Genomic DNA, 229,876 nt, shown 5'->3' with positions numbered 1-229,876 from the left:
GGGGGTGCTGGAACCTATCCCAGCTGCTATTGGGTGAAAGGCAGGAGCCACCCTGGACAGATTGCCAGTCCATCGCAGGGCAGACAGACAGACACATTCACTCACACATGCAAACCTAAGGGCAATTTAGCATGTCCAAACAGCCTGACTGCATGTCCTTGGAACGTGGGAGGAAACCGGAAAACCCAGTAAAGCCACGCAGACACGGGGAGAATATTTGCCAACTCAGTACTGGGTAAATACTGGACAGAACACATACTGGGTTATTTTAACCCATTACTGGTTTAAATAATTCAATCATTGTGCTGTTACAATAACCAAATCTGGAGTCTTCTCCAGTAGTTTTACATAATACTGGTTTATTTTATCATTGATATTAGGTTATTGTTGTTCTGTAGTTGATTGAATAATAATAATAATAGTAATAATAATAATACGATTTACTTACATTGAAATAATCAGCATAACAAAACAAGAAAACATTTGAAACAGACATCAACTTTGTCAGTGTACATCTGCATGTTCAGACAGAGGGCAGATAAAAGAAGTCAGGACGAAATCAGTAGGTTCCCCTGCAGTTCTCTGTTCTTCTGAAACACGACAGATCTACAAACGTCCCTGCACTCCACAACGAGGACTAATCCAGTACAGACTGCTTAATATTACTGCTGACCCCCCTACTTCATGTAGGGTTCAAAGGCCTGATATGAGGAGGTTTCTCCATTTCCACTTAACAGCTGAATAACATTAATTTATTTTTGCTGCTTTACAGAACTGATAGGTCAGTCATCTGTGAAGATGATTATTAAACAGATTGAGATAGAGGCAATTTTTCTAAAACCCTGTTTATTCTGGCCATGGAGAATAAATGAATGATGAATTAATTAACTTTGTCATTGCACATTGTACTCGTACACTTGCACAACGAAACTGAAGTGCAAACCCCCGCCCTCGGTGCAAAGAAAAAGCAGAAAGACAAAAAAAAAAAAAAGATTAATTTAAATACCATACAAATTTATACTCAACAAAATGTAAATAAAAAAAAACAATTGCACATGACCCATCAAACGGTGAATTTTTCCAGTTATAAATTGCACTGGCCCCTTGAAATTAACTGTTAATTGCATAGTATGCCATTGCACCACAACCCGATAAGTCACATGTTTGTATTAAACAGATCAGTCACATGTTTGTGTTTAACAGAGCTATGGCCCTGTTGTAAAAACCGTCTTTTAGTCTGTTTGTCCTTGTTTTCATTTGTCTGTAACGTCTGCCAGATGGCATCAGTTCAAACATTCAGTACCCTGGGTGTGTGCTGTCTTTTTTAATCCTGTCTGCCCTTCTGAGACAGCGGTTCCTGTAGAGTTCCTTAAGGGATGGTAGGGGATGTCCAATGATTTTTTGGCCAGTGTTGATGACCCTTTGTAAGTCATTTTTGTGTGCCGTGGTGCAACTGGAGAACCACACAGAGATACAATAAGTCAGCACACTCTCCACGGAGCAGCGGTAGAAAACAGTCAGCAGTTCCTTCTTAAGATTGAGCCTCCTGAGGATCCTTAGGAAGTGAAGATGTTGCTGTGCCCTTTTCATGATCGCTGAGGTTTTGGAACTCCATTGGAGGTCTGCATCCATATGCATCCATTATCCAGATTGTCTACAAATCGGACTTCCTCCTCCTGAAGTCTACAATGAATTCTTTAGTTCTGGATTTGTTGATAACTAAGTTGTTGTCTGAACGCCAATCCACCAGCCTTTGGACCTCCTCCTGGTACGCTGTTTCGTCACCATCAGATATAAGTCCAATTAGTGTGGTGTCATCCGCGAACTTAACTGTAATGTTGTCCGGATGGCTACTAACACAGTCGTACGTGTACAGGGTATAGAGTAATGGACTCAGCAAGCAGCCCTGTGGGGATCCGGTATTGAGTCTGAGACCTGTGGAGAGATTTGGACCAACTCAAACTCTCTGTACACGATCTGAGAGGAAGTCTCTAGTCCAGCAGCAGATGTTTTTGGAAAGACCAATGTCCAATAACTTAACTGTCAGTCTTTCCAGGAGCATGGTATTGAAAGCAGAGCTAAAGTCAACAAAGAGCAGCCTGGCATAACGCCCCTGCACTTCCAGGTGGGAGATGGTGGTGTGGAGTGCTGTTGCTATGGCATCCTCTGTTGATCTGTTAGCTCTGTATGCAAACTGAAATGGGTCAAGTGTGGGTGGGAGACAGGACACGATGTGACGTTTAATCAGTTTCTCAAAACACTTCATGACGATCGGTGTCAGAGCGACTGGTCAATAATCATTGAGGCTGCTGATACTGGTCTTCTTAGGTACTGGTACAATTATGGCTGACTTCAGACATGGTGGTATGAAGGACTGGGACAGTGATACATTGAAGATCTTAGTAAAAACCCCAGCCAGCCCAGCCGCACACTCTTTGAGGACCCTCCCAGTCACTCCATTCGGTCCCGCTGCCTTCCTAGGGTTCACCGTTCTCAGTGTGCACCTCACTGAACTTTCCACCTTGAACCGTGTGAAGAAGTGGTTCAACTCCTCCGCAAGCGTCAAGTCACAGCCATTGTGGTGTTACTGGGTTTGTAGTGGGTGAGATGCTGGACTCCCTGCCACACTTGCCTTCGTGTTGCTGGTCCTGAAAAGAGTTTCAATCTTTGTTTTTGTACTGCATCTGGGCTTTCCTGATCCCTCTCTTCAGTTCAGCTCTGGCAGTGCCATACTGCGCACCATCACCATACCTGAAAGCGATGTGACGTTGCCTCAACAGGACATGCACTTCTTTAGTTATCCAGGGTTTCTGATTTAAATCCCCCGCTACAATGTGCACTGCATCGGGATGAGTTCTGTCGGTTGCTTATTGCGTTATGCAGCTCACCCAGAGCCTGGTTAGCATTAGCATCGGGTGGTATATATGTAGAGAGAGAGAGAGAGAGCGAGAGAGTGGTTGTTTACTGTCTTTGCATCTTTACACCTGTTGTTCGTGTAAATGCATAAACCTCCTCCGCTCTTACCAGAGTGGCCGTTCCTGTCATAGCGATGAGCCCTGTAGCAGCCAGGTCTCTAATTATTGCAATAATGCAGTAATGAAGGCATTTGTTATTCGCAAATTATAGCCTCATTTCCTCAATTTTGTTCATTATGGATCTGGCATTTGTGAGGAAAATGCTGGGAAGCGGTAGTTTAAACAGTTGCTTCTTTGCCGTGTTAGGGTGCCGGCCCTGCAGCTTCACTTTTGTCTCCTTAGTTTACGCTTCCTCTTGGGCTTCCCGCTGGGTAAAACAGTCCACGGAGACTCCGGAGCTCTGGCCATGTCCTCCGGTATATCGTGGAAGCTGTGATAGTCCAAAGAAATAGTTATTTCACAGCGAAATCCAGTCCAAGAGATCCTGATGGCTATATATTTTCTTTGCCCAACAAAATACTATTTCCGCACATCCAAATACACACACACAGTAATAAAAAAATGCATGCCACCATCTTGTATTACCATAGAAATGGGGCCTAGAATGAACAATGAACCAACCAATCAGCCAATAAACTCACAGAACATAATGATGTAGTGTAAAACTCAAACGTCATGCCATGGCCGTTTTTAAACATCGCAAAATATGAACACACACCATCTAGAAGTTGAAGAATATTCAGATTCTTCATTTCGTCAAGCATAGTTGGTTTCAGCATTGCTAACAAAAGCATTTTACTGAGCTAAAATACAGCTCTCTGCATCGGATTTCTAGGGCTGGCTCCGATCTGATGAAATGATCAGAGCAAGCTGTTTACACGACCATTTGAATAATCACATAACTGCATGTAAACGCACTCGTGGCCAGTGGAGTGTAGCGCTCTGGGCAGCTGCTCATCAGATCACCGCGTCCAGTGCCAAACGTCGGAGAGAGGTAGGGCAGGGAGTCGATCCCAAATATTCGATTCGGGAATCGAGAGTTTTCGCCGAAACTGGACTCGGATCCATAGTTTGAACGCACCCTTCCTACTGAGCATGCGCAAATCATTAGTATGGCGCTGCCCCTGATTGTTTTCACCTGTCCCTCGTCTTCCCGGCGTGTATTCAAGCCCTGTGTTTGCCCTCTGTTTTTCGCTGGTCTATGTTTGCTTTGTTTGAATCTCTGTTGTTGGTTGTTTCTGGTTTATGTGATGTCTGCCCCACGATCTCTCCATATTGGCTCATTGACTCTGGACCGTTATGACCCTGATTTTGGATTTGCCCTTAATAAACGTCACTTACCTCCGCACATGGGTCCGCTACCTCGCTCCTCATTACACCTGCTCTCCACCCAATGGCTGCTGGGAAAAGCACCAACTCCCCCCAGCAACCCTCAAGAATAAGCAGCTCCAAGAAATATTTAAAATATCTTTCCTGTGTTTTTAAACTTTGAAACGGGTCAATTTGACCCTGAACTTAACAGAAGAGTTAAAGCTCTCCAAGAACTCTCCACTGGTCCTGACTGTACTTTCAAAAAGATGACCCTGTTTCTGTGGACTCCAGTGCAGTAATTATGGACTAACTGAACAGTTCACAACTTGAACCTGAACAGGCCTCAATTAGATGTCCAGGGAGAAGTCAGAGGCAAGTGCAAGTGCAGAAGTAAGCACAGAGACTTTTCCCTGGACCAAAAGAAAGACTGCTTATAAGGATGAGTGGAGAAAAGGATACGTAATTAGCTGTAATTTTGCTGAAGTATGTGTCCACTAGAGGGTGACATTGCACTGAAAATCTTTTTTCCCTCACATCACATATGGATGGCTATAGAGAATGTTCATCAACAGGCACCTCAGAAGTAAACATGCAGCAACAGGCACTGTTATCAAGCAATTGTGCCACAAGCCCATAATGGTTTTAACAGGTCAACACAGAGTTACAAAGTGCTATCATACAAAATCACAAGAGTTACTAACAAAATAAGAGCTAGTGCCAGACCAGTTAAGGTCTTTCTGCAATCCACAAGGCAAATAGAGGCCAGAGCAAACTTCCAGCCTCATGCTGATTTAAATGATAACCGGACAGGCTTCTTTGCAATGCAAAGTGTAGGAGACTCACTCCAACATGACTTAGCACATGGACTAAAAGCCCACTTTGCTTACAGGTCTCAGAAGCCTATCTCTTGGATTTCAGAGAGGCAGTGCTCCAGTAGTGCAAATCTATCTGGCCGTCTGTTTTTATTTTTTTCTGTTCTAATTCTCCAAGGCTGTGTTGACACAGGTGCTGATCTTATGTCTTTTCTGGTCAGAAGTGATGAGGCAGCATTGAGACAGGCTGTTTATGTTGGACAGGCTCATTGATCTGTGTTGGAGGGACTTGGATGGGGGCCGGGAAGCAGCAGGCCGCTCGTGCAGGCCTCGCGAATGCGGTCATCAGAGGTCAAAGGCCCATAGTACCAGTGCACACTTACCAGTGAGGAGACATTAGATACTGTCAGGGATGTTTCGAAGAAAGCAGAAATGCAACTTACACACACATTGTATACTAAAATGGGCAGAAAGTAAGCCATGTTTAAGTCTAGGAAATTTAGGAATTATTGTTCATTTATTTTCACTTAGAAACTCAACAAATTTGACCATGTTCGACCTTTCATCAATAGGTCAGATCATGCAAACGTCTCACATGCATCATACAGATGTAATATGTAATAAGGATTTTCTTTGGCTCTTCCCAGCTAAATTAAACCTGTTTTGAGAGTTTTTAAAGAAAGAAACATGTAGCATTTATAAAATGTCAGGACGATTTTGATGGTTCAACTAACTCTGAACTATATTCTTTAAATATTCTTATGGCTTCTTTACGTATAAGGCAGTGAAATTCACTGAAAATATGTTCTTCACACCGGTGGCCCCTAAACCTACTCTTGTCCATGTCAGACCACCCTTTACACTCTTAGCTTATAACAGCTAGATGCATGTGCAATATGTGCTATTACATTGCAGTCAGTGACAACTGTATGGGGTAGAGTCATATTTTTACATTTTATTTTAAAAAGAAGTTAAAAAGTAAAAACTGAAAGGAAAATAATAAATTAATCATGGGCTGATTTAATGGTTGATAAGACCCCACTCTGAGCAGCCCTGCTTTTAGAGCCATTTATAGCTAAATGCACTTGGGGGGTGGGGGGGCAGTTTAGGCTTTTGAAATTCCTAGACACTCCATTAGTAGCTTGAGTCCTACATTCAGTGGATGGGTAACTATGCTCACCAGCAGTGCACCTTCCTCAAACAACTGTCCCTATATTAAGGGTAGTCTTAAACATCATAAGAAGATAACATATGAAAAACCATTTATTTTTGGACATTTTGAATAGATTTATTTTTTCCTGGACAGGCAACCAAAAAACTGGAAAATCCAATTGTAATGCTGGGGAGCGAGGAGACGGACGCATACGCTGAGATAAGCGACTTTTATTGTGGGCAAATCCAAAATCAGGGTCATAAGGGTCCATGGTCAGAGGGCCAACGCGAACAGATCGGGGTGCATACATAACCAACTACAAAGCAGACTAAACACAGAACAAATTACAACAGGGGCTAGAATAACAGCAAACAATACATCCAAACAGCACAAACATACATCAAACAAAGACCAACGAAAACTAGGGGCTTAAATAATCACAGGGATGATGAGGGACAGGTGGGAAACAGGTGAAACAAATAAGGGGTGGAGTAAAGAAAACAAGGGGCTGGACTAAGAACCTGGACAGAGGGCAACCCTTCACTCTTAAAAATGATTGTTCTTCAAGGGTTCTTTAGTGAATAAAATGGTTCTATATAGAACCATAAACACCCTTTGCATGATGAAAGGGTTCTTTGCATTGTGAATGGGTTCTTCAGATGGATGGAGATTGTGTTGTAGATGGTTCTATAACCAAGGTTTTTATATAGCACCAAATTCTATTGTTCCAATCTGGACATCATAACAATAAAAGAACCCTTTTCGGTGCTAGATAGAACCCTTTCCATCCATCTGCAACACATTCTCCATCAATCTGAAGAAAACCTCAGTTCTTTGAGTGTTTATAGTTCTATATAAAACTGCTTTCTTTTCTTTAAGAACAACTTTTAAACGTGTATATATGATAGGCTCATTGACTGTTCAGATCTGCTTTAGTTCAAAAATAAGGTTTACAGAGTCGGCTATGAATCAGCATCTCCAAATATATACTCCCTGAAGAAATGAACTCCATAGATACGGTAACTGTGTAAATCTCAAAATGAAGGTGCTAGTATTTCTCTGCGCACGTGAGCTGCAGGAGTTATCATGAATAGCTTTGATGCTGTGACTTTCTCACAAACCAGGGCTTACCTGGAGAGACCTTGAACAGCATGAGATTGAGGCTGAGAGCCAGAGTGAGATGGAAGACAGAGGAACGGGGCTTAATGCCAAATTGAGCGCCAAATCAAACAGAAAATTCTCTAAGTGCGATGCTTGCACAACAGCTTTACTCGTCTTATGCAAGCTGAAGATGTTTCTTTGACCATGAGGGGCTAACACAACATTTCATTCTTCAAAGTTTAGACAGATCCAGCGAGATCAACAGCAAGGACCAGACTGAATGGATCAATAACCAGCTCTCTCTTACATCTGTGAAACTTCAGAATATTTGGGACAAGGCCAAATCTCTCCTCAGAAGGTAAATTCACTAAATGGGATATGTTTAGCTCAGTGGTTCCTAATACTGGCTCTACAGCAGTTTGGCTGGTGTTTTCTCTGCTTAACACAACCTTCCTGAGCTGAAGTTGGGTTGGAAACCACTGTCAATCTAGAAGAGTGTATGAGTCATTTTTGATATTTTCTAATTAAGTTTTAAGGGAAATTTCGACACACTGACACATTAGCATGAGGTCTTAGTTTAATTAATGGTGCAGCAGTTGCTGTAGTAGAGATTGCTGACTTCTGGTATTGAGTGGTTGTGATAGGTATTGACATCGGTATCAGTTGGAGGGCTTGTTGGAAGGTCAACACGTGCCTTCCGTCCTGAAAACAAGAGCCACATGACACCCGGCCTCGCCAGGCCACATAGCCAGCCCAAACACAATAGTGGGGCAGACCCCTCATAGCCGCGTAACTCAATAGCACTAATCCATGGGATTATTCCACACCTAATCCCTACAGAACCCCGCTTTGTGTCTCAACGCCTCACATCAGCATGGGCCACCGCATTCGCACAAAAACACACACACTGACTCACTCTAGCACAACCCACTCTGGCTCCCACATAGTCTGAATACATAAATAAGCCTCTCACAAACGGACTAGGCATAGTGAAGACCTACTGGCATGAAAAGACACTCAACAAGAGACACACAGTACTAGCAGCTGCTTAAAGTACATAACACACTCTTTTAGTAAAACAAAGAAATGGTTTTAATGTGACAATATTTTTAATGACCACATCAGAAAAAGTTTAAATATTATCTATTTTTTTGATATTATTTTTCCTAAAAAGTGTGAACAGGTGTGGAAATGACAGGATGTTATGGAAATTACTGTGTAGTGGAAATGAATAAAATGGTGGAAGTGAATGTCTTTTTTTTTCTTCATCGGATCATGGAAAAAATGATGTTATTTTACAGCACTTTTTATAACTTAGTATTTAAAGCTGCACTATGTAACATTTGGGTATTTGGAGACCTCTGTGGTGAAAATGTAGAAGAACATTTTGTAACATGTGCTTGGGACCCCTTCCCCAAAGGATGAGTCTATGAGTCAGTCATTCTTTTTGAGTCTGGGCATGTGACACACACACACACACACACACACACACACACACACACACACACACACACACACACACATTTTTCCTCCTGATTTAGTAATTCTACTTTTTTTTTCAACTTTATGCAACAAATATAAATTGGGTCTAATATGTCTAAATACTCTAATAGGCTAAGGCTAGTTTATAGCTAGTAATATGATGTATGTATGATGTACGTAGTAGTATGATGTATGTCCTTAAAATTACTATTCGACAGCATTATTGAAAATGGTCTGACAAAAATATTTGTTCTCATTTTTTACCTCATGTTTCTTTATTTTTGACACTCTTTGAGACTGTCATTTCACTGGTAACCAAAAATAAATGCAATGGCAAAATTGTAGGTTGCGGTGCACTTGACATCACCACAAAGAGAGCTTTAGAATAAAAATGTTTAGGGACATCAAAATGTTTTGCTTCAGTAGACCAAATAAAAACACAACTGACATAATATTATGTAATGAAAATCTTTGTAAAAATACATTTAGAAAGTAGTAAAAATAACCAATAGAAGCATGGTATAAAATCTCCAACCTGATTTCATAAATAACTGTATTTATTATAATCCATCATGAGGACCTGAAAGTGCCTGTAGTTGAAGAAAAAACAACTACCAAGAGAATAAAATGATAGGAAAACTACCACAGATGCAAAACATGTTTTAGTTTTTCTAAACAACTCCCCCTTATTCCAGATATAGTCAATCAACCAAGACAAGTTTGCTTCTAAAGTTTTGCACTGGAGCTATGAGGCTGTTGTACCTTGTAGCTTTGTATTGTATGAGGCCATGAAGGCTTATAGCCACCGGTTGGTATTGTGGTACTGCAAAAACAAGCAATTCTTTTAAAAATATTATAGGATTGTTCAACCTATTTCAAGACATTTTGCTTGTTATAAATCATTTTAGCAAGTGAAATGATCATTCTATTGAAAAATAAAATTTGCTGGGTGGAATGAGATCGTTTCAGTAGATAAATGACTGAAAACTCATCAAAAATCATGTAGAAATAGATTGAATATTTTTACAAAAATCTTGTAGTGAGACATATTAGATATGTTAAGATGATTCAAGATGGTTTCTTTTGCCATAACATCCTTTACTGCAGTGACATCACTACACGCTTACCTCACACTGTTAAGTAATCTCAAATTGATTTAGTGCTGTAATTTCTTTGGACCAAACATTGAACACAAAACATGTCTTGGCTGGTTTACATTGACTTTCTTCCAAACTATTGCTTTAAAGTGAACTGTGGTTCTCTGGAACCCAGACCTGTTGTTGTGAAGTTGTCAGCGGCTGCTGAACAAAAAAGCGCTCGCCTGTTTTTTCTGGACCCCTCATCCTGTGATGTCTGCACATTCTTCAGTCCGCCAGTGACGCGCCTGTAAATAAATGCTCCTCAATGCCTTGTTTGGCACTGACAGAAGCAGAGCAGCATGCACAGTACCCCCTGGTAATGTAACAGGCCAGCACTCACTGCCAGCAGGACTGCTCCTCCGGTGTCCCCATAGGTCCCTGTGTGAACACAGATACACATACATACACATACACTGTTATACGGTATAGAGTCACCCTGATACAGTACAGAGTAACTGGTATTCACCTTACTGTCACTGATATACAGTATAATGTCATTTTTTACTATAGTAAAAGTATATTCACTCTATATTGTATAACAGTCACTGATATACAGTATAGAGTTACCATTATACAGTTATACAGTATAGAGTGACTGTAATACAGAATAGTTACTGTTATACAGTGTAGAGTCACTATTATACAGTTATGTAGCACAGAATCACTGTTATTCAGTATAGCGTTACCATTATACAGTATACCATCACTGTGATACAATATAGTCACTGTTATATAGTCACTGTTATACAGTTATACAGTATACAGTCACTGTTTTACAGCAGTCACTGTGATACAGTATAGTCCCTGTTATGCAGTATAAAGTCACTGTTATACATTATATAAAGACTCTTACAGTTATACAGTAAACAGTCACTGTTATACAGTATAGCATCATTGTTTTACAGTTAAACAATTTAGAGCAACTGTTATTACCATATGGCGTCACTATTATACAGTACAGAGTCACTATTATACAGTACAGAGTCACTATTTTAGAGTACATAGCTACTAAGTTTAAGCAGCAACCAAGTCAACCAGTCAGCAGACCTCTCAACCTCCCGCACAAGCTCCAGCTCACCCCCCCACCCAGTGAAGTTACATTCCACGTGCCAAGAGCAAGTTTCTGCCGCCAAGGGCCCCCCTGCCATCTCCCACTGCCTGTGCAGCACTGCACTGCTCCCCCATGCTGGACCTTGCCAGTGGTGGGCCCACATGGTAAGGTTGAGAGGTACCAACTAGATATAGTTGGGCTCACCTCCACCCACAGTGTCGGCTCTGGAACCAAACTCCTTGATAGGGGTTGGTCCCTCTTCTACTCAGGGGTTGCACAGGGTGAGAGGCACCGGGCGGGAGTGGGGACACTCACAAGTCCCCGGCTGGCGGACGTGCAGTTGGAGTTTGTCCCAGTGGACGGGGTAAAGAGAGGTGCTGAGCTGTCAACTGATCACCATCTGGTGGTGTTTTGGATCAGATGGCAAGGAAAACTGATGGTCAGACCCGGTAGGCCCAAGCGAATAGTGAGGGTGTGCTGGGAATGACTGTCGGAGGCCCCAGTTCAGAATGATTTCAACTCCCCCCACCTCCAGGAGAGTTTTCTCATGTCCCGGGGGAGGTAGGGGACATGGAGTCTGAATGGACCCTGTTCAAAACCTCCATTGTGGAAGCTGCTAGGCATAGCTGTGGCCAAAAGCTTGTGGGTGCCTGTCGAGGTGGTAACCCAAGAACCCCCTAGTGGACACCAGTGGTGAGGGAGGCCGTCAAGCTGAAGAAAGAGGCCTTTAGGGATTGGATGGCCTGAAAGACTCCCGACTCAGCAGAGAGGTACCAACAGGCGAAAAAGGTGACAGCCGCCACTGTGGCAGAAGCAAAATCCAGGGCGTGGGAGGAGTTTGGCGAAGCTATGGAAAAAAACATTTGGTCGGCTTCAAGGAGCTTCTGGACAACTGTCCGGCGACTCAGGAGTGGTCGGGGTGGCTGCACCCAAGCTGTATTTGGCAAGGGTGTAGAAACTCTGACTTCAAATGAGGATATTGTCGGTCAGTGGAAGGAGCACGTTGAAGAACTTCCTAATCTGGGAGACATGCCTCCTCACAGGTGTCAGGGCCAGAGGCCTCTGGCATGTCAAGCTACATTTCCCTGGTGGAGGTCACTGAGGTAGTTGGCAAGCTCTTCAGTGGCAAGGCATCGGAGGTGGATGAGATTCGTCCAGAGATGCTTAAGGCTCTGGATATTGTGGGGCTGTCGTGGTTGACGTGCCTCTGCAATATTGCATGGACCTCAGGAACAGTACCCTTGGACTGGGAGACCGGGGTGGTGGTCCCCATTTTTAAAAAAGGGGACTGTAGGGTGTGTGCCAACTATTGGGGTATCACACTGCTCAGCCTCCCTGGGAAAGTCTATGCCAAGGTGCTGGAAAGGAGACTCCAACTGACAGTTGAACCTCAGATTAAGGAGGAACAATGCAGATTCCGTCCCGGCCATGAAACAATGACCAGCTTTTCACCCTCTTGCGGATTGTTGAGGGGGCATGGGAATTTGCCAACCCAGTCTACATGTGTTTTGTGGATTTGGAGAAGGCTTACGACCGGGTTCCCCGAGATATCTTGTGGGAGGTCCTCCGGGAGTATGGGGTACCGGGGCTACTACTCCGGGCCATTCGATCTCTGTACTCCCAGAGTGAGAGCTGTGTCCGTATACTCAGCATTAAGTCGGACCCTTTCAGTATTAGCGTTGGGCTCCAGCAGGGTTGTGCCCTGTCTCCACTCCTGTTCGTGATATTCATGAACAGGGTGTCAAGGCGTAGCCAAGGTCAGGAGGGCATGGAGGAGGCTGGAGGTTGGCGTCTCTGCTGTTTGCAGACGATGTTGTTCTTTTGGCTGACAAACATCACATGGTTGCCTCCAGCACTCACTGGAGCGGTTTGCAGCTGAGTGTGAAGCACTTGGTATGCGGATCAGCACCTCCAAATCTGAGTCCATGGTTTTAGCCCAGAAAAGGATGGCATGCCCACTCCAGGTAAGGGGAAAGGACTTGCCCCAGGTGGAGGAGTTTAAGTATCTCAGGGTCTTGTTCACGAGTGATGGGAAGAGGGATCGTGAGATTGGCCGCAGGCTGGGAAAGGCAGCAGCAGTAATGCAGTCACTGTAGTGGACTGTAGTGGTAAAGAGGGAGCTGAGCCATCAGGTGAAGCTCTCTGTTTACCGGTCAGTCTACATCTCGACCCTCACCTATGGTCATGAGCTATGGGTAATGACCGAAAGAATGAGATCGCGAATACAAGTGGTGGAAATGAGCATTCTTCGCAGGGTGGCAGGCTACACACTATTTGATAGGGTGAGGAGCTCTGCCATCTGGGAGGAGCTCGGAGTAGAGCCGCTACTCCTCCGCATTGAGAGGAGCCAGCTGAGGTGGTTCGGGCATCTGATTCAGATGCCCCCTGGGCACCTCCCAGTGGGGGTGTACCAGGCATGGCCTACCGGGGTCGTCCTAGGACCCGCTGGCCGCTGGCCTGGGAGCGGCTTGGGGTCCCTGGGAATGAGCTGGAGGAAGTTGCAGGGGACAGGGTCATCTGGGATTCTCTGATCTCCCAACTGCTACCGCGACCCTATCCGGATTGAGCGGTCAACGATGATGATGATGATGAAATCAGCAGAATGATGTTGTAAATAGTGGTATTTTCGTATTATTTGTTAAATTTTATCAGTGAATAGCTCAATTTATATTGAATATTCAACTGCATTCAAGCACACATTTATACCCATAGTGTTAATTAAAGGGGCATGAAAAAGATAACCATCACTGCATTTGTTGTAAACAAGCCTACTCATATCCTATAGTTGTGCGGCAGTGGTCTCAAAAGTGAGTTTTCCTGTTTAAAGACAATGAATTCCTCTTCTGATGATGTATCTTTAAGGTTCTTTCTTTCTTTCTGTCTTTAGTTATGTACTTATTTACTTTTCTAGCTACCAATTATAAAAGGTACAGTGGTAAGAATAGATTTCTGGAACAATATGACTGGTCAGATGAAGGGGACAGCAAACTAAAAGCTAAAGTGAGCAAATTAGCTACTTAGCCATATCTTACCAGTTCTCTTGGTGAAAAGGTAAAAACATCTCATCTTTGCACTGTATAAAAACAGAATCTATGCCAGAGGTGAAGCACGAATTCTAGCTTGGTTGTATTTCTTAACCTATAGCTCAGTGGCTCAGCTAGCTGTAAGGATTGAGCAGCCAATGGTTGTATGACATATTTTTACTGTATAATGCATGTTGTGTATAGAATACTGCAATGACATGAAATAGCATAGCAAATGCTAGTTTTTGGATGGAGCTATTTTGCTGCTTTCTTTGATATTAATAGTTTCCCTTTGGCTTGAAGCTGGTTCTCATGACTGCAGAGCAGGTGGATGGAAAACCTTGGGCCAAGAACACATGGGCATTGGAGGCATTAGGGAGCTGGACCAAGGAAAGTACTAAACTGAGTGGTGCAGCGGCATTCCAGGAATGGATTTAATTGGGGACAATATGGCTTTGATTATAACATGGATCAAAATTTAGGTCTGAGCTTTAACTGACATGAAGCCAACCAAGGCTTTGAGCTCATGTACAGTTCCTAAGTGGAAAATAGTCTTTATGTATGAAACAACTGTACACTAGTACTGCCATTGTGCCATAAAACAGCCCCTTGGCTAACAAGCACGAAAGTCTGAAAGCTTTATCTGTAGGCTCCATGACCCAGCCAGAACTTTTGCAACTAGGTTCTGCTGAGTGATTTTAGTGTGGTTGCCACAGTACAAAGAGTTCATTTATTCCTGTCATTCACAAGAAAATTATGGTAGTAGGCAACATTGTCTACATTAAAATGAAAGTTGCTGAAACATGAACAGCCTGGTTCATTATATTTCATAGCCAAAATTCACATTGAAAAAGGGAATCAACCTGAAAACTAATATTATCGGTTACAGTTGGGAATGTATCCACATATAGCAGTATTGACATAGGGATTTTTAGTTGTTTTGAACTATGTGTAGAACATTTGGCTACATTGTATATTATTTAGTAATCATTATCATCACAATACCGGCCTTTGCAATACATCATAAAAGGCCGCAATATGCAAATGCAAAAATTTTTTTTTTATTGTGGTGCAGACGAACCACATACATTATTTGGAGGAATCAAGCCATTTATTTGAAACGTAAATTGCGCCTGGATCATTAGAAAACACGTTGCAATCGACTGCCAAGATTTCATGCAACAAGTAGCAAACAGTGAAGGTGATGGAGCTTCCTAAAGTTCTCGGGGACAACATTATTAAACAACACTCAAATGGAAAAGGCCACAGAGCCCTTGCAAGGACTTTAAACATCCAGGTCAGTTCAACTGGTTCCATGATATGTAAGTGGAATATTCATGGAACCACAACGAATTGTCCTCAGACAGGTGCACCACATAAGATTAAACAATGTTCTCACAGACTACAGATAAAAGGGTAAAAGCAGGCCAGCAGTCACTCAAAAAGAGTTGCAGGATGACCTGAAAGCAGCAGTAACAACAGTTACACAGAGCACACTGAACAATAAACTGCAGTGCAGTCATCTCCATTCCAACACTTCACACAAAACTCCTCTGCCAAAAAAAAATGAACACAGAGAGGGACCAATGTATTCTGGGCAGACAAAGCAAAAAGACAACTTTTTGGCAATAATTCAGATTGCATATTTGGGGAATAGAAGGGTTGCATGTATGATCCCAAAGACACTATAACCACAGTGAAGTATGGTGGTTGGAGCATCATGATACATTCATGTCACTGAAAGAAAAATGAATGCAGTGATGTACCAGGACATATTAGAGGAGATTTTAAGTGTGTACATGGCCAGGGCCTACCAACATGCCCAAAGTTTTATTGCACACTTCTATATACTATTGTTTTGATGTACCTGTAGTTACTGAACAATAAGCTTTAGTATGTAATATGCCTGGGATTTTAAGGAGTTAATTTCATCACCCAAGAAATTGAATGAGGGGAGAGAATGAACATTTCAACAAGACAACAGCCCAGACACAACCTTGGGAATTTGAGGGCAGTTTGCAAAGACGAATAGGCCAAAATTGAATCACAATGCTGTAAAAAGCTCATCACTTCTTACTGTGGACATTTCAAAGCTATAATTGTAATGCTGTTAATTTGTGGTGCGTGAATAATAGCTTTACTTTGTTCATATTGATATGTACAAAATAAAAATACATTATGTGTGTACATTTAAAATAAAAATATTCACTGGAAGTAAAGAAAATAAATAAGAATGAAGTTTTGGCTATTGTTACTGACCTAATTAATGATGTGACGGTAAGTTGGTTATTGTCCTGTAAAAGCTAATCATTCAAATGTTCTAACTGCTTAACTGATTATGGCTGACCGTCTCACGCAGTGGAGCTGAGAAAGTGTGGCCATGCAAGATTCAGGCCACTCCTTGTCTTAGCGCACTAAACTGTAATATGTGTGGTTAGCCTACTAGCATGCTAGCCTAGCATTACTGTAATGCAGGCTGTCTCTGGGGAATCTGGGTCATATGGAGTGCACCCCCCCCCAACCGCCCCCCCCCCCCCCCACTCTCCACTCACACTGGACCAACACGCCTCCAGCCTTCACCACTGTCTGCCCATCTGTCTGTTTCATACTGTACACTATGCACACACAGAAAATGAGGCTGCAGAAAGGAAACAATCAATCTGTGTCTTTGTTTTCTGGCCCCATCCTCCAGGCTAAGCCCCCAAAGCACGACCTCCCACACCCCTTAAGTACGCAGATATACTTCACAGCATTACACCCAAAGCGGTTAAAGGAATACTCCTGATTTTTCAATTTCAGCCTAATCATTCTTTGCTATATTTTTTTCAAACAGTGAATTAATGTGAATATTAAAGTCAATGTGAATCAGAAATCAGAAGACCTTTTTCTTCCTTAACGTGACGCATTTCCAAGTGAAACAGGATAGTAAGGCAGGATGTAAATGTGGGTGGTCATAATTTTATTCTTCAGGATTTGATTGGAGTGCGAAAGCTCCAACTGAAAATTATTTACTGACATTTTTGTGTACTTTTTGTATTATCTGAAACATAATTCATTATTTGTTTAAATTTGGTAATGGTCTAAGCTGCTTTATTCCAGTCTGGTGCTGGTTTAGCTAGTCACCCAGTATGGTCATGCTGGTTGACCTGCATACCAGCAGCCAAAACACAATATAGGCTTTTTTTTGCTGGTGATCAGCATATTAACTTCCTTCGCATTTTTTCTGGTGATCAGCTATGCAGGTTTTTCTAGTGTGGATGCACTCCCACAAGCAGCAGCAGAATCAGAATGAGACCGACAGAATGAGAAGAAAAAGTTCAATAGATCGGCACTGAACAATGTAGGTAGGAAGCCCCCTTAAACTCAACTTCCATTGTATCTGTTTAAAGTCAAAATGTTTTCTGTTCATTTAAACTAAATACAAGGGAAATGTATTGAAATTACTGTCCACTGTAATTGAGCATATGCATATGATAGAGCGTTGGTTGAAAAAAGCTGGAGTATTCCTTTAATAGTGTCCGCCTCCTCTGCCTTATGGTCAAGACAGGATGACTTACAGCTGTTATCAGGTCAAGCAGATGGACAGGCTTTTGGCTGGAGGGAAACAGTGTTATGAAATCCAGTGGAAATGCTATGTGGAAACATGACATAAGGTTTGGGGAGAGTGAGGACGAAGTGAAATCATGATGCCCCATATGTCTACACTTCACAGCCCTGGGATCAGAACATAAGAGCAGGGGAGGGAGGGTTAAATATGGGTGGTGGAATTTGGTTGAAAATTGTATGTCAACACTGGGGAACCTCATAGTTTCAAATAATTAGTAGGAGGCTAGGAAGCTAGAAAGCTGTTAGATGTTCTGAATGACGGAGCTGCAGGTGATCAGAAATTTACATGAATATATAATGACTGAGGAATTGTAAACATTGAGAATAAAGTCATAAAATGAACATTCAGAATGCCTCATATTTGAAAAGTGGTCATCTCAAGGCATATAACATACATAGTAATGGATGGACATGTTAACACCTGGTTATTTTTTATAAATGACAAATTATGTCGTTTTTTTTTTATTTGGTTTTCTAAATGAAAATAAAGAACATCCTCTACAAATTAAAATAGGATATTTTCTGCAAATCTTACTGCATAATTTGTTTAATGAGTTTAATATCATAAATATATATATATAAACATGCCATAAATTTGTAAACTTCTCTGAATGGTATTTGTAAAGGAAGCTTTGCGGGGAAAACACAGTCTCTCTAGCTTGCTCTCTTTTTATCTTTCTCCCTCTCTCTCACTCTCTCTCTCTCTCTCTCTCTCTCTCTCTCTGCCTATTTTTATCTGTCTCTCTCTCCGTTTGTTCGACTCTGTGTGTCTGTCTCTCTCTACATCTTGTAGACCTTTTAAGTGAAAATCAAACCCATCCTCTACAGAATGAAAACTTTAAAAAACATTTTTCTGTATTTGTATAGTTTAAGATATTGTTATATTGAATAAAATAGCAACAATTAATAACCTGACAAGTGATTTATGAATAGCAGAGCATATGACAGCAGCCAGTCCGGACTCAGTCCTGGATCTATCAACAAGTACTCAAGAGAGACAAATACTCGTACAGCAGGGTGATGGATGCTGCTTTGCTTGGGGATTTAAAAAAAAAAAAACAAATCAAACATAGCTCTGCTTCTCAACGAGATGAGACGGCAACTCATTAAAAGCAATCAGAATGCTGTGGCTGAGTCCTGGTACTGCACAGCAGACTCACAGAGGCAGAATTGGCTCCGTCATGGCCATACACATCCCTGTGTCCCAGTCTGGCAGGACAAACAGGACCGGTGTGTCCGTGGGAATGACCTTCACTGACCCGCAGCTTCAGAAACAATGAGCCTTCCCACATTCCACATACACACTGACACACAGGAACAAGGAGACACTGAACAACATAGTGGGAACAAGCAGATACTCTACACAGCACCCTGGGAAACAATCCTCCCTCTGCCTCTCCCTATCCTCCTATCCCTTACTCTCTCTCTCTCTCTCTCTACCTTTCACTTTTTCCCTACAGTTTTTCTTACTCAGGTTAACTCTTCATTGGTCTGTCTCTCTTTGTCTGTATCTCTCAGGCCGTCGTTTTCTCTGTCTGTCTCTCTCGCTTAGTTTCTCTCTCTCTCAAACTGTCTGTTATTTATCTTTCTTAGGCAATCTTTTTCTTTTTATTTCTGTCTGTCTCTGTCCAGCTCTCTCTTTCTCTTTTTTCAAAAGTTGTCTGTCCCTCTCTTTGTCTTTCTCTGAGTCTGTCTCTCTCATGCTGTCTGTCAGTCTATCTCTCTCTGCCTGTCTCATTCTCTCTACATTTTTGTCTTTCTCTGTGTATGTGTGTGTGTGTGTGTGTATTTATATGTCTTTCTCTCAGTATGCTCTCTCTCTCTCTCTCTCTCTCTCTCTCTGATATTCTGTCTTTTTCTCTCTTTGTATCTCTCTTTCGCTCTTTCTCAGTCCATCTGTCTCTCTCGATGTCTCTCTGTCAGTCTGTCTGTCTCTCTGTCAGTTTCTTTTACTCAGTTTGTCTGTCTTTCTCTCTCTCAGTATGTTCTCTCTTCTCTGTATTCCTAAGGCACAGCTACACCCTTCAGTCCTTTTCTCTTGTTCTAGTACACTTTCCATTTCCTCCTGCTCTCCGAGGCGGATGTGTGCCTGTTATATAACAACTCACTTACAAAGTCAAAGAAAGCAGAGAACAGCTGAACACTGGCAGATATTAGTAGCACAGGGTAAATCGCTCAATATTGACTCAAAGGTCTCAGCACACAAACCTGAAAGTGCTGCAAATGACACGTTTGGCACTCTGAACTACCCATGATAACACGCAGTCAGAGACTATGGCCCATCTGGTGATGCACAGTTTGTGTTAACTCTCTTCCAACCCTTCATCATTGGTCACTTTCTGACCAGAGTGACACTTGACTGGATATTTTTTGGGTGCTGGACCAACCTAGCAGTGAAACTGATGTGTGTGAAACTTCAGCAACACCATTGTTCCTGATATAAATAATATCTGGTCAACAGCGCTCCTGTGGTCAAAAGCTGACTAGTTACATATGGGATAGAGAGCAGCTTAAAAATAGTTCATGACAACATGAAACACTGATGTTGTTTCAAGGTAAAACATTCTTGTGCACCTTTATAGTGGTCCTAGTAGGTGTTTCTAATAAAGTGGCCAATGAGTAGACATACAAGGTGTTTCTAATAAAGTGACCAGTGAGTGGAAATACAAGGTAGTAGCGATGCCATGTACAGTGGGTATGGGGTACAGGGAGTGGATGTACATGGTAGGTTTTTCTAATAAAAATCTAATAAAAAGGTCACTGAGTGGAAGTACAGGGCATTGAATGTGAGTGAACGTGCAGCACGATGGCACGGTGGGTAAGAGCTGTCACCTCACAGCAAGAAGGGCCTGGATTCAATTCCCCGGCCGGGCGTCCAGGGTACTTTCTGTGTGGAGTTTGCATGTTCTCCCCCTGCGTGGGTTTCCTCCCACTCTCCAAAGACATCCTAAATTGCCCCTAGGTGAGAATGCATCTGTCTGTCTGCCCTGCAATGGACTGGCAACATGTCCAGGGTGCATCCTGCCTTCTGCCTGATGACAGCTGGGATAGGCTCCAGCGTTCCCCACAAACCTGAGGGAGAAGTGGCTTAGAAGGAGTGTGTGTGTGTTTGTGAGAACCTACAGTGTAAGTGTTTGTAATAAAGTGGCCAGGCAGTGGATGTGCAGGGTAGGTGTTTCTATTAAAGTGTCCAGGCAGTGGACATACAGGGTAGGTGTTTGTAATTAAGTGGCCTGGGAGTGGACGTGCAAGGCAGGTGTTTCTAATTAAGCGGCCTGGGAGTGAACGTGCAAGGTAGGTGTCTCTAATTAAGTGGCCTGGGAGTGGAAATACAAGGTAAATGGAGAACTTTCAGTGATTCAAAAGTCATTCAGTGGTCATTTATCCTTCTGAGGAGGGCAGAAAAGGCAGCAGTTCTCAGCTGCACTACTCCAGCAATTCACCCAAACATTCACACGCAATATGTGGCCATCGTCAGGCGTCTCTACTCTAAATGGTTGAGTTATTGCAGAGAGCAGAGTGAAGAGCTTTGCTCTCGTCTCAACTTTCTTCTCTGTAATTAAAAGGAAGTCATTCATTACCAGAGTGAAGAAAACACACAACACATACAACACACGCTCTCTCTTTTTCTCTCTTTCTCTCTCTCTCTATCCCCCTATCCCTCTCTCTGGGTATATCTGTACTGATTACACAGGATGTTTAGTCCAAACTGAACGGTTGCAGTGTTTGAATCTATTTTTAACTTCACAACAACAACACACCTCACTCCCAACACATCACACAAATGGTTTCCAGAACTGTGTGTGTGTGTGTGTGTGTGTGTGTGTGTGTGTGTGTGTGTGTGTGTGTAAGAGAAGAAAGAAAAACTCATTTAAAGCACCAAAGACTGGTAACGAGCAAAAGGCCTGACAGGCTTCAGCAAATGTTTCTGATCATCCAACTAATATTCATATAAGATAAAGAGAACATGAGTAAACACAAAATGCAGCTTTTAAATGATCATTCCATTTACTGATGAGTAAAGATTTATTCAATACTCCTATCACCCATGTGAAGTAATTGGCATGAACAGCTTGTTTAAGGTCTTGCCACAACATCTCAACGGGATTATCAGGACTTTGACTCAGGCACTCTAAAACCTTAATTTTGTTTCTTTTGAGCCATTCAGAGGTCATCTTGCTTGTGTGCTTTGGATCACTGTCCTGCTGCATAACCCAACTGTGCTTGAGCTTGAGCAAGTCAGTTAAAAGTCCAAAATAGGTTTTAAGCTCTGACTTTGAACCACTTCAGTTGAGTAATCCACATCCACCAGTTGAGAACCATGACTATTAGAGTCATAAAGCCTTCAATTCAAGTCATAAATGTCAAAACTCCACCAAAACATGAGGAAAACGCGTACCTCTATGGTCATGCTAACATCTGCTTTTAATGTTCTGTGTAGTATACTTGAGTAAATATGGGATTATTTTTAGCCACACAGAACACAAGTAAGTGTTTCTTTTCATACCTCTTTACTTAAGAAACTCCTTTTCCACTGAATACGACAGCGTTCGTTCCAACATGTAGATTCACATGGGATTACTATAACCTGTTTCTATTTCTAATCCGCTCTAAATAGGTCTGAATATGCTAATGAGCGCTAATGGGAGAATCATGCACATTATAAAGAATTTTTTTAAGAAACGATTGTACATGTGCCTCTCTTTAAGGCAGTGAAATTAACAGCAGGCCTCTTTCAGTCAGTTTAACGGTGTCTTCATGTTTAACAGATCAACACAGAGCTTGAATACCTTCCAGCTCACTTTCCTAACAGAGCCTGGTACTGATTAACGCGACCTACCTCTTGTCCTCTGGGGATGTGTCCTTAAACAACCTCTCTCTCTCTCTCTTGCCCTTTCTTTTTCTTCCTCATTCTGTCTCTATCCTCCCATCCCCTCAGTCTGTGTACCACTCACCTGATCACAGCTAACAAGACTGTTTACCTCAGTCAGTATAAGGTCACCATGATGGACTTCATAACGGACAATACATATTCAGCAGCTCTTCTCAGTTTCCAGAGAGACATGGAGCCCAAAGGAATATTTCTTGCTTCTCACCATGGCGACCAAAAAGATTTACATGCAGCAGGAGACCTGTCAGGAAGGGTCAAGCATCTTAATCAGATCAGAATGAGGCATTGGGGTCATGGAGGAGGGACTGAAATCAGCCATTAAAACGACAATTTTATTAATAAAGGAGTTCACTTCATGATTTATTCATTTACTCCCACAAACTACTTGCCTAAATCATCACATGCTAGCCTCAAACCACACAGAGTAGATAACTAGTCTGTAAAAAAGGGCAAAAGTAGGCTAAAACAGTACCAGCAGTACCAGCCATCTCAGAGCTTGAATTTTGTCTGTATTTCTATTTATTTTAGTACAGATCACAAGGCATATAGTCAAAGAGTATCAGAAGTCACATAAGCAAATCTATTTGAGCTTCTATTCATTGTTAAATGCAAGCTTAGACGGTTCTGTCTGCACCATTTATTTTCCTTTTTAATCTCCATTCGAATTAAACTCTGTTCTACTGTATGTTTATGTATGTGTATAAGTGCGTGTGTAATGTGTAGTAGACGGGGGTTGGTGCCTCCACAGCCTGCAGCAGACAGCACGTGGCCTTCAAGAGCTGCCGTATGTGACCATCTCCTCCGTGAGCAGCGTACAGCCACAAACACAGTCTAGTAAAGAATACCTTCATATACCTTATTCAATCCTGCGAAACATTTGTGAAAAATGCCGTCTTGCCATGTTATTAACTATAACATCTGAAGATACACAGACTGGCCACTTCATTAAGTACGTCTCCTTGTATCCACACTCATTGTCTACTTTATCAGCTCCACTGACCATACAAGTGCACTTTGTAGTTCTACAGTTACAGACTGTAGTCCATCTGTTTCTCTGTATACTTTGTTAGATCACTTTTACCCTGTACTTCAATGGTCAGGAACCCCACAGGACCGCCACAAAGATGGTGGAGCATTCTCAGCACTGCACTGACACTGATGTGGTGGTGGTGTTTCAGTATGCGTTGCAGTGGATCAGACACAGCAGGGCTGCTGGAGTTTTTAAACACTCCACTCACTGTCCACTCTATTAGACATGGTTCACCTTGTAGATGTAAAGTCAGAAACAGTAGCTCATCTGCTGCTGCACAGTTTCTGTTGGCCATCCTAAAGTCCTTCATCAGTGGTCACAGGACACTGCCCACAGGACACGGTTGGCTGGATACTTTTGGTTAGTGGGCTATTCACAGCCCAGCAGCGACAGTGAGGTGTTTAAAAACTCCAGCAGCATTGCTGTGTCTGATCCACTCAGACCACCTCAACACACACTAACACACGACCACTCAAATAATGTCTGCTCTATGGCAGTCCTGTAGGGGTCAGGGTAAAAGGGGCTAACAGAGTATGCAGAGAAACAGATGTAATACAGTCTGTAATTGTAGAACTACAAAGTGCACCTATATGGCAATCGGAGCTGACGAAATAGACAGAGTGCAGGAACAAGTAGGGGTACTTAATGAAGTGGCTGGTCTGTGGTATCATGGTATCAGATGATACACCACGAATGAACTTACAGTACTGTGCAAAAGTCAAAGACCACCCTAAAAAGACAGTAGACACTAAAATATGGTGCTGGGTTGAAAGTCAGAGGTGTCGGGTCAGATTTTGAGAAAGATTTTTCAGACCAGGTTATACTTCTTTATGTATTGTGTCACATTCACAGGCTAAAAAAGGTCTGGCTTTTGTGTTTAGGTCTCAAATGCAAAATCAACATTATACTGATGATGACAATAGTAGATCATTCACTTACATGCTCGGAAAATATTTGACTACATCATGCAATTACACATTTCCACCAGTGGAGTCTCCAAATCCCCATAACGCACAGTGTTGCTTTAATTTAGTGTCTGTTCATCATGATTATAGATTTCCGTCCACTATGGATGAAGATGGCCACACCATCATCAAGGGCAAGGGGAGTATGTTTAGTGGCAGTGGGGCCCCGAATGGAGAGAGAAAAGAAAAAAAGAGCAGGCAGAGATGGAAACTGATCACACACAAGGGAATGGGGGACCACCAGAAACCATCACTCAGAGAGAGTGAACACTTTAAACACGCTAATTAAGCTGAAAAGGACTTGATAAAATCCAAAAAAGACATTACACATTTTACAACTTATAACCATCAACACTTTAAACATTAAATTTAACCTAAACAAGGATGCAGAGAAGCATATGACATTCTGGGAGTCCTTTACATGCTCCTCTTTGCTCTACTACTTGGCCTAAAGCCCCAAGTCCTTTTTACTTACCTGCCTAGAAAATCAGTAAAAAAGTATATAAAATATGCACAAACATCTAGAAAGTTGAATAACCTTAGAATTTTCTAATTGTTTATCTAATAATGAGGAGAAAAGTCTGGGTTGGTCAAATTAAATGTTTTGTTGATTTTCTATATGTGAGTAAGTGAAAACATCCAAACATACATTTTAATGCTTAATTACTGTTTTTGAAGTGCTTAACATATTGGGAAAACAATAAAACATAAAATGTGGCCTGTGCAAAAGTTATTGTACACATTTAATGTATTTCCAATATGTAAAACATAGCAAATAAATAGAAACTGTGCGCTAAATAACATATTTAAGTTCCCTGTAGAGGACGTGTTCACTTATTATCACTTAAAAAAAAGCAATATGTAATTTAATCAGGGGGATTGAACGTTTTGCATACGCCTGTATGGTGCCTACATCTGGAATGCTTTCACTTTCTCTCTTGCTCTTACGTGCTCATTCTACGTGCTCTGAGCTGTCTGGACTGAAAACAAGATGTACATTCTGTACAGACATACGTGCACATACACATGCTCTCACATGATTGAGTGTGTGCGAATGCGAAAACACACCCAGACCAGACACACCTCCAAACACACCTTCACGTACACACACACACACACACACACACACTGAGGTGCAGACAGGTTTTTAGAAACCCACACACCAAAGAAAGTGCAGACTTTGAATGCAAGTGCATGCCAGTCTGATCCAGAAGAGCTGATTTAGTCAAATACTTTCACAATGCCTTTAGTGTCATTCTCAATGGCAAACAGACTGCTGGTATACTGTTACTGTTACCTGCCTAAATGTGGTTTTCTTAATCTTGACACAAAGGCTTAAATGCTTGAAATTTGTTTGTAAGACAAATATAAAGAGTGAAGTTGATACCTAGGATTATTTTAAACAAGACCTCGGCAAATGAGTGTCTTCTTCAGTCCTGCAGAAGAAAGTCTCTCAGGTGGCTCCTCATGAAGTTGCATGAGAGAACACAAATAGTGTTCAAAGCACTAAACATCTCAAATAGAAGATCACTTTTTTGGTCAATATAGGATTCCACATGTGATATTTCGTAGGTTTTATGTATTTTAAGCCTTCACTGTTATTCTAAAATGTTGAAAATATAAAACTAATGTAAAATATAAACCTATGTGAAATGCTAATTTGTGAATGCAGACCACGCCTTGTTAAGTGAGATAACGAGTAGGTGGGGAAATCTGAGGAATTTTAGGTTAGAGTTCAGTATGGCTTCTGGGGTCGCGAGAAGGCCGACCATCCATTTTCTAAGCCGCTTCTCCGTCAGGGTCGTGGGAGAAGGCTGACCCCCCCCTATATTTAAGATCAAGTGCAGGCGTTGACAAGGTGGACGAGAAAGGGGAGGAGGTGGGGTGCGAAATTCGTCACGAGTAGGAGGAGTGAAGGACTGGTATTGATAGGAAGCTGGAATTGAGAAGGAGGAGTTTAGGCGTGGTCTTTCCTCAAACTTCAGTTTAGTAATTTCTGTTTGACTTACATTCAATTAAAAATGGTACAAAAACGCAGCGTTTGATATTTTACCTTAAAAACTTCATTGTTTTTGTAAATACATATATTTTTTCATTGCCAAATTTCCTAATAGTCCTTTTCTTCTTTGGCCTGGAGAACAAGACATTATTTCCATAAATAACCTCAAAGTTTTACTAGTCAGACCACAATACATGTTTCCACTGTGCACCAGTACATTTTAGTTGAGCTGCAGCCCAGAGAAGTCAGCACCGTTTCTGGATGTTATTGATGTATGACTTCGTAATGCGTAGTACAGTCTTAACTTGCCAAACTGTTTATTGAAAATGTTTTTTCAAAGTATTTCTGAGTCAGTGTGGCAAAATACTGTACATCACGGATGCACGCCAGTTATATACTGTAGTGGCATCTGAGCAGTCAAAGGTTATGGGCATTCACTCATGGTTTTTGGCCGTGTCCTATACACATAAAGACTTCTCTGGACTACCTGAATTTGTTGACATTATTATGTACCATAGAGAGTGAAATAACAAAAATTCCTTGCATTCCCTGGCTGAGGAACATTATTTTTAAACTGTTGGATTTTTGCTCCTGCATTGTTTTTGCAACGTGGTGAGCCTTGACCATTCTTGCTCATAAAGGTCTTGGCCTTTGCTGCATGCTCCTAGTCTTAAAAAGTCCCTGTACCAACTTTTGGAACATGTTGCAAGCACTGATTTACAAAAACAGTGAAGTTAATAAGATTTGTACTGTACTTTTTGCTCAAGTACAGGTCAACATAGAACATAAATCACTGTCTTCTGTTTTTATTTGCATTTTATCTACTGTTCCAATTCTTTGAAAATGGGTTTGTAGTAGTTTTCTACCCCAAAGTTTACACTGTGTGAGGTAAATGAACAATGAGACATAATGGCACAAGTATTTTGCATTAGTGAGAGTTGCAATAATAAAAAAATAAATACAAAATTGAGGGTCAAACTGGCATTTTAAATTTGCAAATGAAAAATCTGTTGCCTGTTTAAATAACATGAACAAATAAAAATCTACATTGAAAGTAAAGAGGCAATTGACAGCTTAACTTGACATCCAGTGTGACTGCCCCAACCCCCAGACTTCAGATGGCCGGCAGAGAGATGATAAATGAATTCAAGAGATGCACACACTACACGGCAAAGTGCAGGGAAATCTTAATGTTGGTAATCAGGATCCAGGCCAAAGCCTGCATGAACCCCACAAAATCAACCCCGAACACTCAATCAACAGGTGCCTGAGCAACTTGATGTAGCTGCTGTTCGTTCACTCATTTGAGCAGCAACAAGAAGGAAGTGAAGTGAGCATTTCACATCAAACCACTCCACATCAAACTAACCAGACATGCACCAAAAGCAGCGGATAAACACTGAAATACAAACACGGACCACTACAGCTGTCTTTAGCTTGCATGTTTTTCTTTTGGTCATAAACTTTTTGAAAGGTGTCATTGGAAAAGTGTAGATTTTAAATTTTGATTTGAATTTTTAACTAAAAAAAAAAACTTAAAAATGCTGTTCAACTTTTTCACATCACTACCAAAACACAGAGTTTTAATCCATAGGCAGAGCCTTATTTCAGCCACACCCCTGCATTTTATAACAGGAAGTGCATCATGTCCACATGGTGGGTAGGTAGATCCCATTGTTTGGAAATAAATATGTCCCAAAGTCTGAAAATCAGTGTCACCGAAACACACATTTTCTGCAATTAAGTAAGTGTTCATGAAAAATAGAATGATTTTGTGCATGTAGCTGTTCAAAGCTGTGTTTGTTAGAGATGTACTGGCTAGCATTTTTGAGTTCTTCTCAAAATTAGATGAAATTGTCACTAACGAAACAGTCACTACCAAAACATTTGGTAAAGTTTTGGTAGTGTTGTGACTGTTTTGGTCAGGGTGGAATGTTCAATTCTTTGTTTTAAGTCCAAGTCAGTTAAAAGCTCTGATTTTGAATGATCCTCATAAAAGAAACTCAAACTCTATTTTTGTGTTTCAGGTTTGAAGCGAAATTCAGGTTTGATTGAGGAGTTTTTATTTCAGTGCATCACTAATCTTAATGATTTAATGATGTAGAAATTCCACCAAAACAAACAAGTAAACAAAACCCCAAAACAATGGGGAATTCCCCATGTGACTAAAACACAAAGTCATTCAAATCAACTGAATCTTTTTTCACTTGCTTCACACAGTGAAACAATAAAATTTCATTTCTCCTTAAAATCTTTCAACACTACTACAATTCAGATTGCAAAACCTTTAAAGGGCCTGTTTTCAACCCTTATATCCTCTTCTCTTTGGGCCATTCAGTTGTCAGCCACTGTATGAGAGGCCAATGTGTCAAAACATTCCACTAAACATGAAAAAGAGTTAGCCATCCAAATAATGGTAGCACACAGTTGGTGTCACCTTACCAACAGGGTCATGAAAACAGCAGTACATGCTCAGCCAGGGAAAATTGGTCAGCACTGGCAAGGGGAAACACGCAGTGATGGGAGTCTGACCTGGTCACTTATTACACTCTTCCTTTGACAGCAGCACACACACTTCACACAGCACAAACCATCTGCACACCACTCCGCTGTTCCTGGAAAAGAGCCTGTGTTTGCGCTGCAAACATAATTCAGAGCATGAGATTACATTATAAAACACATGACTACAACAGGCCACGCAATTGCAAAGCATTGCATCATCTTCACAGTAGTTGGAGGAAGAATCAAATTTCCACAAATTTCCTCTCACCTGAAATGCAGCCAGGGGTTGGATTGGGATTTGGAGAGGTGGGTGTGTGTGGAGCGGTGGTGGTGGGGGGTTGTTTATATGTTATTACATGGAGTTCTCAGCTCAGACATCTATTCATTGACTTGGCTGTTTTAAGTAGTCCTAGTTCTGATAGATCTAGCAACAAGACTATGTCTAAACATCTGGTTCTTTTCTGACAAAGACGATAGTCACACTAACACCTTAAAGCTTGAACTGTTACAATCAATGGTGCCACACAGTCTATCCTTTTTAACTGTATTCTTAGAGGATATGCCTCGTGTTTTAAAGAGACTGGTAGTAAAAACAATACATAGTTCACTCCTGTGCAGCATGTTGGAAACTTCTCAAATTACTGAAAACCTTGTTTTTCCTACCTAATATAAATGACCAGTTGAGCTCTGCTTAATTTACAGAGCTGATTAGCAATACTTATCTACAAACACTTGATTACCTAGCTAGACGTAATTGGTGCCTCTAAATACATATAGCAACAGTGAGTTGGCAAACAGCCAGTTAAGCGTCAGAGCTGTCAAAAAAAAAATCATTTACATGGAACAGGCCTACTGTCTGACCAAACACTTGATTTAGCTTCCTCGGGTTGTGACTCGGTAGTTACAGCACAGGACCTCAGCTTCATTTCCAATTCACACAAACAAAAGATGCCTGAGCTCCACTTAAGGTTGCCACCTGTCAGGATTTCCCTGGATTGTAAAGGTTTTTGGTTGCCCGTCAAACCAATTGTACACAAAGAATGGCTTGATTACCCTGAATGTAGAGACAATTAATCAGGAAAGGTGCACTGCTGGTGATGTGTTTATGCACTTCAACATGATAGTCGAGAAGATTAGCTTCTGTAGCTGAACTGATATCCACCACCAACGTTAGCCTGCACTGTGAGCAGAGCTACCTGTTGAGATGAGGTTGCTGAGGTGGCAACCCCAACACTCTGGTGTGCTGTGGCCTAGTTTAACCCCTCAAAATCCCCGGCTTATTATGCACTAAGGCTTATTATTCGGTAACTACAGGGACTTCAATGCAAACTGGTTGAGCTATTCTTAGAGTATAGAAGCGTGTGATAAAATTTGGGGCCTGTAGGTGGGGTTATTTAAAGGGTTAACCACTGATTGTAGTCAATCAGCCAAGACCAAGCAGGATCAGCCTTGACGTTTGCTTCTTTAGTTTTGCTTGGGAGCTATGAGGCTAATGTAGCTAACAAGTTAATCTCAAATGTGTTGTGTTTTATTGCTATTTGGCATACTGTTATGCATAAAAATGATATAAAAGTATGTGACACAGCTATAGCTAGTAGTAGAATCAATCTTGAGGCCTGAGTTCTGTCCACACCTTCAATGTCACAAGCTTTGGAAACCAAACCAATGTCTTGGCTGATCAACTACACTCGAAAAAAGTTAAATTTGTGCGATTTTTTTTGTTTTCACCAAACTATCACTTTTATGGACAAGTCGCTTATTAACAACATGCACATCATCTACTAACCATATACATCTTATGTGTGTTTGTATCAGATATGTTGTAGTTTACATCTCTGTGTGTAGAAGAGGGAAATAATATCAGAGGAAACACAGTCTGATAAAGTTTTCTGGCCTGTTCATGGCTGTATATCAAAAAAAAAAAGAAACAAGAGGTACAGAGAGAGATGGGATTTATTCTTAGTCAGCTGGGCCTGCATGGCCAGAGAATAACAGTATTGCCCTGTATTTGGAGTGTAACTATGACAACAAAGATTGTCCTGTCTTTTCTTAAAACGCAAGTGTAAATATTATGGGCTACCACACTGCTTTATCTCTCATCATGACCCCCCAGGGTGAGAAAACAAGATCGAGTTTACATTTTAGTAGCAGTGAAAGAGTGAGACGAAGGAGAGGATCATGAGAAAAACTTGTTTCACAGGAATAAGAGTTCTGGCCGCGAAGAGGGAGTTTAGCCAGTTTGTCCTCTAGTTAATGGACACTCATATTACAGGATCATGTCTGAAAAGAGAGAGACAGAAATAGCAGATCCATTCTTTTCATGTTCACACCTCTTTATATTTGCTCAAAGGAACATTGTTTGTATTGTTTGGCTTTGGGTTTTTAAATGTGTTCATTCCTTTAATCTTTTACATTTACATTTACAGCATTTAGCAGAAGCTCTTATCCAGAGCGACTTACAAGAAGTGCTTTGTCAATCTAGAGAAAGTATCTTTGCTAGTTACCAATAGCTTAGAGAAAAAGACAGTCCTGAGCTCAGATACTGCTAGAAACAAAATGTCACTGCAGACACCGAGAGAAAAAGAAACAGAGTTGAACGCAGAACTCTGTGCCATTCAATGCAATACAATAACAATAAGATACAATACAATAAATAAAATAAGTGCAGCTTATAGATCAATGCTCATTTAAGTGCTGTGTAAAGAGTTGAGTCTGCAGTCTGCGTTTGAAGACAGCAAGAGACTCTGCTGTTCGGACAGCCAGTGGGAGTTCATTCCACCACCTGGGTGCCAGTACAGAGAACATTCTCGACGCTCGCCTTCCATGCACCTTGAAGGATGGCGGGTCAAGCCGAGCTGTAGGGCTCGTGGTACAGTTCGAGATTTCACCATTGCCATCAAGTAGGTAGGGGCTTTTCTATGATGGTGTCTGTGTAAAGCACTTAGGTGCAACGTACATTGTTTAAAATGCATTACAGAGATAACTTATTTACTTATTCGCTCACACCACCACCACCACCACTTACTCATGTAACTACACCCTAGTTAGTAAGGCATGTCTATTACACCACCCATCAAAAGACTGGGGACACCTTATTTTCTTCAAATAAATATGCATGTTTAATAAATACCGTAAATGGGATTTTTTTTTAAATGTTTGTGTAAAAGGTCTACTAATTCATACTTTAGTCCTGCATCTTAGTTAGTTAACTGATATTTCCTCACTGGCTGGGACTATCATACAGTCCCACCACACATTCCTTCTCTTGGACTCCCTGTTAAGGGTAGTTGTGGTATTACTGGGATTCAGACTCATAATCTCCTGGTGTTGCAGTGAATGCTTAGACAGTTGTACCACTCCAGAGCCCCTAAAGTTACTCAGATATCTGTGGTCATGAACGTTTAAGGTTTTAAGAGGCATTAAACTCTTCAGATGTTTAGTTCCCATAACTCCTGCTGTAAAAAGTTTGACTTGGCAAGTTTCTCTAGAACAGAGCATCTTAACAATTGAAATATGCAAAAGTAAGGATTTTTTTTGTCTGAGAAATTTATTGTCATAGCTGAGGTGCCTCAAGGATCCACTTTGATGTTCACTTTTATGTGATCCCATTATCTACTGTTCTGCCCCATCACTAGCAGAGGCTCTCTCAGGAAGCATCTGTGACTGTTCAGCACAGTCTATGCTCTCCAAGTCTGGTTCTTAATGATCAAAAGCAAAATATATATTATTCTTCACAAACTTGACATAGATCAGATATACACTCCTCAAATGTTATATTAAATGAACAGTGATTGCTCAATATATTGTGCCAGTAAATGCCAATATATTGTAAATTGGTGAATCAAACTTTGTTACATGTGCTGTGGTCTTGCCCTGACTTGAAAGTATATTGGAAGGCAGTTTTAGATGCTATTTTAGAGGTCACCAAAGTGAATATGACCCTATTACCAGGACCTTGCTAGGAGATAAATCTGTGTTACAAAAACAAATAAGGGTAAACCTTAGATTTATTAAGCTAGCGCTCCTCGATGCCAACAATGAATTACTATTGAGTTGAAATCATATGAATCGCCTGAACCTTTCTATGAGGATACAAGAAGTCTCTTCCTACAGCCCTCTTGGGAAAATGCTATTTATTACAAAGAAAAATAAAAAGAAATACTGGGGACTTTTGAGAAATACAGGTTGAGATTTTCTTGCGTGCTTAAAATTCAGGACAACACGCTTATGAATCATCTGCAATTGGGTAACTATTTATGATTTATTGACTTGTATGCTAAAACTACTCTGTTTTTAATTCTTGCAGTAAACTAAATATTGGTAAAAAAGATCATTGTTGCCACAAATTCACACATTGCTGGACAGACCAATTGACTAGTTTCATCTTAGAAATACTTGAGTTCTATGTTTGTTGCTAATTTATTTCTTAAATGGCATGTTTAACAATTAACAAAGAAGCTTAAGGAAAAACTGGGATTAACAGTTGACGAAGAAGCTAAAGATAAAGCTGAGATTTAATTTTGGGAACCTTCACTTACTCAACAAGCATGGAGAAAATTAGTTGAAGCAACCTTTTTATCTCTTTTAGACTATGGTGATACTTTATTTAGGCACAACTCAGGCAACACTGCACTCACTGAGTTACTGCACTCACTGAGGATGATTTTTGTTTACAAAACAATTACTGGTCAGCTTCCTTCTTATCTGTCTATCTGTCTGCATGATGATCAACAAATAAGTCTGTACACATACTAATAGTTAACTGGATGTTTCAAGAATATGGACCGAATATGGCAAGACAACTTTCAGTTACAGTGCTCTATCTGCAGAAACATGAGATATTGGAGCTGCTTATCTCCTTGACTGAATGCAAGATAACGATTACATAATTGTATAATTATGTTCAATCTTGTCTTCCATTGATGGTGTTGGCGTTGTTGGTTCTTAGTTGATTGTCTTTTGGTTGTTGTGTGCGGCCTTCTTGGCCAGGGCTTGGTTGCAAAAGACATTTTTGATCTCGTTGTAAATACCCTTGTTAAATAAATGTACTTAAATAAGTTAGCCAAATAAATAAATAATAAAAGTAGCTTTGTGTTTCTTAATCACAAAATATCATGGTACAAAAGAAAACATGCTCTGGTTTCTGTTCACTTGAAATCATCTTTAGGCCAAAAGTGTCCAAACCATTACTTTAGTAAAACCTGCCGTTCATACCAAGGACACTTTGATGAGTGTTAACCTAAGGTTTATGTTATGACAGACACTTTGCAGGGAAACCACAAACATTACTTGAGCATAAAAGCATGGTGTCCCCAAACTTTTGACAGGCCAGGAATACACAAGCAATAATACAGTATGAACATGCTGACCTGCCGTTAGTGTATTTTTCCTAGGTTTGCTCTCTCTGGATCAATCAAAGGCAATCAGCCAGTCCAATCCGTCTAAGGCACTCCCCCAGGAGTGAGCAACATTCACACAACGTGTGCAACGTTCATCCAACATGAGCAACGTTCACACAATCGAGTTATGAGAACAGACTGGACATCATGTAGCTCCAGTGGGAAGAAGGCAAACATGCCCTGACGTGACATGATAATCCGATGCAATTTGTTGAGACAATGGCCCTCAGTATGCAAAGGTTTAGTGCCTGATCTTTGAAACAAATTTATCTCACATGGAGCTGATAAGCCTGCAGAGTGCAATCTGCCGCTCATTCTTCAGCCCGACTCAGACCTTTGTGCAACAGCTTTATCTCCTCAGGAACCTTGGGCTCCAACTCATTCGTTTAAACTTCAGTAGGTGCTTCAAAATGCATCACTGTGGCGTAGCAACTGAATTGTATCAGAGGTTTGAATGTATCATAATTAATTACATTAATATAGGACACAGCACTAATGTGTACAGTTCTTTGGCTATTTTCAAACATCCACTACATTCAGATCAGCAATGTATTTGCTTTGCAAAACTACTGACAGACAGAGCAGTGTGTGAGAATGATAAGCAGAAGTGGGCACCGTGTAAAAAAAAAAAAGACTTGTCAGAGCAACCTAAAAAAAAATACTTGAGATGGTAAATTAACTTGTTTTCTTCAACCTAAATAAATACTTTAAATGAATGAGTCTTTCAATCAGACCAATGGAGAATGCATTGTGTATGGTTCTTTTTGAAAATGTGACATTTGGAAGCGCATCTTAGCTAATTAAGTTACATTTCTGAGATGAATGAGTTGTTTGGACGGGACATTATATTTATGATGGCATCACAGCATACAATTTTCAGTTATTTTACTGGTGTGTACCAGTCAAGTATCACATACTATTCCACAGTATTTCATCTTTTGTTAATCATGCCATCTCAGTTTGGCAATGTAAGAAAACAGGCTTTTCTATGGCAATGGCAAAGTGCCATTAATGAACCCTAACTGTCACAACATTATCAACACAACAGCTGCCATTCATCTCACAAAAGCTTTAGTTCTGCTCATACCATTTTAGGCTCCTTAAAAAAACGGGCATGTGATTAAAAAAAAAACAAGTTGAAGATAAATTACCTGAAAAGCAATTTGTTATACTGCACTGTACGTCCACAATACAGCAATTTGTTTAGGGGACATGGGTATTTCCTCCGTTTATTCCCACTCACTCTCTCTTTTTACTTGATTTTCACTGATTGCTGGAAAAGCATACTGTCTAGACCAAACAACATATTAATTCATGCTATAACGGCTGTCTCTCTCAAACCACAGCTAACGGGATGGTAGACTTTTCATAAAATTAATGACACACAATACAACCTAATATACTTGTTGGTTCCTAATTATGTTACATGATACTATGCTATCAATATGCTAGACGGTGGACGCAGTGGACGTCTCATGCTGGTTGTAGTACACACTTAAAAATGATGGTTCTTCAAGGATTCTTTAATAAAGAAAATGTTTTTTATATAGAACCATGAACACTCAAAGAAACCTTTGCAAGATTACAGCGTTCTTTCCATAGTGAAAGGGTTCTTCAGATCAATGGAGCATGTACTGATGGTTGCATATAGAACCTTTTGAAAAGGGTTCTACATATGACCATGTTCAACACATTCTCCATCAGTCTGAAGAACCCTATCATGATGGAAAGAACCTGTTAATCATGCAAAGGGTTATTTGAGTGTTCATGGTTCTATATATAGCCATTTTCTTTACTAAAGAACCCTTGAAGAACCATTTTTTTAAGAGTGTATGTTTTGAGTAGGTAACACAATACTAGGCTAAAGCATGCTGCTGGGAACGTAGTGAGAAGTCTACATAACAATGAATAACATGGTTTGCATTTTACAAGCTAAATTTGTTCATTACCCTCATAAACTCTCACATTTACATCATATGTAGTAGGTGTGGCACACCTGTACATCTCCCAAAGTCAAAGTTGCTCTAGGTAACATTACTGTGGTGTTGTCTATCACCAGCCCATAGCTGTTCTGAAGTTAGCTGAGAGACAGGCACTGCTGATTGGGTCATCTCACTGCTGTTTCCACAATTAATTTCTTTAAAGCCATCAGAATCTACAGAAGTCCGAACCTTGGCGTCCTTGTGCCAGTTACAGCAATGGGTGGCATGTGTTTGAGGCCAGTGCCACCCCAGCCCCACCACCTCAGACAAGCCACCTTTTGGATTCCAAAAAATATGTGAAAATAGTTCTTAGGAATATAAAGCGTGTTACTGTCTATACTAAGCAACTGTATAAATAATGATACACTGAATCATCTCCTAATGAGCCATGATCAAATCAAACTGTGAGGTTTGTGCTTGTGGTATATATAGTCTATAGCACCTATTTTGAAAAATGAGTGAATATATATCAGTGTTCTGTACATACACAGCTTAAACACTGTTGGCATTTGGATGAGCACTGCAGCTCCAGTATGTGATGGCATGGGCCATTCATACCATCCTCCTACTCCTTGATGATTCTGCACTTTGGCAGCAGCAAAGGAGCTGGGCTTCCCTCACTGGTGTGCACTTAATCTTCTGGGGACAGATTTTCGAAAGCTATCTGATCAGATTTTGGCTTCTGGGATTGGATTAACTTGGTGAAACTGAGCGAGTTCATTGGCACATCTGGGATTTGTTTAAAATCCAGAAGCCAAAATCTGAGCGGATAGCTTCAGAAAAACTGGCCTTCGATTATAAACACGTGTATTTCTAATCTAATGAATGCTGCTTTCTGTGAAAGATCTTGCACATCTCTGGGGAGGGTAGAAGCAGTGACTTCTTTGCAAGCTTCCTGATATAAAAACCTGTAATCTGTCACTTCTTCCACTCCTTCTCCTCCTTAAGGGGACATTTGCACAGAAACAGACACAAAAGCATGGACCTCTTTCTACTAGATTGGTCCTCGGAGCCACAGTTTTACATAGTGACTAAGAGAGAATGCAAATGGCTGGAATACTTTTCCACTGCCAAGGCACGTTCCTCACGGCCCATCCAAACACAAAGCAGGATCGCAAAAACACTTTGACTGAATTTCAAATCACTCTCTACTCCCTGTTGTGAAGCATGTAGGTCACAAAATGGCTTATACACCCAAATGGTCCATTATACAGCTCTGCACAAAAGTCAGAGGCCACCCTTCATGTATTTAATTTTTATTAATGTCTCACTGACTGTGAAAATAATTTAATGATTCCTTTGGGAACTGATTTGGTTCAGAGCTGTAACTCATTTATTTTTAACTGGAAGGATGGAGGAGTTAAAGTTTCAGTGAATTACTTAGCTTTGAAGACTTTTGTGTAATTTTCTATTAGATATATGTCCCCTGCTTTTATTCTGACACTGAATATGAATAGCTTGTACTTTGGAACAAATGAAAAGAATGAAAGTGGTCTCTTTCCAACTTTTGCATGGTACAGTTTGTCTAAAAGGGAGCCATTAACCCTGATAACCCCATCAAGGCCAAGGGCCATCCCGCTCAGGACTTCCCCCAGCCTGGCTAAGTACACAGCAGCCTAGCGTCCCCTCTGTGGAGGTCACACCCTGGTTAAACGTTAAAATGTTACGGACATTGTACCTGCTGTTTACAGTACAATGTGCCAATGCACAAAACCAGAACAAACAGGGTAATGTTTTAAAAGGCCAGATCCTGGCCATTCCACTGACCCTTAGAGTTTAAGCAGGGTAACCCGAGGCCTCGTCGCTCATTCACAATTCGTCCTCCTCCAATGGCGCATGGCCATCTCTGGCTTGTGAGCCAGGTTAAATGTTTACATTGCTTTTAATTATTTAACAGACACAAATGAGGAGCAAGGTCTATTTGCTATAGCAGGCTGAAAGCACAGAAGGTCAAAATCAAGTGCATTTTAAGGGGAGATTCACTAAGTAAACATTTCTTTATAATGAAATTGGTAAGATGTGAAGTCATTCAGGGTTTGATGTGAAATGCTCTGCTCTAGAGAACCTTACCAAGTCAGAATTGTTTGAACCAAACATCCAAAGCATTTGATGCCTTTAAAAGCTCCTTCACAGGAAGCCATTACATGATTTGGTTACAAGTATGATGTCTGATGCCTTAGACATTGTTTCATGTTCACAGGGTGCTGTGATCTGATGCTGATAGGATGGTGCTGATAGGAACTAGATGTCTGAAGCATTTCATGGTTACAGATATGCTGTCTGATGTCTGCCATATTATCTTTTCTATCTATTCTCCCTTTATTAACAGGTAAAGTCATTATTTTTGTGATGTCATGAAAACCACCACATTCACATACGTCCACCTAAGCACAACATAGGAAAGTCAAACAGCAAACATAAAGGGAGGTTGGAAAATAATCATGCAAAATGAATTATGACTGGTTTCAGTACATAAAAAACACTCTAACATTATAAGTGGACCCCATGGGGAAAAATAAAATGAAAGAAAATGGTGTTTACAACTGGAAACAGCTTCGTCCAGGACTACATCCTGCATTCATAAACAAAGGTTGTAGTGATTCAATAATGCCCCATTAGCTACTGTGTACATTTTAGCAAAAGCCTTCATGGAGACACAATACTTTCATTTGTAGTTTTGCAAGTATAAGTAGGTTAAGGGCCAAATGTCATCAAAAGGACCTTCACAAAATTCAAAACAAAAACAATAAAAGTCAGGGCAGCGTTCTTGACATCTCGCTTTGGACCGAAGAGCAGCAGGAACGGCCAAAAAAACATGCATTCTCTTCAGTGCATTTAAATAAACCTGTTGTTGAAAGCAGTACGAACCAGGAGCCCTCATGCTCAGCCTAATTCAGAAATGTTCATTCAGCAGAGATGATAATGAACTCTCTGATCTTGGAGATTGAAGAGAGAACACAGAGTCACACTCTGTATCTCTACATGGGGTACAAGTAGAGTATAATTACTCATCTACTTTGCTCCATTAAGGAAAACACATGCCCATTAGAATGCAACGCTGCTTCTGTTTTCAACTCTCCTAATCTCCTAGGTCCACGTCTCCTCTTACATTTCCTTTAATTATTTTTTTTTATTTATAGCTCACTAAAACAAGCACCGACTTGTTTGTGAAAATAAGAGAAACACACTTCGTGGCCAAAAGTATGTGGACACCTGACCGTCTCTTCTGGGAAGACTTGCCTGTGGGAACCTGTGTCCACCATACAGTCAATAGGCTATTTGTAAGGTAAACATTCCAATTCATCCCGGAGGCACTCAGTGGAGTTAAATGCGGACTCTGTACAGGCCAGTTCCTCCACACCAGTTCCTCCAGACCATGTCTTTGAGGACCTTGCTTTGTGCACAGGGGCACAGTCATGCTAGAACAGGACAGGGCCTTCCCCAAATCACTGGCACAAAATTGGAAGGTTATCACTGACTAAATTGTCTTTGTGTGCTGCAGCATTAATATTATGTTAGTGGAACTAAGCAGCTTAAGCCAAACCCTGGAAAACTGCTAATATTCTAATGTTCTCCTGGAATCTGCCAAACTCAGTATCGTCCATCAGATTGCCAGATAGTGGAGCATGATTTATCAGTCCATAGGAATTTTAGGCTTGTGTGTAGCTGCTTGGCAATGGAAATCCATTTCATGAAGCTCTTGATACCCAGTTCTTTTGCTGATGTTACTTCCAGAGGCAGTTCGGAACTCTGTAGTGAGTGACATGCAACATAACTCATCATCCTTGATCTGTGAGTTTGTGTGGTCTACCGCTTCATGGTTGAGTTGTTGTTTCCCTTGCATGCTTTCAATTCACAATAATAGCACTTACAGTTGACTGGAACAGTTCTCACAGGGCAGAAATTTCATAAACTGACTGGTGGCATAACTGATCTCATGACTGTGCCACATTTAAAGTCACTGAGCTCTATTCTATTGCCAGTGTTTGTCTATGGATATTGTATGGCTATGTGTGGCCTGAAACACCCAAACTCAATAAATGGAAGGGGTATCCACATACTTTTGGCCATATAGTGTTCATATGACAAGATTTTGTCATTTTTGATCAGAACTAATTGAAAAAGCTAGCTGATGCGGAATATAAATAATAATGTATCTAATTATGCTAACTATATAGTTAATTATGCCGTCCGCCAGCGTGGTGGGTAGCGCTGTTGCCTCACAGCAAGGAGGGCCTGGGTTCGATTCCCCGGCCGGGCAACCAGGGTCCTCTCTGTGTGGAGTTTGCATGTTCTCCCCGTGTCTGCGTGGGTTTCATCCGGGTTCTCCGGTTTCATCCCACAGTCCAAAGATATGCAGTCAGACTAATTGGACATGCTAAATTGCCCCTAGGTGTGAGTGTGTGAGTGACTGTCTGTGTTTGTCTGTCTGCCCCTCGATGGACTGGTGACCTGTCCAGGGTGTATCCTGCCTTCTGCTGCTGAGATAAGCTCCTTCGTTTCCATTACTTAGGCTATGGCTGGTATTCACAGTCAGTGTTTGGGACCACCTATTGGAAAATAAATCATGGTTTGTTGATTTCTTATGTTAAGCCACTTCGTAATTATGCTGATTGTTAATTTGAGCCGTTAGGTCTTCTTCTCAGCTTTTGATGTCCTAACCAACAGGAAAGCTCACTTCGCTACATCTTCCTAGATACCACAGAAAAAAAATCAACTCCTGATTGGCCAATTCTCTACTGAACATTTCAAGAAATTAACAATTTTGTTTCCATCTAAAACTTAATAATGAAACGAGGGTACATCTGAATTATGCTATTAAATAAATTAAACTAAAAATCATGGACATGTTTTTAGTTCCCAGAAATCATTAGGCCTAGAAGGCCCTGAGTGTTCACATCTGGATTGCCATGTGTGGTGGCATTGATTGTATAATGCTATGGGTAACGTGTCACTTTCCATATAAGGTTGTTCACCACTAAATAAATAAGAGTGGTGTTTAATTTAGGAGCTCCAGAGGCAATAAGATTCTACTGCTGTGAGAAGTGCAGCCGAGAGAGAGAGAGAGTCCACATGTGACATCCTACATTATATAATCTCCTCACCACATACTATTACCTCATCCAATTCTGCAGCCCTGCTGTCACAGACTGATACTGATGTCTCCACGTGGTTGGAGATGGCAACCATAGTGACAGCCAATTTGCCTATTGAACACTTTAATTTATTGTGCTTAATAAGGAGGAAAACTGATTGTTTAGCTTTACATCACTGAGCACAAGATCAATGCCCAAGTCTGAGTTGACTGGTATAGTGTGTCTGTGTGTGTGTGTGTGTGTGTGTGTGTGTTTGTGTTTAGCTCTTTTTAGAGAAGAACTGTCCACAGGATTCTAGACGACATGAATATTTTGATGCTGGCTACTTCCTATGAGGACAAATGCTTTTCTATTAGAAGTGCAGCTTTAATTAGACAAAGTAAAAGAGCGATTAGCAATAGATTCATAAAGTTAAGCAGTAATTCTAAAGATTTTTCAAAATATCTGCTTAAATTAAATAATTAAGATGTAATCAAAGCCATTCAGAGTGGTTTGGTGTGAAATGCTCCATGCTGGAGTAACCTACTGAGAAATGTGTACAGTGGTGGTGACAGGAACCAGAAATCTGAAAAAAAAAAAGAAAAGCTAAAAGCTCCCTCACAGGAGTTTATTACATGAAATGGTTACAAATATGCTGCCTGATGCCTGTGATACTGATTTATGATAGTTGGGATAAGCTTTAGGCCTAAAATGCGTTTAAAATACAAATAAATTAAGAGACTAGAGCTGCATGTAAGGCATTGTAAGGCAAAGTAGTACTCTACGAAAACTTTTTTTTTTTTCAAAAATACCACCACTTTACCATCATCAACATTGCATAGAAAACTCGGAAGATGTGTTTGTTCCCTGGTCATTTTGGATAGTGAATAAAATTGATACATTTGTGTTGTAGTTGTTGCCACACCTGGTTCCTGTCATCACAGCAGCAAATAAACGAATATGTTTCTCTGCAATGAGCCATTTTACATCAAAGCACTCTAAATTATGTTTACATGTCAATGATTTAATTACACTTAAAATGTTTAAAAATGAGTGGAATTCCTCTTTAGAGTTAAGTGTAGCACAGCATATACAGGTCAGACCATGCATTTAGCACTGAATTACAGTAATACAGAAGGCAATGGATACATCTCACAAAGTCAGGAATACAAGCCGACCACAGTGTACGCAAAGCAGAGACAAAGAGAGACACAGGCAAATGAGCAAGAGCGATGACTGATGAGCCCCTTGTGATCTGACTGAGGCCTCATTATTTGGCGTCTTTTGTTTCAACAATTCTGAGGTACAGAAGTGCATGACTGGTGACTGTAATGAGCCTGATTTTGAAACTGCCTGTTAGTTCCCAGCACAAAGGGATTAAGAGCGGCCTTAAGAGATGTCTGAGTAACTGAAGGCTTGACAACAGACTCAGTGAACTGGCAATATTCAAACCAGTGATGTAGACACAGGGGGTTGGTCATCCACCATCTTATTCAGACATAAAAGGGCCTAAAGCCAAACATGTTTCTGTTATTTTATTAGCTGAAATCTGCTTATCCTGTTTCTGTGGGATTTTATAGCAAAAACAGCCATAATTCATTTTTACATGATCATTTTAAACCTCTTCTCATCCCTTGAAATGGAATGTTTTGTTGCTGTAAATGATTTATCATCACTGTTGGAACGACTCCTTGTATCTCCATTATTGTTTCTTTTATTTAATTTGAAGATGTCAGCTGTCATGTAGACTGTGTTGAAATTTAATGAAGAAAGGACCAGTCAAAATGGTCCAATATGACTTGGAATAAATAAATAATAAATGAATCAATTCTTCTTACTTTAAAAACCCCAGGCTTATTACACATTAAGGCTTGTTATTCTTTAACTACAGGGATTGTTCTTGGGTTATAGAAATGTCTGATAAAACTTTGTGCCTGCTGGTGACCATTAAACTTACATTGAAAGTTACAAATGGTTTTCCTTCTCCTGTAAAGCTACGTTTCTGGGGAATACAAGGCCTTTCTCACTGGCTGTCCTGTATTGTGCTCTATTCAAAAAGCAGTCCAGGCTGAAACACTCCTTATAACTTCAGAGTGGATGGGCGGGGCTATGATTGTCATGACATCAGAGAAATAATAACTCCACCTGTTAATAACAGTAAAATAGTCTGGAAGAAAATAAGTTTCTTTGGGTACTAGAATAGCACAAACCTCTTCACTGTGCATGCATTTTAAAGCCAAAACTTTCATAAAACTGTATCTCAGAGATCCTTCTTATAATGTTAATATGAATGGGCAGGGTTCAGTTGTAAGCTGAATGGGCAGATATACAGTCATATGCAGAAGTCTGAGTACCCCAGTCAAATGATCTGTTTTGTTGATTTGAAAATAGAGTAACACATCCTCTACAGAGAACGCACTTAAGAATGTTGCACATTTTAGTGCACAGATTCTATAAATTACTTCTTGCTATATGTTAAATTCAGCAAATGAACAGAAATGTTCTATAGGATGTGTTAACATATTTTTACTTAGAAAATCAACAAAACATGCCATTTCATCATGAGTGCACATACATTTGCATAAAAACTGTATGCTAATGTTTTTGTTCTTTCAACATAAAATCAACAGAAACTTTGTAGCTTTCATATATATGTATATATTTACTAGGGACTGAACAGCATAGTTAGGAATTAGTGGTGTCAAATTAAACAAGATAATGACATTTTTTTTAATTAAAATGTATTAAGATTTAAAAAATGTTATTGTATTTTCTTTTTTTAAGAATGTTCCTAGTTTGATCCATGATCCTTTATGCACATTTCATGTTCAATTCATGTGAACCCTGTGGTGTTGGCGAACTGAACTGGAATGTGATTCCCTCACAGTAGGCATGGTGTGATAAATTTGCACACACTTCCTACAAATTTCCTAAGAATGCCCTCACTCGGAATAGACAGACGCTCTGCAAAACATGAAGATATATCAACAGCCTCTGAAGGCAGGAAACGGCAGTCTAATCTTCCGTAACCCACCACTGTGCTCGTTACTATCTCACTGCCTGGTTGAAGGTTGACGTGTGAAAACAGCCTCTCACAGCCAAGAGAAGCACAAAAACATAAAATGCACATCCCTGGGCTCATCTGGGGTCAGTCTAAAGCAAGTTTGAGCACGCACAGTGCTGGATCCAGATCTCCGGAAGTGTTGAGTTTTCTGTGTGGCAAGACGACAGGCTTTTGAAGCTTGTCATCTTGCAGCTTGGCGCCGGCTGTCATCTACATGAGGATGTGTAGGAGATGAGCAGAGTGGGTATATACAGACTGCTGGAGCTACTCCCCACTGAGCAGCTCATAAATGTCTGATTCGTGAGGAAATGCTCTTTTTTCCATCGTCATTCGTCCTTCAGTTTGTTTAAACAGGCCGCACGCAGGAGGGGTTTTTCAGAAGCTGATGCAGGGGCTGAAAAAGAGCAGGTGCAGTGCCTTCACAGCCAGCAATTCAGAGTCCAAAACTTCATATTTTGGATCCATCTGAGGGTGAAATAAGGTGCACACGCGTACACAAACACTGTAAACTAACTTCCTCAAACAAGAGTTCCTCTGCGCTATATTCATTTGGCCACCCACACGTGACTGGAACTGGAATCTCTTGCATTTCAAATGCTACTTTTTCTACTTAATTCTGTGTTGGGCTGAAACAGCAGTAAAATGAGGTAAGAGGGAACAGCACAGTGAGATTGGAGCAAAAAAGAGGGATAAAGCCTGTCACATGCTTCTATGGGCAAATCTCATTTTACTGATACACCTCAACATATTGCACTACCCAAAGGTTGTGCGACAAAGCACATGCATTTATATATATATACACATACACACACACACACACACACACTCACCGGCTGCTTTATTAGGTACACCTTGCTAGTAAAAGGTTGGACCCCCTTTTACCTTCAGAACTGCCTTAATTCTTCGTGTCATACTTTCAACAAGGTGTTGGAAACGTTCCTCAGAGATTTTGGTTGGTTATTTGAGTTGCTGTTGCCTTTCTATCATCTGGAACCAGTCTCCCCATTCTCCTCTGACCTCTCACATCAACAAGGCATGTTCATCCACACAACTGCCGCTCACTGGACATTTCCTCTTTTTCGGACCGTTCTCTGTAAACGCTAGAGATGGTTGTGTGTGAAAATCCCAGTAGATCAGCAGTTTCTGAAATACTCAGACCAGCCCGTCTGGCACCAACAACCACGCCACGTTCAAAGTCCCTTAAATCACCTTTCTTCCCCGTTCTGATGCTCGGTCTGCACTTCAGCAAGTTAGCTTGACCACCTCTACATGCCTAAATGCATTGAGTTGCAGCCATGTGATTGGCTGATCAGCTATTTGTGTTAACAAGCAACTGAACATAATAAAGTGGCCGGTGAGTGCATATCCATATTTACTATGTCCCACAGATTTATAACAATTTCTGAATAATTCAATCATTGAGAATGAAACAACATCAGTCAGAGTGCTCTGATGTGAAATAATGCATTGCAGAGATTTCTTTACAGTGGTGGTGATAGGAACCAAGGGTCACAGTGTGTACAATGGAAATATCTCCATTCTACTGACTAACAAAAACTACCAATCTCCCTTTTGCCTTTTGAGTTTTATGTGTAACTGATAATGGTAAGATAGTGCATGCACCTCTCCACTACAAATTATGTAAAAGAAGTGTTTAAGGCCAAAAGCCTATCTCAAAACTATTGGTTTGTATTGTCTCAGGCATCAGGCAGTGCATTGGTAACCTCTGCATTTAATAACTATCAGTGAGGGGGATTTTGGAGGCATTAAATGCTATGGACCTCTGGTTACCTCTGCAAACATTTCTCACTCTACATGTTTCTCTAGAGCACACAACTTCACATCAAACCACCTTGAATGCCTTTGTTTACATTGTAATGATTTACTTATGCAGAGGTTTTGAAAATAAAAAAAATGGCAGAATTTGATTTGAACCCAAACAACAAGCTTGCTTCTTTAGTTTTGCACTGGAGCTGCTGGGCTGATATAGAGGCTATTAGCCAATAATTAGCGTCATGTAAACTGAGCCTCATATCTAAGTCATCATACACTTGCTTTAAACAGCAGCAAGTTAATTAAGTTTTTAATTAATCTCAGATAGATCGGCTTCTGGGATTGTATGAAGACTTGTTATCTGTAAATATGTTCAATCGCTAAAAATGGTGCAGTTGGCAGTGCAAACTGGTTAAAACTGCTGCCCTCTAAGCAGGACATTAGGGTTCACTTCCAAACCCAGGCAAAGACACACTATGCTACACCAATAAGAGACCCTTTGTCAAGACTCTTAATGCTACATGCACCAATCTGTAACATAAAGAAATTATAAGTGGCAATACAACAGCAGCAATTTTTATACATGACAGGTGAGGTTTAAGGCTTCTACCCCTTGTTAGTTACATTAGCTGTATAACTCCAAAACCTAAAGAAGCAAACATCAGAGGTGCAAGCACATCCAACCTGATTGATGACATTAGGTGTACAGAGCCAATTCCATAAAATCATTTTTTTTGTAGAACTATTCCCTTAAAGCAGTGGTCCCAAAGGCTCATCCTGAAGGACCCCCTGCCCTGCACATTCATGTATTTAGGGCTTGGTAACGAACAGATTAGTTGGATCAGGTGTGTTGGGAGCAGGGCAAACACTAAAATGTGCTGGTTAGGGGGTCCTCCAGGACCAGGGCTGGGAACCACTGCTTTAAAAAAACCATAAAAATGCCTCATGTTTGCTGTACTATGAAATTAAAATAGATTAAGTGGTTTTGTCGTGGCTATGCACCTATCCACCATTTGGGGAGCGTTCTCCTCTCCTAACCCTGTAAAATTCTCATAGTCACGAAGGGGCCCTAAAACATGTATGAGGTTCACAGGACTATGTGCTAAATAATGAATAACGCTTGCTTGAATTAAAGTTGGTCTGGAGCAGAGCTCAGAAAGGGAATAAAAAATATCAGTTTCTTTGCTCTGAGCTGAACCAGTATTTTAACATGTCTGTTCTTGTGTTCCAACCCCAACGTCACGCTCCTAAGTAAGGACAAAAAAAATAAAAAAATTAAAAATTAAAAACTAGGTAAAGTTGTTGCTTTTGCACAAGCTGTATGTAGGCCTGATATGATGAAATAGTAAGTTTGGAAAGCTATTAGACCCAACAGTTCATGTTGATAAGGACCACACTTACACACACGGGCTACGGATTTTATTGTGGGTGAGTTAGTAAAGTTCTTCAACATACAGCTATGGAATAATTTATTAGAGGTTGCTTTGATAAAAGTAAGTGCAAATACAATGACACATGTTGTGCACAGGGTGGGTGAATTCCCTGCTTTAAAATAGTAAATGGTTTCTCTCATCATGAGACACGACAAGATTATGTGCAAATAACGGAAAAGAACAGAGGACATCCAGAGATTATAGAACATGAGTACAAAACATATCTAGAGCCACTTTCAGCACTATAATATAATTACCGTGCCATATTAATATTGTAAAATGATACACTAATAGAAATCTAGCAAAAAGTGACCTTCAGTTTGGGCCCAAAATCCCAAAACTCTTTCAAAATATGAGGAAAAAAACTTCAAATTTGTTCCAATTCTAGTAGCACTAAGTTAACGATGATTCAACTAGAATGTCACTGCTGCAACATTTAAGGTGGAATGGAAAATTTGTTGACATGAGAATGTCACTGCTGAAGTATTTAAGGTGGAATGGAAAATTCGTTTACATGAGAATGTCACTGCTGCAACATTTAAGGTGGAATGGAAAATTCGCTGACATGAGAATGTCACTGCTGCAACATTTAAGGTGGAATGGAAAGTTTGTTGACATGAGAATGTCACTGCTGAAACATTTAAGGTGGAATGGAAAATTAGTTGACATGAGAATGTAACTGCTGCAACATTTAAGGTGGAATGGAAAATTTGTTGACATGAGAATGTCACTGCTGCAGTATTTAAGGTGGAATGGAAAATTTGTTGACATGAGAATGTCACTGCTGCAACATTTAAAGTGGAATGGAAAATTCGTTGACATGAGAATGTCACTGCTGAAACATTTAAGGTGGAATGGAAAATTCGTTGACATGAGAATGTCACTGCTGCAACATTTAAGGTGGAATGGAAAATTTGTTGACATGAGAATGTCACTGCTGAAACATTTAAGGTGGAATGGAAAATTCGTTGACATGAGATTGTCACTGCTGCAACATTTAAGGTGGAATGGAAAATTAGTTGACATGAGAATGTCACTGCTACAGTATTTAAGGTGGAATGGAAAATTTGTTGACATGAGAATGTCACTGCTGAAGTATTTAAGGTGGAATGGAAAATTTGTTGACATGAGAATGTCACTGCTACAGTATTTAAGGTGGAATGGAAAATTTGTTGACATGAGAATGTCACTGCTGCAACATTTAATGTATATTAAATATAATTAATATTCTAAAATGGCAGTTCAAGTTTAAGCACACACATTCACATGAGTAACGTGAAAAATTACAGACATGAATTTAGTTCCTGGAAATCCTTAGACTTTCTTTTAAGCATCAGAAGGCCTTGAAGTTTTCCCCCTTGCCAAAATCGCACAAGACATGAAGTTGATCCAAAAACACCTGGGAGTTCAGAGGTAAGACATAAGTAATAAGCCAATAGGGTACACCAGGGGTGTCCAAAGTCTGGCCACGGGCAGATTTTAATTAGCTCCTGGCTTCTGTTTTAGAGTGTAATATAAGTTCCCACAAGCCGATATGCTGCAGTCAGAACTGGCCATTTTGGAGAGATGGAAATCTGAACACTTTCAAACACAGCTTTGAACAACTGTACACACATAAAATCATCATACTTTTCATTAAAACAAAAAATGTTTACTTAATTGCAGAAAATGTGTTGTGGTGGTGACATCTTAATTTTACACACTAATTTTCAGACTCTGTAACATAGTTACTTTGAAACAATGGGATCTAACTGCTCACCATGTGGCCTTGAGGGACAGGGATGCAGTCTCACTTCCTGCTTTAAAATGCAGGGGTGTGGCTGAAAATACGCTCTACATATGAAATAAGACCCTTTTGTTTAGATAGTGAGGTTTTTTATTTAAAAATGAAACTTATGCTAAATCTAAATCATTGAACTTCACTTTAAAAGATTAAGATGCAAAAATGTTCATTCAAATGTAGGGGTTCCCAATAGAAAGTACCATATAAATGATGATTTTGTATATATTTACGTAATTTCTATTATATTTAATATCTTGGGTTTAAATAAAACAATCATTGTAAATATATAAGGTCAGAATATGTCAGTGTTTTTAAATAGTCTTTACTGTGAGACTGTACAGTTTAAACTAATTTGGGGGATTGGTCCATATATATCATACATGGTCAGAATCTGCAGTAGCCTTACAGTGTTTATGTTAGTGCTGCATTTGAATAGATTTCCTTGCCAACTGGTCACTTAGGAGGCGTTGCTACAACACAAGCAGGAGTTGTAAGCTACCTCTGTGCCCATTTCTGAGTACTCAAATGACTTCATGTATGTTTTGTCATTCTGTAAGAAACTGCTTGGTTGCTGGTTTTCACTGCCTGACTGGTAAACCTGAACACAAAACACTGTCATGGTGAAAGTAACAATAACAGGGACCCAGGCTTAACATGTTAGCATGAGAATGTCACAATTTGTGTAGAGAATTGATGAACTAAAGAGTTAATTAACATAAACCAACTAAACTGCTAAGAATGCTGGGATGTTTTGGGGAAAAAAAGAGTCCTCTATCTGTAGGATGTCAAAACTAACTGATCTTAACAAGTTTTACTAAAGTAACTAAAGCATTATACAAGAAATAATGTGTTACTTTTGCATTAGTAAGTTTAACCAATAATTAAAATAAATAAAAAAGCAGAAAGTCCTCCTTCCTCACTTCACAATGTGTGTGTGTGTGTGTGTGTGTGTGTGTGTGTGTGTGTGTGTGTGTGTGTGTGTGTGTGTGTGTGTGTGTTAGTGCGCATATGTCTCTCTGGAGGGTAATGACCTCTGCACTGCAGAAGCAAGAGGAAGGAAGAAAGGATGAAATAGCAAAAAAGGTGAGAGAGAAAATGTGTAAATACAGGGAGGGAACCAAAGAGAGAAGTAGGAAAAATGTAACAACAAAACAAAAAAGAAAGAAAAATAGGGCAAAAGCGGATAAGACAACAAACACAAATGCAGTACTTGAGTGAACATTGAGATATCCTTGGTAAAATATTACTTAACTAAAATTAGCAGTGCTTTATTTTACATTTTTACCTGAGTTAAAAACACAAAGGTACTTGCTTTAAATGTACCAAAGGAAAATTATTGCGAGATATTTGCCCAAATATCCAACATTCCTCCTTGTGTCTTCAGTGTAGGTAAAAATCTTTCATTCTGAAAGCTTGTTAGATTTGCCTGGACCTAGTTGCAGTTGCTAGTATGTACTTGTGTGAGCTCATCTTCCCTCTGGAACAAGACCGATCTTAATCTGGGAAGACAATGTACTGTTCTCATGTTGTTATTAGCTATAATGTGAAATTGCATCTCAGGTATTACTCAGCCAAGAACAGACTGCTAACTTCAGTCACCTCTCTCTCTCTCTCTCTCTCTTTCTTTCTTGGTTCACTCTCTCTCCTTGAGCCTTCTTCCACAAAAATGTAGAAGAAAATTACAGCAAAAACAGGTAACTCTAAAAAACTAAACAATGGTGGACAAAAGAATACAAACTCAATATTTGAGTAAAAGTAGAGACACCTACGGAAAGATTTTTTAAGTAAGTGTGCCCTATTTATGTTTTTACAGGAATTAAAAAATACAAAAGTATGGCAGCACATTCCAGACTATATTCAAATTCAAATGCACATTTGAAAATTCTAATGCAAATGTAAAAAAATCCAGTGCAAATGTAAAAATTCAAATGCAGAATTGAAAAAGCTAATTCAGTTGAGCATTTACAACATTTCTAAGGTGAGTGAATTATTTAAGACATAATTCAAATGCAAAAATTGTTTGCATTTCTGTGTGTAATGACTGTTAAAGTCAATCTCAAAAGGCAAAGCTTTTTTGACATTTTGTTTTCCTTGCCTTGTTCAATGTAAGAGCAGCTTTATTCACCAGCTTCTTGTTTGAATTGACCAATTCCACATTAAACGGTGCAGCAGTTATTGCAGCTGGAGCGCGATGATGAGGAAATGCAACTGCAAATGATTGAACACGTCAGACCATTAAAACAATAAAAAAAATCAAATGTCAAAAGAACTTCGCTTTACAAAATAGACTTTAACTGCCATTTTGCACAGAAGTACAAATAATGTACACTCACTTCGGAAATGCAATTGTAAATACCCAAGTGAATTAGCATGTTCAGATTTGGATTTGAATTTAAATAAGATCTAGAACATGTTGCCATATAAAAGTACACAGACACACACACACACACACACACACACACTTATCTAAGCCACATTTCCTTCTGTCTTTTACAGGGGGCGCTGGAGCCTATTCTAGCAGCCATTGGGTGGAAGGCAGGAAACACCCTGGACAGGTCACCAGTCCATCACAGGGCCCATACAAAAGTACTTGTTTTTAATTGTACTTATGTATCGTATCAAAAGAAAAAGTATTGTGAGATATTCTTACAATCCAGCACTTATGCCTTCAGCATTCATCATTTTCAATTTCACTTTCTTTAATTCTAAAAACTTGTAAGAGTTTCCCAGGCACAGTCGCCAAGCTATGATTGGATATCCATTATTTAGTAAAAGGTGCACTACACATTGAATTTGTTTGATTGAAATGCATACATCGGTTCCACATGAATAAACTACATCACACTGCCAATCTTTCCAAATTGAGAACAACAGCAATTGTGTTGATGTAACACATTTCATAGTTGTGGAACCAATGCGCACATCTGAATCGAGCAAATTTAAAGGAACATTTATTTCAGCGCATGATTGGTCTGATTTATTGATGAGAAAACGTATTTATATGGAGAATCTGTTTTTTACTTAGTAAGTAATGGAGTTAAAAGCAGGAGATTACTGTAAAATGTAGTAAAGTGACAGCAGAAGTCTCAACAAATAAACGTAAATGCTTTAAGAAAGTCCAAATCTAAAAATTTCATAGATTTTTAAACATTTGTATTGTTTAATGGTTGCGATGTAAACAATATCAGAGTGGTTTGTTGTGAAATGCTCTGTTCTAGAGAATCTTACAGTCAGGATTGTTCACAGTGGTGGTGGAAGGAAGCAGACGTGTGAAGAGTGTAATTCCTCTAAAAAGCTGCCTCACACAAAGTTATTACGTGAAATGGTTATGAATATGCTGCCTGATGTGCAAAACATTGGTTTACTACAGATTTACTACAGATACTAATGATTTTATCTATGGTGGATGGGTGCACCTATCACCACCACTGTAAAGAAACCAGAGCCAGAATGTTTCTCTGCAGTGAACCATTTCACATCAAACCACTCTGAATAACTTTCTTTGCGACCACTCAATTATGCAGAATTGTAAAAAAAAAAAAAAACTGGCACAGGGTACTTTATTAGTGTCTGCCACTGAAAGAAACCGTGTGTGGGTGGATGCACAAGCATGGCTATTTAAACTGCAAGGGATCACACTTCAATTCCTTACTGTTACATAACCCAGAATAGTTTTGAAGTAGCTACACAATAATAAGAAGAATCTGAATTAGCCTGCAGTTTAAGGGGTTAACGACAGAGGAAGAGGCACTAGATCACGATGATACTGCTAGAGATGAGAACTGGCAACGCACTACCTCTGTTATTCCATGGATGAAGTTGTGCTGACCCACCGGAATGCGCTCAGAAAAGGAAACCGGGCTGCAGAGGCTCAGTGCCAAGAGTAAAGCAGTACAGTTCAGCAGTGTGTGGGCTCCTATCTGACCCACTTTCCTTAGATAACACGGAGAAAGACAAGAGGAGTCAAAGAAAGAGAGTGAACAAAGAGAGAGAGAAGTGGGCGAAGTGAGAGAGGCAGGACTGTGTGTAAACTCCACAGGAGAGGAGATCACTTAGGTAAACAGTCTGTTCTTGGCGGAGTAATAACTGAGAAGTAATTTTATATTATTCCCCATGACAACATGTGAACAGTGCATTGTCTTCTCAGTTACAGAGAGGGGATTAGGCTGTGGGAGGAGGTAGGAGGAAGGAAGCAGTGAAGTTTTAGAAAAATCTTACTGAATTTTGCCAACAACCAACATAAAACACAGCAGCATGTTTACTGATGTTTAGTTTAATCGAATGTGTTTTCCCAAAATATTACATTAGTTTGCAGTAGTGTCCTCGTAGCGTATTATACAGGAATGCCTTTTGAATTCTACTAATTTAACAAAGCTGAATGAGTCTTTAGGAGCTTTACCCTCTTGGGTCCAGATGTGATCTCATAACACAATAAAAGACTTACATAGGCTTGAAATTTCAACACCAATCCAACATGTAATTAAGGCACAGCCAAAAATGGGGGTGATGGTGTGCTTGTCAACATTGTTGGATGAACAACACATTTGTCGTTAGCCCAAGAATGTAATGTAAGTTAGTACAGCTCTAAAGTGTGTTTTGTGTTGGGGAGCACATTGTAGTGAAAATTAACATTGCAAGTTACGTTAGCTAACAATAGCCTTTTGCTCGCTAGCTTGTTTTGCTTGTGTCATTGCTGTATTCTATTCATTAAAAGAGCAGAGAATAGAAGAATTTGTGGATGGGCTTTAGAGGGGGTGTACCCTTGTTAGCAGCAAATTTTGCCCAAATTCAGCAATTAACCAAAATTGTAATGTTTTCTCCAGAGGTGTATTCTTGTTATGAGATTATGTTTGTTACGAGATTATGTTTGATAAGAGAGTATGTTTTATGTCAGACTGTAATGTGGAGCGAGGAGGCGGATGCATGCACGGAGGCAAGCGAGATTTATTGAGGGCAAATCCAAAATCAGGGTCATAACGGTCCAAAGTCAGATGGCCAATACGGATAGATCTGGGGGCAGACATGACAGACAAACCAGAATCCAACAAAACAAGCAGAGCAGAACATACAGAACATCCAGCACAGCAGATAACAGTTCAAACAAACAAAGACCAGCACTAGACTAATGAAAACACAGGGTTTAAATACAAGAGGGCTAACGAGGGTTCACAAGACACAGGTGGAAACACAGGTGAGAATAATCAGGGGAGGAGTCACCAAAACAAGGGGCCAGACTAGGAAACCAAAACAAATGCACATGGAAAATCAAAACACAACATGAACACATGGACAGGACCAGAAGGGGCCAATCGTGACACAGACAACACAAGCAACTCAAGGTGAAAGTCAGGTGAATAAAATTAGAGCTGCAAAAAACTGCATCATCACCACGAGCAAATCCAATGAAAAATCAAGTTGTACACTACTGCTGCAGACATTTAAGTAATCAAACAGTTTTCCTGCCTCAAATGTGGTCAGTTAGCCAATGCATATTTGGTTTTCAGTTTGCTTCTTTAGTTTTGTACTGGAGCTACAATGCTATTGTAGCTAATAAGAAATGGAAGTCTACACTGTAAAAATGGTTTGTCCATTCAACATGAAAAAAATTACTTCACATTGTTTTATCCACCTCAAAAATGACATTGAACAAAGTACCTTTGTTCCTGCACATTACCTGCAGTAATGTTTTAGTTTGAACTGATGACCCATTTTGGAATAGCACACTGCATTCACTTTAGACAGCTAGGTGGTTGGGGTAAGCAAAATCACAATCACATGTTTTACATGTGAGCACTTTTTTGATGTGATGGCAAAGCTTCAGTTGAGTAATCCGTGACTGGCTCGATCAAATATATTAGAGTTAATTAAGGGACATGGAAGCTTATTGGAAACAGGTTGAAGCTAAACTCTGCAGGAAGGTAGCTCTCCAGGACCAGGTTTGGATACCACTGCCTTAACGGCAGCCTGTGCACTGCAATTCAAGTCAACAGCATAGTAGTTTAGTAGAAAGTTCTCCTTACTTTAATTTTTATTTTTGCATCTGATCTCAGTCAAGTGAACAATATAATATTCTGTGCTTCTTTCTCAAGCCACCGACTATAGGGCTGTGACTTCACTGGGATTTGAACTCATGATCTGATGTTTGAATAGTTAGACAGTTGTATTATTTCTGTTCTATTTTATTTATTAAATTGTACCAAAAAAAAAAAAAACAATATAGATAATTTTACTCTGTCCTTTATGTAAGCACAGACAGTGCTCTCTTCCTGAGCATGAGCTCTCTTCCTGAGGAGCTCTTTTGAGTTCAGGTCACACAGTTTTAATTCAACTTTTCATTCTTTGTGGACAAAGAAATGTATAAGTTTAGGCCCTATGGGTAGCTGGATTCACTACACTGCTGGATGTCTTTTAATTTGCATGCTTACTGAGGATATGTGAAGTGATTTTAATCCAGTACACATCTGCAATGTATCTAGTCCAGACAAGTATTCTATAATACTTTTATAATAATTTATAATACTGTTGCACAATGCTGGCCTATACATCCACACAATGTTTTTTTGATCCAGGCTATTTGGGGTCATTTGGTGAAATTAAACAGATCCTTTATCTCGTATGAATCAGCTAGTCATGTCAAACACAAATTACATTCCTGGATCTTCTCTGGTAAAACTAATCCAGCTCAAATAAGGCTTTGGAGTGACGCTACTGTCTAACTTCCAGCAATGCCACAGCCCTCCATGGTCAGTCTGAGAATAAGCATGTAACCTCCCCACATAAATGAAACCTGCTAAAACAGTACTTATGTCACCCAAAATGTTTTGTTGAAATAGACTTATATTATATTAGCTCCAGTACAAAAGTAAAGACGCAAGCTTCAGGCACCAAACATGTCTATACAGTTTGATGTTTATTAACTGGCTGCTGATGGACTGGTCAGGAGGGCAATCAGTTCAAACTCAACTGCCTTTATTCGTCATGACTGTTGGTTTATGACATGCTGAGTAGACTGACAGGGACTCACTGACACACGAACAAAGATACATACACACCACACAGGTCACATGCTTAACAGACACCAGAGCTGTTTACTGTCAACACATAAAACTGTTTATGAAAGTTACTTGGAGTCCGTGATGACAGGTGGCTTCTGTCACATGCAGTGTCTGCTTCTGTTAACTGCCAGCCATTCACATTGTTCTTTAATATCAATGAATGCACATGCAGTGCTTTTTCATGTGAGTGTTGAGTCTCATGGGCCTCCATGTGTGAGTGTGTGCATGGGCAAGAGATTAAGAGTGAAAAGAGGAAAAGAGATTTTGGGTTGCAAATTGCAGGGCAGAGTAAAGTCCGCAGCGCTGAGAGAGAATCAGGGTCACTTGCTCACAGTCACACACACAGGGGAAGAGAGATGTAAGATTCTGACCTTGTTCTGAAACTCTCCACTCACATACTTTCCTTTTCTTTCATCCAAATGTAGAAGTATGCGTTTTTTTAATTATACACTGTTGAGTGTCAGGAAAAAAAGAAGAAAACATATTTAACAGAAAATTATACAGAATCCTTGACAGCTACTTTTTTTTCCAGAATTTAATGCAGGGGTGCCTGGTCTACCCTGCAGAGTTTAGCTCCACCCCTAATCCAGCACACCTGACCAAGCTAATAAAGGCCTTCAAGAGCATCTGACTATTAGAGCCAGGTGTGTTGGATCTGAAATCTCCAGCAGATCTCCAGGGCCAAGATTGGGCACCCGTGCTTTAATATGCCCACCCTTTGCCTTTATTACGGTTTCTGTTCTTTTCGGATGACTTGCTTTCATTTTTTCAAAGAAATCCCCAGGGATATTTGTTTCACACCACTTAAGTTCAGTCTTAGAAGTTGGCTGCTTTTTCTGCTTCTCATGAAACATATTCAGTGATATGGATGTGGACTTTGGAGTGGACAATCCGCTGTTCTGAGAACACCAACAGCTTCTTTGGAGTTTTGCACACTTCCATTTTTACAGTTTTTTTCATTTGGCTTTCTCCTTCCTTATGCAAGTGGATTATTTTGTATCTAATCCTCTCAGAAATATCTCCTAAAAATGAGTAACTTACAGGGATGAGTTACTAGCTAGGCCTGTGTGACCAGTGCCCAAGGGGCTCCTGACTGCCAAAGGTCTCGAGAGGCCTCAGACCACATGGCCTGAGATGGCAAAAAACACAAACACTAGAAAAACAAATGGCCTTTGAATATGTTCTGTACAAGTCTCTTGATTATCATAATTTCATCATAACTAAAATAAATGACATTTAAATGCCCTATAATGTGAACACATACCACTGCTTGCCCTTATCTGGCTTACAGTGAGAGAAATATTTGAAAGCTTCTTTATGATTTACCAAATATAGATACAAACACCACAGTAACCCCTTAATCTGCTTTACTATTGACCAGTTATCAATATTAAGACCGAGCTACTGTGAGTAACTCCTGCATAACCATGGAATCAATATGTAAGTTATGTCAGTATGAGACTGAGGAACTGAAACATGGGCCCACACAGAGACTATTAGTTTAACGCAGTGGTGTTAAAGTCTTAAAGAAGGTCTGTCCACTCAGCGGTCATCTTGGCAGTGCTCCCAGGCAGTTATTGCCAATCATACAAGACTAGGTTTCTATCTCTTTGGATGGTATGAGACCAATAAACCCCAAATTAAAAGCTGCATTAATGTTTTAAAAGCATATCTGAAATCACTGGTAAAACCCAACAAAAGTACATAAACAGTATGTGATGTTTGACTCTAAAAACAAGAAAGTGTTTCTTCAGCTTGCTCTGGCTATTGCATATGCAATGAGAGAGCATTTCCACTCCGCTGATTGGTCACTTTTATGTTGAGTGTTACAAGCTATCGCATGCATTTTTTTATCAAGTGAACTGTCTCCTCCTCCTTTATAATGCCCCTGATTAGTGTTCTCCACGCATGTTGAGCTGTCCAATGGTGGAAGATTGAAAAGATTTGGTGGCGCTTCACAGACTCAGAGGGAGTATGTGCTACCCTTCATTGTTCCATCTGTGTAGCATCAATTAATAGAGGAAGCCCTAGCCAGTGGCTAGAACTTAAAATAGCTAAACTGGGGAAGAAAATAAAAAATGTAAAAAAAAGTTTAACACTGTACATCAGAAGCTGACACAAGATATCACACAACACTGGGCCATCAAGAAAATGTGTGTTGCAAAAATGTGTTAAGATCTTGAAAGCTAGACTTGTTTGACCAGAATCAGCTGATGAATGTTATTATTCATTATTAAATAATCTTTTATACATTTTGTTTATTCAAATATTAACACTTTTCTCAGCAAATAAACACAAACTACACAAATAAATACATTTTAAAAATGTGTCTTGGGTGCCTAAGACTTTCAGACAGTATATCCTATGCAATTGCCTTGTACAGTGATTTTTCTACATGTACTCTCAAACTCCACTATACTGAATCCATTCTTTTCACAAAATTCTTTTCACAAAATTAAGTTAGTGTAAAAACCATCATGTGACAATAATAACTTAATTCACATGTTCTGAAGAACTGTTTTTAAGTTTTTAAACTAGATTTCTTTACAGGGTTACCATGTGGCTTTCATCCACTCTTCCCCCTTCCCTGTTTTCAAATAAAGCATGAATCTAACTCACTGCAATAATAATAGTTGTACATTTCCATTTAATCTCATTTGACCCCATTTTATTTATGAATGCGCTCATAAACCTCTAACAAGGAGGAAATGACAGCTTTCACACAGTCATTTCTGCTGACATGAGATCTAGTGTGAGAACGGCAACGTTCCAGTCTGCTGCCCAAAATAAATAACAGATGGGCCATTAAAGAATGGCTGCCGTTGAATATTGATGGTCTTATTGCAACAGCATCTATCGATGAACAACCGACTTGCGCAGAGTGGTTGTTTTAGGAACTGGGCCGATTATTAAATGCTGCTTGTTTTTCTGCCAGCTCAAGAGTCATCTGTGATTTTTTATCTCCATGCAATTATAACTCATTAGTTGTGAGCTGCAAAGTGAGTCGTTTCCTAGGCTCAGTGTTATAGAAGAACTATTAGGCCTTACTGAGTACAGTGACATGCTCAGGGGATGTTGTTAAAAAACATGTTATGCACCTATCTGCCTCCACCAGGGATGCTGTAGATGTGTATGGGAACTGTGCAGATAATGGAAAGCTGCCTCTGTTCCATGTGGGGTAGCACCTGATGCCTGCTGTAACAAGAACTCCTGCTTTTTTATATCAACTGTCCAGCCAACATCTGCAAATACAAACGACCATGTCTATTAACCAAGAGACATTGTAAAGATTGCACTTAACTAACTTAATTAGTAGTCTAGAGTTATCATTAGCATTTACTATACCTTTCTCATATTTATATTACATACTAATATATTATACATTATATCACATCATTATATAATTACTGAACTGCATTTATGGTTAATTTACAATTTGTATTGCCAGGTTTGAGTTCCACTGTAAGAAAGTGGCAAATATATGTTAAGGGCAGTTAAGCAAAACAAGACAGTATGTGCAACAATAACTTTATTCAAGGTAATTTGCTTGTTTCATGTCTACAAACCATCTAATTGTAGTAATAAAAGCATTTATGTCATTTATTTTGTGCCATCTGGACCTTGTTACACTAAATGTAAAACATTGCTGCTAACTGGAGAGAGAACCTGGTTAGCATTACTTTAGCTCACATGATAACAACTCTGTTCACCACAGAACATGTTCAATTCTGGATACCCAACTGAGAAAAAACAAACAGCAGAGACCTGCATGAATTCCATGCTGGCCTGAGCTGGATTAGGCTGATTTATGCTGGCCTGAGCTGGTTTAGGCTGATTTATGCTGGTCTGGTGCTGGTTTAGGCTGATTTATGCTGGTCTGGTGCTGGTTTAGGCTGATATATGCTGGCCTGAGCTGGTTTAGGCTGATGTATGCTGGCCTGAGCTGGATTAGGCTGATTTATGCTGGCCTGAGCTGGTTTAGGCTGATTTATGATGGTCTAGTGCTGGATTAGGCTGTTTTATGCTGGCCTGAGCTGGATTAGGCAGATTTATGCTGGCCTGAGCTGGTTTAGGCTGATTTATGCTGGTCTGGTGCTGGTTTAGGCTGATTTATGCTGGTCTGGTGCTGGTTTAGGCTGATTTATGCTGCCCTGAGCTGGTTTAGGCTGATGTATGCTGGCCTGAGCTGGTTTAGGCTGATGTATGCTGGCCTGAGCTGGTTTAGGCTGATTTATGCTGGTTTGGTGCTGGTTTAGCTGGTCACCAGCATAGTAATGCTGGTTGACCAACATATCAGCATCTAAAACACAACATATGCAGGTTTTGCTGTTGACCAGCATATTCACTTCTTTGCTGCTAGCTGCAAGCTGAAAATGAACCACTTCTGTGATGTTTGGGACTGTAGCATTTTGGCTAAGCTAGCCTTAGTGGCTAAATATGCCACTTATCACAGTGCAGGCTTAGTTTCAGCTAACACATGCTAAAAGGACACTCATACAGAGGATATCATGCAATTAGTGAGCTTATCTAAACTGTAAATGAGTGGAATGTGTTTATTTGGCTGTTCAGATGTGGAACAGAATTTTGAAATACCACCTTCATTTTCAAATGCCATTATTCTTAAATACTGGGATATACCTTATTTCTGTTATATCACCCAACCCTAAACATAATGAAAGAAAAGTTGGGTTAACTTAGGACCCAGGAGAGTTAACATGGGCCACATGAGCTAAAGGATGACTAGGATTATTCAGCAATGCCTTTTCTCTTATGAGCCGATTATTAATGACTTAGTCATGCGGCTAGCGAAAGAAATCAGCACAGGGAGGACTTTCATAAATAATGCGGCATGAATCGCATCCATTCAGAGGGTGAGTCAGAGAGAAGGACGCTACTGCAGCATCGCTCTGACTCTGGGCTGCTATACTGAGAAAGTGTGTCATTCTTTAACTGGGCCTCAAACCACAGAGAGACGCAAACCTACTGCCTCACTTATGACAAGGTCATGCTGTACAGTATGCAGTATATGTGTCAGTCTGCACATTACTACAGCCATCTCTTTTCAGTGCATGTTGTCACTTCATGATTACGACACCTTGTTCAGATTTTTTGCAGTGTCTGGAACTTTTCAAAGATACAAGGAAAATCAGGTCTGGGCAGGTTTGGCGATGGCAGTGTGCTCTGTGCATTTATGCTCAGTCATACTGATGCATGCACTGCACCTCAGCATACTGTCGGTGTGGGAAAGAGTCGGTGGGGAAAGAGAAAGCACTAGAAAGCATATAAGTAAGTTTTGTTTTAACATTTGGGGGACACCTAGCTGGGGCCTCACAGTCAGGATATGAGAAGATCTTATTGGTTTCTATGTAAGTATTACATACAGGTTATGGCATCGCTATGTTTATCTGTTAGCAGCTCAGCATAGACTTATAACATTTCACACACAGAGCCAACAGTGTCCTAGTTCATCTGATAACAGAGTTACAGGGTAATTTTTTACATTTTTTATTTTATTTTCCACTGTCAAAATACTGTCATTTTTTAGGCTGCAAATTATACATACATATACTGTATTTTAACACTGCTGTTGTAAACACTTAATGTAAACTCACAAAAAACAAATACTCAGCTTTATTTTACAGTAATTTGTGTTTATTTTAATGGTTCTGTTATAATGAAAATACTGTATGTCAAAATAACTAGTGAAAACTAGTGAAACTGTTGAATTACAGTAAAAGGCAGTAACTGAAAGACTGTATTTTTTTTTTTTTTACAGATTTTTGCCTTCACTATAACAGGTTATGCCTGCTCAATGTTTTTCTTATTATTATATTTTTTACAGATTTTCTTTTATAATTATTTTTTCATAGTCATCAAACAAAACATTGTAGAGACACGGTCAATTAAATCAGAAAACAAGAGAGAGATGCTACTAGAGTAAACAGGATTGCACTAAAACAATCAAGAAATGAAGGAAGCTGGCAGTACATAGAGTGTAATAGATGTTAAAGTAACAAGCATTAGTTGTATTATGATAGAGAGTTCTAGGGCTTAATTAGCAATGTGTTAATTTAATTCAATAAGATCATAATTTGGCTAGTCAGATATTACATGGATGAAGGCAGGCTACATAGGCTATAGCTAATGTAAAAGAAGTGGAGGATAAAGTCACGCTTGGCTCCTCCCACTCCCCCATGTGCTTTTTGTTTACCTTTTGATAGTCCACGTGCTTCTTGTTTTGGTATCCCTAGTCCTGCCCCCTTATTTTGTGACTTCGCCCCTGATTGTTTTCACCTGTCCCTTTGTTTTTGCTGGTCTTTGTTTGATGTATGTTTGTTGGGTGTTTTGTTTTTCCGGCCTCTGTCTTGTACTTCAATCTGTGTTTATTTTGTCATGTCTGCCCCACGATCTCTCCGTGTTGGTAATATGAACCTGGACTGTCATGACCATGACCCTGGATTTGCCCTTTATAAAAGTCGCATATATCAGCACGTGCGTCCACCTCCTCTCTCCATGTTACAGATAAGGGAATTATCTTGGGTTATTTGATTTTTTTTCACCGATAAAAAAGTTGAATACTATTGAACAAATATATATTACCATTTAATGTGCCAGAGGGTGAGTGTTTTACTTTTACGTTTAGTGTTTGGTTTGGTGATGCAGCAGGGTGTTGGTTCAAGCCCCACAACCCCAAATGCCAACAGCATGTCTGTTAACTGAACCAGCTTGGACTTGTTGTATATAACTGCTACTTACAAAGCTGGACTTAGTGCCATGCTGACCTTTTTGCCCAGTGTTGATTAAGATGTTCTCACCAAACTGCTCCCTGCGCCTGAAGCACCAGTGACCTCATATGCCAAGCTTTTTTTATGAGATGAGGTCTCTCACAGATGAAAATTTCATAATGAGGTTCTGGTCATAGAACTGTGGTTTTGTAACTTAGACACACAAGCTGGTATGCGTCACAGTACACCATGATCTTCCTCATATTTCCTAAGTAGCAGTGCAGAATTGTGCTTATTAGCGCTAGGCCTTCAATTTGGGTTATAAATGGTTGGGTGTTATAGGTTAAACACAGACGTTTGAAGCTTGTAAAACCCACTGCATGTTTTATTTAATGCTTGTAACTCACATTTCAGTAAAGATCCCGGTCACAGAGCTACCACTGTTTTCCATTTCAGACAACCTGCTCATATTTGCAGTATCTAGGATGTCCACAAGACCTACAAAGAGATTTCTGTTCACAAAAATCTGTCCCAGCAACTCTAAACCAAAGTGTGATTGATTGATTGCATTGCCACTTCCGAATTATGTGTAAGGCCTTCAGCACAGCTCCTGAAAGCCTAACCAATGGGAGAGCTCATATGACTGTATCTACCTAGATACCACAGAGTAAAAAATCTTGTTTGGACCATTTTATTTTGGCTGTTTCAAGATTGTAACCCTTTCCAACCAAACCAAAACAATGTTTAAATAAAACAAGCATGATGATTATATAATAATGAACAAAAAATTGAACATTTATTTCAATTAATTACAAATTAACATTTATTATTAGGCCTTCTCTTAAGGCCGGGACAGCCCTGAGGGTTGGCTGCTGCTACAGTCGTAGGCACCCCTGGTCAAATGCTGGTGTTAGTGAAAATAAGTCATCACAAAGAACAAACTTTTGCATAGTTTAGTGCACAATTTCTGTTTATTTGTTGAATTGTGGAGGAAAAAAATTAAATATAAGATGTGACTTGTGCAAAGGTTATGGCATATTTTATATTTTTAAAAGGTTTTATTTTTCCAATATATTACATTCATCAAATACATATAAGTTGTGCACTAAAAAACATGTCATCTGACCTATAGTCTCCAAACCTTTGCCTGCAACTGCATGTACTTACCAGGCAGTTTCTACAGCAAAGATTACAAAGAGAGACTGAAAATCAAGATGAAAACTAACAGTATTTTACATGAATTGTAACAGACAATAGTGATAAAATCGATTTCAATTCCAGAATGTTATTTGAATAATATATGTATCTCATCAGAAGAACATTTTTTTATTTCTAACTGGTTACCAACAGTTGAAAGCTGAGACGCTACAGCAAGAACAAAGCAATGTCATTTCTGTTCAGAATAATTAAAACACTACATTTCTAAGTTATGAATCTATTGTAAATAACTGGAAATATCTAATAACATTAATAATGTTATTCACCCAATAATTCACTGGGAAAAATATTGTTTGTTTTCCATTTCAATGGGGCTGCATTTCATTCTCCTCTACAAGAGAAACATGTTTACGTCAAACCTGTTCATCTGTCTAAGCACTGCTCTGTGTTCATGCAGAGTCTTCTGAATTACTCTCTAGCTGCTCCATTTTGATGTGAGTGGCTAAATGGAGCAGATGCAGTGCATGAGTCCCATTCTGTACCCCCCTCCGCCCCCTCAGCCCCGTCTGTGAATCAGACAGGCAGAGTGTCGGGCTGAATCCCAGGGGACAGTGCACACACAGCGCAGGCCCAAAGCTGACACCACCAGTCGCATCCAATTCTTTCACACTGCTCAGCGAGCAGAGGCTCGGCTTCTCTCTTAAGCTTCCTGCCTGAACAGGACGAGGTACTAACACAGGCTGAAAACTAATAGGTGTGATGATGCACACTGCAGTGTTCTGAAATTGTTGCTCCTTCAAAGAAAGGGAAAGTCCAAATGCAGGAATATGCTGTGATTTAAAGGAGACTTCCACTGACTTTACTAAAACTTCTGTAAATTTCAGTTGCTGAAATGAAAACAAAGTCATTCAGAGTGCTTTGATCCCAAATGGTGTATTACAGTGGTGGCGAAGGGAGCCAGCTGGTTATGATTTCTATCATGCAAATATGGCCTTTTTATTTACAAGCCACAGTGATCAGTGAACCTTTGTGTGTTAATGTGTGATTGTGATAATGGTACAGTAGTGGTAGATCTGAAAGAATGCATAATTTTAAAGTAGTATTTTGTCATACAACACCATGCACATATAGCTTCTCCATAAATGGCCCTTTAAAAACATTTCAGGTCAAAATCTTATCTCTGAACTATTTTAAAGCAATGTCTCATGCATCAGGGAGCATACTGGTATCCATTTCATGTAAAATCTTACAAGAGATTTCTAGATGTGGTAGGTTGTATTTGGTTGTGTGACCCAATTTTTATCCACTAAATTGGTCCCACTCATTGTAAACCAACATGTGATTGTTTAATTCCACTGTCAGTTCCTAATCACACAGTTAGTTTCTGTGTTCTATCCAGCTCCTGAAGGCCTAACCAATGGCAGAGCTTGCTTGATTGTATCCACCTATATGGCACCAAGAAAATAAATTCTGACTGGACAGTGTACCATTCAATGACTTTAACTCTTTTGTTTCCAACCAAAACTTAGTGCATTACTACAACATGTGCAGAGTTTAAATACAACATGGAAAAGGTTCTATTAAGTAACAATGATTTGAAAATTACAGACATTTTTGAAGGCCTATAAGAGAGTTCACCTCTGGTTAACATGGACAAAAGTACAGGCAAAATTCAAGTTGGCTACTACTGGTGTTTTGAGCTATGTGACATAATTTGGTTCAATTTTAGAGAACAGAATGTCATATATTGTGGGAAGACCTAACCAGTGGGAGAGTTTGCTTAGTTGTATCTACCTAGATGCTAAAGTGATAATAAATCCTGATTTTTTGCTTAAGATTTCCAGCCTTTTGTTTCCATAAGCAAGTCCATATAGACTTAGATCTCATTTTTATATTGATGATGATGACTTTAAAGCATATCCAAAGTGCACAGCAAGCTTTGGTGTCTACTGCTATGCAACTATTTTGGAGAGGGATCATCAACGATTCGTTGCTTAGGAACAGATCTTCACTGAATACTCAGAAAGTACAAACCAGTGTTATTATTACATGTACAAACAAAGGCCTGGACGTTGGACTGGACGTTCCTGGCTCGCCCCCATGACAGAACCACAATGGCTCTGAATTCAAACAGGATCTCTAGTTTAATCCCATCCTTCGGTCACAAACGTAACTTTGTTTTGGGGTGACCTGATCCGTGAGTTGACGAGCCGCTGGCTGTCAGCGAGATTTTTCTGTACACAAAGGCCCTGTGTGTTTCTAATGCCCTGTTACTGCTATTCTGCTGTCATGACATTACAAACACAGCCTGGCACTGAATGAGCAGATTAACACTCTTTCTCAGGTTCATCGTGTCTGCAGCCGTGGTGCTGATCCATTAATCTAATTAGCACTTACAACTCTCATTGAGAGGCAGAGAGAGGCTTACCTGCACGAGAGACTGAAGGATATCTCGTTGCTCTGACGTCAGCTCCGGCTCTCACCTCCTTTACCAACCGGCTGGAAGGTTCCTCCCACCCTGGAGAATCTGCTTCACAACTTAGTAGAAGCTAGAAGCTTCTTCATTAGGGGGGAAGAGATTATCTAGTTATTAAGCAGCCATAAGGTCATAATGTTTTATTTTAGGCTGTATGATCAAATGTAAATCTGCTAACTGAATCAGGATGTAACTGAACACACTTCATAATGATGCAGTGACTGAACATGCAGGTTGTGGTGTAAGATGAAGAGGAGCTTAGAGTATGTGTTGTGTGGGCAATGAAACAGCAAAAAGAGAGCAGCTGTACTTAGAGGGGAATGCAGAATGTCTGTGTAATTAAATGGTTAGAGTGGTTTGGTGTGAAATGCTCCTTTCTGGAGAAAACAGAGAACGAATTGCTCACTGTAGTGGTGATAGGAACCAGATGTCCAAAGCGTTTAATGCCTCCAGAACTGACCTAACAGGAAGCTACTGTTTGACACATTGTTTCATGATGGTTTTGGGGTACACTTTCAGCCAAGGACAGGTACATGCAGGGTGTAAATGCAAAATTGTACCCAAGAAAGCTTTTATTTTTAAGATTTACCACTCCTTTACCACCATCAGCATTTCATATAAACACTCAGAAGACGTGCGGGTTCACTGCTGATTTTGGACAGATGGATAAATTGGCTTTATTTGTGTTTGTAGACAGAGCGGTCCCTGGTTCCTATCACCACCACTGTTAAAAAAAAAGTGTGAGTTTCTCTGTTTCAGATCAAGCTACACTGAATGACTTTGTTTGCATCTCAATGATTGAATTATGCAGTCGTTTAGAAAAATCTGCAGAATTCCCCTTTTTAAAAAGTGCAAAATATCAGGTATAGTTAGCCTACTGCTGCTTAGATATAATAAACAGTGGTCTACCTTCCTTTATACCTTATGCTACAATAAAATGAGATTACTGCAAATCAAAAATAACTAAATAACAATAACACATTATTTAAAAAAAAAACAACCACACAGTACTCGTAATAACTAGGAACGTTCAAGGTCAATATAAAATCAATAAGTCAATCAATAAATAACCTTTAGCATTTCAGTAAATAGGAATGTTCAAGGTCACTCTGAATCCAAAAAAGAGAAAAAAATCCTACCACTAAGCAACTAATGAAGGCTTGTTTATTCCCTCTCTTCGTACTTTATAGCTCAAACAACATAAATCTAACGCTACATGAAACCCCATGAGAAAACAGGGTCTTTTCTAACACACGACATGTAGTTTTATCCTTTTTCCTCACTCCGTACTTTTCCGTAGGCGGGGCTGCGGCTCTACGTCACCGCGGTGTGGCTTTAGTGGAGCGCGCCAGCAGCGCGAGCTCGCACACCCCGCAGCTCGAGGCTCGGCAGACACACGTACGCTCACACACTCCAGTGCTCTGACTCCGCTACTACGGCAATATCCCCGTCAGACGCCTTTGAATTCACCTTAAATATGTCTCCCATCGTCTACTGTCAACCTGATCAGGTAAGAGGCGCTTTGTGTCCGTCCTGAGTCTTGGCGTAGCGGCTTTACTGCGGCTTGCGTTTGGATATTTAGCGGCACCACGTTACAGGAACCGGGCTGTAGTGCTGGGTTAAATGCTAACGTTGGCTCCACATTGCTTTCAGTACGATATATATGTCCAACCAGCTTTACTGCCTTCTTCCTTTGTCTGTGTGGAGGCAGTGCCTCTTGAGTGGTGGTGGTGCGTTGAAGGTGGCGTGTCGGTGCCCGGATTTGCGCGCGCAGATGGTCCATGTGGCCTTTTTCGAGGTTTATGAAATGGCATTAAACAAATAAACCATGTTAACGAATGAACCATCAGTAATCAGCGATGGGCTCGAGGCGAGCTACTCTTCGAATAGGACGTTGATGCTAACCTGCTGAATCACAGGACTCGAGGACAAAGGAATGGTAAAGGGGAATTGAGGTTTTTATTTTTATTTATAATCACGGGTGAAAGTCAAATGATAAGAGCGGCATAACGCTAAGTAGTGCAGAACTCATGTCCCCGTTGATGGTGTGTATATTTACCTGTCAGATTATTAGGTTAGTCATCTCAGGCAGACTATGGCTTAGTCAAGTCCATGCGGATGGAAATGAATGTAAGTAGCGTTACGCGTAATTCCTGTACACCTTCACCACAGGCTCGTTTGAGTTACCATATCAGTGCTGAACTTCTGCTTTGTCGATGTTTCTGAAGTGAATGTCCGGTGCTGTGTCTAATTGTAACTGTCAGTTATAACGGGCTGCTGCTCTTTGGGCCCGAAACTGAGGTTCTGCCTTTCGCCATGGAGCGCTACGTTGTGCTGTTTAAACGTTTCGGAATACATGTTCCTTTTAATAACATCAGATTTGAGTCCCACTGACCTACTTACTGAGCCGGGCTTCGTCTCAGTGGCGGGCTGAACGGTCTCTGGGTGGAAGCTAGACATGATGCAAGAACGTCTACGCTGGAAATGAATGCAGTGGCTAAGGCTGGTGATTGACGGGCTCTGCGTCAAATAGCGTCGCTCGTAATGTCGGTTCTGGCCAATCGGCTCTCGTACGAGGTGTCGGGAGGTGGATCCGCGCATGCGCATCTGAGTAGAGCGCGGCGCGTAGCTACCGTTGGCCTTAGTCGGGTGTTGTCGAAATTGACGAGCTCTCGCCTTTTAACGAGCTGATACGGGGAAGAATGGCTAAATATGTAGCACCAGGTTTCAGTGATGTTCCCCGTCGGTTAGCAGCGTTCATCTCGTTATTAATCCCACACCAGCGTTCCGTTTTGCAGCCGTACACGTGAAAGGCGTTAACAGCGCCCGAACGGCCAGGTGGAAACGGTTTTGTTTCTCAATGGCCACAAGTCAGGAAACCGCGGCCTGAAGTGGCCTTTCAGAGCGTAGCTACTTGGCTGCACGTCTAGTCTTGCTGGCCCGTGTGTTGTGAGTTTACCTCATCCTGTATCTGAAGGGCGCATTAGGCGATTTTGTCTGGCCGTGCGTTGAGCTCTTCCTGCCCGAGAGAAGGGGCCTTTACTTCACGATGCAGGACGAACTAAGCTGGGATTTTACACTTCAGCCAGTCGGTGGTGTTTAGTAGCCACAGACACATCTAAAATGTCATCGAGACGCCTTTGGTCATTTTGTCCTGCTCTCGTCTGTGTGGGCATGCACGTTAAAACGTTGACTAGTCCTGCCTTTATCCTACAGTGCATGGTAGAGGGCAGTTCCACCGGTTTTTCAAAGTTTTCACAATTAAATGCCTAGGTAGTAAAAGGCCTTTCAGAGGTCTGGTATAAAATGCTCCGTTCTAGAGAAACCTACTTTTAACCCTATTGCTCAGAGCTGCAGCAGTAGAAACCAGACGTCTGTACAGTTCATTACACAGGCCATTACACGAAATGGTTGATTGAAAGACTTTTTTTTTTTTTTAATTTACGTTCTATGATAATTTTGTGCCAAGATTTTGGCTTTAGACATGATTTGGAGATGCATGTATTGAGGCAAATCGTACCCAGAACCCCCACCCCGGCTCTTCTGGTTCCCGTCACCACCACTGTAAAGAGAAAATTCTCTACAGTGAAGAATTTCCCATCAAACCTCTCTGAATGATCTTTATGTCTCAATAACGGTGTTATGCAGAAACTTTAAAACATCAGTGGAATTCCCCTTTAGGACCTCACCCATTCCTTTTAAAGGACAAATCCTGAGGCTGTAGCTGGAAATCATGTTTCTGGACAGGGGAATTCCACAAACTTTCACCGCTTTAGTCGCTGAGTCATTCAGAGTGGTTTAATATGAAGTGATTTATTGTAGAGAAACGAATGAACATGGGGTCAAAATATCTCCAATGCGCACGCTGCCATTTTATTTGCTAGCCAAAGTGACCAGTGAAGTTGCATAGGCCTTGTGAATTTTTATATGTAACATTGATAGTGGAAAATCCAAATTAAATTTCCTTTGGGCACTGTTTTAAAAAGCAGTACACACAACTCTGTGCCTTGAACACATTAAAAAATACTTTTTAGGCCAGAAGCTTAGTGCTAAACTATTGTTTCAGACATCAGACGGTATATTTGTGGCCATTTCATGAGGCGTTAAAGGCATTAAACACTTCAGACTTCTGTTTTCAATTAGCTCTGTGAACAGTTCTGAGTCTTAAGTTTCTGTGGAACTGAGTATATTCCCCCATATTCTGATGAGAAAACGGCTAGGGTTGGTCCTCTTACTGTCCTCGTGTTATTGCCGAATAAGAACATGCTGGTCACGCTCTTTTACAGGAAGTGGATAGTTCTCTCTCTGGCCATGCGTCAGTGCTGGACAGTCTTCTTTTGCTCTTTTGGTTTCAGCAGGAAACGAGCTGCTGTTCTTGCCAGTGTGCAAGGTGCAACGTCCAAGTACAAATCCTGCCAGAGTTAATAGGACTATGGCATGAGTTAGTGGCAGGGTTTGTTGCCAGCTGCTAATTATTTAGTACTGCTTAGTAGCTGGCCACAAAGTCCCTGAAATGTTATTGAGATGCCTTTGGTCCTTTTATACTGCTGCAGTCTGTATGGGCATACACAATAAAACATTCATTGCTGCCTTTGTTCTGCAGTCTAGACTTAAGTTACATCTCAAACCATAGATTGAATCTGTTGTGTCCTGAGCTTCCACATTTGTCGCTGAATAACAAGTTAATCCAGTCAAAAACTTGTCTATGCAAAGGATGTTTTCTTTTCTGAACCACTTCCTTCTCTGCGCAATCTGCCATCTGACGCATGTTTCTTTAGGCCCGCATTCGTTCACCCCATGGGTAATTTATTTTGTTGCTAGTTGTTTATTATTCCATAAAAATCAAGCAGATGCCTAGGACCTTTTATGATGCTTGCATAGAGTGAAAATAAACATTGGTTTTAAGATGCAGCTGTTACAGTTAATATTAATGAGCATAGAGCTGCACTTCAGGCTCTCTTCTGTCCATTCTTGGAGCCATTGTGCTGGCCTTCAATAGAAATGAGTGAATCAGCAACTGTTCTGGCCCAAATAGTGAGTGCAGTAGATAATTAATTAGACAGGGGCTGGTTATCTGTTATGTGCAAGTACCCCGTGCTATACCATGTGGGTTGGTTGGAGGAAAAGAAAGAGAAGGCTGAATGTAAACACCAAGGGGAATCCATATATCCAGTGGGGAATCATTTTAAATCGTTGACGGTTTCATTCACGTGAAGCACTGCTGTTATGAAGCATCGTTGGAGCCCCCTTATGGATGATTTTTAGTCTGCTAAACATGAGTGAGTTACAAGCCAGTTTCAGAAGTTGCTTTGCATCTAGACAGAAGAGAACTCCTCTCTCTCTTTGCAATTATAAAACCAGGTAATGCTCTGTTGTATAAGTTTATTTTAATTCATCCTGGTCTAACTAGAACAGATTTCAGTCAGACAGTTGCTCAGCTAAAGGCTCATTTGTAACTTCTATTCTCTTGAGGACATGTACTCTTAAAAAAAAAAATGTATTAATAGAGGATGGGGCTTAGGAAGAGTTGCACTCTATAACAGCTCAGTTAATCAGCGTCTTGAGGCTGTGAAAAAGCTGCATTGCCCTTTGCCTTCCCACAACAGCAGTTAGGCTAAGATTGTGATCTAAAATCAAGTAAAGCTGCAATTTAATGTACCTAGCTTGATGTACCAGGCCTGTTTTAGGATTGGGGGGTTGGGGGTTTGGCCTTGATTTTAACATTTAATGGTAGGTTTACTTTCTGTATGTGACTGTAGAAACATTAGAATAGCAGCACATTACAGTAAACAGGAGATATAGACTTTTTTGGATATGTGGATGAAGTGAGTCAGAGTGGTCCCTTTTTCTGGTTCTCTGGCTTTATGTGCGAATGGAAAGAACAGCCAGAGTGAGGGAGACATGCAGGCCATGCAAATACTGCCAGATGTTACCTAACCTCTGGAAATTGAGGCTGCCTAAATGAACACACATCTGCACATAAAGAGCTTTTTCACCATGCGGGTTCCCTCCTCCTCGCTCCGCTGGTAAAGCATTCCCAAAACGCCCTCCTGAATAACATTTGCAACTCTACAAGACAAGGCTTTGAAATTTTTTTTTTTTTTTTTTTTTTTTTTTTTTTTTTTTTTCTTCAGCTGTGGTTATGCGCTTCCGTTCTTTTCAGAGAGTGCTGCAATAAATGATTCATTTCTCCTCTCTGTTTGCTGCCATCTCTGTACGTTCTGTCCTGCCCATGACTTTTTGTGTTGTGTAAGCCTTGCATGTGCTTAAAAGGAGTGTTCTCTTTTTTTTAATTTTAACACCAGAACAGTGTCTGATCTCATCTGTTCAGTCCCTCCAGATAGACCTCAAAGACTACAGAGACAACTTTTCTTTGAAGCAAAGAAGTAAACAACTCTTTGAATGCCTTTGAGAGAGAAGGAGAGAACTGTTGGGATATGTAGTCTGCTGGTTTTGTAGGCTAGGCTGAGGTCCCTGTGAGGAGCGTGACTAGCGTGAGGAAGGGTCCCATGGTACAGATTAGTGCAGTTGCTGTCGCATACGCACGCAACCAGTTTCATGCTTTAGTGACAGGGGAGAGCTTGTTAGAGAGCTGTGTCTAGAATCACATGCAGAACATTGCATAACAGTTTTCCACAGTGACTTAGAAATGCATCCCCACTGCTGTGCATTCTTAGTTATCTGCTAAAGACTTTAGTAGCCAGTAGAAGAACAGCCACCACAGTGTGCCATTCCTCCTCCTCCTCCTCTCACCATTTTTCACTTCCACACAACTGAGCTTGTGCTTTAGCGGAGGTCAAAGTCACAATGCAGAAGAATGCACACTCACAATGTATTTCTTTATTGCTAGTCTCCATGTCTTTTTTTCTTTCTTTCTCTCTTTCTTCGTTTCTTCATTCAACTCTGTCCTTCACAACCTTCCTCCTCCAGTAGAGGACATTGCACTTGAAGCAAAGCTTTTTAATGTTCAGCTGAGTCACTCCAAGGCTTGATCTTAAGCTGACCTCTCTGATAAATGCAGCAAGTGGACCATCTCACGTTAAAGGAGAACTGTTAGGCAGTTAATTTCAACATGTGGAAACCCATTGGCTCAAACCCATTTCTGATAGAATCCACTTGGCTCGTGCCATCAACCAACCATCTTGGTAGCACTGTGTAAAGGAGGAGACGTGGCTAGTGTGGGTGACCATAGCTAAATTAAGAGAAAATTGGCCTAAACTCGAAAGGACACAATTTTTCACCAAGGTCACCAATGGCCTAGCAGACTAACCCCATCTTTGACCCTAACTGTCTGAACACAATCAATTGTTGCAGTGAACACTGACAGGAATTCTTTTAAACTTGCTTGCCTTCAAGCAACCCTGTGGAATCATAGGAATTACCGCAGGCTGATTGAGTTCATGCATCTCATCTTTAATACATTTCAGCACATGAGTGGCCAGCCAGAACAATAAGGACATCAGGGACAGCTGGAGAAAACTGCTCAATGTTGGGTTTCTGTTTTCAAACCTCTTTCCAATTTTTACAAGTGTTCTGTACTTCTTGTCCAAAAGAGGGAAAACATGTTTACTCCCATGTTTACTCCCACCTTTTGACGGCTGTTTTCTCTTAACTAGTAAAGTGCAGACTATCTTGGGAGGTCATCACTTGGCTGATCTGTGAAAGCTGAAGATAACGTGTATGGAGACACGCCAGCAGCTTCTCGTGCGTAGTATGCACACTATGTTCCCAGAGTCGCCCCCCTTTTCTGTTGATTGAGAAACTTGTGAAATGTGGTAATAAATTACTTGGGATTTATCTCTGGCCTCCCAAACTAGCCTGAAAACTAGACCACCTGTTGAACTGATGTTTATGCAAAGCTTGCGGAAGGTTCCAGAAAAGCTGTCAGGAGGATGGGCTGAATGGCTGGTGTGTCTACAGGGAGAAGCTACGCTGTTGGCAAGAAGAGAAGACAAGTGTGTGCAAACATGTGTGGAGCTCAGAAGTGGGCAGAGGGGGTGGGCCTTTTGCTTGGAATACGGAGTGATCTGGGGTGGGGTCTGTATGGTGAGGCATGTATACATCTTGGGGTAGAATATATATTTTATATATATATAAAAAAAATCTCGCGCTGCTGTCGGAAGAAAACCTCGTATCTCCATTTGTCATTTTTCAGTTTGACCGTTTCAAAGGACCTGTTGCCCTTTACATTGTGTGTAAATTTCATAATGAATGGAGCAAAACAAACAGCCCAAAATGATGTGGAAAGACGTCTGGTTCCACTGACTTGCTTTAAACTACGGTGTTGTTTTTTTTTTTTTTTTTTTTTCCTTTTTCCTGTAAAGGTTCAGTTTTGGAGATACGAGGTTTTCTTCTGACAACAGCGATGTGTATGTATATCTATATCTATACCCATGGATGGACAACTCCAGCCATGAATTGACAGATCACTGTTTTCACATCTGATTCATCTAAAGAGCTTTTATTGGTCAGGACACAAAGCAAAAGCTGATCCTAGATCAGTCCTTATAGTGTGATAGTGGGTATCGATGTCAGACTGATATTAGCAGAAATGGATGCAACATCAGTAAGTTCCAATCTTTTGACAGATATCCTACTTTTAAATGACTAAGTGCACTAAGAGAACTAGTTTCCAATATTCCAATACTTTGATTGTGTTAATCCACATCCAGTCCATGGCTATGCCTCGATACAACTTAATCATATTTTTCATGATTTTACATCAGTGCTTTGAACCCTTGCATCAGTATGTATTTGTCTGTTAGAAATGCGCTCATATGGGAACTATGGGACATTTGTAGATGCCAATAAACATACATTTTTTTTAAGGAAATGTAGAAATTGAGGCTACAATTAGTATAGTATAGTAATAAAACTACAGATATTTTGGTACAGTAGCTCAGTGTTGCCTAAGTATTCTGCTCCAAATACCTGTCACTATATCAGTTTTGTAATATTGACAAAATCCAAACATCTGTTTGGCTACGTATCTGCTGATATTGATATGATTCCTGATATAATTGTGCATCACTAGTTTATTTCTTATGTAGTTCAGTTGTGGATAAAGTGAAGTCAGTAGCTACAGAAGATCAGTATATCAGCCTCTACACCTCTAAACCCAGCTTGTTGCTTTACATGCATTATGGTGGACATACAAGCACTTCCCTTCTCAGTCTAATTGCAATATCATGATATACCCCACTGTGACATGTTAAGAGTTGGCAATGCCCAGGCTTGCTGCCTATCCTCTGAATGACCTCATCCCTTGCCTCTTTATCACAATATTGGATTGTGAATTGGACCATGGCCTGGAGTATTGGGACCTAGATATGTCTATTGATCTGCAGCAATCTCTACACTTTGTCCTGGTGATAATCTTCATGTGCTCCTATTTAAAAAGCTCATTTGCCTCATTCTGTGTCTTGCAGGTTATAATACACGATCAACACAGAAAAGGTTTGACTCTATAGCCAAAGGGATCGCGAGGACTTGATTACAGTCGCTCTAAGCCTGAGAGTTTGTGTTAGTGCGGCTGCCCCCGCCTTCTCCCCTGCTCCGTGCCCTGCTGCTTACCTGGCATCACTTCTGCCACCCTCTCCACAGTGAAGGAAAGACCTGGGTGCCCTCTTAAAGCTTCTCGGCACAAGTGCGTCTCCCTGAATTACGTCAGTTCTGATTAGGTAAGCCCATTACTCATTCATGAGACTAATTGCTCAGTGTGCACAATGAGGGGGGGAAATGTGATTTATAAATTAAGGGAGGCTTTTGTGTAGCATGGACAGAAGGCTCACGTGTTGTATTTTGTTTTTTTTTTTTTTTTTTACTAAGCTTCTGTGTTACTAAAGTGTTTTGAACCTTATGTATCTCGTCTTTGTACTGTTAAAGGCTCATCTTTTGAAAAAACTGCCAAAATGATTCCCAATGGATATTTGATATTTGAGGATGAGAGTTTCCTGGATTCGACTGTTGCCAAGATGAATGCCCTTAGGAAGAGCGGGCAGTTCTGCGATGTCAGACTTCAGGTAATAATACTAGTAGTAGTAATAAACTCCTTTCCGTGTTCAGTTGCTTGTGCAGTCGTATGCAAATGTAAGAACATGACTTTTTGTGCTGTAAATTTTAGTGTGCAGTTTTGATTTATTTGCAGAGTTTAACCTATTGGAAAACTTTGTATAGGTCAAATTTTATATTTATATAAACATTTTTACTTCCCTCCTCAATGTGGTAAAATTCAGCAAATTTTGGAAGCCCTAACAGATACCTAAAAGCCATGATTTTGCTTTTCTAATTTTTATTTAAGAGAAGTCATTTGAAGTCATGCAGTCAGATAACATCACATTGATGCATGTCAGACAACCCCATTGACAAACAACCTGAGCACGTAGGAGAGATCAGGACAGAAAGATAAGAATGAACTCCTGTCTGCAGCCCTGTCATTTCTAAAACACGGGTGCTCATTTCAGACGATCTAGTTAACTACTGATCGGTCGTAAACACTTCACTTTGGAGGGTTTCAGATGAGTCACTCCTGAAATGTGAGGCTGTATGAGGAGATGATTTAAGGTAGTAGTGTTCGTTCCTGGAATTTAGTCTGCTGAACTATCAGTAGCCGTAAGCCAAGTGGCATCCGTTAACCAGTGAATGAAACTCTCTGAGGGGGGACGACTGTCTGGCAGGCTGAAGGAAATCTGTCCCAGTTCTTAATAGAGTAGGTACAGTAACACATGCCTCTAGCTCAACTTTGATTAAGCAATCCAAAATGAAAGGGGCCATCCATCTCTCCAGCATCTCTGAGGAACTAATTACTAGTGTTTGTCTTTTAAAAGGGAATAAGCAGTAAAAGAATCAGTGTATGCAGTTAAAATGCTGCCTGCTTCTTGGTTATGTCAATTGTACTTTGGACCTCTAACCTGCTTTTTGCTTTTTTTTTAAGCTGAGCTGTAGCGTCTGGTTTGTATAATGATAACGATTATCCACTTGAATGTGTCAGTTTGCTTGTAGGCAATGGGTGTGTTGGTGACCTTTTGTCCTTTGACCTCCTTCAGGTGTGTGGTCATGAGCTGATGGCACACCGCGCAGTGCTGGCCTGCTGCAGCCCGTACCTGTTTGAGATCTTTAACAGTGACTTGGAGCCTCATGGCATCTCCCATGTGAAGTTTGAGGACTTGGACCCTGAAGCTGTGGAGGTCCTGCTCAACTACGCCTACACTGCCCAGTATGTTTACTCAGGCATCTATCAAATTTGTTATACTGAAGGTTATCCCTCTCTTATAGAGAGGCTCGTCACTATTTCTCATTGCCTGTGCATTTGTATTTTTTCCCTTAAGGTTGAAGGCAGATAAGGAGTTGGTTAAGGAGGTCTACTCTGCAGCCAAAAGGCTCAAGATGGAAAGAGTGAAGCAGGTAGACATTAAGACGCATCTGTATCGATCATATTTAAAACACTAGCAGCATGCAGTGTTTGGTGTTGACCTTACTTGACATTTGTGAGTAATTATGGTTATTACAATTATGGTGCCGCATTGCAGTGTTTGAGTCCTGGAGGCAAAGCTTGGGGTGTTGTCTGTGCTGACGCACCTGATATACCTCTGCTTGTTGTGGTACTCCATTGCTGGGAAGAACTTTGTTTTAATGCAAATTCCTGTCTGCTGGCATGTAAATAACTTGGTCTATGTCTGCCCTTTTTTTTCTTTTTCTTTCAGATTTGTGGAGACTACCTGCTCTCGAAGATGGACTCCCAGAATGCCATCTCTTATCGCAACTTTGCTAGCAGCATGGGGGACTCCCGTCTTCTAGCCAAGATTGACTGCTACATCCAGGAGCATCTTCTGGAGATCTCAGAGCAGGAAGACTTCCTCAAACTGCCCCGCTTGAAGGTGAGTTCCCCAGGGATCACCTCTAACTCCTTTCATACTTTTTGAGGACGAGTCTGAACATCATAGAAAAACTTCAGTAGCCTTATTAGTCACTTATGCTAATGACCGTATGAATGCCTCATAGCATTGCATGCATTAAATGGAAATGTAGTAACAAGTGTGATGTGTGTGCAGTTGGAGGTGATGCTGGAGGATCACCTGACCCTGCCTAGTAATGGGAAGCTGTACTCCAAGGTGATCAGCTGGGTGCAGCGCAGCTTGTGGGAGAATGGGGAGCCGCTGGAGAGACTGATGGAGGAGGTCAGTACTGCGCTCCTCTGCGAGCATCCTGTCCTTCTGTCCCCCCTCTCTTTTTACCCTCTGTCCCCCCCACCCCTTTTCCGTTCACCGATTCAACGGGTCTGTTCACACAAGCTCGCACTCAGCCCGTTGGCTGGATGGTTTTGTTTTCAATTTTTATTTTTTTTTGTTGTTCCTCTCCTTTCCCTTACCACAAACTCCCCTCCCCCCAGGTTTTAAGAGTATATATTTTGCAGTAGGTACAGTGTGGGGCTGTTGCGCACTCTGCTAAGCCGAGAGGTTAGTCCAGGTGAGCAGAAACTCTAAAGCCGCCTGTACAGTAACCGTCACTGCAACCGCTCCTTTCCAAACTTGACAGAGCCTTTTTTTTTGCTGTCACACTGATGTCTCTTTTTCCTGAGCAGGTGTGTGTGAGCATGTATGTGTGGGCTTTGGACATTGGCACTAACAGCTCTTCCTCCCCGTTGATTTGTTTCTCTTTAGGTTTATTAGAGCAAACAGCTACAGGACTCTGAGCAGACTGAAGAAGCCACGACTGGGGCCACCAGGGTAATGAGTCAGAGAAAGAGAGAAAGGAGGAAAAAAAGACAGAGGAGCCACAGCCAAAGGAGTGCTGAGCTCCCATCTGTCGATGCAACCCACTCACACGTGCACAAATACAGCTTTCAGCACGCAAATTCAACCTAGCCTCAAGCCTCTCCAAATTACTGAAAAAGCCCAATTTTTAGTATTCACAATTGGCCTATGGGGACCACCCGATGTGATTTTCAGCTTTTCAGGATTGATTTGCATATCAAAGTTTGTAGTAAAAGGAAGAGAATTGGCATTATATTTACGTAATATTAATTACATAATAAACAGTACTGTGCAAAAAGGTTTCATTTGTGATTTCCAGTCAAAATGGCCATTAACTGAAAGCTAATATTTTTGCAGCATCAGGGAAAATAAGCAAAAGATGTAGAATTAATAAAAAATTAAGCATAAACCTCAAGAAAAATCACATTTTGTGTCCACACTTTGCTGTTATTACAGGTTCCAGAGACCTGCTTTCAGTTTTTCAAAGAAATCTACATGAAACCTCTTTTTCCATGTCTTTGTTGGCTGTATTTATTTATACATTATTCCTTATAATTGGGTTTATTTATTGCCTGTTTTGAATGAAAATTAATTAAATGGTTTGACTTTTGCACAGTACTGTATGTCTGTAGCATCTGCTTTTAGAAGTTATGAGTGGATGTTCCTCTACCAGAAGTTTAATAAATTGAGCCACTGGACTAAATCATAACTGGTAGAGGATAATGTTTAAATTCGCTTGGAGTCCATCTCAGGCCCTTTGGCTCACCCATATTGTTTCCTCACCCATTTTATTTTTTTTAATGCCTTCTGTTTTCAGTTTCTGTTCTGGTTGGATGTACTTTTTGTTATTTTTATTTATAGCCATTTAAGGTTTGTCATTTATTCAACTGTAAAATGGCTGTTAAGTTTAGCTTGAGCAGACATCCTTGCCCTGCGCCGACAGCGTACTCATGAAGGAGCCGTTGAAGCAGTCTGTAAAACCGCTTAAGTCTCCCTGGAATGTGTGTGATCTTAGTTCAGCCTAACTAACCTCCTCAGCCAAGAAGACGGCCGGCAGCTCCGAAGGCTTGTTCCATGGTGATGACGAATAGCGGACCCACTTTCTCTTTCCTCTTCAAGCTTAACAAATAGTTCCTGGGTGGTGATGCTGCCGACAGTGTGTGAGAGTCTGAATCTGCAGTACTGATTGCAGCAGTGGCCTCAGGAGCACCCACAGAAGATCTGCTTTTTTTTTTTTTTTTTTCTTTTTTTCCCCCCCCCTTGTGCCATCCTGCTTCCAAACCCTGCCTGAACAGAAGCCACATTGTGTTTGCAGTCTTAAAAGAGGCTTTCTCACCAGCGTCTAGCAACCGGCGGCAAGCTTGCGACGTCTCCCCTTCCTCTCCCCTCCACTCTTTCTCCCCTCCCTTGTCCCATGTTGCCGGGTGCCCTGTTGCCATGGAGACAGCCACATGGGTTCTTGTGTCGCTGTGTGTCTTGCAGGTGCAAACGCTGTACTACTCGGCCGATCACAAGCTGCTCGATGGGGGCCTGCTTGAGGGCCAGGCTGAGGTGTTTGGCGCTGAGGATGACCACATTCAGTTTGTGCAGGTACACAAAACCAGCACCAAGCCCCTCCCAGGCTGGACCGCAAGCCTGTTAGTCCTGCTCCGTTAGCCCTGCTGCTCACTGTAGCCAGTGTTGTATTTTAGTTTGGAGTTAAATAAGTAGGATGGAGCAGCTGCTTCGTGGTGCAGGCTTCTTTGTAAGAGAGCGTAGATGATCGCTCTAATGTATGCATGTGTGGCCTTGAGTATGTTGTAATACTGCTTAGTGTGGCTCTGAACTGGGTGTACACTTCTAGTATTTAGGCTACACATGTTCTTTCTCTGCTGGATCTAGAGTATCTTCAGCTTGATTTGTGACCAGAGTTAGCCCAGAGAGTATTTAGCTTCATAGGTTTGTGACAGTGTAGAGGTCTGGGATTCTGGGGTGTGTGTGATTGTGTGCTTGGGCCGAGTGTCTGTAGCTGCACTGTGCCTTTTCAGAAGAAGCCCCCACGCGAGAACGTTCACAGGCAGTTGAGCAGCAGCTCCTCTGGCAGCCTCTCCCCTGGCTCAGTCAAACAGCCTTGCAAGCAGGAGTGGAAGTACATCGCCTCTGAGAAGACCACAAGTAAGTGTCTTGAATGTTGTAAAAATTGCCTTGTGTTGTCTGAACACTTTTTTTTTTTTTTTATTTCTATTCAGTTATAGCAAACAGCTGCCTGCAGTAAAACCATTAAAAAATTGCTAAAACTGCTAATAAATATATAAAAATGGTCTAAGTGCTTTTTATTTTTTATTTTATTTTTTTTTCCCTTTATACTCAGAACCCTTAGGGCTCATCAGTTGTTCTGTCTCTCTCACAGACAGTACATACCTGTGTCTGGCGGTGCTGAATGGCATACTGTGTGTGATCTTCCTTCATGGGCGGAGCAGTCCCCAAGCCTCACCCTCAGCCACACCCTGCCTGCAGAAGAGCCTGAGCTTCGAAGCAAAGTCTCTGGATGAGGAACCTGAACGACTGTTGGCTCCCATGCACTATGCTCGCTCTGGCTTGGGTACTGCTGCCCTCAATGGACGACTCATTGCTGCAGGTCGGTGGATTTGAGCCCAGACCAGCGACTCCGCTGGAGGTGTTGGTTTTAGATGTTAGATATTGTTGAAAGTTTTAAGAAATGACTCTCAAAGGAAGTGCAAATATCTCTGCTATTCATGCAGTGCTACACTACCATTGGCTTGAACAGACATCTGATTCTGGCTGTGACTTTTCCTTAGGTGGTTATAACCGCGAGGAATGCTTAAGGACTGTGGAATGTTACGATCTGAAGACTGACAGCTGGACTTTCATTGCCCCAATGAGGACACCTCGGGCTCGCTTTCAGATGGCTGTGCTCATGGTATGTATGCCCACTAGAAGAAATAATTACAGGGTTGTCTACAGTTTGGTAGTCTTGCCGTATCACTCTGGATAAATTGCCCATTCTTCAACCAACCAGGGTCAGCTGTATGTAATGGGTGGCTCCAATGGCCATTCTGATGAGCTGAGCTGCGGGGAGACATATAACCCAAGCACAGACGAGTGGGCTCAAGTGCCAGAGCTTCGGACCAATCGCTGCAATGCAGGTGTGCAAACTGATAATTGATATTGCATGCTCTGGTAGCTTTTAAATAAACACTTCTGGTTTTAATATACATTCTTTGTGTCTTGTTCTAGGTGTCTGCTCTCTGAATACCAAGCTATATGTTGTTGGGGGATCAGACCCTTGTGGGCAGAAAGGTTTAAAGAACTGTGATGCTTTTGATCCTGTGACCAAGGAGTGGACCAGCTGTGCTCCATTAAACATTAGTGAGTGTCTAACACCCACATAACTATATGCATCACTTTTCCAGAAATGGCTTAAAGTGATATTCATAACATCACTCCTAATATTTGTGTATGTTTTTGTAGGACGGCATCAGGCAGCAGTGTGCGAGTTGGATGGCTTCATGTATGTGATTGGTGGTGCAGAGTCCTGGAACTGTCTGAACAGTGTTGAGCGCTACAATCCTGAGAACAACACCTGGACCCTCACTGCCCCCATGAACGTGGCTCGCAGAGGGGCTGGTGTTGGAATCTATGCAGGTAAGTTCGCTCTTGCAGGGGAAAGTTGTTCAAAGTAGACGGATTGTTTTTGAAAGGCTGGCCCAAAACACCCAATGGAGCAATTAAAACAGTGGCCCTACTATTTAATTCTGGTTCCAGCACAGAGGTTCTCCAGTCGAGTTTTTGGTGACACATAAACTAGCATTAACAGAAGTTGGAATATAAATGAAGGGGTAAGCAAGACCATGATCAAAGACTGGTGCAAATGGGAAGAGGTTCTCAGTTTCTTCTTGCGTTCCCTCACAGGGAAGCTGTTTGTGGTGGGTGGATTCGATGGCTCCCATGCCTTGAGCTGCGTGGAGGTTTACGACCCTGCCCGGAACGAGTGGAGGATGCTGGGGAGCATGAACTCGGCGCGTAGCAACGCAGGCGTGGCTGTGCTGGGCGACCTGATCTTCGCTGTGGGTGGCTTTGACGGCAACGACTTCCTCAACAGCATGGAAACGTATGACCCGGAGCTGGACGAGTGGAGTGCCTGTGCTGAGGCTTTCACCAGCACTTAAGTACTGGTGGGAGCCTGAGCACAGGGTTGGGGGGCATGGAGGGGGTAGCAGGGGAGGGGAGCGTCGGGTGTAAACTCTCTCTCTCTCAAACTAACAGGCTTAGTGATGTAATCGTGCTTCGTGATGTGTATGTGAGCGGGTTGGGGTGGGGCTTGGAGAAGGGGAGGGGGCAGGGAATCACGGGAGTCTTCAGTGAAGACTGACTATTTACTTTGCAAGTGGGTGGGCCGGGGGAGGGTTTCCGGTTCGTTGGGGGTTGCAGAAAGCAACTTGAAGCTTTTGCATATTGCATACAATATTTTTTTTTTGTGTTGTACATATTATTGTTATTTCTTTTCAACATGTTTTTGCTTTAATTTACAAAGAATGCCAACCTTTATTGCACAGTTTTTTTTTTTTTTTTTTTGTTTTTTTTTTTTTTTTTTTTCTTTGAGCTGAAAAGGTATGGATTTTTGGTGTTCATGATTTCCAGCAAGAGATATGGAGTTACTGACCACCTTGTGTGGCAGTAACCAAGTTGGCATCGTTTGTGAGCAGGATTAATTGGTTGAATTGATTTTTAGAGGTAATTCAGTTGCATTAGATTTTTTTCTTTTGGATTTTGTAATGGCTCACATATTGATGCTCTGGTTATATAAAAGCCTTATTCAACAAAAGATGATCACACATTGCTTTCCTTTTAGCATTACCCATTATGTGGGATTGCTTTACCAATCTTTAATGATGGCCTTTTTTATATTTTTGATACACTGCTGATTAACTTGTAGCTAGATAGATGAGCTAGGAGGTGCACATAACTCTGAGTTATGAACTTTAATCGGTGCCAGTTTGGTTACACAAGTGTATACACGAATGCGTACACACACTTTCTTGACCATGTTTCAATGTTCCTGCTCACTAGAATATTTTGTTACTGCAATTTTGACTAACTCATCATGGATTTTTTTTTTTTTTTTTTTTTTTTTTTTTTTCCTTCTGAACTTCTTTTTAAATCTTGTGTTAAGAATTAAGAGGAAAATAGTTCTCCAAGGCTTTGTTTTCACATTAGACGAAATAGGGGGTGAAATTCTGTATCCCATTTGTTACAAACTGATATTTCTTAACTAATAAATCATTTCAACCTGTGATTCCATGCAGTTTTGTATTTTTCTTTTTCTAATACTTTAACAACGTCAGGACCAAAGCCTTCAGTCAGTATGGCTTTAATTGTGAAATGCCATTTTTATAAGCAGATGGGTTGGTCACTTCATGCTTTGAAATAATTGGAACACAAACTCTGCAATCTAGTAAATTTATGTAGTTCACAAGCATGTGAACACGTTTTAACAGGGACTCTAGCACCCATGTCTAATTCTGGTTGGATTACTCTAATCTGGCCTGTGTAGGTACATCTTATCTTGCAAAGGGGCTGTAGGATCAGTAGATGAGATGAATGGACAAGGCCAGAGTCATATTTTCCATGACTGGGAGAAGGTGCTAGAAAAGGGCTAACTCCCAAAGAATGAAGACTGAGCTATAATGTTCTGATCTAAAACTCGGTGGAAAGAAACAGTAGCCTTTTCAATCATATCATGCAAACACATGTATTAAATGGTGGTAATGTGATTCTAGTATCAGTATAGCTTCATAGGTTAAGTAGTGAAATGGATTTTATAAATAAAACTTTGAAGGTTTCTGTCACGATGAACCATCATTTCTGAGAAAGCCGTCAAGAAGTCTTCAGGCAGATACCTTCTGTTATTGGATGCCTGATCTCAGAATCCAAAATATCATGTATAACAAGATGTTGGAATGCATAATTGAACCCATGTTGCATTACCACTCCCAACATGTATATCAGGACAAAATAGCATCATTCTAAAACATCTAATGTGGTTTGGAACAAAAGTGATAATCAGAACTTCCCTCTATATATTAGTAAGGACACATTTTCCTCCACCGACATTTGCCCAGTTCCTGTCCAAACCCCTCCTCCTGCATTCCAGCCATTTAGTAGTATTAACCCTATGTAAGCAGCAGAGAGAGACAGCTCATGGTTCAAACGGAATGAGGCCATTTCTGGAGATGTCTGCCAACAAGGTTTTGGCTAAATGCCACAGCAATGTGTCAATCATAACTGCACGCTCAGCTGAAATCATTGCCTACACTGGCCATGAATCATGAGTGCAAGGTCACATGTGTGACAAGGGTTGTCTTGATTCGAAATTCTGGATCAAAGTTGCATAAGAAAAGTACAGAGACGGCCTTTAGTGACATACGAACTACTAAGCGTCTGATTCATTAACCTTTAAACAATGTGGAAACAAGCGGAATCACCTTCAGTGCGTGAAATCAAGCGCCAGCGCCAAGACCTCATTTACATGAAGCACACCGATGTTTCAGTAGGAAGCCAATAAAACAAAAATATTCAGCAGCTCATGAGCCAATGGCTATGCTTGTAGGCGGAGTTTGGAAGCAACATTACAAAAGGCTGGTGTGTTTACGTTAGTAACATAAGCTTTAGTTAAAAAGCTGATGATTAGCATTTGACTGTTTATTGTAAAGACTAAATCGGTACCTTTTCAAACCACATCATCTAATACCAATTTTGTAGGATTAATATAGCAGTAGACAAATGCTTACCTAGCTAACTGTTTAAACAGTTGTAAAGTCAGCATTGGCATCTGGGGGTATATCGATTTTCTCTCTCTCAACACCCAGACAACCACACTGAAGATCTTTCTCTCCACAATGTAGATCATCACATCATATATCTGGAATAAGATATTTAACCTGAAAACTCTTGGGACACCTAGGCTTACTTGTGAAGGTAGATATTTTATAGCGTGTGTTCCTTGAGTCCTCACTCCTCTTACACTCTCACTCTGAGGCTGCCCATCAACGTCCTCTGACAGGAGCACAGTGTGAGAAGAGTCAGAAGCAGTTCAAGCTAAATCCTGCGCTGACCTCATCGTACTGTTACATCAGAGGCAAGCAACTTTATCTTGCCTGTGTTAACGAGAGTAGGTATAATCTTCAGGCACATTCGTCACCTCTCCTGATCCTTTCGGAACTGGCAGAACCGCCTCGGCCTCAGTCTATGGGCAAGAAGTCCGAGCCAGCATCCTCAGACAGCAAAGGACAGGAGACGATACTTGAGATATGTCAGAAAGTTTTAATTTAAGGCAAATATACAAACAGAAATATATTATCTGAAACCCAAATTCAAAATGTATGTACAGTATTTAAAAAGACTAAAATAAAAACTTGCGTGAAAAGTACAATACAAAAATTACTGCATAGCAATTTCCATTGAACAGTTTTTCCAGAACCTTGTGTATATATAGTGGTATGCAAAAGTTTGGGAACACCTGGCCAAGTAACGTTTTGCTGAATTTCTAAGCGAAAATAAATGAACAGATCCTCTATTAAGAAAAACTTCTGAACGTTTAAATGCACAGTTACTGTTAACTTGCTGAATTTAACCCATTGGGGGAAAATAAACATGAAAATGTGGCCGGTCCACAAGTTTTGATACAATTTTCCAATATGATACACTCAGCAAACAGAAACTGTGCACTAAAATGTGTATAAAAGTTTGCTCCCTATAGAAGACATTAACTTATTTTCATGTCAACAAAACCTAATTTGACTGGGGGTATTCAAACTTTTGCATACGCCGGTATGGGAGACAGTTTCATGTCTGACGACGAGCTGGTCAGCTTTACTGACAACAGAATGAGAGAACTGCATGACTGCATATGTTATTGACATCCCTGAAATAAACAGCCCTTGTGGGCATCATTATATCATCACCCTGTTCAATGATGTCATCTGAGAGGGGAGGAACAGTGCAGAATGAGGTAATGCCTCAATTTGATTCTCTGCTTTGTGATGTGGACACAATACATTTCTTAGGCTCACCATCTGAGGTTTTGGAAACTGGAAGGAAGCAGAGAAATGACTTTGCTCATGCTCAATGCTGCGCAAAAGACTTAGGATAACACTTTAACCCTGCTACATAACACTGACATAAACATGCCATGGCAAATATGCTGTGATGAGTCATCATGACAGATTATGTTCAGTAATATACACCGACAGGCCACTTCATTAAGTAAACCTCCTTGTTTCTACACTCCATTTAATCAGCTCCACTTACCATGTAAGCACACTTTGCAGTTCTACAATTACAGACTGTAGTGCATCTGCTTTTCTACGTACTTTGTAAGCCCCCTTAACCCTGTTCTTCAATGGTCAGGGCCACCACAGTGCAAGTATTATTTAGGTGGTGCCCCATTCTCAGCACAGTAGTGACATTGACCTAGTGGTTGTGTGTTATTGTGTGTTGTGCTGGTATGGGTGGATCAGACAGAGCAGAGTTCCTTTTAACACTTCAGTGTCACTGCTGGACTGAGAATAGTCCACCAACCAAAAATATCCAGCCAACAGCGTCCTATGTGTCCTGCGACTACTGATGAAGGGCTAGAACAGGGCTGCACGAAGGGCCGTTGTCCAACACAGTCTGGTGATTTACCTTCTCAAACACACCTGATTTTACTTCTTTGTTAATTGCCAGGTTTAGTGGGTGCGTTGGAGTTGGGAAACTATCAAACTGTTACACTCTAATGAAGTGGCTGGTTGGTCTGAGCGTCAAAGTTACCTTTACCATTAATCATCATGACAGGTGCTATATTAGAGATCATGACCGCTTTCATACAACAGTTAGTTCTGATTGGTGTTATTTGTGACAACAGCATTTTTTTTATCATTCTGCTGAGTGCTGGTTACTAAGCAGCAACTGCTTTATAGCTAACCAAAGTACATTATTACTGTGACGGCAGAACAACTAACAAACAAACAAACAAACTAAATAAGACAGAAACAAACAGAATGGGCTTTTAAATACTTTACAGACTGACTGGATCAAGGCAATGTTCATATTAACCTGGCAAATACTGAAGTAAAAGCTAAGCTGAACCTGAGATTGCAACATTTTTAAGCATAAACGCTTACTATCCAGATAAATATCTGTACATATCATTTTCTCAGACTGTTTTCACGGTGAAACTTTCATGCAACTAGTTGCATGTTGCGAGTGGCATGCAATAAGTCCTGTGCAACTTGACAGTTACACAAATCAAAAACTATGAAAGTTGCACACAACACATGCATTTACTCCTCCAGCAGCTTATATTACTTATACCAACTTAGACTTCCAGCATTATCATCTTTGCATGATTTTTTCAGCCGTCACTGGTGTTCCTTTTGTCTATATCTATATGTTTTGAAAATGAATGTTTAAATAGCTATTATAGGTATAGATAAATCTGATGTGACTCTAGGCCAGAATGAGCAAGACAAGTTCATCACGGACCACGTCTCTGTCTCTATAATATATCTACAATCTCTATAATATAATAGTTTGATGGTCTCCTTTTCAACAGCCAAGTAAAGCCTCTTCTGTTTTATTTACTCTCCATTGATCCAGTGAAATCAGTTTTTTGGTATCAGTATGTTGTTCTACAAGATCATGTGATGTGTTACCGGTGTTTTGATTGGTTGTCTTATAAAACTGAAACTGAGATGTCTGCAACGGTTATGGCTGAGTTTTAAATGAGTTACAGGACTCTTTCCATAATGCAAACTGAAATTAAGTTTCATGTATGTTTTAGGCAACTAAAGTTGCATGCAAATTTCATTGTGTAGAGCCAGCCTAAGATTTTTGCGCAGTACTGCGGATGCTCGCTGATCTCAAAGCAAAGTCAAAAGAGGTCTGAGCTAAAATCAGTTCACTGCTTGAAGATGAGCAAATCTGCAAGGCATCTTGACTCAAACGGAATGCATGAACACATCCAAAGTCTCCAGTGGCTCCAGTGGTTTTGAACGATCCATAGTCCTAAAGGCAACATTTTAAACTGAGCAAAGCAGAAGCAGCAGTCTTTCTGACCAGCTGTGAGAACAGAAGCACTGACCAGGAACTAACACAGAGGTCCTTCAAATCACTGAGACACATTCAACACTGCAGTGCATATGAAGGAGTTTAAACATGAATAGCATTGCATAAAAGGGGGAGGCAGTATGTTGACGGGTCCCTTCTAGCTTTTGTTCATTATTAGCAAAGCTAGTACTTTTTGGTGAAATCTTCCCTTAGAGCATCTCGTAATGAGGTAGCTCTTCCATCCTCAGACTAACTGAGAACTTATTTACATTGTAATTAACCATGGTAATATCTCCCATTCACAACAGAGAGTCTGGGCAATACTTTTCAGTATTAAAGTAAGTAGATGTACGGTTGTACGTACAAAAAGTTTGAACACTCCCGGTCAAATTACGTTTAGTTGATTTTGAATGAAAATAACACATCCTATAGAGGCAAAATAATTATATAGAAATATCTTCCTGCACATTTATTTGCTGAGAAAAGAACTTAATTAATTAGAAAAAAAAATACAAAACACAGAATGTGCCAAAACCTTTACAGAGGCTACATTTTGTTTTATTATTTGTCTTCCAATATGTTAAATTTAGTTAAAAAAAAAGAGGAATTATGCATTAAAATGGGCAGAAGTCTACTCTCCATAGAGGATTAGTTACCTTATTTTTACTTAGAAAATCAACAAACAATTTGTCTGGGGTACCCAAACTTTTGCACAAAACCAAGTGCATCCGTAATTTGTTAAAGTAAAAACTTAAACTGCCTCTAAAACAGGTTGTAAATGAGACCAAACTAAGATTCAATTCAACGTCAATGGAGGGTTTGTCAACAATGTTCGACTATCTCATATGGAACTAACAGCAAGGACATTAAAAGGACATTTAAAGCTTATGTAAGTCCAGGCCATGAGGTGGTTATGATTTTCTGGAGTGTTATCTTCAGACAACGAGTTAATTATCTTGCGATCTCAATATAACAAAAGTTATCTTCGGATTATGAGTGAGGTGTCTTGTGATCTCAAGATAACCAAATTGTTAACTTGAGATCACAAGATAATTAACTTGTTAGATCAAGATAACAACAGAAAACTCTAGCAACAGCACATGGCCTCTCCGGACTTCCGTAAGACCCAGCTTCTCACAGAGAAAACCAAATAGAAAAGGTAAAGCTGGTCTTAGAACTACGGTGGCAGAAAAGACCCAACAAACTGCAAATAAAACATGAGCTGCAAATGCACAAAACACTTTCATCAAACTGACAACAGTTTTACAAATGCATTGTAAAGTCGTAGACCTTCCACAAACTCAGAAACCACTTTCAGCAAACTGACCACACAGACGCCACATTCCATAAACGCACCACAAACACAGAAGACACACGCAACTTCAGAAATGCCCATAAGTCTGTCACAACACAACAGAGATGTTTCCAGAGGACGCTTAAAGAGGATGTAGCCTTCGCAGCACAAACGTTCACTGGTAAAAGTAAGCCAACTTTTATTTGAGCATACCATTGCAATCACAGTATCGTAACGGGAATTAGCTGTAAAAGTTAAACTAGTAATACTAGAGAACTCCCACGGTACGGTTCCAACGTCAGATAGCGAACTAGGCAGGTTAACCATGAACTTGGGATGTGTCAGCAGTCTTATCTAGTTCTGTCAGTGATCTTACATCATAGATATTCCATCCCCTCTGAGCCCTTAGCGTCTTCCAGAAACAGTTCCGTTGTGTTGTGGCTGTTGTGACTGGCTTTGCAGCGTTTCAGAAGTTGCATGTGTTGTTTCTTTATGAGTGCATCTGTAAAATGCAGCACTGATAGGGTCATGTTGATGAAAGTGTTCTGTGTTTGCAGCGCGTTTATGACTTTGCAGTGTTTTTAATTGTACTACGAATAGGGTCTTGTCGGCCGCCGTAAAGAAGAGCTTAAAAGGTTAACCTAGATTAACTTCATAGTGCTGTGATTGTGAAGAGCCTGGTATAAAAGTGGAGGTGCAGTAAGATGATGTGGTTTTGGTGGTAGTCACATATGTAAACAACGTTCTTCAGTCCAACTGAATATTGAACCACTCAGCTGCTCTGCTGTAGTGTGGATGTGAATTGGTTGTCAGTGAAGTTTGGATGTGTTTGATTACCAGCTTCAGGTTCTGCTTTCACTCTGACCACACACAGCAGCTGCACAGCGATCCAGATTTGCTCTTAGCTCCATCAGCTGGGCTCCTCCTACACACAGCTTTTCCCTAGAATGAACAAGTACACAAATGTAAGGGAAGCAGAACACTGAATGTTTATTCTGCAACTAGTTAAACAAATTTAGGCTTTCTAAGCATCTTAAGATATACAGACGTGGACATTTTGATGACTCCATCATACGGTCATTAAACATGTCACCAAGAGCTTATTAAGCGTGTACATTTCACACTAGGAGTACACTGGAACTGGCCTATTTTTGCTCCAAACAGCAGCCAGCAATTGGCAAATGTGTTATTTTGGTCCACTTGTGTGGCAGACAAGTGGACGCCTGCTGTATTTGAATGCTGCTGGAAAATGTTGCAGCACAATTATGAATTTCTTATAGTGATAAACTGTCAACAATTTTGCTGTCAATTGTGGCCTTGGAATAAATTGGGTGTTGATTTTTCTGCAAGATACGGATACTCAATGCCTCGTTGTGGACGTCCAGGGGCATCCAGAGGAAAAAAAAAAAAGCAAACTAAAAAACAAACGTACCCCAAGTGCAGTCGCTGAGGAAACACATGCTTGGTGTCCAAATTATGATTCTTTAGTTTAGAACTGGAGCATCTAAGCCAACATTGCTAAAAAAGACTGGAAGTCACCCAAAAAATTTCTGTAAATAAATGCCCAAAACATCTCTCAACCCTCTTTAACTGCACCCAGGTCTTAATTCAGGTTTTGCAGACAAGTCGATGTGAATTAGAATGCAGTATTACAAACTACAAACTACAAACAAAGAAAAAGCATCTCTATGTAGTTAACAGAAGGAGAAACCGTATAGGACAACTGGAATCGCTTCTTTCCTGAGCACAATTTGGTAACAAGACCATCAAAGATGAATTCACAACAGACACACCGCATGTAGAGAAGCCACAGGAGTGTGCTCAGATCATCAATACAATGTTCAATTACAAATTTGAGGACATTTTCTACAAAACAGCCTCAACTATAGATGTTTGAACCTGAATATACACAGACCCACCAGTGACTCCCCGAATGACATCTTAGCATCACATTCATTCAGATTCATTTTCTTGAGGTGTCGTGCAAAAATATAGATTTTATAATATCCTGCTGACCTTCCTTGTAATTACCAGGTGAAAAATGATCCCCACGTACACAAATATAGTGCAGGGATACTGACCGCCTCTCTTTCTAGTTTGTGGCTCATTGTCTAAAGCCTCCCAGAGTTGGAACAGTACCGGAAAGCAAGACATCAGGCAGATAATGTGTGAGATGAGGTGTGAATCCATAAACACACTATGGATTCACACGTCACTCTATCACAGTGCACTCTATCACGAACACACCACATAGACCTATATCGTATCCTACCTATAATTAATGTGCAATATCTGCTGCTGACAGAATGGTACAAGTGCAATACATACGTTCTGTGCAATATCTGTAATTATTACTGTGCAATATCTACAATTTCTGTGCGATATCCAGTCATTACCTGCTCAGAAATGTGCAATATCCATACAACTGCGTGTGTAAACTGTACATTTGTATAGTTTCTTCATTCTATTTTTTTTATATTTTTCTGCCAACAGACGCCTTGTTTATTTATTTATTTATTTATCTATAGTATTTCTTATATTTTGTATGATGCACATCTTTGTCTACTTACTGCTCTTTATCTGCTTACTGTGTATTCTGTTGTAACAATGTAAATATCCCCCAGTGGGATAATAAAAGTCTATCTTATCTTAATGTTCCAGTTTAAGCTTAAATGTGTAAAGAAAGCTTTTTCGAAGGAATTTGTAGCAAATATATAAAGATTTTCACATTTCACTATTGCCTTCAAGTGTTCAATCTGGACAACAAACGCATCTTGGCTACACTGGAGGTAAGTGGAAAATTATGTAAATGTATGCATTCAAGCTTGAGAGATGTCGATAACTTTCAGAGTCAAAGTAATTCAATACTGAGAATTCCCTGTTCACCTCCTATGCTTGCACAAGCAAGAACAGAAGGCCATACAGAATGGCTTATTTATTGTCCACTTAGAGGCTGGTGTATGTACAGTAGGACATTAAAGAGTTTTCAGAAGGAACATCCCAAAGCATTCCTGATGTTATCTGAGTCCAGCTGAACAGACATGGACAGTTACCCCAAGCCCTCTACAGCGGCACTTCCCACACAATCATGACTTGCCGATGACTTCCACTCCACACTGCAAGCTACAAACAGGAAGAAGATCACACGTACGCAGGAAGTGGCTGAGGGCCAAAGCACAGTGAAACGTCTGCAAAGTCTGTGGAAAATCATTAAAAGAGTCTGCAGTGGACAGAACAGCACAAGTCCTGGATGACCGCTTCTGAATAATTGCTTAAAAATGTGAAGAAAAAAAAATCCACTTGTCAATCAGTAACATACATGGCAAATTCTATACAGAAGCAAAGCAGAGACGTAGAAAAACCAGGAAGTTTTAGAGGCGCTAAGAGATCAAATTGTTTACTTTTATAGACAGAATTTCCGCAAACATTCTGTACAGGTAAATCTTACGAAGCAATTTGGAACATTTGGTAAAACAGTCATATTTAATTTTCTTTTGCTTTCCACATATTCAGTACATTTTCCTTTGTTTTCCAGTCAAAACATCTAGAATGTAATCCATCCAAAACGGAAAATGATGTTTACGAAAAAAGGAAACAAAATGAAACAAAAGCACTGCTTTCCTCTCCAAATGTAGTCTTAGACCTGCAGACCAGTTCCTCTCGATAAAAAGAACCCCAAGACACTGTGGATAAGGCCCCATTTGTGCTTTGTATCCACTGATTCCTCCCTCCCAACCTGTTGCTGCTTGTTTGTTTATAGCCTTCACTGCTTTTGTTCACTGTTGAACATGTTACATAACCAAAAAGAAAAGGAATTCATATGCACATCCACCCCCAGTGCCCACCCTCTCTGCCTCCTTCTCTTTCGCATCCTCTTCTCCGTATGCCTGTTTATGCAATGTTGTGCATGGCTGAAAATAAGGGCAGGCATAAACAGGGCTGGCTGAATGACTGTGCATGGAGGAGATACTGAGAAGATCATGTATCCACATCATAAACCACAGAGGCAAGGTACCGGAGTGCAAAGGGGAAAGATAAATACTACAAGGAGCTCAAAAGCCAGTGCTGTTACTCTCGAGGGTCATATGCAACAGGAATGAAGGTACTACATGACCTAATCTCATGGAATGTTTCTTTAGAACTTGGGAAAAACTATCTACTAAAATATATAGTTGTATGCAAAAGTTTGCACACCTCTTGTCAAATCATGAGAAAATGTGTAAAAATAACTTACATCTCCACATCTGAATGCATGGTATGATCTAAACTGTGCTAGGGCCTAGGTGACCTGCCATAATTGATGGAACTGTGAATCCTGCAGGAGAATGGCCAATCTTCATTCCATGACCTGAAGCTTAAGTGCAACTGGGTTATACAGCAAGACAACAACGTGAAGTCCACACTAAGTGGCTCAAAAGAAACAAAATTTGGAGTGGCCTAGTCAAAACCCTATGAACATCAACTGAAATGTGACAGGACCTTAAAAGGGCAGTTCATGCTTGAAAGCTCTTCAGCGCGACTCAATTAGAGCAATTCTTAAAATAAAAAAAAAATAGGCCAGGCCTAAATTCCTCCACAGCAATGTGATAGACTGATCTCCAGCAATGGGAAAAATCTGGTGCCACAACCAGTGTTTATTTGTTACATATAGCTGTAAGTTGCAAAACTTCTCCTTGTCCTGTATTACATTTTGAATGAGTGTCCGAAACCACTTAATGTGACAAAATTGCAGGAATTAGAATAGAACAATTCAACTGCTTTATCACAACACTATGGTTTCCTTTTGGCCAGTAAACAGTCTGGGGCAGGGGTCAGGGGAAGCCAACAGTAGGAAAAAGAGTTAGTGATCTGAGCAGGTATGCTGCCGCTCTGACAGCCTGTGAAGTACAGGATCTTGACGCTCCGCCAGTGTCACTGAGCTGTGCGAGAGCAATCCAAGCTGTCGACCTGTGCCACTGCAAGAAGAAAGAAGACGTCTTCTGAGTGAGTAGGTGTTACTGATTTCATCACTTGTCATGTCACTGAGTTATATGATCTCGACCTGTGCACAGTAACACAGACAGCCAATATACTCCTCTACAGTGGCATTCAGTAGAAATGAAACAATACTTTTCTGTGTTCTTTTTTTTAGTTCATTACACATAAGAAGAAACCAGCCATTAGGGGTGTACTTTGTGTACTTCTGGTGCCGGTCCCAAGCCCGGATAAATGGTGAAGACTGCGTCAGGAAGGGCATCCGGCGTAAAACCCGGTCAAGGCCCGGGTTAACAACGACCGCCTCCGGTGCTGTTGACCAGCAGGGTGCCGGTGGAAATTGGACTACTGTAGGTTGAAGACCATCAAAGAGGAGAGGAGGAAGGCAGGTTAGAAGGCAGCGAGAGAGAAGGAAATGCAGGAGTGTGGAGGTTAGAGTAGGGACTCTGACTGGTAAATGCAGAGAGCTTGCAGACATGATGGAGAGAAGGAAGGTAGATATTCTGTGTGTCCAGGAGACCAGATGGAAAGGAAGCAAGGCCAGGAACTTTGGAGGTGGATTCAAACTGTTCTATCATAGAGAGAGGTGTAGAGGTGTAGAGAGGAAGAGAAATGGAGTAGGGATAATCCTAAAGGAACAGCTTGTGAAAAGTGTTCTGGATGTAAAGAGAGTGTCAGGATCATGAGCCTGAAGTTGGAGGTTGATGGTGTAATTTTGAATGTGGTCAGTTCATATGCACCACAGGTTGGTTGTCAGTTAGAGGAGAAAGAGGAATTTTGGAGTAAGATGGATGATGTGGTAGATGGTGTCCCTAGAGAGGAGAGATTAGTGATTGGTGCAGACTTCAATGGACATGTTGGTGAAGGGAACAGAGGGGATGAAGAGGTGCTGGGTATGTATGGTGTGAAAGACAGAAATGCAGAAGGTCAAATGGTTGTAGATTTTGCAAAGAGAATGGAAATGGCCGTGGTGAACACGTATTTTCAGAAGAGGGAAAAACAAAGGGTGACCTACAAGAGTGGAGGGAGGTGCACACAGGTGGATTATATCCTTAGCAGGAGATGCCACCTAAAGGAGATTGGAGATTGTAAAGTGGTACCAGGGGAAAGTGTAGCAAGGCAGCATAGGGTGGTTGTCTGTAGAACGAGATTAGAAACAAAGAAGAGGAAGAGAGTGAAGACAGAACCAAAGATTAGATGGTGGAAGCTGAAGGAGGAGGATGGTTGCATTGGGGGCAGTGAGGAGCTACCTGAGGACTGGGAAACTACAGGTAAGTTGGTGAGAGAAACTGGCAAAAATGTGTTGGGTGTTTCGTCTGGTCAGAAGACAAGGAAAGTTGGTGGTGGAATGAGGAAGTCCAGGAGAGTATTCAGAAGAAGAAGGCAGCTAAGAAAACATGGGATAACCAGAGAGATGAAGGAAGTAGGCGGGAGTACTGTGAGGCTAGTCGCATAGCAAAAAGAATGGTGGCAAAGGCAAAGGCTCAGGCCTATGATGAGCTGTATGAGAGGCTGAACACTAAAGAAGGAGTAAAGGACTTCTATCGTTTGGCTAAACAGAGATAGAGCTGGAAAGGATGTACAGCAGGTTAGGCTGATAAAGGATAGAGAGGGAAATGTACTAGTGAGTGAACAGAGAGTGTTGAGTAGATGGAAGGAGTACTTTGAAGAACTACTGAATGAGGAAAACGAGAGAGAGAGGAGGACAACGGGGGGAAGAGATAGTGGATCAGGAAGTGCAGAGAACTAGTAAAGTGGAAGTGAGGGCAGCTTTAAAAAGGATGAAGAATGGAAAGTCAGTTGGTCCAGATGGCATACCTGTGGAGGTATGGAGATGTTTAGGAGAGAAGGCAGTGGACTTTTTAAACCAGGTTGGTTAATAAAATCCTGGAGAGTGAGAGGATGCCTGATGAGTGGAGAAGTAGTGTACTGGTCCCCATTTTTAAGAACAAGGGTGATGTGCAGAGCTGCAGTAACTACAGAGGTATAAAGCTGATGAGCCACACCATGAAGGTATGGGAAAGAGTTGTTGAAGCAAGGATAAGGCGAGAGGTTCAGATCAGTGAGGAGCAGTTTGGTGTCATGCCCAGAAAGAGTACCACAGATGCAATTTTTGCATTGAGAGTGTTGGTGGAGAAGTACAGAGGAAGTCAGAAGGAGCTAAATTGTGTCTTTGTGGATCTAGAGAAGGCATATGATAGGGTGCCAAGACAGGAACTGTGGTACTGTATGAGGAAGTCAGGTGTAGCTGCAAAGTATGTTAGGGTGGTGCAGGACATGTATGAGGATAGTGAGACAGTGGTGAGGTGTGCAGTTGGGAGTGACAAATGGTTTCAAGGTGAAGGTAGGGTTACATCAGGGATCAGCTTTGAGCCCCTTCTTGTTTGCAATGGTGATGGAAAGGTTGACAGATGAGGTCAGGCAGGAGGCTCCATGGACCATGATGTTTGCAGATGACATTGTAATTTATGGTGAGAGTAAAGAGCAGGTGGAAGAGAATCTGGAGAGGTGGAGGTTTGCACTGGAGAGGAGAGGAATGAAGGTCAGTAGAGACCAGACGGAATACATGTGTGTGAATGAGAGGGAGGCAGGTGGAAAGGTGAAGATGCAAGGAGTAGAGGTCGTAAAGGTGGAGCACTTATCATCCACTAATATCTTGGGTCAACCATGCAGAGCAATGGACAGTGTAGAAAAGAGGTGAGGAAGAGGGTGCAGGCAGGATGGAGTGGGTGAAGATGGGTGTCAGGGCTGATATGTGACAGAAGGATAGCAGCAAGAGTGAAAGGGAAGGTTTACAAGACAGTAGTGCGTCCTGCTATGATGTATGGTTTGGAGACTGTGGCTCTGTCTAAGACAGGAGGCTGAGCTGGAGGTGGCGGAGTTGAAGATGCTGAGATTTTCGTTGGGAGTGACAAGGATGGACAAGATTAGAAATGAGCAGATCAGAGGGACAGTGAAGGTGGAGCAATTTGGAGATAAAGCCAGAGAGGCCAGGTTGAGATGGTTTGGACATGTGTTGAGGAGGAATAGTGGATATATTGGGCAAAGAATGTTGGAGATGGAGCTGCTGGGTAGAAGGAGAAGAGGTAGACCTCAGAGAAGGTTTATGGATGTAGTGAAGGTGGACATGGAGATGGTTGGTGTAAAAGTAGAGGAGGCAGTAGATAGGGCAAGATGGAGGCAGATGATCCGCTGTGGCGACCCCTAAAGGGAGCAGCCGAAAGAAGAAGATTACACGTCATAAGAAGAATGCTGCTGTTCTAACTATGCTAGAGTTAGAAGTCTTGTGTCCTGATAATAGTCATACTTGCTTACAAGGATTCTAATATGGCCTAACTATAATGAAAACCTATTTAAAGTTAAGGAGATATTCTGACATGAATCTAGAATTTAATGTCATGCAATATTTCGTAGTACAGCAGTGTAACCCTCAGTCTAGGGCTGGGCAATACTACAATATTTAAGATTATGGTTCAACTAGATTTAGTGCAGTGCAGTATGTCAAATGTTGAATACGATTAATTGTATTCATTGTTTGTGATAGTATTTTTAATTGTGCCATTACTTTTCTAAAATGTATCACAAGTTCAAAAAATATATATTGAGACATTTCATGTATTGTGAAAGCTTCTTAAGGTATTGTGATATTACATTATTGCCATATCGCCCACCTCCACCTCAGCCTTATTGTTATATCATTTTCACGATTTCTTTCATCAATGCTCTTGTACTACAAAAAACAGCACGCATTACGCAAATATGTCTAACTATTGAACAAGATGACTGAAAAAGACGTCATCTGGATGGCAGCGCATGTTGCCAAAACGTGTATATCGATCAGCATAAATGGTACCTTCAAAGATGTGCCAGTCATCCATTTTACATTGAGAAATGTTATTCTTGAATTGTTGCAGTTTGATCATGCAGTCTTTCACAGTGGTGAACCCCTCCTCATCTTTACTTTTGAAAGACTCAGCCTCTCTGGGATGCTTTTTTATACCCAATCATATAACTGACTAGTTGTCAATCAACTATCAGGTGTTTTTTTTTTTTTTTTTAAGCATTAAACAACTTTACCAGCCTTTGGTTGTCCCCATCCCAACTTTTTTGGAACCTGTTGCTGGCATCAAATCCTAAATGGGCATATGTTTTTCAAAAAAACAACAACATTTCTCAGTTTAAACATTTGATATGTTGTCTTTGAAGCATTTTCTATAAATTATAGAATTTAAATGACCTCTACATCTTTGCATTTGGTTTTTCATTTACATTTTTCAACTTTTTTGGAAATGGGGTTGTATGTGTTTATTCATTTTGGAAGTCTTATATTGAAAATAAAATACATATTTATTTATGTTTGAGTCAATTCATGTTTCTCAGGCTACAAATTCTCCACAAAGGGGTGTCATTAGCAACAATGCATCCTTGTTCAACCTTACATTGCACAAAATGTGCTTGCAGCTCTGATGTCAGCAGCTATTAGTATTTCATCATTTTTATTTTGCACAACAGTGAATGGTGCTTTCGTAATGTGAATGTTCTTTTGCTATTTGCTTCAAGGAAAGGTTACTGTACTTGCATCACATTCAGTCAGAGGCTCACTATTTTATTAATAGTTTATTGCTTCTCATGTCATCACTGTGATATCCAGCAGCTTAATCACACATTACATTTTATGTCCATATCATGCAGCACCTATTGAGGATGCAGAGTAGCTGCTTCAGATGAGATCCTACAAAAAGCACTCCATTAGACCAACCCGGCCGTTACCCCATCTGACCACTCTGCTACCATGGCAACCATAGACCACTCAGAATTCTACCATAACGCACATACATAGGCAGCACTAATACATCAAGCCTCAACATCCAAAATAAATTACTCTTTGAAGTGACCTTATCTAAAGAAGCAGTGCAATGTGGAGAATTTGCCAGGAAAACAAACAAACAGGCAATAGGCTGCTGCAACTGATGCTGTTCTCAACATCATAACAAGTAGGGTTCAGAGCAAAGCATTCTGAACACCTCAACCTCCAACAGCACTCATGACAGGATGAGAGTGGAAGATGAACTGCACCGTCATCTTCCCCTGAGTGGAGCTGCTCGCAGGGATACATATGACCACATGCTGGCTCCGCTAATCACCCTCTGAGCTCTCAGCCTCCTATTAACATACCTGCAGCTCTCACTGGAGAAAGGAGAACAGAATCCATGTAATGATTTTCTCAGAGTAACACAGATAGCTGCACACAGCACATACTAGACTAAAGATTGGGGCGACTAATCATTACTTCTGAGAATGGTTAATCTATTGAATATTGTTCAATTATTTGACTAGTTGAACCGATTAATTGCCTCTGCCTCTTATGTTATAAAGGCATAATGCTTTTGTATTAAGCAGATGAAGCCTTGTCTCATTTCATTTATTTTATTTTATCTTGAATTATATTCTGAATTTGATGCTCCAGATATGGTCATAATTATGTTTTATTTCTTCAAGCTACTGCACTTTGTATCTTTTCAGCACTTTCCTTTTTCTTTTCCTTCTTCCTTTTTGCATTATGACTTGCCTTTGTGTATGAAATGTGCTATGCAAATTAACTTGCTTTGCCTTGTTGTGTGGCAAGGCATAGGCCTGAAATGCAGCAGGACCTTACACTCCAGGGGGTAATGTGCTACCTACGGGTTATACTGTACACCTGCAGAACTGAATCACAGATTCACAAAGGAACAACCTCAGAGCTCAAAGTGAACAATGGGTTATGTAACATGCTATAATCAGGTGGATGATTACAGAGGAGGAAATATTAGCACCATTGTGTGCGTCTTTCGTGGCGTTAAATATCAGTCAGGTGCTTGAAGCACAAGGCGAGTTTGTAGTAACAGTTCGTCTGGCAGCAAGTGTGGATCCAAATACAGTGCATGAGAATCAGTTATATCAGTGTTATTTACTTTATTTTGCTGAAAATAGCTGTATTTCAGGTTTATTGTTTTCCCCAATGTGTTCAAATAAAGTATATGCATGTGTGTGGTATGCATTAGCTGTGTAATTGATGATATACACTGATCAGGCATAACATTATGACCACCTCCTTGTTTCTATGCTCATTGCCCACTTTATCAGCTCCACTTATTATATATAGATGCACTTTGTAGAACTTTGTACAATTACAGACAGTCCATCTGTTTCTTTGCATACTTTGTTAGCCCCCTTTTACCCTGTTCTTCAGTGATCCCCATGGACCCTCACAGAGCAGGTACTATTTGGGTGGCAGTTCTCAGCACTGCAGTAACACTGATGTGATGGTGGTGTGTTAGTGTTGTGCTAGTCTGAGTGGATAAGACATAGCAGTGCTGCTGGAGTTTTTAAACACCTGCTGGACTGAGAGTAGCCCACCCAAAATATCCAGCCAACAGCGTCCTGTGGGTAGCGTCCTGTGGGTAGCGTCCTGTGGGTAGCGTCCTGTGGGTAGCGTCCTGTGGGTAGCGTCCTGTGGGTAGCGTCCTGTGACCACTGATGAAGGACTAGAGGATCATCAACACAAACTTTGCAGCAGCAGATGAGCTACTGTCTCTGACTCCACATCTACAAGGTGGACTGACAAGGTAGGAGTGTCTAATAGAGTAGACAGTGAGTGGACACAAACCCCAGCAGCACTGCTGTGTCTGACCCACTCGTACCAGCACAACACACACTAAAACACCAACCACATCAGTGTTACTGCAGTGCTGAGAATGATCCACCACCCAAATCGCACCTGCTCTGTAAGGGTCCATGGGGGTCCTTACCACTGAAGAACAGGGTAATAGGGGGCTAACAAAGTATCAGAGAAACAGATGGACTACATTCTGTAACTGTAGAACTACAAAGTGCACCTATATAGTAAGTGGAGCTGATAAAATGGACAATGAGCGTAGAAACAAGGAGGTGGTCATAATGTTATGCCTGATTGGTGTATAAGCCAGTTAAACTTTTGTCTCTCCTTGAAAAGACTACTTGACCAAGTCAAATTTTAATTAGCAATTACATTTTTTTTTCATTATATTACACTATGCTATGTTATGATGAGAGCCTAATAAACAGCAGAAATGGGTCAGACCCCCTGCAGCGCTCGTGTTTGGTGTTGTGTAAACAGACTGCTTACAGTGCCAGCTAGAACTGGACAGCACAGCTCAGTTAAAGAATACCTAGCTCAAGCCTGACATGGCACTGGACCAGGAAAAACAAGTTCACCAAACTAATCAAACATTCACCAGGTGCTCCTTTTTCTCTAATTCTGAATGTATATTCTCATTGGTGCTACTGAGCTACTGTAGAGGACTGCTAAATGCTGCATTGGTAAAGACAGATGCTTCAAAAAAAATACAGTAAAATCTGCACCAGACAGATATGAAAATTCAACAATTATTTCAAACCAATTTTTGGCAATTTATTTATTGCACACACAGGGTACTGTGCTAAAATGTCTGCTTTTTATTTATTTTTGTTCTATTTGGAAACCTACAGAAATGATTAGTTTTCTCTGTAATGCTAACATAGTCAGATGTTCTATGTTCTGCATTATGCTTATGTATAAGCATCGGCAGATATATACCTGAAACATATCGTGAAACTATGTTAACATTAGCCCGTTTAGATGAATGCCAGATTCAGGGATGTTTCAGTCACATTTCTAATAAAAAATTAAAACATGCAGTAGGCTCTCCATCACCTTCCACTGTCTAGTCTTTTCCATTGTTTGTGAGGAAGTGGACATAAAGGAAAGGCTGGTTGTTTGGGGTTAGCCTTAGTGTGGAACAGAGCCACCAAAGTGACTGCTGTGCTTTTGTTTTTCCTCATACCACATGAGAAGCTGCCTATCTCAGCTGCATCAGATGATGCTGTGGTCAGGGCCTTTGCGCAAATATAGGTGTGGACCAGCTTCTACTGACAGTGTACTAGACTCTCGATTTCAAAATCCAATACTGTCTTTGTAAGCATAGGTATGGGACACATGAATGGGGCAAATTACTTGAGAATTCTACAAAGTTAAAGTAGGTTTCTTGTTCGAATTTCCTATTCCACCTTAAATAGTGCAGCAGTTACATTCAGGCACTCGTACACATTCCAAAATGTAACTCCATTTAAGGTGGGATGGAAAAATGTGAACGAAAAGCTGGCTCATAAGAGGCTAATTTTAGCCTTGTAGAAATTTAAATATAAAAAAAACTTAACTAAATTAACCTCATTTAAAAATTCACTGATTATATGCCTCCATTCTTAACAATGGTATGCAGTGGTTAAAAATTGCAGGCATGAGGCTAGCACTGACTGCTGGATCTTGAAAAAGGAGTGTGATGCAATGTCCCAGTGAAAATGGACACTGGACAGCAGTCCATCAGAGGCAATAGACACCTGCATGACCACTGATGCACTAAAAACAGAAGGCTCACCTCTCCAGATGAAGTAATATCCTGCAACAGTCTCACAGCAATGAATCCACAGTCAAGAGTGACACTTAAAATAATTCACACGGCCACTTTACAGACAGGAAACAATAGATTTGGGATCACACCATGCTCTGTGTTTTCACACCCACATTGAATCCCAATGTAAACTAACCTGTACTCTCGTTGAGACAGGCATTCAAACAGGTCCTTGGCAGTGAACCGTGGCTCCACAGCAGCAATCTGAAACGCAGAGACATTTTTTTTTTGTTCCAGCTCCAGTTCCAGGGCACATTCTCAACGTCCTCAGTCATGGTCAGTGAAGTGAGACTTTGGAGAAAGTTCAGTTAAACTTAACTGGTGCTGATGAGCACTAGTGCCAGTACTGTGAAAATGAATGCTTCAAAACCAAGCTTTTTTTCTCCATCCAACTGGCCACAGCAAGTCCAAGTAAAAACCACAGTGGTACATTTTGTAAACATATGTTCTTTTGAGGAACAAGACCGTCCTAATGTACAGTGAACCAAATGTCATGGTTTAAAGACATAAACTAACAAGCAAATGTTCAAAGGTAGTGTAGTCATGGCCCTGGAATGATGGAGGTGATTTTGTTTTTGCCAGCCTTACCTCACTAGTGTGAATGACAGTGAGCAAGGTCTGAGCATCCTCAACAGTGCTGTCCACAGACAGTACCCTAAAAGAGAGCAAACCCACAACACAATGAGATTAGTCATTGATGTAAATTAAAGATTCCCAAAACTAAAATGTTTTGTATTATGCAGATAAATCATAAATAAAGCACAATATGGCCTAGCATATTGGAGCAAGTGCCCTAAAACAAGCTTCCTCAGCAGAGCGTAAGAGAGAAGACAGACACTTTGTAGGGAGCGAGTGAACCTGTGAACTGCTCAAGGCCAAACGGCCAGAATGGAAAATTACTAGTATGTGTTAGGAGGTACCTGGCATGATGGTTTTAAAAAAAAAAAATGAATCAGACTAGGCTTGGAGATAATGGTCTCCACAAAAACCCCATATGATGGACATGTGAAGGTCAATTTGGATATAATGGTGGTGTCATGACAATAGGAGACAACAAAAAAAAGAGGTGGGGCGAGATCACCCCACCTTCACTGAGAGTATAAAATATGTGTACATTCCCTGTATAAGTGTGTGTCCGAAGGCCTTTGGAAGAACATTCTCCATGCTCAAAGAAGGAATAAAGGACCTGCACTTCTGAATCTTGAAGAGTCTTCTTGTATTTCTTAGTTCGTTCAATTCTTTTATTTTCTTTCAACAAACTATTGAATTCGTTTTATTTTACAAACCATAAATAATACTTAGGCTTGGTGGCTAAACACGTGTCGAGGAACGACATCATCTACATATGATACACCCTAATCATATACAATTATATTTATCTGTACATAATAATGTGATTCAAAAGTTCGGTGTTAATTCTTCATGAAGTACGCAAATGGGTCAGTGACAAATGAGACATTCAAAATGAAAAATCCTACATTTTTGCAACTGCATGATTCTATTCAATATATTGATACTTTGTTTTATTGCTTTGGTAATGAAAACTGTATGGTATACATTCTTTTTTTTAAAAGTAGGATTAAATAAATAAAAATAAATAATAAAAATGAATTAATAAAACCGCTATATTTTAAAAACATGCATGAACTAGCCTTTGTATTTGGAAACCAATATAAACCTCTGTCCTTGAACTGAAGTTTAGATGCTATTTCAAATCATTTAACTTCATAAGAATAACATGGAACATGTTTTCCTGGAGTCACACCACCTGACTTGGTTAGGTTAACTCAGTTTAACGTCACTCAAAAATGACTCAAATTGGCATTGCAGTATGATGATTACTTGGGGTATGTTTTTTCCATCATACCTATTAAATTCCACTGAGCACCAGTTACTACAGATGTTTGCACAAATGGTATAAATCTGCACCCAGAGCCAATTCTGGGCATGTTTGCAGTGGGGGGGGGGGGGGGGGGGGGGGGGGGGGGGGTCTCATTATTGCAGGCATTGATTTACTTTTTTGACAATAAATGGATGGCAGTAAGCTCCAGCCTTTATAATTGTTATGCTTCTTTGGTTGGCTACCGACATTCAAACACCGTCAAGGAGAGGTTATTAGATATGCAGCATCTCCATGTGCAGAAAACTGTGAAGGAGAAGCTGTTTACTCTTGTGAAGGTTTTTAACTATAATTTTTTTTTTATCTGTTTTGGATGACACCAGATTTGCATTTTTCATCATCTCAAAGCAAGTGCCCACCCCACTTCTGTGTCCTTTCTTGCCAATGTAAAACATGAATCAGAAATGAATATCACTCGCTGCAAAAAAGGACAGATTTTATACAACCTGTAGACCTCACCAGGGTTTGCTTGAAGAGAACCCCACACAGTCATTTTCAGGGAGACCAGTGATCATATTCTGGGCTGTACCCAAACTTAAAAACTGAATCAATATTTGGCCAAAAGTAATGAACTCTGGGGTCAAAAGGACCAGGGTCTGAAAAAAAGCTCAAGTATGAAACCGCTCAATTGTGTTTTTTCACCAGGCAGTATGGTACAGCATGGCATGCCCACAACTCTCAACTCTGACTGTGTCCATATCCAAACACATAACAGAACTGTGAAGCTCTCTTTAGCTTGTTTAGCTTTTCACACAAATTTAACACAAACAACAATAGCAATACCAATAACAAACACAACATTTAAAAACAATAGCTGTAACACTCTGTAGTGCACACGTGTGCACTGTAGAGTACACGTGTAGTGGAAATACTTTTGTGATGGAAGAATTGACCAACATTAAAACACAAATTTTAAACAGGGCTTCTTTGCTTTACATGCAAAACCTCTGCACAAAAAGAACACAACACTCAAGGTTATTTGTTATTGAGAATAACATCAAGACTGTGATGATCTACAGCACTCTCCGAAAGGTTCATGCCTGTGACCAAACCATAGCTCATGCTATTTACATTTTATTGGAGGTTTTTATGTCTAAAACAGAGAGTTTGAACAAGGTTATTTCATAAGCAAATAGCAACTGCAAGAGCATGAGATGATGAGGTCTCAAAGAAGACACACTGTGATAAGAGAAAGAGAGAAAGAGAAATGACAGAGAGAAACAAGAGGGATGCTTAGGGTTAGATGAGGGAAAAGGGAGGAAAGAGAAGAAACAAGATGAACAAAAAAAGCAATAGCTAGAAGGAAGTGAGAACAATATGAAGGGCAATGAGGAACATGGGACAATGAGGAAAAGGGGGAGGGAAGGATTGAGAAAATGAGGAGAGATTGAGAGGAGAAAGCAATTTCTGTATTACACATGCACCCTGGTTTTCGTTCTGGGGCAAAATGAGATTGGGAGGAGAGAGGGAGGGAGAGAGAGGAGAGGAAGAGGACAGTGAGGGAAAAGGTGTGTGTGTGTGTCTGTGTGTGTGTTCGTTCACTCTGATGAGTCATCTTTCTGCTTCCAGCACATGAAAATTACTCTTAGCTGTATCCATGGAAACAGCAACAAATCTGCCTCTGCACCCCTCCTGGTCCCTCTACAGCTCTCAACATAGTCAGAACAAACATAAATCCAAACATGCACCCAAGTGTGTTGTGTATAAAAGAGTAGGGGTGAAATTCACCTCATATACAGCTGAATCTTTACTGTAGAGCTGAAAACTACTGAAGCAAATCAGGCCGTGTGAGCTGAATGCACATCAAATCCATCAGAGTGGCATGAACACCTCTGTATCACTGTGCCTATAGTGACATACAACAAAGAGATCACATGTGTAATCTCTATAGGAAATATAGCCAGCTCCTGTCTCAAATTTACTTTAAACAAGAACACAGATCTCAGAATGAACGTCATAACTTTTGCCAACAGCTGACATCATTTAACAAGGACACAGTGTCATTCATGTGAAGCACTAACACGGTCACCATTCAGTCTACCACTCATTGTCTGTCACTGTTGTACAAAGTGTTCTCTAACAGGAGATGGGTGCGAGTTCACATCACTTCTCCCAACTAAAGCTTGTTTTTTTCCGCTCATTATTTCACTAATCAACCGTCCAAGGTATCCAATGCTAAAGTTTCTTATTCAAATACTCCTCAGACACCAGAGTGCAACTACTGCACCATTTAAGGCGGAATGGAAAATTAGAACTAAACCAGTTTTTTCCATTTCCGGGAGCTGTGCTATCAAAGATTGTGTTAACGTGAACCATAGAAACCGTTTCCGCTATCATGAATTTTACAGCATGTAATCTAACTGCATTCAATACACAATGTACATCATCTTGCAATACCAGTATTGAAAAAAAATTAATATTACCATGTGTACCATGACACCCCACTCAAATATTAAAAACAGTCTAAATGTACATGTCTTGTGCTGAATTGTGTCGATAACACGACTGAGTGGCTCAAGCTGTTAAAAGTGAAAGATGGGCTATGAAGGGCCGAATATAAAATCTAAACTCGACCTTAGCCTGACAGATACTTGGGAAAGGACGTCCAAATCTGATGAGAGCACTCGGGTCCGTTGGGTTCAGACAAATATTTCAACACCAATCGGTCATTTACAACCATTAGATTAAAGAGGAAGAAGCTGTTTTTGGAACAAACTCTCTAAAATAAACATACCAATCCCAAAATCAACAAACATTAGCCACTGTTAGATCCTTTACCCCACAGTACCTTTGACTAAATACACAACACTGGAACTTAAAGTCCACAACTGAACACAAACAGGCATACAGAAGACTTTAAAAGCCCACAGTCATTTCTTTCAAATGGGAGGCTAAATAAAGTGTCTTCATTATCTTACTAAACAGCCATGAAGCCAGACCCATAAAATTGATTTTAATGCAAAAACTGGTCTTCAAATTCTTAAACATTCTGCTAAAAGAAACTTTCCTGACTTCTCCACCTAAAGTTCATAAGAATTCCGGAGTCTCGTTCACGTCATATAAAATACATCAAGCCACCCAATATGTAATATTGCATGGAATTCTACTGAAGGAAACTGACATTTCTTGGAAACATGTGCTTCCTCTTAAGAAGGCACAGTAGATATGAATTTCTTATCAGCTCTGTTCCCCAAGGCTCAAAAGCATTACACAACATTCCTCCATAACCTGAAATAGCCAGCTGTTGAAAGGAAGGTCAGGACATGCCAAGGCAAGCTGAGTCTTAATGGCTGTATTCTGCCTTAATTACAACCTTATCATTATACCTACTATTTATTGTCATAATCAGCCTTTATTTCATACTTAATTTACATGCATTGACCAAAATCATTTACAACACTGCATAAACTGAGCCATGTTTATTGGCCATCTGTGACGAGCAAGCTGAGAGTCATCACAACCTCAGCTCATAACTTAAAGCCTACCTTATATTGGAGGAAACCTTAGTACAGTATGCCTCACTTTACTTAGAGCTGAAAAATATAACTTACCAGCTATTATAATGGGGTCTATTAATAACAACCGGTACCCACTGTGACAAGTACATAAATTCTGTGGGAGACGGCAGGTCTGTCAGTCATAATGCACCCTACAATCTAGGTGTTCCTTTGGCACAACCATAATAAACATAGTTATACAGTGTAATGGATTTTTACACTTTATATATTTTATATTTATAGCCATGTTTATGATGCCATTCTTACATGTTATGAAAATGTTGATTGCTTCTTATAGACAAGAGCCTGTCGGTTCTTATAGACAGGAGCCTGTAGTGATTCCCACCCCTACTGGCCAGTCATGTAGGAAGTAAATTAATTTGTATAGTATGGGATGGCATTAACTGGTATGTGAACAAATGCAAGCATACCTGTCGTATGAGTTATCACTGTTTGTTTGGTACTAGGTGCCACGTGTTTTGAACACAGAGACTCATCATTATGCATTACAAGACAGAAGAGGCACAGGTTTTAAATTCCATAACAAAACATGCATTAGCTCCTTCAGTAATATGAACCAATCAATATTAATCAAAAACAATATGAGAAGCGATGAACTGTTATTAAAATAGTGTGCCTCTGCATGGGAAAACTAATCTAACCTCTTCTTTAAAGAAACAGAAATAAGTAAGTAAGTGACTGAGTAAGTAAGTACCAATTACAAAAGCACCATTCACTGCTGAGCAAAGCAAACACGAGTGAGTTTCATGAGGTGCTTTAGTCTAGTCAGGATTTCCTTAACAGCCAGTCAGGTTACAAACACGAATAAATGCATATAGACGCATACAGTTCTGTGCGAAAGTTTTAGGAATCTAAGCAAATTTTTAAACAATTGACCTCAGCAGTGAGTTTATCACAATATCCATTAGAATAAAATATTCATAATTCAAATAAACACACAGCCGTCACAGAGACTTGGTAATATCATCAATTACATCATGAGCACAATTTAATGAAGCACTGATTGGTCAAAGCAGGAGTTGCTTTTTAACTACATGTAATACTGGGCTTCCTCAAGGAGAGGTTTGTTTGTTTAACCATTTTCAGACATCCATAAAAGCACAATTTATTTTTTTTTATATATATATATATATATATATATATATATAAAAAAAAAATCTCATAGACCCTTATTTTACTCACAACAGAAAACTGAACACATATCAGATGTTGAAAGTGAGACATTGATATTTCATGAAAATATTAACTCATTTAGAAACTGATAGCAGCAGCACGTCTCAAAAAAGTTGGGACAGGGCCATGACTACCATTGTGTAGCATCCCCTCTTCCTTTAACAACAGTCTGTAAACATCTGGGAAGTGAGAAGACCAACTACTGGAGTTTTGGGAGAGGAATGTTTTCCCATTCTTGTCTGATGTATGATTCTACCTGTACAACAGTCCTGGATCCTCTTTGCTGAATTCTTCATTTCATGATGTGCCAAATGCTTTCTAATGGTGAAAGGTCTGGACTGCAGGCAGGCCAGTTCAGCACCCGGACTCTTCTTCTGTGAAGCCATGCTGTGGTGATGGATGCAGTATATGATTTAACATTGTCTTGCTGAAATATGCCAGGCCTTCCCTGGAAGCATATTATAAAACTGCTATATACTGGTCAGCATTGATGGAGCCTTTCCAGATGTGCAAGCTGCCCACACCAGATGCACTAAAGCAACCCCATACCATCATAGATGAAGGCTTTTGAACTGTGAGCTGATAACAAGCTGGATGGTCCCTCTCCTCTTGAGTCCATAGGACATGGCAATGTTTTTGATCTTGTTGATATGCCTTTTTCCTTGCGTATAGGGATTTCTCCAGATTCTCTTAATCTTTTGATAATATTATGTACTGTAGATGGTGGGATATCCAAAGTCTCCACAATGTCATTTTTTTGCAGATTGGTGAACCTCTGCCCATCTTTGCTCCTGAGAGACTCTGCCTCTCTGAAATGCTCTTTTTATACCCAATCCTTGCAAATTACATTTAATATTAGTAGTAATAATTATTTAATTATATAATAATTAATAGCACTTACCTTGTCCCAACGATTTTGAGATGCACTGCTGCCGTTAAGTTCACAATGAGTTAATGTTTTTCATGAAATGGTGAAATGTCTCACTTTCAACATCTGATATGTGTTCTATGTTCTTTTGTAAATAAAATATGGATGTATAAGATTTGTAAGTCATTGCATTTTGTTTTTATTTCCGTTTATTGACATTTTTCACAGCATCCCAACGTTTTTAGAATGGAAGTTGTATATTTAATCCATGTACAAAATCTTTTAACTCCTTAAAAAGCTTGTGATGATGCAACATTGTTGTGATAGTCATTAGAGCTTCATACATTTTAGTCTATGCATTTGACACATTCAGACTGAGAATAGTCATTGCATTTTAAGAATTCTTACAGGCTAGTAGCTCAGGGTAGAACATAAGCATGTTTCGTAAGTGGCTGTTTAACCAAATGGTTACTTGCTATTCACAAAGGGGAGAACAGTTCAAGCCCAGAGCAAGGAAGCTAGCTGGACTTATAACGCTACATTCTCACCAATGTCATTATGTGACTCTGGCTGCGTGTAAGGTAATTTAACCTGCCCTGTAATCGCAGCCCTTAACAATGTGCTTATCGCAGAAACATACTGCTTAATCACTAAAGACTAGCCTAACCAGTACAAAAAAAAACTGGCTGATTTAATTTCTGATGTCGATCTGTCTGCTGTTTAGAACCACAGAGGCAGGAAAAGGGCCAAGTGGCTTTTGTGCGCACACACACAGATGACCTCGCTATAATGAGCAGCTGTTAGCAAGCCTCATAGCCGTCCTCTCCTGAAAAAGGTGCTCTGGAGACACACTGAGAAAAATTCCATTAGCGAAGCACCTGTCTGGAATGCTAAGAGGCTGCACTCTACAGCAGCAGGCGTGTAGCCACAAATCCCCCCAAAACCAGTAATATCTGGACTTCATGCACACCATACCAAAAGGAGAGCTAACTTTGAATAAAGGATTGTCATTAACTTTAAAAGAATAACATAAACATCCAGATATGCTGAAGATATGTATATAGATCACACTAAACTCGATGTCAATGCAAAACTGCATCAGCTCCAGAGGAATATGGGATTCATGACAGGGTTAATGGAATAGTGAAAGAGTAAAAAGACTGGTGTACCTTTGGAAGGCCTCCAGTAGCTGTGTAAGAGCAGTGGAGAGCCTGTGGAGGCAGGTCAGAGCATCCTGAGGTGGGGTTGTGAATAACAGCTGCACTGTCTCCACTGAGTCTGGTGAGTACTGTAGTGCCGAGAACAGAGTCGAGCTGAGTGAGAGATGAATTTTAACAAGACTTTAGTTTTACAGAACATACAATGAACGTCACTTTCATACAATATGTGTAGCAGCTATATAGTAATATAGTTAACATGAGGATCGACCTAAGAAAAAGCATATTTTACACATTGATTGGCAAACAGCATTATAATTAATAACAAACTACATATCAATTAGTATGTAACAGCTAAAATGATCATCTCCCAGCTGGTAAAATGCACTTGGATTATATTAGTAATCTACTTTTATTTTGACAATAGAATTGTAAATGGAATATTTTATACATTTTTCTTGTATTAAATTTTTTCCTTCACTCAACTTATTATATTTGTGTGGTTTTATGTAAACAAAACCGTCATGATTAATATTTACATGATATTTTTCAAACCTTTTCCAATCTTTATCCCTTAGAATCAAACAGGATGTACTGGTTACTGTCAAAGTCTTTAAGACTGATATAAGAAAAATGAGCTCTGTACTGTTGTCTATCATTCCTATTACAAAAAGCACTTAAAACACTACTTACAACTTCAGTTTGAATGGGCGGAGCTAAATTGTAGACTGAATAGGTGGATATATGCAAATGAAGTCTCATAACATCAAATTCAAAATAGGCTGTTTTAGCTGCTTGTTTCCATGTACGAAGTATGTTATGAATGTTACGTTTTGAAGCTTTTTGTTTACATATTATATCCAATGCAAATGTTTACATATTACTTAAAACTGCTATATTTAACAAAAGGGAGGAAAATTTGTTTTCCCAAGATATGGGCCCTTTAAAAAAAATTGTCAAACTATAAAAATGGACATACATGATTAATTACAAACCATGTACAGCCCATAGAAGATTACAGAATACTTCAGTGGAAAAATAAAAGCTTTAACAGAGTGAAATACAAAAGTGAAATACAAGAATAGCATGTGGCAAAAAACACATACAAACAACTTCTTTGCTGTCTTACTATAAGAGTGACCAGAATTTAAAAATGCAAACTAACTTTTTTTAGTTAAGTTTAATTGAGTAATCATGAAGCCCTAGATGCATTCTTCGCTCCCTATTCTTTCTGAGAGCCCTCTCTCACCTGACACGACAGACATTGTTCCAGAGGCTCTCAAAAAAAGCCCACACTTCATTAGGAGAAGTCTGGGGAGGTGGTGCTACATCTTCCACTGCCTCAGCCATCAGGGTGTCACCATCACTGGTGTCCTCCACTGTCACTTCCTGAGGTTGAAACAAGCAAACAATTAAATACACAAACACACTTTCCATTCCTACTCTTTGCACTGGTGGCAAGCCTAAATTTGGTCACAAACATCAGTACAGTTTAATTCCACTGACTTTTCAAAACGTCTACATAATTAAACGGTCATTCAGAGTGATTCAAAGTTGTATGATAGGAAACAACAGTGGTGGTGATGGGAACCAGACGTCTGGAGGGTTTAATGCTTTTAAAAGCTACTTCATAGAAAGTTAGTTTACACTTTACGTGAACTCTGCTACATGACCATGCCATAAACACATAAACATGGTGTTATGACAGTGTTGTCATCCTAACATTACCTTTAGAACATCTGTCATGGCAAATAATGTTTAATATCATGATGGCTCACTAGAGTGTACTAGAGTGAAAAAAGCGTGTGACACTGTATACATTGCTGAACAAAATCTGTCAGGATAAATTGCAGCATGACAGCTTGAAATCTGCCATGACAAGTTTCTGACATGGTTATATCAATGTTATGCAGGGTTAAACTACCAAAAGTTACTGCACAAAATGGCTACAAATATGTTGCCTGACTCTCTGTAAAACCGGACAAGTTAAATAAACCTAAATGTTTTGAGGAAATTGTTTACCTTAAACCATTTAAGTTTAAGTAACTCAAATAATTTAACCATAATTTCCTAAACTGATTATGAACAACAGACATATTCATTGTTGTATATTTCAGCAAACTGTACTAACTCCATTCATGTTGACCTTAAAAGTACAGAGTATTCTGAACTTACATGTAATTATTGTACTAGTTCAATACAATTTTTTCATTCTAAATGTACATCAGTTGTCATTTAACTTTAAGTGCCTTTACACAAATTTTGCCACTCAACAATTCAACTTAATTCTGTGCTGGATCATCTTGCCTAGAGCTGACATCACAAAACGACATTCAGCAAGTGGGAACCTGGTAACTTGGCTCGCTCAGAACTAGTTTTAATTAACCAAAGTCAGTGTTAATTGAGACTTTGTGTGTTTACCACATAGAAAACAGGTAGATTGTTTCAACTCTAAGAGGTCAGAAATCGTGAACATTTATGCAGTCTATCAGATAAATTCAGTGACATAGAACAGCTCAACTGCTGAATCGACAAATGTTTTAGCTTAAAACATTGAAACACATTCCGCTTGTGCAGAGACAAATGGCTTCTCCCGATAGGTGTCTACGCTATTTTATGCACTTGGCAACCATCACTTAACGTTGGTAATTCTGAACATATATAGTTAGAAGAGTGGAAAACAACATAGCCACACAAAATTAGGTTTTACAGGTTTTAAAGTTAGATTTTACAGGTAGGTTTCACAGACATTGTTTTATGATAGTTTGGAAGGTTTTCAGTATTAAAGTCCCTGTCAAGGTTTTAAATGTCTAATATTTTGTTTTAATAGTAAAGACACGCCACAGCAAGGCCATTTGTGATCAGAGGGAGATGTCGTCTTGTGTGCTCTACTGTGCATCATGCCTGTAAAAAGGAATTGCAGGGGAAACACTGTGAGCCTTGATCTTAGGGCAGATAACGTAACAATAAGCTAACATACTGTATCATTTTATTGCTACAGTTAAGGTGGATAACTAGAGTTCTCATAAATAAAGTTAATCACTTATAGGAAAATCTCGCAAAAGTAGGAAGTAGTAAGCAGCTTCTAGATACACTACAAACAACAGTGTAATACAACTTCATAAAAAGAAAATAACCTACTTGCTGGGAGTTTTGGCTGTAACTTGGAGCAGCAGAGAGCAGTTTCAGTATGTGAGGGAGAGGAATGCGAGTAGCTGACGTGTGTGTGTGTGTGTATATATATATATATATATATGTATATATATATATATATATATATATACACACACACACACAAATACACACACACACACACACACACACACACACACACACACGTACATACATACACACACACAAACACATGCTAACTCTGACTTTGGCAGATCTTGAAGAAAATTGCGCAAAAAAAAAAAAAGTGATGTTAAAATCTTACAGAAAAGACCAACATCATTCTTTCTCTGCCAGTTAAAAAAATTATGAAAATGAGTAGATGGGGGCTTTAAGTACATGCTAACTCATATACTCAGTCTAAGAAGAGCGACACTGAGAAACAGCACAAAGCTCTATAACACTATTCTTTATGTTTATTGCACTTGTTTGACCTTTTTTTTTTTATTTTTTTTTTTACAAGAGTAACAGCAGCTGTCTGGCTAACTAACTATTATTTTGATTACGTGTTTACGTTTTAGCTGTGCCCTTATGCCCTTATGGTCGGTTTCTTGGTAGCTGGCATGACAGTTGACTTCATTGAAGAATGTTAAGATTTATTAACTTAAAATAAGGATGCTGTAAGATAAAACAAGATTCCTAAATAAAGATAAGATTTGCTTTTGTCACAAACGTCTGTGAAAAATCTTATTTTGACCTGTCAGATCTTCAGTTAAGCCAAGAAAGATAGGATGTTTCTGTAGTACGGCCCATGGTTCCTATCACCACCACTGTAAAGAAATGTTGTGATGCTTCAAGAACAGATCTGAGAGATCTAATGAACATGTGCATGTGTGGAGTAACCTGGCCTTGCAGTCTGTGTCGTAGAGTCTGGAAGCAGGAGAGGGCTGTTGCCACGTGGCCACTGTACTGAGACCTGCTGCTAAGCTCCATCAGCAGCTCCTCCGCTGCGCGCAATGCAGTTAGAACAGAGCTACGCTCCACTGATGCACCTACAGAGACAGCAGGAGAATAAAAAACAACTTTACTGACAAATACGCTGAAAGCTTAATTTTCTTGGATCTAACACTCAGTAATTATGTATCACAGCATAGAAAACTAAACTACAGTAGTGGTCCAGAACTCTGGTCCTTGAGGGCTGTAATCTTGCACAGTTTGGTGATTTCCTACCTGATTCAACTCAATCGTTAGTAACTAGGTTTCATAGGTGTTTTTGCAGGAACTCACTGACCTGTCAGCCCTGCAGGACTCAAACTGATGACTCCTGCTGTGTTAATGTGGTGGAGTCATACATTTGTTACAGTACTGTGCAGAAGACAGAGACCACCCCTCATTTACTTAACCTGCAGTCAAAACAGCCATTAAGTAAAAGTTATTGATTTTTAGGAAATATTTCTAAGGAGATTAAATGTAAAACAGTCCACTTAAAGAAGGGGAAAGAGGAAAAAATTTTGTTTGTAAGACTGGGGTTTAAAAATATATACATGTAAGACCTGGCAGAAAGCCAAAACGGTCACCTTCAACAAAACAATGTTCCAATGGGAAAATGAACTAGAAGAGGAACAAAGAAGCTGCTGTTGTTCTCAGAACAATGAAATTGACCACCTCAGAGCCCAGGGGCCTGTTGCACCAGCTGTACGTATATTTAAACATAGGCTAGTTGTAACATAAATGTATTCCAAGTTCTGGTTTACACATTGCTAAATCAAGTTGCACCACACAAACTAGTTTTAACATTAAGCTTAGTAGTTACTTAATAATTACACTTACCCTATGCAGGTATAAATGCTTGGGACACAAATTGAAACTATACAGAAAGCAAAAAAAGGCTGAAAATGTACACTATATTTCCAAAAGTATTCGCTCGTCTGCCTTCACACACATAGAAAATTGAGTGAGATCTCATTCTTAATCTATAGGGTTTAATATGATGTCGGCCCACCTTTTGCAGCTATAACAGCTTCAGCACTTCTGGGAAGGATTTCCACAAGGTTTAGGAGCGTGTTTATGGGAGTTTTTTACCGTTCTTCAGGAAGCACATTTGAGGTAAGACACGGATGTCGTTCGAGAAGGCCTGGCTTGCAGTTTCCACTTTAATTTATCCCAAAGGTGTTCTGCTGGGTTGTGCAGCTCAGTCAAGTTCTTACACACCAAAGTCACTCATCCATGTCTTTATGGACCTTGCTTTGTGCACTGGTCCGCGGTCATGTTGGAACAGGAAGGGGTCGTCCCCAAACTATTCCCACAAAGCTGGGAGCATGAAATTGTCCAAAATCTCTTGGTCTGCTGAAGAATTAAGAGTTCCTTTCACTGGAACTAAGGGGCAGAGCCCAATTTCTGAATAACAACCCCACACCATAATCCCCCCTCCACCAAACTTTACACTTGGCACAATGCAGTCAGATAAGTACTGTTCTCCTGACAACCGCCAAATGTTTCCATCGGATTTCCAGATGGAGAAGAGTGATTCATCACTCCAGAGAACACGTCTCCACTGCTCTAGAGTCCAGTGGCGGCGCTTTACACCACTGCATTCAACACTTTGCATTGTGTTTGATGATGTAAGGCTTGGATGCAGCTGCTCAGCCATGGAAACCCATTCCATGAAGCTCTCTAAGGTGTTCTTGAGCTAATCTGAAGGCCACATGAAGTTTGGAGGTCTGTAGCGATTGACTCTCCAGAAAGTTGGCGACTTCTGCACACTATGCGTTTTATGTGCCCTACCATTTCATGGCTGAGTTGCTGTCGTTCACAATCACTTCCACTTTGTTATAATCCCACTGACAGTTGACTGTGGAATATTTAGTAGTGAGGAAATTTCACAACTGCACTTGTTGCACAGGTGGCATCCTATAATGATACCATGCTGGAATTCACAGAGCTCCTGAGAGCGACCCATTCTTTCACTAATGTGTGTGGAAGCAGTCTGCAGGCCTAGGTGCTTAGTTTTATACACCTGTGGCCATAGAAGTGATTGGAACACCTGAATTCAATGATTAGGATGGGTGAGAATACTTTTGGCAATATAGTATAGCTATTTTTTTTCTTTTTAGCTTACTATGCAGCTGCATGTATCACTTGGTAAGAAGCCATCATTTAAAAAAGCTGAATATTAGGTTGTCACAAGAAAATAAATAAATTATTCAGTTGCACTTCCTAATGGAAAAAGTTAGCGTACGCTGCCACTGCATATCCATGGCAGTGGATTTACAGACTGCATAATGACTCTGAACATGTAATCATCATGTTAACATGATTATACACATTAGTTAGTTGTCACTAGTTAAGACACAACTTATGGATTTGTGGTGGCAGCCAAATTTAGTGAAAGGATCATTTGAAACTAACTAGTATTAACTAAGGACTGAGTAAAGACTTGAGCACAAACTTAAGTACAAACTTAGGCAAAACCAGTGCAACCCAATCTAGACCCCAATATCACTGTATGTGTTTGAGATTATTTGAATCGTAAGAAGCAGAACATGCAACCAATCTCTGAGACTGAGCTTTAGACGTGTGGAAAGTTGCACCTGCAAACTTCTTTGAAAAACTGAAAGAGGGTCTTTTTAAAGTAATGGAAGATATAATATAAATGTAGACACACTAAATACTGAAAAAATATTTAGAAGTTGAAGCTTCTGTAAAAATTTCTGTTAAATAATTTGACAATGGCCTTTTTTAACCTAAAAAAAAAAAAAAATAGTAGTGTCAGACATTTGTGCTATATTGTGCAATTTATTTGGCTTCAAGTTTGGAGTTGACCATGTCGATCATTTGGAACAGTTCATATAATAATAGGAGATTATTTGTATTTATTTATTTTTTTATAATAGAGCTGAGAAAAGAGAGAGTGCGAGAAAGAGACCTAGTGCAAACACTTTATGAACACACACAGGCAACTACAAATATTCCTACAGAACGGCAGTCACGCTCTTTTAGAGGTCAAATAAAGACATTCCCACACCCACCCACACAAGCCATAAGCAGCAGATCAGATAAAGGCAGGCATGATATCCTGGGCACTGAGAGAGAGGGGGGAGCAGTACTTTTCCACTCCTCCACAAACTCTTACAGCGCCCTCCTTGCCTCTCCTCCTCCCCCACCTCCTTTTCCCGCCCTCTATTTCTCTTTTGCTCATTCTATCGCGGCTGCTGGCCAAAAGCAGCAGGGAGGAAAAGCACAGTCATGTTACCACGGCACTGATCGACAGAACCAGGTCAAACTCCTAACTCTACCTGCACACACACATATAACAGTTAGTTCTATTCAGTCCTGAGTTTGTAAACAGAAAAAAGCCAGTGCTGGTGGGAGAGCATACTTGAATATTATTTTATTTTAAAAGTTGCAGTTATTACCTGTGATACCTAAGACATGTTACAATTTGACATTAATAATTTCTCACCCATAACTGATTGAAACAAAGAAAGGATTCTGAACTTTTCATCAATACCACATTTGTGTTAGTAAGTAGGAGATATGATGTGAAATTGATGAAAAGTGATTGCTTGTAAAAACACAACTGCTGATGCGTTTGTCAAGTTGGTAGTGCAGATCTGAACATATCCATTTAGAATGTGAATCACATGTAAACAGGCCTGTACCCCTGTGTCCACTCACTGTCCAATCTATTAGACACTCCTACCTTATCTGTCCACCTTCTAGATGTAAAGTTAGAGACAGTAGCTCATCTGTTGCTGCACAGTTTGTGTTGGTCATCCTCTAGTCCTTCATCAGAGGTCTCAGGATGCTGCTCACAGGACACTGCTGACTGGATGTTTTTGGTTGGTGAACTATTCTCAGTCCAGCAGTGACACTGAGCATTTATTTATTATCACCCAGCCCTACTCTATGGTGATATGAAGCTGAAGTCAGTAACAGTAAAAGCCTACGACAGTGTTAAAGCAACTGCATGTTGCTATTTCAAGAAATACAGAAAACATGTTGGCTCTGGTAATTTGCAGTAGTTGTAGATGAGACTGAAAAATGCTGGTCCATTCCTTTACTTTTGTTTTTTGTTCTGCTATTAATTTTGGCTTGTAGTTGGACAACAACAAGTCGGTCTGTCTAACAAAGCAGGTTCAACTTACACAAACTTTTGGACTAAATTTCAGCTTCAAAAAACTTGTTTTACAACAGCCGTTAACGACTTTCTAGGCCGGGTTTTGACACTCAGGTTGTGATTAACCAACATGGGTGTGCACATGAAAGCAGGACATTTAAAAGGAACATGTAAAAAGTATAGCATCTACAATGTTAAAAAGCACCAATACCACCAGGGTTAGAACCAATTGAGCTTAAAGTTAGTCAGTTTAGCAAGAAATAATGCATTGTGGATCAAGAATGCTGAGAAGGTTGTCTGTAAATTTAACTGTAACTTATTTGAACTCCAAACAAGCATCTATTATTAGCATATATAAGCATTTTATAAGCATATTTTATCATCATCACTATCAGCAGCAGTAGTAGCATAGGTAGCATCTCTGTAAGTATCTGCTGATTCTTCTGGGCACATTGATGATATTGCTGGATGTATTAATTCGAAAATAAAGAGTAACTAATTACATTATTACAAAATTATATTTGATCTGTATAGCAGAATGACAATAATAACTCTAGTCTTCTAAGGGTTAAACACTGCATTGTGAGTGGCACAATGAACAGTGCAGTTGAATCTACATCTGAACACATCACCTTTTTCCTGAGATGCACAAACATTCGGTACAGCAAAAAAGAATCAGTCTTTTTTCAGCATTGCTTAGGTACAACATTGTGCACTCAAAAACACTCACCTAAGCACAGACAGCTGCTGAGCATCTCTACACAACTCAATAGATTTCTCTTGATAATGTTCCCAAACACAGCAATCCAATGCTTCCGGAAACACTGCAGCACAGTCTCCAGAGTCCAAGGAGGATTCAAATACACTATCTGCAAAATACACATAACCACATCCAATTGAAAAAAACAAAGCAATTTGAAATGAACAGAGCACTACACATCAGAAAGTGTCAATGCCTTAAGAAAGCTTTTAGGCATATACTACAGTAATTCCCACAGCTCACTGGCAGAGAAGGGTACATTCAGTCATGTCTGAAAGTAAAAGACTTCACACAAAATGATCAAGCAAACATATTAGCATGTTCATATCAGATCGATTTAAAGGAAGGCTCATTTTCTCAGCTACATGTGATGCTACCTTTATATATGAATGAAATAAAGCACAAAACAATGTAGATGTAAACCGTTGTTAGACTGGTGTCAGCGTAGGAGGTAGCATGACTTAAGTTGCTTTAATGGAGTTCCACCTTGTATCTACATTTTTTGTTCATTTTATAAGGTTCACTTACCATATAGGCACATTGTATAATACAATTACAGACTTTCAGACTCTGTTTCTAGACTTTGTTAGCTCACTTTTACTCTTTTACTATTTCCTTGATGGTCAGGACCCCCATAAGACCACAAAAGAGCAGGTATTATTTGGTTGATCATTCTTAGCACTACAGTGACATTGAAGCTGGTGGTGGTGTGTTAGCATGTGTTGCGCTGGTAAGAGCGGATCAGAAATAGCAGTGCTGCTGGAGTCTTTAAACACTGTGTTTACTCACTGTCCAGTCAATTAGACACTCCTACCTTGTCTGTCCATCTTCTAGATGTAAAGCTAGAGACAGTAGCTCATCTGCTGCTGCACAGTTTGTGTTGGTCATCCTCTAGTCCTTCATCAGAGGTCACAAAATGCCGCCCACAGGACACTGCTGGCTGGATGTTTTTGGTTGGTGGACTATTCTCAGTCCAGCAGTGACACTGAGGTGTTTAAAAACTTCAGCAGCACTGCTGCATCTGATCCACTCATACCAACACATACTAACACACCACCACCACACCAGTGTCACCACAGTGCTGAGAACGATCCACCATCCAAATAATACCTGCTCTGTGGTGGTCCTGAGGGGGACCTGATCACTGAGGAACAGAGTAAAATGAAGCTAAAGAACGCAGAGATACAGAAGGACTAAAAAACATCTACATGTTAGGTGGAACTGATAAACAAATAAGGAGGTATATTTAATGACGCTGCTCATTGTTGTATATTAACACGGACAAAAGCTACGTACAAAAAAGGAAAACAAAGGGGGAAAAAAAACTCTACCAACATATACTCAAGTAGATTCCAGGTCACTCTACATAGCTCCCTTATGTAAGCTGCAGCACTGCCTTCAGCCTTACCAAGCAAATGCTGTTAAAGAATTTCACCATATTTTCAAAATATTTCTGCAAAATAGTTATCAAGATGTTAACCAAGTTGTTCAGAGTGGTCTGATGTAAAATGCTACATTCTAGAGGAACGTACCATGTCAGAATTATCTATGCTGACAGGACCCAGAGCTACTTCAGAGAATGTTGTAACGTGAAAAACTTCCATTCATGGCGAAAGATACACGCACTGCATTGTATGTCAAAATAGCACCCAAATAAATCTTTTCAGATTACCTTACCATTGATGACATTACATGCAAGAACAAAAAAAAATATTTTTAACTTTTAACTTAAATAACTTTATTTAGAGTGCACTTATCATACACCAATGGCAGCTCAAAGCACTTTATAATCAGGTGCTAGAGGTTAAAATAAAATCATATAAGGCACAGATTAAATTATACAGGAAAATATTAAGGGAGGTACAATTTTATTTCAATGCTAAAGATGTTTTCAAATGTTTGTGTGAAACCTTGACCGTTAACAGAAGATGGAATGGAGTTCCACAGTTTTAAAGCATAATAACTGAAAGAGGCCTTCTTACGTTTTCTGTATCCGCAGATCAAACATCACGTGGAGAAACATAAAAAGACAGACATTCTCTGAGATGTGCAGCTGCAAGGTCATTTAGAGCATTAAACAAAATGGATGTCACCACCACTGCAAAGAAATCAGAGAAGGTGTGTTTCTCTACAATGAACCATTTCATATGAAACGACTCTGAATTACCAAGATTGAACTGTGCAGGAATGGTGAAAAATCTGTGGCATTCACCCATCAATCCTTTTTGTGCTTAACCAATAAATGTGAAAAGAAAGGTTATAGGAAGTGTATATAAAATTAAATTACTTCCCATTTAATACCCTCTCATCTCAGTGCTATGGCCAAATAGAAAATGTGCAGCATCTACCACTGGGCCAGAAAGAGAGCTTCTACATTTCTTGTTTGACTGGGCCACCTGAATGACTGTCAAGCAAGTGATCTTAAAAAAAAATTGTGTAAAAAAATTTTTAAAATAATAATACAAAATTTCACTGTAATTTGTGGTACCGTTTAAAAAAAAACTACACCATGATACGAATAGCAACTTCAGTCAGCCTAAGCTGACAATGAGATAAAGACTCAATCCCATTTACTTTTTTTTTTCCCGTTGTTTTGTGTCCCCTTGCTCCTTGGAACTGAGCTACAAAGGCTAGTGGTTGAAATCTTTCCAAATAAAGTAGATGACCCTGCCAGTCTAAGTGACAGCAGAGGAGCAGTAAAGCTCAGCAACCTCACTGTCTTTAGTTAAATTTAGGGCATCATATGCTATCAGAGGGATGGGGGGTGATGTTGGGGCACATGTATCATCACCCACCCATATTCTTTGGTGATATGAAGCTGAAGTCAGTAACAATAAAAGCCTATGACAGTGTTAAAGCAACTGCATGTTGCTATTTCCAGAAATACAGAAAAACTCTTGTTCGTGGTAACCGGCTGTAGCCGTAGATTAGATTGAAAAATGCAGGACTATTCCTTTAAGAATGGCGACATAAGATCAACATCCCAGGACATGAAAGTCAAATGCATAACCTTTTCAGTGCTGTGACTAGAATTGAGAATTATGAATTCTCTTGTTCTGATCATCACAGAATAATCAACTACCTTCTGATACAGCAACCATTATTAAAATTTCACACTAATATCACTATAATGCCTAAAGAGATATGAAGTCATTTAGAGAGTGGATATGATTTTGAAAGCCTATCTAGGCAGGTTAAGATAATCATTATCCAGTTCTTAAGAAGCCCAGTTAGTAGAACCGGATAATGATTCATTTCCTGAGTAACTCAAGCATGTATTTCTTGTTGTACAGCTTCTTCTGAAGCTGTGTTTCTAAACTGTGGTCCCCACAAGCTTATTTAGGCTTACGTTTGTGATGAAAAGGGATGCACTGACATGGGAATTGTGGGCTGGTGTCAATATCCACTCTTTCATGTATCCATCTATCAATGCTGATAAATTTACTGTCATATACGCTCCAAGTTTGGACACCCCTGGTCAATTGACTTGTTTTATCCCAGATTTTATACACACTTCTGCACATTTTAATGCACAATTACTGTTCATTTACTGAACAGCACATGCTGGGGGAAACCAACTAAAAAATAAAATGACTGCTTGTGCAAGAATTACGGCACATTTTATATTTTGTGTTTTACTTTTCCCCAATGCTTTAAACTTATCAAATATATAGAAACTGTGCATTTGAACCTGCAGAACAAGTGTGTTCCCTGTAGAGCATATGCCAACTTATTTTCACTTAAAAAAATCAACAAAACATGTAAATTGACTAGGGGCACCCAAACTTTGGCATACAACTGTATATACATCTTTTACATACAAAACTTTAACTCCTTTTGGGTTACAAATGCAGTAAAACGAATAAAATACTCATATTTTAGCACAGCAGTCCAGTGTTGCCTAAAGGTTCTGCCCAGTCATGTGAAGTACAATGACCACCCATCATTTAATACTTTGTGCAGACTCCCTTTGCAAAGATAAAGGCTCTGAGTCTTCTCCTATAATGCTTAATGAGACCGGAGAACATACGGCAAAGGACCTGAGACTATACAGAAACTCTCCAGATCCTTCAGATTCGAAGGTCTGTGCCCACATGTATCTGAAAAAATTGTCCAGAGCCTTTGGAGGAAAACCAGTCCCACGGTATCACAGATCCACCACCAAACACTTAGTCCTTGACAGAAGAGGCTTTCTTCTAGTAATTCCCAAACAACTTGTGATTATACAGGTGGTGTTTCATTGTTTAGGAGGGTTTGGGAGATTTTCTAACCTCAAGATTTAGCTGATTTCTGCACTTCCCCATCTGCGATCCTTGGAGATTCTTTGACCCCTTTAAACCAGTCTTCACAGTGTGTGGGGTCAGTATAGACATACGTCCTCTTCCTGGCAAATTCTTAAAATCACAAACTCTCTTAACTTCTTAATTATTAGCCTTATAGTGGAAATGGGCATTTTAACTTTTTAGCTATTTTGTAGCCACTTGATGATTTCTGCAGCTTAACAACCTTCTGCTGTACATCAGGTCTTTCTCATAGTGATGAATGCTCATAGTGAGTGAATTTGGCTTGGGTTTCACCTCATATAGATTCCACAGTGAATCAGGAAGTCATGATTGAACATTTAAATGTTACGTAACATTTAATGGGAGTATACTTGAGGTACATTTCACTCTCATAAATTTGTAAGGGTGCCAAAAAATGTGGCACACATAGATTTAAGAAAATACTTATTTCATGATATTATTTTGTTTTTTTCTTTCAATCATTATACTTTAAATAAAGGCTAGGTTTTTGCTAATATTTTGAATTAAAAAAATGAAAAAGATCATATATAAAGGATAGTTTTATAGCTAATTTTGCTCATGTTTACAATATTTGTAGAGGGTACTATACATTTACAATGTAACACTAAATATCATTTTTTTGTACTTTTTAATTAATACAGGTCAAACAGAATTTACTAATCAGTGCTTTCTCCTTTTATTGTCATTTCACATACTGTCTTAACATTTTTAGAATTGGGTTTGTATGCAACTGTGAACCTGAAATGTTCCTAAACAGGACATGAATGCTAGGATGATTTTAGTTGTTCTGGCTCAGACCTGCTCTCTCCACTTACCATTTCAAACATTTTGACTAATCAACCATCCAAGGTCAGCTCACCACATCAGTCAAGGTCAGCTCACCACATCAGTCAAGGTCAGCTCACCACATCAGGCAAGGTCATCTCACCAAATCAGTCAAGGTCAGCTCACCATTTCAATTTTGCAGTCACAAGAGCTGCACAATTGATTTTTTTCATGTGGACTGTGTTAAACAGAATTATAGAAATCAAACATTAAAACAGCTATAGAAACCATCCCAGTTCATTAAGGGGTCACACACTGTGTGGTATGATATCTGTTGACTGTATTCAATTCCCAGCACGTATCATTTTGCAACCCCCATATCGAAAAAATGTTAACGTGCGTAACACATCTACACTTTAAGATGTGAATGAATGGGAATTTTAGCATAGGGTCCACAAAAACTGCAAAGTACAAGCGACATGAAACAGAGGTTTTCAAATTCTTCAAAAAAATATTTCAAATTAATTCGTTCAGCGGCAGAGGCAAGGCAGTACAAGGCAGGTGTCGACATCAACCTTGGCTAGACTAATTTGCATACAGCAACCTACAATCATTTGTGTCTACAGTGGAATTGACACGGCACTGCAGAGGCAGAACTGAATATAATTCTAAAGTTTTTTTCACATCTGAAAATAGTGTTAACATTTCAACAAAATGACAAAATTTATAAATAAATCAGCTTTAGAGTGCAATAACTCTTTAGCCGATATATGATGTAAGCGCTTGTCAACTCCATCAGTAACTGCAAAATTCAGGACCAAAAAGTGGATTCAAGGTCTGGATTTGAAGACCTCTGCTGTAAGGAAATAGTGAAGCAATGTGTAGGCACATCTCAATGTCACCTCTGTCCACAGCTCTCCATAAGCAGCCTTCATCTCTTCCTCCAGAACTGCAGAGAGAGCACTCTGCAGGTTGCTCTCCAGCACAGGCACACACTCACTCAGCTGCCACTCTGCACAAGATGCCGTCCTCCTGCTCGCCTCCTCCTTTTCATCACACAGCTTTCTCTCATGCTCTGTTTTGCAGTGAAAAAGGGAACCTTTTCTTCATATTCAAAAGGGACAAGAAGTCATCACATATTTCTACTAAACACAATTCAGACATTTTTTGCCTCGCTTTTAGTAAAAAAAAAAAAGACTGAAGATTAAGTAACCCAGTTACTATGGAAAAAAACTGGCAACTCATTGCTTTTTTATGTGGGGTATGTTCAAATGGATACAGATGGGGAGGAATATGCAGTTTTGCAATAAAAGCTGTCTTTTATATGTCGTCTTGCCTAAGAACTTTCTGTACCCTAAAAGATACCTAAAAAATATAAAAAATACTGAGAATTCAGAGAAACAGATGTTGTTGTGCAATTCTGTAACAAGCTGCAAATAGAAAAAAAAAAAGACTATATAATGACTCACACAAACTTTGAGTGAGCGAGTGAGTGAGTGAGTGAGTGAGTGAGTGAGTGATGTTTAGGCACACAGATTTTGATTCTTCATAAAGCTTTAGCGTTTGCATCAATAACAGCTCAGCATCTCTGTCCACTAATTCTGTTAGGTGTGAGCTAAAACTTAGTCTGAGATTCTGTATCAATACATAACCAGAAATAGAATTTCGAACAGTTCTGCCTTCAGAAATGCATGTGAGGCATGCTAGGTGCTTGACCTTCTTTGGTGTGTCCTACAGGAGGACGTGCAGCATGCTGGCTATGGCTGCGGTTTAACAGCCCAAGGTTTCCTTCTGCCTGCTCCCATAGATCTGCTTTACTCAGCGCATTAACTCCACTCAACAGAGCTTTACTGCACAGGTTCTTATCGTTACTATAGTCAAAGCAAGAAAAAAAGGATGAGAGAATCATAAAGGTACAGAGGATAAACAACCAAGTCAAAACAAGGGCTTTTCTTTAGCGGCTGATTGTAAAAAAACAATTTTAATCATGAAAAATAAAAAACACGAGGGAAAGGAAATGTGTATACTCTGCAATGTGCTTGAACCAACACAGTGTGTTTTCATTTGTTGACAAGACAGTAAAGGTCAAACAAAGTGAATAGAGTATGTGCTCACGTGCATAGGATGAGAGTGCCCTCTGGATACAACATCTGGTACTGCAGACAGCACTGCAGCACTCGATCATCATTGTTCACGACGCCCAGCCCACCTGAAAGCATACACACCGTATGTTAATACACAGCACCCTCTGGTGCTGGTGAAGCACGTACATTCACATGGACATAACAGGCTACTTCCTTTTTTGCATTATTCAGTTGTTTAGTTGTACACAAAGTTATTCTAAGTAGTTTGATGAGAAACTTCCCAAGATTTTCTTCACAGAGTCAGTGACAAGAATCAGTGGCTGCGATGCCATTTTATTTGCTACCTAAAATACCCAGTGAACCTACATGTGTCTTCTGAGTTTTATATGGAATGCTGATAATGGTAAAAGAGAGGTAAATCTGGAAAAAACATTTTTTGGTACCATTTTGCCTTCAATTGATCTGTGTCTCCACCATAAATGTGCTAAAAAAAGTGTTTCAGGCCAATACTATATTTCACTGTGAACAGTGGTTTAGTGAGAGTGTTTGATATAAGTTAGAACGAAGCTGAGTTTAATAGACATAAAACAAGGTGAGATTTTTTAAAAACAAGCTGAGCATCTAAAAAAAAGCATCTGTAGCGAAGCATCAAAAGTAGTACTGGTTTTCTTTCAATGATATATTCTGAAATATAGCATAACTGTCAAAATGAGAATATTATTAAGTTTAAAACACCCACAGGAAGCCTGGGAGGCCTGCTGCATGGACTGTCCCCAGAGACGTGGCTCTTGGCTCTTCAAGCAGCTGTAGATGTAATGGACAGCTGGCCGAGCTTTGTGCTCCACTTCCCTGGACAATTTTCCACTCTTCAGTGAGTCAAGTTCTTGAAGAACCACCCAGGGGACCAGCAGCGTAGGAAAGCCCAGGGCTTTGGCCCACAAGGGACACAAAAACAAAGAGTGACTGAAAGGGGAAGGTCCAGGCAAGAATAAAACTTTCACAAAAAGCACTTCAGGCTGAAATAATATGTCTGTGTGTTAATGTTCTGCACTTGAGGATCAAAGAAAAATTAGGCACTAGAAGTCTTGGTTCAGAAAATAGAACAGTAACACACTAAGCAAGACCCTTACAAACTTTTCAATAAACCTACTCTTTTGCTATCCATTCTATTATAAGTACACTCAGAAAGCAATCCCTCCCATCTTACCTCCAAGCCCATGAGACCTCATCTTCTTCACAAAGTCCAGATGGCTGAGGAGAACATTTGTGTCCAGCACAATGAAGAGGTCCTGCAGGTGCTGCCCATGACCTGAAGATGCCAAATGCACACACAGGAAAGACACAGAGAAAAAACAGTCATTTTCATTTGCTTTTAGAGGAATTCCACTGTTTTTCCCCCAAAATGCCTACATAATTAAATGGTTCAGAGGTAAACAAAGGTCATTTAGAGTTATGTGGTGTGAAATGGTGCATTGAGAAACTAACCAACTCAGATTTCTATGCAGAGGTGGTAAAAGAAACCAGGGGTCACAAAGTCTACAACGCAAATATAGCCATTTTATTTAATATCTGAAATGACCAGTGAACCTATGCACAATTTCTGCTCCTTCATATGCATTGCTGATTAAAGATAAAAGAGTGGTTTAAAAAAAAAAAAAAAAACACTTAAGTTTTAAGTCAATGGTTTATATTATTTACATATTAAAGATGAAATTATACAAAAAATTAATCAGTGAACTTCCTTTTTTATAATGTAGGTACAGTAGGTAATGTCTTCTGCATAAGTTTGGCAAATGGTGATATTGGTGATATTACTATGTGCCTCAGTGATGCCCTCCTCTGGTGGGTCGACATCCATGCAGGTAAGCTCTCCACAGCTCTCCACCACATTCACCTGGAGTCTCTTGTCAGAGCGGGCCAAGTGCAATTCTTCAACCAGCTGCATCTACAAATGCAACACACAGTTATGACACCCATAGAGACAAAGGCCCAATCTTATTTCCCCCCTTGCCCCTAACACTTAGCCCTACCCCTCCGTTCTGCGCGTTCACGTCTAGGGGGAGGGTTGTCCCGATTGCTGTTGAGATGGAGGGGTAGGGTGAAGTGTTGGGGCTATTCAGCCCTTCAAATGGAGATTTTTCAGAGGCGCACTACAAACGGAGGGTTACGAGAAAATTAACCCTTCATAACACACATAAAAATTGTGAGTAATACGCTGATGTCCCATTCCACCTTAAATGGTGCAGCAGTTACATTCTGGTACCCGAGGTTGCCTCACCATTTAAGATGGAACGGGAAATCGATCATGAAGCTGGCGATTAGAAAGCTAAGTTCAGCTTCATATCACCGAAGAATTCTTGGTGGTGATAATAAATAATTGCCCCCTCTTTGAAGGCGTATGATGCCCTAAATATATTTAAGCAGTGAGGAGCTGAACTTTCCCCTCCTCTGCTGTCACTGCAGGCCGGCAGGGTCGCCTACAGAGCAGAGTAGCTGTTAATGAAGTGATGTAGTTTTTTGTTTGTGCTCTTTTTTATTGGGTGACTCGTTTGACTGACTGATGCGTAAAACTGAAGCTGTGAATGAATCGTGAGGGCCCTGCTTTTCAGTCTCCTTCAGATAAACTACAAATGTCAGAGTGATATACCATTATTGCTATAGTAGGGAGACAAAGCAGGTAAACACGTCCTGATTATTTTTTCAGGCTATTTTAAATATGATTCACCTGTCCTGTCATGTGACAAACAAGTGAGACCAACACAGCTGGAGGCGGCATATTGGAAATGGCCGGAAAACCTCGTCTCGTCTGTTTACGAAAAAGTTGCTGACTACAACTGATGACGTATCGGGTTCTTGAAGGGTCGTCCAATTTCACAGGGGGAAGAGGTCAACCACTAACCTACCCCTTGTAACTCAAGGAGGAGGGTTACACTCGAAAACAAGGGGTAGGGGGTAAAAATAAGAAATGGTATTGGGCCAAAGTCTTCATCAAAGGCTACGTTTACACAGCAGGTAAAAGTGGCCCAAATCTGACCAAATTCGATTTTTTGTTTGGCTGTTCACATTATCTTTTAAATGTGATGTGTATGCAACATCAGTCTGAACAGAGCAGCTCCTAAACCGCCCCGCATGCGCAAAAGAACAGAGCGTCACGCGGCAGCTTTTTCAGAGGTGAACGATCATGACGGCCAGCGAACGCCTGTCGCTCCCGGAGCTCAGTTTCGTCTCCGCCAGCATCACAGGAGCGATTATGAACTTCCAGTGGTTGGCACAGTGTGCTCGAGTTCGCTGTTAAAAGGACACTTTACCCGGTCACGGCCACTCGGGCTCCTCCGGCCACACTCGGCCATTTCGTTCGAAACTTGTTCGAACACTGAGCGACTGCGATGAGTCTCCTCTCATTTTTGTACAGAAACATCCGACTAAATGTTTGAGTCTCAGCAGGGCGGAATTATGACGAATGTCGAGTTGGACAGACATAAAAGTCGCATGAATTCCGATCTGGCTGTTCAGACTGAGTCGGACTGCCGCAGTGTGAAAGCAGATAGCCTACATTAAATGAACTCCTGTGGTTACAAAACGCTTCAATACCACCGCGATTGTCAGTGCTAAAAACTGCGTAAGACAAAATTAGAAATAAAATGATTAACATTATCTGTAATCTGAGGTAAACTCTAAATACATTTTTGTTTGCATAGCCTACCACACCATGATGCAAATGAATGAAGTGAAAGCAGAGAAGGTTCTGAGAAAAGTGAAAGGGATGAAGAGAGCCAGAGAAGTTGACTAATGAAGAGAGAGACACAATAGTACGCCGACTGGCAGGAAAAAAAAAAAACTAATAAAATTACAGCAAGAGTGCAGAGGCTCTGTATTGCATCCCATGTCTTCTGTTTTCTCACGAGCTGGAAAAGCCATCTAAAAATGCTCTCAACAGCAAGGATGGTGTGAAATGATCACACATTAAATGACAAAGAATGTACAGAAAATGACCAGAACATGAAACAAACATGGCTCATAAGGAATGCTATTTGAAATGGAAAAGCCTTCAGCATTCATTATTGTCTGGAACAGGAGTTGATGATCACATTCAGAAACAAATACAGACAGAAAGAGAAAAGAATAGAATGATTCTTGAGAGGCTTTTGGATGTGACCTTTCATTCAGCATCAAGAAACCTTCCATTCAGAGGCAAAACGCCAAATCCTGATGATGTACACAATGAAAACTTTCTAGCACTTTAGAGTTGCTGGCACATTATGATTCAGTTTTAGAAGAGCACTTGGAGAGAGAATAGGGCAAAAGAAGGAAGGGTCAAGGTTAACACGCTATCTGAGTCCTGAGACACAGAAGGAGTTCATTGATGTCTGTGGCGCAAGAGTGCTGAACACCATCCTGGCAGAAAGAGAAACTGCAATCCATTGCTCTGTGATATGTGACTCAACACCAGACGTCTCATTGACTGAACAGAATGTGCATCAAGATGTTGAAAGCAGTCTTTGGAAGAGATTCTGTCCATTTAAAGACTTTTAAAAAGACAGGCAAGGACATTTCTGAAATTATTCAAGCTGTACTGCAAGACAGTGGCATATCATTAGAGGACAACGTTATCATAACAGAGCCACCATGTCAGGGAAACTGAAAGGCGTGCAAGCTCAGATTCTAAAAGCAAATCCGTTTGTGATATACTCCCCCTGTGCATCCCACAACCTAAATTTGGTGGGTGCACACACAGCTGAATCACGCCAGGAGGTTGCAGCATTTTTTTGGTAATGCTAATCGCCTCTACAATTTCTTCAGTGTTAGTCCAGAGTGATGGGCAATCATGAAGAAAGAAACAGGATGCTCTCTTCATCGTCTGTCTGACACTCAATGGGATGCACGGATTGCCGCTGTGAGAGTTGTGGCCACTCATTTACCATCTGTTCTTGTGGCACTAGAAGGTGTATTAGGCACATGCAACCTTACAAGTGAAGCCAAGTCTGAGGCAAATCGCCCAAACAATTATTTCAAGACCTTTGATGGTGTAGTTCTACTCACTGTGTGGGTAAAAGGTACTACAGTGCATTGAAAATCGAAACCTGATCAGGCAGGGGATATTTCTTTGGATATTCAGGCTGCAAACATCAAAGCTCTACAGGACGAAATACAGGCTATTCGTGGTGAATGGGACTCCCTTCTCACTGAAGCCTCCTTAATAGCCCAAGCCATGGAGATCCCTGCTCAATCTAAGAGGGAAGAGAAGCGGAAAGCGGAAAAGGAAATTAATGCCTGATGAGAGGAGGAGTGAAGAGGATGAGACGGTGCCGAGAAGGCATTCACAAACAATGTGTTTTTTGTTGCAATCGATAGCATCCTCAGTGATCTGAGTGCAAGGTTCCAGACTACAGCCACCATATGCGAATCTTTTGCATCTCTTCTGAGGTTGGGGGATATGTCAGAAGAACAGATAAAAGCAACATGCCGGGCTCTGACAAGAACATACCCAAAAGATCTCACAGTTGAACCTGAGAATGAGATGCTGCTCCTAAACACAGTATATAATGCCACATTTCCTCATAACCTGTCCCCTCTTCAGCTCCGTAACGCCACATATAAGCTGCAGCTACTGAGCATTTTTGGAGAAATATGCATTGCGCTGAGGATTTTCTGTACCTTACCTGTAACTGTTGCTGGTGGTGAGCGGGCTTTCTGCAAGATGAAACTGGTTAAAATCTACTTGAGATCAACAATGAGCCAGGACAGATTGAACAGCCTTGCCCTTCTCTCCATTGAAAGTCAGTTGGCACATAAACTGGACTTTAAGGACCTCATCAATGATTCTGCCACCAAGAAGACCCGTCGGTGGGCACTAACTGGGGTATAAATTTCAGTGTTCAGCACTTTGTGGAAGTCTGTTTTCTTTTTGCCCATTTTTTAATGAAAAATGAGGAGTGAGTCAAGTTTTGTTTATCTTTCATTATAAATGAAGCATTTTGTTAATGTGGAAATGGGCACTGCTTGTGCATAGGGCCCAGAATTTGGTGCTACGCCCACATATAAAAGCGTCTCTAATCGGAATTGAAAATATCAGATTCAATGTTTTTTCCAATACATGATTCAATTGCTGTTCACATTGCCACACAGATGACTCGTGAGTCACATTTGAAGAAAAAGATTGGATTTGGGCCACTTTTACCTGCTGTGTAAATGTAACCAGACTGTCCCATGACACTCACCTCTTGGTCATTGTCAAACGTTTCTGTGTGCACAGTAGAAGTACCTTGACAAACAGCCTAAAAGAGGAAAAATATTGTAAATCCAGTGATTTGTATAACTTAATAAATAATAAATAAAATACATTTTTTTCCTTAAATATTAAAAAAATTACCTAATAAGCTTGGAAAGGCTTTCAAAAAATGAGCTCTCTCTACATCACTGGACATCATTATAATTACACAGGTATGATTATAGTTTACAAAAGAGTGACTGAAACAAAAACAGAAAGAGCCCAAAGTATAACGGGCCTGGGGCTAGAGTAGGGCAATATTAAAATATATTTCATAATAAATTTCATAAATTTTGTTATTGTGACAAACAAGAGGCTTTTACGTGCATATTTTGGATATCATTTTAACAAAACAAGGACTTGGGATGGGATTTAATACAGTGGAGTTTGTGAAACATTGAATTAAAATCATTGTACCCAGAATTTTTGATGGAAGTTTTCAAAGTGGCACTAAGTGGCTAAGTTTTGTGTATCAGCCACCCCTACCTGAGGCATCAGAACATAATTGTTAAGGAGAAATCAGCAAAAAATCAACAGCCTTACTTGTTGTATAGCAGTGTTCCTTGGTGAGCTTCTCTCTCTCAGTGGACTAGACTGCCCAAGCTGGACTTGAGGTGAAGATGTTTTATGTGACTCTAAGTAGGGAGGAACTCGAGCAGAAACGTCTGTAGGCCTCAGTTTATTTCGCTGTGCAGGTGGAGAGCTCACAGAAACAGGGATGGAATGCTTTTTGATGACTGCAGATGTTTTACGATTGTCCCAAACATCTGTGTCTGTCTGTGGTTTTACAACACTAGACTTCTTTGGGATTTTGAAAGTAACTGGAAGACGGAGACATGATGACGGCTCTACACCTGAGGTTTGATGACAGGTTAAGGTTGCAGAGTGAGACTGCCCTCTTTGTCTGTCGCTGTCCTGCATTTTGGGACCGACATGCTGGGTAGCATTTGTATTTTTGATGGAGGATGAAGCCTCTTTTGAGTGCTCGCTTTCTCTTTTAATAGGACAGCTACATTTCCCTTCTGAAACAACCTCTTTGCGTAGCTCCCTGGACCTGCGGTCCACCAGCTTCTTTCTCTGCTCAGTCAACTCTGCAGACTTTCGGTGCACCACACCAACATCAACCTGCTCTGCAGTGTTCCACCTCTTGGCTGCAGGGCAACCCTCCTCTGGCAAGGATTTCCTCTTCTCTAGCTTCTTGCTCTTCTCCTCAGGAAGAAATGCAGCCTTTGGCGATCTTTGTCTGGGCTCCTCTGATGTAGACCTCCTCTTAACCAGTTTTTTCCTCTGCTCCTCCAGCTCTTTGGATGAGACAACAGAGGAAGACCTGGATGGAGTCTGGCTGCTTGAGCTTTTCCCAGTGCTGGGGACATAGTATTCCAAAGAGGAACATTTCACTGAGCTATGTGATGCTCTGTAATCGCTGTCCTGAGATATTTTGTTTCTGAACACCGTCTGCTTGATTTTTACATCTGATTTGTTTTTGTACGTCTCCTTCTTTGGACTGTCTTCTGTAGATAACTGTGAACTGCCAGAGCTTTTTCTCCTGCACAACATATAAAAGAAACACCATTCAAAGCTCAAATTAACCAAGAAAAGACAGACAACCACTTGGAAACCGCAATACTGAGACTCACCTAGACACATGCTCATGTTTTTTTCTCTCCTTTGACCTGTCAGGAGTCTCTCTGTCGTCTTTTCGCTTAAGTAATAAATAAACAGATTAAATGAGGATCTTTAGAAAACAAGCAGATAAAGAAGAGATAAGATCAGATAAGCTTTATTGTCATTCACATCACATGTGGTACATGAGGTGGAATGAAACATTGTACTCATGGTCCAGTCAACCCCCAAAGTGACAAACTTAAAAGTTCAACCAAACTTTGTTTTGAGACTTTCCTTACCTTCCTTCTGTCCTCACAGGGAGGTGTGGGCGATCTTTTCCTTTCTTTCTTATGCTTCTTTGCTTTAGATTTTTTTTTTGTCATTGCTGTTGTCTGTGACATACAAACAAGGTTTTAACATCAATCTGATGGGACCTGTATGCCGCTCAACAAAGAAACTGGACAGAAATACAGGTCAGTTCTGCTTCAAACTGGACAGTTTTCAAACTGAAGAACAGCTTTCTTTTGAACGAATACTAGCCAGTAGAAAAGGTACTTTGTCCAGCCTCTGTCAGTCCCCAGTTAAATAACATTTACGTGAACTGCTTGCATTAACTAAACGTATAAGCTGTCTACTTTTAGAGACATGGAGAACACTTCTACATGGATAAAGGTATTTGTGTTAGCTATCAGAAAGCCCACTTTGGAAGTCACTCAAACTGGCGTCCAGACTTATTAGACAGCAAAACTGATTAAAAATCATGAGGCTTACAGGGAAATTCCACCAGTTTTTCAAAATATCTACCTAATTCAGTTGCTGAGATGTAAACAAAGTGGTGTAATGTGAAATGGTTCATTTGCAGACTCATATTTCTGTACAACGATGGCAATAAAGAGCCAATAGTTCTGATGTCTATAACACATAGCCATTTTATTTATTACACATATCTTTTGAGTTTTTGTAAGCAAGTTTTCTTTGAGGACTGTTTTGCCTTTGAACACCCCTCATGTATCCCTCCACCATGAATCAGTTAAATTAATTAATACACTGGGCCAAAATGTTATCATAAAACAACTGTAAACCAATGTCACAGACATGAGGCGAAGCACTCATGGGCATTTTTGATGTAATAACTTTCCTATCAACGCCACAGTGAACAATTCTGGCTCTGTAAGATTCTTTACAACAAGACATTTCACAAGAAACCACTCTGAATGACTGTGTTTACATCTAAACAATTCAATTATGCAGAAACTGCAAAAATCCGCTGGAGTTCCCCTTTAACTCACAATATAGCACTGAACTCAGCAGCTAACAGAGCCTGGCTATTGTAGCTAACCTAACTACCTAAGATAACTGAGCGATTCCAGCGTCTTTACTAATACATGGAACTATAATGTAGCCAGCGAGCTGACTAGTAACATTACCCCAACTTACTACAAACGGTCAGCTGTGAATTTGTCATTATTATCGTCACTCCTGCTCTTTGCAACAGTGAGAGAAACAGAAGTGACATTTGCTAGCCGATGTAAAACCCGAGACGAGCGGTCGAGCATAACCTCACAGTTTAACCTGCTGGTATTTTACACACGAATGTAGTGTAACTTTAGCTAGCTAACGAGCTGGCTAATATTTTGAACGGATGGCAACGGAAAGCTTTATTATTGTTATTAGCAACTAGCTAACTTGGCTACAGCACACAAGACAAAACGTGGTAAGGAAGCATTTCTGCTCACAATTAACTGGAAGAATGTCTTTGATTTCACCGCACAGTATCTGAAGTTCTCCTTCGGTCACAGCGATACTAAACGGACAAAAGTTCACTTGCCAAAGTTGGACAGGACGCTGTGGAGCATTTAAGCTTGGTAGAGCAGACCGGTCACCAGCGGCTTGGAACGGAAGCTCCGCGTATGTAAGAGTTGTGATTGGTGCGCTGTGTTGTTGCGGACTGACCAATAGGAGAGCTCAACGCTGGTTGCCTAGTGTGACAGCAGATCACTCAGTGAGGAGGCTTAACAAGATAAGTCAGTGCACAGTGTACAACGAAATTGAGCAGCAATCCAACGGCACTTTCTATATAAAAAACAACTAAACATAAGGCTAAAATATATAAAGTGCAGGAAAAAATGTATAAAAATCTTAAATATAAAGAAAAAGGACTATAAAACTATATATTCTAAACAGACACTAGACAAGTGAGGTAGGAGTTAGTTATTGCACATTCCTTGGATAGCTTATAGAGTCATATGATATTGCACATCTTAAGAATTATTGCACAGAAATGATATAGATTATAGATCACACGCTCGAGAACAAATGAATGATAAATAGAACAGGTGGAGCGGAAAGTTGAGCATTTAAGCTTGGTAGAGCAGACCGGTCACCAGCGGCTTGGAACGGAAGCTCCGCGTATGTTGTGATTGGTGCGCTGTGTTGTTGCGGACTGACCAATAGGAGAGCTCAACGCTGGTTGCCTAGTGTACAGTGTTCTCTGAAGTCAGTGCCAGTGAAGAGCTGTAGTGGTGCTCAGTCACTTCTACTGAGCAGTGTTCTATAGAAAGTCCTTGTCAGTGTGTGTGTGTTTGGAAGTCCCGTACGGCTCTGGGGTGAAAACTGTTTTTAAGTCTGTTTGTCCGGGATGGGATAGACCTAAATCGTTTACCAGAGAGCAGCAGGTCGAACAGATGATGTCCCGGGTGAAACGTATCCTTCGGGATGTTGGCAGCGGTTGCTGAACAGGTCCTGCAGGCAGGGCAGCGGGCAGTCGATGATCTACAGTGGGCGGCAATGATCTTCTATAGACCAACGATAAATTCATTTTTACTGAATAATAATAACAAATATAAATGTGCGGTTCTCATCGTGGTGCTAGGTTTTACCTTTAAGACCAGGAATGAAATAATCGTATTTCGTTAAAAATATTTCTTATCTCGGCATTAGGGAAATAAAATACGTCATAGTGTTAGAATCAGTCAAAGTGGGTAGGACTTTTAAGTGCGCGGCGTGTTTTAAGAGGAAGTGACAAAGAAGTCTAAACTTCGGCAGTGCTGGACATTTATTATTCGCCATTCAGGCCAGGAATAATTCTGTCCAAAATGTACTTTGGAACAGGGCCGGGTTATGAGGAGCCTGGCCACACCCTATCCCCCCCATTATATCAAATACAGGACTGTTAATCAGCAGAGGGCGCCCGCGAGCGAGTCCTCAATGAATGGGAGTGAATGGAGCTCAACGGCTAAAAACGATAAGTTAAAATAGTTTCTAATCAGGTACCCAGAACTTTTTATTAATTTTAGAAAGTAGAAGGATGTATTTAAAAAAAAATCAAAACAAAGAAAACTCACTTATATATTTCTTTTTTTCTACAGCAAACGGGTTTTGGGCAGCAGGAGGCGGGCTTTACTTCTAGTGTGATGATTGATCGGCGAGCGGAGCAGCTCATTGGCTGTTCGCGCTCACTGACGTCATGAGGTGCTGTTTTAAACTCCTATAGCTCGAGTTTAAAAGCTCTTAAAATATAACAGCGGTGTTAAAATGTTTTATGATGGTCACTTCAAAAATGATTGCGTTCTTTTACATTCAAATGTTTAAGCATTTAACTATGATTTTGCTCAAATGCTCCAGATCAACCCATTCATTTTGGATTCACTCGGGAGCGCCCTCTAGCCTTTAAGAAAATCAGAAGATATTGCAGTGGTTATTCTCTTTCTCTACAAGTTCTCTGATTTGGAAATGAGTCTTGACCAACAAGGGGAACTTGTGGCTTTTCCATATGAACCGTTTCCAGCCTTTATACACAGAAATGCAGGGATACACAGTTAAACTAGTATTTTTACACTATTGAAACATTTGCATATGTTGACAAAATTTTAAGTCAGATATGTTGGATGATGGCTTTTATTTATTTTTTTTAGCCTTTTGGAGCTTTGAGCATGTGCATTTAGATTAGTATCTCAACATTAGTTTTGAAGTAAAATGGGGGTTAAGGTGAAAGATAAGTTATAAAATAGCTGAAAATGTACTTTTGAAAGAGGTAAAGCACAATTTCTATGCCACATTAATACACACGCACATTTTCTAAAACGCTAATCCTTCTGGGTTGCGGAGGGAGCTGCAGCTTATCCCAGCGGTCATTATGCAGAAGGCAGTAAACATCCTGGACAGGTCACCAGTCTACTACATTAACTAAATAATAATAAATAAATAAATAAATAAAAAAATAATAATAAAAAAAAACACCTGAGTGTTCCATCTTCTTCAGCCAGCACATTGTTCCTGCAAGGACAAGCCTTGGAGTGAAAGACCACTTGCTCTGGGGACAGTCATAAATACTTCTGTCTACTTCACTGTCTCATTTCAATAGGAGTGAATTAGAGTTTAATTAACACACAGGATTAAAGTTTTAATATAGCTTTAACCTCAGATTGTAATGTAATTCATCATAACTACAACTGAAAACAATGAAAAAGTACTGTACATTTGTCATACTCGAGATTTACCATCCTGCCTCAGTATTCACAATTAATAACTTCATTTGCTTGAACTTTTGTGAAGTTGAACAACATCTTTAACTGCTATACTGTGCTTTAGAGTTAAAATGAGTAGAGACCAATGAGTCCACAACACCTAAAATGAACTTTATGGTTACACCACTAAGACAATCTCATATAGGTGTTACGCTGCATGTGCTTTATTTTCTTTGCTGGATTATACACAGACTTAAGTTCCAAACATGAATGGGGAAAAAAAAAAAAAAAACAATGTTAGAAAACAGGCTCGTTAATATTACAATATCATTATTGTGATTGTCACAATATACTTCTATAACACTTCCTAGTTGCAAGTTGGTTTACAAAGAGAACAATTAGTGCTGTTTAAACAGATTTTGTGCGGCACTGGACAAATCACTATTCATAGGTTTAGATTTTTTAAATTTGAAACCTTGTCCTGTATTGTAAAAAGTCTTGCAGTATCATGAAACTTTTGCCATATTACCCACCTCTAATCACAAAACAACTGTAACAATAAGCATGAAGACAATATTTTGCTTTCCAATCTATTGCAAAGAAAAAGTTCAGCAATATGCAAAAGCTCTATCCTAAGGGACAAACAGCTGTTCTACTGTAAATGACAAAAACAAGAGGCTCTCCAAATGCCAGATGCCACTTTTCTTGCAGAGTATAACCTATGCTTTACGCAGTATACAGAGCATCTAGCACAAAGTCACAGATGAACCGCATTCGAGTCTGAAGCCAGGATAAACAGGCTTTGTGAATTCTATGTGTGCTTTGTGCAGCAGTGTCATTGTAGAATTGGTAGAGATCTGGTAGAAAGCCAGCGTACCTGCACTTTCATCCAGATAAACCCCTATTGTACTCTGGCACTGTGCTGAAATTTCAGTGGCATGGCATTTATGCCAAAATGTGAATTTGTTCCCACTGCATTCCAAACTCCATGACTCACTGTTACACCCAAACTTGCTGCTACTATAACTGCTATTCCTGGGTATACTGCCATACGACAGGGCAATATGAACAGTGCCGCTCCTCATGACCTCCCAGTAACAGCACCCTTTTACAGGACTATCACACAGAACCTGGTACAAAGAAGTGAATTTCTCTGCATTGGCCTGAACACTGGACTTTAAGGATGATGATGATGATGATGATGCACACATAACCTTTCGGTTCTCTTCAGACAGCTTCAGACACGGATGACTTGACTCAGGGGACAGCTTCAGCTGGACAAAATCTGACAAGATAGGCATTTAAGGACATCATTATGCCACGGCTGGATTTCACAATTAACATAAATGGTAAAGGATACAGCAATAGGAATGTGCATTTAGGGTCATTTTGATATTTGAATATTTGTAAGGGTTAAACGGATCAGCTCACTCATTTAAATGATAGCTCTGGTGTAAATAGAGGTGCTAAAAAAATGCAGAGGCACAGAAATTCTGCAGAAAGCCGAGGAATACTTTTGAAAACAGAGTGAAAAAAAGAAGACTGAAATCTTAACATCAGCTACACCAGTTCGCCTCGTCAGCGATGAAGTCGTGCTACGCTCCTGGGCAAACAATGAAGGAAAGAAAAGACAGAAAGACAGACAGAAAGAAAAAAAAAGAAAAAGAGCGAGCCGAGCCAAGCCTGGAATATAATGCTTTTTACTGATGATTTTGGCCGGTTCGGAGCCCAATTTCAAACCCTGTAGAGAACATTTTGTCTCACATTAAGCACGAACTCGCTTAGCATTGTTTTTCAACTGTTTGAAGTCATCAGTGGTAAGTGGAAAAATACTGACTTCTTTCTGTAAAAGGCCATCTGCAAATTTACACCAAAAACTTCAATATTTCTATGAATCAAAGGGACAAGTTCTCCCATACTCAATTTCTTTAGATTAAGTCACCCTTATTAGTCCCACAACGGGGAAGTTGCACCTCCACATTTAACTCATCTGTGAATTGAAACACCACATACACACTAGTGAGCACACACACAAACTAGGGGGGGCACCCGGGGAGCAAGTGGGGGTTACGTGCCTTGCTCAAGGCGCTTCAGTCACGTATTGTTGGCACTGGGGATTGAACCGGTGACCTTTGGGTCACAGGGCCTGTTCCCTAACCTTCAGCCCATGGCTCCAGCCCATAGTATATATTTGCCTATATTCGCTTAATGATTTATTGTCAAGACCATTAAAGGCTTAATCTTTTGCCATTTTTTTGTCCATGAGTGTACATCTGCTTTTAATATGCATACTTTCCTCACAAATATGAGCAAAAGAGTCTTGTGAAATCATAACAGTGGTGTTTCATTGAATTGTTAGTCTCTATATTTTCTGTCTTCTTGATGGACAAGAAAAGTGGAACAAGTACCCAAAAAATGATTTCAGTCTTTGAATACTGGCACCTCAAACAGGTAAACCAAGTACTCATGCACAGCTCTAAAGAGTAATGCCCTGACTACATCTAGTAGTAATGGGTAAATAGCCTGGTTGGAGCAGTGAGATTAGATACTGCAAGACATGCAACACATTTAATGAATCAACTTATTCAGATAGCAGATAACTTTCAAACAACATGCACTCTCTATCAGAGCTTGCTTAAAGATAACCTACGCCTGCTGTTTTCAGGAGAACTGCAGCTGGGCTAGCAAATAGCTTTTACAATGACGAGATACATCAAACATGGACTGCAAATGGCCTCTGATATGGGAGAAAAAACTCAGGTGTTGCTGTTGGGCAATTAAAGGGCATTATTAAGCCATTAAACTGCTGTTAAGTAAATTTTCCACTCTCTGCTGGCGAAACATACCCAAGCATGTTCTAGCATTTTCTCAATAGGTTATGCGTCCAGATGGTTGGGAGAAGTTGTAAACTTGAAAATATTATGCTTCGTAATACTTCATGGTTTCACACAAGCATCAGCATCTATAGCTGAAATCCAGAGCCTCTTTGCATTAATGTCAGAAAATACCTTATTGAAAATGCATCTGAATGTGTCTTTAGGACTCACTGCTCATGTGTTTCTCAAGCAGGGGGAGCTATTAGCCTGCTCACATTTGTGTGTGTTACTTAAAGCGAGGAAACAACTATAAACCCTCGTAGGATCTTAGACGTGTTGATAGTGAGAATATTTCAAAATGAAAGGTTTCAAATGGAAGTCATTTATTAGTAGGTGATGTTGAGGTAGTCAGTATTATATTATTTAATGTGATATCTATTAAAAGATTTTTATTAAATCAGTTAAATAAGTGTTTCACTGCTGGATTTGCTGATGCTCAAACTGTTTGATGCACATCTGTGCTGACCAGTGCAAGACAGCTACAGGAACAACTTTTTCAGCCACTATTTCATATTTTTAGTATCACAGATTATCTGACACTCCATTGTAGACCTGTTAAATCTTTGCCAAAATCTTTAGAATTTCCTGTCATTTCTGACTTCCGACTATTTCCGGCAATATGATCATTTCAGATGAAATGTGTTGAATCAAGTGTTTAACAGGGGAAAGCACCAAACTGCTTTGGATTCTGGCCCTACAAAATGAGAAAACTCCAGACAAATGTGTTCAGTTTTCATTCACCTTTCATTACTCAATCATACTGAGTGTATGTCTGAAGAGCACTTGTTTGATGGTGTTTCAATATGAAAACAGACATGACTTACGTTCCTGGAACTCCTGCCTGGTCTTGGGGTTGGCTGGTAGGACAATTTTGAGGTTTATAGCTGCAAAGGGAAGATACAATCACAGGTCATTTTGAACCCCAATTACTCTAATCCCATGGAGTTATTGCTGTACTATGTAAATTGCCTTACCAGCACTTGTCATCTCTTTAATTTTCTCATCAAAGAGTTCCTCCAGCTGTTCTTTCAGTCCTGATAAAATATCAGCGGCATTCAAAAACGAGGGGTTTTCTTTCACTGGGTTGCTCTGCAGGCTCTCCGTCTCAGAAAATGCAGACAGAGAAAGGAATTCCTGTCGAGATACAAACCAAACATGCCAAGAGAATCAAGAGATTAAACTATATAAAAAAATTACATGAGCTTTCCAAATGGGCTATTTGGTCAGAATGGTTAAAAGACGTGTCACTCTACCTGGAGACACAGTATGTGCTGATCTTTGTGTCTAAGTTGATCACACTCAGTGTCACTCAGCTTAAGACGTGCAATTGTCTGCTCCAGTTTCTTTTGCAGGCCTTCTGCTTGGCACAGCTCTTTCTTCTCATAGGCTTGGATCAGGTTAGACAACTGAGACAGTTTCTTCTCCATGGACTGAGTGATCTCGGCCAAGAAACCCTCATTGAGCTCTACAGCTGCTTCTGCTGAAGTCTGCATCAACAGAGACGACAACAAACCAAAAAGGTTTATTTTAAAAAAAACATACAAATATATTAGTATATGAAGTTGAGATTATAAAATAGAATGCAAGTTTATAGTTGTGAAAATAATGAATGAAAATGTATATAAAACTTACAGAATAAGTCTTGACAGCCTTAGTAAGTGCCTGCAAATCTTTCTCTCTACGTTGTAGTAGTCCAGGAAATCTCTCTTGCAAGTTCTGCAGTGGTTTCTGGTAAAGAAAATGCAGAACCAGTGAACATATCTCTCTCTCTCTCTCACACCTGCAGTTCTGGATTAAAAGGGCACAAGATTTTTAATTTTACCTATAAAACTACATTTTAATTCCAGTTAAAGGTCATGTTTGCCAGGTGTGGACTCTTGTTAGTCATCTGCCATAGCAGAGTAGGACTTTAATTAGTGGTATGTTCTATTATAATGCCTTAATGCCTTTTTCCTTTTATAGAGTGGATTAAAGATGAGGTATTCTAAAGACCATGTATCCAACTATATATTATTATTTCACATGGGGTTGGTTTCCCAGGCAGGGATTAAACCTGGACCCAGGCAGCGTAGCAACTAGAACTTTTAGAACGAGGTTGGTCAGGTACGCCCCAGAGATTTTACTGGGATGACACCCTGCTAGGAAAAACTAGAGTTACCGTATTAAAATGATATGAAAAATGATGGGTTTCTTTTTCCTCTTCTGCAGTAACACCGATGTGGTGGTGGTGGTGTGTTAGTGTGTGTTGTGCAGGCCTGAGTGGATCAGACAGCAGTGATTACTGCAGTGCTAAGAATGACCCACCCCCAAATAGGACCTGCTCTGTGAGGGTCTATGGAGGTCCTGACCACTGAAGAATAGGGTAAAAGGGGACCATCAGAGAAACAGATGGACTACAGTCTAACTGTAGAACTACAAAGTGCACCTATATACTAAGTGGAGCTGATAAAATTAATGATGAGCGTAGAAACAAGGAGTCATAATGGTCATAATGTTATGCCTGATCGGCGTAAGTTGATCTGGGCTGTTTTTTACTGGTCTGGGGTCAGTTTAGCTGGTTGTCCACCAGGGTTATGGTCATACTGGCTGACCAGCATACAAGCATCCAAAACCTCAGATCTTCTTAAAAGACCAGCATGAATTCCATGCTGGTCAGCCAGCATAGTCTCTGGTTGAACAGCGTACCAGCACCAAAAGCAACATATATTGCTGACCAGCATATTAACTAATACACAACATATTGGCATCCAAAACACAAGTCACCCTGTTTTTTCTAGTAGGGTACATACCATTTCTCATCAGGCCACTAGATGTAAACAGCCGTACATAAAGAAATGAACTATTCACACTCCTAATTCAGCTATTCTGCATTCTCGGTCCTGCATTATCTTTTCAGCTACTCTCACCTGTCGTTGCTCGGACCACTCTTTAGCAGCAGAGACCGTTTTGTGGTCACTGTGCTCATCCATAGCACACAGAAGGCAGATACAGCGCTTGTCCTGGATACAGTAGACGTCGAGGAGTTTGTTGTGAAGCGGGCAGAGCATCTCCTGTAACCGTGAACAGGGTTCAACCAGCGTGTGCCTCTGAAGGACTGGAAACTCGAGATGAGTTTTGAGGTGAGTTTCACAGAAAGACGCTACGCAGGTGAGACACGATTTTACGGCTCTGCGCTTCTCTCCGCCGCAGAAGTTACACTCTCCACCGTTTAAGTTCACCTCCATGTCAGCCGAGCTCTTCAAACCCCTCAGCACGTCAGTGAGGACAGTGCTTCGGTTAAGGACAGGCCTCGTGGGGAAAACGCCTCTGCACTGCGGGCAGCTGTACGCTTTCTTCTGGAGCTCTACTTCATCCCAGCACTCCTTAATACACTTAATACAGTAACTGTGGCCGCAGGGTATAGTCACGGGATCCGTCAGTTCGTTCAGACAAACGGAGCAATTCAGATAGTCACGACTGGCTTCTGTGCCGGACTCGAACATGCTGCAATATAGCGACACAGAGCAAAGCAGTGAAAGCGTGAGCGCTAGTCCACGAGGCACGAAGATCCGCGCCAAAACTTAGTTTCATTTGACCTGCGCACAACGGCTGTGGGCGGGGCTTCTCTTCTCCAGCTAGGTTTCTATAAGGGGCTCCCTATAGCAATAAACATGACAACCGAAGCTTAACCCATCGATGTCCATACGTTAAAGCCATATACACTGCTCAAAAAAATAAAGGGAGCACAGTATTGTGTGTGGCCTCCACGTGCCTGTATGACCTCCCTACAACGCCTGGGCATGCTCCTGATGAGGTGGCGGATGGTCTCCTGAGGGATCTCCTCCCAGACCTGGACTAAATCATCCGCCAACTCCTGGACAGTCTGTGGTGCAACGTGGCGTTGGTGGATGGAGCGAGACATGATGTCCCAGATGTGGTCAATCGGACTCAGGTCTGTGGACCAGGCGGGCCAGTCCATAGCTTCAATGCCTTCATCTTGCAGGAACTGCTGACACACTCTAGCCACATGAGGTCTAGCATTGTCCTGCATTAGGAGGAACCCAGGGCCAAACGCACCAGCACAAGGGGTCTGAGGATCTCATCTCGGTACCTAATGGCAGTCATTCTACCTCTGACGAACACATGGAGGGCTGTTCGGCCCTCCAAAGAAATGCCACCCCACACCATTACTGACCAACTGCCAAACCGGTCATGCTGAAGGATGTTGCAGGCAGCAGATCGCTCTCCACGGCGTCTCCAGACTCTGTCACGTCTGTCACATGTGCTCATGTGTGATCCTGCTTTCATCTGTGAAGAGCACAGGGCGCCAGTGGTGAATTTGCCAATTCTGGTGTTCTCTGGCAAATGCCAAGCGTCCTACACGGTGTTGGGCTGTGAGCACAACCCCCATCTGTGGATGTCAGGCCCTCATACCATACTCATGGAGTCGGTTTCTAACCGTTTGTGCAGACACATGCACATTTGTGGCCTGCTGGAGGTCTTTTTGCAGGGTTCTGGCAGTGCTCCTCCTGTTCCTCCTTGCACAAAGGCAGAGGTAGTGGTCCTGCTGCTGGGTTGTTGCCCTCCTACGGCCTCCTCCACGTCTCCTGGTGTACTGGCCTGTCTCCTGATGTGCCATCCTGGATGAGCTGCACTGTGCAGCGTGGCTTCATAGTAAAAGAGTGCAGGTACTAGACTGGCCTGTCTGCGGTCCAGACCTGTCTCCCATTGAAAATGTATGGCACATTATGAAGCGCAAAATATGACAACGGAGACCCCGGACTGTTGAGCAACTGAAGTAGTACATCAAGCAAGAATAGGAAAGAATTCCACCTACAAAGCTTCAACAATTAGTGTCCTCAGTTCCCAAACGCTTATTGAGTGTTTTTAAAAGGAAAGGTGATGTAACACAGTGGTAAACACGCCCCTGTCCCAACTTCTTTGGAACGTGTTGCAGGCATCAAATTCAAAATGAGTGAATATTTGCAAAAAACAATAAAGTTTATCTGTTTGAACATTAAGTATCTTGTCCTTGTAGTGTATTCAGTTGAATATAGGTTGAAAAGGATTCTCAAATCATCGTATTCTGTTTTTATTAATGTTTTGCAAAACGTCCCAACTTCAACTGGAATCGGGGTTGTATGTCTTGATTTTTGCACCTACCATTCAAAACCATATGCCCTAGGTTATCAGTTACCAATTTAGTGTGTCCAATTGGCCATGTCTTTGGACTGTGGGAGGTAACCCATGCAACATGCAACCTCCACACAGAAAGGACCCTGGTCACCTGGCTGGGAGTCCAACCCAGGCTCTTGCTGTGAGGTGACTGCACCACCAACGCATATATTAAACACTTATTTTAGATGAAAACTGAACTACAGAAAGGTCAAAACATCAAGAATGGTGTACTGAAATGCTGAAATGTTGTTTTTCACTTTCTGATATCTAAATACTTCTATAGTTTTGTAACAATATTTGGAGAAAAAGAACCACTATAATCAGATCTATCATTTCACTATTCAAAATTTTAAATGATAACAATTGTGAAATGAAATGCTGAAATGGTGTTATCCACAGTGTAGTGAAAACTTATTTACAATAAACATTTCTCACAGATAAATATGACTAAGACTGAATATTTCTAATAGCGGCTCATTGTCTTCACCGAATAACTACAGCTGGCTCAGAGGAACCGTTCCTTTACAGCAACTCAGTCGTTGGGTTGTTTTATATCTGTTACTTTCTTACTCAACATTGTTTATGTCACGCATCCTATAAGTGCCTCACTGGATACGAACTCTAATTCCCAGAATCCTATGGGGGATCACATGACTCCTCACATGACTGGGCACACCTCTCAGCGCTCTCCTTCACCGGACTAGTGATGTAAGATCAAATCAAATTTATTTGTAGCGCTTTTTACAACTGATGATGTCACAAAGCAGCTTCACAGAATTCCAGGAAAGACAAAGTTTTAACAAGAATGTAAAATCCCCCAGGTGAGCAAACCAGGGGCGACAGTGGCAAGGAAAAACTCCCTCAGAGCTGAGGAGAAACCTTGGGAGGAACCAAGGCTCACAAGGGGGGACCCATGCTCCTCCTGGTCAGACTACCTACAAATAACTAGCAGAACTAATCAGAGCCAGGCCGGGGGCGAGGCAAATGACCAGGCCCTTTATACCCTTTATTATTTAATAAAGCTGGGGCTTACAAGTTTCGGCACCACGGAAAACAACTATGTCATTTTGAAGTCCATCAAGGGCATGAAATATAACACACCAAGAGAACAACAAAAACATTAGGCTACATGGTAACTAGTGATAAAACAACACAAATTCAAAGCAGTTCAGCATCACGGATAGCAATCGGATCATTTTGACACCCACTTTATCTATTTCAAATCAGCAGCTTTTAAGTTTGGTAAAACTGGCTCAGCGGCCCACATGTTCAAAAACACAAGTGCTTTAGGCCTATTCACTACTGTTTGAAGGGCATACGACGAGCCTTGGGCTCCGTGAACTCATCCACGATGCTCTGTATGTCAGTTTTCTTTGCTCTCTCTTTCTCTATGGACAACATGGCAAGTCCACTCAGTCTCTCCTTTCCCACTGTGCTCCTCAAGTGGTTTTTAATGAGTTTTAACGTGGAGAATGAGTGCTCAGAGGTTGCAACGGTGATGGGAAGAGTCAAAAATAAAAGGAGGGTGGCGCAAACCTCACTGAATGTAGAAGTTACTGCTGGGTGGTTGACAAGGAGCATTTTTGCCAGATCCGTATTGGACGTATACCGTGCTCATCTGGATACAATCAGGAGAGGGCCAGCTACTTGAAATCTTATCCTCTCTCCCATCCGGGTCCCCTCTAGGCCCGGGCCGGGGGCGTGCCGCCCTCCCAGACCCCCTTGAAGCCCCGCCCCTGGCTAAATTCCCAAACTGTCAGTCGGTCTGTGTGGAGCTGGAGAACGAACAGCCGGCTGGGCAGCGAGTGGGCGGAGCTCGTTACTCTGACGTAGCAACAAGCTGCTTGTTAAGGAGCTATAATTTGGCAGAAGGAACTGAACATTAAATCATATTAAACGGCGCGTTCACGGCTGTTTCTTAATGTCTTACTTTATTTATTTAACCATTGTATAAAAGCGATATGGCACTCAAGGGCGTGTTAGCGTGTATAACTACTGTTGTTCTCAACTGTGTAGGTGGGGAGATGAAAGCTCTGTAGACACTATCTGGATTTAAACATGAACAACTTTATTTCAAATGAAAAGATAGTGCTGTGGCCCTGTTGAGAGTCCCAAAGGCCGAATGTGGGATTCCCTCCAAGTCCGAGATGGTTCAGCTTTTTAAACTGAGTGTGCGCACACACATAACGCACACACATAACGCACATCCATACATTCACATAAGGAAACATCTGGAAAAGCTTATTCTAATGCTAAGATTAAGCGAGGGGCCCACCTCTCCCTTGGGACCTAGAGCTTCAAACCTGGGCCCCCTTGACCATTCCAAACCCAAGACATAGTGCTTTCAGATAGCACACAACTAAATGTATATTAGAGCCCAATATCATATCAATGTCATATATAGCATTTTTATCAAGCCTGATACACTTCACTACCATTTGCCAAACGTGTAGATTAGTCTCATCTTCAGAGTGTGATCAATTCGGCCTGAGCCATAAAACTGCTGCAATATCAAGTTTAGCTCAGTTTTGTCAGATTTTGCCAGATCCATATTAATACTGTTTTGTTCCAGCCAGACTGTACAGCATCTTACAGTCCATTTTGTTTGGCGAATGGTTTCCGGCTGATTCCAGGTTGTTTAGCTGTTCTTCTGTCACAGCTGCTGACTGAAAACCGGCTCAGTGGTGATGACAGTTTTGGAATTTAGTGAAGTCTCATCTTCGCAGTCGGACCAAATCGGCTGTCAGTCGAATGTGATCTTAATAGAGTCCGTTTGTGCGCGAAGTAAGAAGTAAAAACGTTAAAATGGCTCGAGCGTCTCCTGCCGCTGTGGACCTCGCTGGTTAGTAATGATGTCTCAGGAGTGACGCAGTGCTTTGTTAGAACGCTTCTCAACCAATCAGCTTGCGTAGCGAACTGTCGTAAAATGCTTAATTGACCAGCGTGTCGTTCGGCCAATCATATCAGAGCTCCTACGTTGTGAGACAATCATGTGAGACCTGGGGGTGGGTCTCTGCTTATACAGGGCAAAGTAATCAGCAGCCGAGCAGGACATGGGGTTTTGGCTAAAAGCTCACTACAATAAACAGACCTTACTCAAAACACACAGAGTGAAACAGTGTTAAATGGAGTGAATTTATCCACCTACAATATGAATTTGTGGCCATTTGTGGTCAGCATTGCTGGATATCTGTCTTTTTTACTCGGTTGTTTGTTAATTCTACCTAGTGTGAATGAACGAGAGGGAAATAATGTTTTTGACAGCTCTTTATATGATTTATTTTGGAATTTCTCTTCAGTATTTCTGAACAATGAATGTTTACAGTAAGTGAAATGTACTGTAAATGTTTACAGTAAGTTAATGTCAGTGAAGAGCACGAGGCAACTGAAGCTAAGTGTGAAGAGGTCATCATAACTTGGTTTTATATCCCTCAATTCCTCAGTCTATAGATATAAATTAAGATGCAGCAGCTCCGTTGAAGGACGATCAGATAAGATTTTTACCAGTTAAACAAAAAATGATTCATGATTATTTCCTTGAGGTTCTGTAAATTTGAGTTTAATAAAAATGAAGGTATTACTAAGCATAGGAGGAGAGGGAGAGAAAGGACTGAAGGAGCAGATCTGATGGAGTTTAGTGATCGAGAAGGCGAGGGACAGCTGTGTAAGCTTTCAGTTAAAATTAATACTGAATTAAGTTTGACTTAACTGAGGAAATAGAATATTTGTCATGGCCATGAAATTAACATAGCTTAATAAAAATGCCTACAAAGGAAAATCATGCTCTTTCTGGTTGCACCAATTGAGACTGAGCTGATCTATAGTCTGTGTTTAAATAATATATTTATGCCCTTGCAGTTTATCTAATGGAGTGGAAACAGTATTGCTGCTTGATGTTGTAAAATCCATTGTAAATGGATGGAAATAGTGTTTGTTATACTGGCTCTGTGCTCAATTCAGACTACAAAGAGACAGATTCACTGTGTGCCAATTTGACCAAATAACCCTTTTTGATATATTTAATACGGCTTATGTATTTAACATTTTCTGGCTGTTGCTACTCTAAAAGTGCATTATAAACATTTTGGGGCCATTGAAAAAGTTTTCTTTGGGGACCATGCGCCTCAGACGCCTTAGTTCTAGCCTTTATCTAACATAGCCCCCTTAATTAGCACTAATGTACCTGTAAAGAAGTAAATTAGCTGGAGCAGATGTTGCTGACTGTGTTTGGAAGGGTTGATCACCACTTCTGCAGGAATCAGTAGTGCTGTATAACGGACAACACTGATAAAATAAACAAAACAAGATGATAATTTGCAAGTGGTAGGAATTCTTATATATTATGTAAAAAAAATAATAAAATTTTACTTAACCAAAGGTACTGAAAGCTCTGATAGGCAATGTGGAGAAGTTTATTTCTGCAGGTTGTGATCTGGTGATGAGTGGCGTGTCAGAGGAGGTGATGATGTTTTCAGGAGTATCTATAGTCCTGCCCCAGCACTGACCTACAGACCAAAACAAACACTGTTAAATGGGAATTTAGATCTGCCTAATCAGGAATCAATCATTTACATGAAAATATATCCTTTACAGAGAAAGCGAACCTCCTTCTACTTATATCAGACCTGGCTGATGAGGAGCAGGAAGACCCACATATGTTCAGTCACAAAATCTCTTTGCTTAGTGTATGCATTGTATACAGAAAATAAAAATAAAAAGAAGAAATGGCGAAAAAAAAAACTGTATGTCAGCAATTCGTTGTATGGCCAGCAGAGGTCTCAGTCCCCAGAGTAACTACCTGCACCTTATTTCAGTAATCAGCCACTGCTTAAATAGCCCTTCCTTCCAGCCAGGCAGTGCGAAGTATTGCCAGTTCACTTGTGTCTGCATACTGAGCGTTTTGGAATAACTACCTGTCTTGTGTATCTGACTCTCTGCCTGGACCTTTGGATTTTTGCCTTTTGCTCCATGGTTTTGGATGATTGGTTATCAAACGGACTGGTTTTGACCTGTTTTCTATGCCTTTTGACCATGAGGTTTGTATTGCCCCTTCTACTATTAAACCTGCACATGGATCCTTCTGCAGTTTCTGAGTCTGTTGTGTCACTCTGTATTTGTTTGTGGTTCATTGTAAGTTCATTAAACTCACTATACCTAATGTATTTCAATATAAAGAAAAAATATAATATATTTTTTAAAATATATAACTATAAAAATAGAATATGACATTCACTGTACAGGAGGAGTAATATCAACACAGTACATAATATCATTAAAAGATATAATAAAATATAGAAGCATATATATATATATATATATATATATATATATATATATATATATATATATAAAACTCATACAGAAATGTAATGGAAGTAGTTCAAATATAAATAAACTACACTTATGCTAAGTGTTGGTTTTGGTGAACACAATTTCAGTTCAGACTATTAACAAGGCATAACAAATTAAATTAACATTTTTTTAGAATAAATGGAAAAAATGGAAAAACCTCAGGTCCAAATCAAAGAAACACACAAAATGCACAATATTCTAAAGTGGTGAATGATCCAATTTGGGGCTGTGTGTGTGTGTGTGTGTGTGTGTGTGTGTGTGTGTGTGTGTGGTACCTCTGTGTCTCCAGCAGGTGATCATCAATACTCCAAATAACAGAAGCAACAAAACCACAAGGATCTGTGTAATAAAGACCTGTGTAATAAAACACACACACAAAGGTTAAGAAAGCAGAAAGTGGCTCTTTCTTTCAGTGCTGATTAAAATGGACAGTTCTTTGACCTAGCTGTAGACTTAATGTTGCTTGTTGGTTTGTATTGGGTGGTTCTGATGGAGAAGCTAATGGAGTTGTAATTGGGTCTGTTGGACTTTGACAAACAGGCTGCATTCTCTGATTTCCTTCTCAGTCTGACACCTGTAGTCTCCCTCATCTTCTTCTCTCAGGTCAGATATGAGCAGAGAGAGATTAGCAGGAGAGTCCTCATTAAACTGCTGAAGTCTCTCTCTGTACTGATCAGCACTGAACACTTTAGTCCACTCTTTCCCTCTATAGACCTGCCAGGTGATTCTCTGAGGTTTGGTCAGCAGGTTAGTGCAGGAGCAGGGCAGCAGTACTGAGCCGCCAGTGTGTCCTCTGACTTCTTTAAACGTCAGTTACCTGAGAGTCTGCAGCCTGCACACACACACAAAGAACACCTCACATCTTATTATGAATTAGAGAAATCATCCAGAGCTCTGAATGAATGTGTGAAATAACTGCTCTTACCTGCAGTGAAGTGAAACACCACATGCAGAAGATACAAACACTCCATCACCACTGATTCTTCTACACACACTAATGTCCCTCAAAGAGAAACACACTCTACCACACTGCCTGTGTCTCTCTCTCTCATATTCTCTTTCCTTCACAGGAAACCTCAACAAACATTGCCATTTCTTCTTTTATATACACTCACCTGACACTTTATTAGGTACTTTATTAGCTAGTAAAAGTTTGGACCCCCTTTTGCCTTCAGAACTGCCTTAATTCTTCATGGCATACTTTCAACAAGGTGTTGGAAACGTTCCTCAGAGATCTTCTTTATTTATTTGAGTTCCTGTTGCCTTTCTATCATCTCGAACCAGTCTGCCCATTCTCCTCTGACCTCTCACATCAACAAGGCATTTTCGCCCACACAACTGACCGCTCACTGGATATTTTCTCTTTTTCGGACCGTTCTCTGTAAACCTTAGAGATGGTTGTGTGTGAAAATCCCAGTAGATCAGCAGTTTCTGAAATACTCAGACCAGCCCGTCTAACACCAACAACCACGCTACGTTCAGAGTCACTTAAATCTCCTTTCTTCCCCGTTCTGATGCTCGGTTTGCACTTCAACAAGTTATCTTGACCACCTCTACATGCCTAAATGCATTGAGTTGCGGCCATGTGATTGGCTGATTAGCTATTTGTTAACAATTAACAATTGAAAAGTACCTAATAAAGTGTGTGTGTGTGTGTGTGTGTGTGTGTGTGTGTGTGTGTGTGTGTGTGTGTGTGTGTGTGTATATATATATATATATATATATATATACATAGATGAGTGGAAGCTGTTATAGCTGCAAAGGGGAGACCAACTCCATATTAATGCCTGCAGATCTTTAGGTATAATATGTGTCCCAATACTGTTGTCCATATAATGTACATCTATTTTTTATTTGTCCTCACATATATTTAAACATACTGTACCTATGAACCTATGAAGTTCATACTGGCTCTCTCTAATTTCAAACATCATCTGAATACAGTTAGGAAGTAAATCATTTTGTGCTTTGTATATTATCTGTGAGCTATTAAAGTCAACTAGATCACAAAATTTGAAGCATGTAAATTAGTAAATAGTGTGTTAGTTGGTGCATAATAATGCAAATGATTTACAATATAGCTTTTTTTTTGTAGCATGAAAACTGGATTAATGTTGGTTTAGAAAAAAGCTCCAAACAGTAGGTAATATATGGAACTATGAGTGGGCAATACATTAGATATAGTGACTTCTGATCCAAGATATCTTTAGTTTTATATAATCTTGCAGTGGTTATAGACATTTTTGTTTTTACGTCATTTATTTGTTGTCTCCAACATAATTTTCCAAAGCAATGTGAATTAGTTTCATCAGCAAATTAACAAATTTTAAAAATTTAAAGACTTTACATACAGATGGTCATTCAGTTAATTGTGATTTTATGACATTATTACACCTTTACACTTTTGCTGTTTTCATTTTGCTGGAAAATATACCTTTTTGGTAGGATTGATTTTAGATATGTGTAAATGGTTTCACTCTGCATTCTGTAATATTTTTTCTAAAGACATATCAATTTTAGCCCCATCAGTGGACTTTTTATTTTTAAGTTAACAATACCTTTTCAATTTTGCCATTTTTTACTCTCCCTGTTCCTTTAGTGCTATAGTGTTCCAGTAGTTTGTAATAATGTTCCTTCTTTCTAATCTCATTGGCTCTCATTAGTGATGGCTTCTGGTGTTCTGTTATGCAAATCAAGTAAACCATAATTTTAAAGGCAAATACTTCAAGGCCAACATATCAAATGATGAAACTGAGAAATTTTATTGTGTTTAAACCTCTCCACATCTTAACTTCTGAAAGACTCAGCTTCTCTGAGAGACAGTTTTTGTACTCAGTCATGTTACTCTCCTGTTGCCAATTAACCACTAGGTGTTTTTTTAGCATTGCACAGCGTTACCAGTCTTTTGTTGCCCCTGTCCCAACTTTTTTGAAACATGTTGTTGGCATCAAATTCAAAATGGGCATTTGTTTTTCAAAAAGATAATATTTTTTTTCAACATTTGTTTCAACATTTGATATGTTGTCTATTTTTAATGAAATATAGGGTTTATATGATTTGCAAGTTATTGCATTTTGTTTTTCTTTACATTTTGCACAGCATCTCAATTTTTTTGGAAACAAAAAAAATAATACAAGTTTGACCTGTTTTTGTTTTTATATTTTAAAAAATCATCAATAAAAAAACATGAAGGTGGTCTTTTATGTCATTATTAATCGCATGTCCTATTAATCATAAACAACTCATATCCTTCCACTCCGGCATCATGAACTTTCTCATTATCAAGCCAAGTCTCAGATACAGCAATGACAGTGAACGTATTGAATTTACTTAAATAATCCTTGATTTTAGGGAAGTTTATATAGAGGCTTCTGATGTTATTGACAAACCACCTTCCATTTTCACATTACTTTTGAACTGTTCATCTATGTAATTCTCACTATTGTTGACTATTATTGTAGAACTGGATTTCTAGGTCACTATAATTTTTAATCTCATATATTTTATGTTCTGTGTGCTCAAACGTTTTAACGTTCAAATTTTTATAATTACTGCATCGTCTATACAAATGATCACCCAAACACACCATATTAATGTCTGCAAACTCTTCCTCATCTGTGTCTGTAAATGGAAACGAATAGTCTTCATCCAGATCTGATACAAACTGCTTACACACAATCCGAACCACAAAAGTCCACATCTATCATCCTCCCCTGGAGGAAATATTCAATAGTATGTGCACATCATACTCACCCAGACAGAGTGAGACCAGTTATGCTCTCTTTGATGCCACAGATGGCTACGGCATCACCGAGCACTCAACTCGAGATTTCTGGACTTTCAAACACCTAAAAGAGACACTAATCACATAAGATGTGGTCTTATCATCCCTTATTAACCTTTTGGAGGAAAGCTATACAAATACTGCTGTTTGATCTTCAGATACAGGAGAACCTTCTAGAAAGTAAACTAGGACTTCCATTTTAGCATATTACATAAATTCAGTTTGAGAGAGTCTTTACACTGAGCTCAAATGTATTGCTCACCCACTGTGTCTGTTATAACAATGATATTGTGACGAGGAGCGAAGAGGCGGACGCATACGCTTAGATAAGTGTCTTTTATTATGGGCAAATCCAGGATCATAGTCGTAACGGTCCAGGTTCATGTAGCCAACACAGAGAGAATATGGGTCAGACATGACACAATAAACACTGATTAAAATCTACAATGGGGAAACAGACCAAACAGCATGAGCATACAAACAGTACATCCAAACAGTTCAAACAACAATGACCAAGGCAAACACAGGGCTTACATACACAAGGGCTAACAAGGGATCACAAGACACAGGTGGAAACACAGGTGGGAACAATCAGGGGTGGTGTAACCAAACAAGGGGGCAGGACAGAAAAAACAAAACAAAATGCACATGGAAGACCAGGAAGTAAACACGAGCACATGGACAGGACAAAGGTAAACACAAGCACATGAGGAGACTGGGAGGGGCCAATCATGACAGATATCAGTGCTTTACACTTTTTCATGGTACTTGAAACATCAACTGCAAGATCAGTTTAAATGCAGAAAACAGACTGCATTTTATGCATAACCCTACTAAATCTAATTACAAAGTACATAAACTGATTTTCACATACATCTGACCTCCCCATTAACTGGAAAAATCTTCCACAAGTGTGTGGGACTGACTGGAATGCTGAACCTTATTTCCTAACCATTGCTACAGACAATATCACGTACCTAGGAATAAACATGTCCTCCAAATTGCCAGAGAGAAATTTATTAGAAGACATTTTACATTACTATTAAAAAACAACAGCTTGTTTAAATCACTGGATGAACTTACCTATTTCTATTGTAGGGTGTATTACCACAAGTAAAAAGACACTTCAAAAATGATACTGTTTGTAATGATTCAGTACATTAGACACATTGACATCCAAGTTATAATGGAGTAACAAAAAAAAACAGAAAACAAATAATGAATAGAACTCAAAACATTACAAAGAGACGAGGATCATGGAGCACAACATTTTCAACATTATTACTTTGCAAATCAGCTTCAATGCTTAGTTCGATGGAGACAAGGAGACTATAGATTTACCATTCCTCAATGAAAAACACAGATCATCACAACTTTAACAGATGAACAAATGATTTTTAGCATATTCATACCCATAAAACATAATCTAGGCTTTAGAATCAACACATTACTACTTGTTTACAACATACTGGAAATAATCTGTAAAAACACCTTCACAATGAGCAGGAATACAAACATACAGTTAATTCAGTAAAAGGTTGTACATAGAATGCGTGTTATACAATATAACATTGTTAAAATACAGAGATGTGCTCAGTGTGTAGTCGTCAGCAATTCACTATTTGGTCACTCTCTCTCGCCCTGTTCCCAAATCAAACCACCTGTACCTTTATCTCCTTAATCAGTCACACCTTAAATACTCCACCCATTCAGCCAGTCAGTGTGAAGTATTGCCTGTTCCTTTCTGTCTGACTACTGAGTGTTTGCTTCGTCTGTCTGGCTGGGGTTTTGAGCCTCTGCCTGAACTATTGGAATCTGCTTTTGCCTTTTGTCCCTTTTGCTCTGTCTGCCTGTTTTTTTTTCTCTGTTACGACCCTTTTTGCTTTGCCTTTTGACAGTGTATTTGTGACTGCCCTTTTTGTTAATAAATCTGCACATGGATCCTTCTCAAGTTCCTGAGTCTGCTTCATCACAGTAGCCAAAACTGCCACACCACACCTTTGGAAGTTGCCACTCTTCTGCTTGGGATACAGCATTCCAGCATCACTTTGTTTGTGCTTTTTAGGGGAACTCTCTGCAGTAGAGCTCTCCATTAAAGACACCACACCCATGCTCATAGCTGTAATGAGTGCAAACGAACAAGCAAACAAACAAAAACATTACTAAAAAAATACATATTACATTTGTTAAAAGATAATCTATGACACAAACATAGACACAGACTTCAGCTGCGCTCAGAAATGAAACTACAACATTTAACTAAACATTTTCAGCCTTGCTAAAATCCTACATATTTCTTATATTTAATACCTGTTCTTGAGGTCCACTTATGGTGTTTATGTGGCTTTATGTGCCAAAAACAGCCCTAAATAATTTTTACACGATCATTTTCCAACTTTTTTTTACTGGGGGTGGTGGAGAAGCTAGAGGGGCTGAGATTTAAAAAGAAAAAAGTGTTTTCAAGACATCACAAGAAATGAATTAGTTCAAAGTGGACTGTGTTTGGACCTTAGTTTGCATATATGCATGTGTTGAAAGTTATAACAATATTTATGTACTACATCAAAAGCTTATTTTAAAAAAGTGTAGAAAGTTTGTTTTTCATAATATGTCCTCTTTAAAGAGCTGGACTGAGTCAGGACTGAGTCAGAGGAACAGCTCAACAACCTCAGTCAGCTTATTCATAATTGTTATGGTTTAATTTCATTATGGAACTGAACAGAATAAGTCCAGATGTTTGCACATAAGACACTGCACTGCACGTCATGACAGACTGTCTCTGGGTGACCACATGGTGCGTGTTAAGACGACTGAAACTTCCCCTTTTCTCTAACCAAATATGTGTAAACTACAGACTTTTGGCTTTCTCAGCATTTAGTGTGAAAGGACTCGACTCACACAACAGCAAGCAAACTGTCACACATTCTCCAACAAACACAGCCACTATAACCTATACCAAACAAATTCTCCTGTTTATCAGTAAAATGAATGGGCAGTAAAATAAACAAAGCCATGATCTTGAACATGAACTATGGTGTCATTTTGTTTATGGGGGTTTTTGAAATGCCTGTAAATGTCAAACTCTCGTCCAAACAAAAGGGAAATTGAAGCATTACAGTGAATGTGAGCATGAAATCAGGACAATATGAAATTAAGCCACTTTTATATTACACTATACACAGTTATAGACAGTTAGTTACACAGTTATAGACTATAGATAGTTATAGATTATATTTATTTACTGTACATTTACTTTGGTTTAGTTTGTTTTGATGCAGGCATATTCAGTTTGCTCTCCAGTGCTGATCTGAACACGTGCTGGTGTGGCCGTGTTACTGTGGGTTACCTTAGAGTATGTCACATCATCAGAAACGGTCTGTGAAGAGAGAGAGAGAGAGAGAGAGAGAATAGAGGTATTGCATGTGTAACACACATATAAGTTGAGCTTTCCAGCAAATGCACAGATATAGTAATGTTTGCATATAAGAAAATTTGATCATTTAGATGTTTTTGATCTAGATCTCATTCTGGTGGCTTTCTTTGAGCTATATTATCTTCTGATAGAAACAGCAGAAAAATAATCTTACAAATTGCTGCTCAGGGGAGAGGATACATGTACATGTGCATTTATGTATATACACACCTTTAGTCAATACAAGTGCTATACACACATATCATATAACCATCAAACAAAATCATATAAAGTGGAAACTCTTAGTATAGAACCCAGAATACAGAGGACTATTAACAAGGCATAACATAATTCAGTTCTCTTTTCCTCTTTGCCAGTACATTCTCTAGAAGCATTTTAAGCAAAGAATTAAAAAGCTCCAAAATGGTTCACAGTTGAGTCCAGATCATCAGCAGAAAACTATGAGTGCTAACCTGATTCTCCTGCTTTCTGTTAAGGTCCAGATGTACTTTGTTGGTTACGTTCTGTCTACTTCTCCTTCCTAAGGGAAAAAAAAACTTTATCACTAAATTGTACATGGGAAGTGTAGAGAAATGTTGCAGTGTTTTAATACAGTGGATCTAGACACAACATCCAATACAGTAACACAAAAGGTAATAAACAGTGGCATGAAAATCTTTACCTATGTATCTCAAACATACCTGCAGTAAAGTAGGTGCATTTTGTAAATAACAGATTTATTTTAGGATAAATGGAAATAACGAAAAAATGTCAGGTCCAAATCCAAGAAACACACAAAAACTGCACAATATTTTAAAGTGGTAAATGATGCATTTTGGGGCTGTGCGTGTGTGTGTGTGTGTGTGTGTGTGTGTTGTACCTCTGTGTCTCCAGCAGGTGATCATCACTACTCCAAATAACAGAAGCAGCAAAACCACGAGGATCCCAAGACCTGTGTAATAAAACACACATGAAGGTTAAGAAAGCAGGAAGAGGCTCTTTCTTTCAGTGCTGACTAAAATGGACAGTTGTTTGACCTAGCTGTAGACTGAATGTTGTGTGTTGGTTTGTGGTGGGTGATTTTGACAATGTAGTTGGAGGATCTACTGATGGTGTTGGCTGTAGGTCGACTGCCTGCTGATGTGTAGTGGGCAGGTCTGATGGAGAGACTGATGGAGTTGTTGTTCGGTCTGTTGTCCATAAGTGTGTTGGAGTTTCTCTCACTGCAGAGACAATGAAAAACGTGAAAAAATCACTTCATTTGCTTCCATCAGACATTTCAATTGTCACTAGCGGTGGGAATCTCTAGGCATCTCTAGGCAAAGTATGTGTAATGATCCATAGTGAATTTACTTCCGATGTCTTTTATTAATAAAACAAATGGAAGTGATGTGCCAAGTGAACTAGAAAGCTTTCATTCACTGCTCTTGTTTTGTAGCACATGAGACGCTGGCCGCCACTCATCTGCGATAAAATGCACAGTTACGGTGAAATAAGATCTGGTGGCAGTGGATTTTCCACGCACCATGTTACAGCTGTCCAGCCCGTTTTCTTCAGTGATTCTATAACTTTGGTTTTGTTCCTGTTATAAAGGGCAGGGGGTTTGGGTTGGGTGATCGCTGTGTCAGTAAAATATCTTTGAGACGGGACGCTGTATCTTGGCTCCAAAGTGTGCAACATAGCGCAAAAGCCCTGGTTCTCATCGACTGAGTACAGGCTCTGTACTCTTTACTGCCCTATTGCAGCTCCACAGCAGAAGTAGATTTCTATGTAAAAATAAAATAATCCTCCTTTCCAGTAAAATAAAGCTCTGCTGATCATTCAACACAGTTTTAACAATAAATGATTCTAAATGCTGGAATTAATGCAGCCTTCAACTGCTAGTTCAGCCAGCTAATAGCTAATGAAAAAGACAAAGAGAAAGATGAATGTCAATAATTTGGAGATGAATAGATTTATTTGCATTTATAATCTGTCAGCTGGTTTCCTGATACATTTAATCTGCAGGGAGAAACTGTTAAACACTAAAAAACATGAAACTGAAGTCAGTTTCTTGTTCTCCAGCATCTTGTTTGAATTTTCCCGTTCCAGCTTAAATGGTGCATCAATTACATTCTGACACCTCAGGCACTATTTAAGAAATAAGGAAAAGTCGAAGCTGAGAACATGAAACTGACTTCAGCCTCGTAAAAAGTAGAACATTGAGAGACATTTTGCAAGAAACTGTTCTACTTTTGTGAAAACGTTTCCAGCTGGTGATGCAAGAAAAGCGGCTACAGCTGAGATAAAGCTTAAGGCAGTCAAAGTGAGTCTGCATTTTTGTTTGTATTATATTTTTAGTCTGTACTAGGACGTTAACACATACTGAGACAGCCCAGATGGTAAAATGGACTCAAAATGTTGTGCTCCCGAGGTGGTTTGCTTTTACTGAAAAGACAGAATGACTCTTATTAATATTTGGGTTGCAACCTCTGCACTAGCTTTTAATGTAGTGTGCCGCCATAGACTGTCCAGGCACTGCACTTCACACTTTGCAAAGTTCTGCCCTTTGTGTTCCGCCAACATTACATTATCAATTAAATCCACATCCACATCGCGATACATCTAAGAATTGATTTTCCACCCAACCTCTACTGGGCACTAATAATGCTTACATTTATTACAGGACAAAGGCGGTTTACCTTTAACTTGAAGTCTGATACGTGTAAAATCTCCCTGGACTGAACACCTGTAGTCTCCCTGATCCTCTTCAGTCAGGTCTGACATGAGTAGAGAGAGGTTTCCTGAGTTCTTATTGGTCAGTCGGACCCTGTCTCGGTGCTGTCCAGTTTGCGCAGAGTATATTTCATCAAAGTGAAGATTTACAGATTTTTTTAAACCAAACTCCCATTTAACAGTGTTTGGTTTGGTCTGTAGGTCAGTGCAGGAGCAGAGCAGGACTACAGACTCTCCTGAGAACCTCGTCACCTCCTCTGTCATTCCGCTCTTCACCAGATCACAACCTGCATTTAAGAGTGATCAGCACTACAGTGATTACGCACCTTCAATGATTTTAATCACATCTATCTGAGGTCGGACTTTTCCGCTCACAAACGTTGTGTTCATTAATAACTACAAAGTTTTTAAACATCATGGCTGCTAGTTTAATGCCTCCTTATATATTGTATATGTCAGAGTTTTCCCTTGTAAGAGAGCATGTTTAGTCTCTGACATAACTGGCTTTCATTCATAATGAACTTTCACTGATTTTTTAAACGGTTTACCTTTAACAAACAAACTGAAGAATCTGCTTTCCTTCTCAGTCTGACACCTGTAGTCTCCCTCATCTTCTTCTCTCAGGTCAGATATGAGCAGAGAGAGATTAGCAGGAGACTCCTCATTCAACTGCTGAAGTCTGTCTCTGTACTCATCAGCACTGAACACTTCAGTCCACTCTTTCCCTCTATAGACCTGCCAGGTGACTCTCTGAGGTTTGGTCTGTAGGTCAGTGCAGGAGCAGGGCAGCACTACTGAGCCGCCAGTGTGTCCTCTGACCTCTTTTATACTCTGTTCACCTGAGAGAGAGCAGCCTGCACACACACACACAAAGAACACCTCACATCTTATTATGAATTAGAGAAATCATCCAGAGCTCTGAATGAAGGTGTGAAATAACTGCTCTCACCTGCATTGAAGTGAAACGCCACAAGCAGAAGATACAAACACCCCATCCTCACTGATTCTTCTACACACACTAATGTCCCTCAAAGAGAAACACACACTCTCTACCACACTGCCTGTGTGTCTCTCTCTCATATTCTCTTTGCACAGGAAACCTCAACAAACATGTAATTTCTCCTTTTCACATCCTCTTGGTGCCTCTGCTGATCACTAACATGTTTCACTCTGATTATGTGCACTTTGTCTGCTGTATGTGATCAATAAACATGTTTAATCAGAGATGAGTAGAATAAAATTGGAGTAGATTGGAGTAGAGGAGAACTAATATCTCCTTGCTATAAAGGTTTGGAGGATCACCTCTAAATATGATAGACCTGCAGTAATAAAATCAGAGATGAACTAGTTTCCTTTTGAAGTAGTTTCTTTCTGTTTTAACACAGATTGGGCAGCATATAGAGGGTTGGCTATTCTGCAGCACACTTTGATTTGATTTGATTATATTAATTAATGGCCACTGTCCATTAGTGGACCTGCAGAAAGAGTCTATGATATAACAGCAACAAGATCAAACACAAATAGTACTACACAAAAATCTCTTTAGTGTGTACAGGACTTTTCTGAAACAATTCCTCATACTGTAAAGAGACAGCGGTCACAAAGAGTGTGTTTACTTGCACAGAAAATCTGATTTTGTCAGTAATTCTCGTGAGTGCTCTGTTAAATGCAGTTTGTTGTTTCTGGGACAGCTCTAGCCTTTGTTTCACACATGCACACAATTCGGAAAATGAAAGAATCAGTGTAAGGACATACATCAAAGAACACCTCACATCTTATTATGAATTAGAGAAATCATCCAGAGCTCTGAATGAAGGTGTGAAATAACTGCTCTCACCTGCATTGAAGTGAAACGCCACAAGCAGAAGATACAAACACCCCATCCTCACTGATTCTTCTACACACACTAATGTCCCTCAAAGAGAAACACACACTCTCTACCACACTGCCTGTGTGTCTCTCTCTCATATTCTCTTTCCACAGGAAACCTCAACAAACATGTAATTTCTCCTTTTCACATCCTCTTGGTGCCTCTGCTGATGACTAACATGTTTCACTCTGATTATGTGCACTTTGTCTGCTGTATGTGATCAATAAACATGTTTAATCAGAGATGAGTAGAATAAAATTGGAGTAGATTGGAGTAGAGGAGAACTAATATCTCCTTGCTATAAAGGTTTGGAGGATCACCTCTAAATATGATAGACCTGCAGTAATAAAATCAGAGATGAACTAGTTTCCTTTTGAAGTAGTTTCTTTCTGTTTTAACACAGATTGGGCAGCATATAGAGGGTTGGCTATTCTGCAGCACACTTTGATTTGATTTGATTATATTAATTAATGGCCACTGTCCATTAGTCGACCTGCAGAAAGAGTCTATGATATAACAGCAACAAGATCAAACACAAATAGTACTACACAAAAATCTCTTTAGTGTGTACAGGACTTTTCTGAAACAATTCCTCATACTGTAAAGAGACAGCGGTCACAAAGAGTGTGTTTACTTGCACAGAAAATCTGATTTTGTCAGTAATTCTCGTGAGTGCTCTGTTAAATGCCGTTTGTTGTTTCTGGGACAGCTCTAGCCTTTGTTTCACACATGCACACAATTCGGAAAATGAAAGAATCAGTGTAAGGACATACATACGGTAATCAGTGCATCAAATACCCCCTTGTAATCAGACAGTCTCTGTACTCCACTAGCTACAAAACACTTAAATATTACTTTGGTGCTGTGGAATATAAAGTTTATACAGTTTAGAATGGTACGATATACTGTAAGCATAACATAACCACATAAACTGCATGATACATGTACATACTATTCACTCTGCAAACAAAAACCATGCCACTGTATATCTGACCAGCATCACTCATAACAACATCTGTCCTGGATACAATCCAGAGTTACAGATAGGGTACTTTTTAGCATAATATGAGCTCTTTAAAGGGTAGAGGCCTTACACACTCTCAGGAAAAAAGGTTCTGAACTGTCACCGCCCCTCTTGTCACAGTCAGGGTCAATGGAACATCTTCAATACCTTTAGTCAGGTTGATTTTTCAAGGGGCATCACTCATACAACAGGCAGAGAACAGACATGCAGGCACACAGCAGGCAAACCCATTAGCAACAGCCAGGTAAAAAAAGCAGGAGTCAAAAAGAAAAATATCAAACAAGGAGAACATGGCTGTGTTGTGAGAACAGCTGAAAAGCCCACACATAGACTGTACACTCCAAGTCAGATGGGTGAATGGATGAACAAGTGGAAAGATGCAAAGGGTCTTGGGAAAGAAGCTGTTGCAGAGTCTGGTGGATAGTTCAATACCTTCTGCCAGATGGCGGAACACACATCCTTGTGGATAAAGACCTTTTGGTAGGAGATGTTAATGGTGGGTAGAGACACCCCAATGATCTCTTCAGCTCTCCTCACAAGCTGTTGTAGGTTCCTGTGGTCTGAGATGGTGCATATGAGATATGAGACAGTGAGACAGCTGCTTAGGATGTTGCCTTTTGTACCCCTGTAGATAGTAGAGAGGTTGGAAGGGGAGTGTTGAGGGGTCATTAGTGATGTGTACACCAAGACACACCAAGAGCTTTTGACTCTCTCCAAAGGTGAATCATTGATATGCAGTGGAGAGCGACTGCTGCTCCTCCTGAAGTCAGCGGCCATTAATTGTTGTCTAAGCTCCAGTGTGCAAGCTGCTCCACTTCCTCCCTGTATGCTGACTTGTCATTGTTGCTGATAAGACTCACCACTGTAGGATCATCAGCAAACCTGATGATGTGATCTGAGCTTTGCTTTGCAACACAGTCATGAGTCACAACACTCACATCAAGATCTTTTCTGAATTCAACCGTTGGGTCAAAGAGAAGTGAATAGCAAAGGATGTGGTGTTCTCTGACGATCGTTCAGGGTGACCCCGAAAATAGATCCAGTTTGGAAGAAGGACTGCTTTTTATGCATTTTATTACCAAGGTTTTAAAACGCTCCTGATGACGGAAGTGCTTTAGGTCAGTATTCATTGAAGTAACAGAACAAATTTTCAGCGCAGGGATGATGGTAATCATTTTGAGGGTGGTCACTCTGGGCCTGTCTCAGAGAAATACTGAAGAAGCCTCTAGCTGGTCAGCACATACCCTGAGTACCCAGTCATGAGCCATCTCCTGTAGGTCAGCCCTGGAAAAGGTAATATGTTTTTAGGGTCGTTCTGTTTTTCAAAGTTTTTTCACAAAAAATCTTCAGTGCATTTGGGAGCGAGGCATCACCATCACAGACATATGATGTCACTTTGTAGTCAGTGATGGCCTTGGTATTTAGAAAGTGTCTGCAGATTTTCTGTGCATAGTTGTGCTTTGCCACTCTGATAGTCCAGGCCAGGTTGGCTTTTCTTTGGAAAAATCTTTGGATTAACTAAGTGTAAGATTGACTTCAGAAAGAATGTTGTAGCACTAGGATCATGCTGTCAGTTAAGATGAAAGTTTTTTTAACCAGTTTTAGCTTCACGACCCAGTTTTCTGAGTGCTGTTTATGTCTCATCACATATTATCTTTCTAGAGACTTTAGAGAAGCTCCTGTGGTTGGACAGACATTTTCAGAACAAGAACGTCATGTTTCAGCTATGTCTGATAACACAGAGTTCACATGAACTTTGGAGTAAGCAATTCTACGCAAAACCTGTCAGTCTTATGTGCAGACGTCTCTCACAGTTTGAGCTTATGTGTTGAAATAAGGTCTGATGAAGTAACTCAGCCACTGAACAAGATGGTTGATGATTAGACAGTGAGATGGAACAGAAGAGCTTGTGTCCACTTGGAATTCAGACCAGAATAAATAAGTGCTCAATAACATTTTCTGAGCCAGCAAGCCATTGGTTACAAGTTCAAATGCCCAGACCGAGCATACCTGTTTTTGCTCTTGGACAAGGCCCTCCACTGTTCTACTGGTGATGCTGTGCTGCTAATAGACAGGGCACAGTAGCAAAATGACAAATTTCCTATGTAGGACCATTAAAATACATAACATAGCAAATACTATTGCAATGAGAAAGTAAAACAACACAAGATTCACTTCTGTTATGTGTTATATGGTTAAGTGTAGGTTGAATAGAAATCATCACACTGAGAAACTCCTGACAGGTGAAAAACAGTAAAGTTGTAACAAGATGCAGACATGTTTGCTAAAATATTGGTCTAAAATGATCTGAGGCACTGACAGTGACCATTACAACCACACTCACCAACATACAGCAGAAAACACAATTAAATGCCTGCAACACAAACACATCCTAAAACTAACAAACAACAACAATAGCAATAACAACAAATGTCTACTTTTATGGAAGGGATGGTGTGTAAAGCTTAACCTTGCATGCTAACATTCCAGAGTTCCCCTTGATTTTATGTTCTCTGAGAGAGGGCAGCCTACACAAACACAAACACACACACACACACACACACACACACACACACACACACACACACACACACACACACACACACACACACACACAAAGAATACCTCACATCTTATTATGAATTAGAGAAATCATCCAGAGCTCTGAATGAAGGTGTGAAATAACTGCTCTCATCTGCAGTGAAGTGAAACACAACAAGCAGAAGATACAAACACTCCATCATCACTGATTCTTCTACAAACACTGATATCCCTCAAAGAGAAACACACACACTCTACCACACTGGCTGTGTGTGATCAATAAACACGTTTAATCAGAGATGGGTAGAAAAAAGAGGAGTAGAATGATAGCTTATGTGCAGAGGAATACATCTCTGATATATCATTACTGTAACTGTTCAGAATGACTTTGTTAAAGAAATCAAGTCAGAAGAAGGGAAACTGTTGGGAGTATCAGCTCTAAATGTAGTAGATCTGTAGTAATACAACCAGAGATTGGAGTGAGCAGTTCTACACAATCCTGTTAGTTTTATGTGCAGATTTCTCTCTCAGTTTGAGCTTATGTGTTAAGGCCTGATGAAGTAACTCAGCCACTGAAGATGGTGGTTGAGGATCAGACAGACAGAAGGAACTGAAGGGGCTTGTTTGTTTATTCAGAATTCAGACCAGAATGAAGAAGTGGTCATGAAATAAGCTTCTAATGTGTCATATATTTCTCTGTAGTCACTAGAAAGTATGACATTTTATTATTATATTTATTATAATTATGACCCCTGACAGATGCAGAGAAAAACATGCAACAGGTGCAGCTCAAAAAAACTCAGTGAAACCTTTATCCCATTCCATATCACTTTCATGTAGTATGTAAACATAATTGAAGATTAAAAATGGATCGTTCACTCCACATATACAAACAAATATCTCAAACTAACCTGTTTTTTGGGTTGGGAGGAATGGAATGTAGAATGCCTGTACGTATGTCACAATTCACAATTACTCCTCAGATTTTCTCTCACTGTTTTATTCTCTTAAACACATCAGATTCAGGACTTCTTCATCTCTCAAATCACAAAGAAATACCAGAAAACGAGAATTTTATTCTGATGTATTTATTATTTCATACTGTCTGTACAGAGAGAAGATTAAAATGGTGTAAAAGGCTCTGAGCTCCGTCTCTAATATAAAAATGTAAAGTTGTGGTTAGAAAGTGATGAAAATGCAGAAGTATTTAGATTAAATCAGTGTTAAGGATGAGCATCAGAATGAGTTCAATCTCAGTGGTGTGATTAAAGGAAGACGAGGAGACATTAAGGTCTGATCTTATTTAGGTCAGATATGGCAGTATTTCCATAAAGCAGTGAATAGTTCAGTGGAAGCCCTGCAGAGAGATCAGTGTGAGTGTGGATTCATTCTTTCTTCAGATGGAAATCAGCACGTGTACATTGCTTTATCGGTTTTAGTGAAGATTAACGTGCAACACACAACCTGTAGAGACAGAACACACACACACACTACTCAACAACAGTAGATCAGTGTATAAAACAGTCTGAATTCAACACACAGAATTGTAGTCAATATTAATGACTGAGTACGTAATGTATAATAAAATGAATCATAAAGAGCTTCTTCAACTCCAGTGCAGAACTTTGAGTAAAAGTCTTCAGGTTGAAGGAGTGTTTAGTGGGTGTTAAATGCTTTAGTAAATCTGACTCAGTGAGGCTGTTGGAACTCACATGATTCTCTCACTTTCAGTCGTGGATGGTGTTGTTGTTGGGTCTGTTGTCCATAAGTGTGATGGAGTTTCTCTCACTGCAGAGATAAATAACAACCAAACACATGAGCACAAACACTAACAAACACAATAAATCACTTCCTGATTATTCACTTCATCTCTGTTACCATCACTGAGCATTTTCACAATAACAGTTACCATTAGTACATATTAATATACATGATCACATTCATTACAGAGAACTGAAGGAATAGTTTACCTTTAACATGAAGTCTGACAAATTTATGATCTCTCTGAACTGAACACCTGTAGTCTCCCTGATCCTCTTCAGTCAGGTCTGATATGAGTAGAGAGAGGTTTCCTGGGTTCTTACTGGTCAGTCTAACTCTGTCTCGGTGTTGTCCAGTCTGTGCAGAGTAGATTTCTACGTAGTGAGAGTATTCAGATTTATCTGAACTAAACTCCCATTTAACAGTGTTTGGTTTGGTCTGTAGGTCAGTGCAGGAGCAGAGCAGGACTACAGACTCTCCTGAGAACCTAGTCACTTCCTCTATCTCTCCAGCATTCGCCAGATCACAACCTGAAAAAAATGAAACATTTAAGAATGATCAGCACTACTGGTAACATTTACTTTTCCTGAATTTTTTAAAATAGGAATGTGGAAGTGGGGGTGTGGCCAAGCATCACATGCAGGATGAAAAACCAGCCATATCGAACCAGCAAGCTACATAGCTGATAATGTTCACCTGTGCCTTGTTTCTGCCAGCCTGCGTATAGCCATCTCTTTTGTCAGTAGGTGGCCATAAACAAGATGACTCCACAGGAATGACCCTGAGGCGATTGTAGAGCTCTTTGAGAGAGAGCAGTAGAAGACTGGGGGTGGCCAAAGAAGGACTGGGCAGTCCAACTGACTGCCCCACAACCCAGATACAGTTGGGGTATGATGAGCTGAAAAAAGCCAGCCTTCAGAGGATTGGTCAGACTCCTGAGCAACAGTTCTGCTCACTGACGCTACAGGTGTTTGACCAGCCCTTCGTGTTGGCACAACAGATCAATTCATGTAGGAGGTGGCTATTGTCTGAAGAACACATTTCTGAGAAAGTATTCAATCTGTTGGTGCTGGAGCAGTTCATTGCATGCCTACATGAAGAGACAGCAGCTTGTGTCCAGTGCCACCAACCGGAAACGCTGGATGAGGCCAGAAAAAAGGGAGTTCTAGCCCCTAATTCTTTGCCCCGCATTTGTCCATCTCGCAACACACCACTGTCAGTCACTCGCAGCCCACTCCTGGCAGCTACTCATGATCTCCATTCTCTCTCCACACAGGTGGGGACAGCTGAGCCCACAAAAGCTGGGGTAAAGACTAGGCAGGTGTGTTGGTGCTGTGGGCAGCCCGGGCATTTTCAGGACCAAAGTCATCACATGGAGGTCAGCACACTGGCCCTCTTCCCTGATTGAGCTGGAATGTACCACATACTAGTGAGTATTTAAGAGGGTACATGTGAAGCCTTGGTGGACTCTGGCTGTATTCGAACCATGATTCACCAATGCTTGATTCAAGATGTGGCATGGGAGAGGGATGTTAGATGCAGTGCAGTGTGCCCATGGGGATGTGCACAATTGTTCCCCTCTGCCATTTACAATTGAATGTAGGGGTGAAAAGTTAAAAAGGGTTAAAAATTAAGGCATCAGTTAGTCCTCAACTTTCACATCCCCTAATTTTGGGCACAAATTGGCCGAGTGAAAGTGCCTAATGAAAGCTCTGGCAGAGGATGGGTCCTGCAATGCTATAAATGAGGGATGATGTGTCGCATTAGAGACAGGTGGGATTCCGGATTTGTCCAGGGCTGCTACAGAGCAGGGGCTTAAGAGGTGATTCTTCCGCTGGTGGGACCAAACTTGAAAGGGTGGCCACACCGTGGGGGACCTCCCTCAAGAACAACCCCTAACCCCCCCAGAAAGTTTAATGCTCCAGAGGGAAATCCATGACAAGATGTTGAAGCCACTGATGGTCAGTTGCTTGAGTAAGGAATCCCCCTCTGTTATCCCAATTTTTCTACAATTAAAGAGAGATTACACAGAGTGAAGCCAGACACTCAAACATCAGAAGTTTTAACCCAGTTGTTTGTTCCAAAGAGCTTGTTAACCCCCCGGCCATCCAAAAAGCACCATTGTACCTACTTCCTTTGAGTTCTGAAAAAATTGGTATAGACCTCATCAGACTATTGGATAGAAGCACACATGGGTAGCGCTTTGTATTGCTCTTAGTGGATTATGCAACACAATATACCAAGGTGGTGCCTCTTTGCAACATATCACATATGGTTGCAGAGGCACTCTTCAAAGTGATCTCACAATTTGGGATCCTGAAAGATATCTTAACTGATCAGGGCATTACGTTTGTCTTGCACTTTATGCAAACTATACAAATATAAACAATTCAAAACAGATGGAGTGGTCAAACTTTTTAATGAAACACTCAAAAATATAAGTCTGTTCATGATGGCACTAAACATTTGGATAAGTGGCTAGAACCCCTGGTGTTTGCATTGAGAGAAGTCCCACAAACCTCCTCAGGGTTTTCTCCTTTTGAGTTATTGTGTGGGAGGAGACCCAAGCGTGACCTAGATGTCAATTAGAGAATATTTGGAGGAGGGACTTTCAAACAATAAAAATAGAATCCAGTACGTTCTTGACCTGAGGGCAAAACTCCAAGCACTGGGGCGCTTCACGCAGGGGCATTTGCTCCAGGCTCAAGAACGTCAAAGCCGCACCTACAATGGGGACATGCAACTGCATAGGTTTTCACCGGGAGACAAAGTCCTCATTTTACTCCCCACATCAAACTCTAAACTGCTTGCCAAGTAGCATAAAAACCCCCAACAAAGCTAAATCATACTCTGGTCCCTTGTGGTTACCAGCTCTTCCTGTCCCAGAAAGCAGAGCTTTCCTGAAGAAATGTGCAATTGGACAGCTGGAGACACGGTATTTGGGCTTCCACTTGGGTCACAGACAGGTGCGCCCCTAAATCGATAAGACAGCAGTAATTGCTGCCTGTCCAAGACCCAGGACCAAAAAGTAAGACAGTTCCTGTGACTGACTAATTATTATCATAGGTTTATACCTAATTAGTCAGATGTCACCAGGTTCTCACTAGAAAAGAAGTACCAGATCCGTGACCAGAGCAGTCCCAACAGGCTTTTAACCATGTTTAAGCAGCTCTCTGTGGGAGCACGCTGCTGATAAAATTAAAAAAATATATTTTTTATCAATTTATGACTTTTGCAAAACCACAGAACCAGAGCAAGTAAATATGTGAATGTTGTACACAGAAAATGAAGAGGAACTAATACATACTGATTTTGTTGTTCCACAAATCTGTAAAACGGTCAGAACTACTACTTAACATCACAAAGATCTAGTGTTCAAATCCATGACTCAGCTTTACTGAATGACTCAGCAAAAGAAAGGGGAGAATATCACGCTAGGCTTGAGCTCTACTAATAGCAGTTAGCACGCCCTCTCGGCTCAGTCTGTTTATTATTAGGCCCTGTGATGCATATAACTTATTCATTTGTTATGGATTTGTTCCTGATCATCCTGATTCATTATTTTCTGATTAATTAATAATTAGTAAATGCCTTAATTACATGTACCCTTAATATAAAGTGTTACCAATATACCTGTGCAGTTTTTAGCACATTTTCATTCTTGGAATAAAAGTTTGATTAACTAACATTAAAACTTATCATGGAATATACCAAGGCATATGCAAAACAATACTCAAAATCATCCAATATTTTTTAGCTACTGTTTGTGTGATGCCACAAAAACAAACAAATTTACATACATCCACCTATTCAGCAACTTTACATACATCCACCTATCCACCTATTTGAGTTTTAGAACAAAACCACCTTAAAACTGTCAAGAAATAAAGTGAAATATATCAGGCAGCAAATTCATTTCCTGGAAAAACCTTCTGTGAGGGAGCTTTTAGAGTCAACGCCTGGTTCCTGTCACCACTACAATGAACAGTTCCTGAAAGACTTTGTTTTACATCTTAATAATTTAATTCTACATAAATTTTGGGGAGATTTTTATACTTATTTTAAAGCATTACACTATAAAAGAGTATATAAATGAAATTAAAAACACAGTAACACAAGCATCATGCTATCAGCTAAGATCAAACCCATTTTTAGCTCCATAGTTTTCTGAGTGCTGTGTCTGTTTCACCACATCATGTATGTTCCTTCTAGAGATTATAGAGAAGCTCCTGCAGTTGGACAGATGTTTAATGAACAAGAACATAATGTTACAGATACATCTGTGAACAAAGAGCACACCTCAACACTTGGAGTGAGCAGTTCTACACAATCCTGTTAATTTTATATTAAGATTTCTCTCATTTTGAGTTTGTGTGGTGAAATATAAAATCTTCTGCTAAAAAAACAAAATGTCATCCAAAACTAATTACATTTTAAACCATCACAGCTGCTAATTTAATGCCTCCTTTATATGATTACATATGACTTCACTGAGTATTTAAACTGTTTACCTTTTACATACAGCCAGAATTCTCTGCTTTCCTTCTCAGTCTCACACGTGTATTCTCCATCATCTTCTTCTCTCAGGTCAGATATGAGCAGAGAGAGATTAGCAGGAGAGTCCTCATTAAACTGCTGAAGTCTGTCTCTGTACTCATCAGCACTGAACACTTCAGTCCACTCTTTCCCACTTCTGTTAATCTTCCAGGTGACTCTCTGAGGTTTGGCCTGAGGGTCAGCGCAGGAGCAGGGCAGCAGTACTGAGCCGCCAGTGTGTCCTGTAACGTGTTTTAACATCTGTTCTCCTGAGAGAGAGCAGCCTGCACACACACAAAGAACACCTCACATCTTATTATGAATTAGAGAAATCATCCAGAGCTCTGAATGAAGGTGTGAAATAACTGCTCTCACCTGCAGTGAAGTGAAACACAACAATCAGAAGATACAAACACCCCATCCCCACTGATTCTTCTACACACACTAATGTTCCTCAAAGAGAAACACACACTCTCTACCACACTGCCTGTGTGTCTCTCTCTCACATTCTATTTGCTCCTCAGGAAACATCAACAATGACTATGTCATTTCTCCTTTTTCACAACCTCTAAGTGCCTCTGTTGTTCATGAACATGTTTCACCTTGTCTACTGCATGTGATCAATAAACACCATCCATCCATCCATTTTCAAGATGCGGCATGGGAGAGGGATGTCAAATGCAGTGCAGTGTGCCCATGGGGATGTGCACAATTGTCCCCTCCTGCCAATTACAATTGAATGTAGGGGTGAAAAGTTAAAAAGGGTTAAAAATTAAGGCATCAGGTGTCAATAAACACATTTAAATAAAAATGAGTAAAATAAAAGGGGAGTAGAATGATTACTAATGTGCAATGAAGTAAATGTCTGACGTAAATGTCTGGTTAATATAACTGTAGAGAATTGACTGATAAAAGGCTAAAATCAGATGAAGGGAAACTGTTGTGAGGATCAGCTCTAAATGTAGTAGATCTGCAGTAATAAAACCAGTGATCAACTAGTTTACTTTTGAAGGACTTTCTTTCTGCAGCACTCTTGGAAAAAATTTCTTTAAATGAGTTCATGTATTTTCCTTCTAAAATTGTAAAGAAGCTTCTGTGGTTCTGTGGTAGAGAAATTGAATGAACTAGAATGTACATTTGCAGGTACATCTGAGAACAAAGAGCACACATAACACTTTTTGTGTGCAGATTTCTCTCTCAGTTTGAGCCCATGTTCTAAAACAAGGCCTGATAAATTTAGTCCTTCACCGATGATGTTGGTTGATAACCAAAGAACGAGATGGAGGGGGCTTTGTCTGTTTACTCAGAACTCAGACCAGAAAGAGGAAGTGGTCAAGGACCTTTGCACCTAATTTGAATGGTGTAAGTGCTGCAAAATAATGGTGCTATATTAGAAATTCCAACAGACTGTGCATTACTAAAGGTTGAAGATGTCAAACTGGCTGGTATTCCTCCCCCAAATGCCAAGCAATAGCTAATTAATATTACAGCATTGTCAGGTATTCAACACATTGTGGTAGATTTGGCTGGACAGGGTGTGTTGGTTCTGATGCAAAGTCCCAGTTACTATTAAGATACAGACTTGGGTTGACCATGGTGATGTACTCTGCGTTAAAGGGGATAAATAGGTGGCTCCTGACACAATTCTTTCCTATGTGATGGCTACTAAACATAGCCTTGGCCAACTCAGAGTAATTCAGATGGTTTATTGCTTCAACCAAGTGTGGTGGAATCCTAATTTCCACAAGTATACAGAGGGCCATTGTTTTGCTTGTTCCACCTGCTTTAAGAATAATTCGGACCCTGTAGTGTCACTCTCCTACCAGACTATGGAACCACTAAGTGGGCCTTTCCAGGAACGTCAAGTAGATTACATGACTTTGCCAAGATGTCAAGGAAAGTAAACTTTGTTTAGTAATAGTTTGAACATTTTCAAAATGGACTGAGGCATATCCGATTACCCAAAGGTACATGCTAGGGTCTGAGGACAGTGGATGATGATTGAAGTGCACAACACCCAGCCATATCAGGTTCTCCTTACCACACCCTCTGCTGTAAAATATCAGGGAAAACTAATATGGATACATGTGAGCCGACGGTGATGGCTAGCACAAGGATAAAATGGGTGACTCTGGTTGGGCCATGGTCTGATTAACCTAATGGTTAACGGTTACAATTAACCTCAATGTGGACATTTCCCTGATTCCCCATTGGCAACTAATGCTGATAGCTCCTAGACTGTTGCTCGCGGAAGGTTTTAAAATGCATTGTTTACTCCATACATAAGGCCATGCTACTCATAGCTCTGTAATCTCATCTAACACTCCTGCAAAGCCCATTGCTTTTGCTAAAGTAGACAACACTAGAGCTTAAGAACTATAGAACTAGAGAACTCATTGTTCGATGTGAGCCAAACATCACAGTTTCCAAACTGAATGCAAAGCTTCCTTCATTACCAGCTGAATACACAGTGGATCATTGTTCATATAGACAAAAATGACTCAAGGAAACAGGAGTCTGAAACATTAAAAAAATACTCTTTAACAATCTCTTTAACACACTCAGGGAGCTAAACATGCAGTCATTTATCAGTGGTCCTCTGTCTGCAAGGAGTAGCAAAATGTTCTCAAGGCTACTCGGATTAAACAACTGTCTGGAGTGTCAAATTTCTGACAGAGAACCTCATTTTCTCCATTTGCAATGTATCCCACCCCATTGGTGTGGACACATCAGCACTAAAACCCAATGACTCTGTCATCACTCCAGAGCCACAACATCCTCCCCCCACTGAGAATGCCCTGATGGAGGCATAACATCCTACCCCATTGAGAAAACCCTGACAGAGCTGCACATTTGTATAAGAGCCAAGATGATGTTCAATCGGCCGAGTTTCTGGAGACACCAAAACTCCACAAACAATTCAAACCATCTCCACCACCTCCTCACCCCACCTGAATCTCCCACCAGTTATGGAGAAACTGAGATCCTAATACATGGCCATGGCTTATTAAGGTATCTCATTCCCACACCTTACTAAGTCATGGCCACAACTTAATTATCTCATTCCCATGCCTTACTAAGTCATGGCCCCACATTAGGATCTTGTTCCCACGTCTTACTAAGTCAGGGCCATGACTTAATTGTCTTGTTAGTGGTGTTTTTATGGCTGACCTTTTAATACAATGAAATTGTCTGACAGACAAGCCTTTATCTGAGCGTATTCACATGTGCACTGAATTTCTTTTCATCATTCCAGTTTGATGATCTTTCTTCAGTTTTCTTGAAATAACCATTGTTTTCATGCCTTTTGCAAGACATTTTACTCTCATAATTTCATGCTTTTCATGTTCAAAAAGAGGAATAATCCACATTATTTTGGAAGTATCCTTTAAATCACGATCACCTGGCAATATGAGAAATAAAACATACACTTTATTTGAAAAACTAAAAGCTAAATGCTCATTACACTGAAATCCTACGGATATATCACTTGTGTTATACTTTGGAACACGATGTATATCCACCAAAGACCCTGTGTTCTCTCCATTACCACATAAAGGTTAACATGTCCCAGTTTGGTGCTATTAATAATGAAATTCTAATCGACACAGTGAGTCATCTCAAATCGTCCACTTATAGTCTTGACACGTTACCATCCATCTTTTTAAAAAATGTGTATCAGGCCCCCGAGCAGTGCCACTGTCTAAGTGTCAGCCCTATTGTCAGGAGATCGCAAGTTCAATCCCTGGTGATGCTACAGCCATCTGTGCCCGGGAGTCCAAGAGAGCACAATTGGCCTTGCTCTCTGGGTGATTGGGATGCCCTGCAAAAACAGCTACTTTGAAGCCTCTCTTGAAAAAGAAAAAGCTAGAAGCAACTATATGAAGTAACTACAGACTCATTTTAAATCTTTCATTAATTTTTAAGTCTTTCATTGGAAAATCATTGAGAAGTAGTCTTCAAGCAACTTACTTGGTTTTCTTTTCCTAAATAGGTGTCTAGACAAATTTCAGTGAGAATTTTGACCTACTCATAGTACCTAGAGGTGGCCATTATTCTGAGAAAACTCAGCAAATTAGTTAACATGACATAAGATTAAATGAGAAGAAAAAGAGATAAAAAAAAACACACAGCGCAGAAGCATAAACAGACGCTGTGCTAAATGCAAATAACAAGTTCCAAAAAAAGTTGGTAGGGAAGAAACAAAGCTGGTAAAAAAGGCTGTATCAAACAATTACGGGAAAGCATTTCGCTTTCAAAACTACAGCAGTCGGTCTCCATTCAGAATTCAGAAGTTGTTGAAAGGAGAGGTGATGAAAAACAGTAGTGAACATGCCCCTGTCCCAACTTTTTTGGAATGTATTCTTGGCATTAAAATTAAAATAGGCATATATTTTTCAAATAACAATAACATTTCTCATTCTCAGCATTTGATATGTTGTCTTTGTAGGATTTTTCTTTAAAAATAAAGTTTACATTATTTGCATATCATTGCATCCTATTTTTATTTACATTCTGCACACAGAATGCGTTACAACTTTTTTGGAAATGGGGTTGTACATCAACTAGTCAAAACAAAGAAAAAGGTTTAAGGACTAATCCCTTTGCTTATACAGAAAAGTATTTATCAAAGACAAACTAAAGTTAGACCTATCGGCAGATCTCACTACTCATATCCCTCAGGCCTTTAAAAGAACCCTTTTACTAAGAAAACTCAGCCCTTATTAATGCTCACAGTTCCCACCAAACATAAATGCAGTACACTATAACACTGTCATGGTAATTTCTCCACCTCATACACTGCACAATCAGTAACATGCTGTACACTCAACTGTGTTTGACTACATTAAACGTCTGTCCATACTGTGTCTTAATCACTTATTTCCTCTCTCTTTCATTCTCTTTACATGTGGTCTCAGAGCAGATGGAAGAATGGCCTCCTACCTTTGCAGATTATGAGTTCAACTCATTGCTCAGGCTCTCTCCTTGCACCGCCAACAGTTAAGCGGTTTGTTGCGGTCTCATCTCTCGAAGTGTGTGTTGTAGTGTCTTATAACAAGCACTAGTTATGAGAAACAAACACTATATATATAAATATTAATTCATTCTTTTTGGAAAACGAAGATGCCACATCCTTTGGGCTATCGTGGCCACGTCCATCTGGCTTATTCACAACTAAATAGTCAGCCTTCGTGATGGTATGGGGCTGCACTAATGCACATGGCGTGGGTGAAGGCACCATTAATTCTGATCAATACATATACAGACATATGTACAGGTTTGGGGAAACATACGCTGCCTTCCAGACAAAGCATTTTCAGGTAAGGCATTGCTTACTTTCAGTAAGACAATACTAAATTACTTTCTGCATGTATTAGAACAGCATCACTCTATAGAAAGAGTCCAGGGCTTAAACTTTTCTGCCCACATTGCAGATCTGAGACCCATTTAAAACATTTGATTTTAAAACATTTTGATCAGGCAAAAATGGGAAAATATTTCACTTTCAAAGCTACAGCAACTGTTCTCCACAGTTCTCAAATGCTTACAGTTACAGTTACAGTGCTAAAAGAAGAGGTGATGCAAAACAGTGGTAAACATGCCCCTGGCCCAAATTTTTGAAACGTTGCTGGCATCAAATTCAAAATCTGCATGATAAAAAAATCACACACGCAGACACATTTTCTTAGCCACTTCTCCCTCAGGGTCACGGGGGGTGCCGGAGCCTATCCCAGCAGTCATCAGGCGGAAGGCAGGATACACCCTGGACAGATCGCGAGTCCATCGCAGGGCAGACAGACAGACATACACAATCACACACACACTCACACCTAGGGGCAATGTAGCATGTCCAATCAGCCTAACAGCATGTCTTTGGACTGTGGGAGGAAACCGGAGAACCCGGAGGAAACCCACGCAGACACGGGGAGAACATGCAAACTCCACACAGAGAGGACCCTGGTTGATTACTCAATATCAACATTTGAAATTTGAGATTGTAAGACAAAACCAGGTTAATAGGATAAAATGCTGAGTGTAGAATCTTCCACACTGCGAAATTCATCATTCCACCCACATTTATCAGTATGTTTTAAACTGATGTAAGACAGTGTCTCACAGGGAGAGTAAAGTCAGACACAGTTGATGATCTACATGGTTAGAGGAGCAGCGCAGCCAGGGTTACAGCACTGTGACTGTGACCACCGGGGGGGTGGTCTTTTAGAGAAAAACATACAGTTGGTCCAGCTCAGTATCACTCATCACACAATACACAATCAAGTCAAGTCAAGAGGATTTATTGTCATTCCATCTATGTACAAGTACACAGTGGAGTGAAATTGGGTTCCTCCAGGAACAACACGGTGCAACAAGGAACAAAAAGTACAAAGTGCGAACGTGCAGACATCACTTGCAAACAAAAAATTCAACTAGAAACAATAAATATGATAAATTAAACAGACATTAGACACAGTAAACAGGCAGGACAGTGCAGCACTGACACAGCTCTCATTCTGGACATGAGGTAGTGGATTAAAGTGCAGAGACATTAATTTGCTGTGGTCTGTGAGTCATGCAGTCAGATGACATACATAAACACAGCAGTTACTGAGGTAGAAAAAGCCTGAGTAAAACAGTGTAGCAGCAATGTTCCAGAAAGAGAACAACTCAAAAGAGTTGTGTGTGTGTGGAGTACGTTTATGAGAGGGGGGTGGGCGTTAGCTCACTCCTTGTAAGTTTAAAAACCTGATTGCTTGAGGAATAAAGCTGTTGCAGAGTCTGGCAGTGGTGGCACAGATGCTCCGGTACCATCTGCCAGACGGCAGCAGTGAAAAAAGTTTGTGTGAAGGATGGATGGGGTCGTCTACAATGATAGTGGCTTTCCCGATACGTGTTGTTTAGATGTCCATGATGGAGGGGAGAGAAACCCCGATGATCTTCTCAGCTGTTCTCACTATATGCTGTAAGGTCTTGCGGTCTGAGGCGGTGCAATTCCCAAACCAAGCGATGATGCAGCTGCTCAGGATGCTCTCCACAGTCCCTCTGTAGAACATAGTGAGGATGGGAGGGGGGAGATGAGCCTTCTTCAGTCTCCGCAGGAAGTAGAGGCATTGCTGGGCTCTCTTGGCTATGGAGTTGATGTTGAGGGACCAGGTGATGTTCTCTGTGATGTGGACACCAAGGAACTTGGTGCTCCTGACAATTTCCACAGCAGAGCCAGTGATGTTTAGTGGGGGGTGGTCACCTCGCACTCTTAGGAAGACAACAACCATCTCCTTAGTTTTGTCTACATTCACCTCCTCTCTGTATGCTGACTCGTCATTCTTGCTGATCAGACCCACCACAGTTGTGTCACCAGCAAACTTGATGGTGTGATTTGAGCTGTACTTTTCAGTACAGTCGTGAGTCAGTAGAGTGAACAGCAGTGGACTGAGCACACAGCCCTGAGGGGCACTTGGAGGAGGTGTGGTTTTCCTCACCATCGTGCCGTTCTGTGCCTCAAATCACACCTTTTATCAAGAAATAAAATAGCAGTTTAATCAAAGTAAAACTGTGTTCACACCAAAGAGAAGTGTATTTAAAGATCAAATACCACAATTTTTAAAAGATTTTAATCTGCTATTATGATTTTGGCTTTAACTTTTTTTCATTTTCTTGATGTTTTATACCTACAGAACACACAAACACAAGAGTTCATGCTGTTTTTGGAAGTCTGCATTTCAGCAGCAATGCTGTTACGTGTCACTGCCTGTGCAGGTGTTTTTGTTTTTGCCTCCCCTCTCCTCTGTTGCTTTTCTCCTGCCCTTTGGCTGTCTCTTTTCCTCATCGGTTGCTTGGCGTGTCAATCACCACCACTTCTTGGATGTCATCTGGCCAATCAGCTTGCAGAGTTGAGCCCAAGGAGGTGGAGCCAGAGAACTTGTAAAGAGGAGAATTACCACTATGCAATGTCTTCTGGTTTTCTTAAACGCTAGAGGGCGCTCCCGACTGAGTCCAAAAAGAATGGGTTGATATGGAGCATTTGAGCAAAATCATAGTTTATAATAAATGCTTAAACATTTTTAATGTAAAGGAATGCAGTCATTTCCTGAACGCGTACAAATACATCCTTCTACTTTCTAAACTTAAAGAAACTTAAAGAAACTTTAACCTTTCGTTTTTAGCCACTGAGTGCCATTTACTCCCATTCACTGAGGACTCACACGGGTGCCCTCTGCTGTTTAACAGTCCTGTTTTTGATATAACAGGGAATAGGGAGTGGCCAGGCTCCTCATAAATCAGCTCTGGCTTTAGTCCTGTTAGCCTTTGTTAGCTGTATTTCTCTTCCTGTGATTCTTTGTTGTTAGTCTACAACTGTTTGTCTGTGTATTGGCTTTAGACACCTTTAAACTGGTGCCTTTCTCCTAGGAGGAAAGGAAGATTAGACTTAGCGCGCACCTACATTTACATCAGTAGGTATTTTTATTGTCTATACACACTAGGTTAGATGCAGGTACCACTCCTTTTACGTGTTGCTAGCCAGAGGTGTAAAGTTCAGGTGCAGAAAGTAAAAATCTTTCCCAGGATTTTATTCCAACTGCCTGGACAGCTCAGCTGGAGGTTTGATCTAACTAGAGAAGCCAGGCCGCTGGAACAAAATCCTGGGAAGGATTTTTACTTTCTGGACCTGAACTTTACACCTCTGTTGCTAGCTTAACATAATGTGGCAGGTAGAGCTGTTTAGTTCTTAGCTTAGAATAGCTGATGCTGATTTCTTTTCTTTGGTACTGTCTGCAGTCCTCTCCTGGGTAGGCTGCCCAGTCAGCCAGTAGAACTTTAACAACTTCTCTATAGTAACATGTTGTCCATAGCTTCTTTGTGTGTTTGGTTTGTTGCTCTGTATAACAAAACTTTATCTTAAAACTTCATCTGCATTGTACTGATCTCTGTACCCTTTTATTGCACTCCTCCTTTTGTTACTGTCCCTCCTCCTAGACACAAATCTATAGTTGGGATGTAACAAACGCTTATACTGCATGGAAAAGCAACTGTTGAAAAATTCTGCAGCTGCTTCTATGAAAAGAAAAGAGAGAGTAAACATGACAGCATGAAGTTTGAATCTGAACAACACAGACAATTTATTACTTCAGGACTCATATCTACAGACTGTTTCATCATGTTTTTTGGAATAAGAGTTTGGTGTAGTATGTAAACATTATTGAAATTTTAAAAATATGGTCCATATATTCAAAGATTTGTCCAAAATGATTCTTTTATGAATTCTTTGTTTTTGTGATGTTATAAAAACCAACACATTTACATACATCCATCTATTTAACCTGTGACAGTTTAGCCATTCAAATGTACCTTATGAGCATTTGAGGTTGGGCTGTTTTTTTGAGTGAAAAGAGGTTGTTTACATTGATTGTTCTTAAAGGTACAGTAACTAAAACAACAAAAAACATCATGAAAAAATCAATTTGGGCGCAGAAATTAATATTTGGTCGAGAAACTAAAACACCACGTTTTGGGTGGAAGTAGGTTGTGTGAATGTGGACGTTTCATACGGATGTAGGATATAAGTTAAGTCATCAAACACAGATGAGACTAATTCTGTATGCTGAATCAGATTCCTTCACAATTACTCCTCAGATTTCCTCTCAGTGTTTTACTCTCAAACACATCAGATTCATTATTGACTTTAAATCACAAAGAAAGACCACAAAATGAGAATCTTAAACTGATGTATTTATTATTTCATACTGTCTGTACAGAGAGAAGATTAAAATGGTGTAAAAGGCTCTGAGCTCTGTCTCTAATATAAAAATGTAAAGTTGTGGTTAGAAAGTGATATAAATGCAGAAGTATTTAGATTAAATCAGTGTTAAGGATGAGCATCAGAATGAGTTCAATCTCAGCGGTGTGATTTAAAGGGAGAGGAGAGCAGTATTTCCATAAAGCAGCGAATGGTTCAGTGAAAGCCCTGCAGAGAGGCCAGTGTGGGTGTGGATTCATTCTTTCTTCAGATGGAAATCAGCAGAGTGTGTGTTGATTTATCAGTTTTAGTGAAGATTAATGCGCAACACACATCCTGTAGAGAAACACACACACACACACACACACACACACACACACACACACACACACACACACACACACACACACACACACAGAGCTTAACAACAATAGATGAGTTTAAAAAACAGAGCTTTGAATTTAACACATATAACTGTAGTCAATTTTAATGATTGTGTATGTGATGTATTTTAAAATGAATTATAAAGAGCTTCTTCAGCTCCAGTGCAGAACTTTGAGTAAAAGTCTTCAGTTTGATGGAATGTTTAGTCACGTGTGCTATTTCACTGCTTTATTGGTTCTGCCCCCAGCAGATGTGCATCATTACCAATAGCAACAACACACAAAAGCCAGTGCTCCACACATTTTCAGAAATGTAAAATTGTAGCACTATTTTAACAGGCCCTGCTTTATGGTATTACAGCAGACACCCTACGTCATCATGCACAGTAGTTTCCTGCTTCAGGTACCAGCAGTAATATGGAGGTGCACAACAGTCTGTATTAAGCACAGCCCCACACTCTCCTCCTCCTGACAGGCACGGTAAGACTGGATTTATTCAGGACTAGACTGTCCATTCACAGAACACAGCAGTGGATGGTGCCTGTTTTTTTAACCTGTGGTTTAGTTCATGCTAATAATCTCATTACTTCTTTTAGCTAAATTTGACACTAAATCCAATGAATTATCAATGAACGATTCCAATCAGACTTGTTACTTAGCTGACCACATACCAGGGATGATCTGTTTTTTTTCTCAGGTTTAATCAGTAATGTGGAGTTCCACACTGTTTAATCCACATCCTACACCTCTCCTCTTGTCTTAATTTAAGCTGGTTTATCCAAACTCTTGAATTATCTTGAAGTATCCAGTTTAAAAACTTCCCCCACACAAAGCTGCACCACTGGGAGAGTGGTATGTATGGAGACCTTATCTGAATGTGTGTAGTAACAAGTTGCTAAGCTATGATTGGTCAATCTGTGTTTAGGGCCTAGCTTTAATGAAGGGTGTGGGCGGGGCATCAACAATGAACTTGATGTGAGCAATAGTTAGACTATTTTATTTACACTGATTAGCGTTGACCAAACGTGCATTGCAGCTCCAGCCATACCAATCCATTCTGGAGTAGTCACTTTAGATTAGTGCCCTCTTACACATGTTATGGGGCTTTTAAATAACATACATTGATGCTTAGAAGTGATTTACTCATTGATGGGTTTGTTGATCTGTGGAAGAATATTTGTACTTTTTCTACCTGAGCACACGCTAAACTCACCCTAAATCTAGGTTGTAACCATGTTGATTTGTGATGTATTTGATCTGCTGTGTCTTTGTTAAAGAAGAATCACCTGTTAGCATCAGATAAATACACTCTTGTACAAAAAAATGGAGTGGAGTGCAGACGTACTGCTGTTACTGAGAACACCAGCCAACCTGCCGTGTTGTTTAATTGTTCATAATACATTTAGTACATTCTGCCACCCTTGCTTAAGTGCCACTATAGGCGACTGTCTCATTGACCTGTATGAATGCAACAGTGGGTGTTAATTATTTTCATAAATCGGACTCAGTGAGGCTGTTGGGACTCACATGATTCTCTCACTTTCAGTCACGGCTGTAGATGGATGATCTTCTGATGGAGTTGTTGGGTCTGTTGTCCATAAGCGTGTTGGAGTTTCTCTCACTGCAGAGATAAATAACAACCAAACACATGGACATGAATATCTGTTACCATCACTGTTCATTTTGACAAGAACAGTCATTATTAATAAATATTAATATACATGCTCACAGACATTACATAGAACTGGAGAAACAATTTACCTTTAACATGAAGTCTGACGTCTTTATGATCTCCCTGGACTGAACAGCTGTAGTCTCCCTGATCCTCTTCAGTCAGGTCTGATATGAGTAGAGAGAGGTTTCCTGAGTACTTATTGGTCAGTCGGACTTTGTCTCTGTGCTGTCCAGTCTGTGTAGAGTATATTTCTTCAATGTTATAAATTCCAGATTTTGCTGATCTAAACTTCCATTTAACAGTGTGTGGTTTGGTCTGTAGGTCAGTGCAGGAGCAGAGCAGGACTACAGATTCTCCTGAGAACCTCGTCACCTCCTCGGTTTCTCCACTCTTCATCAGATCACAACCTGAAAAAATGAAACCTTTAAGAGTGATCAGCACTACTTGTAATATTTATTTCTACTGTTATACATTTTACTGTTACTGCTACAATCTAAAGTGTCCATGTGAAACCAGATCTGTGAATCTTCATATTAAGTCTTGTGTCATGCCTACTGCTGAGTACACTCCTTCTCTCTGTTCCTTGCAACCAGCAGATTCTGTAGTATCCATGGACTGTGAAGAGCACTACCACTCCCATGAGCCTCTGGGGGAACCTATGTCTCCACCCTCATCTCTGTCAGTCAATTGATTCTCTTTTCTATGGTCTTCTAATGTCTCACCTGTTTGTCATGACATGCAATCAGTCAGGTAGCATATAAGCCCAGGCTTTGGGTTCATCAGTAAAAACGATTATTTGAGCTAAAGCTATCAAGATGTGGCAGGAAGCGTGGGATAAGAAAATGATAGGGAGACATCTTTATAATATTTAAAAACAAGCAGTGCCAGAGTGACAACTGTAAACTGATGGAAAGAAGATACTGTAGTTGCTAGTCTACATATCAGACATTTTGGGTTAAATCATTTTTTATTTAGGATTTATTTAGGATTTAATGAAGCTCGTATCGATTTAATCTTCACTGTTACTTTCATTGGAAAGCAGACGTGTCCTTTTGTAAAGTGTCCTCATTCTCATTGCTTTCACTCACTCATCACATATGTTTACAAAACAGTTAACACAGCTCTTACAGAAAACATAGAATTTCACCAGATATCTGTAAAATTTCAATCAGAAAATACTCATATTTATAACTACCTTCTTTATAAACTACATTGGTGCATAGCTGTTGACTCAGCTATCAGCTGTCATTGGTTGCTGACCATAAGCATGGATAAGGCTGTAGACATATATTTATCTGCAAAAAGTAAAAGGTAAGACTGTCATTATTGTAAAACTGATTGGGACGCCTTCAGACAGTGGCTTCTATCAGATACTGTAACCATGTGTTTTCAAAACAATGCACTGTACACCCCCATTACGCAATCAGGGGAAAAAATATAAGTAGAAAGCAACAATGTCCGAAACTTGGAATGGAGGTTATTTGTCAATAGAGGCATGTGTTATTGGTAAGTCTATTATTGCTTAAACGTGATTTATACAATGGCAGTCTTACCTATTGAGATTTTATTTAAAAAATGGATTTCAAGTATAGTGGAAGCTACAGTGCATCAACTTATATTTGGGTGGGATCCAATTCATTTCAGAAATTTCTGTTCAGTATTGTATGTATACGAAGGCCTTTAGTTTGATTCCCTCTGACAGTCCCTCTACTGACACACTCAGACCTGTGGTTTGGTATCATTTGGCACAATGTTGCCTTCTTCTAGGAAAAGATATGAAATTTACACCCCCTCCCAAATTGTGATATTGTTTGCAGCACATTCCAAATCTCTATACAGTAAAGTATCATCGGATAGTGCAGCTCTAATAATGGTGAAGAGGTTGAAACTGACTACTGTAGTTTGTGGGTTTTTATTGTTGTTTATTAATTGAAGGAAAATTTGCTCTCCTGATTGTAAGTTGTTTTCTTTTGTAGACAGTTTATCTCCTCCCATTCAACTAATGTGTCTTTCTGCTTGGGCTACTTTTGAAGGCAGTGCAGTATTCAGCTGCCAAACAGAACAGTGGGTTTTTACATATATCTGTATTAAAGGAACAGTAACTAATGCAGACACTGACTGGAAAATAGTCATGAAAACATAAGCATAAACGTAGAAGACAACAGCCTAATTCTGCAATTTTTTCTGCTCAATGAAAATGCTCTTCTGTTGAACAAAGACCAAAAACCCACTGAAGTTCACTAAAAAATTACCGGGAAGGTCACCTCTAGCCATAAATCACCAGCTGACGGTGACCACTGCAACCACACTCACTAACACATAAACACATGCATATCACAATTAAACACATGCAACACACACACACACTTTTTAAATTAACAACAACTTTAACAACAGCAACAAATATGTATTTCTGATGAAGGGGGGGGGGGGGGGGGCTGCAGCTTTGCATATCACACCCCAGAGCTCTCTTTGAAATACCGAGCCCATAGCAGATGCCACAATATCAATTTGAATTAACACCAGCAGCGAATCTACAGCGTCTTCTTAGTTTTTATATGCAGTAGCGATGATGGTGAAATAGTGCAAAATCTGGAAAAACATGTTTACATCTTAAATTGTGTAGAAATGTGTGTGTGGGGGGACATATGTACTCAAACACAATAAAACTAGCATCATGCATTCAGCCAAGAGCAAACCAGTTTCTAGCTTCAGAGTTTTCTGCATGCTGTGTCTGTTTCACCACATCATGTAATTTTCCTCCTGGAGATTATATAGAAGCTCTTATGGTTGGAGTGATGTTTAATGAACAAGAACATAGTGTTACAGATACATCTGAGAACAAAGAGACACATGAACACTTGGAATGAGCAGTTCTTTCAAATGTTGCGTGAAGATTTCTCTAACAGTTTGAGCTCATGTGTTAAATATATCGTGAATGAGCTGCAAAACACAGCAGCCAACCAGAAAAGATGTCATGATCAGCACTACAGTAGTTATTCACCTTCACTGCTTTTTATTCACATTTGTTTGAGGTAATATGCTTTGCTAAAAATCAAAATGGCATCCAAACGTAAGATTTTAAATCATCACAGCTGCTAATTTAATGCCTCCTTCATGATTATGTCAGTATTCTTTGTAAGAGATGCATGTTTGACACAACTGACTTTCAATCATAATGAACTTTCACTGAGTATTTAAACTGTTTACCTTTAATAAACAGCCTGAAGAATCTGCTTTCCTTCTCAGTCTGACACCTGTAGTCTCCATCATCTTCTTCTCTCAGGTCAGATATGAGCAGAGAGAGATTAGCAGGAGAGTCGTCATTAAACTGCTGAAGTCTGTCTCTGTACTGATCAGCACTGAACACTTCAGTCCACTCTTTCCCTCTATAGACCTGCCAGGTGACTCTCTGAGGTTTGGTCTGTAGGTCAGTGCAGGAGCAGGGCAGCACTACTGAGCCGCCAGTGTGTCCTCTGACCACTATTTCCCCTGAGAGAGAGCAGCCTGCACACACACACACACACACACACACAAAGAACACCTCACATTTTATTATGAATTAGAGAAATCATCCAGAGCTCTGAATGAAGGTGTGAAATAACTGCTCTCACCTGCAGTGAAGTGAAACACAACAAGCAGAAGATACAAACACTCCATCACCACTGATTCTTCTACACACACTAATGTCCCTCAAAGAGAAACACACACTCTTTCCCACACTGCCTGTGTGTCTCTCTCTCATATTCTATTTGCTCCTCAGGAAACCACAACAACCACTACGTCATTTCTCCTTTTTCACAACCTCTCAGTGCCTCTACTGATCACTAACATGTTTCACTGTGATTATGCACTTTGTCTACTGCAAGTGACTAATAAACACACTTAAACAGAGATGAGTACAAAAATAGAGGACAATCCTTACTAATGTCTATAAATATTTAGAATAACAAATTACTAAATCAGATGAACAGAAACATTTATGTAGGCATTTTAGTCCTAGAGATTTTAGAAAAGCTCCTCAGGCAGAGGTTTTGTTACATGTTGCAGCTACATATGAGAATAAGGAGTACAAATCAACTTTAAAGTGAGCCATTCTATGTAATCCTGAGCCACTGAAGCAGGTGGTTGATCAGAGGTGGAAAAGGTTTGGTTACTCAAAACTTGCCTTAACAGGAAGCGGTCGATAACTTTTAAAAATAGAATGATCTAATGCTGCAAAACTAAAGCCAGAGAGCTTTAAATTCCAGGAAACGACCCTTCAATATTTGTTACATGACTTGTAGTAGCTTCATTAGATAAAAAGACAGAAACTGTAACATATGCATGACAGAAATTGTAATAAGATAAATACAGACATATATTTTGGCTAAAATATGGGCATCAAATATCTTTGTAACCCTCTTTTCTTCCTCTTTGCTTGTTTCACAAAGGCAGAAGTCTTTAAAGTAGTCACTATTACAGCAGCCAAATATTCAAGGCTGTGAGTTCCACAGTCCCCGAGTTTAACAATTCTCAAATCAACTCTTAAACGCAGCAGTCCCCTATTCAGTAGTCTTTGGTATCAACAGTACTTACCAGCAGTCCATAGTATCAATAGATCACTCGATCCTGCCACTGAAATCCACATACATAAGGATGCTGGAAAGTATGGCTGAATATGAGGCAGCCATGGGACCAACCCTTGTGAAGTGGTTTAGGGCAGCGCCTGCATCAGAAACTGCATAAAACTGTCTACTGGCCAGCAACAGGCAGAGGTTCAAAGCCTTTCGAATGTGGAGACTATTTGGGGGAATCGCTTTTCTTGGAAAAATAAGAATTTTTCCTTTTTTAATTTTCTTCATGACCATCACTATGACTTGTAGCTGGTAAGGGGGAATCAGAGGCCTGTTTACCAGTAGGTGAACTTTTGGTTTCTTAATGTACGTCTATAAATAGAGATGCTGCTTGCGTCTAAACTTGCAGTTCATGCAGTGTCTGTGCACCTTCATCAGTACCTACCCCTTGTTCATCTAGCTTAATAACAACAGCACTCTGTTCATCCTTTCTCAGGCTTGAACTCATAGACTGGAAGAACATTTACGTTAACATTTACATTTACAGCATTTAGCAGATGCTGTTATCCAGAGCGACTTATAAAAAGCACTTTGTTGTCTTCCTAGAGAAAGTATCTTTGCTAGTTACAAACAGGTTAGAGAGGTTAGAGAGAAAGCTGGACCTGAGCTCAGATGTTGCTAGAAGCAAAAACTCCATTTGATACCTAGAGAACAAGATGCAGAATTATACACAGCGCAGTGAAATGCGTTTTAGTAAAAGTGGACAGTAACGAAGTTCATTATTGTACTTTACTGAAGTATTTCTATTTTGGATTACTTATTACTTTCACTCCACTACATTTCAAAGTCTAATATCTCACTTTTTACTCCACTACATTATGTGAAATCTGCTGTTACTTTTGGTTAATGTGTGTATAAAAACGTAACGTCAAAACAAAAGAAGCGTGAAGCAAGAACACCAATCAGGACACAGTGCACTTTGTTTTGAGCTTGTTTTGACCTGTTGGACATACAAAGCTGTGCAGAAAGAGCTGAGGAGGAAGATCTGGGAGGGGAAAGCTAGCTATAGGAGGAAGATGGAGGAACAGCTAGAGCAGAATAATGTCAGCGGAGTCTGGAAAGGCCTTAAAGCAATCTCCGGCCACAAGAAGTCCGACTCTCAGGCGGTAGGGTTTTTCAACAGGTATGATCACTCACCTGCCCCTCCCACTACACAGACATCTCTGCTGAAACCCTCCAGTCTGGCACTTCCTGCATGCTGCTCTACCCCCTCTCTCACACCCACCCCCAGCCCAACGACTCTCAGCTCACACCCACCCCCCACGGGTTTACAAAAAGCAAAATGTACATCATTAAGCCAAAATTCTGAATAAGGAAGACTAACATGATGCTAATTATCATTTTATTTTTATTTTATTTAGAGCATGCAGGCACGACTACCTGCACCACTTCAAATAAACATTGACATCTGCTGTGGAGGAATTTTGGCCAACGATGTTTTGCGAAATCACTTTAATTCAGCCACACTGGAAGTCTTTCAAGCTTGGACAGCCCGATTGTGGTGGCACAGCATCTCTGTGGGGTTCATATCAGGAATTTGATTAGGCTACGCCACCATTCAGAGGCGGACCGGCTCTTGATCCTGTGCTTCAGATCATTTGATGACTGTAATTTGTTACCTGTTTTCTCAGGTCGCCTTTGTCTCATGTTAAATTTAGTTTGAAGATCTGAAACAAAAGTCTGACAATAGAAGTGGGGGCAAATACTTTTTCACAGCAGTGCGCAACAAGGCTGGGATTTTAAAAGTTGAATGTGTTGTGTTTTTTTTTTTTTTTTTGTAACAGCATTGGATGTTCTCTTTTTGGGATATTTGCATTTGTTGCTTTTAATCCCTTAAACTGTAAGGGTCTGTAAACGGCCCCACTTTCTTCAATGCATAACTTATAGATTAGTTGTGTTGTTGTTACTGCATAATGTATAGCATTTGCTGCATAAATCTTTAGTTTAACAACCCCATTATATGCATGAAGATTAAAGGGTTAAAAACACAGATTTCATTAGCAGAAATGGGTTAAATGGTTTGAAGAGAGGAGCTATTTACTTTTTGCCTGTTTGATGGACAGCGGGTCCAGCATGAGGCTCATCGCAGCACTGCTAATGAACTTGTCCAAACTTCAGTAACCAAACACTGTCCATCCTCCCCTTGTGAGTTCTGTATTAGATGCAGCTCATTGGCTTGCAGATAGAGTAGGAGTTGATATTTCATTTGCAGCGTAATGGGAGTTAACCGCATTATGGTATTAGGTGCAGCGCATGCTGCAGATATTGCCTTCTCTAATGTGGATAGATGAAAGCGCTCACAGATGATATTTCCCTGCTTTATGTGGGCTGAAATGAAATACTGAAGTCTGTGATTAATAAAATATTCCTTCACTTTCTCTCTCTGGCTGGATAATTAACATGTTGTGGAATGTTGGGTGATTAGATGAAGGCAGGCTCTGTGCTTTGGGCTAGGTGGCGGGTTCAGCTGTTGCCTTTTTTTGTTGCCCGTGGTGATTATTATTATTATCATTATTGCAGGCCACGCAGCCAAATGTATTGGAATAAAGATTTAACCCCTTAACAAGGCATGGGTAAAGTGTTTGTACGCACTTCTATAACCTAAGAAGAGGTCCATTAGTTTGCTTTGGATTCCCTGTAGTTACTGAATAATAAGCCCTTGTATAAAATAAACCGGGAGTTTTAAAGGGTTAGTAGTTTGGCTGCAGATCATATGTTTGTCCTTAGTTATTGCAGTTTTAGCCTGTGCAGTTTTTCTGTTTTAATTATGTGCAGTGGTGCTTGAAAGTTTGTGAACCCTTTAGAATTTTCTATATTTTTGCATAAATATAACCTAAAACAACATCAGGTTTTTACACAAATCCTAAAAGTAAAGAGAACCCAGTTAAAGAAATGACAAAAATATTGTACTTGGTCATTTGTTTACTGTGGAAATTTATTCAATATCACATATTTGTGAAAGAAAAGCATTGCTAATAGAATGGGGTGCTCTAGAGCGGGTGTACATGAGCCTAACGTCACCATGCCCAATGCCAGACCTCTGCTGGAGGGGTACAAAGGACCCCAACATTGAGCTGTGGAGCAGTGGATCTGCATTCTCAGCCTTTGGGATTTGCTAGAGTAATCCAGAACCAAGCGTCAATGTACCTGACCTCACTGATACTCTTGCGTCTAAATGCAGTCAAGTCCTCACAGCAGTTTTCCAACAATCTCTCTCTCTCTCTCTCTTTCTCTCTTTCTCTCTCTCTTTTTCTCTCTCTCTCTCTCTGTAGGTTTTTGTGGAGAGTCTGCTGTGTTCTGGTCGTGAGGAGAACGTGAAGTTGGCAGGTCAGCTGATGCAACGGAGCGCCGTGTCTCAGGACGTCCCGGTTAGTGCTGCGTTCAGGGGCAAAGCCACACCTCGTGTGGCGTACACCCGCAGTGTGGAACTGGTGCTGGCCTCCGCCCGTGAATACTTCAACTACTCAGCCACGCTTACAGACCCCTGCATCAACCTGGCACAGTATGCTTCTTGCTTGTTTAGTTGCACTCAAACTACTCGAGAGCTAATGGAGCTAACGAGTAATGGAAACACATGCACACCAGTTAACGTTGTACATATTGAATGGCTAAATCCTGCTCTGTTACGGCTCCATAGCAGAATCAGATTAGTAGGTAAAAGTTGCCCCTGTCCCAACTTCTTTGGAACATGTTGCAGGCATCAAATTCAAAATGAGTGAATGTTTGCAAAAAACAACATTAAATATCTTGTCTTTGTAGTGTATTCAATTGAATATAGATTGAAAAGGATATGCAAATCATTGTATTCTGTTTTTATTTATGTTTTACACAACGTTCCAACTTCATTGGAATTGGGGTTGTAATTATCTGTTAATATAAGCCTGTTTCACAATGCGCTGCGCTACAGTCCCCAGCATGCACTGCTACGTAATGTGCAGTCCGACTCTCCTACCCCAGTAACAACCTATAGGACAGCGGTTACACCTCAGTTCTGCACAATTCTACACAGTTCCACACCAGTGATATCATCAAAATGTATTTCAACTGCTGTTCAACCAATATTAACACCTAACGTTAGCTCAGCAGCTCAGATATGGAGCCCAATGGAGCACCTCAGGAAATTTTACATTTAGAATATTTCAAATGTGCATGTAATATTTTGAGGTCTTCTATGAGTGTCTGTCTTTTACTGTAATTTTTCTGCATATTTTGAATATGAAATTTTGTTGACATTTTTTAAAATGGGCCTTTTACTGTTTGAGTTTGACACCCCTGCTATAAATGGTGATTTTGTAAATATATAGCCTGTTACTATCATAATAAATGCATTAGGTTTAAATAGATCATAATATAATCCTTGTAAATATTTAAGGTCTGAATAGTCTTTTTACAGTGGGACCACAGTTAGAACTCATTCTGTAGAATGGTCCATATACGTCTATGCATCCCTACGTATATAAAATGCTATGAACATCTTAAAGTGCTTGTGGAAACTGACATCCAAATAATCTTACATGTCAAACCAAATCTCCTCCGACTTACTTTAAAAAACATTCTCCCGAGCGTTAGCTTCTATCTCAGTAACTACCACCATCATAAAGTGCTGAAATGTTATTACATCCTCAATTATGGAGACAGTCATGTTGAAGCCACTTTGGTTCATTATGATTTTATTTCCCCAAAGATTGCTCTGGTGTGTCATTACTCCTGGCAGATCTCAGCTCGGCTGTATAATGTTGTAGTCATGTTGAGATCTTCATTCGAAGTCGATGACCGTTCCATTTTTACGTGTGAATATTTCTTTGCTATCTCCGCTCACAAATTTTCCCTCCTGCAGCAGCCTTTACTGTCTGAGAGATGGCTGCTTACATCTGACCTAACAGCTTCTTCACTGTGGTTACGCTCTCTGCGATAATAATCCTCGGCTTGGTGTTTTTGTGTGAAATTATCTGAAGTGAAGTGATTTGAAGCTGTCAGGTTTGGGAGTTGGGATGTTCCTAGAATTAATCTCTCTCTCTCTCTCTCTCTCTCTCTCTCTCTCTCTCTCTGTCTCTCTCTCTCTCTCTCTCTCTCTCTCTCTCTCTCTGTCTCTCTCTCTCTCTCTCTCTCTCTCTCTCTCTCTCTCTCTCTCTCTCAGACCCCAGACGAAGGTCACAAAAGCCCTACATGACCAAGTGGACTCTCTGGAGAAACATCTGAGGTAATGGCCAATTAAGGCAAGGAGAGGGCACCTTGGAGGAGTGCTGATAAACAGAGAACGAGGGAGACTAAAGAGGACAGAGGGTTTCTGTGAGATCTTTAAATAATTAAAGATTCCTTCCCTCATCCGATCTGAGAGTATGGTATTGTAGCAGATCAAAACATAGATGAAATCATCAGAATCAGTTGTTTTACACATCATCCAGTTCTGGTCCTTTCTTAACTGTATTGCGCTCTCTTGCTCTCTGTTTACATTGGTGTGACCATAATTTAAATTATTTTTAATACTTGGTTGTAAATCGTTTGAGGTCAGTAACTGTCTGAAATATGGAACCCATAGACTTCACCAGATGCTGGGTTTCTTCTTTGGTGACGCTCTACCAGGCCTTTATGTCTGAGTGGATCACAATTAGATGATTGGCTTGGCCATTGCTAACCATTGCTCTTCTTTGCTTTAAAAAAAAAAGTCGTGTTGCATTCGTAGTATGCTTCAGGGCCCCATCCATCTGCACTGTGAAGCACCATCCAATGTTTTGAAGTTTTTGGCTGAATTTGAGCAGATAATAAAGCCTTATACACTTTAGAATTCAACCAGCTGCTTTTATCAAGTCACATAGTCATTAAATACAAGAGAACCACTTCCACTTATAAGCATACATGCCCACACGCTGACAATACCTCCACCATGCTTCACAGATGAGGTGGTATGCGTTGAATCATTCCATACTTTTCCCATTCTTTTCCATCATATTTCAGATTAAGGATGGCTTGCTTCACTGGCAGTGACAACTCTTTGAACTATATATTGAGAGCTAGATTCCAAGTGCAAATGTCATGCTTGAAATCAACTCAAGACCTTTTATCTGCTTACTTGTAAGTGAAATATTGAGAGCATTACACACATCTGGCCATGGAACAGCTGTGCAGCTCATTGTCTAGTGATTTTGGAGAGACAAAGTCTGCATCTTTCACCTTATTTGGATTAAATTCATTATTTAATTTCTGCTCTAGTATACTGTGGTAGACGGCTAATATTGTATTATTAATTGATGTGCAAATTTTTAGGAACTAAAGTTGTATATGAAAACAACCTGACATGGGCTTGTAATATCTGGAATGGTAGTTTTTCAACTGTAGTTATAATGGTTGTGTGACATAATTAAACTAGCAGCATGTAAAATGTAGTCATTGTGCGTATTAAAGAAAATTGAGTTGCACTTTACTTGAATTCTGCTACTTAGTATTGACATAAACATGCCATAAACATGTCATAGCAGATGTCATATGCTATCTTGATATTCACAAATTATATCACATATTTAGTAAGGTATATAGTAATATATTCTATATATAGAAATCTGAAAGTAGCAAATTCAAAACAGTGTAAACATTAAAAGATGGAAGAGCTTCTCTCTCTTTTTTTATTTATTTATTTTATTTATTTTTAATTTGTGGAGATCCAATACTTTATTGTTTGCTGTTGTTCTTGTTCTTTCCACTGTTGTTCTATCGTCCTCATCGTCCTCGTCGCTCTTCTCTTTCTCCTATTTAGACAGGACCTAAAAGCCGGCATTCTTTTTGCTGGGAAAGCTGGTGCTAAAACTCTTCCTCAGAATGAGTTTCTCCAGAAACTGCACCCTATCCTCTCCCGTCTCACACTCCTCCAGACCTTTACGTAGCTGTGACAACCTGTCTCTCCTCTGGATGCAGTCCATCAGGCCAGAAGATATCCTGGACTCTGTGCCTCTTGATGTATCGTCCTGCATCACAGAGGGAATGATGTCCAATCGGGGCAGCGTGGAGGGGGTTATCACATTACTTTGCGCTTCATCAGGAGGGCAGCGGGGAAAGAGGGAATTCTCCACCAGATTCTCCATTGTTCTTCCTGCATGTATGATCTGGTGAGAGTATCCATAGCCCAAAGAGCCGTAGGTGAACGCCAGCTCTGCATCCAGCTTGCAAACTTTCTGATGTCCGAGCCGCAAGTCAAACTTGTGGTTGACTGAAGATTTCTTAAGGATTTCCTGCAGCTTGATGCTGTCTCTCCCTATGATTCTAGGGGCAGCTGTGTCAGGATCAGAAATAACCAGCTCCACCACCACTAAGCTTGACTGCTTGACCCCAAAAACCTCCTCCTGTATCTGTAGGGAAAAGTGCTTCCATTCGTTGAAGCACATGGGGTCGTTGTAGGGCTGCTGCACAGAGTACTTTACCATTCCCTCAATAGTGACCCGCACAGTAGCCCAAGTGCCTTTCTTCACAGGGGCATTTTTACCGAAGGCGCTGCAGGTCTTGAGGTGTACAGTCAGGACCCCTGTCGGCGCCCCGAGTGCAATCAATTTGCGTGGAGGAGAAACTTGCTCATCCTCCTCTTTTTTGTCCTCAGCTTGAACTTGCTGACCTGAGAAATGGACTCTCACATGCTGCACCAAGGACTGAACAGAGGACAGCACACGCTGCAGCATCTGGCTTCCAAATGACCTCCGTGCTGCAGGCTCCACCTGTTCAGTGTCCACCTCGATGCACACTGCTCCCCCACCGTCATGGCCACTCCACGCCGTTTTCTCCTCGGCTGTCTGTGCACTCACTGATCCGTCCGTCTGGATCCGAGTCAGAGTCTCTGAAGCCTGTACTTGTGCTTCTGACTCAGCGAAAGCCTGAGGCTGTGGTCCGGCTTCCTGAGGGACAGCACCGCTCTCATTCCTCACGCGGTCCTCTGCAGTGGGATGTGTGCTGCGGTTAGATGGGGAGGAAGTGGATGGTTTAGGCTTCCATAGCTCCTGGACAGCACTTTCCTGCTGGATTCCATCAATAACGGACTCTTCAGAACTCCAGCGCTGAGCTTCCTTTTCAGGCCTGGATGACTTCTGTCTGTGAGGGGACAGCTTCTTCATCCGCTTGGCCCTACGCAGCTCTTTTCTCTCTATGTGCTTCCGTCTTGCCATTTCTTCCTCTACACTTACAGTGATGGCTACTTCCATGCTGTTCTGGTTGGTAACCTTTTCTTCCTTTCTCTGTTTTTCTTTCTGCATCAGCCTCTCCTTCATGGCCTGCAGCTCTCTCGTCAGATTCTTGTCTCTCTTTTCAATTGCCAGAGTCTTCTGTTCTTTTCTGGCTATCTTCTCTTTGATCTTCTTCAGCTTTTCTCCTCTTGCATGGAAGCTCGCGATCACCATCTCATTATGTTTCACCTTTTCTTCCAAACATCTGATGATGTTCTCTCGGTGAAACTGCTCCGTTCCCATCTCACTCTTACAGATTTCCTCCCGTTTCCTCTGCTTCTCTCCCTTTCTCTTTTCCTTTTTGGAGAGGGTGATTTTGGGGAAGCAGTTGCCTGAGGACCCGCAGGCTGTGGGGCTGGGTGGGGGACACAGCTCTGTCTCCTGCTCCATTCCCCGTGGATCTGCTGACTGTGTCGTCTTGCACGGCTTTTTGTTTGTCTTACTCTTTCTCAATTCCGCCTTCTCTTTATCCATTGTTGTGCTCTTTTGTTGCTCTCACCGATGAAACAGCTGCTGTCGCTACAATGACCAAAAACCGGCTGCTCACCGATATTTATAGACTTCTACCCGCCCCGGTATTTATACCCACCCCGGTATTTATACCCGCCCGTCGCTATGGAGACGAATCATTGTGACGTCATCGCGTTCTACAGTTTAAAGGACCACTGCAGTTGTGCGTCGTTCCATATTCCTCCTCACGCCCATATGAGCAACACCGTGCCAAGCCCCACCTCTCCATGGCCAGAACGAAGAGGGCCTCCGAGAAGTGGACTCGGAGAAATCGCCTCCGTCGCACCGCGTGCCAAACAACAACGATGCGTTTTGTCCTGTGTACATTCTCTCCCCAATACCACTGGATCCTCTGAACCACAAGATCGTAAAGAGCTATAATACTAATATATGTGATGATTGGTCCACGCAAAATACCCATTTTAAAACTACGACGCTGCCTTTTCCGCAGCTTCTTGTTTGAATATTCCCGTTCCACCTTAAATGGTGCAGCAGCTGTGAGTAGCTATCACGAACGTTAGCAAGCAAGACAAAATACTGACCTGTTAGTTCGATGAAACAGCAAAAATGAGTTAGTTATTCAGCTGTTAAGCGTTACTAGTGAAGCCTCCCCATATCGTGACTTTCTACCCTCCGTGAAGCTGAAGTCAGCTTTTTTTTCACCGGCTGCTTGTTCGTATTTCCCGCTCCACTTCAAATGGCGCGGCAGTTCAGAACGCGACTGCTGCACTTAAGGTGGAGCTGGAAAAGTCGGAACAAAAAGCTGGCCATGTCCTCAGAAAATGTTACCAGCATTAAAATAATGCGGATATTCTGAGAGCCGAAATGAGCGGATCGGGGGGCGATAACCTGCTTAAGGGGGCTGCCAGTCTAATGACGTGACTTCGGTGCAGCAGCTTTAGCTCACATGAAACAGTATTCATCCTTCAACTCTTCAGCGACCTCGTAATTCAGAGCACCCAGTTTTATCCGGGAGAAAAGGTTTCACAGGACAAAACGCATCGGGTTCTGAACATTGTTATTCAGCTCAGGGTGCGACAGAGGCGACCTTTCCAAAACGCTCCTCACTCCGGCCGCAAAGAACCGAAGCTCAGACCCGGAGCTCCCAACATGGGCCTAAGAGCGTGGCGCCAAATACAAAATACAAAATAAGGATTTTTTTACCCTTAATTTGTATAAGTTTTCTGTTTTAGGAAGAAATCAGAAAACATATTTAACACAAAGTTACACAAATGTCTCAACAACTAAATGAAATGTCAAAATGTCAGTGCGTCCAGGCTCTCTCGCTCTCTCTCCCTCTCTCTTGCTCTCTCTCTTTCTCTCGCTCTTTCTCTCACGCTCACCCTCGTTCTCTCTCGCTCTCTCTCTCTCTTTCTCTCACTGTCACCCTCGCTCTCTCTCTCGCTCTCTCTCTTTCTCTTTCTCTCACTGTCGCTCTCGCGCTCTCTTTCTCTGTGAGATGTAAACAGTGTGGAACTGCTCTCCTGACAGAAACACACTCTTTTGATTCGATTAAAATCCTGTCTGACGAAAAAAAAAACATGATGCAAGAGACTCTCTTTCCTTGCTTCTTTCACTATTTCTCTCTTATTCTTTCCTTCCCTTTCCTCCATTTTCTTTTATCCTTGTCGTTCTCTCCATGTTGTACTCTTTCTCCCTCTTCCCCTTTCTTTTTTGCTTCTTTCCCTCTCTCTCATTCTGTCCTACTCCACCTTTCTCTCATTTTCTCCTCCTTTTCTATTTCTCACTTTGCCTCTAACCTTTTTTTAATCTTAATCTCGCTATCTCTTTTCCTCATTCTTTACTCTCTCTCTTTTTCTCCCTTTAACTCTCTCTCCCTTTCCATCTTTTTCCTTTATCTCTTTCACACTCAAGTTCAAGTTTTGTCAACTTTATTGACAAGACAAATTTACATTTGTACTGTCAAAGCACAGCAAAATGATTTACATATCAAAAGTTAATTAATAAACAAACAAAATACAAACAATATTAATAACAAACAGACCATTATTAACATGATAATGCCACAATTAAGGAGAGAAAGTGTTAATTCTCAATAAAAAAAATAAAAATATATGTAATAATAAATAAAAACCTATTGAATGTGTAGTTTATAACAGGGAAGAGGAGAAAGGTATATAGTAATATATTCTATATATAGAAATCTGAAAGTAGCAAATTCAAAACAGTGTAAACATTAAAAGATGGAAGAGCTTCTCTCTCTTTTTTATTTATTTTATTTATTTTTAAATTGTGGAGATCCAATACTTTATTGTTTGCTGTTGTTCTTGTTCTTTCCTCTGTTGTTCTGTCGTCCTCATCGTCTTCGTCGCTCTTCTTTCTCCTATTTAGACAGGACATAAAAGCCCCCATTCTTTTTGCTGGGAAAGCTGGTTCTAAAACTCTTCCTCAGAATGAGTTTCTCCAGAAACTGCACCCTATCCTCTCCCGTCTCACACTCCTCCAGACCTTTACGTAGCTGTGACAACCTGTCTCTCCTCTGGATGCAGTCCATCAGGCCAGAAGATATCCTGGACTCTGTGCCTCTTGATGTATCGTCCTGCATCACAGAGGGAATGATGTCCAATCGGGGCAGCGTGGAGGGGGTTATCACATTACTTTGCGCTTCATCAGGAGGGCAGCGGGGAAAGAGGGAATTCTCCACCAGATTCTCCATTGTTCTTCCTGCATGTATGATCTGGTGAGAGTATCCATAGCCCAAAGAGCCGTAGGTGAACGCCAGCTCTGCATCCAGCTTGCAAACTTTCTGATTTCCGAGCCGCAAGTCAAACTTGTGGTTGACTGAAGATTTCTTAAGGATTTCCTGCAGCTTGATGCTGTCTCTCCCTATGATTCTAGGGGCAGCTGTGTCAGGATCAGAAATAACCAGCTCCACCACCACTAAGCTTGACTGCTTGACCCCAAAAACCTCCTCATGTATCTGTAGGGAAAAGTGCTTCCATTCGTTGAAGCACATGGGGTCGTTGTAGGGCTGCTGCACAGAGTACTTTACCATTCCCTCAATAGTGACCCGCACAGTAGCCCAAGTGCCTTTCTTCACAGGGGCATTTTTACCGAAGGCGCTGCAGGTCTTGAGGTGTACAGTCAGGACCCCTGTCGGCGCCCCGAGTGCAATCAATTTGCGTGGAGGAGAAACTTGCTCATCCTCCTCTTTTTTGTCCTCAGCTTGAACTTGCTGACCTGAGAAATGGACTCTCACATGCTGCACCAAGGACTGAACAGAGGACAGCACACGCTGCAGCATCTGGCTTCCAAATGACCTCCGTGCTGCAGGCTCCACCTGTTCAGTGTCCACCTCGATGCACACTGCTCCCCCACCGTCATGGCCACTCCACGCCGTTTTCTCCTCGGCTGTCTGTGCACTCACTGATCCGTCCGTCTGGATCCGAGTCAGAGTCTCTGAAGCCTGTACTTGTGCTTCTGACTCAGCGAAAGCCTGAGGCTGTGGTCCGGCTTCCTGAGGGACAGCACCGCTCTCATTCCTCACGCGGTCCTCTGCAGTGGGATGTGTGCTGCGGTTAGATGGGGAGGAAGTGGATGGTTTAGGCTTCCATAGCTCCTGGACAGCACTTTCCTGCTGGATTCCATCAATAACGGACTCTTCAGAACTCCAGCGCTGAGCTTCCTTTTCAGGCCTGGATGACTTCTGTCTGTGAGGGGACAGCTTCTTCATCCGCTTGGCCCTACGCAGCTCTTTTCTCTCTATGTGCTTCCGTCTTGCCATTTCTTCCTCTACACTTACAGTGATGGCTACTTCCATGCTGTTCTGGTTGGTAACCTTTTCTTCCTTTCTCTGTTTTTCTTTCTGCATCAGCCTCTCCTTCATGGCCTGCAGCTCTCTCATCAGATTCTTGTCTCTCTTTTCAATTGCCAGAGTCTTCTGCTCTTTTCTGGCTATCTTCTCTTTGATCTTCTTCAGCTTTTCTCCTCTTGCATGGAAGCTCGCGATCACCATCTCATTATGTTTCACCTTTTCTTCCAAACATCTGATGATGTTCTCTCGGTGAAACTGCTCCGTTCCCATCTCACTCTTACAGATTTCCTCCCGTTTCCTCTGCTTCTCTCCCTTTCTCTTTTCCTTTTTGGAGAGGGTGATTTTGGGGAAGCAGTTGCCTGAGGACCCGCAGGCTGTGGGGCTGGGTGGGGGACACAGCTCTGTCTCCTGCTCCATTCCCCGTGGATCTGCTGACTGTGTCGTCTTGCACGGCTTTTTGTTTGTCTTACTCTTTCTCAATTCCGCCTTCTCTTTATCCATTGTTGTGCTCTTTTGTTGCTCTCACCGATGAAACAGCTGCTGTCGCTACAATGACCAAAAACCGGCTGCTCACCGATATTTATAGACTTCTACCCGCCCCGGTATTTATACCCACCCCGGTATTTATACCCGCCCGTCGCTATGGAGACGAATCATTGTGACGTCATCGCGTTCTACAGTTTAAAGGACCACTGCAGTTGTGCGTCGTTCCATATTCCTCCTCACGCCCATATGAGCAACACCGTGCCAAGCCCCACCTCTCCATGGCCAGAACGAAGAGGGCCTCCGAGAAGTGGACTCGGAGAAATCGCCTCCGTCGCACCGCGTGCCAAACAACAACGATGCGTTTTGTCCTGTGTACATTCTCTCCCCAATACCACTGGATCCTCTGAACCACAAGATCGTAAAGAGCTATAATACTAATATATGTGATGATTGGTCCACGCAAAATACCCATTTTAAAACTACGACGCTGCCTTTTCCGCAGCTTCTTGTTTGAATATTCCCGTTCCACCTTAAATGGTGCAGCAGCTGTGAGTAGCTATCACGAACGTTAGCAAGCAAGACAAAATACTGACCTGTTAGTTCGATGAAACAGCAAAAATGAGTTAGTTATTCAGCTGTTAAGCGTTACTAGTGAAGCCTCCCCATATCGTGACTTTCTACCCTCCGTGAAGCTGAAGTCAGCTTTTTTTTCACCGGCTGCTTGTTCGTATTTCCCGCTCCACTTCAAATGGCGCGGCAGTTCAGAACGCGACTGCTGCACTTAAGGTGGAGCTGGAAAAGTCGGAACAAAAAGCTGGCCATGTCCTCAGAAAATGTTACCAGCATTAAAATAATGCGGATATTCTGAGAGCCGAAATGAGCGGATCGGGGGGCGATAACCTGCTTAAGGGGGCTGCCAGTCTAATGACGTGACTTCGGTGCAGCAGCTTTAGCTCACATGAAACAGTATTCATCCTTCAACTCTTCAGCGACCTCGTAATTCAGAGCACCCAGTTTTATCCGGGAGAAAAGGTTTCACAGGACAAAACGCATCGGGTTCTGAACATTGTTATTCAGCTCAGGGTGCGACAGAGGCGACCTTTCCAAAACGCTCCTCACTCCGGCCGCAAAGAACCGAAGCTCAGACCCGGAGCTCCCAACATGGGCCTAAGAGCGTGGCGCCAAATACAAAATACAAAATAAGGATTTTTTTACCCTTAATTTGTATAAGTTTTCTGTTTTAGGAAGAAATCAGAAAACATATTTAACACAAAGTTACACAAATGTCTCAACAACTAAATGAAATGTCAAAATGTCAGTGCGTCCAGGCTCTCTCGCTCTCTCTCCCTCTCTCTTGCTCTCTCTCTTTCTCTCGCTCTTTCTCTCACGCTCACCCTCGTTCTCTCTCGCTCTCTCTCTCTCTTTCTCTCACTGTCACCCTCGCTCTCTCTCTCGCTCTCTCTCTTTCTCTTTCTCTCACTGTCGCTCTCGCGCTCTCTTTCTCTGTGAGATGTAAACAGTGTGGAACTGCTCTCCTGACAGAAACACACTCTTTTGATTCGATTAAAATCCTGTCTGACGAAAAAAAAAACATGATGCAAGAGACTCTCTTTCCTTGCTTCTTTCACTATTTCTCTCTTATTCTTTCCTTCCCTTTCCTCCATTTTCTTTTATCCTTGTCGTTCTCTCCATGTTGTACTCTTTCTCCCTCTTCCCCTTTCTTTTTTGCTTCTTTCCCTCTCTCTCATTCTGTCCTACTCCACCTTTCTCTCATTTTCTCCTCCTTTTCTATTTCTCACTTTGCCTCTAACCTTTTTTTAATCTTAATCTCGCTATCTCTTTTCCTCATTCTTTACTCTCTCTCTTTTTCTCCCTTTAACTCTCTCTCCCTTTCCATCTTTTTCCTTTATCTCTTTCACACTCAAGTTCAAGTTTTGTCAACTTTATTGACAAGACAAATTTACATTTGTACTGTCAAAGCACAGCAAAATGATTTACATATCAAAAGTTAATTAATAAACAAACAAAATACAAACAATATTAATAACAAACAGACCATTATTAACATGATAATGCCACAATTAAGGAGAGAAAGTGTTAATTCTCAATAAAAAAAATAAAAATATATGTAATAATAAATAAAAACCTATTGAATGTGTAGTTTATAACAGGGAAGAGGAGAAAGGTATATAGTAATATATTCTATATATAGAAATCTGAAAGTAGCAAATTCAAAACAGTGTAAACATTAAAAGATGGAAGAGCTTCTCTCTCTTTTTTATTTATTTTATTTATTTTTAAATTGTGGAGATCCAATACTTTATTGTTTGCTGTTGTTCTTGTTCTTTCCTCTGTTGTTCTGTCGTCCTCATCGTCTTCGTCGCTCTTCTTTCTCCTATTTAGACAGGACATAAAAGCCCCCATTCTTTTTGCTGGGAAAGCTGGTTCTAAAACTCTTCCTCAGAATGAGTTTCTCCAGAAACTGCACCCTATCCTCTCCCGTCTCACACTCCTCCAGACCTTTACGTAGCTGTGACAACCTGTCTCTCCTCTGGATGCAGTCCATCAGGCCAGAAGATATCCTGGACTCTGTGCCTCTTGATGTATCGTCCTGCATCACAGAGGGAATGATGTCCAATCGGGGCAGCGTGGAGGGGGTTATCACATTACTTTGCGCTTCATCAGGAGGGCAGCGGGGAAAGAGGGAATTCTCCACCAGATTCTCCATTGTTCTTCCTGCATGTATGATCTGGTGAGAGTATCCATAGCCCAAAGAGCCGTAGGTGAACGCCAGCTCTGCATCCAGCTTGCAAACTTTCTGATTTCCGAGCCGCAAGTCAAACTTGTGGTTGACTGAAGATTTCTTAAGGATTTCCTGCAGCTTGATGCTGTCTCTCCCTATGATTCTAGGGGCAGCTGTGTCAGGATCAGAAATAACCAGCTCCACCACCACTAAGCTTGACTGCTTGACCCCAAAAACCTCCTCATGTATCTGTAGGGAAAAGTGCTTCCATTCGTTGAAGCACATGGGGTCGTTGTAGGGCTGCTGCACAGAGTACTTTACCATTCCCTCAATAGTGACCCGCACAGTAGCCCAAGTGCCTTTCTTCACAGGGGCATTTTTACCGAAGGCGCTGCAGGTCTTGAGGTGTACAGTCAGGACCCCTGTCGGCGCCCCGAGTGCAATCAATTTGCGTGGAGGAGAAACTTGCTCATCCTCCTCTTTTTTGTCCTCAGCTTGAACTTGCTGACCTGAGAAATGGACTCTCACATGCTGCACCAAGGACTGAACAGAGGACAGCACACGCTGCAGCATCTGGCTTCCAAATGACCTCCGTGCTGCAGGCTCCACCTGTTCAGTGTCCACCTCGATGCACACTGCTCCCCCACCGTCATGGCCACTCCACGCCGTTTTCTCCTCGGCTGTCTGTGCACTCACTGATCCGTCCGTCTGGATCCGAGTCAGAGTCTCTGAAGCCTGTACTTGTGCTTCTGACTCAGCGAAAGCCTGAGGCTGTGGTCCGGCTTCCTGAGGGACAGCACCGCTCTCATTCCTCACGCGGTCCTCTGCAGTGGGATGTGTGCTGCGGTTAGATGGGGAGGAAGTGGATGGTTTAGGCTTCCATAGCTCCTGGACAGCACTTTCCTGCTGGATTCCATCAATAACGGACTCTTCAGAACTCCAGCGCTGAGCTTCCTTTTCAGGCCTGGATGACTTCTGTCTGTGAGGGGACAGCTTCTTCATCCGCTTGGCCCTACGCAGCTCTTTTCTCTCTATGTGCTTCCGTCTTGCCATTTCTTCCTCTACACTTACAGTGATGGCTACTTCCATGCTGTTCTGGTTGGTAACCTTTTCTTCCTTTCTCTGTTTTTCTTTCTGCATCAGCCTCTCCTTCATGGCCTGCAGCTCTCTCGTCAGATTCTTGTCTCTCTTTTCAATTGCCAGAGTCTTCTGCTCTTTTCTGGCTATCTTCTCTTTGATCTTCTTCAGCTTTTCTCCTCTTGCATGGAAGCTCGCGATCACCATCTCATTATGTTTCACCTTTTCTTCCAAACATCTGATGATGTTCTCTCGGTGAAACTGCTCCGTTCCCATCTCACTCTTACAGATTTCCTCCCGTTTCCTCTGCTTCTCTCCCTTTCTCTTTTCCTTTTTGGAGAGGGTGATTTTAGGGAAGCAGTTGCCTGAGGACCCGCAGGCTGTGGGGCTGGGTGGGGGACACAGCTCTGTCTCCTGCTCCATTCCCCGTGGATCTGCTGACTGTGTCGTCTTGCACGGCTTTTTGTTTGTCTTACTCTTTCTCAATTCCGCCTTCTCTTTATCCATTGTTGTGCTCTTTTGTTGCTCTCACCGATGAAACAGCTGCTGTCGCTACAATGACCAAAAACCGGCTGCTCACCGATATTTATAGACTTCTACCCGCCCCGGTATTTATACCCACTCCGGTATTTATACCCGCCCGTCGCTATGGAGACGAATCATTGTGACGTCATCGCGTTCTACAGTTTAAAGGACCACTGCAGTTGTGCGTCGTTCCATATTCCTCCTCACGCCCATATGAGCAACACCGTGCCAAGCCCCACCTCTCCATGGCCAGAACGAAGAGGGCCTCCGAGAAGTGGACTCGGAGAAATCGCCTCCGTCGCACCGCGTGCCAAACAACAATGATGCGTTTTGTCCTGTGTACATTCTCTCCCCAATACCACTGGATCATCTGAACCACAAGATCGTAAAGAGCTATAATACTAATATATGTGATGATTGGTCCACGCAAAATACCCATTTTAAAACTACGACGCTGCCTTTTCCGCAGCTTCTTGTTTGAATATTCCCGTTCCACCTTAAATGGTGCAGCAGCTGTGAGTAGCTATCACGAACGTTAGCAAGCAAGACAAAATACTGACCTGTTAGTTCGATGAAACAGCAAAAATGAGTTAGTTATTCAGCTGTTAAGCGTTACTAGTGAAGCCTCCCCATATCGTGACTTTCTACCCTCCGTGAAGCTGAAGTCAGCTTTTTTTTCACCGGCTGCTTGTTCGTATTTCCCGCTCCACTTCAAATGGCGCGGCAGTTCAGAACGCGACTGCTGCACTTAAGGTGGAGCTGGAAAAGTCGGAACAAAAAGCTGGCCATGTCCTCAGAAAATGTTACCAGCATTAAAATAATGCGGATATTCTGAGAGCCGAAATGAGCGGATCGGGGGGCGATAACCTGCTTAAGGGGGCTGCCAGTCTAATGACGTGACTTCGGTGCAGCAGCTTTAGCTCACATGAAACAGTATTCATCCTTCAACTCTTCAGCGACCTCGTAATTCAGAGCACCCAGTTTTATCCGGGAGAAAAAGTTTCACAGGACAAAACGCATCGGGTTCTGAACATTGTTATTCAGCTCAGGGTGCGACAGAGGCGACCTTTCCAAAACGCTCCTCACTCCGGCCGCAAAGAACCGAAGCTCAGACCCGGAGCTCCCAACATGGGCCTAAGAGCGTGGCGCCAAATACAAAATACAAAATAAGGATTTTTTTTACCCTTAATTTGTATAAGTTTTCTGTTTTAGGAAGAAATCAGAAAACATATTTAACACAAAGTTACATAAATGTCTCAACAACTAAATGAAATGTCAAAATGTCAGTGCGTCCAGGCTCTCTCGCTCTCTCTCTCCCTCTCTCTCTCTTTCTCTCGCTCTTTCTCTCACGCTCACCCTCGTTCTCTCTCGCTCTCTCTCTCTCTTTCTCTCACTGTCACCCTCGCTCTCTCTCTCGCTCTCTCTCTTTCTCTTTCTCTCACTGTCGCTCTAGCGCTCTCTTTCTCTGTGAGATGTAAACAGTGTGGAACTGCTCTCCTGACAGAAACACACTCTTTTGATTCGATTAAAATCCTGTCTGACGAAAAAAAAAACATGATGCAAGAGACTCTCTTTCCTTGCTTCTTTCACTATTTCTCTCTTATTCTTTCCTTCCCTTTCCTCCATTTTCTTTTATCCTTGTAGTTCTCTCCCTGTTGTACTCTTTCTCCCTCTTCCCCTTTCTTTTTTGCTTCTTTCCCTCTCTCTCATTCTGTCCTACTCCACCTTTCTCTCATTTTCTCCTCCTTTTCTATTTCTCACTTTGCCTCTAACCTTTTTTTAATCTTAATCTCGCTATCTCTTTTCCTCATTCTTTACTCTCTCTCTTTTTCTCCCTTTAACTCTCTCTCCCTTTCCATCTTTTTCCTTTATCTCTTTCACACTCAAGTTCAAGTTTTGTCAACTTTATTGACAAGACAAATTTACATTTGTACTGTCAAAGCACAGCAAAATGATTTATATATCAAAAGTTAATTAAAAAACAAACAAAATACAAACAATATTAATAAAAAACAGACCATTATTAATATGATAATGCCACAATTAAGGAGGGAAAGTGTTAATTCTCAATAAATAAAATAAAAATATATGTAATAATAAATAAAAACCTATTGAATGTGTAGTTTATAACAGGGAAGAGGAGAAAGGTATATAGTAATATATTCTATATATAGAAATCTGAAAGTAGCAAATTCAAAACAGTGTAAACATTAAAAGATGGAAGAGCTTCTCTCTCTTTTTTTATTTATTTTATTTATTTTTAAATTGTGGAGATCCAATACTTTATTGTTTGCTGTTGTTCTTGTTCTTTCCACTGTTGTTCTGTCATCCTCATCGTCTTCGTCGCTCTTCTTTCTCCTATTTAGACAGGACCTAAAAGCCGCCATTCTTTTTGCTGGGAAAGCTGGTGCTAAAACTCTTCCTCAGAATGAGTTTCTCCAGAAACTGCACCCTATCCTCTCCCGTCTCACACTCCTCCAGACCTTTACGTAGCTGTGACAACCTGTCTCTCCTCTGGATGCAGTCCATCAGGCCAGCAGATATCCTGGACTCTGTGCCTCTTGATGTATCGTCCTGCATCACAGAGGGAATGATGTCCAATCGGGGCAGCGTGGAGGGGGTTATCACATTACTTTGCGCTTCATCAGGAGGGCAGCGGGGAAAGAGGGAATTCTCCACCAGATTCTCCATTGTTCTTCCTGCATGTATGATCTGGTGAGAGTATCCATAGCCCAAAGAGCCGTAGGTGAACGCCAGCTCTGCATCCAGCTTGCAAACTTTCTGATGTCCGAGCCGCAAGTCAAACTTGTGGTTGACTGAAGATTTCTTAAGGATTTCCTGCAGCTTGATGCTGTCTCTCCCTATGATTCTAGGGGCAGCTGTGTCAGGATCAGAAATAACCAGCTCCACCACCACTAAGCTTGACTGCTTGACCCCAAAAACCTCCTCCTGTATCTGTAGGGAAAAGTGCTTCCATTCGTTGAAGCACATGGGGTCGTTGTAGGGCTGCTGCACAGAGTACTTTACCATTCCCTCAATAGTGACCCGCACAGTAGCCCAAGTGCCTTTCTTCACAGGGGCATTTTTACCGAAGGCGCTGCAGGTCTTGAGGTGTACAGTCAGGACCCCTGTCGGCGCCCCGAGTGCAATCAATTTGCGTGGAGGAGAAACTTGCTCATCCTCCTCTTTTTTGTCCTCAGCTTGAACTTGCTGACCTGAGAAATGGACTCTCACATGCTGCACCAAGGACTGAACAGAGGACAGCACACGCTGCAGCATCTGGCTTCCAAATGACCTCCGTGCTGCAGGCTCCACCTGTTCAGTGTCCACCTCGATGCACACTGCTCCCCCACCGTCATGGCCACTCCACGCCGTTTTCTCCTCGGCTGTCTGTGCACTCACTGATCCGTCCGTCTGGATCCGAGTCAGAGTCTCTGAAGCCTGTACTTGTGCTTCTGACTCAGCGAAAGCCTGAGGCTGTGGTCCGGCTTCCTGAGGGACAGCACCGCTCTCATTCCTCACGCGGTCCTCTGCAGTGGGATGTGTGCTGCGGTTAGATGGGGAGGAAGTGGATGGTTTAGGCTTCCATAGCTCCTGGACAGCACTTTCCTGCTGGATTCCATCAATAACGGACTCTTCAGAACTCCAGCGCTGAGCTTCCTTTTCAGGCCTGGATGACTTCTGTCTGTGAGGGGACAGCTTCTTCATCCGCTTGGCCCTACGCAGCTCTTTTCTCTCTATGTGCTTCCGTCTTGCCATTTCTTCCTCTACACTTACAGTGATGGCTACTTCCATGCTGTTCTGGTTGGTAACCTTTTCTTCCTTTCTCTGTTTTTCTTTCTGCATCAGCCTCTCCTTCATGGCCTGCAGCTCTCTCGTCAGATTCTTGTCTCTCTTTTCAATTGCCAGAGTCTTCTGCTCTTTTCTGGCTATCTTCTCTTTGATCTTCTTCAGCTTTTCTCCTCTTGCATGGAAGCTCGCGATCACCATCTCATTATGTTTCACCTTTTCTTCCAAACATCTGATGATGTTCTCTCGGTGAAACTGCTCCGTTCCCATCTCACTCTTACAGATTTCCTCCCGTTTCCTCTGCTTCTCTCCCTTTCTCTTTTCCTTTTTGGAGAGGGTGATTTTGGGGAAGCAGTTGCCTGAGGACCCGCAGGCTGTGGGGCTGGGTGGGGGACACAGCTCTGTCTCCTGCTCCATTCCCCGTGGATCTGCTGACTGTGTCGTCTTGCACGGCTTTTTGTTTGTCTTACTCTTTCTCAATTCCGCCTTCTCTTTATCCATTGTTGTGCTCTTTTGTTGCTCTCACCGATGAAACAGCTGCTGTCGCTACAATGACCAAAAACCGGCTGCTCACCGATATTTATAGACTTCTACCCGCCCCGGTATTTATACCCACTCCGGTATTTATACCCGCCCGTCGCTATGGAGACGAATCATTGTGACGTCATCGCGTTCTACAGTTTAAAGGACCACTGCAGTTGTGCGTCGTTCCATATTCCTCCTCACGCCCATATGAGTGTGACCCGAGGGCTACCTGATTCCAAATTGTGACCCGAGGGCTACCTGATTCGATTATTATTCGGTAACCAACCCAAAGAATTACCTAAATAAGGCACGCAGAGACGTTAAGAGGCTGGTATATTAACAGGTTTATTAAGGATAGAAAATTTGACAGCTGCACACATCATAGCGATCAGACCCACTTCTAAAATCACATCACCCTAGCACAATCTGGGCCTCGATGGGTTATTAATTACTAATGGTAAAATAACCACGCATAAAAAAAAGGAAGGAACCACAATACCAGCCTAGGTTCAACCCCCCATACTAAATTACACACTGTGATTAAATAAAATCAGTAGACAATGAAAAGAGATTACATAAATATACTTCCAATCACCCACACTAATCAAATCAAAAATAAACCAAACGTGACACAGCAACCTTCAATATAGGTGGGACAGAAACCCGGCTTAAATGAGCTGAATATCCTCTACCTTTCAGCGTGCGCCTCCTAACCGTCCTTCCTAAATTAAAAAGGCACCAGATTAACCAGGGGTAAAATATATTAGGGGCTGCCCTGGGTCAAAAAGCCTCCCAATAATATACTAAAATATTCCTTTATTAACTATTTAAAAATGATGTAATGCAGAGGTATTAAAAAAGGGGAAGAAGAAAAAGCAGTGGCTATTGTTGCTGACCGTACAGACCGGTTAACTGTAGCAGGTGGAATGCACAGCGCAACTTCACTTTGTAGTACTTCAGATATCCCCAGGGGCTCACACAATATCTGTCACGCCACACTGCTGATTCAGAAAGCCCCCCACTCTCCCTTTAAAATAAATAAACAAACCATCATTAAGACACTAAACTGGGACCTCCTGTGGTTATTATTAATAAAAACCACCAATACCTGACAATACTACGACAGTAATACATATCGTAACTGCCAGCATTTACAAAGCATTTAAACAGCAACCGTACCTGTGTAAATGTGGGCTTCTCGCACACACACGGCGCCAGCAGGCTCAGTCACGTTCCTATGGTCTTCCCCAAAAGTTTAACATGCACATTAGCAACATACAGCTTCACGGATCTTCCCGACGCCGAGCTCAGCTTTGCCCCCACGAGATCAAACGATACTTCGTTCTCCCTGCGCGAGACTATATAGCGGGTGAAGCCGAGATCAATCAAAACACCAGTGTCAAAATAAAAGCCCCCTCTATGCTTCTACCCATCACATCCACCCCTACTTTGAAATGTCACCGTCCCGGTGACAAACAAACCACAAGGGTTACCATGGTCTAAAGAAACACTGGACTGTATTAAGACTGGGCTGAGCTGTAGCCCCTACCTCCTCATGCTGGAAGGTGACTGATCGTGGGAGGTTATACAAATTCGAATGCTGGCCGGCCGTTTTCCGGGCTGAACGTCGTACTGGCACTGATGCCACTGACGGGGATAACTCAGGCTCTGGTGGGACAAGGTTTCCTACTGGCTCTATGTTCAGGTCTAACTCTGGAACAGCCTCTTGCCTCACCATCCACTGGCCAAAAATTGGATCCTCTTCACTACTACTTTCTGTAGAATGCTCCTCCACTGATTCAACCCTACTCGAGTGTTCTCTCTGTGAAGCCACTGGGGATGTAACTTGTCCCGGGACCACTCGTAATTCAGACCGGTGCAGGTTTCTGGTAGGACCTAGACCGTCTACTTGCCTAATGGTGTAAACTCTGCCACCTCCATCCAGGCACTTCACCACTTCATACGGCGTACTATCCCAGATGTCTTGAATCTTATTCCGACCTTGAAGGTGATTCCTTCTATAGACTATAGTACCATAAGGAAGCACAGGGGCAATCCCCTTTAATGAGGTCGGTACTTGCCGCCTGGTGGCCGCTGTTAGTTGCCGCTGTGCACTTGCATAAGCAAACCGTAGGAACTCTTGCTGCTCTTGCACCCAATCTCCTACCATACCCTCCACAATTTCTTCTTCCGCAACGCCCAGCAGTGCGTCAATGGGTAGTTGAGGTTTCCTCCCAAACATCAATTCGTATGGGGTGTGGCCTGTTGACTGATGCACAGTGGTGTTATATGCAAACAATAACTGGGGTAACTGTTGTGGCCATCTTCGTTTTTTCTCCACGGGCAAGGTTCTCAGTAAATCATGCATAGTGCGGTTAAACCTTTCGCACTGCCCATTACCTTCAGGGTGGTATGGTGTTGTTCGACTTTTCTGTATCCCATACAATTTACATAATGCTTTTAGCATCTCACCTTCAAAGCACCGGCCTTGATCCGAGTGTATTCGTTGCGGCACCCCATACACATAAAACCACTTCTCGATCAGGGTACGTACCACAGTGTTGGCTTTTTGGTCAGAAGTAGGGAATGCCTGTGTGAATTTTGAAAAAACATCTGTCACCACCAGTACATTCTCTCGACCATCGCTGGCCTTCTCAAGCAAAGTGAAATCTATAGCAAGGATTTCCAGAGGTTTAGAGGCAGACAAATGCCCTGGAAAAGTTCGCACCTTTGGAAACTTAGCTTTAGCTACTACACAACGGGCACACTGCTGACACCACCGTTCGATGTCCTTCCCCATCTGGGGCCAATAGCACCTCTGCCGCACTAGGTATGCTGTTCGTTCACACCCCTGATGGCCATGGTCGTCATGAAGAGCAGTTAATACTTCGGCCTGTAATGTCTCTGGTAACAGCAACTGCAAAAACTCCTTGTACTCCCCTGGCCCATGAGTCAGGCGGTAGAGCACCCCACCTCTCTCTCTTATCCGTTTCCAGTGCTTGACCAGTCCCAGTACAGGTTTCTTTTCCATTGCTCGCTCTTCAGAAGAAGGGGGTCGGCCCCGCCCCCAATACACTAGAAAAGCTCCTATTGTTGGATCCGCTGATTGGAGGGCTACAAGATCTACTTTTCGACGTATAGGAAGGGCGTCTATAGTAGCCAAGGACCCAACACACGGAGGCCCACCAGACAAATTTGGACCAATGGGTGGAACAGAGAACCCAGGAGCAAGGTCTTCAATATAAGAAGGTGCAGGTAAGTCAGGTTGTCGGGACAAAGCATCAGCAGCTCTATTGGTGCTTCCAGGTCGATACTTAATGTCAAAATTAAAAAGAGCCAACTGTGAGGCCCAGCGCTGCTCAACTGCACCCAACTTGGCAGTCTGGAGATAGCTCAGAGGGTTATTATCGGTTAGCACTGTAAACTTGGCCCCCAATAAGTATTCTCTGAATTTCTCAGTAATGGCCCATTTCAACCCCAAAAGCTCCAATTTCATGGAACTGTAATTAGACATATTTCTCTCTGTAGGATGCAACCCCCTGCTTGCGTATGCTACTGGACGTGGTTTTCCTTCTTGTTCCTGTGACAACACAGCCCCCAGACCCGTATGACTTGCATCTACTTCCAAGATAAAAGGCTTGGCAAAATCTGCATATGCCAAAACAGGTGCAGTTACCAACTTGTCTTTGAGTAGGCGAAATGCCTCCTCACATTCGTCACTCCAATGCCCATCTAGTAGGCTCAGTCTGGGTCTCGACTTAGCTCCTTGAAGGGTGGCCACTAATTTATGAAGCGGCGCAGCATATCTAGCAAATTGAGGGACAAATCGCCGGTAGTAAGAAGCGAACCCAAGAAAAGATCGAAGTTCCTTCACCGTGGTTGGACGCTGCCATTCTGACACCGCGGTAATCTTATCAGGGTCAGTCGCTACCCCCGAGGCAGAGATCACATGTCCAAGGTAATGGACTTCATCCTGAAAGAAATGACATTTCTCAAGTTTTAGTTTCAAGTTGTGCTGTTGTAATCTTCCCAAAACCATCTCCAAACGCTGTAAGTGGGACTCAAAAGAGGAGGAAAAGACCACAATGTCATCCAGGTACAGTAACAAAGACTGAAAGCGTTCATCTCCAAAAATACGTTCCATGAGTCGCTGAAAGGTACTGGGCGCATTACAGAGGCCAAAAGGCATTCGATTGAACTCAAAAAGGCCGAAAGGAGTGCAGAATGCTGTTTTTGGCTTGTCCTTTTCTGCCATAAGGACTTGATTGTATCCACTAGTCAGATCCAAGGTCGAGAACAATCGAGCACCCGCCAAAGCATCCAAAGATTCCTCAATCCTTGGTAATGGGTAAGCATCCTTTCTAGTCTTTGTATTCAACTGCCTGTAGTCAACACATAACCGTAGAGTGCCATCCTTTTTCTGGACCACAACAATTGGAGAGGAATAGGGACTACAGCTCACCCGCACCACTTCCCTCTCTAAAAGCTCTTGAATATGTGCCTTAACTTGCTCATACTGGGAAGGTGGAAGCCTGCGATAACGTTGACGAACTGGTGTATCATCAATCAATGGAATTTCGTGTTGTACTAAGCTGGTACACCCTAGATCACCTTCAGTTTGGCTAAAGACCCCACTATACCGTTGGAGCAACTCTTTCCCTTTTTGCCCCTGAGCTAATGACAAGGTAGGCCAAGAAAGATTAGACAGATCTAGTGGCTGACCCTCAACCTGTAGTGCCTGTATAATGGCAACACTCCCCTGATCTTCAACCCTCTCCTCCAAAATCACCACCGGGTTTTTGGTTTGTAGCGCTACCAAAAATAGACTTCCCAACACAGTACGGGGTGGTAGCCACACATCTCTGGTCTCCACATTAACTACCGGCACCCAAGTCTGGCCTCTACTAAAAGAAAGATAGGCTCTAGAAAGTAAAATGCCAGGTGGTAGCTTACTGTTCCCAGGCTCCAGCAATACTGACTGTAGTGATGACCCCACATGCTGATTGCCAATAGCTTCCACCAATTGAACTGAGCCTGCTGGAATGCGGATGGCCATACGTCCTGCTACCTTCACTGGGCCCAGGCAACCACTCAAAGGCAGGCAATCTAACTGATGGCATTCTTTGAAAGCCTGCTTCCAAACATACCCCACCGACTGCAAAGGAGGGGCCTGAAAAAGAGTCGAACCATGTTGTTCAAACAATTCACGGTAACACTGGCCGATAACATTCATGCCCAATAATCCCGGGACCCTAGACTTTTGAATTTTACTATGGGGATCAACAGGATCTCTAATAACCAAAACACCCATTGCCGCCAAGGTCCTACCTAATACTTGCATATCCAACTCCAAGTAGCCAATATAGGGAACTTCCAAACCATTAGCTGCCCTAAGTTGAAGCCAGCGACATTGCTGTAAGGGTCTAAAAACAGACTGAAAATGTTGATTAAAAAATGTTTCAGTAACAGTAGTAACCATAGAGCCTGTATCTAGTAAGCAAGGAACAGAAACCCCTCCCATGCATACATCAATAACAGGACAAACTCCCATTAATCTAGATAATGGGCTAGAGGGCAAAGTGGAGCCTTCAATATGCCTAGCTGGCGGTTGGCCCTCCCCACCAGCCGGTATTAGTTTTCCTGCGGCTTGAACGGAATACCCGCGCTCCTCGATCCCCCACTATCTGGAAACCTACCCCCCCTAGATACTGGGTTAGATCCTCTACCTTCCCGACAAAACCTTGCAATATGGCCTGGTTGCTTACAACGAACACAAATAGGCCTACCAAAAGAATCATATGGATAAGATGGAGCAGTTTGACCCAAGGAAGCCCCCTGTGTAGAAGGTGACTTATTACCCAAAGACAAATGTGTCAACAACATATCCAGTTGAGCTTGCTGCTTTTTCAAACACTCCTTCAATTCAGCTAATTCATTACTAGGTTGAGCCGTTACTGCTTGGCTGGCAGCCCTATACTCACCTACTACCTCAAGTTGAGTATCACAGGAGTATGCGCGGGTCCTTGCCAATCCCCCATGCTCACCTTCTTCTACCCAACGAATAGCATCACTGCGTATAGTTAAAAAGGGAACATTAGGGTTAAGCCTCACTGTACGTTTTAACTCCCGCCGTAACATGCTATCCCGGACGTACTCAATGAATTGATCCCGTACCAAATGATCGCCATTTGCAATGGGCCTAGGGCTTTGGCGTTTAATAATCTCCATTAGGGATAAAAGAGAATGCGAATATTCTCGCAAAGACTCCCCTTCTAACTGTCGACGGTGGAAAAATTGCTTTTGTAATCCAATATAAGATTTAGAACAGCCATAAATATCAACCAGAATGGTGAGAATTTTCTCTGGATCATTTCTTTCACTCGCTGGGCGAAATTTAATCTCCGTTTTAGCTTCCCCATCTAAATGATCGTATATAAATAAGGCTTGCTCACGTGGCGACATGTGACGACCTTCCAAAGACCTGCGCACCTCCTCAACCCAATCTTCTACTGAGGGCATATCTGCAGATTTGCCAGAAAACCTAGGACATTTTCTCTCTCTTGGAATGTAGATATACCGCTCAAACCTATTTTGGCTAACCTCTGCTCGCATACTGGCTTGTGTCTCCTCCCCATTACTGGTGCTAGCACCCACATTAACACCTTCAGTAGCTTTCAATCTATCATTTTCAGCTTGCAACTGCTGCACACGTTCGTTCAAAGCCCTTAGTTGTTCTTCCATATCAGAATTAGGCAGAGACATGTCGCCCAAAAAAAAACACACCAAAAGGAGTCAATGTACTTAAGACAAAAGAAAGAAAAAAGAAAAAATGGTTTCCAGCGTCACGAGGAGCGGTCAGGTCTGCAGTCTTCCTTGATAGCGGCTTCCTTTCTGGCAGCTTCCCAGACGACCCGGTCCGTGGTCCCACTGGATCTGCTAACAAATAACCACTGCTTTTCTTCCACCCTTTTTGTTTTCTTCTCTGCCAAAAATCACCCTATATGCACCGCTACCCTATCAAATATTAAATATCCCCAAACAAATCGGTTAATATATGCTCGGAAAAGCTACACCAGCACTCTAATCCTGCCGACTACGCCAAATTGTGACCCGAGGGCTACCTGATTCCAAATTGTGACCCGAGGGCTACCTGATTCGATTATTATTCGGTAACCAACCCAAAGAATTACCTAAATAAGGCACGCAGAGACGTTAAGAGGCTGGTATATTAACAGGTTTATTAAGGATAGAAAATTTGACAGCTGCACACATCATAGCGATCAGACCCACTTCTAAAATCACATCACCCTAGCACAATCTGGGCCTCGATGGGTTATTAATTACTAATGGTAAAATAACCACGCATAAAAAAAAGGAAGGAACCACAATACCAGCCTAGGTTCAACCCCCCATACTAAATTACACACTGTGATTAAATAAAATCAGTAGACAATGAAAAGAGATTACATAAATATACTTCCAATCACCCACACTAATCAAATCAAAAATAAACCAAACGTGACACAGCAACCTTCAATATAGGTGGGACAGAAACCCGGCTTAAATGAGCTGAATATCCTCTACCTTTCAGCGTGCGCCTCCTAACCGTCCTTCCTAAATTAAAAAGGCACCAGATTAACCAGGGGTAAAATATATTAGGGGCTGCCCTGGGTCAAAAAGCCTCCCAATAATATACTAAAATATTCCTTTATTAACTATTTAAAAATGATGTAATGCAGAGGTATTAAAAAAGGGGAAGAAGAAAAAGCAGTGGCTATTGTTGCTGACCGTACAGACCGGTTAACTGTAGCAGGTGGAATGCACAGCGCAACTTCACTTTGTAGTACTTCAGATATCCCCAGGGGCTCACACAATATCTGTCACGCCACACTGCTGATTCAGAAAGCCCCCCACTCTCCCTTTAAAATAAATAAACAAACCATCATTAAGACACTAAACTGGGACCTCCTGTGGTTATTATTAATAAAAACCACCAATACCTGACAATACTACGACAGTAATACATATCGTAACTGCCAGCATTTACAAAGCATTTAAACAGCAACCGTACCTGTGTAAATGTGGGCTTCTCGCACACACACGGCGCCAGCAGGCTCAGTCACGTTCCTATGGTCTTCCCCAAAAGTTTAACATGCACATTAGCAACATACAGCTTCACGGATCTTCCCGACGCCGAGCTCAGCTTTGCCCCCACGAGATCAAACGATACTTTGTTCTCCCTGCGCGAGACTATATAGCGGGTGAAGCCGAGATCAATCAAAACACCAGTGTCAAAATAAAAGCCCCCTCTATGCTTCTACCCATCACATGAGCAACACCGTGCCAAGCCCCACCTCTCCATGGCCAGAACGAAGAGGGCCTCCGAGAAGTGGACTCGGAGAAATCGCCTCCGTCGCACCGCGTGCCAAACAACAATGATGCGTTTTGTCCTGTGTACATTCTCTCCCCAATACCACTGGATCATCTGAACCACAAGATCGTAAAGAGCTATAATACTAATATATGTGATGATTGGTCCACGCAAAATACCCATTTTAAAACTACGACGCTGCCTTTTCCGCAGCTTCTTGTTTGAATATTCCCGTTCCACCTTAAATGGTGCAGCAGCTGTGAGTAGCTATCACGAACGTTAGCAAGCAAGACAAAATACTGACCTGTTAGTTCGATGAAACAGCAAAAATGAGTTAGTTATTCAGCTGTTAAGCGTTACTAGTGAAGCCTCCCCATATCGTGACTTTCTACCCTCCGTGAAGCTGAAGTCAGCTTTTTTTTCACCAGCTGCTTGTTCGTATTTCCCGCTCCACTTCAAATGGCGCGGCAGTTCAGAACGCGACTGCTGCACTTAAGGTGGAGCTGGAAAAGTCGGAACAAAAAGCTGGCCATGTCCTCAGAAAATGTTACCAGCATTAAAATAATGCGGATATTCTGAGAGCCGAAATGAGCGGATCGGGGGGCGATAACCTGCTTAAGGGGGCTGCCAGTCTAATGACGTGACTTCGGTGCAGCAGCTTTAGCTCACATGAAACAGTATTCATCCTTCAACTCTTCAGCGACCTCGTAATTCAGAGCACCCAGTTTTATCCGGGAGAAAAGGTTTCACAGGACAAAACGCATCGGGTTCTGAACATTGTTATTCAGCTCAGGGTGCGACAGAGGCGACCTTTCCAAAACGCTCCTCACTCCGGCCGCAAAGAACCGAAGCTCAGACCCGGAGCTCCCAACATGGGCCTAAGAGCGTGGCGCCAAATACAAAATACAAAATAAGGATTTTTTTTACCCTTAATTTGTATAAGTTTTCTGTTTTAGGAAGAAATCAGAAAACATATTTAACACAAAGTTACATAAATGTCTCAACAACTAAATGAAATGTCAAAATGTCAGTGCGTCCAGGCTCTCTCGCTCTCTCTCTCCCTCTCTCTCTCTTTCTCTCGCTCTTTCTCTCACGCTCACCCTCGTTCTCTCTCGCTCTCTCTCTCTCTTTCTCTCACTGTCACCCTCGCTCTCTCTCTCGCTCTCTCTCTTTCTCTTTCTCTCACTGTCGCTCTCGCGCTCTCTTTCTCTGTGAGATGTAAACAGTGTGGAACTGCTCTCCTGACAGAAACACACTCTTTTGATTCGATTAAAATCCTGTCTGACGAAAAAAAAAAACATGATGCAAGAGACTCTCTTTCCTTGCTTCTTTCACTATTTCTCTCTTATTCTTTCCTTCCCTTTCCTCCATTTTCTTTTATCCTTGTCGTTCTCTCCCTGTTGTACTCTTTCTCCCTCTTCCCCTTTCTTTTTTGCTTCTTTCCCTCTCTCTCATTCTGTCCTACTCCACCTTTCTCTCATTTTCTCCTCCTTTTCTATTTCTCACTTTGCCTCTAACCTTTTTTTAATCTTAATCTCGCTATCTCTTTTCCTCATTCTTTACTCTCTCTCTTTTTCTCCCTTTAACTCTCTCTCCCTTTCCATCTTTTTCCTTTATCTCTTTCACACTCAAGTTCAAGTTTTGTCAACTTTATTGACAAGACAAATTTACATTTGTACTGTCAAAGCACAGCAAAATGATTTATATATCAAAAGTTAATTAAAAAACAAACAAAATACAAACAATATTAATAACAAACAGACCATTATTAATATGATAATGCCACAATTAAGGAGGGAAAGTGTTAATTCTCAATAAATAAAATAAAAATATATGTAATAATAAATAAAAACCTATTGAATGTGTAGTTTATAACAGGGAAGAGGAGAAAGGTATATAGTAATATATTCTATATATAGAAATCTGAAAGTAGCAAATTCAAAACAGTGTAAACATTAAAAGATGGAAGAGCTTCTCTCTCTTTTTTTATTTATTTTATTTATTTTTAAATTGTGGAGATCCAATACTTTATTGTTTGCTGTTGTTCTTGTTCTTTCCACTGTTGTTCTGTCATCCTCATCGTCTTCGTCGCTCTTCTTTCTCCTATTTAGACAGGACCTAAAAGCCGCCATTCTTTTTGCTGGGAAAGCTGGTGCTAAAACTCTTCCTCAGAATGAGTTTCTCCAGAAACTGCACCCTATCCTCTCCCGTCTCACACTCCTCCAGACCTTTACGTAGCTGTGACAACCTGTCTCTCCTCTGGATGCAGTCCATCAGGCCAGCAGATATCCTGGACTCTGTGCCTCTTGATGTATCGTCCTGCATCACAGAGGGAATGATGTCCAATCGGGGCAGCGTGGAGGGGGTTATCACATTACTTTGCGCTTCATCAGGAGGGCAGCGGGGAAAGAGGAAATTCTCCACCAGATTCTCCATTGTTCTTCCTGCATGTATGATCTGGTGAGAGTATCCATAGCCCAAAGAGCCGTAGGTGAACGCCAGCTCTGCATCCAGTTTGCAAACTTTCTGATGTCCGAGCCGCAAGTCAAACTTGTGGTTGACTGAAGATTTCTTAAGGATTTCCTGCAGCTTGATGCTGTCTCTCCCTATGATTCTAGGGGCAGCTGTGTCAGGATCAGAAATAACCAGCTCCACCACCACTAAGCTTGACTGCTTGACCCCAAAAACCTCCTCCTGTATCTGTAGGGAAAAGTGCTTCCATTCGTTGAAGCACATGGGGTCGTTGTAGGGCTGCTGCACAGAGTACTTTACCATTCCCTCAATAGTGACCCGCACAGTAGCCCAAGTGCCTTTCTTCACAGGGGCATTTTTACCGAAGGCGCTGCAGGTCTTGAGGTGTACAGTCAGGACCCCTGTCGGCGCCCCGAGTGCAATCAATTTGCGTGGAGGAGAAACTTGCTCATCCTCCTCTTTTTTGTCCTCAGCTTGAACTTGCTGACCTGAGAAATGGACTCTCACATGCTGCACCAAGGACTGAACAGAGGACAGCACACGCTGCAGCATCTGGCTTCCAAATGACCTCCGTGCTGCAGGCTCCACCTGTTCAGTGTCCACCTCGATGCACACTGCTCCCCCACCGTCATGGCCACTCCACGCCGTTTTCTCCTCGGCTGTCTGTGCACTCACTGATCCGTCCGTCTGGATCCGAGTCAGAGTCTCTGAAGCCTGTACTTGTGCTTCTGACTCAGCGAAAGCCTGAGGCTGTGGTCCGGCTTCCTGAGGGACAGCACCGCTCTCATTCCTCACGCGGTCCTCTGCAGTGGGATGTGTGCTGCGGTTAGATGGGGAGGAAGTGGATGGTTTAGGCTTCCATAGCTCCTGGACAGCACTTTCCTGCTGGATTCCATCAATAACGGACTCTTCAGAACTCCAGCGCTGAGCTTCCTTTTCAGGCCTGGATGACTTCTGTCTGTGAGGGGACAGCTTCTTCATCCGCTTGGCCCTACGCAGCTCTTTTCTCTCTATGTGCTTCCGTCTTGCCATTTCTTCCTCTACACTTACAGTGATGGCTACTTCCATGCTGTTCTGGTTGGTAACCTTTTCTTCCTTTCTCTGTTTTTCTTTCTGCATCAGCCTCTCCTTCATGGCCTGCAGCTCTCTCGTCAGATTCTTGTCTCTCTTTTCAATTGCCAGAGTCTTCTGCTCTTTTCTGGCTATCTTCTCTTTGATCTTCTTCAGCTTTTCTCCTCTTGCATGGAAGCTCGCGATCACCATCTCATTATGTTTCACCTTTTCTTCCAAACATCTGATGATGTTCTCTCGGTGAAACTGCTCCGTTCCCATCTCACTCTTACAGATTTCCTCCCGTTTCCTCTGCTTCTCTCCCTTTCTCTTTTCCTTTTTGGAGAGGGTGATTTTGGGGAAGCAGTTGCCTGAGGACCCGCAGGCTGTGGGGCTGGGTGGGGGACACAGCTCTGTCTCCTGCTCCATTCCCCGTGGATCTGCTGACTGTGTCGTCTTGCACGGCTTTTTGTTTGTCTTACTCTTTCTCAATTCCGCCTTCTCTTTATCCATTGTTGTGCTCTTTTGTTGCTCTCACCGATGAAACAGCTGCTGTCGCTACAATGACCAAAAACCGGCTGCTCACCGATATTTATAGACTTCTACCCGCCCCGGTATTTATACCCACTCCGGTATTTATACCCGCCCGTCGCTATGGAGACGAATCATTGTGACGTCATCGCGTTCTACAGTTTAAAGGACCACTGCAGTTGTGCGTCGTTCCATATTCCTCCTCACGCCCATATGAGCAACACCGTGCCAAGCCCCACCTCTCCATGGCCAGAACGAAGAGGGCCTCCGAGAAGTGGACTCGGAGAAATCGCCTCCGTCGCACCGCGTGCCAAACAACAATGATGCGTTTTGTCCTGTGTACATTCTCTCCCCAATACCACTGGATCCTCTGAACCACAAGATCGTAAAGAGCTATAATACTAATATATGTGATGATTGGTCCACGCAAAATACCCATTTTAAAACTACGACGCTGCCTTTTCCGCAGCTTCTTGTTTGAATATTCCCGTTCCACCTTAAATGGTGCAGCAGCTGTGAGTAGCTATCACGAACGTTAGCAAGCAAGACAAAATACTGACCTGTTAGTTCGATGAAACAGCAAAAATGAGTTAGTTATTCAGCTGTTAAGCGTTACTAGTGAAGCCTCCCCATATCGTGACTTTCTACCCTCCGTGAAGCTGAAGTCAGCTTTTTTTTCACCGGCTGCTTGTTCGTATTTCCCGCTCCACTTCAAATGGCGCGGCAGTTCAGAACGCGACTGCTGCACTTAAGGTGGAGCTGGAAAAGTCGGAACAAAAAGCTGGCCATGTCCTCAGAAAATGTTACCAGCATTAAAATAATGCGGATATTCTGAGAGCCGAAATGAGCGGATCGGGGGGCGATAACCTGCTTAAGGGGGCTGCCAGTCTAATGACGTGACTTCGGTGCAGCAGCTTTAGCTCACATGAAACAGTATTCATCCTTCAACTCTTCAGCGACCTCGTAATTCAGAGCACCCAGTTTTATCCGGGAGAAAAAGTTTCACAGGACAAAACGCATCGGGTTCTGAACATTGTTATTCAGCTCAGGGTGCGACAGAGGCGACCTTTCCAAAACGCTCCTCACTCCGGCCGCAAAGAACCGAAGCTCAGACCCGGAGCTCCCAACATGGGCCTAAGAGCGTGGCGCCAAATACAAAATACAAAATAAGGATTTTTTTTACCCTTAATTTGTATAAGTTTTCTGTTTTAGGAAGAAATCAGAAAACATATTTAACACAAAGTTACACAAATGTCTCAACAACTAAATGAAATGTCAAAATGTCAGTGCGTCCAGGCTCTCTCGCTCTCTCTCTCCCTCTCTCTCTCTTTCTCTCGCTCTTTCTCTCACGCTCACCCTCGTTCTCTCTCGCTCTCTCTCTCTCTTTCTCTCACTGTCACCCTCGCTCTCTCTCTCGCTCTCTCTCTTTCTCTTTCTCTCACTGTCGCTCTCTTTCTCTCTTTCTCTGTGAGATGTAAACAGTGTGGAACTGCTCTCCTGACAGAAACACACTCTTTTGATTCGATTAAAATCCTGTCTGACGAAAAAAAAAACATGATGCAAGAGACTCTCTTTCCTTGCTTCTTTCACTATTTCTCTCTTATTCTTTCCTTCCCTTTCCTCCATTTTCTTTTATCCTTGTAGTTCTCTCCCTTTTGTACTCTTTCTCCCTCTTCCCCTTTCTTTTTTGCTTCTTTCCCTCTCTCTCATTCTGTCCTACTCCACCTTTCTCTCATTTTCTCCTCCTTTTCTATTTCTCACTTTGCCTCTAACCTTTTTTTAATCTTAATCTCGCTATCTCTTTTCCTCATTCTTTACTCTCTCTCTTTTTCTCCCTTTAACTCTCTCTCCCTTTCCATCTTTTTCCTTTATCTCTTTCACACTCAAGTTCAAGTTCTGTCAACTTTATTGACAAGACAAATTTACATTTGTACTGTCAAAGCACAGCAAAATGATTTATATATCAAAAGTTAATTAAAAAACAAACAAAATACAAACAATATTAATAACAAACAGACCATTATTAATATGATAATGCCACAATTAAGGAGAGAAAGTGTTAATTCTCAATAAATAAAATAAAAATATATGTAATAATAAATAAAAACCTATTGAATGTGTAGTTTATAACAGGGAAGAGGAGAAAGGTATATAGTAATATATTCTATATATAGAAATCTGAAAGTAGCAAATTCAAAACAGTGTAAACATTAAAAGATGGAAGAGCTTCTCTCTCTTTTTTTATTTATTTTATTTATTTTTAAATTGTGGAGATCCAATACTTCATTGTTTGCTGTTGTTCTTGTTCTTTCCACTGTTGTTCTGTCATCCTCATCGTCTTCGTCGCTCTTCTTTCTCCTATTTAGACAGGACCTAAAAGCCGCCATTCTTTTTGCTGGGAAAGCTGGTGCTAAAACTCTTCCTCAGAATGAGTTTCTCCAGAAACTGCACCCTATCCTCTCCCGTCTCACACTCCTCCAGACCTTTACGTAGCTGTGACAACCTGTCTCTCCTCTGGATGCAGTCCATCAGGCCAGCAGATATCCTGGACTCTGTGCCTCTTGATGTATCGTCCTGCATCACAGAGGGAATGATGTCCAATCGGGGCAGCGTGGAGGGGGTTATCACATTACTTTGCGCTTCATCAGGAGGGCAGCGGGGAAAGAGGGAATTCTCCACCAGATTCTCTATTGTTCTTCCTGCATGTATGATCTGGTGAGAGTATCCATAGCCCAAAGAGCCGTAGGTGAACGCCAGCTCTGCATCCAGCTTGCAAACTTTCTGATGTCCGAGCCGCAAGTCAAACTTGTG

At 40.9% G+C, this 229,876-nt stretch overlaps 6 protein-coding genes and 1 long non-coding RNA gene across 14 annotated transcripts; 1 reads left to right on the top strand and 6 right to left on the bottom strand.

Moving 5' to 3' along the window:
• Nucleotides 1–7,628: 7,628 nt before the first annotated feature.
• Nucleotides 7,629–69,425, bottom strand: LOC108439578. The gene is made up of 3 exons (XR_001858771.2): nucleotides 69,299–69,425; nucleotides 66,856–66,986; nucleotides 7,629–10,291 (listed from the first exon to the last, which is right to left on the bottom strand). It is a non-coding gene; the product is annotated as an uncharacterized LOC108439578 (long non-coding RNA).
• Nucleotides 68,257–84,951, top strand: ivns1abpa (influenza virus NS1A binding protein a). The gene is made up of 15 exons (XM_017718043.2): nucleotides 68,257–68,413; nucleotides 76,332–76,583; nucleotides 76,789–76,925; nucleotides 77,949–78,118; nucleotides 78,231–78,306; nucleotides 78,606–78,779; nucleotides 78,954–79,079; nucleotides 81,138–81,245; nucleotides 81,683–81,809; nucleotides 82,045–82,272; nucleotides 82,454–82,575; nucleotides 82,675–82,801; nucleotides 82,893–83,024; nucleotides 83,127–83,300; nucleotides 83,568–84,951. Exons 3-15 carry the CDS (start codon nucleotides 76,815–76,817, stop codon nucleotides 83,822–83,824), a joined length of 1,932 nt encoding a protein of 643 aa, XP_017573532.1. The 5' UTR covers nucleotides 68,257–68,413; nucleotides 76,332–76,583; nucleotides 76,789–76,814; the 3' UTR covers nucleotides 83,825–84,951.
• Nucleotides 84,952–88,168: 3,217 nt separating this feature from the next.
• swt1 (SWT1 RNA endoribonuclease homolog) lies at nucleotides 88,169–139,008 on the bottom strand. Of its 3 annotated transcripts, XM_017718042.2 has the most exons (19): nucleotides 138,846–139,001; nucleotides 137,409–137,501; nucleotides 137,142–137,206; nucleotides 136,048–137,050; nucleotides 135,455–135,511; nucleotides 131,052–131,181; nucleotides 130,444–130,545; nucleotides 129,976–130,164; nucleotides 129,268–129,361; nucleotides 128,869–129,023; nucleotides 128,055–128,227; nucleotides 122,054–122,192; nucleotides 117,108–117,256; nucleotides 114,343–114,482; nucleotides 113,106–113,249; nucleotides 105,066–105,132; nucleotides 104,614–104,681; nucleotides 91,876–91,980; nucleotides 88,169–89,702 (listed from the first exon to the last, which is right to left on the bottom strand). In XM_017718042.2, exons 2-18 carry the CDS (start codon nucleotides 137,490–137,492, stop codon nucleotides 91,881–91,883), a joined length of 2,859 nt encoding a protein of 952 aa, XP_017573531.1. In that variant the 5' UTR covers nucleotides 137,493–137,501; nucleotides 138,846–139,001; the 3' UTR covers nucleotides 88,169–89,702; nucleotides 91,876–91,880. The 3 variants fall into 3 exon arrangements, with proteins under 3 accessions (XP_017573531.1, XP_037393906.1, XP_017573530.1); XM_037538009.1 differs by having other exon boundaries at nucleotides 88,169–91,980; nucleotides 138,938–139,008; XM_017718041.2 differs by having other exon boundaries at nucleotides 88,169–91,980.
• Nucleotides 139,009–141,777: 2,769 nt separating this feature from the next.
• On the bottom strand, nucleotides 141,778–148,023 carry LOC108439574 (E3 ubiquitin/ISG15 ligase TRIM25-like). The gene is made up of 6 exons (XM_017718040.2): nucleotides 147,358–148,023; nucleotides 146,084–146,179; nucleotides 145,705–145,938; nucleotides 145,426–145,585; nucleotides 145,276–145,335; nucleotides 141,778–142,860 (listed from the first exon to the last, which is right to left on the bottom strand). Exons 1-6 carry the CDS (start codon nucleotides 147,931–147,933, stop codon nucleotides 142,322–142,324), a joined length of 1,665 nt encoding a protein of 554 aa, XP_017573529.2. The 5' UTR covers nucleotides 147,934–148,023; the 3' UTR covers nucleotides 141,778–142,321.
• Nucleotides 148,024–159,745: 11,722 nt separating this feature from the next.
• Nucleotides 159,746–165,930, bottom strand: LOC108439572. 6 transcript variants are annotated; one of them, XM_037537628.1, is made up of 8 exons: nucleotides 165,821–165,929; nucleotides 165,420–165,725; nucleotides 164,838–164,915; nucleotides 163,194–163,379; nucleotides 163,037–163,108; nucleotides 162,630–162,697; nucleotides 161,998–162,120; nucleotides 159,746–160,863 (listed from the first exon to the last, which is right to left on the bottom strand). In XM_037537628.1, the coding sequence occupies exons 1-7, from the start codon at nucleotides 165,864–165,866 to the stop codon at nucleotides 162,004–162,006; spliced, it is 873 nt and encodes a 290-aa protein (XP_037393525.1). In that variant the 5' UTR covers nucleotides 165,867–165,929; the 3' UTR covers nucleotides 159,746–160,863; nucleotides 161,998–162,003. The 6 variants fall into 6 exon arrangements, with proteins under 6 accessions (XP_037393525.1, XP_037393521.1, XP_037393526.1 ...); XM_037537624.1 differs by having other exon boundaries at nucleotides 164,838–165,158; nucleotides 165,821–165,928; XM_037537629.1 differs by lacking the exon at nucleotides 164,838–164,915 and having other exon boundaries at nucleotides 165,821–165,930.
• Nucleotides 165,931–171,441: 5,511 nt separating this feature from the next.
• Nucleotides 171,442–177,038, bottom strand: LOC108439573. Its single transcript, XM_017718039.2, has 5 exons — nucleotides 176,979–177,038; nucleotides 176,579–176,887; nucleotides 172,277–172,597; nucleotides 172,019–172,094; nucleotides 171,442–171,770 (listed from the first exon to the last, which is right to left on the bottom strand). Exons 1-5 carry the CDS (start codon nucleotides 177,022–177,024, stop codon nucleotides 171,752–171,754), a joined length of 771 nt encoding a protein of 256 aa, XP_017573528.2. The 5' UTR covers nucleotides 177,025–177,038; the 3' UTR covers nucleotides 171,442–171,751.
• A 9,270-nt stretch (nucleotides 177,039–186,308) lies between these two features.
• LOC119263290 (obscurin-like) lies at nucleotides 186,309–192,101 on the bottom strand. Its single transcript, XM_037538173.1, has 5 exons — nucleotides 192,009–192,101; nucleotides 191,605–191,901; nucleotides 188,481–188,801; nucleotides 188,247–188,340; nucleotides 186,309–186,672 (listed from the first exon to the last, which is right to left on the bottom strand). Exons 1-5 carry the CDS (start codon nucleotides 192,052–192,054, stop codon nucleotides 186,654–186,656), a joined length of 777 nt encoding a protein of 258 aa, XP_037394070.1. The 5' UTR covers nucleotides 192,055–192,101; the 3' UTR covers nucleotides 186,309–186,653.
• Between the last annotated feature and the right edge of the window lie 37,775 nt (nucleotides 192,102–229,876).

This window comes from Pygocentrus nattereri, chromosome 4 (genome assembly GCF_015220715.1).
Source record: "Pygocentrus nattereri isolate fPygNat1 chromosome 4, fPygNat1.pri, whole genome shotgun sequence".
Classification (NCBI taxonomy): Eukaryota; Metazoa; Chordata; class Actinopteri; order Characiformes; family Serrasalmidae; genus Pygocentrus; species Pygocentrus nattereri.
This window is presented reverse-complemented; position numbering and strand designations above follow the sequence as displayed.

Bases quoted from the DNA above. Each gene is read 5' to 3' on its own strand.
- LOC108439574 (XM_017718040.2), bottom strand. From the start codon at position 147,933: ATGTTCGAGTCCGGCACAGAAGCCAGTCGTGACTATCTGAATTGCTCC. The intron at 146,180-147,357 runs GTGAGAGTAGCT...TTTCTTTACCAG, and splicing joins AGTGGTCCGAGCAACGACAG to AAACCACTGCAGAACTTGCA. The intron at 145,939-146,083 runs GTAAGTTTTATA...CTGTTGATGCAG, and splicing joins AGGCTGTCAAGACTTATTCT to ACTTCAGCAGAAGCAGCTGT.
- LOC108439572 (XM_037537624.1), bottom strand. From the start codon at position 165,866: ATGGGGTGTTTGTATCTTCTGCTTGTGGCGTTTCACTTCAATGCAG. The intron at 163,109-163,193 runs GTCAAACAACTG...TTTATTACACAG, and splicing joins AACATTCAGTCTACAGCTAG to GTCTTGGGATCCTCGTGGTT. The intron at 162,121-162,629 runs GTTAGCACTCAT...CTCTCTTCACAG, and splicing joins ACAGAAAGCAGGAGAATCAG to ACCGTTTCTGATGATGTGAC.
- ivns1abpa (XM_017718043.2), top strand. From the start codon at position 76,815: ATGATTCCCAATGGATATTTGATATTTGAGGATGAGAGTTTCCTGGAT. The intron at 78,780-78,953 runs GTGAGTTCCCCA...ATGTGTGTGCAG, and splicing joins TCAAACTGCCCCGCTTGAAG to TTGGAGGTGATGCTGGAGGA. The intron at 81,246-81,682 runs GTACACAAAACC...GTGCCTTTTCAG, and splicing joins ACCACATTCAGTTTGTGCAG to AAGAAGCCCCCACGCGAGAA.
- LOC119263290 (XM_037538173.1), bottom strand. From the start codon at position 192,054: ATGGAGTGTTTGTATCTTCTGCTTGTTGTGTTTCACTTCACTGCAG. The intron at 191,902-192,008 runs GTGAGAGCAGTT...GTGTGTGTGCAG, and splicing joins TGTGTTTCACTTCACTGCAG to GCTGCTCTCTCTCAGGGGAA. The intron at 188,341-188,480 runs GTAAATTGTTTC...TTATCTCTGCAG, and splicing joins CGTCAGACTTCATGTTAAAG to TGAGAGAAACTCCAACACGC.
- LOC108439573 (XM_017718039.2), bottom strand. From the start codon at position 177,024: ATGGGGTGTTTGTATCTTCTGATTGTTGTGTTTCACTTCACTGCAG. The intron at 172,598-176,578 runs GTAAACAGTTTA...CATTTTTTTCAG, and splicing joins ATTCTGGCTGTATGTAAAAG to GTTGTGATCTGGCGAATGCT. The intron at 172,095-172,276 runs GTAAACTATTCC...TTATCTCTGCAG, and splicing joins TGTCAGACTTCATGTTAAAG to TGAGAGAAACTCCATCACAC.
- swt1 (XM_037538009.1), bottom strand. From the start codon at position 137,492: ATGACAAAAAAAAAATCTAAAGCAAAGAAGCATAAGAAAGAAAGGAAA. The intron at 135,512-136,047 runs GTAAGGCTGTTG...TTCCTCTTTTAG, and splicing joins GGAACACTGCTATACAACAA to GCTGTTTGTCAAGGTACTTC. The intron at 122,193-128,054 runs GTGACATTGAGA...TGTATTTTGCAG, and splicing joins ATGGAGAGCTGTGGACAGAG to ATAGTGTATTTGAATCCTCC.